General features: G+C 38.6%; 10 protein-coding genes across 31 annotated transcripts in view; 4 read left to right on the top strand and 6 right to left on the bottom strand.

Annotated features, from left to right (window-relative positions):
- Window positions 1–4816, top strand: part of LOC122838540 (complement receptor type 1-like) — a 7387-nt gene extending 2571 nt beyond the window's left edge. The window contains exons 5-11 of one of the 2 annotated variants that reach the window (XM_044129265.1): window positions 281–487; window positions 2513–2707; window positions 3218–3314; window positions 3400–3473; window positions 3561–3737; window positions 3832–4017; window positions 4632–4816. In XM_044129265.1, coding sequence (XP_043985200.1) covers window positions 281–487; window positions 2513–2707; window positions 3218–3314; window positions 3400–3473; window positions 3561–3737; window positions 3832–4017; window positions 4632–4648 — 953 coding nt within the window. In that variant the 3' untranslated portion in view covers window positions 4649–4816. Of the gene's footprint in view, window positions 1–268; window positions 488–2512; window positions 2708–3217; window positions 3315–3399; window positions 3474–3560; window positions 3738–3831; window positions 4018–4631 lie in introns of both variants that reach the window. The other variant, XM_044129258.1, reaches the window with a different exon arrangement.
- A 2-nt stretch (window positions 4817–4818) lies between these two features.
- scube3 (signal peptide, CUB domain, EGF-like 3) lies at window positions 4819–112655 on the bottom strand. Of its 2 annotated transcripts, XM_044129239.1 has the most exons (23): window positions 112119–112655; window positions 87471–87593; window positions 81222–81347; window positions 66250–66384; window positions 47487–47633; window positions 46156–46272; window positions 38654–38701; window positions 32047–32163; window positions 30160–30282; window positions 22449–22565; window positions 16074–16196; window positions 14664–14780; window positions 14475–14570; window positions 14224–14340; window positions 13048–13209; window positions 12736–12939; window positions 12488–12649; window positions 12233–12400; window positions 10852–11013; window positions 10542–10739; window positions 10304–10456; window positions 9009–9088; window positions 4819–7832 (listed from the first exon to the last, which is right to left on the bottom strand). In XM_044129239.1, the coding sequence occupies exons 1-23, from the start codon at window positions 112216–112218 to the stop codon at window positions 7680–7682; spliced, it is 3048 nt and encodes a 1015-aa protein (XP_043985174.1). In that variant the 5' UTR covers window positions 112219–112655; the 3' UTR covers window positions 4819–7679. The 2 variants fall into 2 exon arrangements, with proteins under 2 accessions (XP_043985174.1, XP_043985182.1); XM_044129247.1 differs by lacking the exon at window positions 38654–38701.
- Window positions 112656–122969: 10314 nt separating this feature from the next.
- Window positions 122970–131487, bottom strand: LOC122838504 (specifically androgen-regulated gene protein). 4 transcript variants are annotated; one of them, XM_044129217.1, is made up of 5 exons: window positions 131272–131487; window positions 126242–126448; window positions 124980–125142; window positions 124247–124884; window positions 122970–124204 (listed from the first exon to the last, which is right to left on the bottom strand). In XM_044129217.1, exons 2-5 carry the CDS (start codon window positions 126356–126358, stop codon window positions 123032–123034), a joined length of 2091 nt encoding a protein of 696 aa, XP_043985152.1. In that variant the 5' UTR covers window positions 126359–126448; window positions 131272–131487; the 3' UTR covers window positions 122970–123031. The 4 variants fall into 4 exon arrangements, with proteins under 4 accessions (XP_043985152.1, XP_043985144.1, XP_043985160.1 ...); XM_044129209.1 differs by having other exon boundaries at window positions 122970–124884; XM_044129225.1 differs by having other exon boundaries at window positions 122970–124884; window positions 126254–126448; window positions 131272–131486.
- Window positions 131488–132841: 1354 nt separating this feature from the next.
- Window positions 132842–197068, bottom strand: LOC122838443 (ankyrin repeat and SAM domain-containing protein 1A-like). 6 transcript variants are annotated; one of them, XM_044129107.1, is made up of 28 exons: window positions 196288–197067; window positions 181325–181405; window positions 179835–179991; window positions 178941–179003; window positions 168100–168396; window positions 167412–167487; window positions 166246–166347; window positions 166078–166164; window positions 165820–165989; window positions 165517–165579; window positions 164440–164572; window positions 163717–163760; window positions 162500–162596; window positions 158390–158883; window positions 151473–151532; window positions 149437–149506; window positions 146591–146706; window positions 141233–141331; window positions 140468–140614; window positions 139988–140095; window positions 139036–139206; window positions 138807–138941; window positions 138647–138718; window positions 138453–138539; window positions 138217–138354; window positions 137258–137440; window positions 135887–135975; window positions 132842–134171 (listed from the first exon to the last, which is right to left on the bottom strand). In XM_044129107.1, the coding sequence occupies exons 1-28, from the start codon at window positions 196461–196463 to the stop codon at window positions 134168–134170; spliced, it is 3519 nt and encodes a 1172-aa protein (XP_043985042.1). In that variant the 5' UTR covers window positions 196464–197067; the 3' UTR covers window positions 132842–134167. The 6 variants fall into 6 exon arrangements, with proteins under 6 accessions (XP_043985042.1, XP_043985026.1, XP_043985034.1 ...); XM_044129091.1 differs by having other exon boundaries at window positions 132842–135975; window positions 196288–197068; XM_044129099.1 differs by having other exon boundaries at window positions 132842–135975; window positions 146591–146703; window positions 196288–197068.
- Window positions 197069–198374: 1306 nt separating this feature from the next.
- taf11 (TAF11 RNA polymerase II, TATA box binding protein (TBP)-associated factor) lies at window positions 198375–202245 on the top strand. 3 transcript variants are annotated; one of them, XM_044129185.1, is made up of 6 exons: window positions 198375–198452; window positions 198746–198963; window positions 200777–200916; window positions 201015–201102; window positions 201189–201285; window positions 201379–202245. In XM_044129185.1, the coding sequence occupies exons 2-6, from the start codon at window positions 198793–198795 to the stop codon at window positions 201507–201509; spliced, it is 627 nt and encodes a 208-aa protein (XP_043985120.1). In that variant the 5' UTR covers window positions 198375–198452; window positions 198746–198792; the 3' UTR covers window positions 201510–202245. The 3 variants fall into 3 exon arrangements, with proteins under 3 accessions (XP_043985120.1, XP_043985111.1, XP_043985125.1); XM_044129176.1 differs by having other exon boundaries at window positions 198741–198963; XM_044129190.1 differs by having other exon boundaries at window positions 198414–198963.
- A 2100-nt stretch (window positions 202246–204345) lies between these two features.
- uhrf1bp1 (UHRF1 binding protein 1) lies at window positions 204346–221248 on the bottom strand. Its single transcript, XM_044129081.1, is given in 20 exon segments — window positions 204346–204985; window positions 205627–205718; window positions 205843–205951; window positions 206061–206317; window positions 206851–207001; window positions 207472–207611; window positions 207695–207867; window positions 208690–209882; window positions 210484–210677; window positions 211528–211669; window positions 212531–212676; window positions 212946–213110; window positions 214338–214424; window positions 214593–214773; window positions 215104–215445; window positions 216180–216369; window positions 216444–216535; window positions 216737–216775; window positions 218133–218295; window positions 221010–221248. Coding segments are annotated over 20 exon segments (4017 nt in total). The 5' UTR covers window positions 221054–221248; the 3' UTR covers window positions 204346–204868.
- Window positions 219757–230565, top strand: LOC122838470 (protein ILRUN-like). 3 transcript variants are annotated; one of them, XM_044129163.1, is made up of 7 exons: window positions 219757–219934; window positions 220282–220351; window positions 222315–222593; window positions 223958–224112; window positions 224898–225095; window positions 227009–227334; window positions 229088–230565. In XM_044129163.1, exons 3-7 carry the CDS (start codon window positions 222331–222333, stop codon window positions 229118–229120), a joined length of 975 nt encoding a protein of 324 aa, XP_043985098.1. In that variant the 5' UTR covers window positions 219757–219934; window positions 220282–220351; window positions 222315–222330; the 3' UTR covers window positions 229121–230565. The 3 variants fall into 3 exon arrangements, with proteins under 3 accessions (XP_043985098.1, XP_043985082.1, XP_043985089.1); XM_044129147.1 differs by having other exon boundaries at window positions 220201–220351; XM_044129154.1 differs by lacking the exon at window positions 219757–219934 and having other exon boundaries at window positions 220080–220351.
- A 2558-nt stretch (window positions 230566–233123) lies between these two features.
- Window positions 233124–271718, bottom strand: LOC122838413 (protein kinase C and casein kinase substrate in neurons protein 1-like). 4 transcript variants are annotated; one of them, XM_044129046.1, is made up of 11 exons: window positions 271417–271718; window positions 261792–261862; window positions 248206–248335; window positions 243533–243689; window positions 241938–242173; window positions 241560–241715; window positions 240726–240901; window positions 238162–238282; window positions 237972–238078; window positions 237463–237659; window positions 233124–236375 (listed from the first exon to the last, which is right to left on the bottom strand). In XM_044129046.1, the coding sequence occupies exons 3-11, from the start codon at window positions 248263–248265 to the stop codon at window positions 236266–236268; spliced, it is 1320 nt and encodes a 439-aa protein (XP_043984981.1). In that variant the 5' UTR covers window positions 248266–248335; window positions 261792–261862; window positions 271417–271718; the 3' UTR covers window positions 233124–236265. The 4 variants fall into 4 exon arrangements, with proteins under 4 accessions (XP_043984981.1, XP_043984991.1, XP_043985005.1 ...); XM_044129056.1 differs by lacking the exon at window positions 261792–261862; XM_044129070.1 differs by lacking the exons at window positions 261792–261862; window positions 271417–271718 and adding an exon at window positions 260709–260803.
- A 2979-nt stretch (window positions 271719–274697) lies between these two features.
- On the top strand, window positions 274698–279252 carry smim29 (small integral membrane protein 29). Of its 2 annotated transcripts, none has more exons than XM_044128990.1 (5): window positions 274698–274813; window positions 275278–275593; window positions 275675–275700; window positions 275791–275896; window positions 277991–279252. In XM_044128990.1, the coding sequence occupies exons 2-5, from the start codon at window positions 275483–275485 to the stop codon at window positions 278057–278059; spliced, it is 312 nt and encodes a 103-aa protein (XP_043984925.1). In that variant the 5' UTR covers window positions 274698–274813; window positions 275278–275482; the 3' UTR covers window positions 278060–279252. The 2 variants fall into 2 exon arrangements, with proteins under 2 accessions (XP_043984925.1, XP_043984931.1); XM_044128996.1 differs by lacking the exon at window positions 274698–274813 and adding an exon at window positions 274858–275040 and having other exon boundaries at window positions 277991–278206.
- Window positions 279253–279910: 658 nt separating this feature from the next.
- On the bottom strand, window positions 279911–286647 carry hmga1a (high mobility group AT-hook 1a). 4 transcript variants are annotated; one of them, XM_044129019.1, is made up of 5 exons: window positions 286513–286647; window positions 285335–285452; window positions 284423–284506; window positions 283392–283448; window positions 279911–281894 (listed from the first exon to the last, which is right to left on the bottom strand). In XM_044129019.1, exons 2-5 carry the CDS (start codon window positions 285431–285433, stop codon window positions 281832–281834), a joined length of 303 nt encoding a protein of 100 aa, XP_043984954.1. In that variant the 5' UTR covers window positions 285434–285452; window positions 286513–286647; the 3' UTR covers window positions 279911–281831. The 4 variants fall into 4 exon arrangements, with proteins under 4 accessions (XP_043984954.1, XP_043984961.1, XP_043984971.1 ...); XM_044129026.1 differs by having other exon boundaries at window positions 285350–285452; window positions 286513–286592; XM_044129036.1 differs by lacking the exon at window positions 286513–286647 and adding an exon at window positions 286253–286375 and having other exon boundaries at window positions 285350–285452.
- Between the last annotated feature and the right edge of the window lie 1711 nt (window positions 286648–288358).

Here is a 288358-nt window from a genome sequence, read left to right as displayed (position 1 = left end):
AATCTTTGAAGAAAACCTTTTAAAAACTCTAGTTGACGATTATAAATGTTGGGTTATGTTACAAAGATAAATGAATAAGATTATCATCTTTCCATGGCTGGAAGAGACATACCTGATGTCGAACTGCTGAGATACACCCCACATGGTTCATTAATCAGTCATAGGACGGGTCTTGTTACGTCATATATATTTAACATGTTAAAAACACAATTTTCTTTAATAAAAACTTCCATGCTTCCTTCTTTGCTGAAATTAATTACCGGTTCAGTTGTCTCGCCAGAGAAAGAAATCACATGCTCCAGTCCAGTGGTGAACAACTCAGTGAAGAGTGGCAGAGAGGTTTCAGTTCACCATGTTGGAGACACCATAAACATCACCTGTAGCACTGGTTTCCAGTTGGATGGAGCACAGCAGCTCACCTGTGGGTCCGACGGCCAGTGGCAGCCGAAACTCCCTCAGTGTTTTCTGTCCCCTGATAAAAGGCCTGGTAAGCACATAAGATATTTCTTAGCTAGTCATATATTTTTTTTTATTTTATTTTTGTAATTGTCCATCATCTATCCCCTTTTTTCTGAAAGATTTAATGCCACAGTTTATCTTGGGGAAAAAGAAAGTACATTTTTAAATTCTTGTGTTTTTATAGAGACATAGTATAAATGAAATGGTTTTTACCACAATCCAAATTCGCTTCAATCTAATCTCAAGTGTACAAAAACATTATTTCCCACTGTCATTATTTCTTTTTATTGTACGCAGGTACACTGTACATCAAATTGAATTTATCATTGTAAGATCAGTGTGTCAGCCCACCCTTTATATCTATACTAGCTTCAACTCTTCTGGAAAGTCTTTCCATAAGGTTGAGGAATGTGTTTATGGGACCATTTTTCTAGAAGTGTGTTAGGTCAATAGGGCCTTATTCCCAGTTTCAATTTAATTAATCTTCATTGAGGTCAAGACTTTGTGCTGGCCACACCAAACTTACCCCTCTATGTCCTTAAAGAGCGATTCATTCTCTGACTGTTTCCACAAAGTTGAGCGATGATGATGTCCAAAATGTCTCGGAATGCTGAAGTTTTAGGCGTTCCTTTTCCTGATAATAAGGTGCCAAACCCAATTCCTGGCAGGCAGCTCCACACCATAATCCCTTCTGTCCCAACCTTACTGTTGACACAGAGGAGTCAGGAAAGTCCTGTTCTGGCAAGTGATGAATCCATACTTATCCGCTGGATTATCAGATAAACATGACTTGTCGTTCTTAGAACATGTCTGCTGCTTTAGAGTCCAGTGGTGACATATTTTACACTATTGCCTCCAACATTTTGTATTTTGTTACGCAAGACTTGGTGCAGCTGAACACCCTCAACATGAAACTTTCTATGCACTGTGCTGGATTTAATCTGGAGGTCTGACTCTGCAGAAAATTGGGGAGCGCTGCTCATTGTACATCTCAGCATCTGCTGCTCCAGCTCTGAGATTTTACAAGGCCCATCACTTTGTGAATGAATTGCTGCCACTCCCAATTGCTTCTACTTTGTCATATTACCACTAACAGTTGTCTGTGAAATATGCAGCGGAAGGGAAATTTGATGGATGGGCTTACTGCAGGGGTGGATTTTTATCAAAGTACAATGCTGGAATTCACTGAGCTCCTGACCCAATCTTTCAGAAACGTATGTAGCAGCATGGTATACACTGGTAGCTTTGGAAGTGAATTACACAATCTGAATGTATGAAAACAATATTTTGAGAATAGAGCGACCAACTGGTGGACTTTTACTGCATGCGATACAAAAAACCTGACATGGATTTTTGTGAATGCAGGAAATTGTGGATTAAATGCAGTTGATATTAACTTGGCTTTATTTGACATTATCATCACCTTCAACTGTTTTCATATAAATCTGACTTGGATTTTACTCTAAAATACTTCGGTATACAGAGTTGTATATGGTTTACTCAATGATTCCTGAATGATCCAAACCTGGTCCTCTGGAACCACCGTCCTGCATATCTCCCTGCTGCTGCACATCTGACTTAATGCTGCCAATAGATGCATGCTAATATGGTAAATTAAGTCACTTATGCTTGGGACCCCTGCTGTAGTAGCAGAACAAGCCCACATCATGAATCCATAATGTGGATACCAAATGCTAGACAGTTGGTATTTGTGCGGTTTTTGCCTGACATCTCTCCTTGGTTTCATGTGCCAACGAAAATAGTTACAGAATAAGTTAATAAAAAACAGTACATTTTATTTTGAGAAGCCTCCTTATTGTTCTTTCTGAAGCTGCTGTCCTTTGTAATTTAACATTTAATATTCTTTCCAAGGTCTTCCAAAACGTCTGCTTTTATAGATGATCACTTTTCCATCCACTGTATTTTCATTCACTTGATTTTTAAACGGTCACACTGGTAAAGACTAGATCAGGTTTTGTTTTGTGCAGTACGTTAGATGATTAACCCCCCACCCCCATGACATAAACTTTTCCCCTCTTTTTGAAATACACAGCAGGTGGATGTGATGCACCACTTATTGTCAGCAGCTCCAACGCCAACCTTGCAGACAAGTACATCACTATGACCTCGTTTTCTTCTGGCGACAAAGTCTACTACAGCTGTGATGTGGGATATACTCCAGTGGGTGGCAGCAGGATTCGCACATGTGACAATGGAAAATGGACGCCTCTGAAGCTAAAATGTGAACGTAGGAAAGTTTACATTTAACATCCAAGCCATTTTTCCCCAAGTCTTATGTATGCTTCCACAATACTTAAAGTACTAAATAATCAGGTAAAGCTGTGAAAGAGAGAGTGACAATTCAAACGTTTGACATGTTCCTAAAGACTTGAATAATTCTGGTTTTTGAAATTCATGAAAGTATTTATAACTGTTTGGGAGAAAAAAGTAACTGAATATTTACAAAGTATTTCAGTTTGCAAATTTGTGCTTATGATTTATAAATCCGAAGCTTCTACATTTTTAAGAATCATTTTGTTGCTGGTTTACTACTTGATTGACAGAAATAAGCTCTTAAATTTTGAACCTTGTCTTCTGGAAAAAACAAAAACAATCAGCAAGATTGTCATGAGCCAAAGAGGTTATCGAACTTGTAAAATCAGACAAACGCACATTTCTAGTTGTTGTATTGGGTTAAATCTGAAGAAGTTCATTCATTCACCCTCCGTAACATTACTGTATCGTTCTGTGTCTAAAGGAAAGCTGTGTGGCCACGCTGGAGTCATTTCAAACGGACAGTTCGTCTACACAGGCGTAGAGTTTGGAGATACAGCCACAGCTGAGTGTGATGAGGGGTGAGACAAACAGCCCCTGCAATATGATGTTTCCTTATCTCCCATTGTATTGTAGGAATTGACTTTTTGATTGATCTCTCACCAGGTTTATACTCGTAGGTCGGGCCACCAGGCACTGCCTGAGCAACGGCTGGGACGGTCGTCCTCCTGTCTGTGAAGGTGAGGTCTGCTAACTCGCTTGCCCATTTGGTACCTGTGCATTTGCTAATACATGGAGTCATCTCAGAACTCTTGCACACCCTGCAGCTGTCGAGTGCCAAGAGCCAACAGAGACGAATGCTCAGAGGAGAAATTTCCAGGAGCCGCCATACACATTCAGGAATGTGATTCTCTATGGGTGCCAAGTGGGAAGCCTGGTGGGATCGAGGGAGATATGGTGCACCAAGAATGGGACATGGAGCTCACCTCCTCCACAATGCAAAGGTCTTTAGTCATGCCACAGAGTTTTAGGCAACTTTCTGCACCTTATGCCCCGTTCCTTATAACTAAAATTACAAAATCTCTATTGTTTTCACAGTTATACAATGTCGGTCACCAAATATTCCCAACGCCTTCTGGATTAACTCTCACAAGAAAACGTATCGCCCTATGGAGACCATCAGTTCATTTAAATGCCAGTATGGCTATAATTTTACTGGACCAACACACATCACCTGTGGCAGCGAGGGCCAATGGTTGCAGACGCTTCCAAAATGTCTTCCCAGTAAGTACTCTCTGTGGTATGAGAAACTAATATGCATTAAATATAGTCCAGCATAACTAAACTGAACATTTTGTTAATATAATCTGAAAAAGTGAAACTGATGTTGATTAATTACACACAGACTAATATGTTTTATACATTTATTTATGTAAACTTTGAAGTATAGCTAATAAGCCCAATTTTTAGACCAAGATTACCAATGTGAAGAAAACGTTTAAGTCCCACTGAATGAATTATTGCATCAACAGAGAAGCATGAACATGGCCAGTCTGTTGTTCTGCTGAGGTTTTAAGAAAGTCCAGGTGACTTTAATAAGGGCCTTCTACCTGTTTGCATCATTGGCTTTGGCGTGTCATCTTCCTCTTAATATTCATATTAAAGTAAATCTGAGAATCTAGATATTGGATGTTAATTAGAAGTACACCACATGTAACAAAACAAAGATGACATCTTGATATATAGCTCTGTGTGTAATCAATCTACCCATTTGTCTCTTCACTTTACAAATATAGTATTTTCTTTTTCATATATTCTAGCTTATTGAGATGCAGCGTTACTACAACATGTGTTGGAACATTTTTCAGTAACGCCTTCACTTTTGTTTTATATTTCAGGACAGTGGAGGGGCTAATCTGCTGCCAAAAGTTTGATCTTATAATATTTAATCCAATTTCCATACACTCATTTATCAATACCTTTAACATAATTACTGTCAAAATCAACCGTTAGTAATGCACTGTTTAATATTTTTGCTCCTGTGTACAACCATTACAAAGACATTAAATACCTTGCAAAGGAAGCTGAAGTACAGTATGTTTATTTTTAATAAGTGTCTTGGGCAGTAACAAGTGTAAACCTGTTTGATTCCCATCTGTACAAAGTTGTTTTTTTCCATCTTTTTTTCTCCAAACTGCTGATAATGTATCATTTCTATAGACTAAACGGTGAGTGAGCATCTTATGAACAAACAAGCTACAAGGAAAAAAAAAAAAAAGGAACACAAATTGCATTCATTTAAAAAGACAATACAAAAACCAGACATTTCTTTACATGAGCAATAACATTTCAAGTGCAAATATCATTATCAAACTCCAATACATCATAGCAAACTATTGCTTTAAAGGCAACACCTCAATAAAAACCAACAACAACAATAACAGGATACAGGAAAGAAGCTCTTTCTGGTAGGAAGAGAGGGTGCATGTGGGTCACATGAGCTCACCAAAATAAGAGAATATTCTGTCTGATGTATAAGTGAATCGTGTATAGAAAGAATTATAAACTGATATAAGAGGTCTGACCCAACAATACCCTCAGATTTGACAGTGAGGGCATATTCCCTTTGTTTAATCCAGTATGGTCCATGGGATGTAGTGTCCTAACAAACTAAATTTTATTTACAGAAATGGGAAAAAATACATACATACAGGAGGGCAAGTTTTCTTTCTCTTTATGAATGTCCAGGTCAGTGGATTTTTAGGGTCACGTGTTGACTAACCATTCGTTCGTTGCTCCTCGGTTGTTTAAAGTGATACTGACTGAAGGGCATTGCCTCCTACATCTTGGGCTAAACTTTTCCCACTGGGAGGAGCTCATGAAGTGCCTGGTCATAAAAGAGTGACATTTACCCCAAACTCAGCACACCAATTAATCTGTCAAAAGGTGATTTATTTTTTTTTTTAGAGGTGACAATGATGTTTTTGTACACAGGATTCCCACGCAATCTGGAAAAACATCTGGAATTGAACGAAAATATTTGTCAGGTCTAAAAATGTGTATTTTCAGACTTTATCCCCCATCAATTTGACAGCGGTATTCAACTCAGTATGTTTATTCATCCATACTTTTTTCTTTTTCAGGCAACAGCAATTTTGTGTTTATACTTTAGATTGGACCAACAAAGAATTTAAAAATTTGGAACAATGAGTCTGGAAAAGTTTTGGCATTTTGAGATAAAAATGTGCAGGAATCCTGAGTCCAATACCAGACAAACCTTTTCTTTTTGTAAAATCTCATGTAAAAGGCAAATGAGAATATTTCCTCACACAGTAATTCTGGCTGAATACAAGCCAGAAGTGTTAGATTTTCTCTACACTTAAATTATTTTACCCTGTTTAGTCACTCTTAAAATTTGTTTCACTGTACAAACCAAATTATTACTTCTTTTACATTTAGCTATTTTTACTTTTTTGAATTTTTTTTAAATTTACGCCTAAATAATTTCTGCCTATGACAAATTGATGATAATAGTATTAATAGATGATTAATAGTCTCAACAAGACCACAGCCCAAAACACATTTTGCAAATTTCCATGTGGGTCGCAACTGAGCGGAACCATTTTTTCTTTTCTTTTTTCATTGCACTTTAATAAAAGAAAACAGAAGGGACGGTCGGTTCCAAATCTAGTGCAGGAAACTACTCGAGCTGCCCGGTCTGAGCGGTCTTTGGAAGAGCTGTCTTCATTGGGACAGGACACAGTTGGGGGTGTTGAGTGTCTTTGGATTTGAGACTAGTGGGACCAAAGAGGAGGAGAAGCAACTGGATCTGGGAAGAAGTGTACTGGACCTATAAATCAGGATTAAAGATTTCAACCCTCGTCTAGATTAATCTCACTATTTACAAGACCCAAAACAAAAACAAAATAATCCTTAAATCCACAGACGAGTAATTAGAGATTATCAATGTAATGCTTGTAAAAAAAACAAAACAGAATTATTATGGATTCTGAGCTTCCCTTTTTTAAACCCTACAGAATATTAGTATGAAGAGTACATGAGAAAGACAATGAGACTGAAGAATTAAAGTGACCTTTTTAAAAAGAAGCAGCAAACATAATGTCCCACAGAGACATTACTCTCACTCTCTGAAACATGTTTCCACCAGACATCACATCATCCCATCTCTCACAATCATTTATCTCCCGAATGTCCGCTGGGTTCCGTGGAATGACAAACCACACCTGTGTTTGCTTTGTAGATGGTTTGGAACAAAAAAGAAATAAAAACGACCAGAAGAAATAACCCGGAGGTTGGGAAACACGGGTGCAATCTAAACAAATGGAGCAAAACACGGTTGAACTGTTTTAACAGTTGGAAAAAGGCTCTAAGAGCTCAAAAATACAGCCGGGCTTCAAAGGAGCTGGAAAACTCAGGATTTAAGCGACCGCTCCTCCTCGAGGACGGCGCTCAGACACCAACGATGGCACCAGAGTTACACAACACTTTTACACAACACAAACAGTCACACTTAATAGTAGGAACTGGAGCAAACACAATAACAAGCTCTATCAGGCTCAAACCGCACACACAAAACAACACTCCTACTGTCTGAAAGAAGCCTTTTTTTTTTTCTTTTCTTATACGTGGTTCCATTGCACAACACAACAGAAACCACTCACATACTCAACATTCCCACTAAATGCTAGAGCGCAGGAATACAGACCTGGAGACAGACAGAATAAACCTAAAGAGCAAACGGGGTTACGACATGTCGGGCATTTCTCAGGTCTGTTGAGTGAAGTGTCTCGTAGGGTTTGTGTTAAGACGTCCTGGAAGAGTTGTGGCCTAAAAAGAGGCAGGGAATGTCGGGAGAGGAGCAGGGAGAAGGCGTGGGCCAGTGGGGTGGGTGTTGCAATCCGGTACCTCTCTGCAGCTGCAGGCTTTTACTTGTATGGCCGCAGGAACGCTGACACTTTGCTGCTTATGAGACGGATGAAGGAGCGTGGAAGCATCTCATTGGACTCCCGAGTGGTGTACTTAAAGTAGTGGTTTGGGTTGGCCAGCACATCAAAAAGAGTCTTAATCAGTTTTTTATCCTGCAGAAAACAAACAAACAACAACAACAACAAAAAAACAATCAGGTGTCAAACATAATTTCTGCATTAATCAATTAAAAACTCCCTCAAAATTGACCAGTTCTTTAGAAAAGTGTTGATACTCTGAGTATTTTTCAAATTTTGTCACATTACAAGCACAGGACTTTGTTTTGTGAAGTGGCAGGAACATGAAAATCATTTTTACAAAAACACAGCTGAAAAGTGTAGAATGTGTGTACTTCCAACCCCCCTTTACTCTGAATACCCTGAATAAAATTCACTGCAAATTACTAATTTAGTAAATGTGATCCTCTTAAGTGCAGTTTATGCGTGGTGGAAACCTAACATGTTACCTCACTCTGTCCACACCATCTACATGGTGAAGCATGGTGGTGGCAACATGATGCTGTGGGAATCATATGCCTTTCTTTAGCAGGAGCAGCAAAGCTCCTCAAGAGTTTACATAAAGATGAACAAAGCTACATACAGGACAAGGCTTGAAGAAGACCTGCAGAGATACAGCCAGGGCTGCAGCTCTATAATTCACATCAAAGCACAATCATGTGTTTTAATGGCCCAGTCAAAGGCCACGAATAAATCCAGTTGAGAATTTGCAGTAAAGACTCGCGTACACTTTTCATCCAAACTGGCTGAGCCATTTTGCAGAGAAGAATGGCTTCAAATTTCACTCTCTAGGTGTGCTGGTAGAGACACATACAATCTGAATGTATGAAATGTATGAGGTGTGTCTCTATGGTTACTATGGTTACCGATGAAAGGTATTTTCTACAAAACACGGATTTTCAGATTTGTATTTTTTAAAAATTGAAAATAATTCATCATTTTCTTTCCACTCTACTATGAGTATGTCTAAGACATAAAACGTTAATAAAATACAATAATGTTTGCGGTAGCAATGTAAACAAAAGTGAAAAAAATAAAATAAAATCAAGGGAGTGTGACTCCTCCCAAAAGACACTTTAGACAAATTACACAACTAGTATGACAATGCTAACAAAAATTTTCCGTATTATTCAACTTAGCTCATGTTCACAGACAGCAGATTTGTTTGGGATTAAAACCCTGCTAATAAAAACTCACAGCTCAACTGAATCATCCTTAATCTGACTGCATCACGTACAAACAAATGACTAACTCGTAAAAAATGGCACAGACCTTCAGGATTTCTTGATGGTTTTCCGAGGCGTAGAGTCTTCCATCTCGCACAATATCTTCTACAAGCTGCTCATAGTCCTCTGAAAACAAAACAAGCAACACAATAGATCATCAATGCAACCCATAATGCATTTAGCTGTTTAAATAATATAATCCAGAGGCAGTTCCCCTCAAGGCAGAGGCTCCTTTTAACTCATGTTACCATTGTCTGCTGGGACGTTTCAGATCATTTATTGTGATAAAAACTACACTGAATCATAAAAAGTATGTCATGGATTAACACTGTATTTGGTTTCACTGCTGTATATTTCCACAGGTTAACATCTCCATTTTAGAAATCAATATGTACATATAAGATGTTAACCAATCACAACACTGCGAGTATAAAAAAAATTATTTGTGCCACTTCAGAATTAACCAAAGGATTTTTGGATTTGTCTTTATGCCCTGGATCCTGTGAGCTGTGCAGTGGGACTGATCATCTGCAGAAGCCAATGCTGGAATCTGAATCTCTTTCAGCCGAGATGCGAGAGTTAAAGTAATTTAAAACATTTAATAAGTAAAGTAGCTGAGTTGATGCTATTTTAATACTTCACTGCCCATAAAAGCAAGACAAAAACTCAAAAGCTGGAGAACGTAAAGAAAAAAGTTAATTATTCTGTGCAAACTTGCAAATTGTATTTTTCCATTTTCTAACAATATAAAACACAATCTCTGGTTGAGATAGAGGAGGACTGAGTTAACTCAGTTTAAATTATTCATACATCTGGCAGATTAGACTTAAAATTACTGAAACCAACTGAGAAGTTTGTTTCTGACAGGAAATGAGACCGGTATATCTGAAAAATTATAACATGTAAAATATGTTTCTTAGTGATATTTTAAAAAGTTGGCAATATCTATTTAAATCCTTCTCAATCAGTGGAAAAGTCATTATTGGCATTACTGCAATGAAGCCGTTATGATAAGCTTTAGCTGACTTTGAACATATTTACTCTGGTATGTTGACAATTTATCGTTGGCAATGAGCTCATAATCTTTGAAGTCAGAAAGCCTCCTTGCCATCACCCTAATCTTTAACTCTCTCCACAGATTCACTATTAGATCCAGTCTGGACTCTCACTGTGTTACTATTATTATTATTGTTACTTCCAGTCAGAAAAAAGACATGTTGACCAAACAAAAAATTACTTTAAGCCCTAATTTTCCAAGGGCTAAGGATGATTTTGGATTTAACTGTATGTGATGTTTTGCAGAAGTAACTGTCTACTAAGGTGAACTAGGACGCTACATACCATCATAGGTAACATAAGGAATCTGGAAACCTCTGGCGTTGTTGCTCTCATTAGACTTGAAGTTTATCCACAGACGTCTGGAGCGAGCTGTGAAGGCGATGGGCCGCTCGTATGTCTGACAGGTCTCGTAGGTGGTGATGGATGTCGCTGACCCTTGCACAAGCACAAATAATCCTTCCTCATATTATTTATGCCCTCTATTAACTCTAATGAACCCAGAGAGAGAGAGAAAACTCACAGTTCTTCCTCATGACCAGAACATCGCCGCACTCATCCTCTGAGGGCAGGAAGATCTCCGGCACCACGATCAGGATCTTGCGCTTGCTTGGTGGGTTGATATTCCAAATGCACTCCACGTTAGCAGGGTAGTTACCAGGATAGTTAGGTGACTCAATATAACCCATTAGCTCGCCCATCTCACCACCACATTGCCTGTCTAGACAGACAAAAGCAGGCCAGGTTAGACTGTAGCTCTTGTAAATAATATTAATAACAATAATAAAAAAAAAAAACATATGAAGATTTTCGGTGTTAATGTTCCAATTCACTTTTGCATTGCGAGATGCTTGTGGCCCCATCAAAGTCAGTGGTGGTGTTTCCCGGACAGGTGATGCAGTAATTCTGCCTGAACTCTGTCTGATAGGTCCCCACTGGGCAGCGAATACAGCGGTGGACGGTGGTGTTGTAGTAATGACCTGCAAAACACTGGACTGCAGGGTGGAGTTAAGAAAAACATTCATTCTGATCAAATGAGTTTAATTAACTTCATTTATGCACAGAAATTGTTTCTATTTTCTTGCATTACCGTTTGAAAATTGAGTTGCAACGTAAATAATGTAAATATTAGTGCTTTCAATCGATTAAAAAATTTATCAGATTGATCACAATTAATCACTATGTGTAACTTTCTAAGCTTGAAGTGCAAATATGGAAGTTGTTTAAGAAAGTGATATATTGTCTCAAACAAAACATGTCTGGGGATTCTCAGTTTTCCAGGTGTTTATTAATGACTTTGTTAATATAGCATTTGACACTGTAATGACACTTAATGATGTTTTCATAACTGTTGCTACTTGTTTCACTTGAGATAAGAGTTAATATTAATGACACTGTAATGACATGTAATTAACAGCTTAATAAAGCTTAATGAACTCTTTATTGTTGGTCCTACTTTTTCGCTTTATTTCAGGTAGGAGGAAATATTAATTACTGTTTTGATAAAACATTTGACAGTGTAATAACACTTATTGACATTATGACTACTATTGTGACATATTTATGACATATGATGATTCTTGGTTAATGTCAAGTTGTCATAACAAAGACATTTTGAATAATGTCAACTTTGTATTAAAAACTGACATCATGATTTACTGAATTACACTTTGTGACAACTGTAATAAATATTCATGAAGACTTACTCATGGTCATGACAGGTGTTATATCATGTTTATGACAGTGTCATGTCAGTCTTATTCACACCCCGTCAAACAAAGTGTTACCGGAGGAAGCATCTGCAGTGATGTCATCCACACATCATCTTTCAGATTTAGGCCAGAAATCCTACACTTAAAAAGATTACAGCATCTTCTCCAACATTTATTTTATCTTCAGAAGGCTACATGAATGCATGCTATATTTTTAACAATTTCAACTGTTGGAATTGTGTGTATTCTTTTACTTTCGCTTCACCATTACGAACTACTTTGTTTCATGAAATCTCGAGAAAAATGTCACGTTATCAGTTTGCGGCTGTACACAGTGCACTTAATGTAACTCTTTCACAAGTACTTCTGCAAACTACTGTACCACTAGTTTACGAAGCTCATCTCAGGGAATGGCAGGCTAGGAGGGATGTAATTAATGTTTCACTGAAGCAGTGATTCAGTGAAATCAAATATTTGAGATATTTTTCAAAACAAATCTGACCTTTGACTTCACAGTCATGAAAGGAGCTGGCACCTTCCCGCTTCGTGCTCAGGCCTCCACCGCAGGGGAAACAAAGTGTCCTTCCCAGATCTGGCTGGTAGGTGCCCTGAGGACACGGCTGGCAGGGCTTGAAGCCATCGCTGGAGAAGTAACCAGTTGGACACTGGCCTGCATTTGATTTAAGGATCACAGAACATGGTTATTAGAACATTTCCATGAGCTGCATGAAACGAGATGGATGCTCAGTTATTTCACCTGCACAAGAGGAGATGGTTCGTGCTCCAACAGCCCCATGTCCATCGCTGCCAGGGCAAAGGTCACAGGCCAGCTGGCCCTCTTTCTCCTGGAAAGTCCCAGGTGGACACTGGACACAGCGCTCCTGTCCCCCATGGTAGTAGGACCCTGGTAGGCACATAACTGGGAAAAAAACATCAAAAAGTAGCACAGGTGAGAGATGAGTCAGCATTAAAAAAAATTAACTGAGTTTGCTAGTTCAGCCTTACCACATCTGCCATTGACCCGCTCCCAGCCTGGGGCACAGTGGTCCTGAATGGGTGCAACCTGAGGAAGCTTTTGGGCCACTTCATACTCCAAACCAGCAACCCGGATCAGAAAGCGCTCTTGGTTGATGGACTTCTTCAGAGCCTTGATATACGTTTTCACCTGCTTCTCCATGCGCTGCCGCAAACAGCTGAGGTTGCAGCTTCCTGATCAGTGAAAAACTTCGATTAAAAAACGTTTTGTGACTCAGAGTAATGATGAACCGTGTTGTCTGGACAACAGGATCGACATAGAGTGGTGGTGAGATGACTTACCTGTCGTGTCTCCAGGTTTGACTTCAGCTTCCAGCTCCAAAGTGATGCGTGTTACTCCTTTGTTAGAGGGATTGCGAGCATGTCGCCCTTTAGCTTTCTTGGAGGAGTCACATGTAAGGTTAACAAATGTTACCTGGCAGTTGCTGCAAGGCTGCCCCCCTCCTGCAAAGACAACGTTATTGAAAACCACAAGGAAGCGCTGCACACCATTTAAGTTTAAGTTCAATCAGTTAATTCTGACACTTTTAACAACTTTATCACAAAAGGACTAGAGGCAAAGCATCTTCTATCTGGAATCTAATACATTTCTTTTTTTTTCTAAACAATCTAGGTTTTCCATCTTTTATAAATGATATTCACTGTGAAAGAGAGATGATATTGGCTGCTGCAGTTCCTGTTCTTCCCTCGTCGGGTGACCTGCTATGCAGATTCCTCCAGTAACACTGAAACACTGGTCAACATATATTTTTTTCTCAAGAATACATCTTGCTGTACGTTTTGCATAATTACCTCAACTTAACTGAGACAACCTCATACTGGAGCAGTCCTCTAAGGACCAGTCCATACACACACAGATATCTTGGAAAACTAAAACCATTTAATGCACTTTGGCCTTTCATCTAGCTAAAAACTCTGACCAAAGGGGATTTGAAAATCCTCTGTTGTTGTGTTTGAATGTGTACATGGGAAAATGGAGATTTAGGGTCCAGCGCCTTACAATCTGCGACAAATAATGCACCAATTAATCCACATACTTGCTTCGACATGATTCCAAATCGACATTTAAAAGTCGTCCAACCTGTACATCTGGTGCGCGTGGATCAACACTTTTCTTAAACCAATTTTTGTGTACATTTAATTTTTTAAATGAAATGGTTGAGACATTCATTTTTCAAGAAGAACCGATTACATGTACAAAGCATCAGGCTCTTCAGAAACTCCTTTAGGAACAAAAAACTGTTATAATTGTGAACATAATCACAAGACAAACTAAATGTAATACTGATGCACAATAAGTTATTTTACCGCACTTTAATTTTAAGCCATATATGATTTAAGATGCTACAGATATGATCAGTATTTTAGCATCCAACTGAGACTCTTGTGTCACTCGGCTTGGTAAAATTTTAATCTTGAACCATCAGCGAAGAACAACAGACATTAATGAAGACTGACCTGGTCCCAGTGTCCGTCCCCTTTCCTCGGTCTTGCCTGTCAGCTTTGGATGCAGGTGACATTTGGCATTTTTAATCTTGAAAGAAGCCTTCTGTTTCACTGGAGACGCCAAAGTCTCTACAGACAAACACAGCCTGGTGGGTGGAAGGACACTGAAGCATCATGCTGCTACCAGCAATCAGACGGAAACCTGTGTTGCTATAGTTCATGATGTGGGTTTGATTTTAAATAAAAACCAACAGACAACAAACCTACGCAGCCTTGAATGATGCTGGAATTGATCCTTGCAGGGGGCTTGCCCGTGAAAATCGGGATGCCGCAGCTGACTGAGTAGCTGTTATTTGTCCCTGAAAGAGAGTGTGCCAGAGCAAAAACTGTTGATCAAATGTCTCCAGTTTGCTGTTTTGTGTTTGTACCCTGACTCGGTGTGATATGTATACCTGCCAGATAGTAGGCTTTGGAAGCACAGGTAAGAGAACAGCTCTCCTTTTTGCCCGTCCTGCTGCACGTCAAGGTAGCCTTCGGTGCCACAAGTCCAGGAGGACATTTCACCAGTTCTATAAGAGAGAAAGCTAACAGGTAAATGTCCAAAACTGCACAACAGCTGCTGCAGTTGCAGCTACAATTATCTGACACCCACAAGATATCAGATTATCAGCAAAATGCACAATTATTGAGGCAATTGCAATAAACAAATTACACAACAATCACTTAATTAGCCAAAAGAACTCATAATACAAGGATTGCATTCAAATTCAAGACGAGATCATACATTTAGTGAATATTTGCAAATTCAGTGCCCAGAAGTGAATACTTCATAAGAACAGGCACTCGTAAATCACTCCACACTCAGAGACGAAGATAGAGCAAATCACAGGCTTCCTTAGTTACATCATTGAGATAAAACACTTCAAACGCCTGAACTGCGGAAGGTAGCATTTCATTGGATGTTAGAAAGATAAAAAGTCAAGAGAATTGTGCAAAAGAAAAAAAAAACAACAGAAAATGGATTATTGTCTTTCACAAACACAAACAAGGAACAGATACAAAAAATGGCAAAGGCCCTGGATTTTTCTACATATTCAGTTAGCGTAGTTGACAAATTTCACTGTTATATGAGCAGTGGGTGCACCACCTGGTGGCAGAAAGAGGAAGCCATCAGTGCCACCAGATTCCAGAAGAAGCAGGTGGTCAAAAACCTTTCAATGACCTGCAGAAAGACTTGGCAGTAGCATGCACTGAAGGCTCAGCTTGCATTAGTCAAAAGGCTGCTGCTATGTGCAGCAATAAGTCAAACTCAATGGAAGGAAGTGAATGCTTAAAAAACAACACCCTGCCTACAGTGAAGCATGGTGTTGGCTCAGTGATGCTCTGAGGCTGCTTCATGTGACACTGGAAACCTGAAGTATGAGGAAGAAAAAGCAAATGTGTGGTTGCATGAAACATCCTAGAAAACAGAGTGGCCATCAGAGCTTCCTGACTTAAACTCTTTCAAAAATGTAAGATGTAGATGGTGTTTGAAAAAGCACAGAGGAATACATTTCAATTTCAGATATTGAACCCTGAGTTATGGAACAATAGATTTCAGGAACGCTGCTGAAGGTCATATCTGCCGATGGATCACATTTAAAGCAGGTGTCAACAGCAAAAGTTGAGTAACTTAGAAATAACAATAGACATTAAAAGTGTCTCTCTGCATTCAGTTTGGAGAAACCACTCATAATATCAGTTGTGTCAAACTTTTCAAACCAGTAGCTTGGCTATTTTGTTGGGATTGAGCAATTTTAGGTAAAACAGTAGCCACACACCCACTCCTAAAGAAGCCACTAGGGGGCACTGTTGTCACATACCAATGCAATCCTTCTTGTTCCAGTGAAGCTTGTATCCAGACGGACAGGTACACTCATAGCTCCCCAGAGTGTTGATGCAGCCGTATTTACAGCCTCCACGATTGATACTGCACTCATCAATATCTGTGAAAAGACGCAGTGACAGAAACGTTTTATGAACAAGCATGACAGATTTGACCTAATAGGCACAACTGATTTTAAAAGAGCAGAGTTAAAATAATGATAAAGGAAGTATTAGGAAATAATATCATGAGAGCAGTAGATCTTGTAGAAAGTAAGGCTTTCTCCAGTTGTAAAGAGCTTTTCTATGATTGCTTCAGTTCTCCTTGTTGGTTTTGGATGCATGGAAGATTAATGTGTTTGCCTGTAAACAGAAGTGAATTCTTGTTTTGATGTCACCCACATTCAATTTCATGGTCAGAAGTTTTCGGGCTCTTTGGGGAGGAAGACGTGTGGTAAGCAGTAAATTATAATCACCTTTTCAAACACATGCTGAGCTAAAACCGCAAAAAGCACCCGGGATCCAGATGGAGTCTGGCTGCATTCAGACAGAGAATTGGCTCACAGGGTTAAGCCGAGCTCTTTAAGCGGGCCGCGGACAAGTGGCGCACACATAAGGAGGAAACAGATGTAGATAATAGCCGTGATTGATGATCTGGCTTGCTGATATGAAAAGCTCTTTCTTGTCTCGTTTAATTATTTACTGTGACAAGATAAAAACAGCCTGCGTTGCTGCTTCACTCTCTGAAGAAGATGATGACTTCATCAACAGGCAGAGCTGCTTGAAAACGTTGTGAGGGATGTGCTGTTCATCCTTCGCATCAAAGCACTCAATTTAAAGGACAAAGACCTTTAATGGATATCTGATGGAACAGGAGCTCATCTGCCAGACTTCTTTTATCCTCAAATGCTGCCTTCTAACATTTCGCCAGATCTCTGTGCATGTTCATCAGTGCTGAGACAAGCCAAGGGAAGAAAAATCCCCGAATTAAAAAGAAAGATATAATGACATTCAGACACCCAAGCGTCAGAAATAGGAGTAGGTGAGTTCATCAGAATGTCACTGAATTTAAATTTCAATAGGTTTTCCTGTGTGTTTTTATTAAAAACCTCAAGAACTTAAAATGTGTTTTTAAAAACCAAACATCCTAATCAAAACCTAAGCACTTTTCTTATTAACAGTGCTTTGCAAATCACAAACTGTTACGTTACAACCACGTGTGACTTCATCTCAGTATAAATACTGTAAAAGTTTTATACTGGGAAAAACATTAATGAACAATTACCATAATAAAGACCAAGGAACACACTCGACAGGACAGGGATTATAATATGGAAAGGTTTTAAGCAGGATTACCAGCACTCAAATCTTTTGTTGGTCTTACTGAGCACTGTTTAATCCATCATTTAAAAACTGGTAAGCGTACAGAAAAACTGCAAACAAAACAAGAGACGGTTATCCACCTAAGCTGACAGGCAGGGGCAAAGAGAGCGTTAATCAGAGAAGAAGCCATGAGGTTAATCGTAACTCTGAAAGGAGCCAGAGATATCAGGTGGGAGTCTGTCCACAGGACAGCTATTAGTTGTGCTCTTGGTAAGTCCCCTACAAAGGGCTGGGGAGCAGAAAGCCTCCATAAGAATCCCCATTAAAAGTTTGCCACAAGCCTTATAGGAGTCACAACAAACATGTGCAAGAAGCTGTTCAAATCAGATAAGAGCTAAGCTGAGCATTTTGGACAACATTCAAAGCTGAATGTGTGTCAGGAAACGAACACTGCACATCAACTTTGACACACACTATCCACTGCAAGCTGCTGGTGGCAGCGCCATGCTGTGGGGATGCTTTTCTTCAGAAAGCAATGATTGAACAAGGCAATACTGGCGGAAAATCTATTGGATTACAGATTATATACAGCAATTGGAGGATTTAGATCAAAGGATAATTATAAAAGTCAAAATTCAGACTTAAATTCAGTTAAGAATGTGAGGCGAAGCTTAAAAATGTGTTCAATCTGTCTGAGCTTGAACTATTGTGCAAAGGGAAACTTGTTGACAGAAGGCCACTGACCTAATTGGCTTCGTTAAAGGCAGCTACTGTCAAACACAGATCGCCGCTCTCCTGTACAGCCGTATTCCAGCTCACAACTTACAAAGGAAATAACATAACCTTAGTTGTGCAGAAGAATGGGAGAAGTATAACTGGGAGCACCATAAATCTCAGGGGTTATCTAACAGTTGTGACAGCAGTGCTGAAAAGCGAGGGGAAATCATTCATCAACTGCTCACTCAACAATAGTATGGAGAGCCATTTACTTGAGACCATTTTTACTCCTCTCAGCAGCCCAGCGGGCCCCGATTGCCGTCCGTCAGGTGAGAAAAAGCCTCGCAAATCCAATTCAAGGGCATTTATTCCCGGAGCTGACAGCTAATACAGCTTCACGTCTGAGGAACGGATCTCTTGAACCTAATAAACTTGAAAACATGGATCCAGCGTTGTGTGCGAACGCAGAGAAAACTTTTTCTCATCGCAAGGCAAACTCTTGAAAATCTAAACTTTAAACAACATGACCTCTATGTTTTTGAAGTATTTCTGTCTTCTTTCTTTTTTTTTATCTGAATGGACAATTTTTGGGGTGATTTAAATGAATTCAATAAATACAACAATCTATTAGTAAAACTGTTCAGTGAAACAAAATAATTAGAAGAAATCAGTGCAAAGGAATGTATATTTAACATACTTGGTGAATACATATGAGGACATCAAGTTTTAACAATGTGATGTATTAGTGATGTCAGCTTTCTAAGACAATAAATTGTCCTGTGAAGGGTAATAGCCAGGTGAGATAAAAGAGCTACAAACCGTTTCAATTCGGTTTGTAGCTCCCTGGCAGGCAGTTTTCAACTCACAGATGTAGAGCTAGATGCCATTTACTTTATGGATTTTCTGTCATCCGGGTTTCCTGTCAATACTTAGGATGTTAAGTCATCAGACTGTATTATGTGACAAGTTCTGCAACATGCAAAAGTTTGCAAGGGATAAAATGTGCTAAAACTCAGTGTGTGAATGAGGCTCTGTGTTTTTGTCTTTAAATGTACCGTAACCTGGGAAGCAGATTGTATTTTAGATGAGGTGGCGAGATCTTTGCATCAAATTGTCGTGTTCTGTGTTTTCCTGTGTTTATTTTTGAAGTTTCCTGTGTGTCTGAGTCTCCGTGTTGTCCTGTCTCCCCTTGATTAGCCCCAGGTGTGTCTCGTTCCCTGATTACCCTCTTGTGTATTTAGCGTCACCTGTGTGTGTCTGTGTTCGTCGGATCCTTGTCTGCGTCTACGTCTTGCTACGTCTGAGTTCAGTCTGTGTACGTAAGTGTATGTCGAGTCCTCGTATCGCCTGTTGCTACCTGTAGTGAGCTTCAGCCTTCCACTCAGCAGTGCTGCCAGGTCTGTGGACTGTTTTCTGTTTGGTTTTTCTCATTAAACTCCTCATCTCACATCATCTGGGTCTGCTGCGTTTGCCTCACCACCACCACAACACCATTTCATGACAGAAGGATCCGACCCAAGCTGAACGGTGAGGCACGCAATTACCATCATGGACCCAGAGGAAATAAAAGAATTAACGGAGACCATACGCGAGTATGAGGCTGCCATGTCCAAGCCGTACGCTGCTACAAGACGGCTTGGATTCGCCATCCGTTTGGGTCTGCTGCTGGACTTCTGGGTTCCACGTTTTCCGCTTCCTGAGCTGGTGGCATTGCAGAGGGAGGCAGAGTGGGAGCGTGAGGCAGCGTATGCTGTCATGGCTGGAGAACCGCTGCCTCCCAGACCCAAGACTCTGTCCTCCCGATCCACCACCCCCGTTCCGTCGTCTGAAGAGCCAGCAGCAGACCCTCCGCAGCCGGAGCCGCCAGCAGCGCTTCCGCGGCCGGAGCCGCCAGCAGACCCTCCGCAGCCGGAGCCGCAAGCAACACTTCCGCCACCCGAGCCCGTTCCTGCCGCCGCTCCAGCGGCTGCCGGCTCCCGTTCCTGCCGCCCAGCGGCGCACCCGCCCGTTCCTGCCGCTGCCAGCCGCAGCGCGCGAGCCCGTTCCTGCCGCCGCTCCAGCCGGGCGCACCGAGCCGTTCCTGCCGCCGCTCCAGCCAGCGGCGCACCAGGCTCCGTTCCTGGCGCCCGCTCCAGCAGCGCGCACTCCGTTCCTGCCGCCCGCTCAGCCCGGCGCACCGAGACTCCTAGTGCTTCCCCCGAGACTCCTAGTGCTTCCCCCGAGACTCCTAGTGCTTCCCCCGAGACTCCTAGTGCTTCCCCCTAGTGCTTCCCGACACTCCTCGTGCTTCCCCCGAGACTCCTAGTGCTTCCCCCGAGACTCCTAGTGCTTCCCCCGAGACTCCTAGTGCTTCCCCCGAGACTCCTAGTGCTTCCCCCGAGACTCCTAGTGCTTCCCCCGAGACTCCTAGTGCTTCCCCCGAGACTCCGAGTGCTTCCCCCGAGACTCCTAGTGCTTCCCCCCAGACACCTAGTGCTACCCCAGAGACACCCAGTGCTGCTCACGCCGCCGTGCAGGCCCCAGAGACTCCTTGTGCTCCTGTCGCCGCCTGCGGCGGCCCCAGAGACTCCTTGTGCTCCTGTCGCCGCCTGCGGCGGCCCCAGAGACTCCTTGTGCTCCTCACGCCGCCTGCGGCCCCAGAGACTCCTTGTGCTCCTCGTCACGCCTCGCGGCCCCAGAGACTCCTTGTGCTCCTCGTCGCGCCCCGTGCGGCCTAGAGACTCCTCGCGACGGCCGCCGGACAGCCTCCGTGGTTCCCGCCTCTGCGCCATGGGACGCCGGACCGCCTCCGTGGTTCCCGCCTCCTGTGCCGCGGACGGCCGCCGGACCGCCTCCGTGGTTCCCGCCTCCTGCGCCGCGGACGGCCGCCGGACCGCCTCTGTGTTCCTGCCTTCCTGTGCCTCCGCCCACTCCGTTGGGTTAGTTTCTTTTTGTTTTGGACTCTTGGCCTCCCTGTGCCTCCGCCCACCCGGTTGGGTTGGTTTTTTGTTGTTTATGGACTCTGGACCCCCCATCCAGCTCCCCTCCGCCCACCCTCGTTGGGTTTCCCGTTTTTGGGCGTCTGGGAGCCGCCCGTTAAGGGGGGGGTACTGTCGTGTTCTGTGTTTTCCTGTGTTTATTTTTGAAGTTTCCTGTGTGTCTGAGTCTCCGTGTTGTCCTGTCTCCCCTTGATTAGCCCCAGGTGTGTCTCGTTCCCTGATTACCCTCTTGTGTATTTAGCGTCACCTGTGTGTGTCTGTGTTCGTCGGATCCTTGTCTGCGTCTACGTCTTGCTACGTCTGAGTTCAGTCTGTGTACGTAAGTGTATGTCGAGTCCTCGTATCGCCTGTTGCTACCTGTAGTGAGCTTCAGCCTTCCACTCAGCAGTGCTGCCAGGTCTGTGGACTGTGTTTTGTGTTTTTTCGGTTCCATTAAACTCCTCATCTCACATCATCTGGGTCTGCTGCGTTTGCCTCACCACCACCACAACACCATTTCATGACACAAATTGCTTGGAGCGTTGCCAACCCTTTGTAAGATTGACAAGGATATAACTCGGACATGAGGGTGGCATGACCAGTTCTGCTTCAGAGTATCTGATAACCACTGGCTACATGTCATGACTAAACTGTCACTGGTGTAAAAAATGTTCCTCCAAGAACTCACAACTACCCAGATTTCTGATGCCACAACAAAAAGAATCCAAAGAATCTCTACAAATTTTCTGCATAAGCAAAACAGTTAGGGAACAGCCGCCCACCATCCTGGGTAATCATTCTTAGTGAACCCCAGATAATCTCGGCAAACTCTACAAAGGATCATCTATTCTCTTAACTGAATGTTAATTTCAGACTGCAGTATTACTCTGGTGTAAAGAAGGTTTTCCTATTTGCATATGCTGACATAAAGGCATGGGACGACACTGTCAGGACTGAAGATTGTTTTGAAGACTTACATTCATTTGGTTGTAAACCAGTGCATTAAAAAAGTATTAGGAAGGAAAGTTAAGGAAAATGTGTTGATTTCATAAGATTGAGGTATTCATAAAACACAACTTAACTGCAAGCTGTAAATGCAACCCTGATGTGATGGAAAATGAGAGATACCATCAAAAATAGTTAAAATGCATCGACAGTGGATGGCAAGTGTTTCAATCATACGAGTGTTTTCAAAAAGGTTGGGTAAAATGTAATGTGAAGTTATGTATAAAGCTTATAAAAATACTTAATACCCTGTGCGAATCGTTTTTTGTTTTTCTCTATTAGACATGAAAGGATTAGAAAAAGGTTGTTTGGGATCAAGACAGAGGATGTCAGACAGGAGATTTGCCCCCCCAGACAGACATGTTGGCTCACCTCCACAGTGGGCCAGGCCGTACAAGATGTAGCCTTTATTACAGAGACACTGGAAGCTGCCAGCGGAGTTGACACAGAAGTGGTCGCAGGCGCGGTCGAAAGAGCATTCATCAATATCTGCAAAGACAAAAACACAAAGCAATTAAAAGTGATTCAAAGCAGGTGAATCTGGATCTTCTGCCGTTCCACCTTCATATCATATCTTCTGTTCATGAAGCTGAACCTGACAAACTTCTCCCTTTTCTACACTTTAGGCATGCCATTGATGAATCAGTGTGTCAATCCAGCATCAAATTAAAGTTGAAACTGCTTTAATGTCATATCATTTTTACCATTGTAGACTACAATGCAGCTTTCTGTGGTTTCTGTTTTTCTGATTTCCCTTTTCCACAGCCAGAAATGCATCTTCCTGTCTGTCAGTAGGCTCTCATAAGCCTGCATGCCATTAGGACTTCTGATGAAGTTCTTCTTTAATGTCAGTGTCAGTCTTTGCCAAACTCAGGCAGCACATGCTGGGAGAAAATAGGGGTTTGCAACAACTTTCCGTGACGTCTAATTGGCTTGTTTATTAAAGTTTCCCAGGATTTTCCCAGGAATATCATGCTTTCATCTGCTATAAAGTGAACCTCCTCTAAGTTTTTAAATAGCCCCAGGTGTCATCAACAAGATGACAAAGTTATTACCCTGCAACTGCAGAAGTATTCATACCCGCTGAACTTTTCCACATTTTGTCAGGTTACAACCACAAACTACAGTGAATCTAACTAGCAGTTTATACAACAGACCAACACAAACTCATAAATACGGGGTAATCACTAGAAAGTTCAAAGCTGACGAAGACATACTCTTAACAGTACGATTTTAGAAAGTTTTTATCTCATTTCATGGGTTAACAAGCAGTTTAGGTAAAAAAAAAAAAAAAGATATATATAAAATTTAAATGATTTTAATGGACCTGTTGAACTCCAACACCACAGAGAGCCCTTACTGATTACTGATGACGTCTGGCGTCCTGATGGCTCTTCTTGTTGGCACACACTGTGTGCAGCGTTGCAAAAAAGTGTTTGTTTTTGGCAAATTAAGGATAAACTTTACTCTAAATCCCAATGGAAAATAATCATCGTGACTGAGTTTATCCTTAAAAGGTTTCTTATTGCAACAGTGACGCCACAAGTGAATCTGTAACTTATTATTACATAGTTTAGCATTAACCCAAAGTACAGAGCGCTGACGATTGCTACAACTCTTATTTACAAGGCTGCAAAAAACAAGTTTCCATTCATTCTAGCTTTCGGCTAGGTCTCATTGTTTTTTAAAAGGGGTTGATTAAAAGAAATAAATAAATTTTGCTTGAATTCCAAAGACATTTTCTTTGTCCAGACAACATGAGTTCTGATTACCTTCTTCTTAAATCGCATCATATGTGAATCAGGACTTTAAAGAGATGCTGATGGGAGCTTCACATGAATGGATTAACAGGATTAACATGTTAAACATATGGCAGAATATTACACTGAGTGTAGGTGCATAGTTTGATCTTCCACTCATTTTGTGCTTCTTTTTATCTCAAATAACTAAAAATGGCTTTTGTTAATGATAATGGATGGAGAAATGGTGCTAGTACCACAATTGCCTTTACTGGTACAAAGACAACTATGCACCATAAAGAGAAGAAAACTGTAAAGTAAAGATAATTTCTCAAGCACGTTCATTGTTGCCTCATTAGAAAACATTTACCTTTATAGACAAGGCTTGTGTCTGGGAATGCTTCTTTGAGACAAAAAGGATTATATAATCAGAAAGTCTTTCAAAGGCCTTCTTTGGAGCAGACTAAGAATTCTGAATGGACTATATTTCCCATCAAACCTAGGAACGACCAGGAATTCCTCCAAACAAACTGTAGTATCTCCAGGGAGAATGATGTAAGAGTGTCCCTGTTGGCGCCACAACCTGATTGTGAGATAAGCTGATGATGGACGGACAGATGGATGGATGGATGGATGGATGAATGGATGGACGGACGGACGGATCTCAGTACTGATGCAAGATTGTTCTCAGACTTTTTGCTATATTCAAATAAAGGCAAAAGCCAAAGGGTTGACCTTTTACATGTTCTTTTTTCTTTCTTTGTTTCTTCAAAGGCTAAGATAAAAGGTTTTAGTGGACAGTTTTCAATTTTCCAGAAAACCCTCAGGTTTTAGACTGTTTTTGAAAGGAAAAAAAGAAAAGCCTGAAGTCTGAATGCGCTAATGGGCCTTACAGAACATGACAAGCGCTCCACTGCTCTCTGCAAACCACTGTTTCAAATGGCTTACAACATGTGGTGAAGGTTTGTGTCTGCACAGAGCATGCTCAGCCGTGCTGCTGAGCTGCACGCTGTGACAAATGCCCCAGCCGCCAACAGAAATGAGCCAAGCAGCCAAGCAAGAAGGGCAAAAATGAAGGACAAGTTAATTGTCCGAATTCCCTGAAATATATGAAAAGTTGGTACGTCTTTAGAGACCACAGGAGGAAATAGGTATCGTGTAATTGGTTTGTCAGATTTGATTTAGATGCAGGTATTGCTGATTGGGTGGGATGCAATGTGTGGTGTCAATTTGTCCTGAGCAGAACATCTGAAGGCTTTTAGAGTCAAGTTTTACTTTGCCCTTCATAACAAACATAACTTTTCTGTCCTTTATTGCAATGGGGGAAGTGATTGGAGGACAGTAGTGCTTGCCAATTATCCACCTGCCCTCCTCTTAACTTAGCATGCTATACATGCATGACTTAAAAGAAATTTCACAATTTAATACATTGAAATTGGGGCTGCCTCTTTAAGTTTCTGTTCTTTTAGCACCTCATCACATCATCATTCCTCTAGTAAGTGGCTATAAATGTTTGTTGAAGAACTGGACAAAGAGAAATAGTTCATGTAATGAGATGCACAGTTCCACCAGGTGTTTACTAATTGCTGCTGGCTAGTCTGAAGGAGCTGAGTGGGTGAGTCGTGAGGAAGGGGAGCACTGAACTGCAATGCAGAAGCTCGATTTGGAAACTGCTGCTCAGAAGAGGACCTGCGTGTGGAATGTGGAGCTTCGTCCCCTTGAGCGTTTTACAAACCCAAACGGTTGCCACAGGAGATTCAAAGATTTCTCCAACATGCGTGAAAGAATCAAAGCAACACTCCAGGTATGTTTTTGAGGAGAAAACAACATTAAACATGAAGTAAAGCTTAAAAAAGTTGATTTTACATAAAAACATGGTGACAGATGGCACAACAAAATGTAATTAAATTATGAGTAACTTACAGAACCTTATGTAGATGCAATGCTTTTCAAACTTACCCCACACTGAGAATCTACTGTTTACATTCTAATGAGCCTGTTTTTTCAATATGCCAGTTATTTAATCATATTCTGACACCACAGATTCCTGTGGTAGCTGCATTAATCAGGGCAGAACCAATACGAATAAAATGTAATCTTTACCGGGAAAGACTGCACCCTTTTTTCTTTTCATCAATCCAAGAAGAGAGAAAACATGATTGGAATGAGAAGAAAGGTTAAGAGGCTGACAGGTGACTCAGCACTCTGGAGTGTGTGTGTGAAGCTGGCTGCACCTCACTCAACACAAGGTGAGCTTTATCACAACCCCTGTCTCCAGACAAAACACACAGGAGCAAACAAGGACAACAGTGTTCCAACACTGACCCAGTGCACCCAAACAGCGCACCGATGACTCCTTTATGGCACTAAAAACAAGCTGTGATTTACATTCCTACCAAGACTGGGCCACATTTTCTCACTTATCTGTGTTACTGTGGCTAAATAAACTTTACATTGCTTGGCACCAAATAATGACAGAAAGGCATTTGCCCCAAATGTGAGTTTCTTTCTTTTTTTTGTTTTTTGTTTTTTTACTGACCACATGAGATGTTAAACTAGTGTACAGAGAGTGGTGTGATTAAGAGCACCAGCTGTGAACCCACTGCCTGACACTGATGCAAACCAGGCTGAGTATTGATTGACCACATCAATGAGAGAGAAAGGGGAAAAAAAGTCATCCGTTTTTCCACATGGAGAGAAGCCGAGATCTGCTCCACGTTTCAAGTCTGCCTGTTTCTTGTCAACACAAGGTTTTCTAGTGACTCAATCCATCCAAGACTTAGTGGAGCTTTTCGAACTGGACCCACACCGTAGCAAAACGTTACCCAGCCATGACAAACCTTCATTTTTCCTCCAGCTAACTGACCAGTTTTCTGCTGAGCAATGACTACAATCAAAAGTCAAAAAACAAGTCAGGAAGGCTCACTTTAGTATCTCTGCAGGCACAAAAAAAATGCTAAGACTCATTTAATAGCATCAAAGGAGAAGCTATCTAATTTTATTGCTATTAATAAAACCTTATTTTAGGGAAATAACTTGTTTATGTGAATTTCGTGCACATTGATGGAATTTAATGCACACAGTAGAATAAATAGTCTTTTCTCCCACAGAGGCAAAATTCAGGTGTAACAGCATACTCAGGTTCAGATTAACAATTACAACAGTATTAATAATAATAACAATATATTGTAAAAGATTGCAATTTAAAAAATGCAGTGATTAGAGTAGAAAGATCATATTTGTGCTGTTCTCTATGAACCCTGATCTTAACTTCTATTCAACATGCAACTTCTAAAAGGCTTTATTACGAGGATAATAACTTTGTCCCACTTCATAGCATCTAAAAAAAAGAGTTTTGTTATTCAACAGTTGATACCAGAGAAAAATCAATGAACTCCTTAACAAAGGAGTGAAAGCAAGTTTCCATTCTGAAGCGAGGTCACTAATTCATTGTTGGTTTGATATTTATTAATTGACGTAGCTTTCAAATACCGAGTCTTCTTGACACATTGTAAAGTCCAGTGACGTGCGGTCAGGGGAGGCAGGTGAGGCAGTGCCTCACCAGCCATCGTGGAAAGAAAGAAAATATATAATCATAAAGTAATTTAAATTGTTATATTCATCCGGTGGTTTGTACTAAAAAATATTTATTTTTCATGTAGCTTCACCAATTTCGATTTTTATATGTTCAAAATCGCTGAATTTTCTTATTTTCCCATTCAAATGCTTGGAAGCGATGCCGGTGAGGCAGCAGCGAGCTCTGCCTCACCTTGGATTGCGCAACCCCTGGCTCTGCGCTGGCTGCTAAGCGGAGAGAGCATGTTGCTGTTGCACGTCAATAAAATGGTTTAAACAAATTTAATATGTGAACTTATTTCCAATAATTTAGCTTATGTATATAATGTACAGTGCTTTTTGTCACCAACTGTGTTTGTGTAACGTGTTTCGTGTAATGAGCGATTATAAACGGCAGAGAACAGGTTCGAGGTGAGGCAGGCAGTTCTCTTGCCTCATGGCAGGGGCGCTCAAGATCCCAGGACGTTAGTCTTGTTCACTCCTCAACTGCCGAGTAAGTGACAGCGAGCTAGGCTAAACGATTCGGGAAGCAAGTCAAGTGCAGCGATAGATTATAATAGAGATAGTGATTTTTTTCCTCTCGCTTATCCCGTCTTTCGACATGGATGACTACATTACAACACTAAAAAAGTTTTCTCAAGTGGACTTTCAATCGAAGCAGGAGATAATAACCAAAGGAAGACCAACGCCGGAGCTGAAAGGTTTGTTTCAGACTACGGGACAGAAGGTTAACCGCTCTTTTCAAACCGAGTGGTATTCACGAAAAGACTGGCTTTGTGGATGTCCTGCTCGAAACCGCCTTTTCTGCTTTCCTTGCCTTCTTTTTTCAACTTGTGGCACTGTGTGGACTCAGATGGGATTTGGTGACTTGAAGAACTTGCAAAGATCCCTCACCAAACATGAGCGGTCCACCACTCATATTCAAAGCCAAATTGCGCTAAAAACCTTCGGCCTGTCCAGGATAGATTTGGCTTTGGATGAACAGCGGAGACTCAACATCAGCATCCACAATGCTAAGGTAAAGGAGAACCGAGAGATTTTAAAAGATCTCATCAATGTCAATCTATGCATCTATTTGCAAATCTGATTCTGATGACGTCAGTGCCTCACCAGCTATGAACCTCACCGCACGTCACTGGTAAAGTCATTTTTGAGCACATTGCTTATGCAACCAAGTGAAGGGCTGCACCCTGAAAGAAATGGGTTGCTTTGGAAGCACTAGTCTGCTTCCCCTTTAATCTCAAAAAGAAAAAAGTCAGGAAATGTCAAAATGTCTACTTTATTAAATTCTGGAGAGCTACAATGTGAAAACAATTTCCTCTTTTTCTCTCCTTAATATTACCTGTAATAACATAGCAGCTTAAATGTAGAACCAAAAGCTGTCTGGACGTCTATATAAAAAAGTTCTTCCATACTTGAGGCGGTAGAAAATGTCTTAAAAGAAACAATGTGAGACACTTGAAACGTGTTTCTCTGTTGAATAAGAAAACAAAAATAGGTGTTATCCTCCTTGTACCAAGTCCTTACAAAGACAACAGACCATAATTAGATGAAAAATCCTAATTTATGGCCTTATTACATGTAGAATTGGGTCAATTTCAAATAGGCAATTAACAACTCCTTAAGGATGACTAATGAAGAGTCATTATGTCTCTGATGTGCAAATTAATAGCTGCAAATTATGTTTAATTTGTGTTCCCTAAAATAAAGTGTTATCCTACGGATTTACAAAAAAAATTTGAAACAAATATTCTAATCAAAAGCTTTACACACAGTCATCAAGCTAAAATGCTAAATTAATTTGGACCTTTTACTGACATATGTAATGATGCAAACCTTATATGATGTAAAACTTAAAGGCTCAAGGTTTTTATTCATAATGGATCTTCTCTAATCTAAATATGACAAGAAATAAAACAGTGAATTAAAAAAAAATCTATAGGGGGAAGCTACAGATATAAACCTGATTTAAAGTTTTTCTGGCTTAAAAAATGAGACTTTGATAAATCTTTTAAAAATATTTTAGTATTTTTTTCCACAATAATTCACCTAGAAAACTTTTTTTTCGAGGGAAAATAAATAAAGTGAAAGAAAAAGGTGCAATAACAGCTTCGCATATTGTGCACACCTTTAAACTAATACTTTATCCTTCCACCTTTGATTCAGTTTCAGTCTTTGACTGATGGTTATAAGCTTCCCCATCTTAAGATGAAAATATTCCCTCCCTCCCCCATCTTGCAAAATTTCTCAAAATCTAGCAGCCTACAGGCGGCCTTCTACTTCAGATTACTACAGATTATCTGACAGATTTGGTCTGAGCTTTGGCTTAAGTCATTTCAAAACTTCAGTTTTATTCCAGTCAAATCTTCAACTTTCATAAATAAAAACACAAAACAAAACAGAAATCTGTTGTAAATTTGACTTATGTTTTTTTTTTCTAATCCACACCTGGTCAATTTTATACCTTGATGGCTCAAATATATAAATACACCGCTGTTTGTTTTTGAGTAATAATCCTTTTGTTCCTCAGTTCCAGGCCTTTCCTGATTATTAACCAGCTTTTGGCTTCAATCTGGCTGGATACTTGAGCAGTGTTCTTTTCAGCTGGAAACGGGAAGATGAAGATGAGTTTTCATTTTTAGCATCACCGTAAAACCAAGCAAACATCCAAATCAGCAAAATGCTTCAACAAAAGAAAACCAGCGGTTATCCACAGTGAAACTCATTTTGGAGTTAGAAAACGAAACGAGAAAAACCACGCTACAAACCTTGACATGTCCTCTCGTTGGTCAGCAACTTGTAGCCTTTCTTGCAGCTGCACTCGAAGCTGCCCACGGTGTTTCGGCACACGTGATCACACCCCCCATTGTTCAGACGGCACTCGTCAATGTCTGCAAATAAAAAACCCAAATGAGTAGTGGGTAATTCAAATCACTCATCACAACTGAAACGGTGAGATAAACCTGCAGAGGAAGCGGTAAATTAAACACTACACCACTGTTCTGTTTTAGCCGACAGTAATTTACTTTTTGTTTTTGTTTTGCAATGTTCATTAGTGGGCTGTGTTGTGCAGCTTTTAAACAGACAGCAGCTCAGGGGTGGGGCAGATATGGTACAACAGAGATTATGACTTGCTGTGTCATCTGTTCATCCTGGCTTTTCACTGTTATCTACTTTGGAAAGTTTTAAAGAGATGAATTCTAAATCTTCATCACAGATATAGTGTCTTTTTCTCAATGGTCCTTCATCATCTGGTTGCAATAAATTCATAAGAAGTGGCATTAATGAATCAATCTTCTGCTTGCTCCGTTCATCTCTATCCCCTTTCCAAGTGCCTCGCCTTAAGCAAGCGCCTGTCTTGTGCCAATGCCACCTGGGTTTGTTTTCCTCTTGTTTCCCCCCAAACCAAACTAATGCGAGTCATTGTGGTTTTATCAGTGTTCATCTAACCTTACAAGTCAACCAAAAGCAGGCAGATATCTAAGTTTGCTCTTCTGGGAACAATCATGTCTTTGTTTTCTGAGTTTCCTTGGATTTTTCAGAAGAGAATTTGCCGATGGCTTATTGGACATAGGATCATATTTGTAGTTAATAAGCTTGAATAAACTAAATAAGAGAACATAAATAACCTGAATCATCATTTAAAAAAACCCAAAACAAAACATTACCAATAGTTTGACAACTGAAGAAATGTCAAAGTTTCAGAAGCAAGAGGATTTTATTTTTTTCTCCAATACAGCTAGTTTCATATACGCAAAGATAACACTTATTGTTAATCATAAAATGGTTTATTATGTAGGCCTAATTTTTATTGGCTGTTTCTGTTTAAAGACAGTTTTAAGTTTTGAGACTTAGCATTAACTTGGTGGAGATTTTTATTCAGAGTCCCTGAAACCATTTTTTTTGCAACAGAGGAGGACAAGAGAGCCTGCAGGTCAAGCAGCTGTATTTCCCTGAACCAGATAGAGTTTCTGCACCAGTGTTCAGTCACCTATGTCCCTCTTCCGAATGGAGGGATAATCCACTTTTGCTCTTTTTTGTATATGTGGGTGGTTTCACACTCCAGGACCGAACCAGGCATGGAAAAAAAAAAAAGTCCCCAGAGGAAGCTTAGCACATTTATGGTGGAGAGAAAAAACAAAACTTTTTGCAATAAAATTTAAGTTTAAAATTGAGAATAAAAGAAGTTTGCTCTACACAAAAAGATTTTTGGGTAGAGCAAAAAGGTTGATTGAGACTAAAGTCTGACCCTGCCTGACCTTATCACAGAATGTTTGCTGCTATCGTTTCGCTTTTCTCAGCAATGTCAGTCCTAGAGTTTGTGTTGAATACGATCGACGATATCATGCAGAGTAGACCTATGCAAAGTGTCTGAAAGGTTATGGCTGGTGAGTATGGATGCTGGTATCTCAAAAAAATGTAAAAAAAAATTTAAATTTCTCTGTAGCAGAAAGTAATGCAAGATGGCAGTAAAATATTTACAACCATATCTGCAAGCAGAAAACATCTTGATGAGTTTTTATTAATATAAAACTCCAGAAGGAGCGATGAGGACTATTCTGCGTGGCAACAGTACATATAGGAAATTCATTTCACGGCAGCAGGACAGGTGCAGTGTGAACGCCGCCCTGATGTGCGGTTGATGAGCGATTTACCTTTGCAGGTCTTGCGGTCTGGCTGGAGAGTGAAGCCGACAGGGCAGCTGCAGCGAACTCCTGTCACCGAGTCGTGACATGTGCTGTCGCAGCCGCCGTTGTTCACGGCACAGGTCTCTGCAAGGAACCAAGCAGGCAGATGAAAATGCAAAGTAATTTGTTGTCCTGACCTACTTATTCAAACGGCATGCTTGTGTATTGGTATTACAGAGAAAATTAGGAGCCACGCTATCATCTACAGTGTTAATATTGTCAACAGGCGGGGGTGATAAGAACAGCAAACTAATTAGATGTTTTGAAGCAGAGAGAGAGAAAATAAAAATAAATACTTGGAGAATACTTGAATACAGCAGATGAATCAGAATATTAGAAAAGAAATTTAAGGAGGTGTGGGGAAAAAGTAGTGACTGGGAAAGGTAGTCAGCAAACACAGCTAAACAGAGATAGCTGTTTATAAGAGGACTGAATATGTTTATTTGTATGTACATGTCTCTTTTTTGATTGAATAAATGAGGACCAACTACTCATTGCCCAACCAATTTTTAAAGCGAACATAAAGGGTGAATCCACTCTGGTACAAGCTTAAATCAATAGTAGTAGTAAAAGCTAGAAATTAAGCACTGGTATAATACAGACCATGTGATTGGATTTGTACCCTGATCATAAGTTCAGCATCCACGACTAAGCAAGAATAAGTTTTATAGGTTGCGCAACATTGCACGTCACAGAGTAAGTAGACCAAGCGGTCCCCGAAAAACAAGGTGAGCATAAAAAGAGGGTTGCTTCTGGTTTTATTTGGAGCAGATCTCTAGTAAGTTGGAGAAATTAAGCCCTCTACAAATCCTCTACAAAGCTACAAACGCTAGAACATATTGCTCATCATTAGAAGAGCACCAGATGAAACATATGGTTGGGTTTTATTGCAGCAGACAGACTATTGCACAATTAAATTAATTAAATATTCACACAAACATGGCAGCTAGGTCTCCAGTAAGTGAGGCAGCATAATATATTCTGATCTGGACTGTTTTGACTATTTTCCTCATAACCCTGGTCCAGTGATTTCTGGCCTGTTTTGAATCCACTGACCTATTGCTTTTCTTCACCAAAGACCATTATTACTTGTTAAATGCTTCAGCGTTCAGCCATTTCTCACTGAAATGTAACCATCAACAGAGCTACTCTAGTAACTGAATGTGAATTTTTTTGTTTTTTAGATAAAAAGTACTTGTATTCCAGTGCTCCTGTGTTCTTTGCTTCCCTTTTCTCTTATTCCTGAGACGTTCACAGCCAATTTGCCTGGTTCTGACTGTAGTCTTAAAAAAAGCTTTTTTCTTTTCTCTGCCGCCATGTGTTAGGGATTAATGTCAATGATTTGATGCAATCAAACTTACTTCTTACCAATTGGCAATACACAGCCAAATATATTAGAATTAGTTGCAATATAATAAAAAATGAATGGGACTGTAGATAACTAGATCCAGAATCTCATTATATAATTAGATTGTATTAGACTGAAGTAAATTGATATGAACTGAATTTGGACCAAGTTGGATTCCGTACAACTGGTGTGAACTGGACCTGTTTGGAGCGTAAACTGTCTCCAGGTTGCGTTTTTAAACTGAATTATTTGTGTTCGACAATTTGAAGACATTTCAGACTTGACACAGAAATGGAGAAAAGTATTACATGGGCTAAACTACTTCTGATTCTATCAAAATGTAAAACTCAGATTCTCTTTTCCGTCATTACAAATAGTGTAAAAAAAAAACAACAAAACTACATCACGCATGATAATATTTTTACATTAATTAACGTCGAGACTTTTTATGATGCTTCTGCTTTGCTGTGGGAAAGGGATGTCCACTGGGAATGTTTCTCTCTGGATCGGTTGTTGGCGCTGTTGCCATGGCAACCTGTCCTGTTGAATCTGGGAGGAGTAGCTTCTGAGGGAGCTGCTCTATGTGGATCAGGATGGGTGTGTTTGTTTGGTTGATGAGTTCAAAAATCAACAGTTTTCCCCCGGAATGAGTCGCTCCACCCTGAAGTGATGTCTTTTTTTTGATAGAGGTTTCCATTTATCCGTCTGCCACGGAGACGCATTTCTCATTTAAACTTCGCAAGTGTTTTCATCAAGATAAACAATCAAGACCCAGATTTGCTCTGACTGGTCTTTGCAGGAGGAAGAAATCTCATGACGGTGTTTGATATCCCAGTCTTTCGGCAGACTTTAGAGCATAGTGCTGTGGATTCAATAATTGCAGAGACTAGACAATAAGACAGGGTTGGGACACGCTTTCAAAATGCTCAGTCAGACAGCTGTCTCATCAAATTGTAATGATCATGTGTTATAAGAGTGAAGCAACATTTCTAACGTTATGATTCTGTAAAGGCAGGAGACAGACAAACGGTCTGGCGTTTCTTTGTGTATTCTGGAAGCACGCCAGCCACATCGGCGCATCTACAGGGCTGGGACGTGCAATTACAGTAAGAGACTTTTGCAAATATTCTCCAATAAAGTGTTTGGTCTAAAGCTGATCTGCAGTAATATATGAGAAGCTGCTAAGACAGTGATCATAATCTCATAGAAACCACATGATTTCTAGCTACAGTAACTCTTGACTTGCATCAGAGATGATGACAAGCGTCTTGTCATTAGTTATTTGTGACAACCCCAGGAAAAATACATAACAGGGTGAGCACACAAAATCCTCAAAAAGACTAAAATCAGAGTCTTGTTTGGGATGGATGGCCTTGGTGCAGAAGATGTTCTTTTCAGAAAACCCTGGAGGTTTTTTCCCCCATAAATCAAGCCAGCAAATACAATAAGTTTAGTCAGTTTGGACTTGTAAGATAACAGTGTAATTATTCATCCCACTATGACATTTTGTCATATTACTACTACAAGACATACATCTAATAAATGAGGATTTTTCAATAGATCTACACACCATTACACTAGTCAATAATTTCCTGATTGCTGAGCAATTTTTTTCCACTGGTGATTTTTTCAGGTCTACCAGAATGGAAAGTCTTCTTTTCGCCACCCTAATCTCCACAGATTGTCTAGCAGATTGGGAACTCCTGGAAAAAATGGGAACAGCCTGGGAATAGCTTCCCAACTGTGACATTTTAGAGTTAATGAATACGCTCTACATTGGCCTGTCTGTTGGCGTGAATGGCTTCGTCAAAGTGGGTTTATAATTGTGCCACACTTTTTCCATTTTTCAGAGGACTGAATGAACAGTTCTGGGTTGGATGCTCAGAGGTGACCTGTCTGCTGTTTTCCTTGGCTCTCTGCAATTTGTTACATAATGTTTTCTAAAACTTCCAAGCCCTTTGGTGAACAGCTGGATTTCTAATGAGATTAAACTAGACATAGGTGCACTCTATTTACTAGTTAGGCGACTTGTGAAGGTTACATTCAATTTTACTGAGTGACAGAGTTAAAAAAAAAAAAAAAACTAACTACAAATATATGTAAAAAAACAAACAACTTGTGCTTCCACTTTACAGTTATGTCTACTATTGCATGAAATCCCAATAAAATACCTTCAGCATTCGACTTTCTGGCTGTAATTAGGAAAAATGTGAAAAAGTTAAAGGTGTATGAATACTTTTTTGTGGTTATGTAACTACTGCCTTGATTTGAACCCCCTTGAAAACACAGACAGACAAACCAGACAAACAAAACAAAACATGGAAGAATGGGCTACGAATAGATCTGGGGCTTTAGGTGGACAGACGATCAGAAGTCAAGCTGCACGCAAAACACGTCTCCCTATGTTTCGTTTCTGAGAAAAGGCACCGAAAGTAGGACACCAAATACTGAAATAGGTCAGACAGTTGTACTGTAGGATGTGTGGAAGTAAGCATTCATGTACATACAGTTGCAACAAATGGTACCTTAATCCCCTCATGTACTCTCTGTTCTTCCTCCGAATGGGCTGCTCCTCTGAGAGCAAACCTGCTCTCCAAGTTTCTTACATAGTATCATTAAATCGTAAATCTCTTTGATAGATCAGGGTTTGATGCATCTTCACAGATTTATGACTTAATGTTTCTGCTGTCTTTGCTATTTCAATGAAAACGCATCCCATCCTGAAAATTGGGTTGAACTACTCAGCTGATATAATCACGTTTCAGTGCTCTCAGTGAAGGAAATCACTTTTGGCCACACAGCGAACGATGAAGCTCCTCAAATGGATTCTGTTCCGGAGTTTTGGACATGATATTACATGCATATAAAAAGAGGAGGCTCACTCAGTTCTGTGATTTATCTTTTGCATGAAGTAAATCTAAACCATGGACACATTACTGGCTTTCTCACTGCAGCTAATAGGCCATGATGATGGAGTTTAGGAACACCACGGCAGAGTGTTTGAAATGCTGCAAGCCTAATTTCACTCACATCAGTCAAATCAAAACACAAATAAAGCAGAAGTCTTTGGTCTGACTCGTAAAAACAGCACAGTTAATCTGATTGTTTTGGACTTCTGGTCATCTAATTCGCTTTATATGCTAATGCACCCACAAACAGCACATGTGAGATACGACTTTTGATTTAAGAAACTGAAGGTAAAAGTTCAACGCTGCAGCCAGGTTCCACCACAGCAGAATTTATTAAACGAAAACCAAGTGGGAAAATCAAAAAACTGATGAAAAAACAAGAAAAGTCCAAATACCTCCTGATCCTTACAAAATACTAAAAGCCTTAAAATTTAAGTGTTAGTATTTTTGCTTTTATCAGACTGTATGTCAAAGCTGAGTTCTTGCATTTCACATATAAAAATCAGATCTAAATATGAATCTGGATCGTATTATCTAGACAAATGATTACCAAAATGATTAGAATCATAACTAGCAAAAGCACACTGGAACAAATTATATATATATATATATATATATATATATATATATATATATATATATATATATATATATATATATATATATACACAAAAATCTCAATTTAACCAGCCGTCCAATGGTTGCAAAGGGAGTCACTGCCATTTTTATTTTCCCAAAGCTTCAGCAGAATGATGGATAATTTGTCATGAACTTTCTTATAAATATCAAAACATTGTTGATATCTGCTTAATGTAGTTTTAAACTGTTGTATAATATTTATTAAAATGCAAAAATAGAAGCCAAAATTATGAAAAAATTGTAAATTTGATGTTTTCAGAATTCATAAATGTACGAAACTGTCCATTTTGGTACATGGTCAGTTTTGAATGTTTGTATAAATGTGGCATATGAAGCCACATTTCTTTTTTTTTTTTATAATAAAAAATAGAAAACAAAACAGAAAGCAAGTAGGAACAGAAAATAAAAACTGATCAAATGAATCACAGATATAAGTCCAGAAGAATTTGTGGCATTATTAAAATCCACAGGGTTGTGAAAAATGATTTGCCCCTTAACTGCCAATCCAAAACTTTCCTCTTGCTAGTGGGCTTTGAAGCTTTGTCCTGTTGCATAACACAAGTTTCTTGACCTTTATGTCACAAATTGCTGCCCAGACGTTATCTTTCAGAATTTTCGGGAAGAGAGAAGTAGACACTGTTTCATCAGTCATGGCAGCCATCCAAGGCCTGTTGCAGCAAAGCAGTCCTGGACCATCACATCATCAGCACCATGTTTGTGCTTCCACTGAAATGATGAAGACGACCTTGTCACCGTATGCAACGAGACGCACACTTTCTGAAATAACTTTCATTTTTGTCTCTCCTTTCCACAGAATATCTTTCGAATCAAAGCGTTGGGTATGACTTTCAGAAACCTTTTAACAGACTTCATGTTTTCTGACAGGTTCTATTTAAGTGATTTCTTGATTCTGCAGGTGTAGCAGCACTCAGCTGTGGCCGTGGATGGTGAAACTGAACTTATCTAAAGCAGATAGCTTTTTTACCTTAATCAAATCTGTATTAGGATTCTACCCTCAGGCTATCTTAACCAATACATATTTTATGATAGGGTGTCACAAAAAAACCCCAAAACTGAAGAAAAGTGATGGATAGAAAGAAGTATATTTAGGTAGACCTTTAGAAAGAAAACTGTAACATTTACTTAAATGTAAGAACTTCTGACATTTGTGATCCCAGCATGAGTTATAACATTAAAACTCCTGTATTACCCCATGTTGATTTCTGTGACCCAGAACAATAAAAAGACATCAGCATATATGTGCATATATTTTGACATTTGGGGTTGACTGAGAAAATGTGTCGGTGCGAGAGTGACCTGAAGGCGATATCTGTGTGCCTCCCTGCGTGTCGGTACGAAACGCAGCACATCTGAAACATCTCTGTTATATAACTTCTCCGCAGCAGATCACAGGCTCCCTGTTTGCAGCTGTGTTTGGAAAAGGTGTGGTTTAACACAGGCAGTGGCTGTTACTGAGAGGGCATTCACAGGAGGAAAAGGAAGCTGGTGGGAGGAGCCAGAGATCAAAGGTCAGAAGGATGATGCCCCCCCCTCTCACCCCTCAACAACATTGTCATGAGGGGAGGGGCTACATCAGTGTCTGCTCAGTTAGACTGCTCTATTCCCCACACCCACAGACCCCCAGAGAGAGAGGGGAGCCAGATAAACACATATTTACCATTAGGGAACAGCTGTGGGGCTGCCTGGGACTGGACACTCCTCTCCCCTGCATGCACACACACACATATGCACACACACACTTTAGTTTGGTGTGCACTTGAACGGGACAAGGTAAAGGTGAGGTAACAATATATCCTCCTTGTTCTAATTAGCAGTTTTGTAGATGTATAATAACCTCTTTTCTTAGAGATTTTGTGGCTGAATTAACAGCAGTAAACATTAGACAGGACGTTCCCATACAGGAGAAACTCTACATACCCCTGACCTTTTTCACAATTTGCAACGTTCCAGTAACAAAATTTGATTATATTTTATTTAGATTTTATGTCATCTACCAATGCAACAGATGGTATAATTTTAAGGTGAAAGAATTTAGATATAGGATGTAGTTTTCTGTACTTATATAGATATATTTCCAACCAGACCCATTAACTTCAATCTATTTTGCAAAGACAAATGTGCGAAAATTTCAATCTGTAGACGTGTAAACACCCTGAAAGACTTGTTGCTGCAAATGTAGCAGGATTCACTTTTACAAAGTGTGGATCCAGAGGACAAGTGCAAATCAAGCCGTAAAGATTTGGATTTGGAAAAAATAATAATAACTGAAACGAAATGTAATCTTTCCTCTACTTCACACATTATGCAGAACTTGTGTTGGTCTCTCAAATAGAATCCCACTAAATTCTAAGTATGACAATAAAATGTTAATGAGTTTAAACAGTTTTCCTAAGACACTGTATGTGATTTCTGCAACCATTATGTGGAAAATTTTTTATATTTTCTAACCACAATGTAATAATCTATTTTTATCATCAGCTGTGAATTTAATAGCTTATAGTCTATTAAATGGCTGCCTGGATTTTCTTAGCTCATTTGGATCTTTTTTTCTGTTTATGGTAAAATCATTACTACAAGTCGTCTTCAAGCTTTGCAACCAGAACAAAATTTTAGTTATGTTTTATTGCTTGTGCAGCTGTGAACAGTTTTCTCCTTTCCTTGAACTACATCAAAGCTTGTTCAGCTGCGTTTACAGACAATAATAATATTCCTAATATTAAAAGCCTCTACTTCACATCATCTACATCATCAGTTGAAGGTTGAGTCAAAATTACATCACCTCATTTAAAGTGTGCGAATGTGTTTTTTCCTCCCCCCACATCATTTATCTGACAAATACCCCCAACACATGTGCCAGCTCTTGCAGAGATTGATTTAGTTAAAATGAAAAAAAAAAGAAAACTTAAGTGAAATTTCTGATGCGCTGCATGAATAATAACAATAAAAAACAATTTCTTCTGCACCAAGTGTCTTTAATCTTCGTTTATACCAACAGGAGACGACAAAGATACAACAGGATGACCTGATATTTTTTCAAGAAATTAGATTCAGCCTCTCCCTGGTCACAAACGTTATCATACACTAAATCCTGAAAACAAAGGGATAATGACAGTATTTTTCTGCTTAAACTGAAATTAAGGTGACATATCAAGGCAAAAGTGTTACCTTGCAACATGCAGTCATGCAAATAAATGTTCCACAAAAGACAGTTTGGCTGTTTGCATATGAGAGGAGGCTTCTGCTGGTTAGTATGAGCCTTGACAGACAGATCAAGTGGTTGTTAGTGCTGCAAAAGCTGAAACTCAAGGACAGCCAGACTCAGTTCTGCACTTTATGACGTCTTTTAAGATCTTTTATGGTTATATCATTCAGGAATTCAGTTTGTTAGGCTGTTTTGTCAAAACACTGTTGGCGGCCTGACAGCGGCTGTGCTGTCAATAAAAGCTGCAGCAGAGAGATTAGCTTTTTATGACAAATTCAATTTCAAATTACAGTGAATAAAGTTTCCTGTAAATCTGATTGACGAGGTTTTCCAAGTACTATATCCTACTCATGAGCTACTTTACTTTAGCATCAACACTGACCCTTGATGTGTGGCGACAAAGTATTTACACTCATTTAATGTGTCACATTTTGTCACATTAGAAGCAAAAGCTTTGATGTATTTCATTTGGACTATAATTGAAACACAATACAGCATATTTGTGCATATTTGTGAAATGGTTTAAACGGTTTTTACAAATAAAATCTGAAAAGTATGGCATGCAGTTGTAGTCGCCATCCCATCCCCAACTCCAGTCAGCACAGATAGAAATCCTTTGGGTGTCTCTACCAGCTTTGCACATCTAAAAACTAAAGTTTTCAGCCATTTTCTTGAGACAATGATCTCAAGCAACTGATTAGATCAAGAGTGTGTGTCATCATCAATTTCAGTCTGCCATAGATCCTCAATTAGGTCTGGACTTTGACAGGAACGCTGGAATTCGCCCCTGTCTCAAGATGTTTGCATCCTCTAACAGGTTTTCTGTCCTGCGTTTAGCTCCTACTATCCTCCACAAAGGCAATGATGAAGTGCTGTGTTGAGTACTATGTGCTAGAATACTGTTTCCCAACCCTGGTCTTCAAGGCACACTGTCCTGCATGTTTTAGGTGTCTCCTCTGATTCACACGCATTTGCTGAACTGAGTTATCTGAATCAGAAGTTTTAAAGAAGGAAGACATCTAAAACATGTAGGGCAGTGTGCTATGAGGAAGCACTCATATTTTGCATATTGAGCAAAAAGGTACATTTCTACTTAACTGGTGAAAGTACTTTCTTCCAACTTCTGGAAGCATACTGCTGCCAACGCCAGGTGAGACTGTGGGGAACAAGTGCTTGAGGTCCTATTCACAGATCTGGCAACCTGAACTGTGGAGCTCTTTCTTGGTATGCTTCCATTTGTTTTTGTGTTGAACTGTGCACTGCAGTATCTTTAAAGCTTGGGATATTGCTTTGTAATCTAATGCTGCTTTAAAAGTCTCCACAACTTTGTCTCTGACCCGTCTGCTGTGCTTGTTGGTCTCAATGATGCAGTCTGTTCACTGATATTTTCTGAGTCACCTCTGGGTTCTTCACAGAGCAGTTGTATTAATACTGGGACTAAAATACACTCAGGTGGACTCTGGTTACTAATTAGGGGATTTCTGAAGACAATTGGTTGAACTATAATATATTTAGGGGTATCAAAATAAAGAAGAATTGCCACATTTTTCAGATTTTTTTTTTGCACCAACTTAAAACCAGACATCTTTTCTGTTCCACTTCACATTTTCATAACACTTGTTTTGGTTTTCAGTATATAATTAAAATACAGTACAATTTAGTAGGTATACGGCAGAGTGTAAGGCTACACAATATCAGGAAAACCTGCCGCTGGTGAACAATATGACTTGTAATAAATAAACGGATAACTAAATTGTGTCAAAGTCTTTCTGTACTTGAGTTCATAGCAAATAGAGCCCAGATAATGAGCATGAGTATCCCAGCTACTGGGATACTCAGTAGCTGGGACTTTTATTGAAAAAGTCTTGTCAAAACAGTTTCTGGCTGTTTTGACAATGAAGCAACTTAGTTGTTATTTCTTAATGAGTTGACTGCCTTACCTTAACGAGATGCTTACTTCAGAAACATATTTATGTTGCATTAAACACTACTGGCGTAGCAAACCTGGGTGCAAAGTATTTACATAATTAGCAGTTCTTTGGGATGTGATATTGCATACAGAGGAAGTAGATTAATGATGAATTGACATGCCATGCAGCCCCAGCAGTTTGTTGCCTAGTTTGCAGTTTTTATATCATAATTTTAAATATTCACTTGAATTATTTATGTTTTAATGTTTTTTAAAGTATATTGAAAATGTAATTTCTACCACTGAAACCAAAATATTTCTCAGAATGCCATCCACAGGTGGCCCTTTTCAGGTGAATCTGATGCTGAAGTAAAGAGGGTAACAGCAAAGGCATGCAGAGATAAGACAACATTTCCCTGTCTCAACATGCAGCATCCGAAAAATAGTGTTACGTACAGGGTGCTGCGTGACACAAGTGGGAATCCAGACCACCCACAGCAATTTGTTTATCTTATGGACTTATGCATGTAACCTGCACGTGTTTACATGCAAGCATTTATGTAGGACAGGATATGTTTGTGTCCCTGTTTTTATGGTTTTCATTCATAAAATGCGTCTCTCATATTGTTTGTGTGTGCGTTGCGTCATTTGGCTGACTCTTCAAATGACTGAACTCCTGCATCTGCCTGCTATTTGTGAGTGTTTATGATTTGCTGTGCTAACAACATAAATGCCACCACATGATGACTTCTCATCTCTGATATCTGAACTTCCCTGTTGCACACCACAACAAATAAGACTTGTGAAAAATTTAACTTCAAAGAGTTTGTGTTTGTGAACGTTTTGTCTAAAGGACGGCAGTGTAAGTGTTGCATCCATACAAGTCTTCTAGATGCAGCAAGCAGGACACCAACGGAAGTGAAACAGGCAGAATGAAAAATGAGAATTCAAACTGAGCGACGCGTGGCGCATTATTAAAGATAAGCATGAGTAACCCTTGGTTAAGGAGAATCACCACAAAACAAATGATTGAAAGTGTGACAGAATACACATAAGATCCCTTCAAAATAGGACTGATGAAAAAGCTGCAGCATACTATCCACCAGCAAAACACGTAAGAAAGCAAAATGCCTCTGGAGATTATCTGCTGGATACACCGGCTTACAAGAAAGGAAGTATGTTCCACAGAGACATTCATAAAGTTTTAATTTTGGCATTTCGAACGGAAATTAGATTTCATGGTTAAATATAAAGTTACCTCTTGCTTTTTGTTTTCCCCAGATGGATGACTTATTGAATTAAAGCCGGCATAGAAAACTGAAATATTATATACATAACAATTTTGATTTCAAAATGTTTCAGTATGTTTTGCATTTAAAGTCAACTTTTTAATCCTATAAAGTTTTTCCAGTGCAGAGTTCCCTTGTTCAGACTGCACCATCATCCTTGTCGTTCACTCTTTCATCAGTGGTTTCTATGAGTGTTTGTTGTGATTGAGACTTTATTAAGTAATAGAGAGCAAAAAATGAAGTGCCCAAAAGCCAGCCGCGGCGTATGGCTCCCTCACCGCTGCAACCCCAGACTCTGCGGGGGAAAATCTGAGATTTTAACTGGCTGACTGCTTCCTAATCTGGCACAACAAACGTGCATTTGCTCTGCCTCGAAAACGACTGGCAAAGACATATAATTTGGTTGAGGTCAACTTTGTGGTATCATCCTGGCCTACGGGGATACAGCAATAATGACAGGTTGGCTGACCAGACCTTGACATGGGTCTGGCTCTCATCAGGACTGCGGTCATGAGAGGGATCCAGAAACACTGAGCTAATCAGGCACTACTCAAACCATGCTCTCAAACTTAACAGCCGCTGAAACCGAGCACCAACGTCACCGGGCTGTGCTGCAGACACACCTACCAAAATCAATTCGACGCTCATCTTTATTCAAGACAGGTCTTATCCAACTGGTTCAAAATCTAATTTTAAGCTCAGAGAACTGCAGACAATAACTCTGCTCATTGATTGAATACAGTGTAGTAAGAAGTTTGCAAAACTTTTTCACATTTTCTTGTGTTGCAAAGGTCAATAAAACGTCAATGAGTTTTATTGGGTTTTTATGTTAGACCAACAAAAAAGTGTATAATTGTGAACTGGATGGAAAAAAAACATGGTCAGTTTATTTTACAAATAAAAAAATCTGGAAAGGGTTGGGTGCGTTTGTTTTAAAATCAGAATGATGTAGTCCCCATCTCTTAATCTTTTGGGGCATTTGGCTCATAGATACATCGCAGCATCATGATGACTTCCTCTCTTATGGCAAGATATTTTAAAAGTTAATAGCCAGGGGTGTTTTTTTAGCTAAATATCCATCATTCTAGTCTTCCCGGTAAGAATATACTTTTCTAATAAACCCAAGAACATTTCAACTATCTCAAATGCCATAATATTTTCCTTTTAAAGGTTTTTGGTTTGCAGCAACAAATCCATTCTTTCTGCCTGGGGAGGGACATTGTGGTGAGATGAAATGTAAAGTTTTCAATGAGATACTCCCAATATAGAAATCCATAATTCAATAAATAAACAAATAAGGTATTTATTTATTTATTTTTCTTTCTTTAAACTAAAAAGAAAAATTGCTCTCTTGTTATGTTAAAACTTCTTGTGACAGCAGCCAAATGAGCTGCTGTTGCAGCTGCATGACATTATTATTGGTTAGCGTTAAGTTTGAACAAACCAAATAAATATGTCAATTTTTCAACATTTTCTTAGCAAGTTGAACTTAGTCCCCTGAACTGACTGAGCTTTTCATTTACCTCCACACATGTAGTCTTTGCACGCAGCCTAAAAGGTTGAATGTTGGTCCAATGCTTCTAAATCTTTCATGTGTCCCTTATTTAGTTTGTGGCAAACTCCAGATGGGAGGAACAGCTCTCTCCTGACAATAGCTGTGTTTTTGACAGACTTGTCCACTGCACCACTAAAACTTGTCCAGTTACAGAGTCTTCCTACACAGTTACCACTAGTCTGTTCTGATTATCACCCTCCTTGCTTCTAGCCTGTCATTTTAGTACCACAGCCGTGGCTTTTTAGGTTTGGAGTTGCAATGTCTTTTCTTTTTGACATAATGGATGGATAAGGGTTATGCGAGATGTTGAAAGCTTGAAATGTTTTATTACCTAACTAATCTGCATTAGGCTTCTCCACAACTTTATTTTCTGCCATCCTGAGGTGACTTCTGAAGGCAGCTGGTTATTTATTTATTTTTTAAAACAGGACCATATGATGGTCTATCACATAAAGTTCAATAAAATAAATTGACCTAATGTTTAACAGTTGAAGGTGTATGAAGATGTTTTTGCAAGGTACTGGAGGTAAAAAAACAAAGGTTGTTCTGCTACTTTGGCTTTGCATTAGCACCTGATTTATTTCTACTCCATCACAGAAATATCAACAATCTTCTGCATGGTTATACACATCCGTCAAGCACTGTGCTCCCACTCTCCTGGACACAGTGTCTGGTTAAAAAGTGCCCGTCAGAATGGCTCAATACAATCCGAGTAGCCAATAGATTTTCCCTCAAACTAAGTAACCTGAGGCAAACACTGATACATGCCAGCGGAAGGTTAGATCAGGTGTGTGAGTTAATCTCAGACAGGAAGCAGTGAAGTAAGTGACCCACAGGTTGAGAGAGGGTGTGTGTTTCTGACATGACTGTGGAAAACAGAGAGAGAAAAAGACAGCGTCCAGTAAAAAGTCGGAGGAAGAGAGGCGGAAGCAGATGCAGCAGCGAGGAGTTTACGCTAAAGGAGCACGAAAAGGAGAGAACAGTGAACGGTAGCCCTTTGACCTTGCATGTCACGGATCATTAGAAAAAGTTCAGCAATATCTCTTAAATGTAACAAAGCCTGCTACTCAGCTTGCATTTTATCACGTAAAACCCCATTTTAAATGTCAATTAAATTTGCTCAGATCTCACTGTGCTGCGATTTCCTCATTCAACAAGAATTATTTCCTGCCATTTGTGGTTGTTTCTGGATGAGATGACTCACCTACACAAGTCTTTCCATCGCTGTGGAGGACAAACTTCATGTGGCAGGAACATTTGGGGCCATGGTCCGTCTCCTCGCAGATGTGCTGGCAGCCTCCATTGCCGTAGTTGCACGTCACTATGAAAGGAGGCAGGAGTAAACACGAGCTAATTAAAGAGGAGTGTGCACACAACTTTTTCTCGAATTTTTAACAGTCAGCGAGGAGGTGTCAGGAAGTGGAGAACGAGTAAATAACATGCAACTCTTTCACTGGGCCATATGCTCCATCGCGTAAACACTGAACTTCCCATGGCTTCAAAGACACATTCAGTAAGGTTTGTTTCAGAAAGAGCACTTAATCAGAAGCACTGATTGTTGACTGAGCTACTGCTAATGCAGAGATTAAACGTCAACCCTGTTTCAATAGAGCAATGCTAACAAACAAGTTAGCATTTTCTTGCTATATGATCAGCTGCTCTGTAATAAGACCAAATCTGTGCATGATGTCTCATTCCTCATGCTAAATACTCTACTCAATATCTGTACTTCAACCGTGGTTAAAGAGTAAAATGTCCTAAATAGTATAATTACCTTTTGTTTTCAGCACTCATTACAATCAATACCAAAGCCACCATATTTGAGTCTGAACTGTGAGATTAGGAGGGAAATCTGACAAGCTCAGTTAATTTTGCAGCAATTCATGAATCATAACAGGAAGCCTTCGATTTTTACTGCAATTTTACATGTTTCTGTGAAGTACATTTATGGAGCAGAGCGTTTAAAGAGCTTAACCTTTCAAAGAAACCTGTGATGACAGAGTGAAAAAGAGCATGGTCGAGCAGAGGCTTCCATCGTCATCCTATCTGAACTCTCCCATCCCAACACCTTTTGCCTTTTTCCTGAGCTGTCATTGAGAAACCATAGAATAACACTTCTCCAATCCTTATCCAAACACAGACAAATCCCTCCCACCCTATCAGGCCCTGGCCCCCAGCTCTGACAGGATGATCTCTGTTGCACGGCAACAGGAAGTGCGCGCTGTCTGTCCGAGCAGTCCCCTTCGACTAACCTCCAACACTTGCCACGGTTGTGTAAATGATCCCTACTTATTTGAAAAACATGTTTCTTTTTTATTTTTTACGAGCACCAGTGAGAAGATTAGTCAGAGCTCGGTAATGCCACATAAATGTCAACTTCAAACTTTTTTTGGAAGACGTTTGTGTGGTGAGTGCGATTATCCATCCTCAGCCTGTTTCCAAACCACAATCACCTTCTTCCTTTGGAGCCAATAAAGCAGCCATACTGACATTTGTGCATGTTTCCATGCAACCCCTGGGGTTCGGATGACTTACGTTTGCAGTCCTTCATGTTCCGGGTGAGCTGGAATCCAGGTCGGCACTCACAGGAGATGCCACCCTTCTGCGCTTCCCTGCAGATGTGTGCGCAGCCGTGGTTCTTGTCCATGCAGGTGGGCCCCTCCTTTGTGCCTTCTGCTTGCACTGTGAAGAAAACAGCAGGACATGTATGGTTTGCAGAGAACGTTTATCTCTCAGCTGCCGTGAAGATTAGACACTGTTTTTAAAGCCACAGAGCGTCCCGTAAACCAAAAGTTTGGTTTACATTAAATATCACAGAGATGGTAAGTGGACTACAAATGTTCAAATGCCTGTCACGCATTCTGACCTAAGGAGCCTTGTATGCCTGCTGACTGCTGGTGACTGACATGCTCAGTATCCCTTCACAAAGAGTCAGGTTCTTGTTGGAGCATGCTTACCGTTTCCAGGCTATAAAAAGAAAGGCTGCCAAGAGAAAGGGATAAAACTCCCAGCAGGAGCCGATTCCATAGAGCTGTAATTTTAATTGGAGTAATCCCCCATAAAAAAAAGAAACACGGAACACAAAAAAATAAAACTCCCCCAGCAGTGAGATCAAAACTCCTTCCAGTAAATTAAGGCTGTCAGTTTACACTTTCATGACTCAAAGCATGACCTACGTCTGCAAGTATTTGACTAAACTATTGCAACACAAATTTCCGAAAGACGAATGCAAGATTATTTTATTGCAGATATAACAAGCACCTGAAGCGTTCCAAGGCCCTCATGCCGTAAATTACACAGCACCCTTTGCAATTACTGCTACCTTTTTAAACATCTGTTTGAAATCCCTAAAATAAATAGTTCATATGGTGACTGACAGCACCGTGTCACTGAAGATTGCAGATTTTCTTTCCCTCTCGTATCATCTTCCTAACTGTCCATGGTGGCAAGATAAACATGCATGTTTGTCTTATTTATTGCAGTTCCACTTGATACTATTTTTTAAATTATGCTTCTGACTATAAATGTGGGTAGTTTAAAGTAAGCAGCAAATTTATAGATGGCATGTTCTCTTGTTAGAGGCCCAGAGAAATGGGAAATATGTCAAACTTTGTTTGTACCAAAGGAAAACAAGATGTCATGGATTAATAATTAAAGGTTCCTATTCAGGGATTACATTAAAAAATGTTAAGCATGTTGTCAAATGACTTCTGCGACATATGATCTATGTTTTTTTTAAATTTTCATCCATTGTTTTGATGCCAAAATCACCTGGAGTGTTTATAGCTGAAAAGATCAAGATTACTGTTGTGTTAACAAAACAAACAGTTTCAGCTAAATCTTTTTTTTTTTTAGAAAACTCCAAAAACCTGATCTGAAAACTTGATATTTTTTAATCCCTTTCCACTGAAAGTCACTTTCTTTATGTCACTTTTTTTTAATTTTTTTTTTTAATAAAGGACAGATTTCTGGATAGTATGACTAATAATTTTTCTGTAAACAGAATCTCCCACCTGAACTGTAGATCTTTGCATCACCTCCTGGGTCCTCATGGGCTTCTTTACTGCTCCTTTGATTTATGTCTGGACTGTCAGTGTAGCTGTACAGCCTGTCTTGGCTGAGCTGCATTTATGCCATAGTTTCATAATATTCTCAAGGTTGATCTGTGATAAATTTAAAGCCGTCGATAATGTTTTCTTTTTGTTTGTTTTGTTGTACTTTAAACCTCCACACAACATCATTCCTGGTCTGTCTGTTTTGTTCCTTGAACTTCATGCTGCAGAATTTTCATGAATGTTTTCTAGCAAACCTCTGAAATCTTCACAGATCTGCTTTATTTTCACAGAAAATTGTACAAAAGATAAACTCTATAACTATGATATTTGTTGCACTTGGTTTACATTTTCCCTCCCAATTACACCTTACTTTCTGCCGGTCTATCACATAAGATCCCAATAAAAATATGGAAAGGTTTGTGATTGTAAGTTAAAGTGGTGTGAATAACTTTGAACTTTGCAAGACACTGCATGTCTGCTTATACTGATGGCACTGAAATTGAGTTGGCTTACTTTAGGTGATGTGAACCTAATCAAGAATCCTGACCTTCTGACTAATGTGCTGTCCATCACTTTAAGTCTGTCAACAAGCATACGAAGGTTATGCAATCCTCTCCCACTTTCCTGTCAGAGCTGTTTACATCCTTGACAAGATGCTGGGGCCATCAGACATGAACGCCCAAATGAAAAAGGCCATGCTAAGCTGAATGTGCGTCAACATATCTGATTGTTTAAAGTGCAAGGATTTCCAGAGCTTGTCACATGGATGCCTTAAGCCAATGTGGAGTTTCCTGGTTTCTTTTCTCTGCTTCTATCTGCAGCCAGAGCAGAATGCATTCATCCATGTACACCAGAGTAAATTTCCTGTAGCCATTTATGATTACTGACCAAGGTGGTTATCTGAATTCATAATCTCATATGAATGTGAATACAACACACCCACCTATCCATAACATGTGAGACTGAGGCCAAAACCAGGCTCCTCATCTCTCTGAGGACCAATTCAAGTCCAAGTGTTGACAAGATGGGGCCAGTTTCAGCTTTCATCTGCCCAAAGCACATCGCTCTAACAACCATCCAGGAAGGATATTACTTACTGGCAGAAAGAAACCAATATTTTATGAAGAAAAAAGCAAAATGTTAAAACAAAACCCGCAATCAGTCAATCAGACTTTCTACTAAGCAGTAACCCATGTTTCTGTTTATTACAGACCACTTCACATTCAGAAATCTGGACAGGAAACAGACCTGTAGCTGAGTAAGGCTAATTTAAATATCTAAAGAGCAAGTCAGAGGGGATGTGGTTTTTCACAAAGCTTAACACCAAACGGATCCATCCAGTTTCGGCACTTGTGGTGAACAGGGAATATTGAAATGAAAGAGCACGTTAAAGTGCCCTTACCTTTGTCCTCCCATCACAGCATGTGACCTCTGAACAAAACACTTAAAGGTAATGCTGCTGCCAGAAGTCAGCACATTCCAGGTTTTATTTGTGAACAATAAGGTTTGATAACTACCTGCAGAAGGAATAACCAGCAGAATTATCAATGCAACACAAAAAAACAGTTTACTATCAACCTTTTTCAGAAGAATGCGGTCCAGGAAGATGCATTGAAACAACACCTGCCATCATGATAGAACCAGGTTTTTAACTTAAAGTTGCTAAAATGTGACACTAAGCATAACTTGGGGGTTTTATCAGAGTGTTTCTTGCTCTTCAAGATACCTGTGTGCTTTTCCTAACAATCAAAAAAACTTCTCTCTTTAAAAGTTTTGTTTTTTGTTTCTTATCTATCTATCTTTTCTTTCAAATCCATGAAAAAAAGATTAGTTTCTAAATATCCTTCTGACGCCATACGCACTTTTTTAAATTTGATAAATTTCTAGTACTTATTTTCATTCCTACAGAAATAAACCACTTAGTCCTCTGGGAGGAAGCAACTAGGAAAAGGTATTTTTAAATTTTCTTGAACAGGAATCAATTTGTGTGTTTGCCATTAACTTAATGGAAGTTCAGCTTCATCAGCAGGAGTAACTGCAGGACATGACATTAAGTGAACAACACCACTAGAATCCTAAAACATTGCGCTTTTGACACTGTGATGCCACGCTGACATTCATTATGCACATTTCCCAGCCCAAATACGCCCTTGAATGCCCCATGGGCAGAGAAACCGCACTTTACAACTGTGTTTATTAAGCCTGATAAGGTCTGACAAAAAATAAAATGAAATACTTGAAACAAAAGGGATTAAGGACAATGCTCTCAGAGGAAGAGGAGGACAAAGTGGACAAGTGAGAGTCTGAACAAGTGAAGACTTTAGACGGATTTTACTTTGCCACAGACATTTCACAATAAAAACAAGATGTGACAGATGTTGATTTAGCTTGTTTCTTTACTCGATAAACAAAATGAGATCACTTTTTCAATGTCTATCTACCTACCTACCTATTGTTTGGCACACATAAAACTGTGGAAGTTGCAGATACAAAACTTTTTGCTCATATTTTTTGAGATTTTGGTTCTTATTTAACACGTGGCACACATTTTATCAACATACCATCAAAATTAGTGTGACAAGGTGAGCTTTGCTGCAGGAGTCTTCATTTGCAGCAAGGATTGAGGACTGGGGATCAACGTCAGGCTGCACAGTGGTGCAGTTGGTAGCACTGTTGCCTTGCAGCAAGAAGGTCCTGGGTTTGATTCCCGGTCCGGGGTCTTTCTGCATGGATTTTGCATGTTCTCCCTGTGCATGCGAGGGTTCTCCCCTGGTTCTCCGGCTTCCTCCCACAGTCCAAAAACATGACTGTCAGGTTAATTGGGCTCTCTAAATTCTCCCTAGGTGTGTGTGTGTGTGTGTGTGAATTGTTGTTTGTCCTGTCTGTTTCTGTGTTGCCTGTGGCAGAATGGCGACCTGTCCAGGGTGACCCCGCCTCTTGCTTGAAATGTCTTGCTGGAGATAGGCACCAGCACCCCTCCCAACCACAATAGGGACAGGGGTGTAAATAAAATCTATGGATGGATCAACCTCTTTAAAAGCAGCTGTACACTGGACTGTTTGTTTTTTCTTTCCAGATCACTGTGCAGACATCTGCACTGGGTTTTCAGCCGAAATGGCGTTATTTTGTCAGGTAGGCATCTACTTGGCTATGATGAATTTCAGTTTTGCCTGTAGGAAACATGAAATCTGGTTTGTAGATTACCAGTGGGACGTAATTGGCTGCTGTTTCGTTTCCTGGTTAATTGTGTGACTGTTCTAATGTTGGTCGGGTAACTCCCTCCTTTACTCACTCAGCATGCTACCCCCATGGGATTGTGTGGGGGGGGAGGCTATTTGGGGAGGAAATCTGCTCCCTAAATTGCAGATGTGTGGATGTGTGTGTGTGAGAGCATGTGTGCAGTTCTCAGCAGTAGTTGGTGGTGGATTTCTTTCCACTTGTTGGTGGTGAGTACGCTGGGTGACTTTTTTTGTTTGTTTTCAGCTAATATAACTTCTGTACCGCCTTTTTAGAAATAAAGTTGTATTTTAAATGTATGGAGTAAAATAATTTTGTGGTCACTTGTAGTGTTTAAATGCCCCAACTGGGTCACATTAGAAATATATTTTTATTTTCCATCCATCCATTTTCTAACACCCTTGTTCCTAGTGGGGTCGGGAGCGATGCTGGTGCCTTTCTCCAGCTAACTTTCCAGGTGATATTTTTATTTTAGGCTGCTAAAAATAACATTTTGTATTCCTAATTTAATACCCACAAGCATCCATGGACATTTCAAATTTTCTTTTGAGGTGTCTGTATTTGTTAAAGTCTCTTTAGATGGGCTTATTATTCTGAAAATAATTGAATTGATTTACAGTCAAATTCAATAAATTAGATTATTGAAAATCAACTTTAAGTAGCCTTAAGCAGCCTGGGTTTAAAGGAACTCAATGTTTTGACTGTTTTGCAGTTTTCTGGAAGTATGTTCCAAATAAGTGGAGCATAAAAACTGAATGCTGATTCTCCATGTTCTCCAGGTTCTGGGGATAAAGATTAGGATCAGAATACTTGAGTGACCTGATAATTTTGAAGGATTTATACAACAAAATGTTTATGTATTTTGGTGAAAAGTCATTCAGTGATTTATAAACCATATGCATATTTCACAGTATTTCAAAGTCCATTCTTTGAGCTACAGGGAGCTTGTCCCTGTGTTTATCTTTAATTACTTTGATTTTTCAGCAGTGTCTTCACAAGTCTAAAATATCAATCAGACGGTTGAAGCTGCTGCTGATGTTCTCACTAAAAATAGGACAGCATATCATCTAAAGTCCTCACACTGGCAGTTTCTCTAGATCTTGTTGAGACATTAGTTATTTAATCCTGGAAATGCTCGTCGACTTTGTAACTGTGTTTATGTGACACCACAACCAGAATCCGGGCAATTAAAGCTAGATTCTAGCTGCACTTGAAGCATTGTGCTGATGCTAAATTATTCCTACTTAGGTTAAAAAATAGTAACTTCAGTTTTGTTTTTGTTCACCTAGAGAAAGCCATGTCACCTCCACACATTTATGTGTCCTAAGCATCTGTTGAATGATTGGATGGGTTCAAAGTCACCTGATGACATTGTAATGTAGAGCTGTGTATCATCTGTGTAGTTATTTAAGTAGCTTGTTATGACTTGGGCTAGTGGGAGCATCCATCCATTTTCTGAACACCCTTAATCCCTAGTGGGGTCGGGAGGGTTGCTGGTGTCTATCTCCAGCTGCGTCCCGGGTGAGAGGCGGGGTTCACCCTGACAGGTTGCCAGTCTGTCGCAGGGCAACACAGAGGCAGACAGGACAAACAACCATGCGCACACACACTAACACCTAGGGAGAATTTAGAGAGACCAATTTACCTGACAGTCATGTTGTTGGACTGTGGGAGGAAGCCGGAGAACCCAGAGAGAACCCACCATGCACAGGGAGAACATGCAAACTCCATGCAGAAAGACCCCGGGCTGGGAATCGAACCCAGGACCTTCTTGCTGCAAGGCAACAGCTCTACCAACTGCGCCACTGTGCAGCCTAGTGGGAGCATGTAGATATTAAATAGAAGGGGTCCCAGGATTGAACTTTGGGGTACCCCATATGTGACTTCTGTCTAAACTGAGAAACTTGTTCTTTAGGTAAGACTCAAACCATTTCTGTACCAGAGAGTTAGGCCCAGCTCTCCAGCTGGTTCAGTACTATGTCGTGGTCAGCCATGCCAAAAGCTGCGCTGAGGTCCAACAGAACCGACACTGTGGTTCTTCCACAGTTTGTATTTATGTGGATGTCGTTGAACAGTTTGACAAGGGCAGTCTCAGTACTGTGGTGAACATAAGACTCTTTCACGAGACTGAAAGACGTCAAAGCGGTTGGTCATGGTTAAGAAACGATTTAGCTGTTGTTTAGGAAGTATTACACCAAGTGAAACGCATTATATAGATTAATTAGACACAGAATAAATATTTGAGAGCCTAGATTTCTGTTAATGATGACTTTACACTCATAGCTAATGGAAACGTGACATTTAAAATGAGAACTACTCAACAGGGAGCTAGACAAATTCACAGCAGATAAAACGGCAACTCCTTCAACCCTCCAACAAAAGAACCAAAGGAAGCATGAGTTCTTAAGACCAAAGCTGCAAGATCCCTTCAAAGTGAAAACCATGTAGAAGGGAAACTGAAACAAAGGAGCTGGAGTGGTGGAAGGCATGTCAAGGGTTAGCAGTCTGCTTTTGAGAGCATGGGCTGGTGAAAGGATGGGTCATGGTCCGAGCCAATCTGCTGTCATGCAGCTCAGAGTGGAGACGGTCGCCTCTTTGCAGAAGAACTTTAAGCCGCCACCAAGAGTTGGGTGGATATACGCTGAAAAGAAGGGGCCCAAGAATGGAGCCACCACACTATTAAAGCAGCATTCCTTCCTCTTAGATAATGGGCCCTTAAAAGTTTTAATGGGAGGATAAAAATGTCCGCGCATGCAAAAGAGAAAGGGAAAAATATCTGGACTGCTTTGAGCTGCGCCGCCAAGCAGATGGTCAGGCAGGGCAAAGAGCTGGTCGAGGGATTAAATCCTCCCCACAAAGTCAGTTCATAGAGTTGAGAAAAGCCATCTGAGTGCTACTGTTTGGTTTTGGTTGTGATTGTCCCAAACGCCTTGTTGAGACACCTCATTCTCACCCCCTTTTCCAGAAAAGGTCCATTAAAAGCACGAACAACCAGAGAATGGAAAAGACAGCTGGCAACTACACTAAACAAGTCACTGTCAAAGTTTTTTATTGGATTTTGTTTGTTTCCAAAGAATCAATTTAAGTTTCTTGCAAAATGCTCAGAAGAGTTTAGGGTTTCCACATTTTTTCACATTACAAACACACCCACCTGAGAACTTCATGTAGAGTATCTTGAGACAGACTAAAAGAAAGGATGATTTTCTTGATGACTAAAACCTGGAAATGTGTTGTGTGTATTTGCATTTAGCCTCATTTACTCTTATACGACCAAATAAAATATTTCAGGAATATCATCTTGGTATAAATACAGTTTTTCTCTGAAGGCATCATAGATTTGAGGAGAACATCAGAGACCAATCAGCAACACAAAGACCAAATACACCAGGCAGGTCAGGAATAAAGTTATGAATTCTAACCCAGATTTAGGTAATGCAACAACATCCCAAGTTTCATCATCTTACAGAAAATCCCTGCAGTGACATACAGCTTTGGTGGGAGAATTTGAGGAATCCCATTAGACAACAATTAGTCACATACTCCTCAAAGCTGTCATTTGTGAAAAAGAGCTGAAAAAATGAACTCAAGTTTGCTACAAACCATGCAGATGTAGAAAATCACAACAAATCCGTTGAAGAAGGCCCAATGTCTGATGAAACCCAAACTCACATTTCTTGGTCTACTTGTTCTTCCAAGGGGACGATATCGCTCTTAACACACCACACGCAAAAGGAATATCTCTGGAAATTATCTTTAGCACCATTTCAATAATCCTTAAGATTGTAGGAACAGGAAGATTGGATCAGAAATCGGGACAATTATCTTACTGTGTGACCCAGACAACTTGTGGACAAGTCCAAAAGTACATCAGCAAGTGAACAGTTTCCCAACTAGTCTCAAGGTCTCAACATTTTACATACACTCTTGAATTATCTAACTTCAAAATACATGTATATATAACTCTATTAGCTCTCATAAATATAGCACTGGTTGTTAAAAACCTATTAGTGTGCATGTCCTGTGTTTTACTTTGAAAACATTGTAAGGTCCTACATCTGTGGAAAAGAGCATTAACATATATGTATGAACAGCCACCCAGGTGCATTTGCATAATATATGCATGTTGCAAACATAGTAAGATTCTGCCCATCTGTGTCACAGACAGTTGTGCAGCACCTGCTGGGTATGTTCCCTCTCTCGGCTTCACTCTTCCTCCCATTTTCTCAAGGTGACCTCACTGTGCAATCCCAAAGGACCCCAGCACCCTCTCAACACAAAAGACAGGAAAACAGAGCACAACCAGGATGCCCACCTTGTTTAGCACAGACATAAAACTGTATGAGACGCTGGCTGGTGTTGCACAGATCGTTTCTCCCCCCGAATAAATCTAAGTATCCGTTTCTCCGAAGCTCAGTCTAGCACTATGATTGAAGACATAGCAGCCAAGTATTGGTGGAAAAACCCCTCCAGCACTCTTAAAATCAGCAAGCCCACGTAGGGCTGGACAGCTTAGGGATGGCCTTGAAGAAAGCAATGAAAAAAAGGGATGCCAGTCTCAAATGAGGTGAGGAGAATTCAGCAGCAAGGCTGCAAACATTTGAAAAAGCTCCAGCCACTGATGTATATTTGTTGAAAGATGAGGGTGAAAGTACTGGGGGCACGGGAACTGAGCTAAGGCTGGACAAAGAGGGAGAGTGAGGGCAGATTATGCTGAAAAGACATATACAGATTTAAAAGAAGAAGGAAGACAAATCCAAAGGGGACAAAAAAGCCTCACATGTCACTTCGATGTGTTTGCAGCTCAAAGCCTTTGCTCCACTTCTCCAGAATAGGAAAAGAGCCTGGTTATACGGTTGGGCTGCAGAGCAATGGAGCAGTGACTTCTGCACTTGTAAAAACATTTCTGTGGCCAATGCACAGACAAGCAGGCAGGAGGGCAGGCTTATTGACAACCAACTGGGGGAACATATGAGAACCCTACTGGCTCCAACACAATGGGAAGCCACAGTGCAATATATGAACAAAAAGTAAATCAAATCATCCTACAAAACATTTTATTTGGCAGCCCACAGCACAAAACATTGCATCACTGGAATAATTGAAAGTGCTCATTTATCAGCACATTACCTCACGACATTACAACGTGAAACTGTCTACTGCACGGACATTACGTTTTCAGATAAGAAAAACAGCAATAAAGCAGGGTTCTCAGATCCAGGGCGTGATTTTACACGGGAGGAATGTTGCACCTGGAACTCTAATTTAGAATATAATGTGCCTAAGAGTTATGGATTTTATCACACTTAATGGAAAACTTCTTACTTCGTCAGACAACAAAGAGCCGATGTCCTCTGAAGTCAACACGCTAGTCTTCATCTAAATGTCAATGAAGAGCATGTCAGCTTGCCTCCGGCAGGATTACACTGGAGATGAAATTACAAAGGTGTGTGCCTGTACAAATGATGGTGTGTGTAATTATGCCCATTGTGTTGAGAGATTTGTTGCACTAAAGGGGGAAAATCCTTCTGAAAGGCTATTAAATGTGGCTAGAAAAGCAGCAGAGTTTTATTTCCTGGTGTGAGGAGTGTACATAAAAGCAACACTTAAATCCACAATCGAGCGAGAAAAAAAAAAGGGGAAATGAGGCTACGTTTGGAGAAAATAATTATAGACATGTGTAGCACACTTGGTGGATAACCTGATGTAAATACGTTATACAACTCCATATTTTTTGCTACAATTAGCTACATCATTTAGACAAGAGAGAACTTTTTAAAACATTACTCTTTATGATCTTGAGAGAATTTCTAAAGACTCATAAGCTTATGGCTTCTAGAGGTTTAAGGAACAAAGATGGCCAGGTGATCATCGAAAGGGGAACCTTTTCAGTTGTCATTATATGGTTGCATTTTTTAACCATTATCCTGCAAGTAGGTCCAATGATGACCCATTTTTAGTTGACCTGATTTACATTAAACGTCTCCTACTGCAGGAGATATTTAGTTTAAATCTACAGGAGATTACAAAAAATCAAAAACACTTGTCTATAAATCGCAGGTGTCAACGATGCCATACCGACATATTTACGCAGAAAGTTTTTTACACAAATACCATAAGTGCTTTTTCTGAACAGTGCCTGCATCATGGACACTTAGAAAAAAAATGCAAGAGCTTAGCAGGAAAAGTATTTGACCACAATCAATGACTTCCTGGGACAGAACCCACTAAAATTGGCGTCTTCAGCGTCTCTCTTTCATTGTTGCTCTCAATGTTACTTTTGTGTCAGGGCAAAACGCTCTTGAGCCTGTGCTGTCCTCTTTTATCATTCAAAACGTGGTAAAAATCCATATATTAGCTGAATTGAAGTGTTTAAAGTGTGTAGCAGTAGCAGTTTATAGTCCGGAAATTACGGTATTCGACCTTTGTTTTATGCCTGATCCACCTGCAGAGTTTGTTGCCGAAGCATTCAGGAGCTAAGTTCCCCAGTGGTATTTAACAAATGGCAGACATTTATAGGCAAGGCTGAGAAACAAGTTGTAGACATGTAGTAGCGATTAAAGGTTGTTATGAAGACTTGGCAAACTCCAAATGCCACCGTTTGCTGCAGTTCTCCAACAGTGAGCTTTTCAGATTATTTTACCCTGATTAACATCCTGCCCAAAGTTTGCGATGGCAGGATAAGCTTGAGTTTCTGTCCAACCTAACTTTTATTTTATTTTAGCAATCCTCTAACAGTAGAGATGTGTAGGTGTAGAAATTTGCACAATTTCTATTTTAAACCATGGCCTTCTCAGGATGTTATAAATTAACAACTAAAGGCTCCCAGATCCTCAGTTAAGCTACTTACACATAAAAAAAACCCTAATCTACATTTATTGTGTTGAGCTATTACGGTGGGTTTTTTCACACTGAATAAAGAGACTCAAAATAAAGATAGAATCATATATTTTTTTAGATAATGATACTGCATTAAAAACAGACTTTATTTTCAGGCTTTTGCACATCTTCATTAGAGGAACCAGTACGTGTGGAGGGTACTGAATGACATCCTTATTTCTGGAAACTTTAAAAACCTCAGTATGCTGACCTAAAGATTCCTTCAGCAACAAAAGCTGAATGTAAAGCCCTGAGGCTCATGTACGGTAATCAAAATTTTCTTTTTCCCAAATTAGTTTAAACCAGCCTGATGAGCTGTCGTGGCTGCTCTGAAGCTTTGGTCACATAGAAACATTCCCTTTTGCCATACTGATTAGTTGTGAGAGCAAGTTTGACCCAGGAGGACCCGACGTCTTTGCAAGCGGTTATTTCCTCTGACTTCTTTAAGCTCCTCTGTTTGGAAGTCTGCGCAGAGATGAGGTGTCTTGTGTAACCAGTCAGTCACTTAATAAAATCATGTTATAGGTGCACTAAATTTTATCTTTTTATTTTCAGGCAATGTTCTGCTTTGTAAGTGTTAGCAGACTCTTCAAATATTCAGTTTGCACAACCCTCCACATTAATAGGGCAAAAGCATTGGCTTTCCCATGCACTCGTTGCATCACAGACTGCAAAAACTGTCATGTCGGACCGTATCTATTTGAGTCATTTTAAGTGTAATAGACACTGACATTAATAAATATTGGGCCTTACAAAAGTATTAACACATCTTGAACCTTTTCAGGTTTTGTTGTGTTGCAATACCAAACATCTGTGCACTTTTTTGGAATATTTTGGCCACAGACCTACACATAGGACAACACTATTGTGAAATTGATGAGAAATTATACATATTCCAAATCTGAAATGAAGGATTTACACTCATATCCAACCTCCATGATTCTAAAACGTTTTACTCTATCCTGCAGTAAAAGTGAAGGAGCCGTCCCCTCTTCCAGGACATGGGCGTAAAGTTGGAGAAAAGCGAAGTGAAGCGCAGCATCACGCAAAAAGCAGGTAAGCCGCTGAGCAGTGGGACTCTCATAATGTTCAGTAAGATGTTGAATCCAGACAGGAGTAAGTGTCTCAGAGTGATTCTTAATTGCAACCCTGGAGAAAGCAATGCAAGTGCTGCCTACAGCTGCATCGATGTTATGTACGGGTTGCCAGAGCTGGCATTAATATGTGGCCATTGTTTAAGGTGATGGACACAATGCAAAATGCTCACAGACAGAGAGAGACTATGATGTCTTCCCTGAAGCCGTATTGAAAGTCTTTTGTCTTTGAAAAAATAAAACTAAACAAAAACACCAGGACATCCAACTCACAGTTAGTAGATCTACAGTTAGGTCTTTAAAATTAACCTTTATCACAAAAATCACTGTTAACAGTTCAATATTATTTATATAAAATTTGAAATCCTTTTAGCCTTTATTTTAATAATCTTGTGTTACTTGTATAATTTTTGAAGCTGTTTGTACTGGGTCAATTATTTTTATTTTACGTATATTTTTAATTATGGATCAGTCTACATTTCTTAATTTATTGGATGCTTTGTCTGTTTTTTTTGTTGTTAAAAGTTTCAGTTGAAAGCAACATCAGCACTGCTTTTAGACGATTTTTACGATTTCTTGTGGATAAAGTACAATTTAAAATAATACATTAATATCAAAATAATTTTACTCTGATCAAATTACATAACTGGACAATGGATTTGCTTAATACTTGAAGTTAAAAGTTTTGGACTTCAACTCATGCCTCAACTTTGGGGAAGCAGAGTACAGGGGCTCAATTATATAAAAAAAAGGTTTTCCTTTTGGTTTTACTTCAAAAGTATACTTTAGGTTAGTTTATCATATGAAATAGAAATAAAATATAACCTTTGTGGTAGTGGTATTAAAAAATGTGGAACAGGTTAAAGAATTGCAGCAGAACAAACCCACATTAAATCCAATCTGCAAAAAGTCTCTCGACTGCAAAACCGACAATCTGAACAAATGTCTAGAATATGTTCTCCTCCCTTTTGGATCCCTTCAAAACACGAAGCATGTGGTTTTTATGATGCAGCTGACCTGAATATGTTTTCTTTTTCAGCACTCACAACTAAAAGCAAATGAACTGAACCCAGAAGTCACCATAAGTGACTTGCATCAGTGCACACTTCAAGTTATTGCCTGGTTTTCTGAAAAAGAAAGAGGGCCGACATTATGGATGTGTCAGGTGACCAAACCTAAAATGTCTGAGTCTACATGTTCTGGATTTTATCTCAAGCACAAATGTCTCCGTTGTCGTCCTGAATAAAAGTGAAAATAAATCAAATGTAAAGCGGAGGAACCCTCCCTGATCCAAATTGCATTCCTTTCAACGGCTAAGCACCTTGACTTTTGTGAAAAGCCTAATTTCTAGGTTGGGGATGTTTGAAGTGAATAAATGGACTGTTACATTTTTGCCCAACAACATGGTGGAGAAACTCATTTGGCCAAAGTTGCTCCTGCTGAGGGGTGAGGGGGAGGGGTAGATATAATAAGGGACAGGCCAGCAGCAGCCTTGTCATTAGCTGGGAGGCTGAAAGACCCCTGCTGCCTAATTGGCACCGGCTCCCTCCAAGCAGTGGCTCAGTATCAGCAGGAGAAACCGAACCGAGGCAGCAGGCGCTTCTATGACCAGCTCTGAACTGCACCCAGAAAGATCAGCGCACGTTGCCGATGGAACACCTGAACCATTACCAGAAGAAATGGGAAGCTGATGTCTTTTTAATGATGACAATAAACCTCATAATCAAACTGCAACCCAGACTCTGCTTTTTAAGAGGTGGGCTGGCAGAATGCACCAATGGTTCCATTTAAAATTGACCTGAGTGAGGGGATTAAACATTTATCCATTTTTTTGTAATTCTTTTTTTTTATATTTAGAGCAATTCTTCAGGGGCTGTTGCCCAATAACTCTGCAAAGTCACTTCCTAACCACTTCCATTATCCTTCAGGCACATACTGTTGTAATAAGAGTGGTAATAATAAGCAGATGAGTGGTTGTTCTGTCTCTTAGTCTTTCAAAAATAAGGAAACAATAAATAGGCGCCTATCTGATGAGCACAGGAAGTTTGCAGATTTATGGCAGCTTTAATCTTTTGAATTCAATGGCTCTCATCTGGGAGCAACAAGGACAAAATGAATATTAAAATGGAATATTAACAGGAACTGGGGACATTTATCATGAACAGAAACAGACGAAAGACTGGAGGAACTTGGCAAAATCAGACTACTGCTCTAAATCTGTTTCCGATAGTGCTGATGTGGAGAAAGGCTAGAAATTTCATGGTCAAGCTTTTCAGTCCACTCAAAAAAAAGAAAAAAAAAACACACAGCATTTATGAAATGCAAACATTGACACTTCAGTAGGACAGATGGAGCTAATAAATTAAACTTCCAAGATCCTCATTTCATCATACGGGGGAATCATGAGCATCTCATTTTAATGAGTCTCCATACGAGTACTTAGCTGAGAAAACACACGAGAGAGACGAAAAACACAGAGATGAGAAGACGCTCCAATCTTGCTGTGTAAGTCTGAGGTTTACAGAACAGGAAAAACTGCGTCAGATTTAGAAGAAAAGGACATCCACAACACTGCTTAATCTGTTGGAGCTGAGGAGTTGTAAAAGCCTTCGCTGGATAATCATTCCTCGAATGAACGAGCTTCCTGACGGTGATAACAGCTGTTCATTATGTCTGCTGCTTCACAGAAACACTGGAAGCTCTGAGCAAAGTTGCGTAGGGCAGCAAAAGAGCTTCTTTATTGAATTTTGTAAATACACAATATGGATGGATGGATATAAATTTTTCCAGACTGAATACCAGATCTGGGAGCCATTTGTTGCCCCTAGATTGATTTTTTGGGGCCCCAGATTGCAGTTTGATAAATTTGACCCAGCAGCAAAATCAGCTGGAGACTTTGTTTGCTGACAATTTATAATCCTCTTACATTCTTAAATGTCAAGACTACAACACAACTTATTGGCCTTTTAATAACCACACTTTGGTCTTTCTTATTAATTTGATAGTTAGTAGGACTACATATGGTATATCCAGTGACTTTTAATTGAAAGCACACTTTGGTGCCACCAGATGTGTTTAATTAGTTTATTGAACTTTGCTAAATGTTGAAAGTGTTTTATAGTTGTTTAGATTTTTGAGAATATAGAAAAAAGAAAACAGTGTGCCACAAAAGTACTAGATTACTGGAGATTTCTCTTTCAACAAGGCTAACGTCATTATTTACACGTCCTTCCTTACAAATTTTTTTTTGCACGCTTAGTTTATTTTTGAGCATAATGAAAAACAAATCAAGATAAAGTTAGTTTTATTATTTTCTAAAAATGTTTTAAATTTGTTAATTTGTTTGGTCCCCGACCACTTTTGTTGTTTGTAAATCACCGATATAGAGCATTTCCAACATTTCTAGTAGATATAGTACCTCATATCTGCTAGGGTTGACACAATGCTAAACTTTTAAACTCGAGACCGATACCAAGCAGCAACATTTTTGGAACGGAGACTTCTTTTTAGTTAAGAGAAAATATGATTAATTGCAACATATAAACAATTGCATTATTAGGTCAAAACTAACAAATATTGAACAATTTTTTGTGTTAATTCGTACTGAGCAAAGTGTGACTTGGAACTTTTCAGCTGGGAAGAGCATCTCCAGGGGGTTCTCAGACCAACATAGCACCTTTCCTGGACTGTTTGTGTTCATGAAGATAATATTTAAACATATAGCGTTAGCTTTCCATCTGTCAGAACAATGCTGATGGTCTGCTAAAGACGGGCGCTCAGGTTTTTTCTGGATGTTTGAAACTTACAGCAATTCTTTGTTTCAATCAGTTGAGCGTCTGTGGGGAAGGGAGGGGATAAGGTTCTGGTATTGCAGCGCTGCTACTGGGCAATTTGGGCAAATTTAAATGGGTCAGCTTATATCGACCTGGATTCAAATGAGTATCTTTGAATATATACTTTTTCTAAATATCGGTTTAATCAAAATATAAATTCATTTGACAAAAAAAACCCTAATATCTGTTTTTATAAGCTACGTTCCTCCTGTTCTCTAAACGTGAGGATAGATTTATGAAAACAGAATTTCTTAAAAATATGTATCACAAAGATTGGCAGAAACAATGAAAAATCTCTAAATTTCCTAATAAGAAAGCAACAAAATCCTACAAAGAGTACACTGTAAAAAAAAAAAGAAAAAAGAAGAGCTAGTGTAGAGTAGAGCTGTTAGAGGCTCTGTGCAATCCAGCTCTTTATAGCCACCAAAGACATTTCCTGACAACTTAGTTTGACATTAAAACCGTCTGCATGTCTGTGGCGCTGCTGTGTGTGGCGAGCAAGCCTCAGAGCAAGTTGGCTCTTTTCCTGTCACGTCTCCATCCCACAGGAACGCTCTATAAACAAGAGGTGTGTCTGCCCTGGGCTGCACCTTTAATTGTTTTCACTGTTCGCAGTTCCCCCCGCAGGCCACTCTCATACCACAGATAACCTGAGAAGCAGCCAAATGCTAGATAAGTTCAATTTGAAAAGGGGAGTGGAAAACAAAAAGATTTATCCCTGTTCCCTCCCTCTTTTCATTTCTTCTCTTTGAAGAGTGGCAACCTAACTGTTGTAACTTGTTTTTGGGCTTGTTAGGGCTAATGCCGCCCTCCATTTAGTCCTGAATATCTGCTAGTTACATAAAGACTTGACAGGATCATTATCTTAAAATGTATCATAATCATGTTTGAGTAAACCATACAGTAAGGGCAAGACCCGATACCCAAAAATGAAACCACAGTGCTGTTGAAGTGTCATCTGCTTCTGTTTCAGTGTTTTGTTGTAACACTTCACTGTTTCAGATCAATAAACTACTTCTAAAGTCAGAAGAAAATACACTGAAAATACAAAAAAGCTGTTTAAAACGAGGATTTCATTTATGAAAAGGAAAAAAGTTATCCAAACCAAAATAGCTACATGTAGCAAAGTAATCCCCCTTAACTTGATAACTGATTGTTTTGGCAGCAGCAACCAAGGCTAACAAACACTAACAGTCACATCACAGTCAAGACTTTGACAAGGCCACTGAAAAACTTTCCGTTTTTATCTCTTTGCGGTGGAATTGCTGGTATGCTTTGGATCATTGTTCTGCTGCACAACCCAAGTCTGCCTAACCTTTAGGTCACAAACCTATGGCCCAACACTTTCCTTCAGAATGTTGTAGTAAAAGAAGAAGAGTTATGGTTTCAACTAATTTGGCAAGTCGTCCAGGTCCTGAAGCAGGAAAGCAGCCCCACACCATCACACTCAAATGAGCTGTGTTCGATCTGCGTTCAGGACTCACAAGTTTCAAAATGTTTCATTTTGGTCTTGGTACTCTGTAAAATATTTCTGGTACTCTGTAAAATATTTCCCCAAAAGTCTTGAGAGTTTTTTGGGAATATGTTTTATTGGCAAATCTGAGACGGGCTTTTGTTCTCCGTTTAGTCAGTAATTGGTTTTTAACTTGAGCCATTTTTTGCTCAGCATTTTCCTTATTGTTGAATCGTGAATTTAACTTTATTTCACCTAAACTGAGACATGCAGAGCTTAACATGTGGCTGTGAGTTTCTATGTGACCTCATGGATTAGTAAAGACTTTGTTTCTCATCTTTTCTTGATTTTTTCTTCATTATTATTATTGATTGGGACATTATGTGCTGTTTATGAGTTCTTCTATCCAACTGGATGATACACAATCTATTTGATTTCTGCTACTAGGCGATTTCTATGTGCTGCACACCAGGCAGTAATTAGGCATTAGTGGTTCATATGAAGCTCAACAAAACATTCTGGTTAATTGAAAAATAGAGGCAATTACATTTCACATGAAACCAGGTTGGTTTAGACTGCTTTTCTCATTTATTAAATTAGATCTGAAAACTGTGTTTTAGAATTACTTACAAATTAGTTTGTCTAAAATTAAGTGTGACTAAAAAACAACAAAAACAAAAACAAGCACAGAAGAAAGTTGTAAGGGAACAAATGCATGATCTGTCTAGAGCGTGTGTGCAGGTGTATAACCTTTAGGCCGCTGGATGCATGTATGCTGGTTGTCACTCAGGAGGAATCCTTCTCTGCAGCGGCACTCATAGCTGCCCATCATGTTGACACAAATCTGCTGGCACCCACCGTTGCCTTCCGAGCACTCGTCCACGTCTGCCAGGAAACACAACCACACACAAATGAATGAGAACAGTTCAAAACAGAACAAATGTTGCACAGATAGTCTGTGCGGGGGTTGTCTGAGATCGAATCGTGACTTGCTCCAGGGGCCAAACAGATGATGCAAACATGATTTAAACATTTAAGTACTCCGAAAGAATCTAGAGGTCGTCTTCCTTTTTTTATTTATTTTTTTTAAAGAAAAAACATGGTCAAATAAATAAAACTTAATAAAAACTTTTAAGTTGTGATGCGAGAGTAAAAGCAATACTAAGAGCAAACAAAAAACTAAACAAAGACCTGAAAGCTCCATTTAAAACCTCCAACTGTTAAGCACTAGCTATAAAAATGCAAATGCAGCACACTCCGTTAAAGAGGGGAAACCTGATCCAACTGGGCCAGAGTACCAGTTGATGACGAGTGTCTGTCAGACCTGTGACGGGAGGAATGTGAGGAGAGGGACGAGAAAGAGGGGGAGGAAAAGTTTAGATAGGAAGAGAAGAGAGGGATTTGTTTCTTTCAAAGTCAGTGGGGGAGAGAATCTACTTCAAGAACGTACAGAGTATTTAGCAAAACGTCACCTCAAGCCCAGGCAAAAAAGGGACGCTCAGGATGAATGACCCCCAAAGTAACTCCTCCTATGTAGCCAGAAAATAAAATAGTATCTTGAGACATTTTGAATTATTTATAAATATAACATAAAAATAGTTAGAAACCAATCAAACTTTTCACATTTTGTTCTACTACAAACACAAGGTCCAAAGCATTTTATTTGTTTTATTATTCTATTTTTTTTTCTTTTGCCTAATATACTGAGACAATGTAGGGCTTAACAGTGAACACATACTTGGATTTCAACAAATAAAAGCCTGAAATGTGTCAATTTGTGTTCAGCCCCCTTGAGTCAGATTTGTCTGTAATTTTAGCTGCAGATCTTCCAGGTGTGTCTCAAACGGTGCTGAACATCTGGAAACCAAAATCTTTGCCCATGAACACGTGAAGACGCTTTGATCTGAGCCGTTTTGGGAGGGGAACTTTTGGCCCAGCCTTTGAGACATTTTCTTCCAGTATTCTCCTGTATTTAGCTCCATTCACATTCCCAACAACTCTGACCTGGTTCTTTTTCGCCTGCTGGAGAAACATATCCGCACAGCATGATACTACTGCAACCATGTCTCATTGTACCAGTCTTCCAGATTTACTCTCTTAGCTGCTTCTCTGATTGATGTTCTACTTGCCAGCCAGTCAGTTTCGTCAACTACCCTACCAAGTAGGGCAGATTTGCAGTTGTATCACTAATTACTTTCATAATCTCATCCTGCCTTAAACTTCTGAATAACTTCATCCCTGACCAGGCTAACTGCAAAAAAACCAAACAAAAAACAAACAAACAAAAAAAACAATGGGTAATGCTCCATAGATGAGCTGTTTTGTTGCCTGCATTACATGTGAAATCAGATTATCCGTTTCCTGTTCTTTTATCTTTGTATCTGTGATCGGATTCTCTTGGCTACGATCAAAATCTCATGACCACAGGTTAACCAATAAACTGAGAGCTTCACTTTTTTGCTCAGCTCTTTCTCCACCATGACAAATCAGAAAAAACTCAGCTTACAAAGTCCAAATTAATCCAATCTATCTTCGACTCCCATTTGAGAACAACCCGAAATACTGCAACTTTATCCATGATTAAAATTAAAAAAATAAATAAAACTGTTCTATACACAAGTTTTATATTATGATTAATGTTATTAAAATGTCACCCAAAACTAATCTACTGTCTATTTGTCCAGTCTGAGAAAACCTCTGGATCAAGTTTTCTTTCTGGGGAATTCTCATCCCAGGAGGAGACAGAAATAAAACATCACTCTTCTTGTTTTCTTTTTCTGTTTAAAAGCTCAATTAATCACAGCGTCACGACACATGCAGCATTCTAAGAAGAACGAGTTGACGAGAAGGTCAGTGACAGGTAGCGGCACTTATCACCCTCGTCAGACTGCCAGGTTTTCTGTCCTGGTCTCACATCCAGTCATCAAAACAGTGTGCTCTGTCTGCTGAGGCTGATGGGAAAAGTGTCACTCTACAGCCAGGTGAAGGAGAGTTCTCCAGAAGGAGAAAGACAGTGAGACTGACACTAAAAGAAAAAGGGAGCTACCTATGGTCCCTGGAGAAAGGACCCTGGAAGCTGCCAGCAAACTGCAGCTGCACCTTTGCAGATAAACTGAGTAGGCAACAACAAACCTCCAGCAGTCCAAGAAAAGAAAAATCCTAACATATATGCATAAAGTTTCTGCCTGATTTTTCTTTAAACACAATCACAAACTTTAAAAAAATCCAAACATATAAATGTTAAACAAATGCTGCAAGTTTCAACACTCAAAATGCCCATGAGATACGCAAACGGCCACAGATGGGGCCCCAATGGGATTTTTCTTTCCAGTGCATCAATGAAGGTTTCATTTCCTGATTCCTTCATCCCTCCAAATGAGGCGTCGGCTGTCAGTAGATCTCCCTTGTTTAAATAGCTCCTATAATTGCCTGTGTTGTGTGCTGGGCAAGGATGGCGTCCAAAGCAAATATTTCCAAGCGGAAAGGGGTTCTGGCATGGCTTGAAGAAGTGCTCATGTTATTTGGGCTTTAAACAGTTTTTAAGATTTCTCTAAAGGACCGGAGAGAAAGGAAAAACATTTTAATCAAGTTAAAAGAGCTGTCTCCCTCCTGAAAAATGAGACAAGCCTCTGCTCTAACTTTACTTCATTTGAGGAGACGGGAGGAAAAGGAGCATTCAAACTGAGAGAGATTAGGAGATTGGGTGTATTTGCGGAGGCCATGTCCGCTGGTTTTTCAGATAGCCTTGGTTGTATATATAACATTTGGCCTAGCGCAGAGCTTTAGAGCCATGTAAACATGGTGGTTGCCTTACAAAAACTCCTGAACTCTTATTTTGGAGAAATACTCAACTCTTTCATTCTCTCCCTCTTTTTTTTTTTTTTTTTTAAGAGGGTTCACTGACTTTGCGGGAGTTTCTAGCTGACTCTGACTTTTATTTGAGGCCAGAAAGTGAAAAACTGCAGCTATCTGTCATCAAAGCTGTCTGTGCATCCATCCCACTGCTTGGTCTCAGAAATGTCTCTGTGGTCCAGACAGACCAGAGACAAGGAGGAGAGTGGACAGACACTGTCCTCCCCTGGCATTTTGCTTGCAAGAGGTGAAGGGATGGAAGGAAATAAGAAGGTGTCAAGGGGTACCAAGATTTAAATCATTATGTTTTCAAAACACTTTTTTCAATGTCTGTATAATTAGATGTCAGAGAAAGTTTTAGAAATGCTCAGAGTAGAGCTCGTCACAGCGATATGGATTCGAGAAATTAGCACCGCCACATCAGTTTTATTAAGATAACGACATGCTAAGTAAGTGACCGATAACCCAAGCTAACCAAGAAACAGAAAGTATTTCAATATTATTAGTCAATGTTGTAGCAAATGTTTTCAATAACAATAAGATAGTGGCACAGCTTTTCTAATGTGAAGATATTTCTTCTCAAAGTGAATCCTGGCTTGCAAAACACCATTTAGCAGTTTGGGTTTGAGTTATTATCACTCGCCCGAGAGGTTAGAAAGGTATTTAAGCGTCACACCCTGTAGTTTCATCATTTTTGAAGTAAGACATAAAGTAGTTTTGGGCCAGTGTAGTTGTCTGGCTGGATGATAGATTGACTTTTGATGATTTAAGAAATTGTATGGGCCTTGAACATGTCACACTGTGCAAATTGGATCGTATAAAATCTTGACATGAACTCCTGTCACACTGTATAATGGAAGATGCCAGACAGCTTGACTTACTGCTGCCGCGAAACCATGCCATGAAGACCTGACAGACACATAAGTCCGACATTAAATGAACAGCACGAGAATCGAACTCTGTAAAAATCATTCAAGCAGCTGCTGGTCAGTTATGGACCATGCCGACTTCTCAGGTCCTCTGAGAACTGCCCACTTAGTGTTTCTTGGACCAGAACTAAACAAGCGGAGGCAGAATTTACTTTCTGTTCCTCAAAGCTGGAACCACCAACCTGAAAGCCTGAGGTATGAACAAACTGACAGCCATTTTAAACTAGGATTAGCTGTTTACTGCCGGTTAAATATCAGTTCAATTCTATTATGTTCTAGCATTTGGTTTGTTGAAATGCATTATATTGTTACTTTTTAGGTGATGCTGACATTTTTACTACTTGTTGTTGACACATTTTGTGTATTTCATACAGTTTTGTTTTTTAAAAAATTTATATTTCAGTGTTTTTAATATATCAGTTCTTTTATTTTCTTCCATCATACCTTATCTTGCCATTTATATGAAATGCTATGTGAACAACACCTGCACAAACTTGTTTTTTTCTTTGCCCATATGAAAGGCTCTGTAGTTTTCTTTAAAATCATCTTTTCCTTCATGTCCATTTCATCCTGAACCTGAACCAAATAAACTGGTCAGTCCCTCCTTTGCACAGAATGACTGTCAGATCAGAGATGTAACAACGTGTCAAGATATTCCCTGTGAGCTGAGCGAAGGGGTGGAAAAGGAGCAGCACCTGCTGAGGAACAAAATTAGATCTGAGAGAGAGAGGTGATACGATAGCTGAGTTCGAACCACAGTAAGTCTTCCTCTTATCTGTTACATTACATCTCTGACAGTTCAGTGGTGGCCAAGCAGCTGGATCGAAAGTCGGCTCCCACCGAGTTCATTTCTCCATTTCCTTTCCCAAACTTCCAACTCAAATTAATGTCAGGCCAACTCAAAGCTTTGAACTAAACCACTTTCCTCAAAGGTTGATTGACTGATCAAGTTTTAATCAGCTAAAATATACTCTGAAAATTCAGTTTCTCTAGTTGGATAAGGAAAGTATTTATGATTGACAACGCCATTTCCTGAATATTCACGCAAATTCAGTTAAAATGTAAATATTGTTGACTAATAAAACCTTTGTTTAAGTATATAAAACATGATTACTGCTCCTTTAAGTTATATGATAACTTAAATATGCCTGTTGATGATGCATATCCATCATACAGATTATTAAATGATACGATGATATCTATTCCTGAAACTGATAAATCCTTGGGACATTAGTTTGACATACACGTCAGATTTTTGGTGGATTTATAGTTAAAGTAATTTTTTAATTTTGGAAACAAGATTCTTCTAATTGTAAGTAAAACTAACATTCTTGATCCGTCCAGAATGAGAAAGAAAAGGGTCATGGCAAGTAGGTGTTTCAGACTGAAAGACTTGCAGCTCACCAATATTTAAATCTTGTTGTTTTAGATTGATTTAAATTACATTTCAAAAGATGACTTTCTCATTTCATTTTAGAAACAAATTTTAGAACAAAAAACATCTTAACCCTAAATCTTTCTGGGGCATGACTTACTTTGATTTAACTAACATTTATTTTGACAATACTTTTATACTAAATATGGCCAAATGCTCCTTTATCATTACATTGGATCTTCAGACCCGCTATGAAACCTGTTCTTTGCATATGTAATAAGTAACATAAAATCCAGATTTTTCATCAGAAGAAACTCAAAGTTGATCAGATTCGTGGTGAAAAACCGCTTCAAACCTTTTATTAGCTCCAGCATTTCACATCTATAGTTTATTTACTCGCAGCTTGTTCACATCTGCTATGCAAATCCAAATATCTGCTAGCTGATGATTTTCATTTACAAATAAAAATACGAAACAAAGACTTGATTTAAATCAATTTTTCTGGTTCTACATCCAAGGCAGACTACCAGGTACCAAATTTGATGAGTTGGCATAAACTTTCCAAGTCTAAACTCTTTCCTAAACATCCAGACTGGAATTTCACTGTTTCTCCAAAGCGAGTCTGGAAGCATTTAGACAACAATACCCCAGGATAAGTATTTGAGTGGCCATCGCTTTGCCAAGAGGACAAGAGGCCTTGCCTTGACGTCTGACGGCTTCCAGTCTACAGCATGCTTACAACCTTAAGCCCAGTCTAAGGCTTGAGTTTCCCACTCCTAAAGCCCCGCCGGTGGGTTCAGCTGGAAATGTTCATTTCATGGCAGATGGGGCTGAGCAACCCTGCGAGAGAGTTGATAGCCTTCAGCAGCCAACTAATACTCTAATCTCAGATTTATCCTGTAACTCATCACTTTAGTCCCTTTTCTCTGAGCTGTGGAGAGGCACCAGAGTTTGAGCATGTCACAACAAATACAGAGTACCTGCTTGCTGAGATAAGTTGCAGTTGAATCTAACCTACTGGCTGCACATCATTAAATTGAGCTAATTTTCCTATTGCATTTAAATGTAAAATATGCCTTATAAACAGCAGACTGTCTGTTAAATATAATCACCAAAGGTATCAACTGACTATTCCATTGTTAATGTAACGTTGCAACATAAAGACCTTTGTCTTTGCAAGTTATTTTAAATAGGGGATTATGAAAAACACATTTCTTTTGCTTTGTGCTGTGTTATAGCTGTGTTTGTCAATTTCACATTTTCTCTCAAAGACCTGACAATTTATGTTAGCCTAAACAATAAAACAACTCACAGCTCCAATGTACATTTATGTAACAATGATGAGTGGTTTAACAATGTGATTTGGGTTGTTGCATGTGAACATGACTGCGTGTCTCACTCATCTGTACATTCTTGCGAAAATCTGCAAAGCAGTTTGTTTCCAAAGTCAGAAAACCACAAACAATTGATTGTTTTTAGAAAGCTACACTTGTATTCCAACTATGCAGCATTACTCCACACTTCCCAGTGCTGCTTCCTCTGTTCTCACTCACAGGGAGACTTCTTGCAAAAACATTTTTTTTTCTTCTTGTCAGCCTCGGCAGACTTGTCGTCCATGAGGCTGTCAGAAATGAACAAGAATTATCCGATACGTCAGGAATAGCTTTTCACTGTTTGGCTGTGAAACTGCTTGTAAGAGCTCAGCCATTGTGCTGCAATAGTGACCTGAACCAAATAACATTATTTTCAGTTAAGGCTAAAACTTCAAGAGATTACGAACATGAACATTTTTCTAAATGAAAGCAATTTGCTGAAACTTACTGAATAAATGACATAGAAGAACATGGTTCCAGCAAGACAAAAACTTCACAATAAAAAAAGAAAAGAGCACAATTTATGATTGTGAAGACGAAAATATATATATATTTTTTTAAAAACAGCTGGATCACTAATTATTAAATAATGTCAAAGATGCACTGATAAATTGGTTACTGACCAAAGCAGAATAATTTTCAGCCTGATTGTTGTGGATCAATCAGCCAGTCAGAAATAATAAAAACAATCTGATCTTTTCTCATTCAGTGAATCAATCATAATTAAGAGCTACTCTGTTGTTTTGATACAGTTCTTCAGCGTATATCTTATTACTGAGTGAAGACTTAAAATTCACAATTTTCCATATCAGTGATGTGTTAAACATAAGTCAGACTGAGCACTGAAGGTAAAAGAAGATTTATTTTATTTGGCATGTGGAGAGAGGGGCTATCTGCAGCCTGTTAATCAATCAATCAATCAATCAAATTTTATTTGTATAGCACATTTCAGCAGCAAGCATTTCAAAGTGCTTTACATCAAACCAAACACAGAAACACAATGCAACATAGAATCAACAATCAAAACACGACAATAAGTCAAGTAGCGACCATCAATAAATTTGTAAGTGATTATGTTTTAAATACAATTCTAAGCAGGTTGGGTTTTAGTCGAGTTTGCATCCATAAAAGGTTAAGGCTGAATGGAGTACACCATGAGGCCACAGCTTACACTTAGCAAAGCTAAATGTGCTAACCACTAATGGAAGATCCTGTGGAGAATTATCCGTTCTCCATGCTAAGTTTGTGATGTATGAGGCTGAAGACGAGTCAGAGAGTTGAATTCAGAAATTCTATTTATTAATACCAAATTGCAGCTGGTCCATTCTGACATGCTATCTTTATAAGCAAAATGGCATCCCACAAGATTTTCCCCTTCCCTTTGTCTCTCTGAACTACAAAGAGGGCAATATCTAGTGTGTCATCCCTTACCCCAGCTCTCATTTGGATTTCCTAACATGTGATTTCCTTTCGGTTTAGCTTAGCTTTAGCTCAGCAACTAGCTAAAAGAGATAGAAGGAAAACACAGAATTATTCATTCTCAACAGTCCCGAAGACGGCTTAAGAATCATCTGGTGTGATTCTGTCTGTGCTTTAGTATAAGAAATTAACAGTTTGACAGCAACTCCTTCCATACGCAGTATGACCAATGTCACCAGGAGTGGTGCAGAAACATTTTAAATAATACTGGGGTTGACATATTCCTTTGGGTTTTAAAGAGAATCTGGCATCAGGTAAAACTGGTAATGGCAGGCCAAATCTTTATAAACACTGTAAATCAGAAACTGGTGACAAACGTGCATTTTTAAATGCTGCAAAATACATTTGGTGTAATATTTGGTAAGACAACATATGTTTGTAACTAGGATTATAACAGTACTCAGACCATGGGTTGCTACAAACATTAGCTTAACAGTCACAATTCAGTATGTTTTAGCTTTGCTTTAACAAAGAGAAACAAATAAAAATGGCCCACTATAAAACTGACTAGATTTTAATATTTTTTGTGTTGTTTTTAATAAGGGACAAGAGGCTAAAGCCAGTGGATGGACGATACAACAATAAAATGACTTGAACATGATCAACAGACTTTTTTTTTTTTACCAAGTACTTATTTACTCTTCAGTATTTCTTAGGATGTCTACATTTTACTTTTATTTGAGTAAAAATATACTGAAGTATTGGCACTCTGACTTGACTACAAGTTTTGGCAACTCAGCCGATTCCTCGCGGTGTGGAGGAGCAGCAGCTATATTTAGAATATTTTACAGTAAGTAAGAACTAATTCACCCAAAGGAAGAACATTTTACTATTTAGCTACCTTGTATCAAGAGATTTCACTCTGACTGCCATGATCCACATCTTCTAATCATGGCCAAGTGTTGAAACATTAACCGATTAATAAATCAAAAGATTTGCCTTTCGGCTCAGGTTTTCCTGCACTGCAACAGATCATAGTAGTACCTTAAATTTCTTCTCCTGACAGTTATGAACCCTCATTATGAAGGGGGTATTCCGTCATTTCCTTGCTATTAATTAATATCTACACTAAAGATTCTTTTGTAGATTACCTTATTCTCTGATTTTGTTTTGACAACACTAAAGAAAATGGACAGATTTATTCTAATAATGGGGTAAATTTCAAAGACTTCCATGCCCATAAGAATATGATGACAAGTAAAAATTGAGAATATGGCTAAAAAAGTTATTTAATGTTACATTCAAGTGTGAGCTCCTGTCAGAGGTGTGCAGCTTTTGTTCGCTGCATCAAATGGATGTAAAACCTTGCAGAGGAAATCAGCATGAAGGTCACTGATCTTTTCGCTGTCAGAACCTGTTCGATGATACATCAGCATGCCGCTTCCTTTCATTTAATCACTGGGGATTATGAAAGCTGCAGCAAAACTCATCCAAGCAAAGTTTTTCAAACGAATCCGAATTTCCTACATAGCAGAATGTCTCGGTACGATTACAACCATTAAGCGAAGAGAGTGAAAGGAGGTGACTTTTTTCCTACCTGCTATTTCAAAGCCATACCTCGGAGGCTTCTCCCATAAGGTTGCTTTTATGTAATAGATCATGTCGCGTCTTTGGGGAAGGTTAAAGTAAAAGCACATTCATTTCCCTATAGATTGCAGGGGGAATTGAAGCCTTTTCAATCAATACAAACCAAATCAGTGTCGGTCAATAAAAATCAAAGGAATATGGCCGGCCAAGGTGTGTGTATTTGTTCCTGTGCGACAGGGGAGCCACACAAGACAGAGCAGAATGATGAATGCAAGTAAACAAGGCAGAGACACAGGTCTGGTGGTGCTCTTGTCAAACATCTATAATTTCTATTTCAAGTCTGCCTTTGCTTTCCCAAGTGAGTCACTCTCAGGCTGTATACCACCGTGGTATTTCATTTTACAGAACTCAAAGAAATATCTTTATTTGTGTCTTTTAGCTCCAGATAGAAGCAGAAACGTATTCGTGGTTGTGAGGAGAGGTTGTCTGTACAGATGTTTATGATATTAAGCTGCTTGACTGACAAGTTAGAAATGATAAGAGTGTATTTTGGTTTCTGTGGGACCCTAACCAAAACACACAGGTCATAAATGTGGGGATGCTGGTGTTATGATGGGGAACCGATCAGGCTGCCTGCATCTGGTTTTCATTGCAAAGAGGATGTGTGTTTTGGTTTAAATTGACTCTAATTCCTTAATTTTTCCTCAGACTCAAAAAACCATATATTTTTTACAGCTTCACCATGGGATAGGTGCAATTAAACCATTAATTTCCTCATAATTCTGCCATGAATAAAAAATATGCAATGAAAAGTCATAATTGTGACAACTTTTCTTTTCAGTTTTGATCAGACTCATAGCTCAAGATAGTTATATTCATTTCCAAGGCTAAAAGAATTATGTAAAAACAAAACAAAAGAACTGTCAGATTATAAAAAGAAAAACAAAAAAATCAAACACAAGGGTAAAGTTCCAGAAAAGTCATGTTGTTACATTTGAGGAACTGAACTTTGGCATAAATGATTACCAACATTTCCACCTAAGATAAAAGTAGTAATGTCAAAGTCTCCAGGACGAATTTGTGTTTATAAAGTGAACATTTCCCTGGTGATATAAGGAAGACGTCAGGAAAAATATGGCCTGAGTAGGAGTGCGGGTGCTTGGAGACTAGTCAAACTGGCACCTTTTGGAACAACGGAAAAGCTCTCTGGGTCAAAGCCAAGTCTGTCTGTGCTTCAATGCAGAGGGAAAACACAAAGTGTTTCATTTGAAACAATTTCAGCTCCACTTCTGACAAGCATCATTACTCTTATGCTCACAGGTGCCAGCCCTCCTATTTCTCCAAACTGTCACCATAAAACTTTGTTAGGGAATTGTGCAAGTCTCACTGTTCTCTACACAATCGATGTCTCACATGTGTCACTTGTAACAGTTAAAGTGCAATATACTAATGAAGATGTAAAAATGTTATTTCAATGCTACAATTATTCAAGCCACTCAAAATTAGAAGTCTAACGAGTTAAATACAATGAATTTTCTCACAATAATTCACTTCACTTCAAAAAGTCACTTTAAATTAATGCTACATATGTTGGGATGAGAAAGGATTTCAAAAGGTCAGACACGAAGAAATGTTGCCAATAAGCACCATTTAATCTATTTTTGGTAAAAAGTTGTTTTTGTTTAGTAACATCCTGTCATCAACATAAAATATTTAAGGAGAGTGTTGTTTCATAAGTTGTGTTGCTATCCATAGATGGAAATACTTTCCTGTTTTACTGACTGGAACAAAAATTGCGTCTTAAAATAACTTACTTTAAAAGCCACATTAAAATGCCAAATCTGATTTTGTTTCTTAACTTTCTGTCTCTGAAATACAAAAAATGTCTGCTCTTTACAGTTCTACAGGGTTCATATCCATTTTTCCTGTCGTGTACAATAGCTCTGTGTGAAATAAATTATACAGTGAGTGACATCTCTCTCCACGCCGACAGAAGCGGTCTGCTGTGATATTGCATTGTTTCCACCTTGCTGACTTTCTGACATCTTTGTGGGGGTTCAGGGTCGACAGAGGGAAGACCTCAGAAACCAGAGCGACCCCAAGTGAGGCACACAGCGGCGCGTTCTGCTTCACGCTTCAATGCCTTCTGCCACCGCCCAATGTTATTACACTGCCAACCCATCCAATTTTCAGGAGCTGTGAGCCACATGCAGCAGGAAGTAGACAGGGATGCATGCACGCTGTCCTAACTCGTGTTAATTAAGTGACAGTCACAGATATTGTTTCCTGGAACAGAAAAGCCGTGTACCTCCTTCTGAGTTCAAAGTGCATCAAAACCACAAAGAGCAAAGCAATGTAGAGATCAAATCAATGCAGCTCTGTGATACAACAACATGGGGTAATGCACTTTGAAGATTGCAAACTCAAAACTGAATTAACTCTTTGAAATCAAGTGTGCCTCTCCTGCTTTGGGCTCTGAGGATCCGACCTTGTGTGGGAACCAGCTGCTTAGGCTCTCTACTCCCAGGCCAAGGAATACCAATTTTCTCTCAGGGGCCAGAAAAGAGCTTAAAGCAGGAAAAGGAAGCTGGAGTCTTAACATAAAACCTCTGCTACACTGCTTCCTCTCCTCACTTGTGCTTGTGTTGAGGATTAGTACCTTAGCAGTGCAGAGCGCAGGTATTAAAGAACTCAATTCTTAGGAAAAAGACACTTCTTTAAAATTGGGTTTTTACTCATTGAGCAAAGATCCCAAGTTCTTTTTTTAGTCATTCTGATGATATAAATACAAAATCTAAATAATAGATGGATAAACAGACTGCTTGATGACTGAATGGACAGATGACAGAGGTGTCATTATCCAATTGTAGAGGGTCAACCTTCTGCAACTATTACATGTGTCCTGAATCGCATAATTAGGTGATTAGCAGGACTCTAATTACCTCCTCGTGAGTTTAGTTTAGTGATCTGATTCAGGTGAACTGGACTTGGGATATATCAAAAACTTGAAGGACACGGAACCTCTGGAGTTTGACACGTCTGCTATTGATGGTCTAAAGGAGAGATGCATGGGCCGATGTATGGGTTTATGAATTGATAGATGGACGGACAGATGGATGGTGGGCAAACAGATGGATGAACAGAGGGATCGATGGATGGAGGGGCTGTGAGCATATAAATGAATGAACAAACTGCACAGAAACACTTTCCAAAAAAACTTTAATTTCCTAAGGAAAGGCACACGTCTTCATACTGAACACGAGGGTCGTTTTTCATGACATGTTCCTTCAATCCTTGCGTAATATCAGTGAGTTATGTGTAAAGATAAGGTGTAGGCTTACTAATTTGGCAGAACTAGGATTCTTTTTGAGAAAAAAATGAAAGGATTCGAACGTTATCTTAAAGTTTTTCCACAATGGCTCTTGCGCTTTCCAACAAATGGAGCAACCGCTACAAGCTACTTCCAGCAGTCAACTCAACTTGTGCTGCTGCATCACATGTGATGACTCTCACACTCTGCAGAATTTGTAAAGAAGACCCTAATTATCTGGTGGAAGTGGCTGGGAAGAGGGAAGTCTGGGCCTCCCTTCTGAAGCTGCTACCCCCGCGACCCGACCCCGGATAAGCGGAAGAAGATGGATGGATGGATGGATGGATGGATGGATGGATGGATGGAAAACTTCCAGCTGCACTTTGAGTGTTATATGCTGCACCAGCCTGCGCGCTTTCTGCTGCTGCTGCTGCTTCTGACCCTCCACCACTCCAGCATGCCCCATTGGGCTCCGAGATCAGAGAACTTCTCATCACTTCCTGATGTGCAGAAAACATTGTCAAGGAGAGAAGTGCTCATCATCAAATGTTGAGCAGCATGGCGTTTAAGTGACAAGAGCCTGGAAGCCGTTGGATGACAGATGTACTGACAGATTTACACGCGAGTCGTCTGACTGAAATCACGTTTATGAGAAAAATATAACAAACATTCCCTCGGTTTGTTGAGGTTTCACTTTGAGAAACTATCAAAGGGCTCGATAGATGCAACTTTGACGCAGCAGCCAGACAACCACGGATTACAATTACACACACCTGCACGCAAGGCAGTAGCTGATCCATGGTACGACAAATGATCCATGAGTCGCTGGACGCTGCTGCTAAATGACTTGGAAAATAGTCCCAAATTATACTGCAGACACAAGCGATGAAGAGAAAGGCAAAAGCACAAAGGAGCCAGGGGTTCACAGTCAAGTCAGGACAAGATTATTACTAATCTAAAAATGCATTTTCCATTCCAGTGTACCTTAATCCCAGTCTTACATGCAGCTCATTGGGCAAATGTGGGAGTAATACAAATGTGTTGCCACAGTGCCCACATGTAAAAGCTTTTTACACTGAATCACTGTTAACTGTTGATACATTTTTCAATCATCACTTGAACTCAGAGCTAAACCTGCTGTAACAAGACGCCTTTTTCCTCCTCAAAGAAATCAAAGAAGACGCTTCATTCTGAAATAGCAGCCTGGAGAGATGATTTCTGAGGAGCAGTGGGTTTGACTTGAGGGTTTCAAAGCAAAACAAAAGGAATGTAGGGTGGGGGAACGGGAAAGAAGGAGCAAGACAGAGAAACAGGATGGGGGTGGGTGGATGATGTCTATGTTAAGCAACTTGCAGCAGCAGCAGCAGCAGCAGGAAGGGAGCTGTATCCCCCTTAATTTCACAACCGTTTAAGCGTCACAGGTCCTGTGTGAGGCCAGGTTGAACGGCACACTGATGAAATTTTACACCATGGGAAAAATCGACAACTCACGGCTCGCTCTGAGCTCTCAGCTCAGTGTAAATCTTTTCATAATTTTTTTTTCTCCCTTTCATCCTGCTTATTATAAAAAAGGTTTCAATTTTCCTTTTGTAAAAAGATATAACCGCTCCTTGAGCAAGGAAGTAGCAGATATCCGAAGCAGCAGTTCAAACCAGGTTTCAGTCATACATCACTATTCCTAAAAAGACCTCAGGCATACTGAAAAAACAAGCTAGACAAACTAAATGATCAAATCAGACCAAGTGTGATACCTATTCTTAATAAATATACTCCTAACAAAAGTATTTTTCTATGACAAACTTCAGCTCTTCAGTTACATCATTTGACAGAAGAAAGGCTGCTGCTGCTGCTGGAACTATGCAAGCAGATTTACTCACCGAGACAGTTGTGCCCATCGTGGGCCAGACGGAAACCGTCGTAGCATGTGCACCTGTAATTTCCTGGGATGTTGATGCACTCATGGACACAGCCTCCGTTGTACTCAGTCGCGCACTCATCGACATCTGCAGGGAAATAAAAAAAAAATAAATAAATGTGAACATGCTTACAGTTGAACTGAAAATTATTGATACACCCCACAGATTTGTATCTAAATGTTCATTCAAGTGCTTTTACAAAATGAAACCCTCAAAAGACAGCATGATAGAAGTAGTTTTTATGATATTTAATGCCTGATTTGAAGTTCAAATATAAACATGAAAGAAAATTACAAACTAAAATGGCAAAGCAAAACTTTCACAGAAAGCAGCAAAACAGAAACGTGCAAAAGCTGATGCATGAAAAAGCTGAAATACGTAGAAACTCAACTTTGCTGTATTGTGAGCAACTCATTTATCTTATTCAGTCTCCTTAAAGAGTCAATAAATGATTTCTAGTTGTATTTTACTCTTGCTAGTTTTTCAATGTTTGCAGTTTTAAGCGTGATGAGATTATGGAAATATGTACACAAAGAAAGCTGCACTGTAACAGGGAAACAGACTGACACTAAGCTCCAGCTAAGCTGTGATGTTTGCATCACTGAAACTGCAACTTGAAACAGTCAGCAAAAACTCACTTAAATACACAGATTATTCCAATGCATCATGGAAGCTTTGCTATATTAGTGATGTTGGTTAAATACAAACAGATATTGCTACTTAAAAGCAGTTGGAAATTAAAGAAAAATATTGCAAAGTTTTAAATATCACTGGCTGTTCACACTTTAGATCTCAATCACATATTTATTAACAGGGATATTAATTAGTAAAACTCTGTTACAGATCCTTTAAAGAGCTGCAAACTCAAAGAATCCGGGGACAAAATGATCTCTTGATTTACAAAGGATGGTTGAGTGTTTTTAAAGCGAAAGGACGTAATGAAAGGTGTTTTGAAGCCATTTCCATTATAATTCTGTTAGGAACATTCAGACCCTTTGTCATCCTGTTTATAGCACACTCCACAGTTACTGGTACCCTTGGTCAAGATGTGCAACAGCTTTCAAAACAAATCTGTCTTTTATTGCAGTAGCATAATTTCATACAAAAACATTAGCAGCCCAATCTCTAATTTACCGTAAGTATAATTATTCGCAGGGGAGAAAGGCCAACGTTAGGAAGTAATTGCATTTTATAAAATGATTAGTGCCACACTTATTTGCACCTCTAGTAATTCCCATAAAACTAATGTGACTGAGAATTTTTTATACTTTATTTTTTAAGTTGATCAGAGTGTAAAGGACCTTTTGATTAGTAACATTTGACTTCATCTTTCCTTGGGGTGTAACTATGACATGAACCAGATGTATTTAAGCTAACGGTCGCTAGGTTGATTCAGGACCCTTCATTTATCTTGCAAATATGCACAATGGTGGTAAGACAGGTTAAAGAAAATATCCAAAACTTTGTGTTGGAGAATTGCAGCAAACAGAGCCTTTTTAGAGTCAACAAATCCTCATTAAAACCATTAGAACTGTCAAAATGCCAACCAGGTGTTCAGACCTGAAAAACATACTTTCCGCTCAACGATCACAAGCGAAAATGTGTGGTGTTTGCCAAATGCTGTGATGACTTTCAATAGAACAAAATTCTTTGTTGAAATGAGACTAAAACTAAACTTTGTAGTAACAATCCATCCACATTGGTTGACGTCCAGAAGCATCTCATGCTCACTGTTAACTATGGTGAAGAATCTGCGATGCTAGAGGAACTTATCAACGCCCAATTAACCTCATTAGACCACATGCCATTATGAACTCTGAAGAATCAGGTCATTAAAAGTAATGTTCTGGCCTCTGCCAAAAAACTGTAAATGGTTTGTCAAACATGTCAGGAGGGTATTAATCTAAAACATAAAGCCAAATCAATTCAGAACTGGTCAAAACCAGAACTGGTCAAAACAAGTTCTAAATTAAACCAAACCAAATTAAACCAAGCAGAGGAGAGATTGTGATATGTTTCAAAACAAATGTTTTACAGCTTGAAAATAGTTAAAATATGTGAATACTGAACCCTTAAAATAGTTGTAACTCCATATTTTTGCAGCTCACGCACCAAATATACATTAACAAGCACAGGGGAAACCATCTTAGGTTTAACTTCTCTTATTGGGGATACAGCCGAAGTAAAAACAATAAAAATTGTGGATTAATTGCTTTGAAAACGCCAACCATGATTGTGTCAAGTAGCATTGCACCTAGTTACTTCAGCATCCAAAGATGAATTTTCCTATGTTTTATGACAAAATTCACAAATAGGCAAGTTTTATGCAATAAATTGACGTTAAATTACACAGAAAAAAACAGTATAATCCAAACAAGGCTGTCCATAGTATTAACAAGATTGGTGCAAAAATTGGTAATTTTGTAAAAACACTTCAACACTTTGTGTTTTTGCCATTGACATGATCCGTTTCTGTATTAGATTTGTCCTTTTTTCCAGCATTGTGGATTTTTTTCTTTTCTGTTTTTTTTTTTTTACTTGTATTTGAAAAGGTTAAAAATGGCAAATAAATAAATAAACATATATTAACTACTTATAAATATACTTAAAGGTCAGATTTTTCTAGAATGTTCAAATTATATTACTTTACTGAAAGATAAATTTACACATGACTACCTGCTGTGCAAAACAACATGTGAAATGTTAACAAATCACTTTAGTTAAGCTAAGGTACTGAGCAGACAATACCATTTTATTCATTTTGCATAGTGACAGTATTATTCCAGATGTAAATCTCCAGGAGTTCAAACAAATCATCACCCAGCTGGGAAATGTCTAAACTCTGAACAAGATGGTTGATTTTAATGAGAACAAAAATACATTATCTTGCTCCAAAATGCCTTTTCAAGTTTCATACTATCAAAAGAATTCCATTTTTAAATGTTCAATGATTAAATTAAAATGTATTCCTTACAATTATGAAAAGTATAAATCCCCTCTTTTCCTCTCATCTTCCCTAACGAGTACTTCAGAGGAGTAACAAGCTGAGGCAAAAAGCTGATTCACCTGCTACTGATGTAACTTGGACACCCGCCACCATTTTTCTGACTTTTATTGTTCAGCTTTTAAAGCCTCATTCTGACAGCCAAGCTTTTATGCTATATTTAATGCCCTAAAGTTTTGACCAAATTCATGCCAAGACATCCCCTTTTCACCCCTCTTGAAATTTTATTACAGGCAGCTTTCTACAAGAATCAACAGCGTTTTTCTAAACACGGGACATTAAAAGGCTCTACCATTAAGCAGAGAACAAAGTCAGTGGCAAAATATGCAGCTAGTCATACAAAACATATTTTTGGCTACGACACTAAAGAGACGGAGCTGTTAAAGTAAACAAAATGATTTCACAAGCATGTATGCAGTCAGAAAGGAATCTGGAACGAAATTAGTCTTCGCCGTATTTTTAATGATGACATTACGGACAAACTATGAATCACTGATAAAATGCAAATTTAGGCAGTTGGATGAGATTGAGTGGTTGAAACTGGAAGGAATGGTACATTAAAGACAAAAATGAGACGGAGAGATGGGAAGATAGGAGATTGTTATGACAACCTAAAGTGGAGTTATGATTAGTGTTGAGAGGCCTATATGGGAGCCCAAAACAAGGTGGACTGAGAACATAAAATAACTCCATTTAACACAAGGTAGTCCACAGAAAACAGATCATTCCTGTTGTTAATCCCCTCTTAGAGGCTATTTCTCTGAGGGTTTAAGTGAATTTGTTGGTTAAAGCTGTCTGATCATTGCAAGTGTTCCCATTTTACAACATCATGTTGAGATTATTTCACTTTTTTACAATATTATTGTCATTTTTGTCTGCTTAAAATGAGTAAAATTCAAATGTAATAAACAAGTAGCCTCCAAAGGCAGCATTCAGCCCTTTCTGTTCTACTAAACAAGATTTCCAGATTTTATTGGAAGAGTTATTTTCTAACATTTCAAGTTTGGTTAGTTTATGTTGTCCTGCTGGAAAGTAAAGTAGCACATTTTTGGGGTCCTGACCACACAGAAAATCCTTTAATAAATAATCTGTACTTTGCTGAGCATTCCTAAACCCTGGTCCATCTTTCTGTTGCCATCGGAGAAAGAAAACTTACAAACGTTATGATTCTGTCATCACTGTGCTCTCATATGTAGAATTTCTTTATGTGGCTGATGAGTGACGGGTTGCGCAATGCCCCAGGTTTCTACACATATGCTACCAACATACAGTGTTGTGTTCATCTGCCTTGAACTTTACCATAAACCACAGAGTATATCATTAGGACTTTATGTGCTAGACTAACATGGAGCAGTGTATAACTGTTTAATGGAAGAAACATAATACACACTTTTAATGCTTTTTCACAAATAAAAACCTTCAGAAGTCACCAAGTTAGAAGGTAGAGTCCAGCTGAGTGTTATTTAATATCAGTATAAATACATCTGTTCTGTATTTATGGTGAGATTAAGGCTCCATAGCTCATAACTTTGCCTCAGAGATTTGTTAGAGAACATTAAGGAAAGAACAGCATACAGCATTATGATGACCAAAGAACACACCAGACAAGTCAGGAATTATGTGGAAAAATCTGAAGCAGGCTTAAATGACTAAACAATATTTCACTTTTTTTTTTCTTTTTTTTTTTTATAATCACCAAAAACCTTGGAACAACTGCAAACCTACCCATGCTGTTAAGTTCAAACCTTTAATGTTACTCAGGGGGAAATGTGATTTAAGGCAGTAGCTAAATATATATATATATATATATATATATATATATATATATATATATATATATATATATATATATCCATCCATTTTCTGTTTGGGAGGGTTGCTGGTGCCCATCTCCAGCTACGATCCGGGTGAGAGGCGGGGTCACCCTGGACAGGTCGGACAAACAACAGACAGGACAAACAACCATTCACACACACACTCACACCTAGGGAGAATTTAGAGAGACCAATTAACCTGACAGTCATGTTTTTGGACTGTGGGAGGAAGCCGGAGAACCCGGAGAGAACCCACGCATGCACAGGGAGAACATGCAAACTCCATGCAGAAAGACCCCGGGCCGGGAATTAAACCCAGGACCTTCTTGCTGCAAGGCAACAACTCTACCAACTGCGGTGATGTGCATAGTCACTCTTCGTACTGATCTTGAGCTATTTAGCAAAGAAGAATAAGCAAAAAGTTGTCTCTAAATCCCAAAATATTTGGAACTGTAATTGTTATGGAGGGGACCCGAATACAAACACGAGCCATACTTTTGAGATTTCCATGTATGACAAGAACTTAAAAGCTGTTATTTTTCTTTCACATTGAAAAAAAACTGTGCATCTTCTTTATATTGTTGCATGGCTCAGCTCAGCAGAACAATCAAAAATTGTTGTGAAAGTTGATTTTACTGTCAGCCAAAAAGGGTTCTTTTATAAGTTGTACCAAGATTTAATGCAACACTTTGATATGTTTTAATTTGATGAATGTTGCTTTTAAATGTTGCTCCTCGCGTCCTTAAGAAGCCCAAATAATCTACACTTCAATGGAAACTGAAATATTTTACAACAGACTCAATAAAACAAATTTTTATAACCCAAGGCGTAAGGCCATGAAAAGTACCCAGTCGAATACATGAAAGAATAATGCTGGTTTAAAACAAACAGTATTGTGAAATATGGTTTTTATAACGGCAGTAATAAAAATGGTTGGATATAATGATCTGAGGGTTTTGAGCACATTAAAAGAGGCTACAAAAACAAACTTGTTTTAGGCTGAAAGTCCTGCTGCTGGCAGTGTGAATATCTCCGACAGCTTGGCAAGGCCTCCGACTGCCGTTTCAGCCGCTATCTTAATTTTCTCCTCAAACATGTGTAGGAAATTTACTGCTTCATTTCATCTTGTCACAAAGGAGCACTCCGCACCTGGCTTCCACTTTCCTCTGGCTGTAGCTTTCTCAGTTGGTCCTCCTCCCTCATTGTGAAAATTGCAAAGCTAATGAGTTATTTCAGCTGAGACAGAACCTCTTATCAAGCCTGTCACTGGCCTTAAAAGCGTATATAAAGCTGTACAGGGCAATGCATCGCAGTGTTCTCAACATTCCTCGCAGGCTTGCACAGAGGGTTGCAGTGGTTTAAATCTCAGACATCAGGCACCATGGGACTTACCTTCACAGTGTTTGCCATCACCTTTGTAGCCAGACTTGCAAATGCATTTATAAGACTTTGGGGTGTTCTGACAGATGGCATCAATGCTGCAGTTGTCTAGAGCCTCTGCACATTCGTCCACATCTAGGAAAGAGCAGGGACAAAGGGCAGTAAGTAAGCTGTTACAGATAACCATGAATGTGTGTTAGGTCCAGTAGACTTTTTTTTTTTCTTAAGAGCTTGAAGAAAAAGCACATCCTGGAAGGTGGAGAATCAACAAAAACAACATTCAATAGACATAAATTAGTTGCGTGCGCTTTATCTCTGAATTGAATTCCCCCGATTTTTAGTTAAACAAACTCCTACTTCTGAAATGTACATCTTAGAATCTAAGGTTCTTGCCACTTGCGGTTGTCTTGGACAGTCTAAAAAAAAAAAAGTAAAAATGAAAGTATAAACCAGTATAAACCAGCCAGTTACTTAGATTGGAATTGCAGTGAAGATTAGGCACCTGTCCAAAGATCGTCTACCTCTCTGAAAAGGCACCATGTCAGTGAATGTTTCCAGCATGTCATCATGGTGTCAAAAACTAGATTAACCTTGTCTAATCAGTGTGACGGCAGCTCAAATAAGCAGAGGGGGAGGATTTTGCACAGCGATGTAGTTTCTTGTCTCAAATTGAAACTCCTTTTTCAATTCGATGGTTTTTGGTTTTGGAGTAAAGGACGCCATATGCAGAACTGAAAACCTCTTTTGTTAAAAATCTGTGAGAATATCATGGAAGCTGAATAGTTATGTGCAAATGAAAACTGAGAAAAAGTCAACTCTTTAGATCCTCATATTGTAGTTACGCGCTGTTAGAGATTCCCGTGGTTTTGTAACCTTGAATAAAAATACTACAGCATCATTGTTTACTCAAAATATTAAAACAAATTTATATTGAATTGTTGCTTCTTTTTTTTTTCAAAAGAAACTCAGAAATTATTGCTACTGTAGAAAAAAAATCCCATTTTGTTGGACTGATATCTATAGAGTAAGACAAATATAAGAAGCTGATATTAGCTGGTTGGTCTGTTCTGGAAGTGAGCTTGGATTCATCTGCCTAACAAATATCACTTTCATAGCTTTTCAGCTGCAGCTTTAAAACTCATGCCTGCTCTTTATTTCTCAGTCAGAGTCAACGATGTATCATCTCAGTTTGAAAACACTCTTATAACACAAAAAGATTTGGACACCCCAAATAAGACATAACTAATAACTAAAACATCAAAGTACAATGGAAAACAGCTGTTTTGTAGTATTTTATAAAAAAAATATTTATGCATCTGAAAAGATTTATATAGCACCTCTAAAAATAAATCAATTGTTTCTACTCACTTAATTTTTTTCAGGAATTTCATAGAGCCAACACTAACCTACTGATCGGCTCATGCATTCCTGTTGACTAATGGATAAAAATGAAAGTCATTTTTAAAACCATAATTGGCCAACAGTCTGAGGTACATTTCCTTCATTACAATCTTTCATCGAAGACGAATGTTCAGTCCATAACTACCCGGAAAAAAAGCATGAATAGATTACTTTGCCAAAATCTCAAAGTTGCTCTGAAGAAAAAAAAATTTTTATCAAAACCCTGGACTACTTTGAAATTACAAAAGAAGCGAATATAAACAGACAAGAATGGAAATGGGTTTAACCAGAAGCAAGATCGGGTTTGCCTTCACAGAGCTCCTAATCCCCCAGAATCTCAGTTAACTAGCCCAGGTGTTTGGGATTAACCCCCTGCACACAGGGAAAGAATGGCCTAATAGGGTTTACATAGCTCTCAAAATTCACTCTTATCACAAACCCTTTGCAGGAGTTTCCTGAGCCCAATGGGAAATGGCCTACAACCTAAACCTGTGGGTTTAGCATGTCAGCTACATAGGCCTGCACATAAAGTCTGCAGGCATCGAGGGGAAATGACAAAAACGAAGCAGAATATCAAGACTTTTTGGAGCTCATGTCAGTCTGTTGATATATTATCACTGACTGCCAATGTCAAAGATTTATACATACAATTTAATATTGAACTCTGACCAACAGCACAACATCTAACTCAAAGAAAATTTTGTACGCATCAGCCAATAAATGCAATATGGTTTATCAAATGTATTTTAAATTCTTTACCATAACTTTTTGACCACATTCATTTAAACGACAGCACACCAAACAAGACTGCTTTGGAGAGCTACCAGAGGTGACTAAACATGGCATTTTTATGAGTACAGGATGTTCCTGCTAAAGGGTGTAACTGTACATGCATTCATAGCCAAGGTTTTCACTTTGGACCTTTCGGTTCGGCATGAATGTGCACCAAAATGACGCTGAGCTTTTTTTAAATCTACAAACGCTTCAAATTTGTAAACTCTATGTTCAGACACGCAACTAGAAAAGGAAGAGGCGCCATCACAAAGGAGCAAAAAAAAAAAAAAAAAAAAAAAAACGCAGACAGACCAGAGTCTGAGGAGCCCACAAAATTGTGATCTCATCCAATCGAACGTTTGCAAGAAGTAACGAGTCTTTTTGAACAACTCTTGTTGATTGTTTTCATTCAGCCACATTGGAGGGATCTAGAACATGAACATCCTCTTTAGGGTCATGCCACAACTCCTCAATTAGATTTAAGTCTTTACTAGGCCTTTCGAAAGCCTTTTGTTTCTCGAAGTAGCGGTGGCTTTGATTAAATATTTGGTATAAATGATTTGTTCTATATTAAATGGCAACAGCTATGGTGTAAAGCAGTGGTGCCTAAACCTGGATCTCCGGGGCCCAATAAGCTTAGCTAGAGGCTTTGGCTTCATTTTCCAAAGTAATCCAGAGAGAGGTATCAACTTCTTTTTCGACTTGTTTTTCACTTGTTAACCTTAGAACATTTCATTTAACAATCACAAGAGGAAAATCCCTATTTTCCGAACTGTGGAAACTACATTTTATTTAAAAAAAATAAAATAAAAGCAAGCACTAAAAAAAATAAATAAATAAAAATACTTTTCAGCTGTATGTGCAAATAAACAAATTAACAGACTTCATGGCTTTAGCATAAATGGCCCTTTCTGTCGTTTCATCAGAAGCTTTATAGATCTAGTTTTTACAACATTAATCTAGGGAAAGTTTTTTTATGGCCATGTTAAAAGTTTTCATTGCAATACAGTGAGGGAGCCACAGGGAGGAATTAGGGAGAAAACCATGTGCAGTTTCCTAATAAGATCTTAGACTGAACTGAGATGCAGAAGTTGGTGTTACTCAATAACCCTAAATCAAACTAAACTACAACAGATGCAGAATTAAATCTAATATTTTATAAATAAATAGAGTATAATCATATCTAAAAGCTTTTCTTTTTCAACCCATTTGGTTGAGTCATGTATAACTCTGTCAGAGTGCATCTTTCAGCATTTCTGAGAACACAGTACTCTCTGCATATCTCTGTCTGAGTCAACCTCAAAACAAAAAACATTTTATTATTCTAACCTTGGAAAAGGGAATGTACTCACAGAACATACAGAAATTAAACATTTGCTGTCTTTTGTCTCTACAATGAAATCTAACCTGACACCGTACACTGGTGGATCTAAAGCGTTTTCCAATAATGATTTGTCAACCTTCGTGAGTTTATGGCGTATTTTAGTATGTAGCACCATTTCTGAGTAGGTGGCACATATTTTACAATTTTCCACAGTTTGTTGCAGGACCTTTGTCAAGCACACATTGATTATTATGGAAGAGGGATATTAGCCCTTTAGCTTGGCTCTTCTGCCCTGTCTCATGTCTTCTACACTATGAGCAGAGGCACAAGGGGTGAAGAAGTATGTTTTTTAATAGAAAAGGTATTAATCACAGCAACATATCTGTCTTACTGTCAGGGTTTTTGGTGCCAAATCTCTGTGGTGAAATTCATTGTTGCAGAAACTGAAAGAATGCATCTTTTCATTGTGTTATAAATGTTCCCCTCTGGAGAACTTGTTCAATTTATCTTTCTGGTCTGCAAGGACCGCTCACATGTTCAAATGCATTCAAAATCTGAATTTGGCATAAACATTTCGCAGAAGATGGATGAAGGATTCACCTGGAGAGCAGTCTCATTTTTCAAAATGAATACTGCAATGATCACATAAATTTCACAAACTGACAAATACACACTGTTGTGTATTCAGAACATCCTTCTCTTTCTCTGTTTAAAATTCTAATCGTGTTTGATGTTTTTATTGCCTGTTGGCTGCAAAATAACAGCTCTGCGTTTTAGCTTATAAGAGTTTGGGATGTTATATAACTTCTATGTTGATGTTTGGCTTCACAGAAATCGGAGATAGCAGACTGCCGTCTGTAGCCCATGTAGGGCATTAAATAATACAGCTTCTGTGTTTGCCAACACCACCTGAGCTTGTGAAATCATGCAGCTAACCTTTAATTTATGATTCCTCAGTTCCTTAGAGTTGAAGTGTCTATTTCTAGCACTCAAGAAATAAAACATGGAGTCAACACTAAAACTTATTCGTTCATAACACAAACAATGCAGCCGGATGCAAAACAGGCATCCACGCACACTAACCACTAAGATGAATTCACAGTAATAAATTAAGCAAGCATGCATTTTGTTTCAGACTGTGGAAGAAAACAGAACTGAAAACACATTTCCACTGAGAAGGAAGGAAAACTCAGCATAGAGATAGGAACTTTAGACAGTTTAGTTATGCGGTTACATTGCTAACCGCTATTTCACAGAGCAACCATGCTGTAAATCCCCGTTACTAAAACTGCAGGAGCTTAAAACTAAATATACGGTGCTGTAAAAAGATATTTGCCAGCTCGCAGGTTTTTTTCTGCTTTTGCTTTTTTTCCCCCTTCCACTTGCATGTTTTAGATCATCAAACTACTTTTAATATCAGACTACATCAACTTTATTCATGAAGCTCTTCAAAAGAGCCCCTGCCAAAACTAAGTGCTGCACATAACTGCATACTAAAAACATACATTAAAAAGGAAAACATATATGACAAATATAGTATGACTGACAAAAATGAAGTGCAATAAAACAAAACAAAACACGAAAGAACAAATAAGGCCAAACTGTTACTGATGTTGGAAGCTGAGTAGTGAAATAGGCATTTAGACAAGTTTTAAACGCAGGCTGAGAAGGAACCTCTCTAACATGCAGAGACAGGTTACTACACAGCTGAGGGGCAACAACAGAGAAAGCGCTGACCCCTCTGAGATTTCACCTGGACCTCAATACCTGCAAGAGCTTCTGGTTGGTACAGCCAGACAAAATCATTAAAACATTTAAAAACAAAAGTAAGAAGAAAGGTCTTTTTTCTCTGAATATCAGAGGAAATAACCAGGGAATATAAACAAAGCAGGTTTCAAGTGATAATTAAATATCTATCCAAAACAAGCTGGTCAAATGTGAATTTTTTTTTTTCCCAAGACCTAAACTGGTTGGGCCACAACAAAGTACACAAGCATGATTGACAGCGCTAAAACTGTCCTCCGAGGACACTTGGCTATTTTGTCCAACATAAAATTTATGCATTAACTGCAGTTAATATAGACCAGAAACACTGGAAACTAACAAGGACAAATAAAAATTTTGAGATTTTTTCAAGATATGAAAAACAACATAGATGGACAAAGGACTTCTAATACTTTTGACAACTAAGATCTTTGATAAATCTTCAATATGAAGCTCCACATCTGAAGTACTCCATCTATCTCTTTAGTACCACTGATGCCAAATGTAATGTTACATCTTCTGCCTCGTGTTTATCTTTAAATGAAGTACACATGTTGGGTGGTTTGCTAGGATAATTCAGTCTTTTGCATCAACATCTACAGCATCCACATGGAGCAATAAGGCTGTTTTCCTAGGTTTGCTAATGTTTAAGTTTTTCTTCACCAGTCGGTTAGCAACTATCAGAGTTGAACATTTTACCAAGTTATTTGACACTCTTTAAGGATAAGTACAGAGTTTAACATTTGATTTTTCAACTATGGGGTTATTTTTTGTATCTTAGTTAGACACAAGAATAAGCAACTGACTGGCCAAGCCAATTGAAATTGTTCGAAGTTCCCAGATTAGTGATAAAACACCTTTGTTAAGTGTTAATTGGCTCTCACTCTCTCCTGCTGTCTTTGATTTCAGCCAAGGAAAATCAAATAAATACAAATGAGGAAATGCTGGCCCCATAAACTTGAATAATCCACGTCTGTCAGAGCACTGTTTAAAAATCAAGCCATGAAGGCGACTGGGAGCCTTCCAGCAGACACATGGACAACAAAAGCTACATGTGTTGGTATTGCTGGAAAGCCAAAGAGACTTTGCCATGGAAATAAACATGTCAGAACCAATACAGCTTTTGCTCCAGTCCAGGAGACGATCCTCTGAGTACAATGTGTTCAGTAATGCTGTTTGGTAATTGACTCATGCTCTGAGATGAAAAGATTGTGTTTTTCATTGAGAGTTTAATTCTTTTGTGTTGAGGAATCACAGTTGTTGGAAACAAGTTGAAGCAGCTGAGAATGAAGTCGGCGCTTTGAGACAAGGATGGATAAACAACGTCAAAACAACTAAAGTAGAAAGACATGTTGGGCAATGGCTCAGATGTTTAAACAGTTTCCTCCAGGGATAGTGTCATTTTGAATATTGCTGCTCTTGGAATATTCCTCTGGTTCAGGCACTTAAGCATATTAAAGCCACAAATGGTGCGAGTCTTTGTTTAAACCCACTGACATCCTTGGAATATTGAATTTAATGATTTGGTTGGATGAGAGGAAGTCGTAGGATAATGAAAAACATTTTGCCTGGAAGTGATTCACACATGATGTACTTCTTGCTCAATAAAATTTTAAAATTTGCTGTTAGACTTGCACTAAATCCCTGTACATCTTTTTCCTCAGTAAAGAAGACTGATGACAGTAGGTTAGGGCATTTTTACACAGTCATGGCAAATTAGGACATTTGGGTGGATTTTTTGTCATATTTTTGGACATGATATTTAATATCCTTTTTAACAATGCTGATCAATAATACTCATTCAAGAAATACCATTAAATAATAAAACCTAAAAGGACCTTTTATTTTTTTAAATGCAACAAAAAAAAGAAACTATATCTGGTGAAAAATAATTTAGGTCACTGCTACATCTGTTCCTACTTTCAATGGATGACATCAGGTGCGTAAGATGAGAAGTTTGTTTCATATTCAGTGGTGCGTTCACACCAATTTCGTGTGTCAGGTGCGTCCGGTTAACATTCAAAGTCTATTTGGGGTCCATCGTGACGTGTTTCGTGCATCCAATGCGGCGCGATTTTAAGCGTTTGGAATGTTTTGAGCGTTTGACGCGTCCGACAAATCGCCCGGCAAAAAACATACTAAAGCAAACAAACTAAAGCAAGCAAACTAAAGCAAGCAAACTAAAGCAAGCAAACTAAAGCAATTTTGATGCGTCTGACACGCCCGCAATGACACATGAAATGCTAGGAGTGGAGCAATATATCAAGCATCTGCATTCAAAGTGCAAACTTGAAAAATCAATACAAGCATAAAAGCATGTATTACTAGAAAGTAATACACAAGTGAGGACATTAAGAACAACCACTAATATGCTCAGCTCTGATCATCCAAGCAAATTCACACAAAACTGTTGATGTGAAAGTTAACTCCTCCGCAATCATAAATCAATGGAGAACATTTAATATTTACCCAGAGGAAATCTTTGCTCTCTAACAACAGCAAGTTTGCTAGTAAAAATGAAGACAAAGACCAGAACTTCTAGAATAATCGTTTTTGGACAGAGGAGTATAAGATGGGATGTTTTGTTTCGTATAATGTTTCATTATGTTGAATGCTTCAGTGTAAACCTATTCTTTTTCTTTCAAAAGCAGGCCTCACATTAGAGTCAGAGGTGCCTAAGAGGGCTGCTGGCTGTGGAGGTGAGACCTTGTCAGAGGTGTGTTTCCTCCCTGATTTATGGGAAGGCCCCAGGATAAGCAGCGCATTTAACTGGGCCGGCTGAAGAGTGTGTGACCAGAAACGAGACTGGAGAAGCTGGAGCACAAGTGTGAGTGTGTGGGAGAATTGCAGGCCCAAAGGTGTGCAGTTCATATGCAGGGTAATGTTTACTTGGAGTTTTGAGACCCTCACTGTTTGCTTTGCCCCAAACCTGCTCCCCTTTCGACCCATCAACTGTGCTCCAGAGACAGAAATAGACTGATTGGAGACCCGAATATTGTAGCTGGACATACGCTGCCTGCAAGCAGTTTCTAAATATTAGTCTATAGCACCAGAATGACTGATACTCTTTACGGGAGCAATAAAAATTGTTAGAATAACACACATATGTGTAGGAAAAGCAAAGTAAAACTCCCTTTTTTTCCACAAGGTCCATTTCAGATTCCTTTTCATCAGCTCTTTGTGGTAGAAGAGGAAGGCTACTGAGTTCAATACCTTAAAAGACTGTTCCTGCGATCACAGTGTTTGTCAAACTGAGTATAATTACAGAGAAAAGTATTGTAATTATCTATCTTTAAACCACACTTACACTACAGTTCAGATTGCGGTTGAGCAAGACAGAGTTAAGGTCTAAATAATACTTTAGGAACTGAGCAGAAACACTGGATGGAAACAAAGAGTGGCGGTCTTCAGCAACAATCGGATTTCAATGTAATACTCCAACATTCAACTCTGAATATCATATCTGGAAATAAGCATTTTCTAAAATGGCCACCGTCAGAAAAATCTTTGCATGTGAAAATATTGGCCAGTGAATCTTAAAATGTTCTGAAAACTTTAATTTTCAATGTTTGAGACAAATATTCAGGTAACATGTTTATATTTGAACAACTAAACTATTTGCAATTTAAGCCAATAATTCAGCAAACAAATTATTTGTTTAATAACTGAGCTTGGAAATATATTTTTAAGAGTGCTTGTAGGGAGTTTTCACCTCATCACCTTCATTTCTGATACAAAGCCATCTGAATCTTTTTGTCAAAACGTGGATCTGAGAGGACCCTTTAAAGCACACCAGGGCATTTTTAGGTCAATCAGGGCAGCACACTGGCCACCCTCCAAACCACAAAGGAAAAAAAAAAACATTTAGATGAAATGCAGACGTCAACATGAGACAAGATTTAGCATCTCACCAGAGCTACTGCCCATTTTTCCCTCTGAGCTAATGAAGGGACACACTGTTGGCTGTCCAGCAAGCCTCTGAAAGGTTTTGAATAAAAATATCCACCGCTTCCATTTGGGATATTTACACTCATCCTTCACACACTCTAAAACGTTTAGGAGTCATAACCACTGACTGATCCTAGGCTTTCAAATACTGTGATCACGACTTCAGAGGCCCATGTCCCTCCCTGCTTGGGCCACTGAGCCTCAGAATAATCCAATGAAAACAGAGGCGTAGATAGGAACATGCAAGATGAGATTCAGACAAGTTAGCGAGTTAAGATACATTATGAATGCATTCATTTCTGCCATTATATGCAAGGCATTTAAGTATAAGAAGGAAGCAGGCTTTTAGGGGCTTATTTCTTGCTTGGATCCACTCATTAGTGCTAATGTCTGCAACAAAATAACTGTTTGGTTAAGGTGCACACAACACATTCTGCATGCATACCATGCAGCAAAAAAGTTTCACAGTCAAGCAAAGACCTGAATAGTGCCAACTGAGGTTGCACAAAATACAGATAGGAAATTTTGTTTCATAGCAAAAAAACCCAAACACACAAATTAACATAAAAGGTCACAGTTTGACATTTTTAGAAGCGACACAAAATTTTAGGAATTAATATTATAAAATTAAGTCTTCATTCAAATATCTAGTAATTTGAGAAAATAGTGTCAAATTCCAACTTATGTAAATTATTGTTTTATTTGTCCATTTTATTAATGTAATATGTAGAAAATATAAAGTCTTTATTTCTCCAAAAGAGAGTAAGAGTGACAAGGAGGGAAAAAAAAAGTGACGTTTTAGTTTTATTTTCTATCATAAAATAAAATTAAATTATCTGGAATAAATCTGATATTAGATTTGAAAAATAAAATCAAAAAGTTGAGAAAAAGATAAAATGTTGGGAAAGTCTTTTAAATGCAATGTCATACTGTTAGCAGCAGGTTTGATATGAGGGGAGAGTGGGTCAATAGTTTGTTCATATGCGAAAAGTATTATTTTGTTATTAAATCCTATTCTAAAATAGGATTAAAAGTCAAAAGTTAATCAAAAGATATCCTCAACTGATTCCACTGACTCAGATTTTTTTCCCGTCATGCATAAGAAATGATAAAGAAGCCAGTCTAACAAGCTATTGTTGAAAATGGAAAAGACAAGAGAAATTGTGTGGCATTCATTAGAAGTCAGGAAATGGCTAAAATGATCCACATGTGAACCAGTTTAAAAAGTTTAAGTGTGAATAGTTTGCTAGACACCACTAAAACTAACCGGAACCACTTGGTCTTGTCAGATGAGTCTAACATTCAGCTTTTAGTCTTGGCCAGCTTCTTTTCCAACTTTTTTGATAAAGTTCAGGATACTTGAACTCTGAATAACCAGGACAGTTTAAATGAAAATCTGCTGAACTCAGCCGGCAAACTAAAATTAGGCCTTCGTACTCCTGTAGAGGGTGCTGTATATGCTAGATCTGTACTATTGTGTCAATTATGGGAGGCAGTTCACACCAGCAAACACTGAATCTTTGTGCCAGCTTCTTCAATCTGTCAGCACTTCCATAAACATTTCATAGTCCTCTCAGTGAAACAGAAAGAACCAAAGCCTGGAAACATCAGAATAAAAGGTGTGTCATTTACTGAGGGTTTCTCTAGGTACCTCAAGCTCTGACTGAACAGTGGCCATTCTGTGATTTTGATGGTCCAGGCATCTGGTTCCTTTCCTTTACCATGTGTGGCTTTAATAGACTATGAGTCACAAACCTCCAGACCACCTCCTGAAGGAAAACACTTATTACAGTAATTAAGTGAATCGTAGAGTAATAATAAGAGTCAATGCACAGAAGCTAACATGATGGTGTAGTTCTCAGAACTCATGTCTTCTAGATGAACATTACTACTAAAGATCTTTTACGAGGAGCTGCAGTGACAAAAAATTATTTGTTACTTGCAAGACATTTTTCTTTCCTCTTTGCATTTCTCCTCAACTGTTAGTGATTTCTTGCTGCCTCATGAAGCATATTTTATGCGCAGGAAGGGTGGCACTTAGTCCAGCTGTGTAACATATATAAATCCAAGCAGAGCTAACTGACATGACACTTTCCACTTTGCACACAGCAATTACATTCATTGGTGGCTGCTTTGGCCAGATACAGTACCAACTATAAAGACAGCAAAGTAGCAATTACAGCACGGGTGTGATATTTTTAGTTGTTTCCTGTCAAACGGACGTATAAAGCGAATGCTTGTCTGTCTAAGCTGTAAAGCAGCTATTAACTACTGCTACTTGCAAAAGGTGGAGCTCAGTGACCTGGATGTGCAGTTCATTACCGAGCCAGCTCACTAACCTCCCGCTTGTAAAACGCTTCATTTCCTTTGGGTTCACTTTACTAACAGATTTGAAATCAGATACAACTTTTTGCTCAGTTTTGTTTCAACAGGGCAAAATAAAAGTTAGAAATGCTAACCTTTAGCATATAAAAAAAGCGTGTCCTTTACCAAGCAATGTTTCTGAGAAGCTCAAACGTAACAAGGTGTGATACATTGTCACTTTTTTACTTTAAAAGAAGCTACTTTTAACAAAACCCAACAGAAATCTTTCTTTTTTTTTTACCCAATTTGAGTTTTGTAAGTAAGTAAAACTATTTGTATAGTTTGTGGTCTCAATTAGCTTGTTTACTGTTGTTGACATAAAGTAATCCATACATAAATAAGTACATCACATAAAAGCATCAGAAAACTCCAAAAACTTTACTAGGAAAGACCCTGAAATCATGATAGACAAAAACTAAATAAAATTATTATTTCTTGTGTGAAGGTCAAAACCTGGATAAATGATATTAAAAACTTCTCAAAGTTAGTGTAGACCAGCCTATGATCATTTAAAATGAAATAGAAATTGAATTTCAATTCATATGATTTATCACAGGAAACATTCTGGTAATTGCTAACAAGCGAAAACTTCTATTCCTCTTCACATTTTGTAAGCCTGCCAATGGTTTCAATGTGCATGCATCCCACATCTGACACAAAGCAGCAGAAATGTGTTAAAAAAACAAAAACAAAGTGAAACCTTTTTGACTACACCGTCTGTTGACTTTGTTTACTAATGTCTGCCTCAGATTTTTCTGGCAGAGGTAGAGGAGATGTATAATTGGAGGACTCAAACAGGCAGAGCCAACAGATGACAAACTAAGTTTTAATGAATAACCAAACAAACTAAAGGTGCTTCAAAGGCACATAATCCTCAAAAAGATCCTTCAAAATAATTCAGACAGACAGAACCTAGGAATTCAAAGAGCTTGTTATGAAAAAGTATGAGGAAATACAAGATTCTTTAAAAAAAGGAACCACTCAGAACCACCACTATGTATTTAAACTAAAAAACTGATGACCAAGTCAGACTGAAGGCAGGTGAATGCAGAAAAATAGAAAATAATCTAGATTAAAAAGTCAATATGTTAAAAGAACTTGTAATTAAAAACTAAGGCTGTAGGAAAACCTACAACAAATCATAATGGCTATGTCTATAATTATTGGGATTGGGGATGTAGATTAATTGAAAGCAGAATTTCAATGCAATTTCTCCTGAAGTGTTCTAGTCTGTATAACACTGCACCCAAGCTGTCGTTTGGTATTGGAACATTGCATATATTGACTATGTAATGGGAGAAGCAATTCAATATATAGTGCAGGTCTTTCTGTGGATCCACTGGAGCCATGGGTCCCTGCAGCTCCTCCACAGTTACTGTAGAGCGTTTTTTCTGAGGGAGTGTGAATGATCTACCTTTCTGAAGTTTTAAATTAGTTTATCTTCAATATATATATATATATAGCATTTGAGAGTTACAGACTGCTTAGTAAGACCATTTCTACACTTATGAATAATTTATTAAACTCATTTTAAAACCAAAGAGGTGATTTACAGATTCAAATTAATATGTAAACCTAAATGCCTGCATTATGGACAACAAATATGAAACCAGGAATTCACCTTTCTATTATTACAAAAACAACTTGAAATGAACTTAAATGTGAAGCTCAGTGGGGTTCACTAAATACAGCAGGGAATTGTATAGTTTTTCCCGTGCCCTTGTCCATTTAGGAAGTGTCAGATTCATCAGTGAAGTCATTCCTCTTTCTGCCCACAATGCACAGGCCAGAGCCCACCAAATAAATAACTTGGCTTTTTTCATCTGGATTCCTGGATGTATTGGGGCTGGATTTTTCCATTACTAAGCAGAATAAGAGCATTTCCTTTCACTTCCAGCAGTCTCTAAAACTGGCGCTTACCATTAGGAATGTAAACATGCACAGTCTGTAAACAAGGCTCTTTCTCCGGCCCCCAGTCCCCCATTCCAACGAGGCTGACCAACATGGACTGGCCTAATAATGACGCCCCTCCCTGACCCCACAGAACTCTTAAAGACAGACGCAGCCCCATTATTCAGCCCCGAGGTCACAGAGAATAAGTGGGAGGGCAAAAGAAGGAAGGACGGATGGAGAAACATCTGAGATCTTCTCAACAGTTCCCCAATCTGTAAGTCACAAAACATGACAACAAATGCAAAGTCTGTGATGCGACCGCTGAATGGATTAATAATCTAAGCTGACATACAGGGGTATCAAAATATGAGTTTAAGGCTGAATGGTTATTTGAAAGCAGAATTTTAATACAATTTCACCCGACATGTTTTAGTCTATGTAACATTGCATCCAGGCACTCTGACCATGAATGGTGGTCAGAGTTCCATCAGTACCAACTCATCCACAGGGATGTCATCAATAAACTACCACATCTTTACAGGAAGGCCATGGACAGCGTGACAGAGGACAGTTTTCTACATTTAACCACAATGCCACATTAAGAGAACCATCATTTGGACCGACCACATTGTTTAGATTAAAGTGCATTCTGTATTTTTCTGTACTGTAAAGCCTTGATGATTTTCCAAACCGCTGGGTTCAAAGTTGTTGCGGACGTACCAAAGTAACAAATTGCGGTCGCTAAGGTCTCACCAGCTGCTGATAAAGGGTTTTTCAGTAAAAGGAAAAGTACCTTGAAAGAAGCTGATAGGTTCCTTACACAGGGTATCTGCTATGTCAACACATTACGGTTTTGTTTAGCAGTGGCTCAATGTGTGCAGATAAAAAGAAGTAGCATTATTGATTATTTTGGGGATCATTGGACACCATTTGGCAGTAAGGTTGAGACTCGGATCCAGGAGTAATTTCTCAAATCAACTGGTTTGGCAACTATTAGAAATTGAAATAGGTGGATTATGACAATGTACATCATAAAAGAACAAGAAACAAGTTTTAAACATTTAAGCAAAGGAAATATAGAGTTGTGTGAAGATAACTACCAGGCATGCATGAATATTTTCATGCATGCTATTTGAAGAATTGAAGATGTTAAATTATATAGCAAGCTGTTTTTGGTGTAAAAAATGTATCCGTCTTATATTTTTATCTATTTTCTCCAACTCTACTTAAAAATATAAACAACAAATCCATTTAGCTTTCTGATTTTGAATGTTTAACGATGACATTGGATTTTATGTAGGTACTATTTCACATTATATCATTGATATTCCATCATTCTGATATTTTAAGTAAAAAAATTGTAAGTAGAAAGATACAAATCTTCTTCAGCAGAGGTCACTTCCACCGTCTCAGAAGTTCAGCTGACATTAAACTTTATTCCAGCTCTTCTGCAAGTTGTTTGATAAAATTATTAGACCTTGCTATGCATCTTGTTTACATACAAATTCAAGCCATTCTTTTTGTATTTTTCTTTTTTCTCATTACTGATTTGATAAGCAAAGTATGTCAGTACTTTCAGAAAGATCTCATGGTGTTGTAAGGCATATTCCAGAAAAAGAAAATGCTTCTTCGAGCTTAGGTTAATCAGGGCGTGGGAGCATGAATGGGGTGAAATTGCGTTTGAGAGGTTGGGGGGAGTGACCATGGCTGTGTCAGGATACTGGGGACACCCACTTTGATTTGCTGGTTTCTGGGGTCCTGAAGGCTGACGACCGTCCCGCTCTTGTTGCAAGCAAGCACGGGATTTACTAGTTAGTTAGATGTTTGGGTTTAACTCTGCCTGCCCAGAGTCTAGCAATCTCCTGAAAACATCAGACCAGAACACAGCATACCAAACAACACCGGTCCGTGCCATAGTGCTTGGAGAAAACAGGTTTTTAGGGAGCTGGAGGATTTGTGCCGGCACCTTGGTGCCCATCTCTGCATCCGTAAGACATGCAGCACAACACGGCAGTACGCCCTTTCAGGACAAACTGGTTCCCGTTTTATTGCTTTCGTTATGCCAGACGTAGTTTGATTTTATAACGTAAGTCACACAATTAAAATACCAATTTTTTGGTGTTTTTTTAAAGACTTTATTGACTCTAGTGTCTAGCGTTCAGACAGGAAAGTGGGCAATGAGAGAGGGGAAACACATGCGGCAAAGGGCATCAGGCCAGAAAACGATCCTGTAAAATTATGTTTTACATTGAATTCTTTCTATCACAAACTCTGTGGCGTTGCCTCTTCTCTGAATATGTAAACCATCTCTTAGTTGATGAACCCAACAGAGATACAAATAAATTAAAGTCTGCAAATTTCAACTTTATTTGCCTTTCCGTTGTTAGATTATATATCAGGAAGGTTGAGATGTGATTTCCCTTCTGTGTTCAAACTGTCTCTGCAAAGCTTTACTAAACTGCATGCTGACATCAGCCCCTACATTTTATTCACATAGCAAGGCTGAGCGAACAAGAGGAAAACCTTGGATTGTGTATGGAATAAACAAGGTCTTTGTTCTGCCTGGTTTCAGGTAGTTGCACAAGGTATTAGGAATGACATCAGTTCTAATTATCAAAGAAAAGCAAAGGACTGAATCTCAAAAAGCTAAGTTCAACATAGCATTGCAATCCTCTGTGATTATTTTGATTTGCAGCAGGGTTAAAAACAACAACAACTGCAAGACACTTACTGGTTAATTATGGGCCAGGCAAACTACATGAACGAATTAAGACAAAAATTAAAAAACAAGCATAAAAGCATTTTGGTTGCTTTTCAGCTTTTTCGCATTTCTAAAGATCTATCAGGTGACATACTGAAAAGAAATCTACTTATGCTAAATATGACAACGAAGACACAGGAGTGTTAATTGCTTTGCGATTGTTCAATCCCTTTTTAATAAAGCTTGTGTCTTATCAAATGTAAATGTGTGAGAAAGCTAATACATGACATTATGTGTAATTAATCTTTGATTAACCCAAGCAACCTTTAAATAAGCATTGTGGAGATTTAGGCTTATGGTTTTAATACAAGAAGAAAAGAAATCACTTCTAACTAGGTTAAAACACCTAGAAATGTAGTTACTATAGAAAATACCAAGTCAAATACAGTCCCCTGCAAAAGTATTTATTGTCAAAAAACAAATGCACTCTTGAAATCTTATATCTGAACTTTTTGTAATAGACAAATTCATCCAATCCACCTAATTTATTTAATGAGAAAATAGTAAAGCTACGTGTGTGTAATCTAATCTCAGTATAAATCCAGCTGTTCTGTGAAGCCCTAAAAAAATATCAGTGATCAAATATCACGAAGGCCGAGGAACGCAGCAGACAGCTCAGGCAGGCAAAGTAAAGTTGAGGAGAGGTTTAAAGCCGGGTCAGGTTAAAAAACATATATCAATCTTTGAACAGCTCACAGACCAAATAAAGAGAATCTATTTGGTCTACAAAGACATTAAAAGAGACATTAAAACCTAAAAAAAAGCTCTGGAGGAGCTGAAGTGATCAACACCTCAGGTGAAAAAATCTATAGACAGAACTACTATTAGAGATGAGTGAAAAGAAGAAAGTCCATGTTTAAATGAAGCCAATAATAAGTCGACTTTGCATGTTGCTACAAGTCGTGTAGGAAAACGACTAAAACTTTTTCTGTGGAAAAATGTCTTCAAGTCAAATGAGATCAAAATGTTAAGCTCTTGACCTTCATGCAAAATAACATGTCCTGAGGAACAAACACTGAACAACCAAACCCTACAGTAAAACCTGTTGGTGGTAGTATTATGCTGTGGGGTGGGGGTGAGGGGAGTTGGCTCGAGTTAATGGAAAGATGGATGAAGCTGCACAGGCCAATTTATGCCAATCTTGGAAGAAAATCTTTAAGAGCCTGAAGAGACTGGGACACAACTTCACTTTCAAGCAGAACTATAATTTTGAGCGTACAGTCAGAACTACAATGGCACAGTTCCAAGAAAAGCTTCAAGTGTCTAAATCTAATTGAGAATTGGCAAGAGATGAAAATTCCTGTTTGCTGCTGTTCTGCATCCAATCAGAGCTTTGGCTATTTTACAAAAGAAGAGTGGGCAAAAGTTTAAAACCAAACGTGCAAATTTAGTGTAGATACGTCCCTCACTGGGGAATAATACAAATGCACAACACACGTTTTAGATGGGTGTGTGTTTGTGTGTATATAAACATTCACTTAAGGAGCATAAATAATGTCACTTTCATTGCAGAATTATCACAAATGATTAACAAGCTTTGAGGAGATTCCTCGAAACTTGATATTGTAACATAGTAATATGGAGAAAACTCCAAGATGCATTAATATGTTAGCAAGTATATTGACTTGATGCAATTGTTAACATTCAGTGGAAGAAGTTTCCTGAACCCAGAGTTCTTGACATTTTTACAGAAATAATCAGTCATACATTTAATGTTTTAGACAGGATTAGAATTTATTTTTCACCACTCTGCTAATGCGAGGTTAATACTGATAACGTCTCTCTTCACAACAACATCCACAGCTTCCAAGGAGCACCAGTTTCAAACAATTCAATAAAAACTCTATTTGTCCCAGAGGGGTGATTTAAAGGAACAGATGAGATGCTAACATTTAATTTCTGCTTAAAGAGAAACTGGACTGGTAACCTCCACCCACTCATCAGAGAGTGACCGGGGGTCACGTCAAGGCTGAACTTACCTCGAGCGCTCTGATCATAATGAGAACGTGAAAAGCTCTAAAGTATGCTGATTGCCAAAATACATGTACTCTATGCTTTCTTGGAAGCATTTTCTTCAAAGAAAGCCTGAATAAAGAACATCTTTTGTTTCTCATTTTTGCATGACATCTAAGTGGACGAGTAGGTGCTTTTAAGTCTGCTTGTTTAAAAGGTAAAGTCATTCTCAGAGGAAGGTTTGACCGTTGCATATCCCACTTGTACAGTGAGAGGACAGAGCAGCAACCATGCAGTCAGTGAAATGAAAAGTGAACATGACGAGAGACATTAAAATGGTGTCAAAATGTCGAGGCATTACGACTCGGCATAACAGAAGGCAGTCTCTGGCCGCCAGTCTTTTTCCCTCCCTTTCTGATAAACGGGACAATCTACTGAGTTCAAGGCGAAGCGATTGGCATGAGTGAAGCTCTGTCTGAATGATCCTTTCAACCTTCAACTCTTTCAACCAAAGAGCGTAAATATAAAGTCAAAAACTTTATTTCAAAATGCCTTGAAATAGTATTGGTACTCCTTGAACTTTTTCACATGACAAGCATAAACCTACATATTTCTTGTAAGGATACAAGTAGTGCCTAACTGTGAAAAGGAAGGTAATGCATGCATGGTTTTTATTTCAAAAGTGTAGTATGCATTTGTTTTTAGGCCGCTAAGTCATTACTGTGCAGACTGCTGCAGTTTTGCTGTAAGTGTGTAAGGCTAGCTCACCATTATACATCTACAGATTGACATTTTTACTAAAATAGTTCAAGCTCAGTTAGATTCTACAGGGGCCACCTGATAACATCAATTTTAGCCATTCTTAATTAGATTAAGGTCTTGGTTTTGACTAGGCCATCCTAACACATGAACATGACTTTCTATAAAACGACACCTTTGTAGTGCTGGTTGTATGTATTCTACCAGGATAATCTGTATTTGGCTCTCTTGAACTATCCATCAACGTCGACTTGCCCCTTTGTTGCTGATAAAGTAAAGTGTCCCCACATCGTTACAAAGCCTTCCTTGCCAGGCCAGTCAGTTTAGATGTAAAAGCACTGCAAACTATTTTCCTTAGTCATATGTGAATTCGTCATTACTGCTGGACGATTTTGACTCATGATGATAACAGGAGACTTAAGCTACTCTATACATTTATTTATTTTTTTTACCTGTTTTTGTGTCCTTTAATCTTGAAAGTTTTCTTGCTAATATTAAATGGAGGCTAAATATACAGATTGATGTCTACTAACTAGATGTGTTAGGTTCCATGTTTTTCTGTGTATTTATTTCTAGTTTCCTGTGTCCCTGAGTCTCTGTGTTGTCCTGTCTATCCCCTTGATTAGTTCCCAGGTGTGTCTCGTCCCCTGATTACCTCATGTGTATTTAGAGTCACCTGTGTCTGTCTGTGTTGTCGGGTCCTCGTGGATTGTTGCGTCCCTGAGTCTGCCTGTTTTGTTTGCCACTGCTAATTCTGTTGCTACCGGTGTGAGCCCTGGCTTCCGCTCAGCCGTGCCGCCAGAATTTTGTAGATTTATTTTGAAGCTGAAATTATTTATTAAAATTGCCTTTCCTCCACTCACCTGGGTCTACGGCGTCTACCTCACCTCACACCACACATTTCATGACAAGATGACATCTGAAGGCAGTTGGTTGCAATAGTTTCTGTTTACGGTTATTAGTGTCAGAAATGTTAAATATATCTAGACATTCCACTTTTCTGACTTTTATTAGGAAAATAATTAAAAATACATTCCTGTGCCATTCTTTTGTTTTTGTTTTTTTGTTTTTTACATAAACTCTTGACGTTTAGAGTGTCAGTGTGACAAAATGTGAAAAAGTCAAGATTTCAATATTTTTTGTAAAGGTATGCAGTTTTTTAAAAGATATATTGCTTTCTAAAAAAAATATTTAAAAATTAAACAAGGTCACACAAGGATGGCATCACAGGGAGAAGATTCTCATCCACCAAGTCATACAGCGAGACGCTTTGTTCGCATAAAAATAAAATCTATTCAGACTTACATAAAGTTACCAATTAAGCTAAAGCAGGTTAACCAACCCTAGATAGAAAGTGAAAGGCCTACTGAAAACCCATACAAGGAGATCGCAACAAAGTTCATGCTTAAGAACAGAAGGTTCTTGCAATCCCTCCAACATTACAAGTCATAAAAATGTCAAAGTTTTATGAATGGAAGGAGTCTCCCATCCTTATTCCGACACTCAGCAGCCAAATTAGAAGGAGATAATGAGAAAACCTTCCAATATACACGCATGGGCCAGTTGAAGATGTCAAGGTTTGTCACAGTTTGGGTTTCAAAACACCAAAAGTTTTATCATACTGTTCCTGTGAGTCAGTCCTTAATGATGATGAGATGATAAAAAGAGAGAGCTTCATACCAAACTGTTTCAAGGGAGGTCTTAGTCGCATACCGTGCAAAATGCATGAGAATTTAAAATGTTAAAATTCATAAAAGCTATATTTTTGGTTACACCTCAAGCTGTTGAAAATATCTGAGAAGTACAAAAACATTACTTCTTGCATTTTTATTAGATAAAATCTGGCCATAGTGTGAAAAGTTTTTTGTTTTTTTTTGTTTTTTTTAATTAAATTCTCATTGTGCTTAATAATTATTGACATTCAAAGGTTGTAAAAGGCTCTTTTTATTAGAATAGCTTGTTGCTGCACACTGTCAATCAGTTGGCTGAAACAAACTTCCCATATTTTTCTCTTACTTAGAAGGCGTGGTTGTGTGTGTGTTTCAAGTGATGTTTGAAAGGAATAGTAATACTGCAAACTGCTTGAAAGTAATAAAACAAAATCCCTAAAAGTTATTTCTCTTACTAACTTAGCATCTAACGAATATAAATGCTTTGGTAATCTGAATTAGACAAAAAAAATCTTTTGTATGATTTAATGTAAAAAAAACCCAAACCTGCCTCTAAAATTGTACATCTTTCTATGGAGTGTATTTAAATATAATGCAGGGTTTCCCCACTGTGTTATAAGCCTGGTGGGCTACCAGGCTTTACTTGTGCCCCCACCGGGCTTAGCATTGCCTATTTATGGTGTTTTTTACATGTTTGCATTTTTAAGACTTTATAGTTTATGTTCAGATATGCATCTTCCAATAACACGTAATTATCAAGTGATATTTTCAAATTTCCTGTCAAGTTTAAACATTTTTTTAAACTCAAATACACGGTGAGCCGCTGGATGAATTCCTACAGAGCGCTCCAACTACTGGGCTTAGCAAGTTTTCTGGGCAAAACCTTTTAATGTATTTCCAAACCACTGTATTTGTCTTTGTTGTATGTGAGTGAAAAGTACTGTTGCCTTCTTTCAGCAAGATAACAGTGCTAGCAACAGGCATTTCTGGTTCACAGTAGTTCCAGAAACTGATTTGTGACTTAGCCCAAATGTTGGAAGAGTCACTGTATAAAAGAAACTCCAGTCTTACACAGACCTGCTGAACATCTGGTCATGTCAGAAGATAAAGAAGAATGGATAAAAGTCGATGAAATGGAAATCTGCTAATCGTTATCTGAAATGATTGCGATGGCTGACAGAGGGGTGTAATGCAGTCACTGGATGCATTTGACTAAGAAAAAGCATGGCTCCTTCATTAAGTGCAAAGGAGAGGAAGCGGGGACAAAGCAAACAAAGCAAGAGGAGAGGGGTGAGTGAGCGTTGGGGGATTTCTTCTTCCCTTCCATCGCACCCAGCCAGAGCAGACTCAGTTAGCATCTCAAGGTAAGCCTCCCCGTCACTTGGGCCTCATATTACTAAGGCCGCTCGGTTCCCACAGTGTGTCAGGGCCTGCATGTGGCCTTCCACCCCACTCCGGCAGCTCTGCGTCTTTAGACCCTCAGGGCCCCGGAGCAGAGGTTACACCAACACAGCCAGCCACAGCAGCATGTCAGCCCCACACCAACCGTTGCCTTGGTGCCACCGCAAGAGATCCTGACTCCTTTCGAGGGGAAAGTGATTTGCCATGACGTGTACAGCTCCCTTTTTTTTTTTTCTTTGCTCACTTGTAGCTCTTCTCTCCTTGCATTTAATCTCCCCTGCTCTCATTTTTCCCCTTCTTTGTCATTCTCTCCACCACATCCTCAAATCTTCCCTGTCTCTTTCTCTCTCTCCTCTCCCACTCCTTTTTTTTCTTTGAGTAATGGCTGATGCCAGAAACTGTGCCATGATTAGAATAACTTTGATGAAAGACAACATCTGCACTGAATAAATACTCAACCGACAAATTGTGTTTTTTGGGTTTTTTTTGTTGTTGTTTTTTGTTTTAATCCAGCTATTGTTCCTCCCTCTTTCTGGTTTTCTTCTTTAAACCACTTCCATTTTTGAAGACTTTTCAGCATCTTGGAGTTGTCATCAACATTAAATCACAATATTTATTTGCAGCTAGGCCCACAACATGCTCACAAATAGCTTCAGAGCCACAGCAAAGGAGCATGCTTTGCACTGATAAACAGGAACAGGAGGAGAAGTCGATCAAGTGGGTCGTCCGGAGCATTTCACTCGGTGACCAACAAACAGGTGCATGCCATTACAGCCCCACTTGCTCCCAAGGAGCATTCCATGCTACAAGGAAGTGTGTAATCGATGTTGTGGAGAATAAAGTGAGAAAAAAGTAGTTCTAATTGCAAAATGTAAATATTGAGTTTTCCCACAAGTGGGGGCAGACCACCCAGGATGCAAAATAGTCACCCACCCCCTTTCTCTCTCTCTCTCTTTTTGCCTTGTCGACCGCCCGAGAGATGTCTTTTTGTGAGTGCAAAACATCACTGACCACAATCAGCCACTCACACACAAACCGTGATGTGTCTTTGCATGCAAATACTCGGGTAGCTTTGCTCGGCGTTTGTATTGTGGGAAAATTAAGTGATGAAAACCTGTGAGAGGGGGTGGAATGAGAAAAAAAGAGAGGATCAGAGAGCCGAAGGTTTTACACCGTGTCTCTTTTTTGTTCCTGTAAGGTGGTCGGGTCAGTCTAGTCTGAATGAATTCTCACAAGAAGAGAGAGAAGGACAGCACTGTAGCTGCAGTGTCTGACAGGCAGAGACTCCACCGTTTGTGTGTGTGCGCGTGGGTCTTGCAGGCTGGTGTCAAATACTTGTCTAGACTGTGACAAATACCTCCCCGTATTCTTGCTACGATTACCTGCAGGATTACCTATGAAACGCAACCGTTCACACAACCGATGCCGTCTCAAGATCAAAGCAAGCAGCTTCATTCCAACAACTGCAAACTCACAGAAAACAAATAATAATTTCGGTCTCACTGTGGTTTTTTGTTTGCTTGTTTGTTTTTGTCTTAGCAAGTCTTCATAAATATAAGCAACTGTGCAGATTGACAGCACGAACGACAAGAAGAAGCAATTAAATGATTGCAAAATGAAAATAAACAGGAAGCATCTGCTTCAAAAAAACTGGAATTGAAAAACTAGAGATCTGCATTTCAAAGTAATCATGGTTTGCCTGATTCAGATCTGTGGTGCCAACACTGTCCGCCCTTATGATTAACATGAAACTTCACTTCCAAAATTATATTTTTTTGCACAGTTTATACCGGTTTCTGGTGTTTCCTCATTTAAGAATGCATTTTCTCAATTATACATTTTACATGACATTTTTTACATTAACAATAACAATGCACTCCGTTACTTTTAATCTGTAAATAATGTTTTATGAATAATGTCTGGCAAATAAATTTTCTGCCCAACCAAATCTCATTTGTAGCTTTTCAAATTCTATATTTTATTAATAAGATAGGAAAGTAAGTTTTTTTTGTGTCCACTGCAGTGCACAACTACTAAGTAATAATTAAAGATGCACTGACCACCCTTTTCCTGCCCAATGCCGATTTCTAGTTTTCTTTTAGGTCTGTCCTGCTGGTACTTTTTTTATTTATTTTTTTTTTTATTGTATTTTTTGTTTTATTTTGTCAAAAAAAGAAAGGTTTCCCACATTTTTACATTAGAGCTACTTGGACTTTTGCCTGATATTTATTCAACTCAATAAGTAGGTGTTTATGGTCCTGTTTCTAGGTCTAAAATGGTTTACTTATTTTTTACCCATTTTACAAAACGGATAAAGGAAAAAATGGCTAATTGATTGGTGCTTTTCCAGTAATAATAAATCCAGCCTTGCTCCTTAACCCTCTTTCTATCCCATGACAACAAAACTTAGTTTTGGCTTTTGGTTGTTAAGTGCCACCCCCAAGATTATGTGCCCCCCACCCCCTCAAAAAAAAAAAAAACAAAGAAAAGAAAAAAAAATCTGGTCACCCGTTTTGAAAACTTTTTGTGGGCGCCCCTGATATTGATTCTAAGTGGTTTGGACACGTGTTTGCTTTCAGTCTGATTAATTTAGGCACATGATCGACTGCAATTAGTAAAATGAAAGGCACTTGGAGGCGACAACTTACCTTGAGTGGTTTTACTTCCTGAAGCTGACTGTTGGACAAAGGCGACCAAAAGGAAACCCACAAATCCAAGGCTTGCGCGTATCAAAGCGTGCAGATACATGTTAACTTTTCCTTTAGTTCAACACGACAGGAACACTTTCTGGGATCTGCGATGCGCAGGAGCACACAGAACATAGAAGGGTGTGTGTGGCAGAAATATAGTGTCTTGCTACTCCTCCTGAGCACCCGCTGACAGGATACGGTGCGATCCTCTTTTTTTTCTTCTCCCCCCTCTCTCTCTCCTCTAAACGTCTTCTTATTTCAGTTTAAAGAGATCAGGGCTGAGGAGAGCCCTACAACGCGGAGCGCAATAAGCCTGTTCTGTTATCATGGTTCGAGCTCAGAGACTGTGCCAATTTAAGAAAGAGAGAGAGAGGGGGGAAAGGAGCGAGAGATGGAGTGCTCGACGGGGTCCAAAGGGGGAGGAGAGAGGAAGGAGCGTCCGATCAGTGCTCTTGACTCCTCCGACGCTCCAGCTTCTACCTCAGCCTCTCTCTCTTTTCCTCTTTCTCTTTTTTTGTTCTGCAGGAACTTATACGCAGGTGCTGGCTGGGCTCAAGGTGAGCAGGGGGTTACCACGTGCGCAGAGGTGCGGGTCCAGCTCGTGCACCTGCGCAAAAACATAAATTGCCGTCACGGCAGTGTGGTAAAAAGCAATTGTTGTAAGAAGGTGGGGAGCTGAAAGGGGTTGGGGGGCGGGGGAGGGCAACAGGGTTGATGGGTTTATAAACGCCTCAGATGAAAAAAAGTAATAGCTTGGAGATTGCATTCTGTAGTTACCCAGTAAAGCGTGGAGATCATCACCATCTGGGCCAACTAAGCAGTCAGGGCGCATTTATACCAGGTAATTTAAAGCAGAGGCGAGCCATGGTTTTATGAAACCCAGAGCAGAACTTTTGTTGGGCCCCCTTTTGTTACGATACATGTTCAGGGAATTTTTTCTCTCTTTTTTTTTTTCACTTTCCATTCAATAAAGCTTGTTTTTCAGTTACTTAGCAATCCAACAATTAACTTCAGGTGCTTGGCACGTCTTTGAAAATGTAATTTATTCCATTAATGCCATTCTGAAAGTGATTCCTTGTCAGGAAGTGTGATTTTGAGAATGGACCAAAATGCAGACAAGAGCTAGGAACATGGATCACATTGAAAGACTTAATGGAGAAATGTGTGGGAGCACAGGGAGCCAGAGCTAAACAAAAACAAGAATCCAGAACAAAACTAATACAGGAAAATCCAGGGAAGTAAAAAGGTTTAACAGGAGGAACCAGACAGGAGTGTGAGCAAGAGAAGGGTTTAAATACTGGGAGGGTGAATGCTTTAACAAAAGACCTGGGCTGATAAGGTACCAGGTTGCAGGTTTGAGGGGACAGAGAGAGAAACAATGGCACAAGGGATGAGAGAGAGAGAGAATATATGTGACTAGAAAATAACACAAAAGAATAGCTCTAAGAAACATAATTAAACTACAGTAGCAAAAATAGAGAAAAGAAATAAACTAGAATCACAAAGAGTGCGTGAACTAAAACAAAATAGACACAACACTGATCAAAGAAAGAAACCGAGGAAACCAAAAAATAATAAATAAACCTCAAAACATCTCAGGATTCTAACAGATAGAGGTTCATTACAGACACAGTGACACACCAGTTTCAACAAGTATACATTTCTACAAGCACAGCTGACATAAAATTCTCACTCCACACGCATAAAGAAATGAAGCCATAATCATGCCAATAATCATATTGTCATGTGTGTTTCTGTGTTGCTTTGTTCTATTTTTCAGACTAAAATTATGCTTCTGTAAAAAAAATTGTTATAAGGCTCTCTACCTGTATTTACCAGTGGTTTACATTAAAAATTCATTATTTATGTTCAGTTAAGATGTAGAATGGGCTACAGCGGTTGTTTAAAATGCAACCCAGAATCAATTGCATCCTCAGGTATAATAACTCATAATCAGTCATTGTTTACAGGAGCTTTGGTGAAAGCTTTATGTGAATCATCTGGTTACCAAAAAACCTGCATGCACATACTGTTGGCTGTCATCTTGATCCAAAACCATAACCAGCACCATATTATCTGCCTGTTAGTACAGGGTCTTTCCCAGTGGGAATTTTCCTTTCTCTTTATCAAATAAGTCATGTCTCGTGTCACTAATATTGGGAGTCTTTCTAAAGAAAGAACGTTTCTTTGAAAATAGGACAACAGCAGGACATGAAAACGTCCTGAGTGAAAATCTTTGCACTAAAGATGCTCTATATCCGACATTATTGCAAATGCCTGATTTTGAGCGGAAAATTAACCCCCAAATCAAAGAACGATCCCTGACGAGTTTGATTCTCAACAATTTTTTTTCTGGAAGCATCAACGCATTCAGACCATCTGCATCCTCACACCTGCCGCCTCTTTCACACCTGAATTAATCAGCTGTGTTAATGCATTTATGTTTGCATTTTATGGTACGCGCAGATTTCTGCACTATAATTATCATCCCTTTTCTCATGTGTAATTTCTTTCACTCAATCAAATATAATTAGGGTTTCACAATGACACTGATTGGAGATAAGAGCTCTGCCTCGCAGAGAATTAAAGACACACACACACACACACACACACACACACACAAACTTAAATGGCTCGAGGCAGATTTTCATTATCTCTCATCCTATCTGAATGTTGTCATTACCTGTGCTTTAGAGATGACTTGTGATAATGTAATTAAGTTAAATTAAAACCTTTGATACAAGATGTGATTTAATATGGTCTCACAAGCCTCTCTGTTCTGTTTTGCCAGAATTAAACTTGGTTACAGGTAAACTTTCAGAGACGCCTCTGAAGAAGAAGAAAGAAACCATGTCTATCTGCAGCACAAAGTCGAGCAGTTTGGTGTAATTAAAATAACATCCGACAGGAATATAGAAATATCCCGTGTCCCCATGGCCAAATCTCTGGGTAATTGTGAGCACTTGTGTAACCAAATGAGCTCACAGCCACTCTGGGAGTTTGAGAAAGTCAGTGCACACGGTTACAGCCGAGACCGAGCACGAGTTGCTGCGGAGGATCAGCCCACTTTTCTTGGCAACACGTCATTAAAGACAGAGTGCTGTGCACGGGCAACACACCGCGCACCGAGACGAGCTATTTTTTACACCGACTGACACACAAGGGAAACATAGGTGATGTTTAATTTATGATTCTCCTCATGAAGAGGACTTTGGCTGCATGTTAGGTAAAGAGCAAAGGGAGAATGAAGAAGGTGTCAGGAGAGCAACAAAGGTCTTCCATGGTTAGTAAGTGAAATTGGACTGAAATTTATGAGGACAGAGATAGCTTTGTGTAACACCTTCCAGAGATGTGATATGCACAAAGGCAACAGCAAGGTTGCAACCTCAAGCTACGATGCATTTCTTTTGGGGTTTTAATAGACTCATGCAAAGTAGTGAATAATTAAAGCAAAAAATCAAAAATAAAATTGTTGAAAACATAATAAAAATACATATATTTTGAAATGTGATGTGGATTTGTATGCAGTACCTTGTTTTCTAATACTCCTACATAAAACACAGTGCAATCAGCTTCATTCAAAACATCCAAAACAACCCATTTGTGTATAAAATTTGTCTTAAAGTCGGAATGAAATGATACTCTGGATTGAGGACAACCTTGTAGTGGTCCAATGCTAAGTCTTTAGCAGATCTTTTGGCAGGACAACAGTTAGCTTCACGCTAAACCTGGCTGTAATGAAATCCTTTCTTCAGAGAAAGCCATTGCAAATGCTGTTTGCCACAAGCTAAGCTGGGGACACCTCAAATGTGTAAGAAGCTGCACTCCGGTCATGTGAAAGATTTATATATGAAACCACTTGGTATCACAGCACAGAACTTTCCCCTTCTCCTCTTCTTCTTTTTTTTTTTTTTTTTTAAACACTCTTTATATGCGAGGTTACCAACACCACCGCAGGCCCAGCAGGATGTCTTGGTACTCACCAGGCCAGCACCACAGGGGAACAGAGTGGCTTGCTGAGTTCAACACTTTAGTGCAGTCATCACACAAGCGCTGCGGGCTTGCCCCTGGAATGCCTCGCGACCACAGCCTCGGTCACTGGCACTAACAGAGAGCAAAGAGTTCAAGAGGAAATCTAGTTATCAAGAGAGAAGAAGCAGAGTTTTGAGTCAAATGCCGGCTATCTAAGCATGGACTGGCATGAGATTCTCAAAGCAGTACGACAGCGAGTTAAAAACATCACAGGTTCACTGGATTTGCACAAAAATGTTAAATAAAAATGAAAATTGAAAATGGCTTTTTTTTAGACCACGAGAGTAATTATTATTTCAGGGTTTGGTTTATTTTTGCTAAAATAATGTACCTCACTGGTAATTACAGTTCTGATGATGTCATCTAGCTTCTTTGTACATTTTGGATTTTGCTCATAATTTTTTTTTTCACCGCAGTAAAAATATACGCATCCCAGAACAAATAAAATCAACACAGCTGAAATTTTAATGAATTTGGAGAAAGATGTGTCATGTACGGTTCCTGTAAGAAGTATTCAAACACTTGGATGTCTTATGCTTTTTATTGCTTTTACAAATCAGTCATGAGCAACAATATCTAGATTTTTTATTTTTATTTTATTGCAAAATAAAAGGACAGCTGTGTCTGGAAGGTCCATTACAGCATGAAGACAAAACAATACTCCAATCAAATCAGAGAAAAGTTATTGAAAAGTGTAAGTGAGGAGATTAATAAAAAAAATAAAAAAAGTCTCCAAAGCACAGAGCTGTAACTGGAGTTCAGTTACAGCTACCGTCATGAAATGGAAGGGATATGTTATGTGTAAATCTATGTAAATAAAATCCTCCTGACAAACCATGGCCATGTAAGGAGATACATGGTCATGGAAAGAGAAAGAGAGTTGAAATCTGAAGGAGTTACAGTCTTTTCTTCATACAACAGCAGCTGTCCAGGTTCTTCACCAGCCACACTTCATGGGAAAGTGGCAGTAAGAAAGCAGTTGCTAAAGAAAACTCACATCAAAGCTCAACTAGTTTGGTGACTTCATGGTCAAGTGAAAGAAAGTTCTTTGTTCTCGTGAGACCAAAATGGAGTTTTTGGATGTCAGATAAGTTGCTATGTTTGTCTAATGCCGAACACTGCACACTGCACTCAAACACAACGTCATCACTGTGAAGTGTTGAGATGCAGCATCATGCTGTAGGGAAAGCCATTGCAAATGCTGTTGCCACAAGGATGTTTCTTAGAGGGCTTGTAAAGGTACAAGGTAAAAAAAAATGCAGCAAAAATATAGAGAAATCCTGAAGGACAATTAGTTTACGTCTGCAAGAGAATATTTATTTTCCAACAAGACAGCGACCTGAAGGATCCAGCTTAAGCTACACAGAGATGGTTTGAATACAACAAGGTGGATGTTCTGAAGTGGCTCAGTCAAAGGACTGTTCATAATCAATCCCCAGGCAAGCTGATGGAGCCTGAGCAGTTTTCCAATGAAGAAATGGAGTAAAGTTGCAGTGAGCAGAAGTGAAAGGCTGACTGAGATCTATCCACGAAGACTGTGTGCTGGGATTGCATCCAAAATTTTATCTTCTACTAACTTGAAGTAAAACTCTCTTTTTCTGGTCTGCCTTCAAAAATACTGTAACTCACAGATTTTGCAGGTTTTAGGTATTGCAAGTAGGTTCCCAGAGAGAGTCAGTGGCAGAAGAAAACTGCATTACTGCATAGGGCCCCAGCTCATTACAAGGGGGGCCTCAAAGAGTCATTGAATTCTCACACTACAAACTATAGTTTCAGCATAGATGAACATCTTCAGTGGTTGCTTATCGATGCGCCTAATTAAACTCAGCTCTACTGTGTCTCTGTTGACATACCTCATCATAGAACTAACTGCACAATACTGTTGTTATCTTGTAAAATGCTACCGGAACCCTAAATCCAATTCTACACAAGGCCCAAAAGAATCTTGGGTAGGTTTTCTTTTACCATGTCAGGTTTTTTTTTTCTTCCAAAAAGCAAAGCAGTACTGTGAAGGAAGCAGCACTTCTGCAGAGGGCTGTGTTGGAAGGTTTCTAACGAGTCTTTCCACTTCTCTAGATTATGCCTACTTATTTCCCACAGCTGTGAATTTTACCATTACAGCAGGAGATATGTAGATAACACTCAGCATGCAGAAGCAGCTGTGTGTTGAGCTGAGTGTGAGTGTGCATGAGCGCCTACAATCAAGTGGACTAGTCAAGATCAAATGAGATAAAGCGGTGGATATTTTCCCAAATGTAATCCTCACTGTGGTTTTATCATTCAAAGAAGCATAATCGTTCACCTCAAGTGTACTGTGCTTAAAGTATATCTGCTGGCAGGCGATTTCAAACACAGCAGAGATGATAGACATTTATTCTCAGCTAACTGTTTTAATGACGCAGAACTTGGCTAGGCATGCTCAAACCTGAGCATGCTCAGTGGTGGCTCTGTTTCACTTTGTCCCAACTAATCCTCCATGATCAACTCATGTGTGGAGGAAAGGTCACGGGGGGGAGGGTGGCTTGCTTCAGACAGACAATATGTAAGAAGGTAAGTACAGAACAAGGCCAAGATGGTGGGGAAGTCCCATGAGCTCATCGTCTAGCTAGATATTCCAGCACCTATGAAAGCCTCTTCTGGCTCCTGTCACAAGGGGAATGTTTCCAAGGAGTCTAGAAGAGTTTCAGCTTATCTGAAAAACAGAAAACTACACTTAACTTTTATCAAACCGCAAAAATTCATTAACCCACTGATGGACCTCCAAGCTGAGGGCTCATGGGGATTGAAGTTCAACTGTGACACTTCAGTGAGTAAATCCTTCCCGCAAATCGCCCACATTTAGTCCTTAGGTCATTCTCTGTTTGGATTCCCAAATCTGAATCATTTCCTCTTCACAGAACAGGACAAAGAAATTCTGTTTTCAAAAGGTAAAAAAAAAAAAAAAACTTCTGTTAAAGACATAAGGGTTCATGTCTAGGTTGAGCTTTTAACCAGAACAGAAGCTAGAAGGAACAAAATGTATTCCCAGACTATGTGCTGCTGTGAATTTTTCAACTCTTGATCTTCAAAAAGATTTGAATATGTAGCTTGAAACAAGCAAATGAATGCCAAATTCCTTTTTTGGGTTTAATAAATTAAACAACTAAATTATGATATAAATAAGACAACCAACAAATGTCAAATACTCTTTACTTTGTAAGAATCCTTCAAAAAACAATAATCATAAAAACAAACCAAAAACATTAAACAAAAAGTGCATCGTAAGTGGAATTAGAGAACACAATTCAGTGCTTTCTGGTTTCAAATTCCAGTTAGTAGTAGAATTACATATTATTTCCATAATTTTTCTTTTAAATGTTCTTTTATAGCCTACCTGCCTGTAATTTCAGCACTTCAGAGAAAAGGAAACAATCATGGAATCATGGATTATCCTCTCTTTAAAGCAACAGAAAGTAAAAGGGCTTCTTTTCACAAATATCCAAGGTGAAGAGCAGAAGAAGAGTACTTACTATATACTAATATGATCTTCGTAAAACTTGAAAGGTTTATATACATGTAAAATATTTGTGTATTCAACATGTGATTCGGACAGCTTGAAATTTTGGTTGATGAATCCAGACTGCCCTCTAGTGGAAGATTAAGTCACAGCTCAAACACTGATCCCTTCTAAAACAGCTTTTATTATTCCACAGATATGAAATGAGTGAGGATCATATTTAATTTAGTTACAGACAGTTCTTTAATGTTCCACTGTTAGGCTGTAGTACTAATTTCACACTTCAGACTGTGCAGAGTCTAAAGGTCTCAGGTGTTTCTACTGTGGTCTGCCATATTTTAAAGCTGGGGTCACATGATGAACACAACTGTCCTTTCACTTTCAACTGCAGATTTGATGCTCTTAAACTCATCCTAACACTATTTAATTATTTTATTTATTTTTTTTAGTTTTAAATCAATAAGCCTGTCTGTCAACCATGTTTGACATAATGGAAAGCTAACCCTGCCAACTACTTAATTATTTAATTTTCATTTTGTCTCTAGTGATGTGTCACCTTTGCAAACTGTTCATTGTAGGAATGCTGCATATTGTGGTTGCAGGCTATGGTGGTATATAATTCAGAGCACCTGATAGACGAGGCTCATGAAGGTAACAGGTAAAGTGACGAGAGCTGTCACACACTCCTCCTCAGTAAGGTCAGCTGTCAGAAGAGAGAGTCGACTCACACAGCAACATGTCACAGAGCAGCACAAAGCCTCTGGTGTTTGTTTGCCAACCCTGAGTTGCTTTCTCTTCCAGTTTCTTTATTGTACAGAATCTTTAAAAAATGTAAACTGCAAATTTATGTCTTTTTTTTGTACATTAGACTGCAATGCCTACAATAAAACCAAGTATACCTGTGTTTTATTTGCTAATATTCAACATTTAAATCCCCTTTTTAGTTGGCTGGTGTTTGCTCCCCCTGACAGTTCACCTTTTGTGCAAGATGTATAAAAATACACACATCAACATATGAAAATATTCTGTCAACAAGTGTTGCAAATGAGGGGCTGGATACAAAGTTAGGCTCAGAAAATATCTCAGATGTGATCAGAACAACAACAGTAAAAAAAATAAAAATAAATAGTAGATTGTGTAGGGCTCATCGATGCACCACACCCTTAATGGTATGCCAAGTTATGCAGTTAAGTGAGATGCACTGTTCTCACAGTGAACAAACTGGGTTGTTAATTAATTTATGTCCTCACATGTGTAGAAAGTGCTGAATTAAATCAAGAAAAGAAAGACTGAATATATGATTCAGCCCCATGCAAACATTCGTATCCCTGGAACCTCGTCACATTTTGCCTCCTTACAATCAACAGCATCAATCTATATTAATGGGATTGTGTGAGATAGAATAGAGAAACACAACATATTGAAATAGAAGGTAAAAGATGCATATTTTTCAATGTACGTGCAAATCAAATTTTGGAAAGTGTTGTGCACATTTGTGTTCTGTACTTTTGACTCCAATACTTCTAAATAAGATCTTTAAAAGATACTGAATTGGTGGATAGAGTTCAGCTTTGTTTAAAATAATCAATTACAGTGATTCCAATAAATGTTTATTAGTTTGTTAAAGAAAATGAATGAACAGAGGTATTATGAAGTACAAGGAACACGCTGGATAGGTTAGGGAGAAGTTTAACGCAGAGTAATGCATGGTATGCATTTCACATTTTTAGTTCCATTTTCAATGCAAGCAGTGAACTGAAAAGAGATTAAAAGAGTAAAACTAATTGTACTTAAAAGCTTACAGCTGATCTCAAGTTCCTCAGTCAAATGATTGTAGCAAATACGTTCTATCAGGGCTGAAAAACAGGTCACACTTGTTTTTCAACCAACACACAAAAGTGGAGAAACCAAACTTGAATCTGTGCGTCAGTGTCTGCTTTGATGTGACACATGGGGGCTGACATCATTGTGAATAATAATTATGACACACTTTAAATGCAGGTTTTATTATCTTCAGATAAATGTGTTGATACCTGCAGCTCCCAGACTGACTCCACATTGCAGTAGCTGAAGTGTAGTTTTGTTTTTAATATACGAGTCAAACAAGGCAGATGTTTCAGATTTGTCTGTATTTGCTTTTAAAGACACAGAAATAGAGGCTTCACCACAAGTAGAAAGTGCTTTATACAGTTATATTTTTAATAAAAATAGTTGTTTGAGAAAGCCAACAGGATATGGTTAATAATAAATAGAGAAAAAGTCTTTGAAAAACAGAACAGACTCTGCGTCAGTTTGCCCATTTTTATCCCAATTTCAGGCCCATGAGACAATTCATTTCTTCCATATATACAAATATTCCTAAACAACATTTTATAAAATACTCAAACCTCAGGTAATGTGATTCTACGTTATTTTGCCAGCAACTTCCTACTGAACCGATTCTGCTTTCTGTTTGGGCCAAATGACGTATGAGATTATGACCTCTTACTAGCTCAAAACTCTCATTATCACCTTTAAACGCAGTCGACTAGATAAAAACTTATTCTGAAGCATTGAAAATCAGTGGTAAATAAACATCCTCTAGGTGGGAACAAATTCACAAATGGTCTGTGAGAAAAAACTGGTGGGAGAAGACTCCTATTAGCACCCAAAAAAAAAACGTTAGGCATAAAATGACCAAAACTGCAAAAGTATGAAATGGTGAAGGGTTGAAACAGTCAGCAGCACCCAGTGGGATTAAGTCAAACAAATCAGCAGACAAAAAAAACATATGTTGTTAGAGACTCTAAAAGGTAAATAATATCCAAGACATTATAGCTACCATGAGTCTGATGTAAGAGAAGTGAAACACAAACTCCGTTTCCATTATAAATGTGTGTAAAACTTTATTGACATTCCGAATGTCAAAAAAACAATTACACAATTCCGGTGTTTCCGTTAAATAAGAAAAGCAATTAAAATCACGTGTGAATAATTTTTTTTTTTCACGAATCATTTTTAAAAAATACAGCGCCATTATCCTCCTACAACTTCCTGTCTTCATCTTTTCTACAAGTAGCAACATTCAATTGTTGATCACAAAAAGTGTTTTCATTACAGTTCTGTGAAACACACTAATTTTGACATTTCGATGGTCAAAGGAAACACAGATACTTGGTGTACAGTCCACCACATGGTATTCAGTGGAAAACAGAAGCACAGATACTTGGTGTACAGTCAACCACATGGTATTCAGTGGAAAACAGAAGCATAAGAATGTGGTTAAGGCACTCCTTCAGCATTTTAAACCCAGATATAGTCTGCATCAGTCTTTTTTTACAATATATAAAGGTACATTTGGATGTTAGTCTCTGAGCAGTCCCAGCTTCTTCAGGGCCTGGCGCCGGTCCTCTTCATTCTCTGCGCGAGGGCAGATCACCACGCTGATGCCTTGAGGTCGAGGCAGCTTAGAAGACTGTCTGTGGTGGAATGCCTGTGTAGGTTGGGGCTTCTGGGATTCTGATGTTCCACTGGCCAACAAACCCTCACCTTTAGTGTGAGGAAAGTCTTTCCCAGTCCCCAGAGAGGCAGGTCTTGGTCGAATGTTGCGCAGGTGCTTTGGGTCTTGCTTGCCATCAGCCATCTCCAATAAGCTCTGATTTGACATCTGGCTGCTCAGACCCAAACCAGATCGCGCCAAGGTTGCCGATTTCATACTGATCACCTTCGGTAGCGATGCGTTAGGAAGGGTATTGAAACGGGCCTCTGTGACAGCAGGAAGTTCATCACCTGAAGGGCCAAATCCATCGCTGAAAGCTGCAGGTGCTGGGAGGATATCAGTGTCCTCAATGGGAGGAGATGCTGAAGAAGCTGATGGTGACACAATAGGAGCCAAAACAGACTGTTGGGGTACAATGGCTTGTAGGGGACTAATGACTGGGGTGAGAGATGGTGTTACAGGGGGTGTGTGAGGAGCAGCAGGACTGACTGGAGGAGAGGGGCTCGCCGGTGACCATTTGTATGCACCAGATTTCAGAGGAAGCTTAGGGCTTACAGCACAACTTGATTCTTCCTTGTTGTCTTTAAGCAGTCCAAGCTTTTTGAGGGCCTCCATTCGAACCTTCTGAGGGTCCAACAACATCTGATCACTGTGGGAGGGTACCGAATGCCCTGGGTTTCCATGAGAGACAAGTGTCTTTAAAATAATGTTTGAAGGTAGCTTCTTAGGTTTTGGGGCCACAGCAGGTGGGCTTCTGATCTCTGAAGGCTCAGTAGGGGGATTCATTTGAGGTAAAAGTGAAGCAACTTCTGAGGCTCTGCTAGAAGAATCCTCAGGAGCAGAAGAGTCTACAACAGATCTCTTCACAGAGGCTCTCATGCGCATCTGCTCTACATCAATATTTCGTTTTTGCTTTGTGGAGCCGTTTGATGGTGGGGGTACCATGGCTGTGGCCTCCAGTGGCAGGACCACGTTCGTGGCCTCCCTGGTCATGGCTGCTGGTGGCGGGACCACGGTCATGGTCTCCGGTGGCGGGACCACAGTCATGGCCTCCCCGGTGATGGATGCTGGTGGCGGGACCACGGTCATGGTCTCCGGTGGCGGGACCACGGTCATGGTCTCCGGTGGCGGGACCACGGTCATGGTCTCCGGTGGCGGGACCACGGTCATGGTCTCCGGTGGCGGGACCACGGTCATGGTCTCCGGTGGCGGGACCACGGTCATGGTCTCCGGTGGCGGGACCACGGTCATGGTCTCCGGTGGCGGGACCACGGTCATGGCCTCTACAGTCATGGCTGCTGGTGGCGGGACCGCGGTTATGGCTTCCAGTGACAATTCTGGTTCTGGTTCATCTCTGAAGTCTGTTGGTGGAGGGATTATATCCAGATCATTCTCTGAGGCATCTCCAGAATTTGTGACATTCTCAAGCTCAAGATCTCCATCTAACTTTGAAACGTCAATTCTTTTATCTGATGATGAGGTTGTGTAACCAGAATTAGACACCAAAGGATCAGTTCCAACTCCCATATCTTCTGTTTTAACATCTTTCATGCCGACTGCAGACGTGGAAGTCGATTGTGGGTTGGGGTTTTGATTTGCAGCGTGATGCTCAGTTTCACACTCTGTGGTTAATCCAGCAGATGGAGGATCTGCTGTTGCGTGGGGACTTAGAGTGGATATCCTGAGACTTCCTGATTTGACCATTTCAGTGGGAACATCTAAGAAAAAACAAAAGTATTGTTAACATTTCATTCACTGTCATTCATACAGACAGTGCATGTCAAGTACTCAAAAAGTATTTGGCAGAGCATACCATTACTTCTTATCTGATCTTGTGGCTCCGTCTTTGACCACATGTCTGGCTCGTCATTTGATAAGCCACTGTCTTCCTGCACTTCCAGTGCTTCGATTGTTTCCTCCAGAAACATCAGACATGCCTTCTCTTCAGCAGATAGGTACTCCATACTATCCTCGCTCTGCAAAACAATAAAAACGCCTTAGTGAAGTCATTTCAAAGTTCAAAGTCAAAAATACATAAAATGCCAATATTCTTTCAACTGATTTTACACATTTCTAACAAAAATTGCTTTTCGAGTAAGATCTAAAACAGCAAGACCAGACAATAATAATGACGTGCCCTCCACCTTGAAGTCTGTCATGCTCTTTGGCAATACACAGAAAACAAGACAGGAATGTATTGTTTTAATGGATGTGTGGCTACAGCAGTTTTTGATGGAAAAAATATCTATGCAAGAAATGAGGGTGAGCTCCACAGAAAGTAGAGAGGGCAGATTTCTCCTCATCTTCCAGCAATAGGCCTTCTGTTGAGAATAACTTAAGAAACAACTGGAATTTTGGATCTAAGGGAACCAAAAAGCCAAAGCTGAAGAGTGGAAGAGCACAATGTATGCTATGACTGGAATGCAGATAGATCTAAGATGGAGTTGACAGCAAGATCACAGAGGTTAGCGCTTGTGTTGAGCAAAACATTGTTCAGGTAAAAATATGTTCCTTTACTGGTAACTTGCTTTGGTGGCATTTTTTTCCTGGGTCTTACCCAAAGAGGAAACTGAAATACAAATGTCAGTTTTCCTACTTCTGCTAAATCCACAACATGTGTAACGTGGGCTTGTAGTGACTTTTTTGGGTCTAAGGGCATGTTGCTGCGAGAATGCTACAGACGGACTAATGGCATTTGAATAGTGTGACGGATGACATGTGATCATGCTTTGGTATATTTTGGTTGTGTTCTTGGCTGTCTTGTGCTTGTTTTTTTTTCCTTTCAATGTTTTTTAATAATAAGAACTATTATAAGCTAAATTTCTAAACTCAATTAAATTGGAAAACCTGTAAAACTAATGACTTGTGCCCTTTGGTGTTTACACCTGGTTCATTTTAATGGGCACACTTTGTACAATTACTTATACTAAGACTTTTTCATTAGGTCTGTCAATTTGCTGAAATACGTAATTAAAACCAATCACAAATCTTTGTTCTTTTCTTTATTTTTCCCAACAGACCTTAAAGAATTGGATAATCTCACAAAAATCATATGGAAGACATAAGGAGACTTACAGCGTCACTCACCCAGGCAGAGTTTGTGCTGATTACACTGTCACAGCTCCCTGCACTGTCCATGTTACTCAGTGACTCCATGGCAACGTTGCCTGGCCATGTGCCACTCTTCAACATTGCACGAAGACGTGTGTTAGTGTTGGACCTATGTGTCACTATCCAGTCTTGCTTGTGTAAATCTCACTCGAAGCGTCTGTGGGAGAGAATCTGTAAAGTCAAGAAGAGAAGGTATGAAGAAGACAACAAATAAGTGTTTAAGAAACATCCAGGTCACCACAAGTTTCTCTGATTGCTGAACATTTAGTTCTGCTTCTTTGTGTTGCATCCAGAAAAAACTGAAGAAAATTGTGCACTCCATCTTAGATTAAAATATTCAGACGCAACTATAAACACACTGATTAACTTTAGTGTAAAACGTCCTTTTCAACCCAATAACAAAAGCACAAGACCCTATGAACACACTTGCTGGCAAGAGATTGTTACTGATTGTTGAGTCCTACACCGGCTTGGGGTAAAATGCCAGTCAGACAGGAAAAATGCATTGAAGCTTGTAATCTAAACTGTGAAATGAGGCAATAGTAGCAGCATCTTCTATTGGTGTTTTGCTGCAGGAGAGACTGGGTGAAGAAAATAAATGGAAGCATGGGGAATAAACCTTAAGTGAACATGCTAAGGAAGGATCTCAAGACATCGACCAGGAAGTTAAAGGCAGAGTGTAAATCTGTCTTTCAAACTGGCTTAAGCACAACAAGGACAATCATTTGGAGTGGCAATAACAAAGCCTTGACATTGGTCCCAAGGGAAATGTGTGGACAGAGATGAAAAAGCTATGACGCGAGTCCTATTAGGAGAAATGTGTCAAAATTTCAGCAAACCTTTGGACTCACTATTTGTACTCGTTCACATTTTTAGCAAAAAAAAAGTACTTTTTGTAACACTTACTGTGCTAACGCAGGAAATTTAGTTGACATAAGATGGCAATAAACAGTGGTTAAGAGTATTTTTATACAGTTTAAATGAATATTTGGTTTAAGCTGCATGTCTTAAATAATAAACATGGGGCAGGAGGCTAGATATAACCAGCAGATTAATACATTTAAAGGCACGTTTTCATCAAAGTGATAAATGCCACAACAATACTACTGACGGCTCAACAATCTTCATAATGTAACAACTGTCTTGAAATGTATCTCCGTATGCTAATGAGATCATTAAATAAAAATAGCTGAAGTAGAAAACATTTGCATGGAAAGCAGTGTTTGCATTTAAATAAAACATTAGCAAGATAGTTAGTTACCATGAAATGCAAACACTTCAAGTAATGAGTAAATAATTCTCTTCAATTGATTTTATCATAACAGCAATTTTTGGTAAAACTTTAAACTTCTACGGTCTGTTAGACATAAAACATCTAATTTACAAGTCAAAATAACGAAATGTTTTCTGTGAAGAATGGAGAACCTTGCAAAAGTCTTCATACACGAACCTCAATGCAGCTTACTGACATTTGATTTAATAAAGAAAACAACATTCTAAATATTTTCTAGGTAGATCAAATTGTCATTATGACATCAGAAGGCAAGAAATGGATTTTATTTACAGGTATTAGAGTAAATGGGGCTGAATACAAAAGTGCATCAAACTTCATTAAATATGTATTTCTAAAAAAAGAAAAGATATTTAAATCATACAGGTGAATATATATGAAACCATGAATAAAGTGGGTTTATACCATAAAATGTTCACATTCATAAGTGACAATTTAAGCGAACGACATTTAAATTTTTCATGTTGTATATACTTATTATGCAATTTTCACATGTGAAATTTATTTTTTTGTAAAGTAAATGAATATAATTGTGCATTTAGATCACAAACTTGGCCTCGAGTGTAATTTTTAAACCCTACTCTTGAACCTTTTTTCCACTCTTTTCAAGAAAACTTGAAATTCTGTCTTAAAATTGAACACAATCAATCATAATTCAAATATTGTTTGACTTATTACTACCAGAGAAGAGACTAAGAATAATGAAAAGCTCTATGACGAGACATGGACTAGCGGACTGTGCATCATGTATAATTTATGCAAAGACAACTGATGTGCTGTGTAGTGCTGCAGAATGTTTCTCTGCTTCCTTGAAGTCATTTCAAGTAACTAATTGGTGTTGACAGACCAGTCACGAGGAAGGCATGCATGACAAAGACAGTACACCCATTCGTGATTTGCTAAAATGCTACCAGGATGTAAAAAACAAAACAAAACAAAAAAACAAAAACAAAACTTTGACCTGAAAAAGAAGCTAAAATTTATGTACTTACAGATCTATTTGAGTTTTCACTTTGACTGCATCAGTAAAATAAATAGAATATAATGTACTGTAAATGACATTGCTGCACCTGCACACAGGTTTCAGGCGCCGCTTGCCAAAGTACAGCAAGCAGCTGTACTTTTATTGTTCTCTTATCTCAGAATATTTGAACAACTGCATCAAACCAGCAGAAATGAAGATTAGGCACACATGCTTTGTTTTCCACAAGTTTGCATGGCATGGACTCAAGATAAGATCATTTATTAGTCTCTCATAGGAGGAATTTGTCTTGGAAACAGGGACAAGACTGAAGTACAATAACAGTACAACAGCCATAAATACATAAAAGTAAAAATACATGAAACACAATTGTCAGATCCCCAGTAGATCCCCATAACCATTTCATTTCCATTCACATGCATTCACATGCACATGTATCCTTTACATGCTTTTCTTGATCACTGTCTGGACCTATTATAACTTCAAGATGCTATAGTACAGCTATATCAGATGGCTCAAAATGTTGTTTTGAGTAAAGTAAAATCTTTATTAAACAAAAAAAAAAAAAAAAAAACTGTTCAGCTGAAAAAATGCAGTCAATGGGCTTCACAACTCAATTCTGTAGAAACAATCATGCGCCAACAGTTATTGTATTTACTTATTTAGGACCAGCTTTAATTTCAGTCTATTTCTTTACTTTTATGAGATTGTATTCATTCCTTTGAAATATGAAATTTAAAAATCCTGTTTTCTAAAACACAAATGTAGAAAACATGCATCTTTGACTGCTGAAGTCATTCATATCAACAGAAAGTTGGGTGGAGTAGTAGATGCACCAAGATAAAGACAAGACAAGTCTGCATAACAGCAGACTTGTGAGAATTCTAGTAAAAATCTGCTAATAGTTTTTAGAAGAGATTCACAAGGTGGATCAAGTCCTTCTAGACCAGGGGTCTCAAACTCCAGTCCTCGAGGGCAGCAGTCCTGCAGTTTTTAGATGCGCCACAGGTACAAAACACTGGAATGAAATGACTTAATTACCTCCACCTTGTGTAGACCAGTTCTCCAAAACCTTAATTGGTGCAGCAGAGGCACATCTAAAAGTTGCAGGACTGCGGCCCTCGAGGACTGGAGTTTGAGACCCCAGTTCTAGACCCACCAAGGACGTATAAAGTGCATGGGAAGCACCTGTCATTGAGATAAGGTATTTCTGAACCAAAGATAACAACAGAGGCATCTGAAGGCTGCTCCATCCTCTACACCTCAGCAGTCCCACAGGCTAATTCCTTCCATGCCATACTGCATTGCTGCAATAATTCATGCAAAAGGAGGTCCACCCAAATACTAAGTGCACAGAAGTGGAGATACTTTTTAGAAGTCTGACATTTTTGTTTAAAATAGTATTTTTTATTTATCTTTTATAAATTTTTCAAGACCCTGAATTGAGATTTTATAATCTGTAATCCATAATCATCCAAATTTACAAGGAATACAAGCTAGAAAAACAAAGTTCACTCTATGTGGACAAATTCTAACAAGGATCATATTGTTTACTGAGTGGATAGGAAGTGTTTGATCCACAGGGAAGTACCTTATTTTATGAGATACTAGAAACCAATTTGCAAATCATGTCATTTTACTTGCAAATTCAACTAAAACATTGCAGGACAACAGAATGGCTTCTCATATTCTAGAAGTGCTGGCATAAACAACCAGCTAATAGGCATCTGGGAAAAAACCTGATCTTCAAAAGACGCCCACATTAAGAAATGCTTTCTGAAAACATGAGGGAGTTGACTAAACACATATCGGTCTCCGTGTGAAAGCTTCAATAGCTCCTAATTACTGTCCCTCCCATTAGGACATTCAGATGAGAAACTGCAGGACATAACCAACTGGGACAACACCTTCCAGGACAGAACAGGACAAGAAACCTGCAGTGCAACAGTGGCACCCACAGCTGAGTCAGACCTAATGGTGTCAGGAATGTCGCTTTACTTGCTTCCTTGGCTCCGAGACAAATCTGATTCAGTGAAGGACTGGTTATCACAGCTCACCTGCAGAAAAAACACCTACAACTATTTGACTAAAATGGGATAATCAGCAGTTTCCATCAGTACATTCTGTGAGCCAGACTTGTTAAAACCCCCAGTACCATAAATTACAGTCTTCAAGAGGCAAAACTGCGAGCGTGATAGTACAGGAAAGGTCCAAAAAATGTTAAGTATGTTTTCAATGGCAGAAGGTCTGCTTGAACTGGTTAATGGTTTACTGTAGCCCATACAAAAGGTCAGGGGCAGCACCACAGTGGGGAGCTTAAGCCTGCAGGAGTAAATAGAAATAGTTCATTAATGTTTAGCTTGGCAGCCATCCGTGCTGAAGAGCTTTTATTTACCTTAAAAGGCAAATATTAGCACTTGTTCCTAAATCAATATTCACTAAAGCACTAAAAACTATAATAAAACGAGGTGATATCGACGCACCATAACGAAACATACATGAAAAGCAGAGATGTTTTAGTTTTTAAAGTCTCCATACGAAAAATGAAATACAATCCTCATCTGCAACGAGAGAAACTTCGATTAAAATAGCTCTCACACAGATTTTATTTTTATAAACTCATGCGTAAGTACTAGTGGTTTTTAACAGAATTATTTTTCTTCATGCTCATTCGCAAATAAAAGAAACGGGTCACATCAGGAAAAGTTCCCAATAACTTACCTGAGGGCCCGCAGAAAGTTTTAAATTCCGCAGCAACTTCGGTGCTCTTTGTCCTCACAGACACACAAAAAGCTGTTGTCCACTCTCAGTCCATAGCAGAAATAAAACCTCGCACTGCTGGCGGCTGTTCCTGGAAACAAAACTGCGCACGGTGCTGAGCGTACATGTGTCAAACCACCTTCAGGAGTACGGACAGGTAAGGCATCAACTTCCGGATATGGTGGGGAGGGACCAATCAGAACACGGCTCCAAGGAGCCGTTTCCAAGGCGACAGCAGCGGCAGGCAAATGAGCACAACCCAATCAGATGTATTTATATTTTCATTTACAAACACAAAAAGTAAATTTTACGAGCATATAATTCAATGTTTTTTTTTTTATTTTATTTTAATTTGTTTGCAGGCAAACCGTTTTGTGGTTGTGTCAGTGTGTTAGGGCTCTTCAAAAGGGGATATCCTTCCTGCTAATTATTTAAATGTATTGTATTTTGAATTCTACATTACATATATATATAATGCAATAAAGATTTAACACACTGAATATTGCTAACTTTTTGTTGTTGTTGATCACAGCTAGGACAGTTTACTGAGATCATTAATAGAATTATTATTTTGATATTTATCTTTGGACCAAATTGGTTGATCGAGTAAATGCACTGGTGCCAACTATACCAGCAGTGAAAAAGTAAAACTAAAATAAAATAAAAATAAATCTGTGTCTAGCCAGACTAAGATGTTAAAGTACTAGTTCATCAATGGAGTAAAAGCTAAAAACAAAAACAAATTCCAAATGAAACATATTTTTCTAGATGTGGCTACTATGCTTTGTAGAAATGTTGCACTTTATGTTGTAGAAAATTTGTCACTGATGCACCATCAAAACATAAACTCACTGGCCACTTTGTGGACGAGTGTTGGACCCCCTTGTGCTATCAGATCTGCCTGAATTCCTCTTGAAAGAGATTTAACAAGGTATCAGAGACATTTTTTAGATGTTTAGGATTTTTGGTCCTTTTTGACAACATAGCATCGGACAATTGCTATTGTGTTGTCAGATGAACATCCATGATGCAAATCTCCATTTCCATCTTATTCCAAAGATGCTTTATTGAACATGGATCTGTTGACTGTAGAAGCTAGGAATACATGTTCAAGAAACCAGTTTGACATGATTTAAGCTTTGTGCCATTGTGCATTATCCAGATGGGGGTAGTAATAAGAGACTGGGTACACTGTGGTCATAAAGGGACGGACACGGTCAGTGAAAACTCCCAGAATGTCTGGCATTTAATCCTACATCCTAACATTTGTTTATTCCCCTTGTCCTACTGGTCATATCTGTACTCAGGATGAAAAAAAGCTATTGTAAAAATATCTATAATAAAGTAAAATTAGAATAAAAAAATACAGGCTTGTAATATATCATTATGTATAATGAGATTACAGACATTTAGTGTAGACTTTTAAAATTCCACTGTATTTATGAGTCTTTACAGCATTAGTGTGCACAGATGATAGCAGTATGAGAGCTTACAAAACATAAAATAATAAAAAAAGATTCAACAAAGGAAGTAATTCTAATCCCAACGTTTATTAGTTTTACAATTATGAAAAATAACTATAAAAAAAGACTGGAAGCCCAAGATTATTTACAATCTTTTTTTATGAATTGAGGTCCCTCTGAGTCAATTCCTCAGCCTTTTTTCTTTTTAAATCACAGGATATTTATTCACGATATGTTTTAGTTTATAAGACATAGTCCTTTGCTTTGACAAAAACATCAAAAATTATATACGTACATACATACATATACACATACATACACATTTATATAGATAACTATAAAAGCCAAAATTATTCAAGTATGAAAATACAGACTGCTCTAGAATCACGTACATTTCCATTCTCAACATATCAGATAAGTTCCAAAAAATGTCTCCTGATCCTTGGCAATGTGCAAAAGCAGCACTGGATCAGGCTGATGGCTAAAGGTGCCCACACAGGGATGCTAAAGAGGGCGCGCACCAGTGTGTCGTCACACATACAACAGTTAAACCGTTAAGTACCCAGACTCACACTGATACACCCAATAGTACCATTAACAGTCAACGTACAGGGAGTTACCTGGACAAACATGTTGTACCCTATTGTTCTGTTCTGCAGCTTAAAAAATAAAGTCGTACCAGCCTGCATGGCAGGTTTTGGTGAATAATCTTGGTAGGATTAAATTAAACAATGGGGGAAGGAAAAAGAAGACGGCACCAGTCATGATCCAGTTCCAGCATTAGGACACTAGCAGTTCCATAAAATGAATAAAACCAACAAAATAAGAATCGAATGAAATAAAAGTGGGATTTCATTGAGAGATAGCCTTTGTAGTGTTGGTTAAAATGTTTCTCCCATGCAGGAATATACTAGGCTGATGGTTATGGAGAGAAGCTCCAATATCTGAACACAAAGGGTAGTCTGTGCGTACAGTGTGAGGTCTCACTCTCTCTCTCAAAAAAAAAAAAAAAAAAAAAAAAAAAAGATCAATATTCTCACTCCTGCCACTTCTCCTTTTGCTACAGATTTCTGCATTGGAGCACGCAGGTATGTTTTCTCAAACAGTGAACACCAAGTCTCTGCGAGGGAGGCTACAGCTTGTGAATGCATGGAGAGGGGAGACGCTGCCACACTCTGTTGGGCAGATGTGTGGAGAGGTCAGATGAAAGGGAGTGGAGCCTCATCTTTGTCTCCAGGTCCGCATGTGTGCAGCGAGCATGATCGGACTGATGACGTGATGAGCTGCTGCTCATCACTTTTTGGATCAAAAACACAAAAAACTGCCAGCTCATCCCCATCATGCGACGGGGTCCATTCCCGTCCCGGCTCGCTTAATGGGAGGAGCAGCAACATTCAGCTAAGAGAGGAGGGAGGGACACGCAGACACATGCACACAGTGTAAGATGATTAAAATGGAGTGAAAACAGAAAACACATGTTCATACAAACTGTTCCTCCCTTTATGTAATGCTTAACTCTTTTTTTTCCAGCAGCAATTATGTATTTAACAAGTATCATTGGCAATATTACAGAAAGGCAATGCAGACAGGATGAATACTGAAGGCTTTTGTAGTGAAAATAAGGGAGAGCTACACAGAGGAAATGCTGTTATTTTTATACAAATAAATTGTAAAAGTGCTTAATTACCATCAGTTCACTGTTGAAATATCATCTGGCTGTTTTTCTACAGCCAGATGATGTAGAAAAACATCATCTGGCTGTAGATGATGTTGTACCCTATTGCTCAACAATAGGTTACAACATCGATTTTTGTACCCTAATCAGAGCTAATTTGTTGCTCTGACGGAACAAATTAGAGCACACCAGTCCAAATATACAGTACCTTGCAAAAGTATTCACACAAGTTTAATATGTTGTCATTTTAAAACCTAAATGTCCGATGCCTTTTTATAGACTTTCACTCGACTATCATCATGTCATGGAGAAGCTTTTATTTAGGAAGTACAGGAAAGCTTGTTAAAGCTGACCTTTAGTGACAGGAAGCCAGTTGTAACTCTGGAGGAGTTGGAGAGGTGCACAGCTCAAGTGGGAGGATAATGTTAAAAAGACAACTTTTACACATAAAGTCCGACTTAAAAGCAACATAGGGGACACAGCAAATGGCATATCAAAAAAAAGTTCATAGATGGAATTCATCCAATCTGAGCTTGAGCTACAATATAAAATCTTAATACAAACACATGCAACTCTTTTCAGATTTTAATTAGGAAAAAAATTAAGAACATGCATAAGTTATGATTTGTTTTCAACAAATAAATGCACAATAAAAAAACAAACATTGAAGTTTGTTTTTGCAACTTAACAAAATGTGAAAAAAATTGCATGGAGATCAACACTTCTGCAAGGCACGTTAATTTGGACTTTTTGCTGTGTCATGTCCTCTTTCTAAGAACAAATCCCCCCTAAGCAAGCTCCTCACAGTGCTACAAGACCTCAGCGTGGCTTTAAGCAAGCGGCTAATAGTAATAAACCTCCCAAACACTTGCACTCCCACTAAAGAGGAGCAGCCTGCTAAAGCCTGATGGATGCATAGAGTTAGGAGAGCAGATCCACAGTTTTCTCCTGGAAACATCCATACGGGAATGGGATGAGCGCAGCGGGTGAGTTCTCAGATTTTTCTCAGCACTCAGTGAAGTCAAGAGACGAAAGATCAGAGTGAAAAAGCTTCAGAGCGGCCGTCGCCTGATGTAGCGGAAAAGAAAGAGCTCATCACCGAGAGGAAAACAGTACATTTGCAGTCGAAGGGGAAAGAAAGGGAAGGGGCAAGTTAAAGGAAAATATGTTAGTGGCAGACTTTTTGAGTGATTGCGATAACAATCAATGCAGAGTGTAGAAGTGGTGAAGGTTCAACTCAGAGAAGGAGCAACAGAGGCTGGTTAGCTGTCACAGGCTGTGCTGTGAGGAGGTGAGGGGAAGTGGACGTCCAGCGCAAAGGAAATGGCTGAGTCACAGTGAAAGGCACACAGGAGGAGGGAAGTAGGAACAGCCAGGCCCAGGAGGATGAGGATGAGGAGGAGAACAGGGGTCCGTTTAGAAAATGGTGGTCTCATACTTAGTGCTGATTGAGCGTTTAGATTCCTTTGGATCCACGAGCCAGGTGGCACCAGGCTGTGAGTCCCCTTCTTGGTCCAGTATGTCTCTCTGTGAGCACACAGGAGAGAAAACATTACAATCTTCACTTCACAACTGAATCTGTCTGTATAAAAGTGTGGTAACATGTTGAAATGAGTGATCACATAATCTGCTGTCGATTTCTATTGAAGGAATGTAAATTTTTCCTTCCATTGAAAATGGTGCTGTATGTCAAGAATAAATGTCCTGTTGGTAGAGAAACAAACACCTCTTAACTTTCTAACATGTTTTCTTTCAACGTGCAGCTTTTCCGTCTTGGCTAAAGAAAAGCATTTTCCTCTGCATGATGCTGCCGCCGCCATGTTTCAATGTGGAGACTGTGGATTTGGGGTAATGTACAGTGTTAACATTTTTCTCTACAGACGACACTATAACTCATCTCTTATTTTATTTAATTTTCATTTGGGAACAATAAAGCATTTTGAATAGAATCTGGTGAAAGTATCACACATGGAAAAACTGAAAACCGCAAATTATTCTCTGTTCACTTCACAATCAAGTGGTACTTTGTGTTGGTCAGTCAAATGCAATCTCATTGAAATAAGTGTCTTAGTCATCATCTAAATCGACTTACTTAACTTGTTTTGACTAATTCAGATCTGCCTTTATTTTCAATTAGCAACAGTTGCTCATCTTAAACCCTGGATAAATATGCTGAAACTTCAGATCAACTACAATCAAACAGCCAGTAATCTGTCGTTATGCAACATGGCTTCTCTCTGAGAAACTCCACCTTGTATACGACTATGGCTGGCTTGTTTGAATCATTGTGTTCTCAATAGTGGCTGTTGTCAAGCTACCGTTCACAAATCTGCAGGAACCTTTGAGCTCAATTTAAAATGTTGTAATATTAAGTCTTCTGCACATATAAAAGCATCTAATAACATGGGACTTTGGTGGGTAATATGTTTAGTACTGTTAGGTTTAGTACTGTTAGATGTTCACTAGGGGGCAGCAAAGACAAATAAGGAATACCGAGATATGGAACAAGATGGACTGGAGAAACCTGTAGGTGGTGCCTGTGCAACAGTTATAGAAACTTAAGAGAGGGAGACTTTTCTGAGTTAAACAGAAAGTCGAGTGTGAGAGAGAATTAAAGGACAGATTTGAACAGCATAAAACATCTGAAGAGATGAAACACTACACTGAGGGGAAACTCTGTAAACTGATCTAAACTGATCAGAGCGTTTGATGCACAAAATATTCATTTATTTATTGCATATGTATCTGAAAAGGATGGAACACCTCTTCAGTGTATGTGCACTTGGAATCATTTTTTTGTCCCACTCACCCCTGACTTCCGAACACTCCCTCGCGGTCTGGGCACAGGTCGACTGGACTTGGATTCATTGACGTCCGAGCTGCTTCCCGCAGGGAGGCCCTGATGCTGTTTGGTCCTCTGGGCCTGCAGAGCCAGCTGATAGGCCACCTCAAACGCCTGGCCCAGCGTCAGGATAATCTCATAAGTCAGGCTCTAAGCAGAGAGACAAAATCAAAGAGTCAGTTTCTATTTTACAAACTGAATCCTCTTTTTGTTTATTTACAGTAGCGTAGCTCAAAACGTAACAATAAAAACCTACTAAATTAGGAGTAACATTTGAAGCTAAAAGTAAACAACTGGTTTCATAATCATTACCACTTTACGCTTATTAGGGCGCAATGTCTACTACTAAACTGTAACTAAAAACAAAGACATTTTATTGTTTTCAACATCGAACAAAATTAATAATATTATAAGAATTTTTTTTCCATAATGGTGTAATAAAATTTTGTAACCTTTAACAGGATCAACAATTATTGAAATCTGACCTGGAGTGTATAAAACATACAAAAAAAATTACATAATTTCAGTATTTATCTAATAAAGATGAAGAACTTTTTCTGTAGGACTGGGGAGGGAAAGCAGCTGTCAAATGGAAAACAATCAACACACCTACTTACTCCATCACCTGTATAAAAGCTGGGGGTACTGGCAGCTAGTAGATGTGTTAACACAAATGCCAAAGCAGAAAGTCATCAGCAATTACCTTAGAGAAATGACTATTGCCGACATTCGCTTTCCTGAAATTGGGTCTTGCAGTCAATGCAGTAATTACCCCACAAACATGAGAGAAGCTGATTAGGTCACATCCAGAAAAAGACCTAATTATTCAGGTTCTATTTTCCTTCAGTCGTGTTTAATTAAAAAAACTGTCTATATGCATTAACCTTCAGAAATGGATCAAGATGCAAATCAGTGTGTTAGCGTACCACATCTATTGTACTGAAGACATGGCAGTAATGGTGGCTGGTCTGCAGGTCTTTAGTGATGTAGGCAAACGTACACAGGTCCTCTGGATCCTGGGCTGCACATGATATGTTACGGATCTCGTGCTCTGCGATGATGTTCTACAGCAAAAGGAATATATATTCATGATATTCATGAAAGAAATACAAACAGAACGAGATCTGAAATGCTTCAAATGATGAGTGTGAATCTTAGTTACCTTGTTCGCTGCATCTATAAACTTCACGCCCTTGTAAGTGATCGACAGAACGATAGTTGGGATTTTTCTCATTTGTTCTGTGGATCTCTGGAGAAAAGGCAAGCACAGGCATATAAACACACAGAGCTGATTTACTATTGGCTGATAGTGCATATGCATTTCTTTATTGCCTGTTGGAAAGACTTATTACATACCCGCATTTTGGCACAAGCATCCTGCGTGGATTCAATACCCCTCAGATCTTTAATCAGCATAGAACCAAGATACTACAAATGAGCAGGAGATACGAGGTTACTGATCATTTATAACAAAAGCAGCAATTGAGAAGTCAGAATGAGAAAGTTTTTAGCGTACACTGGCTTCATAGGCGCAAAATTCAAATATGAGTTTCTCAGGCTGGTGGTGCCAGTTCTGGACGGGGGCGTATGCTGCTAGACTCGGAGGTCGTAAGGTCAGTCGAGGCTCCTGATGAATTTCTTCATATCGCTCCTGAGATGACAAAAATTAAATAAATAAAAAATCAACACAGAAGCCTGGAAGATGGCAACCATACCCACCACATCCCAGAGATGTCAGCTCATACCTGAGGCTTTTTCCTTCCACTTTGATGTCTTTGGGCGACGTCGTAATCTGCTTCTGGAGCTTTTTTCCTGCCCGGTTCTGCTGCAGGCAGCAGCAGGTCCATGGAGCGACCGCTGTAGGGCTCCACGTGACTGAGAGGAGACGAGGTCTGGGATCCTGGCAGGTCCTGACACTGCAGAGAAAAGGTCACGCAAAGGTTATCACTTAGCACTTCGTTAAATAAGATAAAAACTTTCATTTTCTTGCAACATGCATACTGATCCAGATAACTTTGTTTTCACCACTTGTAAAGTTGCTTAAAAAGCCCAAAAATAATTAGTTTTTTTTTTTTTTATCTTAGTAGCATCACATCTCTTTGAAAAACTTTAATTTGGGTGCATGAAGTCAGTGGGGGGGAAAAAAATCCAGTTTGTAAAGACTACAAAATATTAGCATCCCAGCTGTTGGTACTGTATGATTTCTTTAAATCCAGCGTCATCTAAAGAAATCCAGGGTTCTGTCTTATTGTCTCATTTCTTCGCTCTCCCTACAGTTTTTCTACAGGATTTAGGTTGTGAGAAAAATGTTGATTTCGGCTCTTGTGAACCATTTTTGTGTTGATTTGGCCATGTGTTTTGGATCATTATCAAGCTGAAAGAACCAGCGCAAATTGATTTAAAAAGAAATTTTCTGGTACATTTGATGAGACTTTAATTTAAAATCTCCCAATATCTCAACATATTCACGTTATACACTAGTGAAGCAAAAAGTAACAGATTACTAATTAAGACACTGTAATCAAAAGTATTACTTGAAAAAACCCCAACAATGATTAAGTTGCATAATTATGCTGGTACAATAGAGTGATTTATGATAAGTTTTGTATCGTATTGGAGTTGTCAAGGTATTTTCCATATCTGTACATTAAAACATTTACATCAGACCACAGAGTGAGTAAGTTTGCATGTTCTCACCCTGATTTGAGACAACCGAGGAGGTTTGACAGGAGGCTCCTCATAAGGCCTTTCAGCTAAGGAGGCTATGATGCGTTTCCTGTGACCAAGCAAAGTAATCTTAAGCACCTGCGAAAAAAAAAGAAAAAGTGGGACATTATCTACTGAAGACACAAAAGAACATAGAAAAACTTTAGAAAAACATCACTCGTTTTTAAGGTTATCTGTGAAAATCATCCAAGTTGGAAGTCTACAGGAATAATCCACATATATTGCTGCAAAACAAAGACATGACTGCTTCTCTCAGAAGTTGGACTTACAAGCGTCCTCCAAAAGAAAATCTTGTCGCCTCCTAGAAATGACGCGCTAAAAACGTCCTCTCTACATCCGAGTGTTCACCTTCAGAGTTTAAACTGACAACCCGACTTTTGTGTGACACTCTTGGAAACTAATTTCACCGTCTGATACTCCGCACAGTCTACATGTGTCAATGTGACTCACATTGACGATCTCCAGCTCCCAAAGGTTTTTCACACAGTCCAGACTGCAGTAGCCGCTGTCTAGGAAGTTGGGCAGGTACTCGTGCAGACCCAGATTCTCCAGCCAGGCGGAGAGGGAGCTGCTACCGTCGCATCCCAGGGCTTTCACCTGTGGAAGGAGGATTCAGGAGAATGATGATGCCAGTGAACTGAAAACGTAATTAGTCGTCGTCTCCAATTACTAGCAACTGATGTCACTATTTTAATGTGGAATGCCTAATAATTTTGCACAAGTGTAAATGGCACTAGAATAACAAACATTTTGGAAAAAACTAATGCTACAGCAGTGTGAGAATTGCTTTGTAGGAAACTAACAATTCGAAACTAAACATTTTCTTATTTTAAAAAGGTGGCATATAAATTCATGTCAGCAGGTGCTCTGCATAATAAACTTATTAAGAAATGAAATGGAAAACAAAAAAAGCTGATGTAAAATACCCTTTGGCTTCCAAAGACTTTAATGTTTTATGCAGAAATTTTAGCTTCAACTAAAAAAATTTACCTGTATTTGTATTTTGATTGATTGAGACAGTGCTATTGCACATTTATAGAAGTTACAGAAAATATGAATATTACTAAAAATTCACATGCGAGGCTAATTAAAGTGCATAGCTATAATAAATATTTCTCAAAGCTGCTAGTGTCAAGGAAAAATGTGCATCTCCCATTAGCATGAAGTCTCATTATGCTAAAATAACTAATGAAGTCGGGGTGAGGATTTCGTTACCTTTGGTAAGGAGCGTGCTGCATGCAGGATCTTCTTCCTGTGGCTCGGATCTGTGATTCCAATCTCCCTCAAGTCTTGGTCCTCCATCACATTGTTCCCCTGTAGAACAGAACACAAGCATAGCTGACACTGCAAATAACGGGAATAGTGACCATTAAAAAGCTCTTAGGAGGACTTTGAGGAAAACCATGCGACCTCTTAAAGAATAATCCAGTTTAGAAATCTATAACCTCATCATCTGTTTTTAATCCCAAACAGACTGCTTTTATCAAAGGTTAAATGTAGCCAAGACTAATATTCCCTGAGAAAAGACTTTGCTGGTGAGTTAGTATCGATTCCAGATACGCAGCATTGCAAGAAAAGGTCGGCCATCACTGAGTGATATTCTCCTTAGAGTGTTAAAAGGGGAGGACTTAAATGAGACCTAACAATACTTGAGGACTGGACTGATTAGGATGTAATGAGTTATGGTCAAGCTGGTCTTCGGTTACATGAAATATCACCTTGGAGACAGTGTGGTAGATAATGCAGAAAAGATCCATAAATCAATCTCTGTGATGCAGAGAGGTCAGCAATATGAGACGGATGAGCAAAGCAGCCAACTCCTGATAGCCAGAGCTAACACTCGGATCAAAATACACTCCAAGAAGGAGCGGACCTCGTTTGTTTTACTGCCCTGTTTGCTAATGTCACTGACCTACAGTCCAACAAATAAGTCTTCATGGAGTAATCTCGCACAAACTGGCCAGTAAGAAGTTAGCAAGAACTGAAAGTACACCTTGCAGGCTGCACATTGACAAGGTCAGCAACTAAATCTCATCTGTTAAAAGAATCAAAACGTTCGCATTAGTATCAGAGTCAAATTGAGACGCCTCAGTATCCATGAGGCTGACTCTTCAGTATGTGCCTCAGGTTAATCCTTTCGTGCTCAGACTTGCTCAGCACTAAAAGGACGGAGGAGAGGTCAAACCTGAGGACTTGTTTTTCATGCAGAGGCTGCAGATGTAAACAAGGCGTGTGACTGTCCAATCCGTCAGTGTAAAAACTGTAGACACAGGTGTCAAACTCCAGTCCTCACGGCCGATGTCCCTGCAACAAGCTGTGTCTCTGTCAGGACACCTTATTGACATAATTAGGTCATTTCAGTCCTTGATTCATGTGTGTTGGGCTTTTTGTTGAGCAAAAAGTGGCAAAACACTGACCCCTGAGGACTGGAGTTGGCCATCCCTGCTGTAGAGCTTTAGTGTCAGGATACATGTGGAATCACAACTTTAAGCAGTAATATGTTCGGTTTGATTTATATTATAATGATTAATGAAATTTTATATGGAAAAAAAGGCAGAGTGTTAAATAAATAAAAGAGAACTATTTTAAAATAGCTATAGCAGTCCAGCTCACACCAGGATGCGATATCTTTGTTCTATTAATACCTGACACTCCGCTGACGTCATAACGATCATCTCCCAGCAGCCTCTGAGCGCAGCCTTTCCTGCTCAGCATTGTGGGAAGCTCAGTGGATAATAGCACTTTTATGGATGACTGCATTACAGCCTCTGGAGATGAACTGCTAAACAGCTCCATGGAGAGAGATATACTTTACATATTTCCTGGGGAGCATTCAGGTTTTTATTTTCTACTGGGCAGTTGCTGCATTTAGATAGATATGTCTTTTTAATTTTGGGTACTGTGGAGGGAGCTTACACAAACTATTTTTCTTGTGTTGTGGATAAAAAATAAATAAAAAAAAAAGATAGTTTATGACACTGGGGCTTAAAGAAACACCTCAATGCATGAATGAATGTCTTTCCATCAGATGTGCTAATTTCCATGAAGGATGGTTTCTATGTTTCTATTTAAAATACAATTTTCTTCAAGATGCTGCTGGACAGAAATAAGATTTAGCAGTGCTACCAGTGATGGAGAACCAGAGAAAAAGAGTTTTTGGACTGATATTAACATAAAAATGTTTCTTTTTTCCATAAGCCAAAAAGATTTGATAAAGTGGGTGAGGCAGTGGGGTAACTCTGTGGTATCAACTGGGTAGAATAACCAAACAAAAATTGAAAATCAGAACATAATTTAAGATATTCACTCCATACTTGTGTAAAATAGGTTGTTTTGTGCAAATTGCGCAGTTCATTGTGACTCTAGGTCTAGTCGACTCTTTGCCAACTCATATTGTGTATGGTTGGTACAAAATGTGCATGAAGATTTTTGGTTTGAAAAGCTCCCCCCCAAAAAATCACAAAAGAACAAAATGACAAAAGGGAAAAATCACTAGAAACTTGATCACTACACTACTTTCTTTCAAATGCTTCTCTTTCCCTACTTCACTTATCCAGAGAAAGGCCACAGACTCCCCACTGGACAAAAAGTGCTCTGAATTCATACAGGGAAATCAGGACCACAGATTATTCAGACTGTCTAAAGGACATCCAGCCAGTAATACTGATAATCTCAGTGTGTCCTCCTAAACTGGCTGTGATCAAACTATTCAGACCTGAAGAAAGAAGCTGAGGAAGACGTGACTGCTTGTACAAAACAGCAATATTTGCTGAAATATATATTAATATATCATAACTAACAGACAATAGAAGAATAAATAAATAGACATTCATTTAAATATTAATGTATGGAACCATTACTCTAATTTTTCTTCCGGGTTTCTCAGCATTGATAAAAAATTATGTGAAAACAATTGGAATAGTACAAATACTGAAAGATGGCAAAGATAGAAAAACTGTTAAAACGGAAATTAGAGAAAAGCACCATGAAAAAATAAACTAATGTCATGGCTGCCTCTGAGCAATGGTCAGATGAAAACAAGCTTCTATTAAAGAAGACTTTGCTACTAAATTTCATGTTCAAAGAAGATTTCCTCTCTTCTATCTGACCGCAAAAAATCTTTGGACACAAAAGAAGCTTGGCTCAAGTCCATAATCCACCAGAAATTAAGATTTCCTATATATTTTGTTTAATATTCCACCATTTTACAGACTCAACTTTACAGAGTTCACAGTTATTTATGCTCATTTATATTGATTTTATAATACAAAAGTTCACTATGAATTTATGGCCAATTTTTGTACAACAACCAGAAAATTGGAATGAAGGGAGAAAGGAGGGGAGCGAAGAAAGCAAGCATGGAAGCCAGAAGGAAAGATCATTTGGGGAGAACAGGATCTTTCTGTTTCGCAGAGCATTGCTTGCACCCTGGCTGTTAGGGGAGCTGTTTTTGGGCAGGACATTGCTCCAGGAGTCGATAAAAAGCGTCTAATATGTTTCAGGAGCAGAACACAACACAATCAGAGCTCCTATCGATCCAAATCTTGAGGCTGGAGAATAGGACTGACATCACAGTGGACCAAGTGGAGGAGTAAAGACTATTTAATTATACACCAGGTACAGCAGACATGAATTAACCAAGAAACATTTATTTTCAACTTGATTTAAACAGCATATTAAGGTTGGAGTTTTCCTTTAAATATGGGAGAGACTTTAGGAAAACTGGTGGTCTCCAAAGCTGATCAAAAACAGAATTATCTTTTTTTAGCTCTCCGCTCTGAAAAGGAGGGGACTCAAGGCTGAGGAAGATGAGTGTGAGCTACTTAAACCAGCAGTGTGATTAAACCCAGGGAGAAACTTCAGAGGCTTCAACACAGACTTAAACATGAACATTAAAAAGGATTTTAAAAAAAATACTTAAAGCTGAAATCTTGTGTTACGCAAAACACAAAAATGGCTGAGGCATATATCAGTGATCACTGCACACCTATGTGTATAAATAACAGCAGAAAATTGTCACTTAGCAAATATTTATTTGTTACATGTATAGTGTTTCCCGCTCTTCAGTGCTTATTGAATTAAAGATTTATAGTACATGTTTGCCAAACTCGATTAAGCTGTCTGCATATGATGATTTCTTGCTGAGCAGGATGAAAACAGATCCCTGCTGGTGCAAAAGCGAATGTGTTTTTACTGCTTTTATTTCAGAGTTTGCCATGTTTGTTTCGTTTCTAACTCTTCGTCATTAGCTGGGTCCCTCGTCCTCTCCTCCGTCAGTCCTTGTTACTCCCAACAGCACCTGACTTAACTCAAAATGGCATCGCACGCCACAGGCCGGAGAAGTGTGTCGGCAAAGCAACAGCAACCCGTTGATCACTCAGGTGTTTCTACAATCTGTGACTGACTACAAACTGCTTTTTTATTTCTTTTATTTTTTTATTTTTTTTTTTTTACAGCCAACTCTGAGTGAGAGCACATGGCATCATCCTCATGAGCTCCAGACAGACTGACTGAATGTGCTGGATATACCAGAGTCAAGGCTAAAGGCAAAAAGATCTGACAGGAGCAGAGTTTCTAACTGCTTACTATGAATTTGGCTCACAACCTTCTACTAAACGTTTGCCATGTCCCTGAACGACTTGTGGTAAGTCCATACTTCTTTCAACAATGGCTTTCTTCTTGCCCACCTTGCATAAATGCCAGACTTGACAAATAGTTGTTTTGTTAACAGATTCTTCAGTCTGTCTTATTGATCTCTGAAGCTCATTTTGCAGGTGCACCATGCTCTATTCTCAGATGATGAAAATTGTCCTTAGAGGTGTTAAGATAACGCTGTCTTAAACTTGACCACTTGAACCATGAACTGTTTTCTGTGCTTATTGGTCTTCAAGTCTAACAAACCTCTGAGGCCTTTTGAGAACAGCTGTATTTACACTAAGCCACACAGGTTGACAATTTACTAAATAAGTTACATTTTATTATGGATGAAAGACAAACGTAAGCTGCACCTTTTAAACGTCTTACCTGAAGAAAAGAAAAACCATGTATATTTTTATTTCTGCTTCTCAATGATGCACGATTCTGTTTCTCTGTTGCATAAAATCCCGGTAAGATTAATACAACTTGGTGGAAATGTGTAAAGTTCAACGTAGTTGTGGCCACACTTTCAATAATCTGCTAATAGCAGAGCTAGTTTTTCATCTGGTGCTTTAGCATTTTTGCTAAATTTGAAAACGTTTAGCGCACTTAGATAAATTTACTTTACCATATTAACTGTATAGCGTTGATTTACGTGGCCGTTTTGTAAACTTGCAGTGAAATAAAGGTTACAATACAATACTCAACTACAAACCTGAAACCATGAGTGAAATGTTGCTCCACTGAATCACTGAAGCACAACAGTGCAGGTGGATGTGCCGTAACAAATTTTAATCACATTTCTGATCAAGTTAATTGGCTCTTGTTCCATGTAACGCAAGCTTCAGTAAGATTAATGCACAATTTAGAGTTTTACTGGAAAACTAAAAGGTAGAAGAAATGTATACCAGTGTCATTTAGAAAATAAAGACTCACCATGTAGTGGAGGTCATCAAAGCCGTTCAGCAGCAGTTTGCTCTCGTACTGCGGCAGCCCCACGTGCTCCAGCCAGTCCCCCACGGGCTGGTCCAGCAGCCGGCCTGCAGCACCTGCTGACAGTGGAAAGCGCTTCAGCAGAGAGAAACCTTTCAGCCGGTAGCAGCGGCACTCTGAGGAAGAGACGTGGCATTGCCACATAATTCTTGGCCAGCAGAGCCGAGCGCACAAGCAGCAAGAGGCTGGCGGAGACAGCGTCCTACGAGGAGAGGGTGTCATCCCCCGCCGGGCAGCGGGGGCCGAACCACAGTTAGCCAAGATGGATTAAAATGGGTGAAGGGGAAAATAAAAATAGTACGGAGTCCTAGCAGACAGACACAAGGTTCCCAGCTGTGGTTTTGTTGGGAACAGCTTAAAATATTTCTAAAGCGAAATCCTGAAGCTCCAGACTTTCTTTGAGTTTATAAGTTGAGTGAATGCAAATCCAGTGACGGTGTTTTTGCTTCAAGAAAGTGGAAAGTTGCTTTTTAGGTAGTTTAATTAAAGGTCCATTCTTTGTTCACATCTTCAGCCTAGCAAAGAGATAATCCATGAATTTCGATGGGTGGAAGCATAAAATAAAAGAAGAAATAGAAGAAGTAACATGGGAACCCTGCGACATGCCGGCAAAGAGCTGAGATTGATCACAAAGCAGCGCCACAATGACAGCTGTCAGCAGCCTGAACTGGGAGCAGCCACCCAGTGCAAAGGCAGAGGACTGTCTCTTATCCTGCCAATATAATAATGTGCTCTACTTCATCACAATAAATATCCCAATCACAGGAGATCTGATTTCCCAACGCTTAAACTGCATATAAGACATAAGTCTCACCTTTCACAGGACAAAAAACAAACAGCATAACAAATAAGCAACATAGGCTATAACAACATTTCTGCATATGATGCACAGTCAAAAGTCCATTTTCCTCTCCTCAGATCTGCAACAGATCCAACGCTCCACCAGATGGGAATCCCACATCAAAACATTTGATCCTCATTTGGTTCCTCCAGAAGTTTGTCGAAGAACAGAAAACCGGTTGCTCGCAATAAACTAACTCTTTTACAGACAATAGGGCTAAAGAAGAAAGTCCAAGAGAGAAACAGACGTCCTTTAAACTCCTCTGTACTGCCGAGCAAACTGTTCAATCCTTGATGCCGAAGTGTAGTCTGTCTGTTGTCCCGCTTGTGATTCCCCCTCTTCTCCCTTTCTCTCTCTCTCCCTTCTTCCATGCACGCTCACCCTCCTCTCTCTCTCTCTCTCTCTCTTTGAAATACTGCAGGTGGATTATTTTTGTCATTTAACGCTACTGTTTCAGAACCCCTTTTAACTGCAATTGGTTTTATGTTCCTGGAGCATCTTTATCTCAGTCTTTTCCTTTCTTACACTCGTTAGGTCTTCCTCTTCTGCTATACTTTTCACTCATGAGCTAATCAGTAAAAAGCTGAAGATACGAGACTGCCGGCACGGAGCCAATCGAGTCCAAGCACCGTTGTCAAACAGAGGAGTAATGGGGGGAGGAGGAGTGACGTGGTTTCCCCCCTGTGTATTAGCCAGGAAGACTTTTCTCCAGCAAGTCTCCCCAGTGGTTTTCCTGACAGCAGCAGCAACCGAGGCTCATATGCACACAACTCTGGGTCCAGACTCCACATCAGATCATCACACAGATGCAGTCTGTGATGGAGCACTAACCACATTACCACTGAAGTGTCAGCTTTCCCTCAGAACTACAGAGTAAAATGCACTCCCTCCACTGACATACGTAGTGGTTAATATTTTAAGAGCCCTCTCCACTGCGAAAAACAAGCAGAGGGTTAGAATAAGAAGTCTGCACGGAGGCACAGAGGAGGTGCTGCATTGATGAAATATATTGAAAAGTAGCTAATGCAGAGTCAAGGTGAATGTTGAGCGATGTGAGAGGGGAATGCTAAAGGGAAGGAGTCGATTGATCGGGTTACCGCTACAGTTCCCATGGGCCATTCATCACCCCCGATGACAGGCTTCAGAAAAGCCAGAACAGTAACAGAAGAGCAGAGACAGGACATTTAAAACCCAACACCAAATGTAATTAGGTCCCTGATCTTCCAATTAGGGATCAAAGTAACTTTAACTTTAGAAATGGCCTTAAGATGATGGATATAGTTCAAAACAACATCAAGCAAGATATGGAGTACAGACCTGGGAAATGTCCAATTACAAGCTTGGATTTATAACCATCTTTAGCACCAATAACTTCTAGTGTTTGTTTGTTCCCTTATTTCAGCAGTTTATTGTGAAAATGTTCTGGCTTCCTCTTCTTTACAACATTGTTTTGGTTCTTTGAAAGTTGTACATTTCCATCTCTGAAAGGTTCTCTTAACCCTCATCATCAAGAGCTGGTTTCCCGCATGTTTTGCAGTCATATTCAGTAAATTAAATTAGGATATGCATTCCCATTGGCTATTGGTCTAATGTAATTTTCTAAATTTTATATGTCATACTTACACCAACTTTAAACAGAAAATCATGATTAGCAGAAATAAAAGCTTTTAAACATCAATCTGTGTGTAATGAATCTATAATATGTGTGATAATATTCCTAAAATAAATGAACTATTCAATAATATTCTAATTTATAGATATTAAGATGATCCAACACCCCAGAACCATGGCTGAGTATCACACCTTACCCCTTGTCAAATACTTTAATGTATTTGATTATCAGCACCTAGCAGGGACCTTTCTTTTAATTCAATAAAAGAAGCACCATTCTTAAAATTACAGGAGAAATGACAGTGAGCACATGAAAACAACTGTGGTCATACTCTACCTGGAGTATCATAATGCTGATCTCTGGAGAAATCAATGCCCGCTCCAATTAGAGTCATGATCTTCTCGATCTAGAGACAGAAGCACATAGGCAAGAGTTAGGCATATTAAAGAGCCAATCAGCTCAACATCCACTTTCAGCTTTAATAGATAAGAAAATATCTTCCTGCTGTAAACAGCAGGGTCACTCCATCCCAAAAGACACAAACCATTTTAGTTCAAAACCTTCATTGGGCTTTATTTCAAATTAGTTTAAGGTTCCTTCAAAAGTCTATAGTTAGTCTACAATGTCCCTGTATGTAAGATTTAAGATTTGTTGGGAGCCTTACCAACTATTCTTTTTTAATAACAGCATTTGTTGGAATTTTATTTCCATAATTTGGTTAAGTTTTGGCAACAATTGTAACAAGAAATGTTCTGGAGAGAAGTTTACTCAGTCTCAACTGAGAGTAATAACCCACTATAATTTAAATCAGCACAACAGCAAGACATTAAATCAGAATAGAAAGAGAAGCATTTGATTTATTCACTGGTAAATTAACTTTTGGCAAACACTGACAAAATGGAGCTCTAGTAATAACTGCTTGAAGCTGTTATGTGCAAGTTCTCATTTTTTATGCAAAATGTGTATTTGCATAAAAAAAGTTCGCATCAGATACTGATATGTAGCCCAAGAAGAAGAGCTTGAGCACTTCTTCAGATAGCTTTCTTTTTTCTTTTTTTTTTACACAGAAAGAAGAAAAAAGTAGATTAGGTGTGTAAGTTTGCATGGAGTTACCCAAAATTGAACAGAGAAAAAAGAAATTCCTGCTACAAAATATAATACTATTGTTTTCCCAGTGAGGAGGGTGTGACAGTTGTGGTTCCATCCATCTGACCATGCAGTACAATAGCCTCATCCTGCAGAAAATCATAAGGGAGCCAAAGCCTATTGCAGCTGAAATTGGACCAGCAGAGGGATCCACCCTTGGGAGGTCGCCACTCCATCACACATTTAATACAAAGAGACAGAAACCCACAAACACTCGCCCCAATATGGCCCAACATGCAAGGTCTGTACTGAGAGGAAACAGTGAGCAGATGGAAAACCCCACATAAACGTCTGAGATCATGCAAATAAACACTGTGAAGGGCAGCCTAAGGACGTACAAAATGGCAGACCGCTCGTCTTCATCCGTCGGTTCATCCGTTTGTTTAAATCTTCTGTGAAATTGGTGGTAGGTAGGTTTCTGCAGCTAAAACCAGCTTTAACACTTGTGATAATTACAGTTACAAGCATCACCATATAATGCATATCAACATCACTAATGTTCCATCTCCAAACATTATCATAGATTTTTAAACACATGCATACAATTTAGAGAGGAAACTAGCTTCTCCGGGCCACGGTTGACCAAGCAGCTTAATTTTTACCCCCGTCACAGGACAGAAACATGGGATCCACTCTAACCAGCCCAGAGCTGATTATGCATGGACATCAGGATTGAGTTAAATAAAAGGGAAGATACAGACAGGCCTGCTGTCACCGCTGTCAGATACTGTCAATCCGGATCCTGCAGAAGAAAGTCGCACGACAGCTTTCGTCATCCGTGTCTTGCAGAGGATATTTCAACCAGAATCTGTGATGCTCTTAGAATCCAAGAACTGAGATCTGCTTAAAAAGCTCCCAGACAGCCTCCAGTTAGTGTAATTAAATATGCAACGAGTTGCCACAAGTGTACAGTTGCAAGTCATCACTCATTGTGTGGAAGTTCAATGGTCGAATGGTGCACAAATAAAATATCTCTCACTGCGTCAGAGGAAGAAGTGTATAGATGTGCTTTAAAACTTGCACATCTATACAAGCATGCTGCTGTCAGGCTAGGTCAAAGCATCTGGGCTTGAAGAGAGAAATAAATGGACAGCAACCAAGACCTTTTTTCCACTTTAAAAGAAGTCATGGAGCCTGAAAGGATCCCCTCTACCTTGATAAAGAAAGCGCACAGAGCCAAACCCCCAACAGACCAGCAGGTATTCACATGAAAACAGGCATCTTACGCTCTCAGTGGAGTCACATCCTCCTTGTTTTGGGGAAGAAGAAGAAGAAGACATCTGAGTCTGCCAACAGAGAATTCAATTTTTTGTTTTTTAGTTTGACTTTCATGCACATGCCTTGCAAAAATATTCACCACACCCCTATTAATTTAAACTCATGAACATTATGTAAAGTTACAATAACATACTTAAAGGTATTTCAATGATACTGAATGGGATAAACCCATACAACCAAGAGCACAAATCTGAGAAGAAAGTTATCTGTAAAGCTGTGAACAAGAAAATCCCTGAAATATTCCTCAGAAATTAAAATAAACAAAAATTATAATGTCAAAGCATGTTTATACCATAAATATTACCAAAAATAAAAGAATAACTTGAAACTAAATATACGTACATTATATTGGTTGTTTGTGTTATTACACAGCTGCTTAAATGCAGAAATGCTTAAATACTTGACTGATAGTGGGGACATGACAATAATCATAATCATCCTCTGCTATTTTGTGTTTTGTGCGTTGTAAACTAAGAGGTTTGGGAACCATTGTGTTAGAGAATATTATGGGCTGCAAGAACAAACAATATAAGTAACGCACCAGAACATGCTTGAAAACCAGAACATGCTTGAAAAGAGACTGGCAAAGAACTTGTCCACAGCTCGCTTGAGCAGGGAATTTATAAAAACATGAAGTTTGTCAGGTAAGAAAAATGTGTATTTTTATGTCCTCTCGGTTAGTACCAAACATGTGGAAGCCATCTGCAGAATAATAAATAACGCAACTGGAAGAGAAAAGCTGCAAAATGATGATACTGGCTCTTTAAAATATTAAAATACCTGTCTCCAGTTAGAGAAAAGTAAGATTTTGAGACGGACAGTTTTAAATATCAAGACCTTGAGTGATTTGCAAAGCTAAAGATAAAAAGTGGCATTAATTAGCGCTCCCGGCCTGTAGAACCTCTCCGCTGCAGAGCAGGTGTAGCTCAAGCCAGGGCTCTGGTCTCGTAAAGTGGCTGAGGTTTGCACATGAGGGAGGCCAAGATTCCTGTTGGAGGCATCACTCTGCAGCAACGATCAAAAAGGGACACTGCATAACACTCTGAATAATAATAACATGGTTTAATTTCACCCGTGAGAAAATCACATCACTGGAGCAGATGTTGTAATTCTGCTGCGTGTTCAACAGTCTCAGGATGAGTTTTAAATCACAAACAGTGGCACAAATCTGCATGTAGATGCAAAAACAAAACACACACACAAGTGTTTCTGTCTCGCTGAATCACTTTTACTTGCATTTTATAATGGGAAAAGGAGTACCAGAAGGTCTGGTGAGAATCAGAGGCAGCTAGCGTGAAAGACAGGTGTGATATAGTGTTGGAACTGGGCAAATATATCCTTATCAGGGGATATGAGGCAGTAATGTCTTCAAGGTAAATTATATCTCCAGCAAGAGAGAAAAATTATGGTTCAGGACTAAAAAGAGCTGAGAGGCATGAGAAATAACAGAGGAGAATGTGTTTTTTGTTTTTTTTTTACACATGAGGCCCAAATCAATACAGCGAGAAGAAATGGAGGGGTTCATTGTTGGAGAAACTCCCAATGAACAGAGAAACACAAAGAGAAAGGTCAGACGTCACCGACAAGGTGGAGGTCAACAGCTGAAGAGCCGGCAATGATGAGAGACCATCTTGGTGTGAGTCAACCTATTTATCATTCTGCTCACAGTGGGCCTGCTGCTTGGGGATGACTGAGCACAATAAATTCACTGAACTGAGACTTCAAAATATCTTTTCATCCGCAGCCTTCTTAAAAAAAAAAGTCAGGCGAATAAAGTTAGATGAGGTGATTATGGGAGACAATAAAGGACACCTGGCACAGAGAGAGGCAACAACAGTTCACCCAGACAAGGGGGACTAAAATTGACAAACTGGCAACAAAGCGAGAGTTGGCTGAAAACTACAGAAGCATCACAGGGAACACAAACACCCCACTTTCATTGGAAGGTGCCAACACCCCAATGCCACAGCGGGACAAAGCACAGTCAGCAGTTGCACCAGCTTCCTCTTGAAATAGCCCAATGTCATGGTTGCATTTTTAGAAAAAGCAGCGCAAGGGCCAGAAAAACTTTTTTATTTTTCATCCAACAACTTTTTCTCTCGTTTGCATAAAGTGTAGGCAGTAAATGGTCTCCATCTGTCTCATTCTCGACACCCCCGGCAAGTTGGAGCAACAGAAAATACATGTACACCTAGAAGTGAATCGATTACAAAAGCCTCAGACAGTCAGATTGAAATTGGCAAATTATTCCCTTCATCGCATGTCAAACATGGGAAAATCTGACATTCTTCTCTCAAGGAATTTGTTGACAAAGAAGCTGATGGACAATTTATTTTTCTCTTTTACATATCATGGTCTGAATCAGAACACGAGATCAGAAAATCACAAGTTGGTACTAGCCTGACAAACCCTAGTCGGAGCATCATTAAACATCATCAGTAAACTTTTATCCAAAAATTTCAAAAGCAAACCATTGATTTTCCCCATTACATGGCTTAACTAAAGAAGAATTAAACTTTAATCCGCAGATGTAATGCAAACAGGTTGACAGAGCTGTTGTCTGTAAGGGAATCAATACTCACAAAAGCTGGTTTCATAGTGGCTAGTGGGTCTGAGGCGTGCAAATCAAAAGTGAAGTTAAAAAGTGCAGTGTGGAAGCAGATGGTGACCCTCTCCCTCCGTCTCTGTCTGCAGCGCTACGTCTTCTTTTCTCTAAGCACCAGCCCACACAATGTGCCCCCTTTGGATTGTCATCTCTCCAACCTGCATTAGCATGCGCTTTACGCACCCACCGTGCAAAACACACACGGCACAGTCACACTCTGAGCTTCTTAAATGGAGAAATGCATAGGCCAGGACCTCATGCAAGTCTAATCTCCTTGTCTTGAAACCAGAGGAAGAGCATCCACAGTTGTGTGTGTGTGTGTGTGTGTGTGTGGCATAAAAAAAAAGGAAAAGAGGGAGGTGGACAGATACAGAAAAGAAAAGAGCTGGAATATTTAGCAAAGCAGATTAAAAGGACAGAAAAATGCTTTTTAAAGGGCTATGTAAATGCACCAGGGTGTGGGTTTGGCAGCGTCCTGTGAGACCCCCAGACCAAATGCTGTCAAATAGCTCTATAGAAAGTTGGGGAGCAGCCAGTCGTGACCAGAGACGGCTGTCACAGCAGCTCGGGCGCTCGCTGGTAGATGCGGTGATAAGGGCCGAAGAGAAGGCAAACAGAGCAAATAAGAAGGGACTTCTCAAGTTTTCAATGACTTGGCCAGCATCATTAAAGAGAGTGCAGGCACGGCTATATACAATCAAACTTTTACAACTTCCCTCACAAATTCCTCAGCACTAAATATAAATATTAAAAAGATTCCATCTTGAGCACATGAGGGCTTTTACTCTGTGATTAAAAAAACCCAAACTGAAAACGTTTGAGGATTTTGAGCACAGACCTCAAATGCACCTGAATCAATGTTCATGCGAGAAGAAACTTTCTTCTTACCAAAGTTGTACCCAATCCATAATTCACTCATCTCATTTATAATTTTATTAAAAACAGAGCGTGAGAGAGAGAGAAAAAACATCATGGTATCTTTTTCCAACAGAAAGGACAGAGTTGAACGCTGTGGCTTGCCTCTTCAAAGCCTCCTTTCACAGGCTTAAATTTTGTACGTTGCAGCTTAGCGCTTGTTCATTTCAAAGTCACTCTTGCTGCCATATGCATGCACTTGTAAAGCTGTTGGTTTGCCTGACAGGCTGTTTCACGCAAACACAATCTGTACGTTGCAACACAGAACAGTATCAAGGAGCCTTGACATGCATGACATCAATGGGGGCATATTATTTTTTTCCCCCTACAGGAACAAACTAACATTTTACGTTTATATTCTGCTTCACTGTTACTATAATGCTAAAACAATTCAGTTGTGCTGCCAATTTATTGGAGTACAAAAAAGACACTCTCATGTGGGATGAATAAATAATTAGGGCAGAAATGTACAAAGACTTCTCCTCTATGCAACTTTTACAAGTCCACTAGTTCCTGTGCTTGGTGGGCTGGCTTCATGTTTGCACAACCATCAGTGTAAAAGCAACAAGATGGCTTCAGGAATGTTATTAGCTTAAGAGGGTATCTGGGAGGATCCAATAACCGAGTAATGGTTATTCTTTAATTATGTCACGCTCTCTGAAAGAGTACATCTCCTCTGGCAATGTAGGAGAAATGTTTGTGAAACTATAAAGTTGTGCTTTACAGTAAACTATCAGAAAGCAAGCCATAAAAGGTGGATGAAATAATAATAATACAAAAAATGATGCATTAAAGCCCAAAATCTTGAATTTGTTACTCACCTGAAATGCAATAATTATCTATATTTTTGGAAAAGTTTCCATTTTATGAGTAGTTATTTTACAAAATTTCTAGCTAAGAATTTATTTAAACAGAAAAGCTCATGAGTTGACCAGAGACACAGCTGTGTTTTATGATTCCACAGAGGCCTGTCACACAAGAACAAAATAACAAAGGTCACTTTTGTCTTTTCTATTTTAAATCTTTAACATTGCTAGGACTCAGATCAAGAGAAAATGTCCTTTGAAATCCATACCAATATAAAATGCAATGCACAAGGTTACCTTGACAGTGCAACAAGTCGGAATGAGCCACCCTGCCAAGATTTTACAATTCACCTCCAGAACAGTGAAGTGTTTCCTGTAAAAAGCCTTCTACTGGCCAGAGTTCATCCCAGAGTAACTCAAGTTGGAAGTGTTGACATGAGTATTTCCAGACAGCGCAAACACAGGGTCGAATTGCTGTCGTGCATAAATGCCCGTCAAAGACCACCTTCTCCTCTTCAGCGACAGCCTGCTGCACTGCGGCTGGCGTGCCACTCTCAAATCCATCAGCCCGCAGGGAACTGCAGCTACAGTAAGGTAGCTTCTGAAAATCTATCACTGACAAATAATAAACTCACACTCCCATCATAGTGAGACGTAAATAAGATATTTATATGTAAAGTCTACAATGGGGGGACATTAACAGTTTATGTCAGTGCAAACAAAAATGATGCTGCAGCAACAGTGACACCAACAGCTGGACTGTCTCAACATACCACCATGTGAAAGCTCTATTTCTACAGTTTGCACTGTAGTCCAGCAACCTTGTCCACAGCAGCAAAAACATTGCAAAATAAAGTACTCTCTCAGCTGTGTGTATGAGTGTGTGTGTTACTGTTCCTGATCTAGCTCCACATACAGTAATGCGTACACCATGAACTTATTTTTTTAAATAAAAAAACAACATAGCTATGCAAAATCCTTAAAAACCAAATGTCATCAGAAGTCACTTATATAGAAAACATTGCTATTTTATTGTTGGATATATTGCCATGACGTAACTGATTATGTAAAATAGTTTTAAAAAAGAATTGCTCTAAAACAATTAAAGGTAACCAAATCTTACGTGCAAACAGTCCCTTATGTGTGTAATATTGGTGTTGCCAATGACTATTGTGATTTGATACATTATGCAGCTTTGCCACAAATGTTTGTTAGATAATCTCTGAACAAACAGCATCACAAAGACAAGAAAACACAACAAACTGGTCAGGGATAATGTTTAACACAGTAAGGTTACAAAACATCATCCCAAATTTTGAAAATCCCACAAAACTGTTCCATAATCTCCCTAAAATGAAGAACACGGCTTATCTGCAAACATACTAAAACATCACAATCCGCTTATACTTAGAAATGTGATAGGAAAATGGAGGTGAGTAAATGTAGGGCAATCCTGCAGAAAAGACTTGTTAAGTCACATAAATCAACACTGGAATGTGACAAAACATATATTAGGTCAAGATGCATGACTATTTCTAATAGTCATGTTCTCCAAAGCCTAGCCATGACGAGAATTCAGGGGTGATTACTGGGAAACAACTCGCAGATTATGTGAAATTGTTCTAGCACAATGACTAAAAGAAGCCAAAGAGAAAAATGGTCAAATCTCAAGATAACCACTTTGCATTAGCACTCAGAAATTTGACATTTTTTAAATCCCAATTTATTACTTAACCATCTATAATAGTATAGATATTAACTCTAAATCTTTGATAAACCATAGATAAAACTCTTGAAGAAATATTTTTCCTCAAAGAAAGTTTAGTTTGCAGGGTTAATGTTTTTCTTGTGAACTTTCTACTTTACGGTTTCCATGTCTCTACAAGGACTAGACTCTTATCTTTACACGGAAACAACTGGAGCGCTGATGTGAGTCTTTGATATTCTTAGTCTCATGTTCCAAATCTGTCTTATGTCTTTGCCTTTCAGCTTCTTGTTCATTTCATCCCCATCTTCTTGCCTTGCCTTCTCTAATCTTCTTTCACAGAAGCTCTCTTTAGCTCTTTAACCACATCCAGACAAAAGGCATTAAAGTGCAGAATGGATAGAAGGGGGGATATATTTAGTTAGGAAAATCCACCAGAGTCAGGGCTGAAAGTACAATCAAATTGTAGCTCGAGAAAATGTTTCGCTTCAGAACTTGGGAAATATTAAATGTTTTATCATTTACATGGGCAAACAGATTTTGCATTAGCTGCTGTGTTTGCAGAAGGTTTGAGCTCAAGATGTTTGAGCTCCCCTCGCAGCACGACAGGTGGCTAATCAAGCTGCTGCTTTCAGCGGATGTTTGAATTCATCTGTACAGCAGAATAAAAAAGCTAAACTTTGTATAACTTTACAATGCAAAGGGAATACAGACAGAAGTAGTATAACTATCCATTTAAATCAAGTTCCAAATCAAGAAGATTCTTCATATGTCAACAAACAAGGCGTAACCATGATATGCATTAAAAAGTCTTTTCTGAGAGCGGATGCTTACCTCGTCCCATTCTGAGGTGAAGGAGGGAGACTTCTCCAGCCTCTTTTTGCCGGCACTACAGTTAGAAACAGACTCGCTCCGGTATCCCAGCCCCCCTTCCTCCTCACCGGGAGGCGACACGAGCAAGTCAGAGTCGGATTTGGAGAGGCTGCGGGCCAGCTTCAGGTCGCCCGGAGGGCGCATCCTGACGCCAGATCCTGCTCCCGCCGTGGCGTCCCTGGGCTCCTTGTTCACAGTGGCATAAATCGCTTTCGGATCGCAGTCTGTCAGGATTGCGGCCATGCTGGGTCGGCAAGGGGAACGCGAAGCAGCCGGTGGCTCCTCTTTCCCTTTGGCGGGTTTCCTTGTTTCCGACTGGCCTTGGTTGGGCGGCAGAACACCTGGAAGACTGAAGGCGTCCTCACGGCTGTCGACGACGGGAGAGGATCCGTGCAACAGGCCAGTGAACTGCTCTGGGACACCTGCTGCCTGATCCTGGCTTGGCTGTGAGTTATCTGAACAGAGAGGGGAGAAAAAAAAGGAAGAAAGGCAGCTTGAAAGAGCTAGAAAGTGGACTTCACTCTGAAGAACAGATCCAGAGAGGAAGGCTAATAAGAAACCACCCACACAAACCCTGAAACAGATCTGCAATTGTTTCCTACCACAAGTGACGGAGGGAAGAAGAGGGAGAGAGAAGAGACGGAGCAGGGAAAGGGCGTTTGTTGGCAGGAGAAACGAGCGAATTCCAGAGCCAGCTTGCAGCCGTCTGACGGCAATCACAGGCTGCCTGCGTTTTGTAACAGAGAGTTGAAGCAAGTCATCGCAGTGAGCTGCTTCACGTCAACCAGGATGTTAGGTCAGCTTCCCCAGCTAGGAATCCCTCCAAGCCACTAAATCATCTCCTTGTGCAAACCTACACACATTTAATGGCGCAATAATATGAAGAGAAAAACTTACAGTGGCAGTCCTTAGCGGAAAAACAAACTCGCAAAGAGATTGAAAGCGAAGACAATTAGATTTTCCCCCTCCCTCTCCTGAAGGAATTACTGCTTCTAAGCTTCTTTTCCCACAATAAAATCTACCACAACTCAACTGTGCCTTCTTGAGAAACAAACAAACCCCAAAAGAACGAAACCCACTGTTCTCAACCTGGTTCTACAGTCGTCCTCTTCTCTAATGTAGCGATGCGTGTCGCCGTCTGCTGCCTTCACCGGCCGTCCTCTGCGTCTTCTGGCTTCTAATTCTAAACCCTCAGGGTGGCTCAGGAATGGAAATTTGAATCACCCTATCCTCTAGCAGCCAGACTCCTGATAATTAGTGCTGTGACACATGCTGTGAGAGTGCGTGTGTGTGTGTGTGTGTGTGTGTGTGTGTGTGTGTGTGGGCTCTGCTGGGGTGACAGGGTTGGGGTGTTTGGTGACAGCGAATCTGGGGCAGCAGAATCGCAGGAAAGAAACAACCAGGTGCAGTCGGCATGCTTCGGTCCAACACAAAACTTGCAAGCTCGATAAAACTAAACAGAATACAACGGAGCTCACCAATGTTCATCTGTATGGGTTCAGGGACCATTTGCAGTGAGGGAGTGAACTAAACAACACCCTGACACACAGAAAAAGAGTGTGTGGGGGAGTTTTTGCGTGTGCCCGTTGTAAGGGGTGAGCGAGCGTTCCGTACACATGTCGAGATCACAACCAAACACCCACGCTCTCCTTGGCAGCTGGAGGAGTGTGAACGCCCAATGAGCACATCAGTGTGAACCCAGCGGGCCCACGTGGTGTTAGCCCTGGCAGGGAGTTAAACACACACACACAATCAGATGATAAAGCAGTGTTTAGCACAGGGGTGAGGTCACCGCGGAGGTGGGACATGTGTTTTACTTGGCAACATCGACCCCGCTAATATCTGACTAATAATGTCATGTTTGGAGACAGCGCTGGCCGTCATTCCTCCATCTGTATCGTTTCAAAGTGGAAAAACATGTTCTGTTTTTAGTTTAAATTCAAAGACATTCATTCATTTGAGTTGGTCACTGTGAGACTTCAGACATGTGGACATTATTAAAGCTACTAAAGACCTCTGTTCACAATTTCGGAAAGAAATAAAAACAACAATCACACCTTTTCCTGAAAGCTTAATGAAATAAGACTTACTTCTTCAAAGAGTGCCTTTTATTCTACAGTTAAATCTGGCGGTGTTAAATCCAGACCAATCCTGAACAGTGATTCGCCTTCCACTTACAGAAAAACCCTAAACATGCAACTAGAGCTGTAAAAGCACAGTTTACATCATAGGATAAAATGTTAGAATGGCCCAGTCAAAGTCCAGGTCTGAAACCATTTCATGATTTTTTTAAGATTTTAAAAATCATGTTCTCACTGCCTCTCCATCAAATGTGACAGATCTTGGGCTGCCAAACAACAACACATATGTTTCTTTTTTACATGTAAAAAAAAAAAAAAAAAGGAGAAAAAAAAGCATGACTGATTTTATTTTTTGTGTTGTTCTACCACACAAAATCTCACAGTGGTTGTACGGTGACAAGCTGTAAAAATGTCCAACTGGTATTAATACTTCTACCAGGAACTGTAGGTTGGAGTGATACAGCAACAAGTGCCCAAAAGTTGCAAATCAACAAAAGAAATCCATATAGACCAACAAGTCCAGGTTTATGAATCACTATCTGTGCAGCGCATTCCCTGGGAGCACCAAAAACAAAACATGTATCACTGGAAATCCATTAGGAACCACAACATTCCTGCTGAGAACAGCAGTCTGTTTTTGACAAAAGATAAATTCGGTCATATTTCTGACCCTGCAGATGTCCTCTACCCGCCACACCAAGAGCTGAGGTTTGTTCCCCGAAGTCATACAGATGAACCGTACACATCCAGGCGAGCAGAGGAAGTAAGGCCCATCTTATCAAATATATAAACAAGAAGCAAACACTTGCATAAAAGGCAACAAAGGAAGAAACATATCATTCAAGACCGTTGTAATAGTGAGTTAATTTGTGTTTTTTTTTTTGTTTTTTTTTTGTGGCTTTAATACCAGAAACAGAAGGAGGAAAGATACATCTATACCTCGTAATCTGGATTCCCTTTGCTTCCTCTTCTAGTATAAAAAAAAAAGGTTCAAGAATTCTAACAGGACATGATAAGACATCTGAGAAGTTAGGAGTGTTTGTGAATGTGTTTAAACTGAAACCAATTATGTAGAAGATTAAATTAACAAATGTAACTCCCACAAATTACATTGAGTTTTAAATGATTAGGTCTAAACGTACAACAAACATTTAATGATGAGTCTGAAGCACAAAAACTATTTAAAGATGACAGTAGGGATGCCAGCTGCCGATCTGGATTATTAATCTTGGAAATTATGGAAGAATGAACTTCTTTTACTAACTGATTACAAACACCATCTACATTCAATTTCAGAAAAATCTAATGCTCAGAAAAAACAAGAATTCAATCATCTACCTTACATTTCCAAATATTATTTCTATTATACATTCTTTCAGCTAAAAACACTAAATCGATGTTAAGGTGTCAACCTTGTAATTACTGACAAAACAATGTGTCCTTTACACTTTCTAAAACCTACACTCTGCTACTTTGTGTTTCTATAAAATCCAAAAGGAATACATTAAAGTTTGATGAGGTAATATGTCAAAAAGTAAAGCAAAACATTTGAGGGATATGAAGATTTTTGCAATGTATCCAACATTCATCATCCTCATCCCTGCTCCACACTCACCCAATTAAAGCGGTACATCCAGTTTTAAGGCGAGACGTGGATCTAAGATCGGAATGTCACAATCTGATCAAGAATTCAGTTTCATATTGGCAGTGAAGGGAGCCTTTCCCATTTGCCAGAGCACATCAGTCAGCTCTCTCCCAATGGGGAAAATCCGCTCTGCTGCCCGAGAACGCCAATTGTGCATTCCGTCGCTGAGCCTAATGCAAGCCAGCCCATCTCGGATGCATCGAACTCAAATGCATCTCTCCGGTTTCATCGACGTGCTTGGCTGGTGGCTTTCGGGTCCAGCGGGTCGGATCTTTTCTTACCCTCGCAGCAGTAAACAGCCAGGGCTGTTGTGCCTTATTTGGTAACTACAATCAGAGGACTCACCTCCTGGTGCTCGTGGAGCGATCCGGGCAGGAGGGTGTAGGCTGTCTGCCGTCTTACTTGGGGGTCTGAGGTCATTGGGGGGCACAGAGGATTTGCGCTAAAAGAAGATACAGTCCAAAGTTTAGTCACGGCTGCTAACTTTCAAAGAATTCCTGTGCAGAGGGCAATCAATCATATTAGCTGTAACAGACTATTCCTCACCCTGTCCTAACATTAAATGTATCATCGTAATATGATGATGAGATTACAGGACCAATTTAAGATCCAATGAAACCAGACAGCTGAAGACACATCTCTATAATGAGGAGCAGGTGGGGCTGTAGCTGGGTGGCAACAACAAGCAGAACATGTTACCTGAATGGTTAAAACTGGGATTAATATTATCAATGTAATAAATCAAGGGGTCTCACATACTGAGTTCAATTCTTCTCCATTTGAGGACATGACTTGGTCTTTTAACAAGAGGTTAGCAATTATCTTGACTTGAAAAGGTTACATTTAAATTGTATGGCCCTTTCAGTGGAAGAAGGTCTGGTCTCAGCTCTGCTGATAAATGTTTAATTTTTAGTTTTAAGACAGATTAAAGCTTACTCCTGTTCTGTACCATTTTAGAGTGGCAAAAAGGTACAAAGTTTTTGCACCAAGAGATATTTTCAAAACTTCTTATGGCTTTAACGCTCACTGAAACAATGCATCGTTTTTGGATTGCAATAAGCTTTAGCAAATTATGTAAGTAGAATGCATTCAGGTTTCCGTGCCACAATAAGATTTAGAAAAAGTTGTTCTGTGCAGCACAAAAATTGTACAAGATAAAGCAGTATGGTGGTAAAGTTCCTTAAAAACAAAAAACAAGTTGTCATAAATCCTTTACAAGAAGAATATGTTAAAAAATAATTTGCCATAGACGTGTAATCTTGGAAAAATAACAAAATTCATTTTATCATTTGCCATGCCTATCTAACAAATTAGGAAACATTGCACCAGTGTAGCTGCTGTACAAAGGAAACTTTTGTATTTTTCCAGTACAGCCTGCTGCTACATAGTTGTAATCTAGAAGCTGTTAATATCCAAGTCTCAATATATTTGGTTTTCAAGGCTTTTCCCAGACATGACATAAAGTAAGACAGGCCCCATTTCATCAAAGCAAAATTGAGCACGTCTTGTATGCAGAGAGAAATCGTTCAGCATGGAAAAATTATGGTAGGCAAAATCATTACCTGAGGTAGGATACTGTTGGAAGACTGTTTAGAGGCATTTTCATCTGAGAAGACAGAAAACAGAGTAAGGAAGGAGGATTTATTCTAAAATAGAGAGTGCCTGTAACTGGTTCTGACTGCCAGCAGGAACCTTATGCAGAGCATAACGGAAGTGAAATATGTTTTATGCATAGTGACATTATCTGCATGTCAGTCTGCATTTACATTGATTGACCTGCCAGCTGAGCAGAGTGCATAGATGATGAAATGGTTCTAAAGCAGATAGAAAAACTACTTACTCAACTGTTCAGCTCAAAATTGGTGATCTTTTTCTTTTTAAGCACCATTATGGCGGAAACACGATTCCACTCAAACCAGGGACATTGTACAAATGGTTAAGCCCAGGTGAAGCCAGCCAACCCAGAACGTTCTCAAGTTAACTGTTTTAAAACATTTACTTCAACAGCTACGGATCACATGGCTCTCTTTATTTAATTCTGTTTCACACTTTGTGCAGATTCAAAAGGTTACATATTTTGTGGCTGCTTATCTGAATAAAGATGAATCCTGGCTCACACAATTGCAAGAGATCTTGAATTAAACAGAGTAAACAAACTTCTGAAATGTTCCCCCAGAAAAACTGAGCACAAACATACCACTTAAAACATCAACAAACTAATGGGGAAAGTACATTTAATCTTCAAATCTTCCTCCCTCTGGATTAGACTAAAAGCTCACAATTACCTTTATTGGACTGGGACTCCAGATTGGGCGGTGGGACTTTGGTTTCTGCGGTCAGCAGCAACTCGTACGTGTGATCCTCCTGTACCTCTGCTGGCTCTCTCCTCTGATCCGTGCTGCTACCTAAATAAAGAACCTACAGAAAAAAAGGAAACAGAACTCTTGAGAAGGTGTGATGTGTTGTGTCTAAATGATGAAGATATTGGGAAAAATTACCAGCTGAGTTTCTAGCTGATCATGAAGCGAACAGAAGGATAATCGTCCTGAAGTTTGCTCCATTTGGCAGAGATATTAATATATTTCTCTTCATATTGTTCTTGGAGTCACCCAGAGGTCAGTATTGGATCCAAGTATATTTACTATGTATCAGTAAATAGCTGTGGTATATTAGTTATTCAACAGCATGCAGAATAAAGGTTTGTTCTGCATCCTGATGATACCGATTATTTAGCTTAAGGGAAAATGTTAATTAGCTACTTAGGGCTAAAAAACAGAAAAGCTGGTTTAACAGAAATAAATTATTACTTGGAAATAAATAAAATGATGGCACTGTTAGCCACAAAACTAACATTCAAAAACAGCCATGAAGAGATGGGGTCAATTTTGGGAAAGCAGCTGAAAACAAATCCTTTGGGGTTTCATTAGACAAAAACTAAACTGAAAGCCTGACACAAATATGTGGAAAAGCATATCAGGTTTTATTAAAGAATAAAATTAACATTTCTCCAAATGTTATTTTTAAAATAGTGCATTGTGAAAGTTTAAATTATGATAGAAAAGCATGATGCCCATGAAGTGAAGGTTTTAGGGAGTTGTGACAGTCACTGGTTTTTGTTAAAAATGTTTATTTCATTTTATGCAGACAAGACTATGGAGGTCCAGGAGGTGGGATTTCATACACGTACACTTGATAACACTTTCAAATATGTAAAGGAATCAAAGATTTCCTCTTAATCATTGTCTTTAATTCTGATTATGTTTACTACAACTTGCTAAAACATATTTTTATGATTATTATGTACATATGCAAACATAGATCATATAAAAAAAGTTAAGGTGTTCAACTACAATTCACCATACCTCTGAGCTCATCTCTTCTTCATGACCTGGAGCAACATGTGATGAGTGGGCAACCCGATCTTTCTGTAAAAAAATAAATTGTCTTGTAATATTTGGAAACTCATTTTTATTCAAGATAATAGCTAAGGAGTATACAATTAAAAAAGTAATGTCAACAGAACCATTGACGGGATTTTTATAAGCTCAGTTAGACACAACATGAAGAACCATCTCCCTCTAGTGGAGGTTTTGGATTTGTAAACGTGTGTGTGCTGTTTTATTTTGTGTTTGTGTGACGGTGGGATCAGCTGCAATAATGCCAACCTTGCCAACTTCACTGTCTGGCCGTCCTGAGTCCCTGTCGGAGGACTTGCCACTAGTGAGGCTGTCTAAAGAGTGGCACGATGTGGCTTCAAACAGAGCTTCATAGGGACTCTCCTCCTCGGGCCCCAGGGCCAGCCCTGATATGAGCTCCGTCACTTTGTCCAGGTTACCTGGAGAACAGGTTGGAATGATTTTAAACTGCTATGCTGCTTAAACAGGATCACCAAGTTTTCTGAGAACATTTTGATAAAATCTCACCTTTCTTACTCGGGCTGGGGCTCTCCTGAGGTGGAGGAATGGGCGGAGGAGGAAGTTCAATGTCCGGTGGTTTTCCAGCCTTGTGCCCTGTAGCAAACAGAAGATTATATCACAGAGAAATCAAACGGTACTTTCCCTGCATCTCTCTGTTGCACATTTGGACTTTACCCAGGATGAGTGCAGCTATTTCTCTGCTTTTCTGGGATGGCATGTCTTTGACAGTGTCCAGCGCCGTCAGTCCCTTTTGGTCAAAAATATTTACATCGATACCTGTAAAAACAATAAATTCACTCCTTTAGCTTGTTCACATTTTGTTGTCTTAATAGGCCGCAAACTTTCATTTGGTTTGGATTATGTTTGACTGAGAAACTCCAAATAGTCCATAATTGCAAGTGGAAATCAATTTTCAGATTTTAATTGGGCTTTAGGTTGGAACTTTAACTTGAACTGTGTTAACCTGAACTGCCTTGTGTTTAGGTCCATTCATCTTCCCATCACTTCAAACCAGATATTCTGTCCATGCTAAAGGGCAGGATCCCCACAGCATGCTCCTGCCACCACCAGGACAATGTGAACTGTTAGTTTTGAATGTAGGCCAGCAAGTCAAATATTCAAATATTCTTCCAAACTTTGGTATTTCCCATACATGCCTTGCGGAAAACTGCAAGGCTTGAGTTTTCCGCAAGGCAAAGCAAGTGCTTCTTCTACAAATGGATTTCTTCTTGCTACTCTTCAGTAAAAGGCAAGATTAGTGAAGTGCATAAATGAGAGTTGGTTTGTCAACAAAATCCTCCACAGAGATTGTATATTTCTACTAGAGTTACTATAAGCCCATTAGCTTCTTTGATTGATGCTCTACTTGTCTGTCAGTTTATGTGGACAGACATTTTTCTGAAGGTTTAAAAAACTTTAAAGTTTAGATTAAACCTTGGATATAGTTTTATAACTAAACCCAGCTTTACATCTCTTCAAAACTTTAAGACTGATCCATCTGCTGTGTTCTTTGGTCTTGATTTTCTCTGGTTTTATACTGAACTTAAATAAAACACATGTGAACACTGTTTATTGCTAATTAATTTGAAGGCAGCTAGACTTTGTTTTGAGTGATGTGTACTGGATACAAATTCACAACAAAGCTCAGTTTTTTAATTGTAAATGGTCTGAAAAATGATCACCATTTTCCTTCCACTTCCCAAATCTGCGCTTCTTTGAGTTGTTGTTTCACATAAAATCCCCATAAAATAAATTGAAGTTTGTTAGCACAAGACAGTAAATGAAAAGATAATTAGGGTAATAATGCATTTTTATGAACTGTATTGATTATGAACACCAACCTGCACTGAGTAGTTTCTGTACCACATCTTTCTTTCCAAACAAGGCGGCTTCATGGAGGGCACTGCCTTTCTCTGTCTGTATGGCGGGAAAAAAAAGCTCATAAAAAGAAGGAAAAAAAGCAAGAAATTCAACCATCTAAATCTGACATTCAAATGCAATATAAAAAATAAAGAGTTTGTTTACTTCCTTCATTCCCCAGTTGAGTCAACCAGCATAGTTACAGCAACAAGAGTTGAAAAATACAAACCATGTTTGGCAACAAGATTTTTCTGTGAACCAACCAGTTTGAAGTTTAAAGACAATTACGTGGTTGAGAAGTAAAAGTGGATCATTTTCCAGCTCACAGGGCTGTGCTAATTGAAACCTGCAGGGTGCAAGAGCCCGGAGGATTCTGAACAGATCCAAAATCCTTGACTTCAAAAGGAAAGGAGGGGGAAGTCAATCCAGGCAGATGGGAGTCAGTGTGGTCCTGAGACGCAGCCTGAGGCTCCACCACCAGGAGAAAGATTGGATCTGAATTCATATAACGGTTCATATGCAAACTGAGAGATCAGGAGTTTTATTTTTAATCTAAGAGCTTTAGAGGGAGAAGTTACACAACATAATTTGATTTATTAAGAAACGTTTGAAAAAAGAAGCTGCCACACATGTGGTAGTAATAAAAAAAGAGAAAAATGCAGAACGCACTTCATAGTTGATGTCCATGCCAGAATCCAGCAGCACCTCCACCACAGACAGGTGTCCATTCCGAGAGGCCAGATGCAGAGGTGTGTGTTTCTTTGCGTTGCAGCTGAGCAGGTTGGGGTGGGCGCTGAGCAGCAGCTTGACCACCTCCAGTCGACCGTACAGTGCGGCCAGATCCAATGGGGTCTCGAACTTGTAGTTCCTCATGGTGGGGTCCGTCAGTTCGTCTAGCAGCAGGCGCACCACCTGGGTGTGGCCGTACTGAGCGGCACAGTGCAGCGGCGTCTCATTGTCGTTGTTCTGTTGGGACGTCAAGCAGAACGGTGAGACTTGAGGGAAAAGTAACACACACAATGGAAGATGCAAAGCCCTCCACAGTAGCAGAATAAAAAGGTTGTTTAAAAAAGTGACACCCCTAAGGAAACCCACAGAAAACCCGGAGGTGCGTGTCCTGGTAGAGTCGGGAGAAGCTTCACTCAGACTACATGCATGGACTAATGAAGGAAGGTACTGGGGACGACTGCCTGGGGCAGCAGGGTGCGAACAAACACGTTGGAATAAAAAGAGACAGGCCGATGTGACAAGAGATCAGAATTCACTAAGGAATGAGGTACTTTTCCTAGCTGGTCTTGCTGTTCAGGTTCATAAATGTCTGTGTCTTTTAAGCAGTACAGTGGCTGGGCCATTTATCTGCATTTATCATCCTGAGTCCTCCCTTCTTTACTATTCTATTCTGCTCAGCCTTCAGAGGTTTGTTTAAAGAAGTGGTGTCCAGAGTTTTGTAGTAACTAAGATAGTTATGCAGATTTACTTGAGTAAGTCTTGAGGAAAAAAAAAATATTTTTATTAGTATCTCTACTATGTTGTACTTTATGCTTTGAGTAGCTTCATTGCATGAAGAACAAGCTTGTTCTAACCAAACATTCACCAGACAAACACCTGTGGGTTTTGTTAGCGTTTTATAAATTTTATATTGAACCAAATTTATTTGTAAAAATACTTACTTTGCCTGAATTCGTTCACTTGCAATTATGTCATTTATATAACTTGTTTTTATTTTGACTCTTCAAAATTTAAACATTTACACATACCATTATGTTTTGGTCCATCTGAAGAGGCAACTTTTAAATATTGAATAAGTACCTGAGTAGCCTTTTTACAAAATACCTTTTACGATTACTGGAGTAATTTCTTGGATGACTACTTATTAAAAATATGTTGAAGTATTTCTACCCTTTCTTGAGTACAATTTTTGGATACGCTATACACCTACGGTGGTGTCTAGACTTTGTCACAAAGGTTTTTTTTTGGTTTCCCACATCTTTGACAGGAGAGCCAATAAAATAAACCTTTAAACTGTCATCTTAAGGAACCTCAACAATTCTACATATTACATAATGCAGCTGATTCATTGGATGAGAGAGTAAACATCCAGAGGATTCCTCCTTAAGAGCAACAAAAAAAATCCATCCACATAGTCAAAGTTCATTTTGTCTAAATGAACTATGTTTACTTATCTGTGAAGTAAACAGGCGAGCGGACTGAGTAGCAATTAAAAGCACTGATTACAACATTATCTCACTAAATGGTGTAGATTGGATCTAATGACTTGCATGTAGCGGTAAGATCGATGCCCATTAGACATGAGAACCTCCAGGCCTGCTGGTGATCCTTAACATGAGCAGCCAGCAGGGGGCAACACAATTCAATCAACAATCCCAGCAGTGAAAGAATGGATAGACAGAGAGGTCTGAATTAAGGATGTTGTCTTCGTTTGTTTATTTGTTTTTTGGCAAATGAGCAGTAAAAAAGCAACGAAAAAAAAACTAAAGTAAAGTGTTGCAATTCCGATGCCCAGTTGCCAGAGGTGTGAAAATGTTTCCTGATTATCTGGAAAATGATCTCTACGGCCCTAGTTTTCTTATTGCAATCTGTTGTCAACAGTTGGGCGTGGCAAAAAAATTCCTGCCGTTGTGGAGCCACATGCTTTGAGTGGCAGTCATTCCAGACATACAGAGCTACCTTCAAAGGCCCGACAGCTGGTGTGAGAAATCCCCACATGGACATGTATGATGCCAGTTTGGGTGACTCTCAGAGGAGCGGGCCAGCTGTGCCACTGTAAGCAGGCCACAAAGAGGAGCGGAGGGGGACTAACAGGACACAATTTATAGGACAGGTGTTACCAACTCATGAATGATACTTTGACAAAACCGTGGCATAAGATGGACCCAGTAGGGATGTTCCTATGCAGGTAAAGAGGAAGAAAGAGTACTGGTCAAGGCAGGTCAGATGAATCTAAAGAAAAAGAGGCACTTCTTTGAGAAACTTATCAACACCTGCCTATCAAAGGAGAACGCCCCAAAAACACACACAGAAAATAATACTAGTTCACTTATAACAGGAAAAATGTCTCGTTACAAGTGAAATAATCTGCCAGTAGAACAATAACCTTTTAATCAGTATTATGGAATTATTAACTTAAGACAAGTTCCTATACCTTGCTTAAAAGGTTTGTCTTATTTAAAATATTTGCTTTAGAAATTGGACCAAATAATGCTTGGTTAAAATTTGTGTTTTTGCAGTGGAGACAGAGGAAAAAGAGAGAGACTGTGATTTTCACAGCCTGAGTGGGTTACCTCAGCTGGAGTTACAATTTGTATGATTTTCTACTCAAATCAAATGGTGAAAAGAGTACACTGGGTTTCATCTGTGACACACCACTGAGCATTTGTCACAGCTTTTTGAAGAGATTTACTCTGAGCTTTTAGATGACTTGGATGCTTTGATTACATCAGCATGAATCACTTCCTGCAATACGAACATCTTCTGCCTGAGTAGTAATCCAAGTCAATCTAGCATGGAAGGCTTTTTTGTACGTTTTTTTTTTTTCAGGCTTTTTATGGCTTCTATGAAGATAAATACAAAATGTTGAGGAAATTGGAGTTTAATCCAATGTGGACACCTTTAGCCTCTAGTGATTTCTACAGAACATCTCAAGAGCTGAATTTCATTTCCTTACTAAATCATACAGCGACACGAAACTCCAAAAACAACATGCACTGAACTTGCGCCCTGATCTCAAAGCTTTGAATCATTTCAACACCATGTGTCTCCCTGTTACAATGTGATAGTCAAGGCAGAGCGGCGATGTGTCGGCCAGCAGCTGATCAAATTAAACATGGCTGACTGGCCGTGCGACTCACTGATGGGAGACGTGGAACACCGAGCCAAGCCTCCTTTGATGTAAGAGATGCGCAGCATGTTATTCACACAACGGCCTTTTTCCCCCATTCAGAGCTGAGTTAGTCCCAAACACCTGCGACGCTCAGATATGAACATTGCATCACTGACAGTAAACGCGATACTCTGATTTACAGGGTGCAAAATACTAGGCTGCAAAACAAGTTTTGGTAATGACTCAATTTACTGAGTCATTAACTTAAGTGCAACACATCCATATTGAGAATCTCCCATGAAATGCATTCATGTGCAGCTATGTATACAGAAGTACTGTTGAATTTGCATTGGTAAAACTTTCAGTTTGTAGTATTTACGTTTATAAACGTCTATTAATGTTTAAATATGATCACGATTTCAGAATGGATAGAAAAATCACATGAATAAATGAAGCCTAAGATACTACCCTTGGTTCCATATTAAGAAATCATAAAAGATCCTGAAGTATGTGAAGGAAAATGAAGGCCATCACAATCTGATATTTGACAATAGAAGCTCCCTTGCAACAGATCACTTAAATTTCTTTTACAACTTTTTGACTAATGAGGGTTAAGTCTTAGGCTGCACACTATATAGAAAATGTATCATCATTCAAATGTCAGATTGTAAAGTGCGTGGAAAGAAATTTAGATTAATTATTTAGAATCCATACATGTACTCTGTGTATGCCATTATTACATTTAGTGATGTTTGTTGCAGACGAAGCAGCAAAAAAAATCTTAAGATTGTTGAAATGAAAAAAAGATAATGTATTAATCACTATAAATATACTTATAGATATTAATATCTATAAGTAACATAAACAGAACACAAAACACTATCAAAAGCACAATAAACAATAGTTTATAGGATAGAAACCTCCTGCGTCCCTTAGTGGGGAAAATCAGCTGCACCAGCAGCAGGGTGACAGATAGATAGAAGCATGCGGATTCACACAAAAACATAAATATGAATAAACAAAACAAAACAAAATGTATTCCATTTAAAATTCAGTAAGCTGCAACTACACCGATTTGAATTCTGCAGCATGAACCCATAACATTGAATATTTTTGTACATTGTTATACAAGTTGGATTCAGAGGCTTCCAGCATAATACCATAGGGTATAGTGCCAAGATTGCTCAATAACACCAGGATGAGCCTCGTTTACTCCATGCTGTCATAAACCACGTGAGACATCAAACTATCATGCTCTAACAAGACTGAGCTCCGAAGGCCATTAAACAAAGTGGCACCTCTGACTAACAGCCTTGCTGGGAAAGAGATTGGAGTTATATGGCGTCGCTAAAGCTTCCTGGACAGTAGCAGATCCTTATGAAAATTATCTTTCTGCTGTCATGCAGCAGCAAGTAGAAAATCTGATTTAGACCTCAGTGCATATCAGACAAGTGGAGATTACCATCTCCACTGATAATGATTGATGAATGCACCCCTCACCTACTATGGAACATCTGGAGATTAAACTCCATTGTGTTATAACACTGCAGAATGTTGTACAGAGGGAGGGGAGGCAGGCGGAGAGGCAGGGAGGGAGAAGGCTGATACACACATCCCCAGGCTGCAAGATGGCAACATGGTTTGACTGGCGACCCCAGTCACGTGACGCGCAGGCTGGCAGCGGTTACATCAGCCTGGCCCCTGGTGGTTGTAGTAGTAGTGCTGGGTGGAGGGTGGGGTGAGCAGCTGTTACAGCTAGTATGCCAAAGGGCTGAAAAAAACTCAAAGCATGTCCTTTTCCTGCTTTCTCCAACCCTGCTAGCTTCGCTTACATCTTACAAATCTGGTAAACATGAAGAAAGGTTTCCTCAAACCTTTAGAAAGGGTGTCTTTTTTTTAAATTTATTTCCACCTTTTAATTATGTACTCATGTCTTAAAACATTTATGGCAAACGCTCAATGACCACTCCTCTTTAGCCTTTAAAAGCACAGAATAAAATATTTATCATGTTTATAACCTGAAGTGTTTGATATAATGGCAAGGAATATATTTTTTTTATTATTTCAACACTGGCTATGGACCGCTTTCTAAAGAAAAACAAGTGTCATCAAATCACCTTGTACTTTGGATAATTACATTGGAAATTTCTGGACTCTTCTAATGGATCTCAATTTATTTAAACACAGTCACGCATTCCTGAGTAAACAGGCCTGCAATGAGATTTATGTTCATCTATGGCTCTTTGCCATAAATTGTAATTCTGTTAGTAGGTGACTATTTTTTCCCCCCAATTTTTACCATAAAACTAATTGAGTCTTTCATAGTCATTCGCTGCTGATTTAATTCAGAGACTCTGGATAATTCAGAAGCTTTTAGGTTGTTACAGCAGATTGTATTTGTGCTCTGAATCTTTTTTCCTTGGGTTGCAAATTAAACAGACCGACATTGAAGAGAGCCCCTAAAATCTGCGGTGTGAAAATGATGACTGTAGCAAAATAAGAGGTTTCCCTCTTCGACCCCTCTTTGCTGCAACATAAATGAGGGCAGGCAGCAGACGTCAAAGGAGAAGCATGATGTGTTCATGACGGCAGAAATGGACACTGAAGTGACAGCATAAAAGAAAGCGCCGTCAGGCTGCAAACACACTTCAGCCGGAGGAAAGAAGGGAAACTCTGTTGTTCTTGATAATGGGGTAAACAAGAATGAACAACATGCTGAAATGACTTCAGCGACTATTCCCTCCGTCAGTTTAAAAAACAAATAAAAAATAACAAACCAAAAAAAAAAAAAACATCATGAGAGCATTTCTGACATATTTCACCCCTTACTTTCACTCCGAAGGGTAGACTCCTGGTCACGTGAACCACTAGCAGGATAGAAATCACCAACTTAAACTGTGTTAAATGCATGACCAACATAGCAGATAGGAGTTCAGCCAACACAAAAAGTAGATTTAAGTATGATAGGAAATGTTTTTGTAAAAGACAAAGAAGATAAAATAAAAAAATAATTTAAATGCATTTTATTTTTAATTTCTGTTTTTTTTTTAAACAGAATTACTGTTTTATGTTGCCTTAATTATTATTAATTATTATTTATAAAAAAAACAAAGTAATGTTTTTATGTATCAAGATTTCTGTGGTGGTTTTATTTACTCTTATCCTCACTGTCTGAGCGGTATCCCTTTTTTTAACCACTCCTCAAAACTTTTAATGTACTACCATATGTGTTATCACCATAATGGCTCAGTTACAATTTTTAAGTGTCCATGTATCTTATGTCTTTCAGTCTTCTACTTTTGAGCATATGTTTTGATGTTTGTGGTGAATGGAGAGGATCTCAGAGTGAAAAAGGTCTCTTTTTTTTTAACAGCTGACCTTCCTTTATTTTGTTGATTTTAAAGGAACTCACTTGTTTCCCTGACCAACTAGCTGACTAAGCTAAGGCAATAAAATAAAAAATTGTGCTTTCGTGAGGAACAAGTAAGTTGGGAGGTCAACATTGCACAGTTGAAGTTTAAATCTTGAAATTTATACAACTCTGCAGTTTTTCTTTGAAAATATAGTCAGGTTGAAAGAAAAAAAAATAGTTATATCAAAAATTTTTCAAACATTTTCAAACGTTCTGAACTGTAAACAAATGTTATTTTTTCCACATGCAAGTAGTTTAGGGAAGAAAACAAAAAAATATAAAATTAAAAATAATAACCAAGATATGGTTTCTTTACGTTGAGGCTTAAAAATGGCTAAGGAATCAATTTTAACTTTCTACAAAAACACAAGTATTTGCTCATATTAGATCCAGGTGAGTGTTTTCCTGCCGAGACATTTTCAACCTTTAACAGAGCGCCCAACCCACAAAATGAACAATAAACAGGAAACAGCAGCTCAGAGTAATGAATAAACATCCGACTAACAGGTTCCAGGACCAGAGCAACAGCTAAATTGACCCACTGCAAGCAGATTTCTTGAGGACCAGTGACCCTTCACGTACCTGTCGTCATTTTCAGCCAGCAGAAACACACCATAATGCCACCAGGCCACTCGCCACTACTGTAGGACCAACGCACCATACCACGGTTGCTATGGCAACATTCTATCTCTCCTTCTCCTCAGCAGACACAGCTCAACACACTGAGTGGTGGGAGTGGAAAGGAGGCACATATCCCCTATACAAATACACACAAACACCTCATACAACTTACACAGACAGGCACTGCATGGCAATTTCTCTTTGATGCTGATGTAAAGAGACTGCTACGCTGGAAATCTCCCATCCTCTTCCTCCACATGAGATGCTGCTCTGATACTGCAGGGTGATGCTCCATCCCCTTGGTCACATGATGCCATCAAGCACAACAGGCCAGAGAATTTATTCATAATTCAACCTATAAAACTCTAACCATCCTAATGACATTAAAAACTAAAACAGAATTTTAGTTTCAATCACTGGTGAATTCAATAGTTTGACTAAGTGTGGGAAAATAAAACAAGCAGGAGAATTCCCACCCTGTCAAACAGTGAAGCAGAATTTAAATTGAGCCAGCATTCCCAGTCAAAAGCTAAGAAGATTAGTTGGGGGGATGTGGATGTGACAACGTATAAAAATAGCTTTCTCTACATGCCTGACCGAGTCTCTAGCTCTACCTGCAGGAAAAAAAACATGGACCAAACACACACACACACACGCACGCACACACACCGTTAGCTGTCCTGACTGTGAGGGAGAGAGTGTCAGACATAAGCAATTTACCTGGGGCTTTCCTCAGCATCAACATGTAATCTGAGATTATTATATTAAGAACCAGAACTCTGTCCCAACAAAACAACTCATTCACATGCCTACATGTTCAAAAATGGAAAGGCCAATGACTGACATACTTAACAAAAATGGAAAAGTGTCAAAAAATGAACCACAGCTGAAGTGAGGAGCATTGAGGAATAATAAGAAATTTCAGTCTGTGACAGAGTCCATCTTAATAAAAAGTTAGAAGATGGGTCTCCAATGTTGGTGTTTAGGCCATTCAGTTGAATTTAACACTAAATTTAAACTCAACTGAAAATGAAGGAATTACAATATTATCCTCAATTACATCTTTAATGCCCCCCCAAAAATTTCTCAGATTTTATTTTATTTTTGTAAAGGTAGTTAGCTGGTTGAGAGAAAATGCTGGAATTTCTACATTTGGATTAATCTAATGTCTGCAGGGAGAACAAAATAATTCTGATTGTTCAGTATTTGAACTACCAATAGTCATTAGGAACTGATGACTGGACAGTTCAGTCCAGTGATCAATTCTAATGCAAAGGTTTTTTTTGTGTGACAGAAAGCCTATCAAAGTTAAAGGTACAAACTAAACTTTTTAAGATTGCAAAGGTTGCAGACTCCTAGGTTTGGAGAAATTCAGACCATGAAAAGAAGATTTGTTGAAGTAATAAGAAATTGATGACACAAACTATAAGAAGCCATTAAATTTTAATATTTTAGACAGTCAACAAAGGATTTCCAATAATTTATTTTCCAAAACGTATAGCAGCTACATCTGTTTTCCTTCAAACCACCAGGAGTGTGTATGTATGTGTGCGTGTGCGTGTGTGTGTGTGTGTTTATCTATGCATGAAACCACACTGTGTATGTCGGGTTTGTTCAGCGCCAGTCATGCATTCATTTGGTCAAAACAATACTTGTAACATAAGCATGCTAGATAAAGAGTCTGCTTTACATGAACGACCAACGTTTTTCCGCGTGGTCTAACATACTGCAGCATTTGAAAATAGGCAACAATAAACTGGAGGTTTGGACGCTGTGAAAGGTTCGGTTGGGAACCACAGCAGGACAGGTGTTGCACGTTACCACAATAAGCACATGAAAATCCCAACTACCACATTTAACATGTGTTTATTCTACAGTTTTCTAAGGTATATGAATGAAAATGTAATGAGACATTATTGCTACTGAGAACATTTTACTGTAATGACCCATTTATCATTTTCGGAGTAGCAGCAACAATGTTTGCTTTTTTTTCTTTTGAATGAAAAGCAGTAAGATCATGTTACCCATTTCAGTTTTAAAGTTTTGTGTAAATACCGAGATACTGTGAAATCATGGTAGTTTTACCAAATAGTCATATATTGTGAGAATCTCATACAAAGTGTCATATTTAACAGAATACATCCTAATAAATGTTTTTGTTGTAAACAGAGGTGTGACTGACTTTTTATTTCCCCCAAAACAAAAGATTGTTTACTGACAATAAGACCTGAATCAGGATCTCGAGGTTTTAAATCAGGTTTGCAACAGTTTTAGTGCCAAGCAGAGAAGAAAAATCAGCAAGGATCATAAATGGCTGCACAAAAGCAATACCCTTCTCTGCTATTTTGTTGTAAGCACTTATAGTAAAGCAGGAGACAATAAAATATATTGCTATCCATCAGAAAAATATCATAGATACAGTGGCCTGGAACAGTTTTCGTGCCCTTGTAACTTTTAGAATTGTTTTGTCTTCCAAAGACTAATTTTATGTAATAAACCAACAGAAATACATTGCATGTTATTTTTAAGTACAAGAAAAAAAAAAAAATTTCCTTCTTTGTTTTTTTTTTTTTTTTTTTTTTTTTTTACAAATAACCATCCATCCATCCATTTTCTGTTCACCCTTTGTCCCTAATGGGGTCGGGAGGGTTGCTGGTTCCTCTCCAGCTACGTTCCGGGCGAGAGGCAGGGTTCACCCTGGACAGGTCGCCAGTCTGTCGCAGTACAAATAACCCGAAAAATGAATGATGCCTTCGTCAGTCCGCCTGACTGAAAACATTGTAGAACCACCTTCTGTAGATCTGACAGGCTTTCTTACAGGATTGCCATTCATCTGGCTATCTGCTCTGACCAACAATGCCCACAGCATGATACTACAACCAACATGCACTGCAGTGAAGATGGTGTGTTGTGTATATTTTATTTATTTATGACTGAACTTTGGTCTTCCACCTGTTTGTATATGGAAAAAAAGTACTTCTGGAGGTGGGGTTTCCTACGTTTTTGAAGGACATACGTAACAGCACTGATCAACTCCCAAAAATCCAAAATGAAAATAAAAGTGAAAACAAAGACACTTAAACTTGCTGGTCTGTTAAGAAAGTTGATCTCTAAACACCAACTGTTGCTGGCGTCCTAACGTAACACCACAAATATTGAAAACCATTCAAACATTTTTCTTACACTTAACAAGTACTAGTCTATCAGACAAAATCTCTATAAAATACACATTGAACCAGCAGCCAACTGACCAGTAATAAAGAAGTATTAGTACCAGTATTAGCGCGACCTGCAACTCTAAAGACATTCAGTTTTCTTTTTTAAATATGATGTACCGGTAATAGTTTGAATGTGATTGCGAAACAATTTCGCAATAAATGTAAATGTAAAAGAAAACATGCCAACTTTGAACATGACATTCCAACAAAATGCAGATTGATTTAAGACATGGGGAGAAACGCCAGAGATAGCAGAAATCAACATGTACTGACTGAGCATAAAAGCACCTGATAGCTGAGCAGCAGAGGACCCATGACCCCATACAGCAGCAGCAACAAGCACAGCAGGTCAGCACAGCAGTAAAGCAAGGAAACGCTTCAGGAAGAAATGTTGCTTTCGACAGCACTGTGTACACACCTTGGCATTAATATAGGGGTCAAAGGGCCCACAGCGTTTGAACTCTTTATGGTCTACAGAGCTCTGCAAGGGAGGAAGAGAAGATAGGTCGATGGTTTCGGTTCAGACAAGCAATGAATGAATGAGGAATCATCACATAGATGAGTCAAACTAAACAAAAAGGAGAAAAAAATCGGGTTAAGTTAATGAATAATCAGATGTCATGAACAGGCAGGAAGAAATGGCACAAAATGAGTCCATGAGAGTTTCTCAAATGACAGTGACAGCGAATCAAATTTGATTAAAATGACAAATTTCCTTTTTTCAAAATGTTCATGATGTGCCATTTTTTTTCTTATGTTTCAAAACAGGACAGCCCAAAAGGATGATCTCTGTGCATAAAGCAACCAAAAAATATCAAAGACAAGTGTTAAAAAAGTTAAAACGGTTAGAGGAAATGAGTACTTCTCACTCTTGGCACAGCATTGAAGCACTTCAAGTATCACATTATCAAAGGAGAAGTCAGTATTATAATGCACTGAGGTTAATGCACTGTGGTCACATTCTTTTTTAACATTAATCTTGTTTGGGTTCAGGCCATGCCATGCTCAACTGCTCAAGTCTGAACAAGGTTCTTTTTCACAGCTTTCTGTGACTGCTTAATGAAACTTTACATCTCTCTTTCTGGTACCATCGCAGTTACATTTCTTTCAAAAACAAACTGCTCAGAAGCTGACTCGTTTCAAAATCATATACCCTGAAAGGATGAAAATTCAAAGTGAAGAGAGACTTTGTTGATCACCGAAAGAATTTCATTTCCATTTCCAACCGGACAAGTCGAAAATATCGGTAGTCAAAAAACAGAACCGCAAATGTGGCCGTAACTAAAAGAACAAGCACACAGGAGTGGCAGACCTGCTCGTTGATCTGGGGGTTTGAACGTCCTTGGTGAATGAGAAGTTTTACGATGCGCTCGTCTCCCTTCCACGCAGCCAGATGGAGCGGGTAGCAGCCCTTGTTGTCGGCGATGTTGGTCAAGGCCTCATTTCGTAGCAGCGCCTCCACCACAGCACTGTGAAGAAAAGACAGGAGGGGTCAGAACCTTCATGGAAGGCACTAATGAATGAGCACAGACAATCAATACCTTAATCCCCCTTGTGGGACTAGTGTCTGCAAATCCAGACCTCAGTGTACAAACACTTAAGCAAAAGCACGGTGTTCCCCTACACCCTGGAGGTGTTCAGCTTTGTACATCAACACTGTTACAATATGCTTTGAAAATTTTGGAATATGTGTGATTATCTGTTGTTTTATTTTCCTAACATAATCATCCTCAGACGTTAAGACAAAAACAACTAAATTTTCTGGCATTTTTAGACATTCTTAGCCATTATCAGCATCTAAGGACTTTCAAAAGGTTGCCAACACTTTCCAATCCAATGTGTTTCACAGCAGAGAATTTGAAAACTGAAAAGGATTAAAAAAAAAGCGACTTGTTTGTAATACATTAAGCCTTCCTGTTATCAACTTGAAACTTGCTCTTTCTTCAAGTATTAATCTTAATGAAAAGGCAGAATGCCTACAAAGAGAATGCAGTTGCCTTCAAGTAGTATATTCTTCACTTCATTTTCCTCTGCGGCCACATTGGTGGCAGAGGAAAATGCTGAAAATTTTCTAACCAAGTCTCTTTACCAAGGTAACACCATCTACACCAAACGCTGCTGTTGGAATCGGCAACCTGGTGTGCCCCCTTCCTTGATCCAAAGAAATAAAATAAAATCTGATTTTCTAGTGTCCAACCAGTTAGTCAGGTGTCAATGCCAATTGACTGAATCAGAATCCAAAAACCTTTATTAAATATACAATACAAATGTGTGCTTCCAGTAAGATTATGCTCATTGTCACATATAGAAAGAAAAGAACACAGCAAAATAAGAGATTAAAGCAAGCCATCACACAAAACTGCACTTAGGAAGTCAGTTTCTCAGAGGGTCTCTAAGTGTTTAGTTTGTGCTTTTCCAAATTTACAAGTTTGAATGCAGATGGAGAATATAAAAGCTACATATAGGAGGATGTACATGTTTACATAAGTGGAATCTGCAACATATGTGGGAGTAGCAGCTTCTTAATGAGGTATTTCCACAGAATAAAATATTCAGTACATGTTCTTTACAAGTACTGTAAAGAACAAGATGTCCTTTATTTGACAAGGACATCTGGATTTCTGTCCTTGTCAAATAAAGGATCAAATATACTTAAATATAGGAATGTAAGTCACACTAACATATATTAGACCTAAATACAAAACTTGAACATATTTGTGCATTAAATATTTTGTGATTTTAATACATTTGGAACAAAATACAAATTTGCTGTGCAGATCCTCTTATTCATCTCCAATGTACCTGTGTCCATTGAGGGCAGCATGGTGCAAAGGCGTGTATCCAGTGCTGTCCACACAGTTCACATTGGGGCCCCTCCAGATGCTGTGAAAAACAGAGATGATTGTTAGACTTCTGTTTTTGACAGGTCAGGCGAAAAAATATGCACAAATGCAACACGGCAACAAACGGCTCCCACTCGTTTGACAGGATGACCACCATCTCATTCTCACTATTGCCCCACAACTAAATTGCATCACCACCACCCGTCTTTGCTAGCATACAGCTGCAGGGTTTCAACAACTAAAAATGAAGACTTTTAAAGACCAATATGAATGCAATTCAAGACCTGAAATGAACAAAAGAAACAGTCTTAACTCCTGTAGTGCGAAAACTTTATTAATTTTATTTTTTTACACAGAATGAATGTAGCATCATAAGGGTTTGAAACAAAAGTGATCCAAAGGTGAAGACGGACGTTGTAACAACTGGTGATAAATTTGGGCTTAAACCATGTTAAATACCAAAAAAGCAGATTAGCTAGATAGCTTTTCTCCTCCATCCGTTTCCCCGGGAGGAATCTGAAACAATGGTCCGCCCTAATGCAGCTGCTAATACACTTTGCTATCTCACAAGGGTGTACAGTCACCAGTAGCCTTAACCGTCTTGAGTCAAAATGAAAACAGGACTCAAACACGAATCAAACATTTGCCTGCCAAAAAATTCCCACGAGAAAAAGAAAGCCTACATAGGATACACAAGATTAAATAGTCTTGCCACCACAAAATTTAAAACCTCAGATTCATGTATTTAAGACTTTTTAAGGCCTTAATTTTAGATACATTAATTTAAGACTTCATAAGGATGACGGTGGGAAACCACCTTCAAGCACATTTCTTTTTAATGAGAAAGAATGAAACAGAATGGAACTGCACCAGCACCAGAAAACAGGAAAATCAGGAACAGATAAAAAAAACAAAAACAAAAAAACAACTAAACACCTCCTGAGCAAGTGCTAAGATGACCTGGGACCTGGAGAAAAACAAGGTGGGGATATGCAAAGGCAGTGGGGAAAAAAAGCAGGGAAAGACCTTAAAGCTATATTCATGGGGTGACATGTGAGGTAGCCTAGTATTACCCTTGCACTCTCATTCATTTGCTCTGAACTCAGCTGTCAATTTTGATTGGTTTGGGCCTTTTTTTTCTTTCTTTCTTTTGCAAAGAGCACTGTGGTGAGGAAAGAAAGAACTATGATGCAAGGAAGAGGCGAGGGAAGCAGCAGAGGAGGACAGAGAGTGTAATTTAAGAAGCCAACGTTAAAGGATGTCTGGCGAGACATAGTGCCAAGACGGGATGTGGAGCACCCTGAAAGACTTCAACAAATCCTAAATAAATCATGTGACTTAGAAATCCCAGCACGAGTGAACCAAATATCTGAGAGCGGAGTCAGAAAAGGAAATGGAGCAAACAGAGATGGGCTTCAGAGAGAATCAAACATATGTGAATATTTTTTTTATTTATTTATACTGTTTCAATCATATATGTAACAGAAACTGTCTGAAAGGAAAACAGAAAGAGTGATGTGGTATTTGAACAGTCAAACACAAACTGAATTATATCTAAATCCTTCCAAGCCATTGAATATTAAACATTCCCCAAGTCCTTTCAGGGCAGAAAAACCCCTTCAAAATCAGCTGGATAATTTTTGCAGACAAAATGTGACTTAAATCCGTAAAATAATCAGTGAGTAAATGAAGCGACAAAAGTTTCCTTGGTGTCCTCGCATCACTGTGTGACTTTACTCCCCAAAGAGACACACACACACAGCTCTTTTCTGTCGCAGTAATGGCCGTTTTGCCCCCTTAAAATACATCTCCCACAATAGCTCAGCGAAGCAGCCTGCAATTACACAGTCAGAGCCGTCTCATTAAATAAGTGTCTTGTGTAGGGCTCTGTAGCCTGCAGAACAATGGGTCTGAGAAGAGCGCAGACACACGGGGGAGGCTCAGCTCCGCCATCCAAAACATAAGCTGTTTATTTGTTAGAGCAGGCCTTCTGGGTAACATCTCAGAAAGTCACGGGACATCAAAAGCACTGCTCAGAGGAAACACTCAACTGGGAAAATGTGATAATAGGAAATGGTGGAGATCGAGAAACCTCTGTTAAATGTGCAACAAAGGTTTCTATGGGAGTACTCAAGGCGCTGATGCATACAGTCTTCATAACATCTGGATTTCTGCCTGTCAAAGTTGTTGCAGGGAGAATAGTCCTGCCTTAAATGTGGGTGTGGATCTCATCAGAAGGGAAAACAGGAGACAAACAGACCTCCAGTCGCTGTCCTACATAGAAGAGTTATGCAACTACTAGGAGTAAAATCCCCCACAAATGAAAATGACCATCAACAGGAACTAAGAAGCATCCATAAAGGGAAAATATGCCATATGTCAGACGAAGGGCGGGAGCAAAAATGAGATCAACAGAAAGTTATTTGCTACATAAACACTGAGTGAGGTGTGTCATTTTGATTACTAGTATTTATCATTTCACTTTGAACCACACATATAATGTCTTCGGGTTTACTCTTTGTTCAAGACTTTACTAAACCAATTTCTGAATTTATAAAACCTGCATATCTTACATAATATGAGGTAAGATGACTTTTTTTTGTTCAGAGCATGGTTTATGTGCTTAGGGTCTGAAAGATTAAAGGAAGTAGTGTTTCAGCTGTATTTATGACACTTGTGCAAGAGCTTTGAGCAAAAAGCCTTGTATTATTATTTGAACTGTTCTTCAGCTACAGTTCAGTTAGTTTAAGAAATCCAAGTTAAACAGACAAACCACATAACTCTGGATCGGAAACATGCAGGTGAGAGTCAACTTACCGAGTCGCTAGATTTATGGGAAGCTACTTGTGTCTTTTCAAAGTGGATTCAGTGGGGACAGAAATTTTTCAAAACTGAGTGGGCTGATTTCCACCTTCATGGGAACTGATGACAGACTGGTCAGAAACTACCATTAAATGAATTTATTTGCATGTTCTCAACATGCCTATGTACAACATGATGCAGTAAGGTGGTAAAACTGAAGTCAGAGTGAGGACAGAGATGCAAGAAGCCATTGATACACCGATGATCATTATAACCCCAAATCTTTTCATCCATTATTTTGTTTAATATTTGGTAGATTAAATTTTATACTTTTAATCAGCTTTCTAAGCTAAAATAAGCTTCCTCTCCTATTGTAGGAGGTGTAACGTCGAACAGATTGCAAAATAAACACTCAGCAATGGGCAAAGATGATCTAGGTCAATTTTTTTATGATGCATTTGCTAATTGGCTATCCTCATGAAAGCTAAAAAAAAAAAAAAAGAGACTTTTAAAAAGAAGGTTTACTTAATGTTACAAACATTGACCTGCCTCATGACCAAAAAGGAGCACAGCACATCACGAGGCACGTTATGATGCTGGCTACATATCACATTTCTAATCAGGACCATAGCTGTTCATAAATCCCATCTGAACTGCTGCCATGCAGGGCAAGTGAACATTTCATTACATTTCCTTACAGTCAAAGTCTTCCTGCTTGCTATTAAGACAGCTGCCAGCAGCAGCGGCTTTAAAAGCTGCATAAGTGTTTCGTCCTTCGAGCATTTTGGCAGCGTGGCACTCAAGGGCATGAGTTAGACTGGTGCTCCACAATCCACTTCATCCTCTTACTACGGCTCAAAACCAACCTCACCGAGAGATGGAGCTTAGGCCCACAGCGGAGGTAATGGGCAAAACAGAGTTGATTTGGTTGGAGAGGGAGGCAGGGGGCACATTCATGGGAACTGGCTGAGGAATTCCTGTTTGAAAAGCTGAGCTAATCCTTAATTTGCCTGTGGGGATATCAGTGGGATGAAGCTGGAGTTTGCAAGACATTCATGGGGGTTAAAATAGGCGTTTTACAAATCCTGATCACTGTGGCTGGAGGAATAAAAAAAAAACATAAGTGCACCTCAGTTAATTGGGATATAATTAATTAATGTCAATTTAATATTTAAACTGTTTGAGTCCGAGTTCAAGTAACATTCCCTGCACTCAGTAAGTGTTCAAGTAAATCAGCATGATACCGTCAATACAGGTGTACATAGTAAAATAAAATATGAATAAAAAATATATTTATTTTAACATTTCTTTACAAAAACTAAAAGATATACCACAGCCTTGCTACACAGAGAGCGCTATCAGTTAATTTTAGATAACTGTGGCTTAATAAAATGTAATTTAATTAGGAAAAAAATAGGATACTGCATTAGATCAACTGAACAACCTTTGCCATCCATGGTGCTTTTTTCCCTCCAGACAACTTTCCACTCATATGCCTGGCAATAGAAATCTGAAGAGTCCGCTTCTGAAAAAACTGTTTTTATGGCTTAACTTCCTTACGGAGGCCATCAATGAGTGTCTAGTAGACAACTGTCAAGTCAGCAAACTTGTTTATGACTGTGTACGTCATAATCAGGTCATACCATAACATTTCTACACTAAAAATCTCATTTTTTAAAAACTTTTGTCCAGTGTACTACAAAAATGCTATATGAAACTAATTTTATTTTCATTTACTGTAGGCCACAATCAACAGCCTTAACCAAATTAAACACTTGAAATGTATGAATGTGTGCATAATGAATCTATATCTGAATTTAATTACCGTGACTTTTCAATTTATTGAGATACACCTGGATGTCCTGCCTATTTCAGTTTACATAATAGCAACAAAGGCTACAATTTGACATCATTCAGAAATGATACTGGTGTTTGTGAGCTGGGTTTATTATTTAAGTAACACCAAACTTAAAAATGCAGTACATTCATTTGTGCTTCAATACATAAAATGTAGGTCATACATAACCAGTTGGTCATGCATATTTATTGAGTTTGCTTAGATGAAAAAGTAAACAGAAAATAAAGAGAAAATTCAGTCAGCTAATTAATAATGCATTAAAAAAAAGAAAAGAAGAATCCACATCAGCTGAAAGCTAAAACAAACAACTAAATGTTGATTTATGGACTCCTAGGAAGGTAGAAAAGACTAAATCCATTCAGCAGTCCCTTAAAGCACAGAAGAACCCAGGTGAGCGCGGACCCCACGTCACAAATGGCTTTATCCGTCAGTCTATTAGCAGTGTGACCACACTGCCAGGAACCGGTCCGCCCAGGGGCAGCGAGCCCAGCAGAGACTGGCTCATGTCAGCCACCGTTGGGAAAATTGGCTTAATTATGCATAGTGCTGGCAGCTGCTGGAACCAGATGCCCTGCTGCCAAGCAGTCGACCTGAGCATCTTCATCTCAGCTCAGACTGAAGCACCTGCCAGAAGTCTCCATTTCTGATGAGTGCAGGACAAAATACTGCAGCAAAGAGCAACACACTGCAGACCAATACACATATCTGGATCACAGGTGAGAGATATGAACATGTTTAAACAGGAAAATTGACCAGAAGTCAGAGAAATGAAGAAGTGAAATTTGACTAACAGCAACAACAACAAAAAAAGGGGATCAATGCAATAACGAACAGATTTTTTTCACAAACTAAAGAGCCATGACTGTATTTTACAATTTAAATTTAGGACAGCCTGCACTGAACATATATCAAAGAAGTGCTTCTAATGAGATTATTTTCATCATGTGGTTAATGACCATGCATCTCCCTGGGAGAAACTGGGAGAGCTCTTAATTATTACCATAAAGCCAGAGTAAGACGATAGTCATATGTGTCTGTTACTAGGACTGACAAAATCATTGTAAAGGTTTTAGGTAAATTAGGTAAATAAGTCAATTTAAGCAGTCCTAACTTTGCTCTGTTTTAACTGATAGGAAACAGGTACAACCCTGAAAAATCTCCTTTTTGTTGTTGTTCATCAAACTGGAAACACACACATTATTGTAAATACTCATAAACAGCTGTTCTTTGAAGTACTTTGCTGTGAGTTTAGTAAAAATCAGATAAAGTTTAGGAGCATGTGCTTTGATGCATAAATAGAGATAATCTCATAATCTCTTCATCGCCTGTTGATTTCAAAGTTACTACCTCCATCACTGAACTTCAAGCACATTTTTTTTCTCTTTTTATGTTTTATGATAGTCATTTAAAAAAAATGTGTACCAAGAAAAGCTTAATGGGTGCATTTCTACTGAAATCCAGCAACAAATCACAAACTACATAGTTTGTGGGGAGTTTCAAGTTAAGTCTTAGAGAATATAATTTTCAAGATATTTCTGTTCCCACTTTCTATTACTGTTAATTAGGTAAGTAAGTGTATTTAATAATGGCTTAATTTTAAGTTCTAACCAGCAGAACTGATTTTAAACTACTAAGAGAATAACAATATGCAAAACGGTTCCATGCAGTTTTAATAAGGGGGGTTGGGGGGTCAGTCCTAGAATGTATTCGAATATCATCTATTAGTTTTTTCTGTTTTTCTTTTAGGCTTTAAAATTATAGAGCAGCTTTTTGACAAGGTAGAACATCTCGACAAGGTGACATAAATCATCAAAATGCTTGAGTGACAGATTCAGCTTGCACTGAATCTACTTTACACCTACTGGTCAATTTGGTAAAATCTCCAAGGGGATTTTGGTGATGAATTTTAACCAACCGGCCTGCTGAGGGAAGCCAAAAGCTCCCCTACTAACCAAATCTGTTCCACTATGGTTAAAAGCAAAATAAAAATAAGCATCAGCAACTCAGTTCAAATCCTGATTGAGTCCTCACAACTCATAACTTCACAATGAGTATTTCACAGGGCATCTGTTTTGCAGCAGGAGGTGTGAAAGAACTGCATATGCCTTAGACACGGCACGCAGCAGAGCAGTCGAACAGTGTTTAAGAGAATCAACATGATTTCCAGAATAAAAAAAGCTGGAGAAAACTCATAAAAATGGATTACAAGGAAGGAAAGAAGAAAACAGCCAACAAGGACTAAAATACAATGGAAGGATATGGAAACACTGTCCTTAAGCAATTGTACAGTTATCTTAGATGCTTCAATAGGGAATCTCATTTTCGTTTTGACAGAAACCCTCTTTTCTGTCAAACCTTTCTTTTCAGCTCAATACTTGTGAGTTGAGGTGAATCAGCAGCTTTTTTAAGTTATGTTGACAACTCTGTTTTAAAACCAGAACTTCTGTGTGATGCAGTCTGCATAGCTTGACTATTTTTGTTAAAAGCTCAGCTAGTTTATCATTGTTCATCAGCAAAATCAATCTTTAAAGAAGCCTTCTAAAAACCTATTTTTGTGGCCATGAAACTGATCCTCCACAGACTAAATCCGCCCTTTACTGTTGAAATTAAAGCGAGGGTTATTCCTTTTTTTTCCCCCTACCTGGTCAACAGCAAAGAAAAGCAGGGCTATAACAAGAAAAACATGTAACATTTGCTTTCTGGGTGGACAGCTCCATGTGTAACATGTTCAAAGTCTGAAGGTAGAGCAGAGGTTGGCCTCAGCAGGCGGGCAAGACGACTGCTGAGAGAAGCAGGGTGGGAAAGACGTAGACGCCAGACGGATGAGAAAACATCTAAGCTGCTGGATGTAAACAGTCAGAAGACGCATATGATGTGCGCAGGTCAGAAATGAGCTGCAAGACACTTCTCACTGCAGACTGCTGCGTTACCTTTTGCTTTTGTTATCTAACGCATAAAAGACTAGAGAAATTTACTCAATAGTCAGAATAAGGCGTGTTCTGCAATACTTCCCTTAGCTTTCAGCTTTAAAACAGGAACCATAGAAAGCTAGAAATACAAAACAGCACTTTGTGCTGAAAGCTACAGAACTGACAAAACTGCTTAAGTGCTAAGATTAAACTTTTGCCGAAGCCCCCCAAACCCCCCATTTTTTTAAAACCAACAACCCTTCGAGGCACCGTCACAAGATTATTTTCTTCTCTTCCATTAAACTTCAAAGGAGCTTCCTCTCCACTACTAACTAATCTCCCAAACTCTGACCCACTTGGATGAAGGCTATTTTTAGTCCACCACCATGAAGAGGGCTTGAGACTGAATTAAGAGGACACTGTATTTGTCATACACACACACACACACAAAAAAAAAACACATCTGTGGGATCCATCACTGCTAGGCGCCATTCTGCATGGATTCTGTGACTAAACAAACACAACACTCAGAGGAGAGTATCCCAAACTCAGATGCTCTTGGAATGCTAACATTGTGGTGTTACATTTCCCAGCACTGCTCCCTCCCACTAATGTCTGTTTCAGTTCAGAGGTCAACAAATGATGTGCTGTGACCGCTGTGGGTGCATCTGCCCAGACAGCAGGAGATGATCTGATGGGGCTTTTCCTGGAATGCAAGTGGTACAAACTGCCTTGTCAACACTTGAGGTTCCAGTGCAAGAAAGTTTTTCCAGGAAGCAGGGAGGTTTTCCAGGGTTATTCTTTAACCCGCATTGTTTTTACTGAAGGATCCAAATCAGGGAGAATTTTACCCCAGAAATAAAACCTTTTAGGATGCACAATAAAATAAGTGGTCAGTTTTGTGAGTTTTTTTTCTTTCTGGTTTAAGTTGTTTTAATGTAATTTGTTTTGATACTGTAAACAAACAACACACACATAGTGGTTGATTGCCTTAGTGTGGTGGAAATTACTTGATCTACAAAAGGGGGAAGTGGATTAACTAATTAACATCTACACATACAAGTATAGAGATATATTACTATTTCTTTGCTGTTCCATGCTTGATTGTGTCTGCATATCTGATGTGCATGTGTGCATAATATCTACAAGCAAACAGGTGCACACATACTAGAGGTAACAATAAATCACCCCGATTTCCTAGTTTTTGGGTGATCGGTAATCAGCCAATACCCACCCGCTCACCTGGTCTCGTCTGCGCAGTTAACAAAAGTCCCCCCGTTGTTGCTAATTAATGACATTGCCACTGTATTTAGCAACTTTTCGCAAAAGAAATAAATAGATAAATTGGTATCTGCCAAAATCACAATAGGTTGGGTTTTTTTAAAACTTCAATCAGCCAGAAAACATGCCTAACATATACAAGTCAGCATACTTGAATATGTGCACAAAAGTGGAGGAAGGAATGTTGTGCATCTCCTCTGCGAGCTTATCCTCTCAACACGCATCAGTCCCCCACTGCAATATCACATACAACCAAACATCTTCAAAAAACAGAATCCTGTGGGATAGTTTCTTATTGGAGATAAAAGGACAGCAGCAAATATTCTCATAGTTGATAGAGCGGCTATTCCTGGTGTGAGCAGAAAACTGCGGATAAAATAGGATGCTCTGGAGGAGTGCCCAAAGTCCAAAAAAATGTGAACCACTCCTCAATATAGTCATTTTATTTAAAGCAGAATGTCAAAAGCAACTGGAGAGAACAAATTATTTAACAGCTCTTTCACAAAATGTCTAAAAGGGCTGTAAAAGCAAATCAAAATAAGCTCTTCCTTTTTCACTCAAAGATTCCCTCTCCCAAATAACTAGCTACACTCCTCTTAATAGGTGGTCCAGTTCTGATCAACTGACAGGTCAATTTTCATTTCCCTTAGACGAGAAAGTATACAAAAGTCTCAGAATGGTTTTCTGGGCCTGATATGAATATTAAAAGCACCATCCTGTGGCTTGTCAGTAGGACAAAGAACACGGCTGTGAAGCGGAGAGGAAAGTTCTCATCTCACTAAGCTCTTGGAGTGTCCGTCCAGGACTCCATGCATTCCTCTGTTAATTTCTCCTCAGTGGGCAGCCGTTCTCCCTGCCAGAAACTTGTCTCACCTCCGGTGTAACAGCAGCAGCTGTCCGAGTTAGGACAATCCGGGCCAGGAAGTGCAAGTGGAAAAAAAAAATCTTAACAGAAAACATCCAAAATACAGAATTGTATAACAGAAAATGAAGTAAATAAGGGGTTTCACAAAATAATTTTTTTATTGTTTTTTGTTACAAGTATACTTTACTGGGATACTTTTTATAAGAGACTAATAAGGAAGTGAAATAACTTTGGATAGACATGAATAAAACCCAGTGCATCCACTTAGTGAAGACAGCTCACCCATGTGTAGCTTAATGTCAGTAAACAGAATGATAAACACACCAAGACCTGGAAGTCCAGACCAAACTGAACCTTTTTGTTGTACATTAAAGATGCTACGTGTGGTGAAACACTAACACTGCAGCATCATGCTGAGGGGATGATGAATGGAGCTAAATACAGGACAATATTGGGGGACGGTTGAAACCTAATTTCATTTGTGAATCTTTAGAAAGACTTGAAAATAAATGTATTCACAGACATTCTCCCTTCAATATGACTGAGTTTGAGCTATTCTGCACAGAACGCACATTTCTCAGTCTTTACATGTGCAGCTTTGGTATAAACACAACCCAAAAGACTTGCAGTTGCCATTGCAGCTAAAGAGCATTCTGCAATGACTCAAGAGTTGTGTGTTGTGTGAAACTGCAAATGGATTTCACACAACATTTAAAAACCATGTATCATTTTCTTTCCGCTTCACAACTATGCACTGCTTTGTTTAGGCCTTTCACATGCAATACCAGCACAGTACATTCACGTGTGTTACTGAAATGTGACCAAATGTAGATAAGTTCACAGGATATTGATACCGCACATTTGAGAACACGTCCTAGCTTCCCTAATTGATGAAGTCGTGCTTAGAAGTCGGTGTGAAAAATGCCGAAGGTCAGTGTCTATCTCATGGCAACGCCTGGGACACACTCTCCTGGGAAAGCAGGCATTCCGCAGAGCTGCACAACGGCCTGGTTACAAAAACACTGCAAGCCCCAACATGTGGCCCATTCCATGCAAAGAACGCCAGAAATCTAGTGGAAACACACACATACACACCCTGGAAGAGCAGCGCTGAAGTCGAGTGGATCATGCAGCAAAACTCGAGGATAGCTCTGCCCTATAAACATGCCTCGGCTTCTGACTAACATCTCTGCACACAGGTTCTCAGGACCAGAAACTAGATCATTTAAACAATGCAACTTGCAACTTTATACACATTGGGAAGCTTCACTGTGCATCACAGCAACATAAGTGTCAACAGTACATCTATTTTTTGCATGAGGGCATAAAAGCAAGCGTGACCCGAGATTTACCAAAAACCGCGGCCTTGGATTGAGATGAAATCTGCTCTGACAAGATTACAGGCCTACACTTCCCCAACAAAGGATGATTAATAGGTCACAAATACATTCTGATAAATGAAACAACACACACGCAAATCCACAACCTGGACTACAAGGCAATTTACTCGCAGACGACAGTATTGACATTTTCATCGTGCAAACCAAATCAAATGTCATGCAAGGCAGGTGTGATCCTACAGGCTCCCCTGTGGTCAGTACTCCTCACATGTCCAATGCGCTCAGGTGTCCAGAGGCAACAAGGTTTCTACCAGGGGTTTATTCACTTCCTGCATGGCCTGGCCAATTATGTCCCACAGTTCCCATTGCCAAACATTGATTGCTCAAGACAGAGTAGATGACGCAATGGACTCTCCAGTCCGCCCACAGATCAGAGAGTGAAAGATGGAGCGGGCCTTGACTGCATGACATTTCTGAAATGGATTTCCGATTAAAAGAGTTTAATGCAATTACCCTAAGTATGTTGCGCAGTCTGTATTGAGTAACACATTGATGGAGCACGAGAAAGTTCACTTCAACACTTCAGCCTAAGACAAAAGGTGCCTGTCATTCAAACCCCAAACAACTGTTTATGTTTTCAGTGACAAACATTCAGGACAGGAAAGGCGTGGCCACGTCACTGTGCAAAGGTGTTTTCCTTCACATTTTGTCACATTATAACCACAAACTTAAGTGTATTTTATGTGAATTATAAGTGATTACTAAGACAGTAGTGGATAAGTGAATTTCAGGAAAATTGTATGAGTTTTTCAAAACGTTTTTTAAAATGAAAAGTTGAAAATATGGCCTCCAACCAACTCCAGTAGAGCTGAAGCAGTTAATCGGATTAACTGTGATGACACGATCATCGAAATAATTCTCAACTAATTCAGTAATCAATTCATCATCAACTGGCATACAGACTCCAAAACAAGACCATTTACCAAAAGAACATAGACACCAGTAATTAAGCCAAAACTGCACAAAAAAATACATATATTTTGTATTCAAGATAAAAAAAAAAACAACTTTGTAAACTGTTCTATCCAAAACTCTTCCCGTGGCTTTTAGTTTAATCCAGTTTAAATTCTGTAAAATAAAAAAACAAAACCCTATTAAGTATATTTTGCTACCCAACTATTAATCAGTTAATCAGAAAAAATAGCTAAAATCACCCCTGTCAAGCAGAAAGGGCTGAGCTTTTCACATGTTGATGTTAAAAGTATTTTCTTAACTACAGATGCAACCTTTCCTGCAAATGATCAAGTGTTCACTATGTTATAGCACTTTAGGCAATAAAATATTTATTTTCTCATTTAAAAAATTGTATTATTTGTTTATGTGCATCTTTTTGTGTACTTTTAATATTGCATAAAATGTGCAAATCTGTTATCTGATTAATCATCAGAATAATTGTTCACTACAGTAATCATTAGTTGCGGCCCTAAATTCCAGTGCAACTAATTTCCACAGGAAACTATCTAATCAGTGAATAGAGTCCACCTGTGTGAACAATAGTGAACATGTGGCATTAAGTCAGGGATAAAACTCTAGAAACGCTTAAAGATTAGGTTAGAAATCAATATTCTTTATCCAGTCATTAACAAAAAAAATGGAAAGACAACAGCCCAAAAATGAAAAGCTTCCAGGACATGGCGGTGCACCCAAACTGACAGTCCAGACTACAGAGTCTTTGTTGAGTTGATGGGTAAAGAAAAGGTGCTAACACAGAGCAAACTTGGACGGAAACCCAGTAAGACGCTGCAGAAGTCTTATTCCTAGGGTGAAGGTTGACAACAACAATCCTAAACATACAAACAAAGCTACAATGAAATGACTTGGATCAAAACACTTAGATGGATTTCAATGCCTCACACAAAGTCCAGAATGGAATCAAACTAGGAATGGGTGGCAGCCTAAAGACGTCGTCTAACCAAGGGCCTTTACCTATTTTGCAAAGAAGGTGGCACAAAAATGTCAGTGCTGAAGCTGGTAGAGACATGCTGATGTGCCAACAAGGTGACTTTACAAAGGATTGACTGCAAATATGCATCTCGGTTTTTGATCAATATGTAATTTTTCAAAAAACTGACAATTATGCACTGCTTTGCGCTAATCTGTAAAATAAAATCTTAGATTTTGCTAGATGTTAGGCAGCATTTTCCTACATGCTCTTTAAGTTCTTCCTGCTAAAAGCAGGTATAAATAATTATAAAAAGACTTCAAGCAGTTGTTCACCAAGCTGATTCTTATGGGTTAATTTTTAAGGAAACATCCGCAGGACAAAATGAAACTGCCTCCATCACATCTGCTGCTAATCCCTCAGCTGTTGTTTTTCTTGTTCTTCAACACAAACATGTGCCAAAGTAATACATTAAATAAGGTTGCAATTTTTTAGATTAAAACCTCTCCTCCCCTGTCCAAATCCACACAGCAGGGTGTGCACAGGCAGCATGTGGACTAATGGAAGATAAATGACTCAACTGTAAAGATAAACCTTTCTGACCACGAATATCAAGTCTTTTGGATGTGAAAACCCACATCAAACGTAGATATATTACTGGAGACTTCTCGCTCTGCCCACAGCTAAACGAAAGATATTTCAGAGCTTACACCCACAAGCTTGAGAATAAAAGTTTCCAGAAGGTTGACTAAATCTGATATGATAACTATATTTGTATTCCACCCTCACTAAACCCAGTTCAAGTCTAGACTGTGTGTAAGCAATTAATTACACATCAATGCCAAAGAGATTCGATTGTTTTCTAGTTGATTACTTTGTTTACTGATAAGTCGCAAAAAAACTATGCAATTGTTTTTTGTATGAATGTGAGGTATTCATAATACTTTTTGTCACGTGACAACCACAAACATCAAAGTATTTTGAGGGGATGTCAGGGTGATAGACCAACAAAAAGCACATGAAGAAAAAATAAGTCTCGTTTACCTATATTTCTATCAATTTAGCCTGTTGTCGTGAAGTCTTTAACGGGTTTTCTTGCAGGACATCCCTGTACTATAACTTCCCCTCAACTCTGATTAGTTTCCTTGTCTCTGCTGAAGTAAACCTCCCCAAATCTGCTTATTGACCAAGACTGTGTGCACAAGCAATTAATTTGACTTTGGTTTTCAATGTGTCCAGAATGTATGGGATGTGCAGAGATGTCAGCTGCCCTTTTCCTGACCCTAACCTGTACAGGTCCTGAAGGGAGTGAAGGTCAGCCTTGATTATCCTCCCTACAGACCTAAATGGTCTTATTAGGACCCAATAGAAATTCTTATGCTGCTCTTTTTCTTCCCACAACTTGACCTTTTGACATATTCCCCCACCTGAGCTACAGATATGTGCAGTTCTCCCAGTGTGACTAGTGATTAACTTGAAAACAAAGGTAGTCTGTGTTTGAAGAAATTAGCTACACTTGGTTGATTTATGACAGTAAAAAAGGCTGAATACAAACAAAATGTTCATTTGGAAAACATTTCTGAAAACCATGCAACATTCTCCTTCCACTTCATATGTTTGTGCCACTATTGGATGGCTTATTTCGAGCCAATATCCTAAACTTAAGTATGCGGTTGTAACGCGACAAAATGTTAAATTTTGCACTGCACTGTATGCATACAACAGGAGACGGACAAAAGCAATGCTCTAACAAAGAGGCATGCCACAGCTTCGTTACAGCAGTTTCAGGTTGGGTTTGTTTTGACGAAAAGATCACTGATTAACTAAGCAAGCATATCTGAAGTGCTAACAGTGTAATGATAAGACAGTATTTTGACAGGAACAGTGCCGGTGGCTGCCTCCTCTTCAGTCATCCCACAGCCTACCTGAGCAGACTGGAGAGCGGATGGGAGGAAGCTCCGTGGCTGCTCCCGCTGCTGTTGCCGCTTCCTGCGCTCCCAGACGATCCGCCTGCGGATTGTCGCTTCCCGGGTAAAAGCTTCTCCACCGCGGCCAGATTCCCCGTGCGCGCCGCGTCCAGAAGCTCCTGCTCCTTCCCCATCGCTAATCCCAGGGAAAAAAATAAAACAGGAGGCGCTGGGGAAAGAACGGGAAAGACAGAGGGAGAGGGGGGTTGGTTGTAGGGAATGAAATTTCTCTGCGACCCTCTCTTTCTTTCTCCCAGCCCTCAAGTTATTCCTCAGAGCTGCAAATGTGGCGAGGAAACAAAAGCTTCCCCCCGGCCGCCCTGCTGGATCCTTCCGTCCCGATCCACGACTCCGCTGGCGCTCAAGAGGGGAAAAAGTTTCGTTCAGCCGCACGGCACCATTATCGAGCAAACTTCCTCTGACCAGTCTTCCGAGCGCCGTCCGTCACTTCCTCGAAACTACCCTTTCTTTCTTAATCTCCAATGAAACCCTTCAGACGCTCACGAATGCCGCACCAGCCACCGCCGCCCCTCGCTGCTTTATATACAATAGGGATGATAAAAGAAAGATGGCGCCCGGTGTGACTCAACGCTAGGAAACGTTAGGTTCATTAATACTTGCAGGATGGGATTGCTCCCATACATAAGTTGTAGATCTGCTTTTTCATGTGACCCGTTGTGGCAAGAGCAAATTTCCAAACCTAACAATGAGCTTCATCAATCCTATCGTTATTGTTAGGAGACTTTTCGTCACACAAAACAAAATGCATAGTTTAAATAACAATTTAAATTTGTGTTTTTTTAAAATAATAAAGTTACCAAAACAATAGTTGTCATAGAAATAAGAAGAAAATTGTTTATGTATTGTTATATTCCTATTCGGTCAACGTTCAATAGGATAGAAATTTAAAACTGTAGTATAATATCAGCATGTTTACTAGTAGTATCAGTAATCATGTTCTGACAGTGAGCAAGATGTTGCTTCCTGGAATCAGATGAAAGGAAATAAAATTTTCCCTACAATAAAAACCTACGTAAATAAGCATGATAGCTAGTATTAAACAGATTTAAAAAAAAAAAAAACGTTTATAGAACATAGGTAATTAATAAATTACAATGTCCATTTTCAAACTTCTTAGTCAGGTTTTGGGTCATATTTTATGTAAACAAATTCTTGCAACGTGAATTCTTGCATCGTGTCTTGCAAAAACATTAAAAACAACTAATTCTAAACATTCTATTCAGAGATAATAGAATGACCCATGTATGCCCATGCTCTTAGTCATAGCTGTTGAGACTTTGTATTTACCCACATTACATTAAATGTTTCACAAATTAGCATTAGTACAATAAAGTTTGAGAACAAACAAGAAGTCACACTTATACTGTATGTGTGTGTCTGTATCTCATACATTTTTGGTTAAAATATATTTGTTCTTCGTTCTGTGAAGCTACTCAAAGTATGTAGATTATTCAGAAGTAAGAGTAGTGGTACTTCATAAAATGACTAGTCAAGTAAAAGTAAAATGCAGTAAAACTATTCCTAAGTGTTTTGTTGTTGTTTTTCCCCAAAAAAGTTAATCAAGTTAATGTAACTGAGTAAATATAACTAGATACTACCCAGCGCTGTCTACGTGCATTTTTTTTTTCTTTTATGGTAAGTTTGCCCTTACTGTACAGTCTGTTATGTGTCTCTTACAGTTTGTTATTTTCTTACATTGTATACCTCAGTTTGAATACATTCTGCCATTTACCTGTAAATTGCTCCTGGTACTTCTAAATTTCCCCACCGAGGGACAATAAATAACATTTCTATTGTATTCTAATAGAGAAATGTCGTTTTCATGATGAAGAGATTCATGAAAATGTTGTGCTGGTTTTGTATGAAGTATACCTACTGAGAGGGGAAAAAACGGGTGTTCTTTAAGTTTTGGTGGTAGCTTTTGAAATCCAAAAGCAAAACGTGTTTCTACACACAAATACTCCCAATATTTATATTTGTTCGTTATTGGAGAAAGAAAGAGTGACACTCCAATCCGCGTGGTGGCGGCAATGAACCCAGTGAGTAGTTCTTAAACACCATTTCACTGAAAAGAAAGCTAAGAGGAAGAACATTAGCAGGAGGTATGAGAACTTGCCCAATCTTGCTACAGTTTGTTACTTTTAATGCGGTCGTTATTTCACAACTGATTTAACAAATAGTGTTTTTCTGCATCAGAGCAGCGTTTTTCTTTAGTCAAGTGTTAGCAGCATCAGCTATCTAACGACACCGTGTCTTCGACAGCTAACGGTTAGCTCATTGACTAGCTTTTAAGCAAATGTTTTCCAGATCAAGTTTTGTTTGAGCGTTGTTATCTTAAATAAAACAAACTACAGGTTCAGTTTATCAGTGCTTTGCCTCCTCTGTATCAGTGTAGACTGTTACACTGTAAAGAGCAGTTGTGTTGGAAAAATCTGAAGAGTTATGGCGGACCCTGCACGGATAAAAACAGAAGGTTCATTTGAAAAAGAGGGCTTTATCAACGAGGAAAATCCGAAGACGGAACATGAGCCTGTTCCGGAGACTTCTGCGGAGACCTCTGCAGATGACAGCAAAGAGGCGTCTACGCAGGATCATCTCAAAGATTTGAAGACTGTAAGTTAATTCACTTAAAAAAAGTTTCTAAAACGTCAACAAGTCAAGTAGCAGTAAAACATATTTTACATAGTGATGAAACAAAGTGATTTTAATTAGTTCCTTGATAGAAAAGGTGCAGAGATGAATTGAGAGGTTTAGGTCGAATCCCACATAAAAGAAGCGGATGATAAATACATATCTGCCACTTGTATCTGAGAATCGTATGAGATTTAGGCCTACCACATTTAGTGCCAATAATTGTTTTAAAACAAATTTCAAGTGTTATCCTCAGGAAACATATTTTTTTTAAAGATACGGGATGGTATGAACTAAGCAGGAGATTTCTTGCATCAAAATAGCAGGGCCTGTATTCTCAAAGATTCTGAGTTCTGTCAGAAAGCTCCTATCTTATCTTAAAATGTCAGTGATGAAACTAAGCAAAAATAAATAGTCACACAGCTTCAACGTGTTCAAATGTACATCTTCATTGTTTATGTTTTGTCACATCTTCTCGCCATGCATGTGGTGATATTAATGTGGCCGTTGAGATGTCAACAATTTACTGACTGTCTGCGTGTACACCTACAGCCTAAGGTGCTTTGTGAATAACTTTGAAATTATTGAGGTAAAATTCTGAGACAAATTTTAGAATTCAAGAAATTCTAAGAATTTTCCTAAAATGATTAGAAGCTACTTTTAGTCGTAGGATTAATTTCTCAGTTCTCTAACATAGCTCTCTTCTTATCTGAAAAATTCTTGCCAAAGAGTCCTACTTTAAGAGTGATTTAGTCAACTGCTGAGGAGACTACAGAAATTGAGATGTGGTGGACTCCGTTGCTATGGTGTCGCCGTCGTCCAAAGATTCTGATTGGTTCTTCTTCTACTTATTGTTTAATCCTGGTTGGCAAACAACTTAATGGAGCATTACTGCCACCAAATGGTGAGGAATATGAACCAAATTTCGCCAAAAAAATAAAATCACATATTATACAATGACACTTTTAAGAAATAAAATATGGCCTGTTAGCTTTTACTTCTCGAATCTTCTTGTAGTAGATCAACAAGCTCTAATTTTGACTGTGATTGGTTGATACACAAAATACGACTCAAAAAAAAAAGAACAAATACTCCCCCCAGTAATTATTTGATAGAAATTTACCAACCATAAAATCTAGACTGGATTAAGAAAAGTGTCATGATGATGTACTTATGCAAAATTGAACGACTCACCAGACAATATCAACATGTTCGATATGGGCTTGATGTTCTTACAGAACTGGGGGGTCAATATGTGTTTTTTTTTTTTTTTCTGTAGGTGGATTCACCACTGCATGTGTAGTAAAAGCATGATTATGGAAACTTGATGGTCTGAAACTTCTTTAAAAAGACGTGCGGGGCTCCTCATCAGGAGAGGAACCTGAGGGTTTCATATGATGTGTTCGCTTCTGTAAACATGTTATGTGAGACAGGCTCAGACTGGTTGAGGACAGCCGAGCGGATACAGAGACAGAGCGGTCATATGAATAGGGTGAAATAAATGATCTGACCAAGCTAACTTTAAAAAAAAGGAAGTTGTTACAAATATCACTGGAGATTAAACCCAAAGGTTATAGAAGTTCACATAGATGACTTCGGAGAAATTGACTTCATGACAACACAAAACTAAACTAACAAAATTTGTTCTGTTTTGAATATTTTTGAGTTAACCATAAATAAGAGTCAAGTGCCTGCATTGCAGTGGAAATTGGTTTAAAAAGTAAAGTGCAGAAATTTGCATGACAATATACAGAAATTATTATTTAATACCTTTGTAATATTGTGTACTCTGAAGGAAACTGAAGCGGCGGCAGCAGCAGACGATGAGGAAGAGGGAACCTCCGGTCAGCCTTCCTCTAAACGACTCAAGGTGGAGCCAGAAAAGAAAAAAGAGAAGCGCCACAAGGTCGACGAGGATGAAATACAAAAGATGCAGTAAGGCTGTCACGGAAGATCACTTCTCTCTTTACAAACTTCACCGAAAGTGTCCTTTTTGATCCATCTGTGCCCTCTTTCCCTCCTGCATTATTTAGGGTTTTGGTGTCATCGTTTTCTGAAGAGCAGCTCAATCGCTATGAGATGTACAGACGTTCTGCTTTCCCAAAGGCTGCCATTAAGAGGGTGAGCTGGTTATTAAAACTGACACATTTATTTCAAAACTACAAACCGGAATTTCTTATTACTGCTTTATGATTTCCATATTTCAGCTGATCCAGTCCATAACCGGATCATCAGTTTCCCAGAATGTGGTTATTGCCATGTCTGGTATTGCCAAGGTTTTTGTCGGGGAGATTGTTGAGGAAGGTGAGAGGATGGAAACTATTCTAAAGCACGCACTCCTTTTTTTTTTTTTAAATAGACTATTATGTAGTTATCAATGTCATTTTTCTTTTCCAGCTCTAGATGTTTGTGAGAAGTGGGGAGACACGCCACCACTTCAGCCTAAACACATGAGGGAAGCAGTTAGGAGGCTGAAGAGTCGAGATCAGATTCCCAACTCCAAATACAAGCACATCCTGTTTCACTGAGCCACTCTAGCTGCGGGATGAACGAGGACGTTAGTGATATTTAAAACCGTTGTGGGAAAATCTCTGATTCATCCAGAGGCTGCTCACAATTTTTGATGGAGCCCAGTGTCTGTAAATGTACATTGCTGGAAGGCTCTATGTATTAAGTTAAATACTTGTTGAAACATGTAAATATAAGTTTTATATCTTTTTCTTACTCTTTGGTTAATATGTGGGTGGTAAGTTCAGCTGCCAGCAAATCTATTTGCAGCCCTTGAACTGTTTCGCATTGTTATGTTACAAGCGCAAACTGAAATTGAGTAATATTTATGATTTTATTAATATGTGATAGGTTAACACTTAGGAGGTAATTGTCAAATGAAAGTAAAATGATTTTTTTGTAACAAAGTTGGATGTGTGCATACATTTGAAGTATGAACTTTGACTAGGCCATTCTTAAACAAGAATATGCTTTGATCTAAACCGGGAGCATCAAACTCCAGTCCTCCTGTCTTTACATTTTTAAATGAGGCCTTTGTGCAAGTGTGCCCATCGCATGATACTGCCACCACCATGTTTCACTGTGAGGGTTGTGAGTTCAGGATGATGTAGTGTTTATTGTCCTCCATGTTTTTGCTTATGGATTTATTTTGGTTGCAACAAAACAAACTGCCTTTTATAAAGCTGAATTGAAACACGCCTGTACATGAGAGCAGCAGGTACTGCGAGAAAAGACAATAAATTCACATCAAAAATGTTTTTAGTAATTTATTTAGTCTCAACATTCTCTCATTGGTTCACAGAACCAGTTTTACATCAGTCTTAATGGAGTGATGAGTACCAAAAAGCCATTGTACTTTTACACAAACGACAAAAACCATACTTTCCAGTTTTTCTGCACCACTTTAAACATTTCCACAATGACTCGTATGCATTCTTTTTGAAGTGATTCACACCAAAACGAGTGAGTGCCTGTGAATTGACTTCACCAGAACAAGTAATTCACAAGGCATAACTTTCCCCCCCCCCAAAAAAATCAGCACATGCATCCTGGGTTGAGAAAACGCCTGTAACTCTTCTTTTCTGCTTCTCTTTGCATGGCACAGTGAGCGAGTTGCATTGTCATAAAAACACTGCCCTGCTGTGGACTGCAAAGGAAGTCTAGTGTAACAGTTTTAGTGGGAATTTGACTCCAAAGCTCCAGTTTTTCATTAAAACAGAGATGCTACTTAATACTAAGGTTTCGCAGAGGAACTACAGGAAACTTCAAAGCTACATGTTGCATCCAGCATAGAACATCTTTGTCCATTAAGGCCATGCAGAAACTAAAACGGCAAACGGTAATAAAAAGATCACGTGTATTGAGGTAAAGGGGCAGTATATCTGCTTTAGTACACCAATATATTGAGGATTATTCTGGAGTCTGCATGCAGATAAGTGTAGGATACAAACTTCTGATACATAGCCATCTCAAAAAATGTACACTGAAAAATATGTAGCATTTCCTTACTTCGACAGGTTTTATGTAAAACTAGTGTCTTCCTATTGTTTAGATAGACAACAGTGGTCTTTAGAGAAGCAGATCTGTCTGCTGTACAGCTGAATCTTAAAATATTATTGAAAAGCTTCTTTATTTCAGTAACTCAGTTCAAAAACTGAAAGTCGCATAGATATATCAAGAGTATATTTCTGTGGATTTTGATGACAGAAATATTATCGTATGACTGATCTAAGGTCTTTTTTTCCAAATGAAAATGCTTTGTTCAATTTCATTTGGAATCCAAGCTTAAAGTAAAATTTTACTTTGGGTTTTTATCAAACCCAAAGTCAGAGCAGCTGTCTATTATGGCATTTTGGAGTGTTTTGGTCTTCTCTCTTTTTAGATGTTTTTTCACTTTCTAAAGTGGATTGCTGAAATAAAGTTTTAAATAATATTCTACTGTGTTGAGAGATGCAACTTCCAGTGTAATTTGGCAGAAACTAGAGTGACACGTTTCTGCCACCAGAGGTCTCTCAGCTACCTTTACACTGCTACAAATTAGAGCCAAAAGATAAAAAATAGGACTTTTACTAAAACAAAAATCCCTGATTCAACAAAACAACAAATGTTGGCTTCTTTTTTCCTAAATCTATCCATTTTCAAATTCATTCCTGTACAAGATTTTCTGCAGGAAATAATATTGGCAACAAATCCAGATCAAAAGAGCAACTATTCCAGTTGTTTAATCTTTCACGCCATCAGTACCACTTTTTAAAATATTGTTCTAAAATAAGAGATAAAATAAAAAAAAACACTAAAAAATGAAAAATAAATATAGTCAAGTAAAATAACACAAAGACATCTAATTCCACCAACGTAGCACATGTTTCGTCAGTTGTTTCCTGGCAAGCTACGAAGTTATGTTAAGGAGAACAGATGATTAAACTCTGAAGTTTTCTCCAAATGTGAGGAAGGACAGACTGTAAGGCATGCTGTCTTCAGTAGATCTTCACCCTCAGAGGACATTAGTCATCACAGTATAAAAGAAATACTTTAAATAAAATACAATAACACTGGGGAATAATCCAACCTGCTCCGTGAGAAGAAAGCTTGATATGGGTGTGTACTCTACCCACCTGGTGATACACTGAGAAAAAGGTGGAAACTGAGATGCTTTAAGCTTTCCATGAAAGAAGTGGAAGCTTCCTTTATAAATAAAGTGCATTTTTTCATCTACCTTTCACAAAACTGTTTAAATTGACACTTCAAAATAAAATTAAACATGTTTTTTTTTTTGCTATTTTACACCAAACAAAAGTTAACGAGACAAATCCAGCACTAAAACTGTCAATAAAAAATGTGCTACATTTTTTTAAAATTGAATTAGCACTGCTAATTAAGCATGCAGTGTAAAAGAAGGGACTGATGGACTAGCAGCTGTCCGGCAGTGTCTGTGCAACAATTCCATAATGCACAATAATAAGTGGAAAAATTTAGAGCTTGATCATGTTGCATGCCTTGTTTTACACTAAAACCACACAATGACTTCCCACCACCCTGATTTGTTTGAGATAAAAACCAGAGTAAATTTATTAAGCGTATCTGGCTTGAATATCTAAACTGCCAGAAATAAAAAGGAACCATTGTGTACCTAAAAATGAACTCAACAGACCCTGGCTTTTTAGTAACAGCTGCAGGGGGTTTGTTTGTAATCTCCTGGACTGTGTGAGCCAGTTGGAGGTGATATGAAGCCACGGTTTGGATCCACCGCCCGTTTTCTTGGATTTATCTTTAGAGATGATTTAATTGAGCTCTGCTCTATTCTCAGCATCAAGCTTGAGAAAATAAAGTCGTCGTTCTTCAGCAGCCCCAGAGGTTAGAGGTCAGCGTCTAAAGAGGATTAGAGTGTAAAGGTGGGGTCGTACTTCCTTACTTCCTGGAGGAGGCGCTCTCTTTCAGTCAGGGCCTGTGTGAGGGCTGCCTGAGTGTCCCAGAGTTGGCTCTCCAGTGTTCGACTCTGCAAAAGCAACATTATTCTAGTTAAATAATAGCTGGTGTATTGACACAAAGCTGCACAGTGTGTGGATTTAAATGTAACAGGTGTGATAATGAAACCATTAATGACTTCCACATGAGCACACAAACTTTTTCGAATGTAAAAAAAGACAGAGTAGAAGTGGAAGAAATGTTTGAGTGTTTTTGAACATTTTTCCATTGTGTGGAAAAAATCTAAAAGATGCCCACATATTTTAATTTAATACAGAATTCCCTTTGAAGCACTGATTTTATTTTAATTTGCATCACTATAAAATATGATAAACCTGTGTTATAGGCTGTCTAACACCAGTTAAACAAAATGACAGATCAAACACTGGCCATGTGCTCAATGTTTTGGCAAATATTTCTGCAAGGGATGAGAAATCTATCTTTTAATAATCAACTCTTCAATAGGCTCTATAGGAAACAGCTTCTTCAACATAATTTCAGTCAATTTTACAGAGCATGTAAACATAATCCAAATCAGCTTGTAGGTAGCATCACCTAAATACAGAAATGTAAAGCTATTGCTATTTTATTAAGATAAAATCAATAAGATGTTTTTTTTCTCCAATTTTTCTCCAGTAAATCAATTAAGCTTTTTTGTTTTTTCCTCCTTACCTTACTTTGCTGTTGGACCAAGTCGGCGCCATTAAAAGTGTCAAACCCGGCAGCAGCAACACCTGCTAAGGGTTTAGTGTTTGCACCCTCAGCTGAAATTAGAAAAAGATTATGAGTTTTCTATTCATCTTTCTGTGAAGGTGTGACTGCAGATGCATATTGTGTTCTTTGTGCTTTTCAGATTATTATTTAATAAACCTCTGCTGTTTTCTCCACCTTTGATTCTCATAATTCCATCATCGCTTCGCTGGAGCAGCAGCTGATCTATAATGAATTTGGCAGGGACAGGTTGGGGAGCAGTGGGGTAGATTCTGGGACCATCATCCTAAAGAAAACATATCTTAAATCATTAACCTATATACTAACGCTGGATACAAAAATTGTGATGTTTCTTTTGAGGAATAAAAATTTGTAGATTAGGATCATTGACGTACCTTTAAAATTACAGTGACGTTGGACAAGTGTAATCTTATTGGCTGGCCATCTACACTGAACTCATCTTCAAGGAAAGGGCCGATGTTGGTAACTGTTGAGGCTAAAAACTCTGCCTGGCAATCCTGAAGTTTCACATCCAGAAAACCCAGTGACTCATCCAGAGCAGAGCGCTGAGCCGCAGACGGGCCAATTTCCGCCCGCAACAAGAGCGCTGGAGAGTTCCTGCAACCCTCCTTCTGAGACGGTTCACCTGCAGCTGCACAAAGATGAGGATAATTTATCTGTAGCCTATTTATACAAGAAAGCATGAGCAACATTCTAGTTTATTCAAGGTTAGCTGCATCCTCTTCACAATAACGCTGCATGAGATCGTGCACTTTTTTATTGACAAGAATAAAAATGCTAAAATAGAAGAAAATCCAAATATCTTATCAGTTATCTTTAACACTCATAGCATAATTTAAATCCAAATGTGGCCTGATATTAAACCTGTTGTGACACACATATCAATTTATCTTTGAAGACTCACAAACTATTCAAATTACTTATAGAATATTAGCAAAGAGAAAATCATAATAATAATAATAATAATAATAATAATAATAATAATAATAATAAAAAACGCATAATAAAAGAATAAAATTGATCTTTTCACTGGGTTTTTGTTTCCGAGTTCAAAAATAAAGGCATTAGGAGGCAACGTAAAAGAAAATTTCAATGAAAGTCTTTAACATTTAAATGACAAATTTTATGCATCATTTTGAGGAAAGCCATGGTAATTCAGGTTACCTTGTACGAGACCAGCCAGGATGTCTGATTGTCGGACGTTTCCCAGCTGCACTGGGGTTAAATTCTGCGCTTGGACAGCAACTATTTGGTCTTCTCCATGTACCTCCATGGTACACGCTGTCCCACTCAGGATCAGAAGCAACACTGAGGACTGTAATTCACCTCATTAGAAGTCACATTATGCTCTTACACATTTAGATTTGATTATTCTTTTTCATAGTTTTGAAGTACAGTGTCTGCAAAAACTTCACATAACAACTCAGCCTGAGCATCGATGTCATAAATGTTGTAATTTTGCAAAAAGGATTTATTTGAATTCTTCGTTTTTCCAGTATGCAAAGATAATACCACAACTTCAGCAGTTCTTACAAACTGTCAGATCTTACAAGTCAGATTTCCTTTTGAGGATTTTTCACAGTCAGAATTATGTAGAAAAGATCAAATGTACTATATTGCCAAAAGCTTCCAATCAAGCTTGTGGAAGGCCTTAATATCACCAGTTCATATGTGAGTGAAGGAAGACAGAGTATACACACACACAGCTCAAGTGGCAAGTTATATATTAGCCACGAGTTCTTTTTGGAACAATCAATATGTTTCTAAGTGGTGACAGTAACTCACCAAATCCTGAGAGACGTCATCAGTGCTTTGAGAGAGAGAACTGCTGAGATCAGCTGATGATCCCCCCTCTGTCCCCGGGGCGGGGCTTCCACGGCTGCCTGCAGGTGTATTGTTCAGGCGCAAAGACTCCACACCTGATTCTGGAAACATAACGCAATCGTAATCTAGACGTCCTGTGTATCACTCAGGTAAAATGATCAGGAAACTTGGCAGTATTAGTTACCCGAGTCCATGAGAACAACAAAATTGTCACTGAAATCACTATCGATAGACAGGTTTTCATCAGGGAGGCTGCCGTCCAAGATGGCACTATCAAAGGACTGCTGGGAGTGCGAATGCTTCAAGGATTGGTGATGCAGATTAGGGGATGACTCTTCTGAACGCGGATTCAGCTCCCTGAGAAAACACGCATGATAAATTAAACTGAGATCAAAAATTTCCATGCCAATGCCAAATATCTTTTGAAGAACAATTGTGTTTACAGAGACATCATAATCCATTTTATTTGTACTTTCAGTGATTTCCATTTTATTTACCGTTTTGTTTGTCGTATATTTAAAATAAGTTCCCGTTACAGTGTTAAGTATTGTTTACAATGTTTATTGGTCTTTGAGAGGGTGAACTTGCATTATTATGCCATTACCAATATTTTACTTGAAATATTGTTTTCAAAACAACAATATTAATGTTTATTGCAATAATTACTGGGACAATTTATCACCCCCTGTAAAATTTGTTATCGTGTCAGGTGGAGGTGAACAATGACAACACAGAGCTAGAGCTACAATTGAATTATTCAGATAAAATGTATTCATGTAAAAGGATAGGCCACTCAATCTGCAGACCAAAATCCAACTGAGAATCCAAAAATGCAGATTCACAGAAGCTCTCCATCAAATCTGACTGAACTTAAGATATTTTAAAAGAGGAATGAGCCAACATTTCCCTCCACATACAGATAAACACAAACCCTTGCGCAGCTGGCAAGTCTGAAGACAAAATGTACAACATACGTCCAAGCATTTAATTTGTGACAAAAATTTGTTGAAAACCTTGAACATTCCTTCGGGTTCATATTCATTGCAAAATTTCTAACAAAAACATTTAAAGTAAAATACATTAAAGTTAGCGGTTATGACTATCCATGTGAAATATTCAAGGGATATAAATACTCAAGGAAGACGCTGTGGGTTTCAATAACATAAACTGAGGACTCACCTGGGCTGAGCACTGAACAGTTTACTCATTCCAGAGCCTCGGCTCAGCATGCTGAAGGCATCTTTCGTTATGGAGAAAGCCCCTTTGGTTAGATCCAATGAGGCACTGATGGCGTCTTTGGTGGCATCCTTGGTGACGCTGATTGCACTCGTCAGCTCCCCCTCCAGGCTGAAGGTGGACGATTCGCGAGAAATCACTGGGGAGGGTCCGAGTGAGAGAGGAGGGGAGAGACCGGGCGTCTCCTCCTCCGCTGCCAATCCGTTCTCCTTTGCCTCCTCCTGCTCCTCCTCTACGGCCTCGTAAGCCTGCTCCACCATGCCATCTTGGTCCTCCTGATCCACGTTGACGGAGGAGATGCCGTTTTCCAAACCACTGTCCTCCAGGATGCTGTTGTCAGAGTGATGAGTCGGGGAAATGTCCGAGTCTGTCATGCTGGGGCTGTCTGTTTCCGGAGTCTGGGGAAGCTCTTCCTCTGGGGCAGCGGTGGCGGGGGGCAACAGCAGACCCACTTCCACTGCGTCCACCAGAAGAGCAAGACAAACTGTAGGTGGTTTGGATTTCCGGCCAGGAGTTTGTTTATCACCTTGCAGATCCCGGCTCAACTCTGCCCCCAGTCGAACCATGGCATCCTTCATCCTCAGCAGGGCAACGTACTGGTAGTGATTGAGCCACACCTTTAGTGGGGTGATGGTGTGTGCCAGGAAGTGGACAGAAGCAAAGGAGACGTCATCCTGCTGAGGACTGGAGAGGGAAGACCACGAATAACTCTTAAAGGCAGACGGCTGGCACATCCATACCGACGTGGCGAACGGCTCAACAAATGGTTGAGTTTTCCCTTTGGGGAATCGCCGAGCTCCGTCAAAACCAAGCACAACGCGGGACAAACTGAGAGACCAGATGTCCTGGGATCGCGGCTGCTTCCTGTCCAGAGGCTGCGGCTCGGTTTCTTGAGCGTGCCGAAGGAAAGTGGCAGGAACGGGGTGGAAGGCACTCGGTTCTCTGGGGTAAGGACAAGGTGGAGTCGACTGGAAGAAAGGGCAGCTGGTAAATTTTTCACAAACGCTGCTGAGGTCAGCGGTGGAGCCATGAGGGCAGTAGCGAGTGTTGCTGAAAACCATTTGGGGGACAATAACAGAGAGTGACTGTGGGCGTTCGGGATGGTCCAGTATTGAGGAATCCAGAGGTATAATCAGCTATGAAAAGACAAAAAACATTCACAACTTTAAATAATTATAGACTGAAATAAGTCAAGTGAGAGAGAAAGCAAAACCCTATAGAAAGCAGAAAAATAAAGGGATTGTTCACTTTTTTTTCACAGTAAAATTCAAGCATTTTTAAGGTAAGTTTTCAAACTTCTCCATCACCACACTTTGGAGAAAAGACAATACAAATGAACTAAAGAAGACAGTTTCAATTCACCATTTTATGATATTATTTTTTAATGTTATTAGAATTATACTAAATTCTGCATCCTACAGCAGGGAAAAGAAAACTGAAATATAACAGAAAGCTATGTTTTGAAAAATGTTCCTGCAAAGTTTTCTGGCATTTAGGAAATAGAAATAATTTTGGCAATTCTAATTAACCTAAAGCAAGAACAGTTTGGTCTGATTTAACTCCAGACAGTGACAAAAAAAATGTGCATGTGTTTTTTTTTAAATATGTGGTTTCAACTGTAAATAACATTTCCAAAGCAAACATTAGATTGAACTTTATTACAAAACTACGCCGTTTGAATATCAAGCACATTCAAAGAGAGCGTCTGTACAAATCCTGAAAATGTTAAGTGTCTACCTTAAGGTTAGCTGCGTCCATACGGATGTCTACATGCTCGTCAGCCTTTTTACTGTCTTGCAAATGGTAGAAAGCTTTGACCTGGTCCAGGGTCTGCAGAAGACCCCTGGAGAACAGATTGATCCACAGCAAGCTGGCTGCGTCCACACACAGCTGCAGGCTGTTCAACTGGACATACAGATTTGAAGTGGGGACTGGGAAGAAAAACGAAAATTAGGAAACATTCTGGTAAGAGACAACAAAGTAAGAACATACTGGCTGCCAAAGGTTTACACATCTCTATTAAAACGGCAGGTTTTTATGACTTTTCCCACCTCCAATACGATTTAAAAGAAAAACATACCTAGTGACAAAAACAAAACATTCTTTAAAAATAGCTGCAATAACCTACAATTTCACTCACCGTGACTAAAACCCATCAGATGAAAACAAAACCAGATCATGATGCTCTGACCACCATGTTTCACCACAACCATGGAGTTGCTAAATTTTTAAATCGTGGCAAAAATTTCATTTAGTTTCACCAGACCAGGACACATTCTCCTGAGGTTTTGAAATAAAACCACGAATGGATGTTTTGTTTTTTCCCCAAATTTACTTCTTAATCAGTGGATACACATATCAAAGCCGATTGTTATCACATGTACATTACAACCTGTACTTGCCAAAAACTGAAACTTCTTCAGTGTTTGTAGATCAGTCTTCAAAAACACAAAAACAGGTTTTCATCTTCTCTTTTTATCAGTTTTTGAGGATATGTAATTTAATAATAATATAACTGTATTGAAGTCTACTGAGGCCTAAAATTAGACTAAGCTTTTTAATGAGCTTCAGAAACCTTATAATGATAGGGTCAGAACTTACCTAATGATTAAAATAAACTATTGAGATTAAAAAATCAAAAGATTTATCAAAATGCAAATCAAATAACAAAAGAGCACAAGTAATTTTTCACCAAATTTTACTGAAATCAGTTAAACAATAATTTTAATCAGTAAATGCAATAAAATATCAATGTAAAGTGGAAAGGGGCCATGCAGGTACCTGGTAAATTGGAGTTGTCAGGGAAGTAATACTCTGTGAACTGCAGATGAACTGCTGGGACGTTATCTGGCAGATGCAGAGCTTTCCGGTTGCAGGATATTAAAGAATGAGTCTTCTTGTTGTGACGGCCCCTTGTAGACACCTAAGTGAACGACAGTTAAGTTGTTAACTGACATATTGTTAAACCTGGAATTTATTTGCTCATAGATCAGAGAGCAGAAATGAGAAATCATTCAATTGGTGAATAAAATTAGAAAAGAGTGAAAATCAAAGAGTTCCTTTTAGAAACTAAAAAAAAAAAGGTGGAAACCAGGCGTTCCCCCTGGGTATCTCTTGCTTTTATCAGCTGGGGAACCAAAACCTTCTTGCAACTAAAATTATCTTTGACATTCTCATTCGTGATGAAGTCACGGCTGAAAATGCAGAAGCGGGCAGACTGCCTCATTTATCGTGGTCTTCAGGGGTTTTGTCAGTTACAGGTGCCACAAAAACAAAAAGAGGGTATTTTTCAGAGTCACTTTCTAGTGATGCAGTTAATAATACAGGAAATGAAAACAATTGCCATGCTGTCCTTTAAGCTCCCCTGAGTGTTTTCACTGATTTTCCATTGCATTGCAAAGTTCACCGGTAAGACAGTGTGATGCTGCTGTATAAGGAGTTTTGCTCTCTGTGTGCACTGTCAGTTAAAAAGCCTTGAAAGCTGCTGATTGAGCTTTATATTCTGCAAGTGATGAGCACACCGCTGGTAGGAAACAGACAGGAAAGGCAACGATTAGTACAATTTTTTTTGCCCATGGAAAAAAATAAAGTACATTTCTAACTGGCTAACATTTAAAAAAAATGTTGAAGCACAAATGTTACTCTAGTGTGGATTCAATCATTTTATGAAGCTGGTATGAACATCAGTGTGTGTCCAACTGTTTTACTCCAACTTCAGAGGTTTCTGACTCCATTAAATGTCTGCATGCAATGCACATGGAGTCAGTTTGAGATAAAAACTTGCCTGGTGAATGTCCACATCATCCATCCTGATCACCACGCAGCTAGATCGCAACCTTTTCAGGATTGAATTTAAAGAAGCGGTTATTGAGTTCCTGCTGGCTGCCTGCTCTTTGTCAGACGGGTTTGTCTTGGGGCTAGTCTGTCCATCTAAAGTTTGTAGATGAGAAGGAGAGACGTATTTAGGGATATGGATGTGTTGAAATGAGCTTAAAAGCTGTTATAATACCAACTTTAGTTGAAATGAGGAAGTTAAATCCGATTATTTGATGAAATGATGTGAAATAGTCAAAACCTACCAAAAATAGGTCCTGAAAGACACATTTCCTGAAAGAACTTTTGCCACTCGTCCATTCCTCTTTTTTTGCATTTATTACATATAAAAAGAAAATATATTTGGAATCATTTTGAAGTTTTACCCTTGGCAGTCTTTGCAGGAGAATCTTTGGCCGGCCCCTCAGAGTACGGCCCTGGAAAACCACAGGCCTCGGCTCTCCTCTGGTATTCCTGCAGCAGTTTTCCCGCCCACTGAGCCTGCGCCTCCATGGCTCCGCCGTAGCGTTCCCAATGTCGGCACCCGTCAGCTGAGCAAAAAAATCAACAGCCAGGAGCAGATGTGATTCAGCCATCATTCAAAACTCAAACAGACAGTTGTGCCTGCTTGGACACAAATATCCTACGGAGCTTAGACAAATATCAAGGGTTACGAGGGGGTAAAGGATGGATGGATTTGGTGACTGTCTCCAGCAGCCACTCGGTGGAGGAGCGCTACACCCTGAACAGGTCGCCAGGCCTCCCTAAGCTTTAGCGTTAATGTTTCCAGTTCATAATGTCTTACAGCGGTCAGAGAGAAGGCCTCTGATTTGACTTAAGAATTATTTTTGTAGAAAGACTCATCTTGAAGTCAGTTAGTGCAAGGTGTTCCAGATGTTTTTTTAATTTGTACAGACAAGTCAAGCATGATCATTCTTTTTCTACTTATAATCTTAAATATAAACATTTATGACTGAGGAGATCAGAGTTTAGGGTAGAGCTGTGTTTTGGAAGTTTCCCTAACACTGTTTAAGTTGTTTCACATGTTTTCATGGGACAAAGAAACTTTCTTTTTGTAGAATGGTAGGCTTCAGACGGTCTTGAAACTCTCCACAGATCAAACATTATGGAATAGGTTTTAGACTGGAAATTGTGCAAACTGCTGATATCAACAGTCATGACACTTGCTGCTGACATGCAGCAAGTGACTTTCACTTTTGAAACAAAAAGGATGTAAAGTTTATCTTTAATTTTCTTTAAATGTTTTTGTCATGTTACAACCAACAACACTAAGTTTGCATGCCATAGATTTTCTTGGTGAACGTTTCAAAAGATACAAATACTTTATACGTACTTGTTTTCAAACTTCTTTACCTGACATTAGTTTGTAATTTTGTGAATACTGGAAATATGTAATGCATATCCCTTTGTTACTTTTGGGAATGTACAATTGCCACAATGTGGTTTTTTTTGTCCATCTAAAACATTTAAAAATGAAAGAGCAAATGCTTTCTGCTTTGACTGTAGCAATTAGAACTTTGTTTAACTCAACCTAATAAGATTGGAGGGCAGCTCTACTGTTTATTACATCAAATATTCCACTGAGGATTATAACATTGGGCACACTTTCCGACGCCATTAGTCTGCATGAACAGTGAAGCTCCCAGCAGCCAGTCTTGTGTAACCAGTATTGTGGTTACACAGAGTGCATCACAGAGCCTCAGGGGGGAAGCAGCAGTTAAAACACAGTCAAGAAAAGAATCAGTCATTCCTCTCACCAGGTCTGTGAATGGGATAGTAGTCAAAGCCCAGCTTCCGAAAGGTAAGCTGCATTGCACCCTGCAGGCCCGGCGGGGGAGGCTCATCTGTGTAGCGTCACATAAGAGTTGTTTAAAATAAGCTTGACATATATTACCCACCAAATAATTAACAAAGTGTAATATCTTTAGTAATGACATTAAACACATTTTCTATGCTTTTTCCAGAGAAATAAAGCGACATAAATAGGATATGCAAATGTACTGCCATCTAACCTTCATCCACTGAAGAACTGTCATTGCATATGTGTAAGTCCAAGCGTGATATGAAGGTGTGGTAGGATGACTCCTTGACATCATACAGATCAAAGTACTGACTGATGGTGTTGGGGGTGCTGGTGGAGGAAGGCGGGGGTTCAGTCCAGAGGCTGTGGATCACAGGCGAGGGAGGAGCCGTCTAAAAACAACACAAAAAAAATTCAGGATTTGTCAGAATAAATCAAATTGTGCAAATAAATAAATATCATTCCTGGAGAACATGCATCTTTAATACATCTTGACTTCATTTTGATCTACAATGACATATTCTGTTAATAATATGTCATCAGATTTTGAGGAATTGAATAAGGAGTCAGAATTGAGCAAGACCTAGGTTTAAATGACTCAAAAAATATTTGTCAAGAGTCTGAGAGGTTTCTTACAGTAGGTATTTTCTGTCATACTGACCAAATTGTAAAAACACACACAAAAAAACATAAAATAAAAAAAAATAAAAAAATAGGTAAACCTGTAAGGATTCAGCAGTCATGCTCTTCCTCTGCTGGGCTGACTTCTCCATGGCCTCACTCAGAGATTTGGCGTAATGAATGATGGCTTTGAGCTGAGAGTCTGTCAGTACCCACAACAGGTCATCCAGAATAAAAAGCAGCTTGGACGCCAGCACGTTACAGTCCTTTATCTAGAAATAATTATGAAGTCAAAGACTTATGACAAAGGAATGGGTATTTATCTCAAATCCTTCCACATGTGACAAGCAAGTGCATGTGCATTAAAAATCCAGCCTTACTCTGCATGAGGCGCCTGTCACTCTCAATGGCATCTGCCAGTTAATTTCTTTAAATGTTAACACCTGAAAAAAATAATTCAATCCGATTTCACGTTATGGTCAGGACAGCAACAGATCACAAAATGGGAAATATATGACTCACTGCCCAAGGTGGTACAGCTTAGAGGATGTTATAAACACATCTGTCACTTGCCAAACAAGTTTTCTATTGCTTGTTTGCAGCTGCGTTGTACACAATATAAACACTCTCAGTAATCCTTATTACGGTCCTTCATTAGCTTTCAGTCTAGTGCTAAGTTAAATTTTCTTTGTTGCAGTTGATCATATCTAATTCGAAGTCTAAAATATGTGAACTAGTCAACAGATTGTTCTATCAAACAGGGATTCTTTAGAACATCATTTCAGACAAAGAGTAAGTAATTATAGATTTTTTGAAACAGTTTGTAATTTGTGAAAACATGCAAACAATGAAAGGGATTCTTTGTTTTCTCAGTTATTGCTAAACTCTTCATCAATCTAATAACAAAAACAAAAATTACAGATTAATATATTTTAAGTATTCAAACATCACAGTTTTTTTGTTCATCAAAATGGGCCTATAAGAACCCCACAGTAGGAAAGAAGGGACACATACAGTGATCTACAAGGGTTCATTGTTCATCCAGCAGCTAACAAAATCATGTGACCTGATTAAATGATTTACTGCAGATTTAATAAGAACATGTGGCTTCAGTGACAGAAATTTATTTGGCTGTGGAGAGGACAGAAAGACGAAGGAATGCAGCATACTAATCTACCTCTCCTCTCCTGGGGTCTGTGATGCGGGTGTAGCGAAGGTCACTGCGCTGCCACTTGGGGTTGAGGCTGTTGCCCTGCAGCTGCCACAGCTCAAAGGAGGCGTGGAAGGCACGAGCCTGAACCTTGATGGTAATGGAGTTGATCCGGACAGACATGCCCTCTACCACTTTCTCCGCAAAGCCATACTCGCTGAAAATACATACATGACAGGTAAAATAGTTCTCAATTTGAGACACTTCAGATCAGGATTTTAGATGGCTTACCTCTGTCCTGCTGTTATGGCAATAGGAGAGGGGCCGTTAGGTGGACGGGGCTCCTCACATGTCCTCATCTCAACCTCAACTTTGTCCAAGAACTACACAAAACATTGAGACAGCATAGAATTTGTGCTAGTCCAGAAGTAATCTAACATTTTTAATGATGTCACAATAATAAAATTTGCAGCAGTAAAGGGCAGAAAAAAATGCTACAGTCATGACAGAGTTAAGTTATATTTTAACATAAGAAAAGAAAAAGGAAGCTTCACTCCAAATAAGGATTTCATCGTTATCCTTACCAGGCAGATGGGGCTTGTTTTCAATTTTGTCCATTGTATCTGAAAAGACAATAGTGTGTCACTAAGGAAGACGTCACACAGTGATGTGCACAACTGGACACAAAGGCTTAGTGAGCAGAGAGGTACAGAACAGTCCAAATTTACCACAGAAAATCTGAAGCGTAAAACATTTTTACTCTCCTATCCTGCTCTGATCTGAGTAACTAATACTTCACTTAGTATGATGGACTAAGTGAAGTAGATGAATGATAGAAAATTTACTTTGACTGGTTCAGACGGATTATCAATAGGTCATATATAGAATTTTTATTTTTTCTAAACTGTTCATTAAATGAATCAAACCTTTACACCATTTCTGTCTATAAACCCAACAAACAGTATAACCTCACTTTGTTTTGAGTTTAACTTTTATAAACTTTTAGGGTAATGCATAGAAGGAGAAATGTAATTTTTTTTCAATTTCTTTTGAATTTGAAACTATGAACATTATCAAGAATTCAGCAGAACATGCATTAGAAATCAAAAGATTAAACATGCAATAAAAGTCTCATAAAAGTGAATCTCTAAGTAGAACACAAAAAATGCAATTTTAAATAATTCAGTTGAAATTATAAGCCTGCACTGAACTCATAATATTTATGCACCACCTTTACCTAAAGGTGCATTTTGAAAAGGGTTTATTATAGATTTAACAATAATAATTTCCCCCACAACCAGATAATTAAAATTATTTTAAATAATACTAAGGAACACATGTATCTTGTAAGAGTATTCCACAGCTACATTCTAAAGCATAATGTCAGCAGCAGAGAAAATAATAACCAAAACTGGAGTTGTCCATTTCAAATTTTTGCTTTTTTAAATACAGTAAAGAAATCTGGCATCAGTAAACAACTCTTAAACTAAAACCAAAATTCTACAGAGATAATTGTTTGTGTCCAACATTAAAAATAAATCTTTGCTCAACTTTAGGAGTAAAGAATCTTGACATGCAGGATTACTGAAATGGTTTTTGAAACATAAAGCAGTCGGCCTGTCAGCTATGCAAACACCAGCCACTGTATCTCAGGATCTCAGTAGCCTCTAGCCTTTAGTGTGCCTGTGAATCACAACTGGCCTGTCCATTATCAGCAACCAGTCCAAATCTCAGGGGCCAGAACATCCAAAGCAGAGCCGCTAGTAGTTTTTATCTTTATGAATCTGCCACTACTCATTTTATCAAGTACATAGAGTCCAAAAAAAGGATCTGCATTATAAGTGAAAAGAATTGTTGTTTTTGCTTTGAAACTGAACTGTGGCACAGTAACAAAGTGATGGACTTTTTTTTAAAAAAGGAATCTGACCACCATGTTGCATAAGCTTCACAACCAGGCTGGATGAGCCAATAAGGACGTACCCTAATGGCGGCCTTATTGCAGTAGACCCGTGTGACGGCCAACCAGGTTGGCAGGTCCAGCATGTTCTGAAGAACCTCTTCATCTAGCTCCAGGTTGGACAAGTGCCCCTCCCCCTTCAGTGTGCTCAGGTTGATCTTGTCTGGGGACAGGTTCTTGGTGAACCTGGATGAAAGCAAAAACATGTAAGACAACATTTTGGCCTATATAGGCAGGATATTGCCAAACTATTCAGCAAGAGAACAATGTGAAAATTCCGTATCAGATGCAAAATCAGAAAAGTCGGCAAACATTTTGGTCACTATGTTCGCAAAGCTGATAGACCTCAAGGACTTGGAGGTCTTATTGCAGCAAAATGTGGTTTGTGGTAAACGCTGACTTACTGTGGAAGAGTAGGTCTCCACAAAACACTTTTCGGATTTTATTTTTGTATTTTGTGTCAGTCTATCACAGGGGTCTCCAACTCCAGTTCTCAGTTTTTATATGTGTACCTGGTCAAACACTGCTGGTTCAAATAGCTGAAATACCTCCTCAAAGAGTTATCAATTTGTCATACAAGGGACATTCCCAAAACATGCAGATTACCTGCGTTTGAGGACTGACTGACTTTGGACACAACTGGTCTGTCACATAAAAACCAACGACAATACATTTAAGTTTTAGAGTAAAACAAACAAATGTAGAATACTTCAAGGCATTGTAAAATATATGACTAAACCAAGCTATCTCAAATAGCTGCAAAATTCCAAAAATAAAGAAAACAGACAGGAAATACAGGAAAGTTATGATTTCAACTTTAAATTCTGAATATTTAAATGGCAAGACTCGTGTTTTGGCATTTTTCTTGACTGAAACATAGCTCTTGATACAGACTTCAAAGCAAGATCATTTTAGCTTGCTTAAATTGTACTTTTGTGTGTAACAGTAAAAAAAACAGCTATTATTAATTGCATACAAACTTTGTTTAGTTTTGCATAGAACATTCCAAGGGATGTTGATTTGTCACAAGCTTTAAATGATGACATGAACTGACATAACAATGTAGTTTTTTTTTTTTTACATCGTAAGCACTTGGATTAGCACTTTGGTAGTAAGCTATTTTAACTCAGATTAGATCAAAGGTCATAATGAAGCTATTATTTATTGACTAAGTAATGCCTTCTGCTAGACGAGATTACGAAGGATTAATGGCTGGAAACGTTCAGGAAGTCAAAAGGGAGAAGGGAGTCTTTGTATATACTTGACCAAAAAAGAGCAATGATTGAATTAAACAAAGATCAATACAGCTCATAAAAAAAGAAAAAAACAGAACTAGGTAAACTCTGTTTGACAATATAAATATATTTGTTTTTCTTCCTTCTGCTATATATGTTCTTTATCTTTCACAGAATAACCTGCTTAAATTGAACACTGACTGAAACAAAAAGCTGGAGCAGAATAACGGTTAAATACAAAAGCCTCTGTCCTCCCTCTTTTGTGGCCTTTTACCAATGAAAGAACCACGACAAATTGATTATTTACCACCGGCTGGTAAGATATGCAAAAACTAGAGCTAAAAGGGGAACACTATCACACCACGGTAACACTTTTTTTCCTCCTGAAAGTCAGGTGGAGAAAAAAATCTGCTCCTTAACGCAAAAACTCAGAGGAGATTAATTTTAAAACCCTTGTTCATGAGCTAAACTATCCTGCCTGATTTGGTTGTTCCCTTCTTTACTCACATCTGATTTTAATTGGCAGGTGATTAGCAGGCTTCAGCAGGGTTTAAGGACAAGCTGTTGGACTTCTCATTCTTATGAACCTGGTATGTTTGGGTCTGATACATGTTTCATATTTCTAAATGCCATTTTTCACTTAATCTTGAGAGTTATCATTCTTTTTAGAAATAAACCATGTATTTATGGCACATATTTTTACAATAAGGCATAAAATATCCCACAAAAAAAAACAACATGATGGAAAAATTAGACTCCTAGATTGTAAAGTAGAAAATAATTCGAGCCATTTGTACACTGTACATAATGCAGAGTTCAATACTCCCTACTGAATACTCATGCCACTACACAACAGGTAACTAATATGGGGCGCAACTGATATCTTTGATTTCCTGACCACTGTGCTGCTCCCAATACAAAAACACCCTGGATGAAGAGCCATACCAACTCTGAAACCGGTTGTGCCTGCATGTGACAGCATCAACACATCAACAACGTGCAGTAGGGTGAGTAATGGAGGACCATGGTTGGGGAAACATTGCATTGGAGTACAAACTAAAGAAAATGATGATGGCTAATACTTCTCATCAAATTTAATCTTATTTGGACCAGGAATCACAAAATAAAAGCTGATGCAAGTCAGTGCTCTGACACATGTTTCTATGGCATTAATTTGAACTAATTTTAGCAAACCACCTATCTAGTAACTATCTTTAGAGTTGCATGAATAATTTTCTGAAGCAGATTATTGCTAGGAAATTACTCCCCAGTGTAACTGGCATGTACTACATATAGGTAGTACATGCTTATGAGTTTTATCATCTCATAAGCAAATGAGATGATAAAACCAAATGTTTTAGATATTTTTAGGTTAAGAAATTAAAGGTCGATACATGAAACATGGCAACATAAAGCTGACGAGAATAAATAGATATGTGTGGGAAAGTGCTGCTCTCCAGCAGGTTGAGGCGTCTGCTGCGTGACTCCGTTAAGTCGTCCCACTGTTTTTTTTTTAATGCTGCTGTTTATTAAATGGCTATTGTGAGCTAAAAAGTAACCAGGCTAGCTAGTTACGTTCGGTGTATTATAAGCACAACGGCAATGACGATTTAATCATTCATCACCCAGATGGGCTAACTGGCTAACAGAAAACCAAACACTTACCTTGACAAATGTTTCAGAATCTGCTTTTTAATAATCCCCGCCATTTCTGCTGCTAGTGTCTATGACGAACAACGTCTGTGGCTTTTCTAACTGAACAGGTATACATTAGCTGTCAGTTACTTCCATAATGTACATGGCGATAACTGTGCATCTTGTTAGCGGCTGTTACCTCTTCGCTAAACACTGGACTGTAGCTAAACCCCAGTCTCACGCGCACGCGAGTCCACGTACACGTAGCTCAAGTAATGAAAAAAACAAAAAAAACATCTTAACAATTACGACACAATGCTGCCACCTCCCGGTTGCTCATTGTAGATGCATTTACCATTCATAAAATGAAACTTGCTTGTACACAAGTTTTGCTGTTTAAATATTATTTTCTGTCTGCTGAGTCTGTTGTGTCATTTTGACGTTAAATAAATACACAGTGAACACCATAGTTTCTTTTCTAACGTGTATATTACCTATTGTCAGCCTCATTTTCATTACTATTATATTGAAAAATATAGATGGGAAAAGTGTTTGTTTTGCCTAAAATTTGTTATTGTTATTTGCTTGTATTTTTCATTTTAATATTTTCAGTACCAGAGTTTTATATCTTTATATTGTTGTCCATCTTACCACATGATTTTGAAATATTAAATTAAGCATCATGTACAGTTACAGTTCTCAGCCGTGTTTAACCAGCACTGCTAATCTTATTTTAATACAATGTTTGCCAACATGTCAACCAAATATGTTAGTATTTCATCTAAAAGTTAAATCACTTACATTTTTCAAGTCAAAATACAATTGACATGTGTTATATATTTTAAACTTGTACTTCTGTTACTTATAATGCTGGTGGCTTCTCATAATTTCAGTGTTTGCTAAATCAGAATGCTAAACAGATCAACTAATAAAGAATTGTCATTTAATAATTTTAATTAAAAAACAAATGTTGCACACAATGAACTGTTTTATGCGTTCTCTTACAGACTATTAAATACACCTAACTTTGTCAGTTTCCTGGATGAACCAGTTCGTTATATTCCACATAATACTGAGTGAAAATATCACAACTTACAAGTAAAAAAATATTGATATAAATTTTAACATGAGTAAAAAAAAACCCCTCAAAATTTAAATCAGCTAACTGTGACTTATATAAATATTGTACTCATTATTTAATAATTCATACACTTAAAACTATGATTTTATTAAAAGGAGTAATAGTTGTTACATGTCATTTGTACAGTGAAAATAGTCAACAATTTGAAGCAGCGCTCTTTTTCTTTTTTTTCCCCTGTATTGGCTCACTCGCAGGGTTCAGTCATGTGACATGCGCACTCGGCCCTGGTTTGGAGTTTGTTATGACAAGTCGAGGCCTCGGTGTAAATTAGTATCACAGCCCCCTGTCTCTGCCCCGGGCTTATCCGTCATGGAGGGCATGGACCTGGACCTGGACCTGGACCAGGAGCTCATGCAGAAATTCAGCTGCATGGGAACAACAGACAAAGACATTTTAATATCGGAATTTCAGAGGCTCCTGGGGTTTCAGCTGAATCCCGCCGGATGCGCCTTCTTCTTGGACATGACCAACTGGTGAGCTCGGGGATTCGTTTACGGCCTGCTATGCGCTGGGTGTCGGAGAAAAGATACAGATATGTAGCTAGCTTTCTGCACTGCGTCTCTCTTCACACAAAGGTTATTAATCTAAAAAAAGAAAACTGAAAATAAAAGTAATGAAACTTGCTTACTTTAGTTGACAAGGAACATTATGGTTTGGACCTATTACCAGGGACAGTTAACGACGTCGTAGTAACGTAACTAGCTGAGTCAGTGTGTGACTTTTGATTGCCTGTCAGGGACACAGATGGTGGCAGTATTTGCATATCTGTTAAAAATACTGACTGCGTTACATTATTCTGCTGTGTAATGAGAATATAATCCAAAACCTCTTTGCTTTTAATTGGATATTCAAAAGATCATAACATCAGGGCATATCTATTGCAAATGCCACCCGAGTAATCGCCTCATTTATTACATAATCTACAAGCGCTCACTCGCTGCTTAGATTGCCTTCAACGCCAGATACTCTGGGTAAAATTTAAACTCCTTCAATATGATTGAGATCTTAATAACGATTTTTTTTTCATTGAGGATATCATGGGAATTCTTTTACTTTGCTGTTTGAATGACTTTGACTTCCGGTGGCTTGTTTTCACTCTTTAACAGTGAGCTACGCAGTGCAATGGTAGGAAAACGAAAATAAATTTGCTTAAAAGTGTGACTGACTGTTCTGAAATTCCCCTTAAAACACACACCTGCCTAAATATAGCGTTATGTGAACAAAATAAGTAAGCTTCATTAAAGCTACACACTTATTTCAAGTATCTTGCAAAAGTCTTCATAACCTTACAACATTTTTAGATTTTGTCACGACCAATAAATTTTAAGTTCAAGTTTTGTGTTCTGACAGGAGGACAACCTTAAACACAGAGCCAGAACTAGTTTGGAACGTTTTCATTTCATATATTTTCATGGTAAAGATTTAGACCATTTGGAAATTTGTGGAAGGTGTTAGTTGATTTTAGGAAACTACAATTAGCCTTTTTCAGCAGCAATTGCTTTTTTTTGCCCTTCAAGCTTTAATTTTTATAATTGTTTTCTTTATATTTACCTCATTAAGTCCCCAGAGTGACTTAAGCATTTCCTGCTAGACATCAGATGAAAGATAGGGTACATCCTAGAGAGGCTGCTAGACACTTCTAACTCATTTTACAATAAAATAAAAAAAATTAAAAATCAATGTAAAAAGGTTTAGTTAGTTAACTTAGTTCACTCTTATTTAACTTAAATGTTCTCCTTACGTTTCAGCTGCTGCTGAAATATAACAGACATATATGTTTTGTTGTGCAGGAATCTGTTTTGATTTCTGTTGCCATTCTTCTCTTTCTTTATTCCAGGAATTTGCAGGCTGCCATAGGAGCTTACTATGACTTTGAAAGCCCAAACTTCAGTGCACCTTGCATGTCCTTTGTGAAGGATGTGACGATTGGTGAGGGTGAATCCGTTCCACCTGACACACCATTCACAAAAACCTGGAGGATACAGAATACTGGTAAGCCAGCTGGACCATTCATAAAAGTTCTTTTTTACAGGGTTCCCATGCTATCTTGAAAAGTCTGGAAATCATGAAAAATAATGGTAAAATGTTTTATTTTCAAACTTTATTCTTTTTTTAAATCTAAGAGATAAAAATCTTATGATTCTATTTTCAGATTTTTTTTACAAAGACAAATCTCACAGAAAATTTTTCATTTTGTTCAATTTATTGGTAATAGTGTATATATGGTAATCTCAAGCACTTTACTAGGCAAATTAGTTCTATGCATATCCAGGAATATATGATTAAAGCAATCTCACACAGCCCAATTATGCAGGGAGATTTGAACTTGATTACATTCACTCCTTTTCTAATGGTTATTGTGCAGCAGAGTCAAATTTATTTTATAGGGCCAGCTGGTAAAAGTTTTTTAATTAAAGGAACAGAAGCTCAGCCAAATGCATCAAGTGACTACTGTCTTTGCAGCAATCCCTCTTCTGAGCAAGCACATGGTGACTGTAGAAAGGAACAGCTCCCTTTTCACAAGATAAAAGCCTCCACCAGAACCAGCCTCTGCATATGTGGCAGTGTTCAAACACCATTATACCAAGAAAAGGAGCATTGTGCTAAATTGGAGGCCAGATGTTTCATTGTTTTGTTCTTTTTTTGGTACCTACAAATAGCAAACCCCAATTAGGTAAATGTTTTGTGCTCAAATGTCTTTAATGTTATGGAAACTGTCGGAAAAAATCCAGTCACCTGAAAGGGTAAAGCTTCTTGTTTGTGTCCGTGCCTTCCAGGTCCAGAGTCCTGGCCTCCTGGAGTTTCTCTGAAGTATGTGGGAGGTGATCAGTTTGGCCATGTGAACATGGTGATGGTGCGCTCTCTAGATCCCCAGGAAATGACTGATGTCAGTGTGCAGATGCACAGCCCCGTTTCTCCTGGCATGTACCAGGGTCAGTGGAGAATGTGCACAGCTACAGGACTTTACTACGGAGGTAAGGAGAGCACACTTACACTTCAGCAATCGCTTGCCAACTGCTGTGGTAGCTAATGAATTATTCTGAAAAACCCACGACATTCCAATAGGGAAAGTCTACAAAAAGGCAATTAAACAGAGTATAAAACAGCATTATTACAGAAGGAGGGGATTGCTTTGTCTTAATAAAAGGAAGTTATTAAAGCCTTTGTTCAGATCTAGCAACACACTGATTAAATCCCAAGTTAACAGCTTTGGCGCTTTCCCTCTTGGCAGTAAAATCTATCTGGAGTAATCCGATCTCAGTGGCCTGCTCGTCATGAAAATTTAACACAAAGCCATGTCACACAGTCAGCCAAATAACAAAACAAGATGTCAGCAGCTTTACTGGAATTTCTGTGGAGTTACAAATAAATTTAGTTGCTGGAACAATATTGTTACCTTTGCATTAACAAATTTAATATTTAATGAAAGACTTTATTTATATTATAGGGAAAGTAGAAACGCACATTCATGTGATTATTATATTTGTTGGAACAAAGTAAGGGAGCACTTCATGTTTTGGGATTTTATAGAGCTGTAAAGTTAAACCACTTAACTTCACCCCATTAAAGCACTCAGTTTCATACACAATGGTACTGTGAACATAAGCACAGTAAGTGGTGCTCATGGAAAGTTCAGACTCTTGTTATGTGACTGAGATTGTGTGTTTTTTTTAAATCCGGTTACCACAGCAAATGTAATAAGCTCCAAAATCAATCAAAACAAACCTTACAGCTTGGAGCGAAACGGCTTGTAATTCGATCCCTTTTAGCTTATTTATAGAAAGAGAGTTTGTCTTTTGAGGCATGGTAGACTTAAATTTCGCAGGTGTTTTATTTCGACTTAGAAAAGCTTTTACTAACCAGGTTGATGCAACAGTACACACTGGCAGTCAAAGTTTCATATTGACAAACCAATAAAATACATAAAATTTGACTGCCAGTGTTATTTTGAAATACTGATATTTCCCTCACTTTTAGGAGTTGAAAAGTTGAACTTAGTCATTCATTGAACTGTTCCAAACTGAAGATTCCCATTCTGGCTTAACTATAAACAACCATCCACAGTCCTCCTCTGTTTGATAATTACCATGTAAATCCTACAATGCATTGCCAGTCTACTCCTTTGTGTAATGATTGAGCACTTAGTGGTCGACATTAAGATCTGCCAGGAATCTGGGCAAATTTGGAAACAAAGCACATCAATAATTGACACAGCTGCTTTTTTTCAGGCATTGCTCTGACAATGAATGGACGTAAAGCTCCAGTATGTAACTTCATAAACAATTTTTGTGTTTATGAATATTTGTTCAAACTGAAATGCACCGCTCTCGGTCAGAAAAACAACCAATCAGAACCAGGAGAAAGGTCTATTATGCTTGTGTATATGCTGCTCAATGTACTAATGGCAGGGAAACAACTCACCATCACAGGAAAACTGTTTATCTTATTTTTAATTCAATGAACTAGATTATTGAGGATGTCAAAGCATGTTCAATACCTACCTACGAACAAGTTTTCTTACTTGCGTGAAGTGAAAAAACATTTTTTTGTTTATAACCATGTAGTATAGTTTAGGCTACATGATTTGAAGTTAGTTTGAATTTCTTCTACATAAAATTAGGAGTGATATCAATGCTGTCCATTAATATCTCATCTGCTACTTCAATAAGATATTTTCAAATCAAACACAACATGGTTGTTTCACATATTTTGAAAGTAAATTATAACCTTTAGCTCTAATACCTTTTACTGAACAGCGTCCCAACAGGAGGAAACAAAAGCAGAGCTTCTGAATAACTATTATGATCAAGCTGTGATATAATATTTTTTAAAAAGTGTTGGATTTTTTTTTTTTTTATGTAGTAAGCGTGTTCCTTTGTCTCGCCAGATGTCATTTGGGTGATTCTGAGCGTAGAAGTCGGAGGCCTCCTCGGAGTCACGCAGCAACTTTCCTCTTTCCAAGCCGAGTTCAACACCCAGCCTCACCGCAGCCTGGAAGGAGACTATAACCCGTTTGCCTCGCCACAGAAGAGCAAGTGCCCCAACAGTAACAACAACCACGTCCACAGTGACAGCAGCAGTAGTGTCACAGAGGAACATTTGCAGGGAAGCCCACACCCGCTGCAGCAAGGCCAGAATGGACTTTCACACGGCTCTGTGGATATAGTAGCAAACCGTCTACAAAGCAGTCTATCAGTAGTTCCGTGTAACCAGGTGAGATATTTTGGAGAGAAGAAAGATTTTTCTTACAAGTAAATCAGGAGAAAATAGGCTTTAAAATTGAATCATGTTGCTATTTGAAGCTGTTTGCAGACTGGTGAGTTTCAAAAAACATTTATCTACGGCTCCATTATAGTTGAAAAAGCTTTAAAATAAATGAATCTTTTATTGAAGAACACACACACAAAAAAAAATCCAACCTTTAATTTAAGTGTATTTCAAGAAATGCACCAGTGGAAGAATAGTTTGTACCTATTCTTCCTCTCTCAACACATTATACAACCCCCTTTAGCCAGTAGGGCTGCGCTCAGTCCTGTCCTGTAACATTTCACAAGGCTGCAGGATACACACTCGGGGATCTTTGACCAACTCTCTTTACACAATCTCTCCAGACCAGAGCTGTCCAAACCGTTTGTCTCGTGGGCCAAAATCAGCTCAAATGTACTCACAGGCTTAAAAAACTAAAACCACAAAAATTGTTGGATTTTTTTTTTATGTACTCAACAATAATCTAATTTAAAATTTTAATATCACCAAAAAAATTTGATTTATTATTTTTTAAGAACAGGATTAAAGATCCAAAACCTCACATGCCTTTTGTTTGTTTTCCTTATTAAATGAAAGGCATCCAGGTGGCTTTTTATTTTGGGCCAGATTAAAGAGAACAAGAAAATATTTGTATGTTCTTAACAATAAAAACAAGCTGTAGGTTATTTGTAAACGAGTTTAGCATCTCAGTCACTATATAAACTGTGAGCACAACTGTGAGGACAATGAAAACCTATGTGACTGGCCAAATGAATTACTGGAATGAATTAATTTCACTTGAAATATATTATCCTTCCAAGTATTGCATCTAAACAGTTTGTGATTTACCACACAGTAATCTTTCAGTCTTAACTGTATCTTGTGCAGCTGTAGCATTTAGGTAGCACCTAATGGTTGTTTTGGAGACTTGGTGAACCACAGATGTCAATCTTTGCATCAGTTTTCCAGCACAGAGCTTCTGCATATTTGTTTTTGTTTTTTGACTTTCTTTACCACCATGCCTGCTCTGCATGGTGACCACTTCCTTTGTAAAAGCAGCCCAAGTTCTGTTCTATTGTCAGAAGGTGGTTTTACAAATCATTGACAGCAAGGGATAGCAATAATTTTGCCACTGAGAATGAAATAGTTTTTTTTTTTCCTCACAAAATCAAAAACCAAATTTAAAGGTTGGATGCTCAGGAGGCTTTCAGTGTGAGATTATGCTACAGCAGCAGAGAAGGATTTACATCTTAAAGGCTTTTTGCACATCTTTGTGAGAGGTGCCAATAAATCTCCTAAATCTGAATATTTTAATAAAGGAATCGATGCGGCAGCTATGGAATAAAAATGGAATTATGTATTTGCAGCTTTCTGCTGCACCCATCTCCACTGCTCACTTCTTAAACTCCCTTCGTATTTATGTTTTGGCTTTATGGTGTGTGAGTTAAGAATATGAGTTGCGTTTCATGTGTTCTACATTTAGCTTGTGCATCAGATTATCTCTTTTTTCATTCATAGTTTATTGACATAGAATTTAGCTAATAGAAATCCAAGAATGTAAAGATCCCTATGAATATTTTGCCTAATACCCGTATTAATCCTGTTTGCCATGCATAATTAATTGCAGAGTATTCTTATCTGGTATCTGTGTGTGTTTCTTTTCTAACTCTGGTTTTGCACCTCTGATTAATTATTTTTTAATTATTCCCCTCTCTTACAGATACAAGAGCCCTCTCCTTTTGGGCACTCTTAATCATGGGACTTATCACTGTATGGCAGCACTAAGTTGTACCTCTGGAATTTCTCACACCAATAAACCAGGAGGCTTTACTGTGGAGTGTGGAGGTCAAAACACTTTATGCAAAGTCCAATTACACTTAAAAACAAACAAAAAAAACCGCCGGAAGCCGACGCTCCTGATGTGCAGCTGAACCAACATCCCACTGTATGCACGTGTGAATGCTAAGTTAAAAAATATGAGTGCTATGAGACTTGACTGATAAGCTTTTTTTTTTTTATCTTTTACTTTTACAATTTCTTTCTTTCTTTTTTTTCTTCCTTAGTTGATAAGGATGCATATGGGCAGAGCTGGAAGTAGTGGTTGTTTGAGAGATTTTTTTTTGTGTGGGTGTGTGTGTGTGTGTGTGTGAAGATGTGTGTGCATTGTGCAACCTGAAAAGAGACTTCAGAGTTAAAGCCATTAATTTTTGCCAACTGATTCTACAGTTTCTGCTTCTCTTAGTTTGTTTTCTTGAATTTTGGACCCTCTGGCCTATATAGCACTAAGGTCGATTGTAAAGGCTACCCTGAAATGCAGGTTTAGGGTTTTAGATGTACATGACTCTTAGAATATTGACATTTTTTCTACCCTGTCACACTGCATGCAGTGTAAACAGCTGAACACATTTTTTGTGTTTAGTCAGGTTGGTGGCCATTACTACTTAGACAAATCTAGATTTGGCAAAATTGAGTTGAATCAAGTTCACTCGCATATCCACGGAATCAATACTGTTAGCAACTTGCATCAAATACAATATTATTCTATAAATTTATTGTTGCTTTATCCAGTCATTGTGTGAGTTGGTATTAGGTTTAGTTTAAGTCTTGAAAACTTTCATTTCATTTTCTCCAGAAGGAGCCAACCTGCATCATCCACCAAGCTTTAAATTGGTCCTGAAGTCACAAAAGCAGGCACAAAAAGGGAGCATTTTTGCTGTTAACAACTCATCTCTGAAGTTGACGTTTTTTTCTTTAGAGTTTTCAGACTAAGTTACTTTTGAGTATATCTAATTATGCCTCACAAATCAGCGTTTTCATTTACAAACACAACATTGTAACTCAATTAGTGCACATCATGCTGCAAGACTCAAAACTCAAGCCATATTGACATCAATAAATACTTTCTATTGACATTACGCCACATCATACAAAATCAAAGAGTTTGGTTCAGCCTGTATTAGACATAACATTTAGGTTGAATGTATTTGTGAATGTAGATAAAAATTACAACTTTGACAATGTTTTCTATTACCCAAAGACTCTGGATTATGTTTGAACTAAACTGACAGTTTGACTTTGTGTACTTTCTTTCCCTGTCTTTTGTCTGACAAAATGTTTTGAAAGTTATGTATTAACATGTACTGAAGTAATTAGAGATGCACCAATAAATTAGCCACAGATTGTAATTGGCCAATTTTCTGTTGATTGGCTCTGACTGGTCTTTGGCCAATCAAACTCTCAAAAATCAGATAGTTTATGAAAAGCACCAAAACCAAAACACCTATCATATTTTGTGCCTTTTGTTTCCATGGTGAGGGAAGTCCAGTTTCCAGTAGGAAATTTGTGCTCTGTCCTATTTTGACTCTTCAGCGTTACACAGTTTGATCACTGGACAGCCCCGGTTGCCATGGATCTTTTGTCAAGATAAATAAATGATGCCTCCTGAGCAACTCTCACCCACCACATATATCACACATGTTTTCCACTTATACAGAATCAACTAAAATATTGCAGCAATGACCCAATAACATTAGTGAATCCCACCCTACACTAAGCTGTCTACACTGTTGATTTGTTTGTGATGCGTGAAACTGATGGCTTATTCTACTTCCTGACTATTTTGGCTAATATTTATTTAAACTTGGAAAGCATTGAAAGTTCATTTCTTGACATGGAGTTGATGTCCATGTAAAACATGTCTTAATACCCCAAAACTGTATCCTCAATATAAATTAGCCATCAGCATTTAGTTTCGCACAATTTTTAAATATAATATAATTTAGATAAAGGTTAGGGCTGTATCTTATGCATAAATTAAGATATTCTTACGGTTCTGGAATTTTCTGCTAAGTCTATTACTAATAAAAATCTGCTGCACATTTTTTGTATTTTAAGTGTCATGGAATAAAAATATCAGATAATTGAAATTCTAATTGCCAGATCAGACCTAATAGGAAACTGGAAATTGGTGTTAGCAAGCTAAAGCCTGATTGGTGCATCTCTAGAGCTCATTATGTCATTGCAAATTAATTCACGTCCTTTTGAAGTGTCCGCAGCTCTTTACGTTCTTTTACCAAATGACTAATATATGCACTGAGTAATCTAACCTTCTTCACAAAGGCTGTTATTTTCTTTCAGAATGACTGCGAAGTCAGAGAAAGGTTGTGATCGCTGTGATTATATCATCTGCAGTCAGTGTGTTAGACCACCTCATCAAATTTGTGCCCTTCGGTTGATGAAAGTGTAAACCCCTGAGGCGCTGAACCATATGACAATACCAGCTAATGCAGAAATACTGCTCCTGTTGCGCTGAAGCATTTCCTTCCAGTAACTCGTGCGATGTGTGTTTCTTCTTCCAAATGTCATTTCATCGAGTACTAGGTGTGTTGTTTTCTTTGTGTAGCATCTCTGAAGTTTTCTTCACAGGGTGAATCAGTTGGTGTAAGACTCACACAGCAGCGCATGTATGCAAGTGAGGAAGTGCAGACAAGTGAAAAATCATTTCTTATATGTTTGATGAATGTTTCTACAATTAAATTATCACGGAAATGAGCTACATGCTTTGTCGCGTCTGCAGTTTTTGTTTATGGATTTGATGACCAAATGTTTGACTCCATCTTAAAACTGACTAACTAAAAGTGTTAGGGACAACCCATTTTCAGTTCACTGATGGTCAGTCTGCCATAATTTTAATCTAAATTAAAGTATTTCAAAGACGTTATGATACAAACACTCCAATCAGACTCCCATGGCCTTTGGGAGAGAAAAAGGCCCACAGTTTCACCAATGCTCTATAATACCCAACAGTTCACAGTGAGTGATTTTCATATATTTATTGTATATTATATATTATTGTTTGGCATAAAATTCCCCTTGAGTTTTTTCAAAAATCTATATTTTAGTTTAATTTGACCAACACCAACAATAATATGTAAAGTCCCTGTAGAGTTTACCATTTATATTTATGTAGGACAGCAGTGAATTGTCTTAGCACTACTCATAAGCAACTGCTTGACAAATTATCCTTGATGGTTACTGCATTGGTATTTCCTAATTTATAAATAACTGTGGATGAAACATGATTGTTATTGAGACTTAATGACTTCAAGATTGCTTAGTTTCTTTGCTTCTCTAAAGTTATTAAAAACACAAGCTTCTTTGTCAAGTCATATTTATACCCCAAACAAACAGAAAGCTATTGATTACAGATTAAAAGTTACTAGAAACATAGATCAACTTGAAAAAGTATAAATTTGGCTTCATTTCCATTTATCTAATCAGGTTATTTAGTTGTACCAATAATTGTGGCGCAGGTGATTTTGTTAAAATGACTCAGTTACATATTTATATAATATCAGCTCTTTAACAGCACTTTTTATTGTAGAGGCTTATACTAAATTGATGGACATTGTGATATTTTTCCCACATTGTCACTTTAAATTAGATTTTTCTTTTTGATGGATGAGCACACTGTTCTTTATTTTTATTATTTTATCCATGAAGATACTGTAATATCTTCCACTACATAGCTACATAATTAGTTTTTGTTTTATATGTCCACCTTTATATCTCTGTGCAGGTTCTTTAATATAATAAGAGGTTTCTCCTTCACAGAGGAAACAAGAAATATAATCTAAAACAACACGTGGACTCCATAGGAAAAACAAACACACACAGACGGAACGTTGTTTTTTTTTTTTCAACAAACTTCTTTCCCTTCCAAATCAATATCTCAATATTGACACCATCACAGCAAATTTGATTGGATTTTTTCTTTTTTTTTATCACTATAGTCATTATTATCTGTGATCATAATCACTTTTATGCATATTTAAATGAACTTCTTGTTACATCAAGATGAACAGGCACTACACCAGTTAGGAGATAAAAGTACATCACTAACTATGAACATACATCTTCTAGACTGCTAATACGGGGTTTTTCACATTGTGAGCTGCAGCCCCCGGTGTGCATAAGGAAAAAAGATCAACATAAAAAAAAGCATTTACATGTACACCTTTTTTACTGTCTCAACATAGTTAGGTCTCATTTTCAACTCAACACAGTTGTACAGTTACAATAGAATATAATCTTTAAATTACATCATCATGTACAAATCTGACAGCGTGGGATAACATCACGCTTTTATGATACACTGACAGTTTCATTGCAATAAAATTCATACGATATGTTACCTATTACTTAACACGTTTTCCATTGCTGTCATTTAATGAAACACATTTACATGTATAACACTACATTTTTTCTTAATAGTCAATCACTTGCATTTTTTTGTTTTTTTTACTTTTTTTTTGCTTGTTTTGTTACAACTTTGTATAACATTTATACGACTCATACACACTGGATGATACGGATGTTTTACCCCAAAGTATTCACCTGGAATTATAGATAAGGAGTCTGAACTTGCAGATAATGTGTATATGATCAGTCTAACACCTGTGTTGTTGCATGTTTGTGTATTGCATGTGAGCATTGAGAAAGTGGGAGAGTTTAACAACAGGAGACATTTTTACCCTGCTGGACACGCTTGCACTCTAAGACGCACCTTATGAGCTGGTGATGTGTTTTGTCCTTGTGTGCAAGACCTTTCCAAATCCAGAGCTGAACACATCCAGACACTGCTGGTAATGTGTAATTTTTTTATCACTATGTCTCAAAAACACTTCATCTAAACTGAGCTGTAGGTGCAACCCGAAAGTACACAACCTACTAATCAGCATTTGATAAATATAGTGGAATCATAGTAATAAAAGTAATTATAAAAAATATGATAAAATGCTGATCCTTGCATAAGTATTCATACCCGTTGAACATGTTCCACCACTAACAATGTAACACATCAGTATTCAGTCCCTGCTTTGGTCAGATGAGATTAAAATTGAACTTCAGAACACTCCACATCTATTCTACTGCTGATTTTCTTCAGCAAGAGCAAAAAAGCAGGAGAGAACTGAGATAAATACAAGAGAAAACTGGACAGAAAACCCTTCAGAGGCTGCAGAAGACTTAAAAGTAGGGTGGTAGTTCACCTTCCAGCAGGATAGCACTATATATACAGCTGAATATATTGAAATGTGAGAATGGCATAATCAGATTTCAGATCTAAATTCAATTGAGAATTTGTGGCAAGGTTTAAATATTACTATTTCTTGCTGCTTTGCAAAGAGGAATAGGCAAAATATTGCAAATGCCACAACATGTGAAAATCTGGAAGAGAAATGCTCCCAAAAACATGTACCTATAACTCCAGGGAAAATTGGTGCTTTAAATTGTGTCTCTGGGGCGAATATAATGTTTACACAACATGTACATGCATACAAAAAATTTTATTTGTCATTTTTCTTTTCCCAAATTACCTTTTTTCTTCTTCTGAACTCCTTAGTGTTGGTTTGACTTCACAAAGCATTTGGTCAAAACATAAACAAAAGTTCAAGTGGTATGAATACTTTAACTAGGCACTGTAATTCCTAGACAGTAAAATAAAGATTAAAAGCGGCCATGTACTCCATTGAGTCAGGGGTTATGTTGCTGGCTTACTGAGCAGATTTTTGCAGACGAAAGGGAATCCGGTTGGGCAGAGAAGCAAAAACTAATTTAGTGAATCCATTTCATGAGATATGTGCAATTAGTGTATGGAGTGATAAGTGATGGATCATTCTTTGGCTCAGTTGGGGAAGGGCCACATAACTACTGCTTTATGCCAGTAAAATATTTAGACATTTTACCCTCTTTAAAGCCCAATCAGAAGTACATTCATGTCCTGTTGGAAAGGGGTCAATCTTTAGACAAACCACTGTGGCACAGTTATCCACTGACATACATCCACACGCTCCTTGCTCTGGAAAAGAGTCCCTGGAGCATGTATTGTTCAAGACATCCTTCCTATAATGTAGTCTTAAGCTCAAGATGACTTGATCCAACTTCGCTCTGAAGTAATGCTTGCATGTCTCCTTAGCACAGTTTGATTAAAGTGAACCCTGATTTGCTGAAGCACGGATGGGAGCTTCTGCAAAAACTGTAAATCCTTTCCATGGATTTTCATGAGGATGGTGTGGTCAAAGGATTTACGGGACAAAAACGAAAAGGTTGAAAACAAAGCAAATGTGAGGTCAGTTCATCGAGAAGCTTTCTCTTGTGAACCCGGGAGCACATGCATGTCCAGAAGCATGTAATGCTGCATTTGTAGTTGAAGTGTTGCATCAGAATGTAGCCGTAGCGAGGCTGCAGGGACTTGGGGAATGTAAGTCTTTGCATAGCACATGCTGCTATGCAATGTTCAGAAACAGTTTGAAACACATAGCACTGCACACACTGGAACGGAGGCTGGACAGGATTCAAAAGAAAAAGGAAACAAAAAGGATACTGTCTGTGGTACTGTTAACACTACACAGCATTCCTGTTGTAAGAATGACATACACAGCATTAAAAATGCTACACAAAATGGCATCACACCGTATATACACAATGCAAGTTAGAGAAGCTCATCTTTGTTAAATGAGTAAAACATTATAATATCTTCCCTTCAGGAAAACACTCTGCAGTACACTGTGAGTTAATAATAAGCTGCATTGTATATTAAACACAGCCACACAGAGAAGCAATGTGTTCCTGCACTGTCTTCATGTTTTTGTTGAGTGTGTCTACAATAGCACAACTGCTGTTTTTTGAATGTGTAACTTTGCCCACCTCAAATGCTGGATAAAATATACTATACTGATATAGTGTCTTTTTAGGTTACTAAGTTTTAGTTAGGCAAGACAGCTTGGCGCATCTGTTGGGCAAAGGATGTGTTGCTCTTAAGTCTCTGGCTATGTGCGGTGCAGTTGGACGGGACAGTTCAAGCTGCCTCCAGCGGCATGTCTCTGTCCGCGCATGTGACTAGATTGGCTCCACATAATTGGCCGGGTACAGTCCCTCCTGGCCGGTGTCCAAACGACCTCTACACCAGCCTTGCTCATCTTCATCCTCTGTCTTGGTGAATTCGTCACCTGTGAAGGAAATTTAAAAATCCCATCAACACAAATGACACAGGTACTGATGTGAACAGACATATTTCCATGTTCCACTATCCGGAAATTATTTTAAAAATACACAATGCAATACAAATTCATTTAGATTTTAAGAAAACATTAAAATTAATACTCCTTCAACTTTGCCTATGTTTTATCACAATACAGCCAAAATTTGTATTTCCTTCTTTTCTGTGGATGTGGAACATCACAAAATGCCAAATACCTTAGGGGTGTGAATACTTTGCAAGGAACTGCATCCCCTAGTTTATGCTTCTCAGCTGAAGATTTTTGCTTTGAAATGATCACGATACTTTATCTTTGTACTTTGTAAATCTAGTGAGATTCAATTAATTTCATTTTAATTACTTGTGCTTTTTATACTTGTGTTGAAGTTTCCTTGTTATGTATTTATTGTTTGCATTCATTTTGTATTTATTGACACAATTTGCATAATTAAGTCTATTTAACCTTGTTTGGTTTTTAATAGGACAAATTGAGCATTCTTCAGGGACAACAGATGAAAAAAAACACCTTTTAGCTAATTCCAGAAATGTCAGTTGGTGTGCATTTTTCCCTACCAAATACAATTAAAAACAGACTCTTTTATTTTTTTTTTTTACTTTATATCTTTCAGTGTCACAATCATTGGAAAAGGAGACACATTTTATATAACATGAACCTCCAAACTGGTTTTAGTTATGGACAGACATATTGCCTTTTCTTTAAATGTGTCTATACTTGTGTGGCTAAGACTTGAAAAAGCAAAAGAAAAAATCAAGATAAAGATGCACAGCTTATGTTACAGCTACCGAGATTCTCTTTAAATTACTATTTGTGATCATACAGGAACCTCCGAGCATTTTTTTGGACCATTGCTCAAGCAGCTTGAGTTAATTGATGGCAAACGCCTGTAATTTCTTCCAAAGTGTAGCTATTATTCCTAATCCCTGTTATTTCTTGTAGAGGAAGGAGGCTTTAGAACAGAAAAGGAAACAGTAGTTTTTGTTTTTTAAACCATAGCTTTCCATCACATCCACATTCACCGGTATGCTCAAATAATTACCTGCTTTGAAGGTGAGCTCATCCTGCTCCTGGCCATCATAGTCATAGAGGGCGCGAACACGAACGCCTTTCCCAGCGCTGGAATCGTCTTCAAACGAATTCCTATTTCCACCGTTTTCGTTGCCGGAGTACGTAGTGGGCTGCTCATCGTCGGACCACTCGGTCGAATAAGCTTGGTTCTTCTCATAGCTGCTCACGCTAAGAAAAGGGGGAAAATGTTGTGTTAAATGTGAAGTAAAACTCATACAAAAAAGTAAACATAAAGTTTTAAGATGTTATTTGGGGATAAGAATTAACAAATTATGTGTTCATCCCAACAAGTGTTTGAACAATCGCTGCTACTAAAAATCCTTTCAGTTGGTTGACTTTTTTTATTTACGCAAAAGAAAAAATATAGAAAATTACATTACATTACTCAGTATGACTTAAGATGAAACTTGAATAATAATTTCTGAACCGCTCCCAAAATGAAATGGTTTCAATTAGAAAATATAAATGCCTTCAACTAACCTGCTACGGTCACCAGGGGGAGCCACATGGTCAGTGCTTGGAGTGGGTGGGGCTCCATCTGGTTTCTTCTTCTTTGGAGGAGCAGCTGCTTGATCTGGGTTGTACTCCTACACAAAAATATTAACACATACAAAATAAATCCAGGGAGCAGTTCTGGAAGCTTGTTTGGTCCGAACTGTGGATGTTTTACCTCAAATGCTGGCCAGTTCATGGGCATCCCTGGGCCATGATTATTGCTGAACCACCTCAGGTCTTCTTGTGTGCTTATGGCCTGGATCGTGCGCTCCAGTTCTCTGTATATTGTGACATAGCTGAGGAGAGAAGAGCGGAACAAACTGTAACAATGGAGGGACCAGAAGGGACGGGAGGCTGCTGCCAAACTGGCACCAGAACTCACACTGTGGCTCAGATTCCGGATTGAAAGAGATCCAAGGTTAGGGCATGAGTGGATTTTCTCTCTCTGAATTCTTTGCCAAAGCTGGAACCCCCAACTGCTGAAGTATTTAGCCTAAATAACAGTTTTTGTGTATTCAATTAACTTCCCATGCAAAAATGTGATATGCAACCCTAACCCTAACCAGGTTGAAGTAAAATGATGATATTTAATGAGGAAAAAACAGTACGAAAATCCAAAACCAGTCCAACATCCAAGGCAGCACTGCTGAGCGGAAACTAGGGCTCATCACAGGTACCAACAAGGATAAACGAATGGACACAACAATGCAACGAGCACACATTAGACAAGGACCCGACAAAGACACAGAGACACAGGTGACATTAAATACACAGGAGGTAATCAGGGAATGAGACACACCTGGGAATAATTAAGGGGAGGACAGCACGGCACAGAGACTCAGAAAACTCAAAATAAACACGTAGAAAAACACCGATCCTGACACCAACATGAAGGACCACATGTTTGTGGAGTGAAAGGCAAATGATACATGTTTTGATACATCTGAAAAATGTGGTGTGTGGTTGTATCCAATAAGTTAGAATATTTATTCCGATCAGCCTCGATTGTCAGATTTAAAGGTATCTTTGAAAATAAGGTATTAAACACATTTTTCATAAAACCAAAATTTGAAATGTGTTCTGAAAATAAATGAACTTTTCCGTAATATTCTAATTCATTGAATGTCTCTGTATCTGTATTCAGTCTCCCCAAAGTGAGTACTTTGAGGAACCTCCCGTTGCTGCAATTACAGCTGCAAACTGAATTAGATTTAAAACATCTTGATAAAAAGTGAACCTCCACTTCAGTTTGACGTTTTTTGCAGCCTCTAATAAGTTTTTGTCTTGTTCTGCCCAGTAGTAGTTGGAAGCAAAATTACTCTTTACAAGTAACGTGCAATTGGTTGCATTTGATTTAGGGGCAACAGAGTAAACATAAATCTGCACTGGTTTGTGTTAGCCTGTAGTTACAAATTCCAGCAAAAATACATTCATATTTGTGGCTTTAACATGACAAAAAAGGAAACAGTTCACATTATAGAGATATACATTTCAAGGCACATAAGGTATTAATTTAAGTCTAATATGGTATAACACAGAAATAGTATGGTGATGCATAATTTCAAATAGATAGTGCATGATTAAACAATCTTCTGAAATGCCAGTGATATTGATGGAAAACAAACTTGGCAGGTTTGTTTAAAGAGCCTGTAAATCCCTTTGCCGTGGCTCCTGGCTTGTTTATTAGACACAGCTTAAAAGCAGGCCAGAATATGACAAGCACTCGTTCTGAACCAAATTCATTTTGTCAGAAACGCCATTGAATGAATTTTCGGTTAATTAACGTTGTGAGGCTGAGTGCTAATGAGAAATACACAGCTGGTTGATATGCATGTTGAAATTAATCAGCTTGAAGTGAACTGTGCTGAATGCGACACAGGTCCAATCAAACTAATCAACTAAAATTTGTTTGTTGCTTGGTTTTTTACAATTTAAAAAAAAATCAAAACTATTAATGCATGGATACATTCTACATAGTTTAAATTTAATGTTCCATCTGTGCTTATTTGGATGTTCATGGATATTGCAGATTTTTGTTTCAGAAGTGCACTTGTGAACTTAGCTAGGGTTAACGTTGGGCTTTAATGATTTCTTTAAGCTATTCTTTCTTGTGTGGAATGGGCGTATGTCAAACAATTTCAGTAATTTGTAAAAGACAAAAAAGCAAAAAAACAAAGTTTGAATTTAGTGTTCATTTTTACCATCTTACAGGGATCAAAATTGTAAATACAGACTGAAATACTTGACTCGGTAAATCCTTTTAACCTCATATTTGAGATTGTGAACGTTTCTGCTAGTTTGCTTTTGTTAGTCAACTGTGAGACTGTTTTACTGCCGCTGCTACTGATGCAAAAATAGTTGGAAAATTAAAAAGGAAGAAACAAAAGACTTCAAATTCAACTATGATCGACAATTTGGACACATTTTAGTGTCCTATCAAAATGCTAAGAAATGGTTGACATTAAAGGCAAACATTAAATGTGTAGAAAATTAACCCTCCCACATTCTGTGGTCCACATTCATAATCCAGGCCTAAATCACGGGCTTCATATGTAATTTTGGCCTTTTGTGGATCAGGAAAAATCCATGATACATTCAAACTTATGCAACTAGTTATTGTTTCTAAAAGGTCCCTTTTTTGTTCTTCTGATCCCTTTGCAAGCAGGAATAAATACAACTTAAGCTAGTTGCAATGTAAGAATACAGAATAAGTGACTTGTCTCTTTGATTTCGACTAACCTTTGGTTCTCAGTGAGGTTAAGATGGCGTTTTATGTCCAACAAGGCTTCCTTGAGGAAAGTTAGCCTCTTGACTTCATGCTGCTGGCATTGGTCAAACACCTGCTCCATGCACTCCATATACTGAGGAGTGCACTTGCTTAGCTCGTCCAAAGACTTCTCATACTTCTCCTTAGCCTAAGAAAGAAAACAAAAATAAATTATTACCTGAAGTAATATATTTAATGCATATAATTCAACTGAATTGTATTGTACATAATATGACAATAGTTTTGAGGTGTTGTAAAGGTAAAAGCTACATATTTTTGCTTTCTGTGAGGATCTTTAGTACAACGATCAAGATCAGTGATCAGTTAGACTCACAGGGGTTAAAGGTCACAGGTCTTGCACAAAAAATTTGTGTTGTTTTGGACATGAATTAAATTTTTCACAACAATATAAAGCATTTTATAAAATCAGCTTAAAGGAGTCAACCTACTGATAACAATGATTTTATTATCTGTTCTTAAATTTTTCCAAATTTGGGCATACTTTATGATCTGTAATTATATGTTTTCCAGTTAGTAAATGAAATCATTTGAAAATTACTTTTTGTATTTAATCAGTTGATTTTTGTTTGATTGTGCTTTTGCTAAACTGTAACATTCAAGTGAAAATTCAAAAAAATAAAAACGAGGAATCTGTAAGTGAGCAACTACTACTTCACAGCATTTTAGAGACGACAAATATCATGTACTTGAATATTTCTGCAAAAATATATTTAAAAGACAAAAGGAAAAATCTCAGCAGCAACATCCATTTTTTACTCTTTGCAGTCTGACTTTGAGGTCTTTACTTTTTGCATGTCCTGTTTGCATTTATCCACTTTCTCGTGAAGTTTCTTCTGCTGGTCTGGTGTGACAGAAGCCTCTGTCTTGCCATTGGCCTCTCGGGCTGCAGCCAGCCTCTCCTCCTTGCAGGCCATATGGTATGTTTTCTTAGCTGCCTCCATCTGCATGTCCACACACAGAAACAGGGAAAGATTTAGCAAAACATACATAGAAGAAAAAAAAGCATCCTACCTTACAATAGCAATTAGCACATACTACCAGATAAATCTGCTACATACTGAATAAACTTCATTCAAATAAATACTCGGCCTTTAATGAAACATAGCCTAAGACTTTCTTTACAAGCAAAGCTGTGTCCTGAAGACGTCTGTATACTTCCTCACCTCTTTGAGCTTTTTGGCCCATGGTTTCTGAGCCTTTTTAAAGCCTTCATCTGCCTCCTTGGCCTCCTTGAAGCCTCCAATCATTTGCTTATGATATGCCTCCTTCTGCCAATTCTTCACTTTCTCAACATCTTCATTCAGCAGGTTGTTTTTCACGTCTTGGTGCAGTTCACTCACTTTCTCTGCCTCTGTCATAACCGCAAGCCAGGCTCTCTCCACGGAGCCGTACTGTGGACCTGAGAGTAGCACCAGTTGATTAATTTCAAATTAAAAATTTAGAGCAGAATAACTGTGTCTGTTACATGACAAATCAAACTTCATTTAATTGAATTCAATGAATAAGTGTGTCCTTTTGAATGACTGCTTAGGGATTTCTGATGTGAGGTTCTGTTAAGGGGTTAGGAGTCTTATCTACAGCAGAAACTCTCTTGCTGTTTCCATTTAGAATAAATAGTTTGGCATGATGATAAAAGCTTTTCCAACTAGTTATGAGAAACATTTTTGTCACATCGTCTTTTTAAGAAAATGTAACTAAAAATATTTAAAGTGATGCTCTTTTAGATTATTAGATTTTGAAAGATGCTCTCCTCAATTTATCTCGAAAGGAAATATTTCTCAATTTAAATCGGCCAGGAGTATTAGTTATGTTAAGTTTAATTGTATAATGCACATGTGAACAGCTGTTACATAATCAACACAATGACTCATATATCATATGACCAAATAGTAAAATTGCTTAATTTTGAAGATACACAAACCATAGCATACTACTAGTACAAGATGCCTGAAGCGGACACATCGCAAGATAGTTTCTGGTCTTATTTACTTTGTTTTGATGTGCTTATGTAGTTTTGTTTAATTCTACTCACTGTGAACTAATTTCTAATCAGTTCTTACTTTTTCCTCTGCTCCTGCAGTCATGTGCCAGGTACAGCACTCTAAGTTTATAGACCTCCCTGCTCTTTGTTTCTACAATCACTCCTCGTTGTGTTTGTTTTCTTTCTCTCTTTGTCTGATTCTACTGTTTCTCTCTTTTTTTCCAAGTACTGGTTGTTTTGTCATGCTCCCATTGAGTTTTCTTAAGTTCACTCAGTTTCATTTACATTGAAACTTTGACTCAATATAATTTTGTCTTCCTCTGCCCGTGTTTGTGTCCATTGTTAGAACAGACTATGACAGATAAAGCCTTTCCTCTCATAGTAAATAATATTTTTACTCTGCCATACCTTTCTGTTCTGTAGTTACCTTGACTGAATGTTTTGTATGTTTTGTTCTTAGTACATGTTTCACAAAGGAAGACCAGTGTTGGGGTGCCTCATTTCCAGGACAGATTGTCATCCGATGCAGGCAGTAAGACACTTTAAAGGTGCATACACTACAACGTGTTTTTAAATCTTCGAATTGCTTAAGTTCATAGAAATATGCTTTGGTCTTTGCCTCTCTCAGATTAGTGTTAACATCCAGTAGCAACTAATCAGAATTTGTACAACATAAAGTCACCAAGCATTATCAACTGTACGTAAAATGTTACCCCTTTTAACTGAACCCCGTCTCATCCTAACTAATAGTTGTTTATCTTAATAAAAATGTATAACCTTTTTCAATCAATTGTCTCCATCGCTTGGACCAGGCAGTTAGCTGATCACCATAAGCTTTTTCTATCTTGGCACGTTCTTGCAGGCAACCCATAAGATCATTGCAGAGCCGATGGCCATCATCAACTCTTTTGACAGCACGTTTGTAGTTCCCCACCTGAGCACAGAGAGAGAGCGAGACAAAGAGAGATAAATAAATCATGTCCTATGAACTTTTTTTTTTAAATTTTGTCTGTCTATAACAACATTTTTGTTTGTATTTTTACAGGACAAACCAACAAAAAAAAAAAGCAAAATTATGGAGGTTTCACAGAAAAAATAAGATTTGAAATTAATGACTTGGATTTGTTTTCAGCCCTGTATACTCTAATAGCGCAAATGCTTCTACAAGCAACTTTCTGTAGAACTCAACAATTTAGCACATAATGTCCTCCTCATTGCAATGTTTCAGTATATTTACATCTGTGTGAAGCCTTTGCAGGTTCACATTTTTGACAAACAGCTAATGAAGTCATAGATATATTTAAAGCATGTTTAGGTTAGCAATCTAAATAGTCTGAACCAAAACATCTATATTGGTTGTTTGGTGTGGGGAAAAGACAACCATGATACTTTACCCTGAACACAACATCCTCATGAAACCTGTTTCTAGTCAAACAAATCCTGGAGTAAAATAATTTTTATAGATACTCTGCATCCATCCAGGCTGACTGAGATTGAGAAATTATCCCATCCCACAAATCTCACTAAAACTGAATAGAATTTGTGGCATAAATGAGAAAATGTGGGTATACATGCCAGTCATGTTTAACACCAAAACCGCTTCATCTCTAAAGCATTTGTCCCAGAACCAGACCATTTCCAGGATGCAAAAAACCCCCCAAACAAACAAAACAAAACAGTTAACAATTATGTCCGGACACGTGGAGATAAAGAATAGTTTAAAGAACAATTTAAACTTTCAGGTTTGATTAGAGTGAGGATAACTTATTGTTCTGTAAGCATCACACAACACTCTGCTCCACACCCTCCCATTTCAGCAACCAAAATGACGACACAACTGAGATTAAAAGACTTGGATAGAAAACTATAAGAAGATGGCAAAAACAATTGATTTTAATTTTATTTCTAATGGTTTCTTTTCAAAGTAAGTAAAAAAAAAAGTCACAATTTTTCCATCAACTTTGCATGTATTTACATCTTAATGTACAAGCTGTCCTGCTAATTTGTTTCACTCCTCAGCTGGATATAAGCAGCATTCAAATTACATTATTCAAAATTAAAATGACTAATTGTATTTATTTCAGGTTTTGCCACCTTAAGAGGAACTCCCTTAAAAAGTAGGAGCCTGCTGGCTCCTCCTCCTCGGTGCCTGCAGGGGGGTGTGGGCTCATGGTGCATGATGAAGGCAGGGTAATGGAGGGGGGATTTACTCGTGCCTGTGCATGTGGAGTTATGCAATGTCAAGGGCTTGTGTTTGCCTGGGTACATGAAGGGTGTGTGTGTGTGTGCGCGTGTGTGCGTGTGTACGTGCGCGCGCGTGCGTGTGTGTGTGTGTGTGGCGGCTTTAATCCTCTTCAGTGGTATAATACAGCCAGATTCTCAGGAATGGATGACTAGGAAGAGACAGAAATATCACAGATATTCTCTCTCTCTCTCTCTCTCCCTCCCTCTCTCTTTCTCTCTGGGTGTGTGTGTGTGTGTGTGTGTGTGTGTGTGTGATGTTTAGGCTGGAGATAGTACATAGTGTATAGTGTAGTGTCATTTAAGTACTGCTCACGGAGAGTCAGTCTGAGATGCTTGCAGGCTACAACGATGCTCTGTGTTTGGTCTGGACACTAGTTTGCATTTGGCGTCTGGCTACTGTTTGAGATGAAAGCTGCAGGGAAACTGTGAGACAGGTGTGTAAACCGTATGACTTTTGTCCTGTGTGACAGCTCGCCAAGTCACACCAACAACAACATGTAGGTGGTCCGGTTTTACACATGAAAACATGCCTGAGTGTCGGTCATTGCAGCAAGTTTCTCAGCCATGTTATGCTTCTAAACAAGAGTTTCACTGACTAATAACAGATGCTAAAGCTTTTTATTTACATTTACACATTATAAGATAACCTTATCTGTATTGCTGGAGCACAGATGCTGCATGCAGGTGCATGTGGTGAAAGGCTGCTTCAGAGGGGCTGATGACTGAGACTCTTTGTCTGCAGCTAAGAGAGCCATGACACAAAAAAGCCTCTGTTCTCAGAGAATTCATTCTAACTAATTTGGAGGGTTTAATGCACACATACACAATACATACTCTATCTTCACATGTGCATGTTCCTAGAGGACCCTAAATGTGAGCATATTTACTGTATCAATAAACATTAGCTTCCAACTCATAGCACACACCTTTATAGACCGCAATTCCATCTACATCATGATGATTTGTGGCTGCCCTAAAGGGACGTCAACAATGTAATGGTACAAACTTACACCCCTACATTGTAAGCAATTCATACACAAGTACAAAAATAAAGTTTATGACTTTTGTAAGTATTGCACTCACAGACTACAGAGATGCAAACTCAAAAATGTGAGAAAAAAATATGAATAGCAACAAATTGAGATCATGAAAAGTCAAAGAAAACTGTTCGAGATTAATTGTGAGCCAGAAATGTTTTGGCGCAAATTGTGCCACTCTAACAGCAAAAGAGCAACAGACCATGTTGCTATGTTGGCCCCAGAGGCCACTGCTCAAAAAACAAGATGAAAGCTTGGAAACAGGAAGCAGATCATTTACTCTGATGAAGCTAAAATTTAAACATTTGCCATAACAACCGTCATTGCATTTAATGGAATTGCATTTAAAGTTTGCAAGCCAAATATCACCATTCCAACTGTGAGGGTCCATAATTATATCTTATGGGTATTTTATTTCACAAAAACATGTTTCCATATAGAAGCAACATCTCAAGGCACATGGAAGGAAGTTGTAGCCTGGCCACAAATAAATGTCCCTAAAGACAAATTACTTACAAAACAGAATCAGAAAAACAAAGTCAATGTTTAGAATTGCCTTTTAACAAATTGTGACTTCATTCTTACACAAAATTTGTGTGCAGAGGAAAAAGGTGGTTAGTATGAATATTGTTTACATTCTCTGCTATTGTCGGCATTGTTTATTTGAAAATAAAATGTCAAACCTCCACAGGTTTCTATGAGTTTTCTGTTGTTACTGCTCTTTTGTATTCTGTTTAAAGTTTAGAGTCTCTAAATCAGAGACAATGGATAAAAAAAATTGCCCTTAGATAAAAGTGAAAAAAATATTTACCAAACAAAATATATATATAAAAAGAGACCTTTAAACTAAACAGTGTATATGTGCTTTTTCTAAGTGTATTAATAAAAAATAAACAATGTTGTTTTTTTCATTTGGTCTTCGGTGTATTTTTATTACCCCATGTGTGTAAAGAAATATGACAAAGCTCAAACAGTTGGAGTTGAATTTAACAGTCTACCAGTGGAGACCAAAGGTATTTATTTTTCATGTAGCTGGTGTAGAGACATTTATTTCTGTAGTGAGGTAGGCTCAGCAGGGACCAGCTCTGTTTTATAGAACGAATCTCAAGAAGCCATTCAAGGAAACAGCAGCCAGAAACCCCTGAGGTTGCCGTTTGTACAAGTTATGAAAGAACTGAACACTTTACTCACTTTAAAACGTTTACAGTGTAGATCCTCCTGTGATTTTCTTTTTTCAAAATATTTAATTTAACCCTAGGTTGGCATTTCTGAGAAATGCTACCTTCTTTCAAAGTTTGCAGACGTGCTAATATGCTATTTGACACAGGAAGTGACAAATTATACAATACGCTATATCTAAAGCTGCTTTTATTCACTTCATAATAAAGTTTTGTTTTTTGACATATGCTTTTTAAAGCATATTCAGATTGTAACATTCATTATGTTAACTATTTTCAAACTAGAGTTGTGCACTTGCAACATTATATGAACAAATTTATTACAGTGGACAAGAAGAATAAGCTTACTGATGCTGGTGTCATTAGCATCAGTAAGTATGAGACGCAGCTGCACATAATGAGAAATATCAACTCGATCCTAGCAATATTTTGCCCAAATCAAAATAATGTAAAGACACTCACCAGATCAAAATGGAAATATTGCCCCATCAAACAGCCATACTTTGTCATCTCTGAGCTACCGTGGTAGTAAACGGGAGGCATGGAGAAGGGTTTATTTCTGTTAATTATGTAATTTAAGGCAATGAAAAAGTGATTTATAATATCTCATGAATCTGCTGATATGAAGACATGAATATTACATTACTTTTCTGCCTGTAGATTAGCTGTCCTCAGTGATTCAGACTGTTGCAGCACACAGAAACAGTATGTTAGGCCTCTTCATCTATGATTGCACTCTCCTTATGCTCCACTCAAATTATCATTCTTGGTACTTAAGGGAAAAAATAACATTTCAGCTAATCTTGTGTGTAAAAAACCCCCCAAACTTCTAGGTATCTTTATTATACTTAATGACATCTTGTTTGTTTACCATTTAAAAAGGATAACAACTGTTTTCACTTTATCTTCTTGACATCAGGCAACCAATTAATACTTAACAGTGGGGGATTCATAAGCAGCGTTGCAGGTTAAAAGTGCAGCAAACTTTTACCTCCCAGAAGCTGTCCATGGTGTCGTCAGCACCTGCAGATTCATCGTAGGAGCCAGACATTTTCCTGGATGTGGCAAAGTGCTCTAATGACTAAACCTGTCCTCAGCAGGAGAGCTGGGTTCCTCATGCACTGGAAGACAGCAACAATAATAATAAAAAAACCGTGAGCAAAGCTACATCACATAATCAGAGACAACAGTTTTCTGTGGATCGGTTGTGTGGTCATTTTGACTTATAAATGGAGGGAAAGTTTCACTGTAGCGGTGGGGGGGGGGGTTCTCCTTGAGACATTCATAATAATTTGCTAAAAATAGTTTCCTCTACCAAGCACACAGTGCTGTGCCCTGAGGAATGTTAGGGGCCATCTTATAATGGTGTGTCCTACAAAAGACATGAGAGTGGGAGAAGCTTTCACTTAGCTCTGACCTAAAATCTTTCCAATGTAAATCTTTTGGCATACTTCTTTTTGTAAGAAAAAATACCCCCAAACACAAAGAATAGACATGCACGGCAACCGGCCACGTAGAAATGGCCCCGTGTCTGCACATGCGTACTGAAAACAGAAGCAAGATCAAGACTTTATTTATACATGTCATTGTGTCTGTAGATTGTAATCACTAATTAGTTGGTTAATTCACATCAGCTCCTGCTTCCTTAAGCTTTTAAGGTGTTTTATATTTAGGTGTTTGACGTTTATTCAATATCTAACCACCTTGTTTCCTGCTATATTGGTATTGAGTTCTGTCCGAAGCTTAATCCATTTTGCTCCCCCGACTAATATTGTTCTCCTGACAGAGATATTCATTACCCTGTAACAAGCAGCAGGACAATTAAATTTATAGAATAGTAGGTAACAATAATGAGTCTTTCTTAATGCTGTCCCCGCTAGAAATCCTTATAATTACAGTGGATTGTAAGGGAATGTAGGTATAATCTAAATGTTTCTACAGTGCAAATTAACTTCAACACTAATACCATTTTAATTGAAATTACAAGGACTTTGACTAGACTCTGTCCCAGATGTGATTTGCTTAAGTATTCATCTTAGATGTAGTCTAGCAACAATTAGCTATGCTAAATTATTTTAATGTTCATAGTATTATGAGCAGCAATAAGAGTTTCTTTGTGGAAAAAGAAAACTGCCCAATAAAATTTTAAAAGTAAAAAAAGAATAAACAATAGGTCGCATTCAGTGGAGTCAGATATTCAATTTAGAATATAATTTATATTACAGTAATTTATATTATAGTAGAAGTTGTAGAAGTTGATTATAATCAACTTGTGTTATTTTTGTTAATTAAATAAGGACAACACACAAACCAGGAAATGCTTAACAAATGAGAAGCAGCAGAAATTATTTTGTCCATTAATAACCACCAGAGAAATTTATACCACGATTTGAACATTTAAAGACATTTTTTTCAGTTTGTCAGATGCCTAACAAGACAAATTTTATTGTCTAAAACTAAGTCCTGTTTTCTTACATCTTAGACTTTATTGATAAATTACAAATGTAAAGTAGCTGATGATGCAAGAAACTCCCCAAACCTCCCAACAAAAAAATGAAAAGCACCAAAATCTCAAAATGAGGATTAGTCTTTTCTTTAACTCCATCAGGAAAATCTTCTCAATAGACTTTTTAACTTTCCTGACCCAGCTCCTGTGGAGCTGTGCTGCCAATGACAAATGGATTATATCATTCTGTCTAAAACTCTCTCTTTACATGTCACACAGATTTCTCTAACTTGGAAAAAAAAAATGTCATCAAGCTATCAATAAATATAATTTCCCCCTTCTAAAATCATTATAATTCCACTGAATAAAATACAGGTTAAAGTTTAAAGTTTAAAACACAACAGAAATATTTATTGTTACCATTTAAGAATTCACTGAAAACTTTTAGTGCATAACTGAATAAGAACGTCTAAAGATGATGTGCAGATTTTGAAGGATTACTGACCTGCGTCAGATCTTTACAGAGCACCAACACACGTTGCTTCATCCTTCAACCTTTCTACCCTTTTACATAAAATTTCTTCCTATAACATCCTTCATCCCTGGAGTGAGTCACCAAAAACTGCTTCCCCACATTTGGCTCATTTGAACCAAACTTTCTTTGTTCACAAATGACAACATAATTGTCCCTGTAAGAAGAGTTAGACATGAAATAACAGCGTGATCTCAATGGGGCAAGTATATTTAGCAGAAACTTGTGAAATCTTGTGGTTCGCAGGCTCAAAACATCATCGTGGGAACATTTTGTGATTGTTTTAAGTTCCAGCAGCAGAGAGGGCAATAAAGTCCACCTCAGTCGGGGGTTTCTACAGAACACTGATTTAGCAGAGTTGTGTTTTTATCACGCCCTTGGTTACTATCACCAGCACTCACACCAGCCTGTGAGCCTCTAATCATCCATGGCTTTTCTTCACTGGCTATCATCAAGAGTGCACTATGGGCTGGTTCAAATCACCACAGTAGCATTTCATGACTCTGAGGCTTTACTGTGCGGGTATGAATCAGAACCAATTTGTGTTGTTCAGTTCACAGTGGAAGTGCCGGCAAAGGATTTTTATGATTTTCTGAGAAACCCTTTCATTTTTATTTTTCGTTCTTCCTTGTTCTGCTTACTTGACTCTTAGCTCATTGTATCCCTGTAACGTCAGGAACGTTGTGTATCATCAAAACATCAGTGCAGGTAAAACGTCCAGTGACTATATAAGAAATTTTTAACACCCACATCACATTCTTATGACTGAATGTGACAATGCAGTAAGCAGCCAAAAACCCATAGTGATTAGTATTGTAATGAAAAATATATGCAACTTAAAATACATATTAATATTTTAAACATGAACAATATAGAACAAAAATTCTAATAAGATGTTAAGTTTCATTTTTTCTTTTTTTCCCAGAAATGTTATCAAATGAGTGTGTAAAATGTTCATTCAGCGCTCAGTATTTTGTATTAATTTAGTCTTATGCCTTTAAATTTGTGCTTCTAAATTATGGTAATTTACAGACACAGATAAATTTGTTGGCATGCTTAGTAAATATGTGTTTTAACCCTTAAAAAAACCATCAGAATGCGTTGTCTATTGCAGTAATATAATTTCCCACATACGTTTTTAGAAAAATGCAACCTTTAAGTTTAGCACAATTATTATTATTTGGGAGAAAAAACAAAGTTCTCAATACCTCTGTGGTAAATACTTTGTGCAAACTCCTATTGCCAACAGGACAATACCAACTCAGATCATATACAATCTCACAGAAATGAAGAATACAAAGAGAGAAATTTTGGAGCGTTGCTCCAGTCCAGAATCCTCTTATGATTTCCTCTCCTCAAAATGCATTAATATCAGGGGGCTGAGATCCCAATTAAAGAAAGTTGATTTTGAGTCTGCCTACCAGTTATCCTTTGTCGCCAAACAACACAGAATTAGTCTCATCTGAACAAAGCACATTGCAGTTAAACTCTGAACATAGCTCAGCGATGTCTGCATGTTTACATTTGTGATTGCAAGACAGAATGCACCATATCCCAGCAAACTGATTGACATATACATGGTGCATAATGGTTGTTATGGTGACTTTAAGGCCCCCAAGTTGCCACTCTTTGTTGCAGTTCCCCAACAGTGAGGGGGAAAGGGAGAACCGGCAAATGTGCCTGCCAAATAAATGATGCAATACAGCCTCATGCATCGAAAAAGTTAAGCAGGCGCAAAGTCTCAGTTCTTAATCCCGGCTACCATCAGTGGTTCATCTACTTGTCCTTCAGCCAAGGCATCCAATAAGCTCCAGCATTCGTGACAACAATACCTATTAACATCAAAGCCGGTTAGGCTCTGGCACAAAGCCTGAATCCAAATATAAGCTTTGTATAGGCTAAAATTCACACGGTCTGGGCTGTTTAACACAATGCGAATGTTTGGAAAAGGAATTTTGAACATGTTTCTTGCTTTTTGATGTTTCTACACGCATTATCTAGCCGTTTAAAGCTTGAATAAAAAAGAAATTTCTAGTTTTGCCTATGACACTTTACCGTTTGTGAGAATTTGTAAAGAGAGGACAAGTGGCTTCCTGTTTAACGACAGCATGGCCTTGGCTTATTGAGCTAGATGGCAAGAGAAAAATACTTCACTGAAAAGTCACAGTTTTGGTCTATTGTGGGAGGCTGCTGTCTGACCCAAGAGGCAGAGGGGTTTATTCTGCTCTTATTGAGGTCAGTTCACCTCAATGACTGTGAAAACACCTCACATTCCCCTGGACATTTTGTGAAGAACTGATCATAAAAACAGAATACGACTTAGTAGTAACTGTAAAAAAAAAAAGACATTGCGCTTAATCCAGGTATGAAATATTTAAGTAACAATTGTTCTGGCCCAAAAACCATTTGGATCCTTCTAACAATCCGCCCACAGTCCAAAATCCTTGCTGACAAAGCAATCCCTTTTGTAATCTTAAATCTTCTAAGTCTGCTAAGAGCCTGTTGTGATTGCAGAGGCTGTGTGGATGTTAAAAACAGAGGAGAATTATCGGCCAAAATCCAACTTTTGCACATTTGACCACACTGAGTACATGTACTTACCACTGTAGGCTCCATTATTTAAAAAATAAAGTAAATAAAATCCTCAAACAGCTTCCTCAAGGATGTAAAATTTAGCAATCCAACTCTCTCTTTCTGATTTCAAATTATCTGATCATTTTTTTCCAAGTTTCAGTCTCTGTGGCCAAAGCAAACCTAGAGCGGACTTAAAGTCTGACCAAACCAGCATATCTCAGAGGCTGAGGGATAATCCTGCAGTGTGCCATTTGAATAGCTTTAGAGGGGGGAGGGAGTTTACCACGAAGAGGACCAAAGAAGCTGATAGGACAACTGAGGCAATAAGAGAAGAAATCTTGATATGAAACTGCATCCGAGTTGGACTTCTACAAGAATTTAGAACTCTTTCTTGCCGATGTTTTAAAACCAAACTATCCAAAAACGATTTCCAAACCTGCAATGGAACAAGCATGGAACTGTAAAACGTATCTCATCAGAGATATGCATTCAGTCTTTGATCTTGGTGGCGTAAATGTCTTGCACTCAAAATGTCTAACATGCTCACAAGTCCTTTAAAGAACTGAATGGGAACCATAACACAACATGTAAGCTTGTTAGAGTAAGGAGATTTCAGTGAGATGAACTAACTTTGCACCTGTGCATTAACAAGCGAACTGTCTTCAGTCTGGACAGACAACAGCAAGTCAAAAAGATAAAACTACTGTCTGATTTAAAAAATAATAATAATAATTTACGTTACATGAGAAAGCATCAATGAAAGCAGCTTTGGATTTTAAACAGAAGATGTAAAAATCTGTATACATGTGAGAACATAATAAATATTTCAGTTTTCCATCTTACACACAAACTATCGTGGGCATAACTGAAAGGTAAACTCTTAGAAACTAACCCTAACTTACCCTAAACTTATTTGAAAGGGGTGATTAAAAACTGCATTAAACATCCCTGTCAATAAATTTCAGCATTGTGTCTGTTAACACCCCACATGTTGAACTGATACTTTGTGTTGTTTTTCAGTTGAATAATGCAGAATATGTGTTGCAGCTTTGAAATGACTTATTTTCGCCTTTGCATCACAAAGTGTGACATTTTTACTATGGAATGTAGACTTTTTTTTTTTTTACCCATTGTTAATTTAAGAAGAAATCTGTTTTGATAAACATAGCTTGGTGTCCCCTAACGTTGCCTGAAAAAAGTGGAGAGATGGAGATTTGCCAAAGAAAAAGTAAACAGGGGAGAGAATTAGGTGTGGCTGAGAAACTCAAGGCATGTTGTGGAGATGGACAAAGAGCCAGGATGTTCCTGAATGCAATAAAGAGGCCCATTGGGCCAGAACGGCAGCTGAACACATCAGCACAAAGATGTGATTCATGCTTGGTGCCGAGCAGAATGAGGCGGCTGCTGGATGTTGCCAGGAGACAGAACTGCCTTGCGCAGACTTCACACACACACACAAATACACACGCGTGCGCGCATCCATGCACGCAAACACAAACACAAACACACACTGTAAACAGTTGAGGTCGTCATAAAGCTGGTCATGTGTCCAATGTTTTAGACAAGAGCAAGAAGGCAGGGCTAGGGACATTGTGTCAGCTGTCCATCTCTCACAGTCAACTGCTAGACAACCCTTGGTTATGCACCAACGGGGAGGCAGTGCAAGTGTGCGCCGAGTCGGTAGATTTAACTCCTTATCTACAGATAGATGCAGAAACTAGAGATGGATGTTGGGTGTGTTGTTTTTATGGGCTGGGTATGGAGTGCTGTGAGCACTCTGCGCTGCTCATTAGGGTCTGGCTTTGGAGACTCAAATGTGAGCTGACATGCGGATCCACAGAGAGTCTACAACAGGGTTCAGGGGAATAAACCATTCCAAGCTGCTTCTCTGTGTTTCTCCAGCTCAAGCTTTCTGGTTAACCTGCAGGTTTTAAAGGGTAACTGTGCTATGCTATGAAATGCTAGTAGTTACAAAGAATTTCAATAAAGTATATTAGTGTTATATGGAAATGTTTTGTTGCGCATAATTAGTGGGTGCTACAGTCAGATGCTCAAAGCAGGCCAATACATCTCAGATAGGAATAGCATACTGGGTACAGTCTGTACTTTATAGCATGGAAGGAGGACATGAGGTTGCAGTTGTTTGGTCTGGAAATACTCTGATCCAGAAGTAACAGAAAATGATAAAAAGTTAAAGAGACATTTCAGGTAATTGTAAGAAAAATCCTATTCATGAGACCGATCAGGTGTTTAGTAATCTCTTTCTCATCTCATATTGGTTTTAATCTTTGATTTGTTGTGATCTGTTTTTCTCTGTGTTTTTGAGTTCTCCGTGTGTTTAAGTTGAGTTTTTCTGGGTTTCTGAGTCTCTGTGTTGTCCTGTCTCCCCTTGATTGTTTCCCAGGTGTGTCTCATTTCTGTGATTACCCTCTGTGTATTTAACTCCACCTGTGTCCTTTGTTTCTCGTCGGGTCCTTGTCTTAACTGCCTTCAGTGTTGTCTGCATCACGTCTGTGGAGCTAGTCTCTTCGTCCTTCGTATCACCAGTTGCTACCGGTTTTGAGCCCTTGCTTCCGCTCAGCCGTGCTGCCTGGTTGTGGACTGTTCTGAATTGTGCTTCAGACTGTTTTGGATCTTTGGATATTTCTCACCATTAAATCGTCATTTCATTTCTACCTTGGGTCTGCTGAGTCCTGACTCTCTCACCTCACACCACCGCACTTCATGACATGATTATCCTGAAAAGTATGGCAATGGGGATGACAGTGAGTAAACCATGGAAGCTTAATATGAGTACAAAAGCTTGAAACATCTCATTTTATACTGCCAAGCTTTCATAAAGGGAAGAACAGGCTGTCCCAGTCTGGCTTTAGGTCTTGTAACATCTCTCAGAATAATTGTGAATACCTGAGAGCAAAAGGATAAGATGTTCTGCCATATAAAACAATCTTCCATTTTGACCTCAGAATAATTGAAATCTGAAGTCATTGTGCCATTTTGAACAGTTCAAATGTTAAGGAGAGGGCAGAGCTGAATTTCTGTGCATGCTTTTTGACACCCCTTAGCCTACCATTCTTAATAATTGTTGCATTTATTGTCAGTTCTTAGCACCATTAGGTAATGGTTAAGACACAGCTACTACACCTTAAAATGCAAGCTCACTAAATAACGATAATGAAGACAACAAAGACAATGACGATAACAGCTTTTCTTAGCTTACAATTTAACTTTACTGTACCAAAGCATACGTCCAAAGCAAAGGATTTCCACTGGCTGCAGATTGTGTGATTATTTTCAGGTAATATTGACATTGTTGGTTACACTCAAAAAGCTCCAGGTCAAACTGATGTAAAAATACGGAATCTGATAAGAAGGAGAGACGATAAGCAAAAAATACATATTGGCTGGAAAAGACCATTGACTGAAAGCTTCTGTAAAATTATTCTCAAACACAATTGTTGAGCAAAAACCTAAATCTCACAACAGGCGACACGTTTAAACACAACCCTCTCACCCCTACAAACTGCACTGTGATTTAAAGCAGCATCCCCGCGCTGCTGCAGTGGTTATGTAACAGACAAGCCTCTTGCCACAAGCCTCCTGGTGACAGTGTGGTGAAGAAAGTGGGGGAAAAAAACCGTGAGGGGAGGGCAGAGAGCGGTGGACGGAAGAGGCACAGTGAAACAGAGGAGAAGGAGACAGACATATTGTCATGGCTTGTGACGGAGGCATGAACTGAAGTGATGGAGCAGAAACAATAGAAGCCAGATTCTGTCCAGTTTCCTCTTATGTGTAAGATGACAGAGGGAGCAAAGGAGAGGAAGAGAAATCAGGCAAAGAAACAGTTAATCCTGTTGCTCTCCAAATGTTCTGCCTTTTTATCATTTAGCTGCCTGATGCTGCTTTGAATACTGATTGGCTGCATTATTAGCTGAGCTCTGTATGTGTATATGTCTGGAAGTGAAAGAGCAAGAGATGGAATAAAAAAGAAAGCAAGAAATGATAGAGATATTTAAACTAGAAAGTATTTATAACAAATTGCAGACTTGGGCTAAAAGTCCTAAATTTTGTGCCGTTTTGCTGGTGATAATGAAACAAACATTATCAAGACAATTTGTAATACTGAAATTTTTGGTGGTAAAATACACTCTTACTTTAAGTAAGGTTTGGATTTGTACAACTGCTGACAATAGATGCTCAGTTGTGGTGATAAAGGTACAAAATCACAATGATAATGGAGCACAGCTATTTATTCATTTAAATGCCCATATAATAAATTGTTAATCACATCTTAAGCCTCCATATATTAGTATTACATCAGCACTGATGTGAATCATTAGCAATTTTTAAGATTTTCCATCTTAGTATTGAAGATATTAGTTTGCTGGGATAGTTATGTTGATTGTGCGTCCATGAGTGTTTAAACTAAACCAATGCTATTATGTTATCTTGTTCTTTCTCTGTTTGTGTTTCTCAATGAGCGAGTAAACTTTTTCCTCTTTTTGAAATGCTTGCTGTAATGATGCTTCTCTCACCTTCAAGACTACTAGCAGACACTGATTGATTACCTATTAAATTGGGCTTAGGGCTGAAGATCCACAGAAAAGGCAAAAAACCTGGTGTAGTTTCAGAAGCCTTGTATACAAACCTTTCACATGAAAGAATTCAGGTGTATGCCCACATTTTGTTTATTATACAGTTACTGGCCAGCAGCAGAAGTCTTCAAAGAACTTACAAATCATATGATTTCTAAGGCTCGCATTCCTGTGCCAGTTATTCAGCTTTGTTGAAGGTTAATCCCCGAAGCAGCCAAAAAGATAAATGACAACAAACACAAATAGGCATGAAAGATTATGACACACAGATAAGGTTTTCTATTAATACTCTGCAGGAATGTTCACTGAGGTCACAATTACCTTTGCTTTCTGTGATTATAATCTTTTGATCTCTGTGTTGTTGCACAATTATGCCTCAGAGGGCACATAACTAATTGTGACAATAATTGGCATCTTTAATCAGTCGTTTCTCCTTCAAGACATTTTCATAGGCTAACTGCTAACTTGATCACTAGATGACACCGTCAACAATAAGCAAACGCTAAGCAAGCCAACTCCAACTGTGTTTTGTAAGTTGGCATACTAATAAAGTACACAGTACAACAGATAAAGATTCACATGACTAGATCTGTAACACAAGAACAGAAAAAATAGATACATAGGCCTCATGTATTACTAGACTGCCAGGATGCTTTAGCCTTGTCTCAAAACTGCAGTCTCAAGAATCTTGTGAAAATCATGGCAGTTTATTTGAAAAGGATTAAACTAAGGTGTGTTTTTTTATTGTCTTCTTACTGATATTACCAATGTACAGTGCACCCCATGGTAGCACATGAACAATGATGAAATCATCAAAGTAATTTGGTTTCAAACTGTAGGGATGATGAATGTCTGTACTAAACCGAGAAAAGTCCAAATCACAATAAAATTCAAAGAACTGCTCCAAGAAAAGGCAAAAAGGACATGTATGTTTAAAAATGTATATTTAAAATCTTTCAATTGCAATACGATTTCCTTTAACTGCATGACTTAAGAACACGAAACTGACTAAGATCACTTTAAAAACATAAATATTAACACCAAATCAAAGCTCTTTTTAAACTAAAGCAATAAAGTGTTAAAAAATATCATTAAAATGTTAGTGATTTGTGTCACAGGGACAGTTATTGCTGCAGCACAACATACTTCTGCTATATTGAGTAGCATGGAGGAGGATGGTAGGTGATAACAAGAAGAAATTTAGAGAAACCCCCCCCCATGAAACCATAAGTAACATGACAACAGAAAATGAAACATAATCTCAAACAAACTGAGTTAGTTTAAGGAAATGTAATAATGTGCATCAAAGATGGGACAGTTGGTCGCTTTGAACGTTTTAAAACACATCTCACAGACAATTTTCCACAGGAAACGAGGTCCAATTTTAATGATGAAAACACTCTTAAATGGGAATCAAATAGTGGTGGAATTGCATATGTTCATCTTGAGCTGCTGTGAAACAGTGGATGCCTCGATGTCTTAGCCTTCGCTCAAAATGATTTCCCCACATATCTTGTGGAAAAACATGTGGAGAAAAACAAATTGAATGAAACTGGAGGAATCCCTCTTATTGTAGATTTTAGTAACATGTGTCCTGCTCCATGGTGGACCTAGTCCACCATGGAGCATGGACCCACCATGGTCTGTTGGACCTGGTTGTATTGTCATGTTGGTGAAGCTGGAATTTATTGATCAAGGAGGCGGGAAAAAGCAGCTGAGGCTTAGGGAAGACGGCATGGAGGAAGACTGACACAGAAGACAGGATGAAGGTCAGATGAGAGGCAGGTGAGACTAATCAGAGGAATGCAGAACATTGGGGAAGAAGCTAGGCAGGAAAATGAGGGAAGGAGACCAATAAACATGATGGAACTAAAGAGGACATTAAAGCAACTTACCAACCGAAGGTTAAGGACAAAGAAATTAAAGTGCATGGGAGCAAAAGTAAACAACCCAAAATAATCTAAATTCACAAACAAGAGAAAACAAGACACACAAAGACTTGTAGATCATAACAATTAGCTTTGACAAAAAGGTTTGTGATGCCTGACATATCACAAGTAAATACAATTTCTTGATTAATTAATTCCTTTGAGAGAGTTGTCACAAGATGTGGCAAATGGTGTGAACTACATAAAGCGCTATGTTACCTTACCTTACTTATAAAGGTCACACTGCACAACTATGACAAAATTATAACCCTCTATTTTAATTTTAATAATGTAGCACATGGGAAAGCGTTGGTGTTATTTCAAACTTTTGTCTAAGTATATGAATGGATCTGATATAACAAACTGAAGCAACTTTCATTTTATTAACAGGTGTAGTTTACTATGATATTTCAAATGACTGTAATCGTCTTGAAGCCAGGCTGTTTACAGAAGATGGGCACCGAACTCTGAAAGCCTATTTAGTGGCTTGTCGCCAGAGACTTCACTGGAGACCAAAAAACTGAGATTTAAATTAGAACTGAGATGCAAAACTCAAGAGCTCCGTCTTGCAGCTGCATCATTACGGCTCGCTTTATTTGAGAGTCCAAATTTGAATATTTAAAAGCAGAAGGATTCTGCTGTTGAATGAAAATGTCAAAACCTTGATCTGATTTAAACATAAAAACATAGAAAGCAGCTGCACCTTAAATGCAATTTTTATCTGTCTCCAAACTGAAAACAAAGCTGGCTTACACAGTGTTATATATTTATATCTAATTATAAGTCAAACACTGTTTTCTTAAACTGCTGCTTGTTGATAAATAACTAGGGAATAAAATATTGACATGGGCTGTAAATAGAGTATTAAAAATGAATGAAAACCAGAGGCTGTGAAAACTAAGATTTTTTTCAAGCTGGCACCTGATAGAGATAAAAAGAAAAAAAAAATCACTTTTTTTTTTTTTTTTTTTTTTTTTTTTTACTGAGTCCTGAAATTAATTATTTTGATGCAGCAAAAATAAAGAAAATCTTTGGAAAATTATCACATTTTTCACACATTTCCCAAAATTTTTATCATTTCCATGGATGATAGGTAAATATATTAATGGTCACTAATATATTTCCCTATAGTTTGTTAAAACTGTACAAGAAATGCTATCACATCATCATTCCGACATTCACAATTCCTAAAACAAACTTATAATCACATAATAAACATCTGTCTCCCTTATTACTTCATAAACCGTTTTAGAAATGCTTTTGCCTCTGGAGTCCAAGAGTAAATAACCTATGAAGGAAAAACAAAACCTGAATGACAACCAGTGATTCCAGTGAAACATGAAAACTAAACAAACAGCACTTTTCCCTTTGTTCTCTCCAAACTTATCAGAACACTGTAATTATAAATCAAAAACTCACTCCACTCCTCTGACCCAGCTTTTTTCCTCCCAATCCAAAGTGGAAAGGCTCCCTGGAGAAGCCTGTCTGAATGAGGCCACAGTGTCCTGATGAGCCTCCTTATGAATAAAATAATCCGCCTGCAATGACCAAACATCCACTTAATTCTACTGCTGTGGTAAAAGTTGTGTGAGAAACAGAGAAAAACAAGAAAATCTGAACCTTACAAAGGAATTATTCCCATAAATGAGAGAGAAGAGAAGAAGACATGATCTCTTCTTCTCTTCTCTTTGTATGTTCTCTGTGCCAGACTCCACTGGTAGAGAAAAAGCATGTCAAAGCTAGTTAAATATTCACTGCACAACCATTAAGTCAAATAAGTATTGGGGGAATATATTCTGCTCTGATTAAATCAAAACTGAACCCTATGAATGTCATTGCATCTTTTAGATGAATGGATTAAAATCCTACAGAGCAGGATGTCCATAAGACATCTTGAAATTATCATAAAAGAGTAAAAGAAAAAAAAATACTGAATAAATTTTAGCAATACCTTTTCCATATTATTATCACATATTATATTAAATGTTTTGGATGTGAGGATTGTTTGCATTGTTACTCTAGTGTGAATTCTATGCCAACAGGACAATCAAATATATATTCATTAAAGGAAATTGTTATTAATGGGTTAAATACATGTTTTCCTGCCATTTGATGTACACCACAGATTTGGAAGTGAGAATGTCAGCATATATAATGATAGCCATGTTGTAAACTTTTGAATATTGTAACAATGTGCGAAACATAAGAATAGAAGAAGTACACTGTAATGTAATATGGAAGTCAGGTAAGAAAGAAAAATCACCTGTCCTCCATTTGGCGCCTAGACACACTGAGAAACTCTCATTAAATATTAACACCAATGACAAAGAGCCCTTAATTCCTTACAAGTGGGGTGTTTAACATGATACATTACAGACATGGTTTCAAAAATAAGCTCAGGGCTGATCTCATTGACTCTGTCCCTCGGATGTCTTTATGAGTATAAGTCTAAACACGGTTTCCATCAAGTTGGATATTTTGGAAAAAGAAGGCCTGACTCACCTTCTCCGCCAATGGGAGGTCAGGTTTCCATAAACGTTAACGAGAGCTGCCGGTCCCCTGCAGGAGATCACCTGTGGAGATAAAAACATGGGGTCGGTCCTTCTAACGAAAGCTCACAGAAATCTAAAGTGCAACTAATTGCTCTTAATAAAAATAAAAATGGAACTCAGCTTAACCTGTGACAAAAAAGCTTATCTTCACTCAGTCAAAGATATTAAACGATTTGCTTCCGTTTTAACTATCACAACAAGAGAATATTAGTCAGCCCTGACACTGAGGCAAGAGGAATAGCAAATCAAATCAGCTTCCTTAGTTTTCATAAAGCTGCACAGCAACGCACCCGCCTGTTTAGCATAATTGATTTCAGCAGAATACTTTTTATTAAGATGGGATCTGTTTAAATTTTGTGGTTTCATTGGGTTTTCAATGCTTCAGCTGCAGCACGCAACAAGGGAAGACAAAAAACCTTTTGCAGCAAGTTATTGATTAAACTGTGGGAAAATCATTACTTTTCTTTCATACATTTTTTAAACAGATTTTAATTTAAACTAAGGACATAAGTGTGGAGAGTATAAACCTGGGAGAAATAAAGTAATAAATACCTCAGAAGTACACAGACGTGCACAAAAATTGCATATTCAGTGGCTTGCAAAAGCATATATAATCGCTTTTTCAGACGTTATAACAGCAAACTTTAATTTTCTTTTATTATGATTTTATGTGGGTAACGAACAAAAGTTTCAAGAGCCTTGGTTGTGGTGATGGACATTTGTGTTTTTCAGAGAGACTCAATTTGAGCTTTTATTCGGGAGTCTCGGCTGATTTAAGTCCACAATTTCCTTCCTTTATTTTACACAAATTGGTCAATTAATTCCCAAAGTTAAACACCTAAAATGAGTACACCTCAAAAGCTCTGAAATATGAAAAACTGTGTTTTTGATATGAAAAAATGCTGATAGACCTTAAACGTGAAAATTTTTTTTTCTCAGTAGTTTCTCTTTTGCTATCAAACTGCCTTTACCTATGTAATTTATGAATCTGCTCCCTATATTTACAATTTCTTTGTTTTTCGTCAGATAAACATTCATAAATTTGTCAACAAACAACTGCGTTTCTAAACAGCAAAATGAAATGAGGTCTAAGGATAAAAAAAAAGACCTACTGCATCTTTAAATACAAGATTTAATTAAACTAAAATCAAATTGTTTCATTAAATATAATGACAACTCTCACATTTGGAGGGAAAGGAAAACATGTAAACCTGAGAATACAATCCAAACTATGAAGTAAGACAGTACTTCATAGTACTCACAAATGATTGAGTGGATCATTTTGTGAGGGGCGTTTTGTGTAGAAGAAGATAGAGCACTAATATAACAAATGGGAAGAGAACATTATGTGAATGTTTTGAAGCATCAGCTAGCTAGCATGTTAAAGCCAGGCATAGATGGGTTTTCTAAATGGGGTAGGTGTATGTACATACCACAAAATTGCTGTGTCTCAATCCAAGTAACTCTCCTGGCTGTTGCTTTTATAAAAAACAATGAAGCCAGAAGCACAATGGATGCGTCAGTTTATCTGAAGACAACCTGGTTTCCATTAGAACATAGTATGTATGTATTACTGCACAGACTGTTGAGCTGAGGACACACATCTTACAAACATGTGTGTAAGATGTTTGTAAGATCTTACAGAATCTTTCTTTGCAGAAAAGAAACATCTTTTCTGCAAACATGTCATGCAGAAAAGAAACAGCAAATTTAAGGTAACTCTAAGGTGAACGACTGATACAACAAATAAGACAGCAAGAAATATCACAGCTAAATATAATGCCTCACTGATGCCAAATCCAACAGATATCTGACTGAATTCATGCAAAATCACTGAGTCACTGCGTGCTGCTCATGTTTTTCCACTCTAGATAGGATTTTTTTTTTCTGTTTGAGCCAAACCATGAAAACATTTTGCTTGCAGCTTCTCTCTTTTGTGAATGATTGTTTATTTGTGTAATAGAATGACTGGTTAGACATTTAGGCTTTTGAATATGTTGGTGAAACATTACAAGAGCTCCAAAGACAGTATTTTTGTTTCGGAATGACTTGCAACAGCGATGAGGTCTGATCAATTATTTATACATTTACTCAAGCTAATGTGTCCACATCTGCAATCTCTGAATCCAAACATTTGTTTTCTGTTTCATTGAACTTAATTATGAATTACAATCCAATTTGTGACATCAAATGCACATTTGTACAAATATTAGGAAGACAATATATGAAAGCCTGAAAGTGAGTCAAGTGATTCTGGAAAATTGATTTGGAAAAAGTAGGAGAAAGAATCTTCATGAACAGGAAAAATACTGAAAAAATATCATTATGTTTTAACTAGACTTTCTAAGGGTGACATTATAAACACTGAGATTTCACCACCTACGACAGTGTTAGTAATAAACAGCATGTACAGACCCAGACTGAAAATCTGTAATGAACTGCAGATGATATACTGACTACTTAAAGAGCATCTTCAAAGAAATAACGTTTCAAGAAGAAACAGTTCAAAGAGCTGCTTATAGAAAATATGAGATTTTCTACATCATGGACTCTGTATCCTCTGGGCTGAAGTGAAAAGAAAATCAACTAACTAGTTCCAAGCACACAGTTCGAAGGTCAAAATATATGAGACGGACTCAGTGATGCAGTGGGGATGTATAGCTTGTACTTTATGGTTATAGTTAATGTCGGTAATTATCCAAGTTTTGAAAGTGATTTGCTGTGCCTTTCTATGGAATCTGTTTCATGGCAGCTTTACACATCAGCAAATTAAATTTCTGCCTATTTTTCTTCACAATATCTCCAGATCAGTCAGATTGAATGAGAAGCATATGTGAACATCAACCTTCAAATTTTGTTCCTGACTTTGACAAGGCCTTTCCAAAATGTGTTTAATGTTACAAATATTAATAGAAATATGATTTTCACCTGCATGTTTGGGATCATTGTTCTTTGAAAATGTTTAACGCATCAGAGTAAAGTGTTAGTTTTCACCCACACATGCTGCTTTGAAAGCAAGTCAAAAAATTTAAGTTTGGTGTCATGTAACTAGAGCGCCTTCTTTAAGTTTGTGTGCGTTTCTATTAACAGTGGATTTCTCTGTACTGCTGATCCCTTAAGGCTGAATTTGTGAAGTACATGATTGATAATTATCTTCCCACCTGAGAGACTGACCTCTACAGCTCCTCCAGAGTTACAATGGACATCATGGCTGCCTCTCTGATTAATGCCTGGCCTGTCAGCTTAGGTGGACAACCAAATGATTACTGTTGCTCCATAATCTTTCTGATTTCAGATGATGATTAAACAGTGCACTGTGAGACGTTCAAAGCTCCATAGATTGCTTTATAATCACAACCTGCTTTAAACTTCCCCACAACTTCATCACTGACTTGTGTGGTGAATCTTGGTTCTCATGACACTCTTTGTTTACCAACGTGTCACAAAAAAGCCGTACTTTCGACTGAGATAATATTACACACAGGTGGAGTGTATTTGCTATGTGACCTCTGAAGACAATTGGTTTCACCAGAGGAGATAACATTTGTGGTTCTTATTTCAATAATGCAATCCACCACATCCTGCTTATGTTCTGTAGGTTAAGTGCAGAAATGAGATGAAAAATCAGATCATCATCACATCATTTAACACTCAAATGTGTTTCCAGCGGCTGCTTCATTTATGGGCACATCCACATCCACGGGAACATCAGCAACCCCACTAATTGTAGTTTGTGCTTGAACCATTTGGACCAGTGTTGTCGCAGACTGTGGTGTTTCATGCCTCCACAGTGGGCACAACATGACTCCATTTTGAATTTCAGACAGGGCTATGACACATGCTGAGTCTGTGCGCTGCCTGAGGGTGAGCAGCAGCTACACAACACAAATTCAGAGCAGGAGTAAAGTGACATGCAGTAGTGACAAACGTAATACAAAGCAGGTTTATTATGTTCTAATAAATGAAGGGCGTAGGAAAGATAACATATGACTAGAACTCGCCGAGTGTTTTCTTCTGATGTGTATCTCAGCACATATTGACCAGTCTCTACAACTCCTGAGGGACATGGTAGTCTATAAATATTTCATCAAATAACTAGAACAGTAGCTATGTTTAGTTTTTGTTTAAATGCTTTAGTTTGAGGTAACAATCTTTTCCTGGAAAGATGTACAAAGCTTTGCTGCAGATGCTTCTGATCATCTGTAACATTATCAATCTTCTGCTGAGGTCGGAGTGTATCCTCGTGTGTGTTCTGCTCTGTGCTGAGAGAAATGAGACACTCTGGCTGCCCTTCAGACTCGCCGCTCTCACACGGCCTCTTTTTTCACAGCTTGTCAGAAGACACTATCTCCCCTTCGAACAGAGGGACGTAAACCTGAATTTTGTTTCACTGGCAAACATATTGTATGGAAGAGTTAGCAAAACAGAAAAAAAAGAAAAAGAAAAAAACACCTCCTCACACCACCATTTCACACATTCTCCCCTTCACCTGACAAGTGATGTTCCACAAACACAGAGGACTAACAATAACAAAAGAGGTCACCAGAAAACATTAGACTCCTCCTTTTGTGAGATATATCATGAGAACCATAAGAACAGCTGCCATGTTCATATTTGGGCTCTTAAAAGGCATTCAAATAGTTTTCCTAAGAATAAAATGGTGATACAACAAACTTATCATAATTGTATAAACACTAATAATTGGGTTCATAATTGTAATTTATTCTAATTTAGCCTAAGCTGAATAGAGGCTCAGCAGACATTTGGTTAAAATGCCTTTTGCAAGTTGCAGTTGAATCATATCCTTTCAGTAACCAGCAACAAGTGAGATTAATGTCTGATATTTCACCATTCTCCTTGAATAAATTAGTAACATTCACTTAAATTGGTTGGTTACCCAGCTGGATTTCCAAAACTTCTAAAGCCATTTCTGATGTGTGTTTAATATCACTTAAATTTGAGGTAAAGTTGAATAATTTTGATTTTGTCCTCCTGATATATTATTAAATCCATTTTGAGCAAATCACTAGCCAAACGGGTGACCACTGTTGATCTAATTAAAAAAATTTTAAATGAGTGTGTGCACCAAATACGATTGCATGTAATATTACTTACAAGTTCTTCAAAAATAATATTTTTGAAATGGAATTGTGCGCTCAGTTTAATCTACGTATTTTAATTTCAACAATCACTTACTTAGCACAATGATGCATAAATGGCTACGCAATTTTTTTTTATAGAAAATAATAAAAATATATTACAAACGTTTGCTTTAGAAATCTACAAAACAATCCTCTCTTAAGTCAGTTTATATAATTGCAACTTCAAAAATAAACCAAACTAACAACTCGCATTAAAAACACACTGAAAACATCCATCGCACCGTCTTAAAGCGATTACATTTTCACTTCCTGCTACCAGAAGCCCTTCCTGCTGGGTGATGCTGTTCATCATCCATTAAATGTTAAAGATCACTACAGATCAAGCTGCTGATTACATGAAAACCAAACCATCAACATATCCAGACAACACACTTCCTGTGCATGCAGAGAGGCCGCCTCACCTCTTCCAGAGAGTAAACATTCAGGCAGAGAGAGAAACACAACGTATTGTGTAGTGGTTACTATACATTTATAAGCTTTATAATCCAAACATTAAAAGCATATCATCAAACCACATATAGACCTTAAATAATGTTTTTAAATAAATTAATAAATAAATAAATAAAAAAATGTTTCTAAAAACTTTGGTTTTTAGAAAAAAAAGAAACAAAAAAAATCTAACGTTTATGAGAAGGAACTGACTAAAAAACAGAGTGAGTTTGTGATCATAAGACAAAAAAGGGCATTTCTTGCACAGTGTCTTCCTGCAGCCAAAAGATGTTTTCTATTTCTTTTCTTTTAAAGAAAGAAAAGAACTCTTAAAGTTTGGTCAACTTTAAGAGTCACTGTCAGCAGCCTAAAGAGCCACATGTGGTATCAGGGCTGCAAGTTGCAAACAATAATTTTAGCCAGAAAAATAGCAATTTAGATTTTGATGTGAAAGATGTGACTTACAGATCAGGGCAGGATAGCCTTAGGAACAATCGAAGTAAGCTACAAAACCTTTCAAAAACATTTTGTCTGTTGCATCGTGAAGTTTTCAGTTGCTTGTTTGCTTGTTCAGTAATAAGTCATTGTAATCACCATGTGTTGCTAACAGCGTGAGTCTATGAGAAAAGGTGTCTAGCTTATTCTGGTGGCTAATGATACCAAAGTTAGTATCTGATTCATGTACCACAATTCTTCTAACATTGAACGTTTCTCAGACTATTTTTTATGCGGACAACATTTCACTTTTTCTGAATAACATTTTACTTACCTGAGCAGCTTTATCCTATTCTGAATTAAGATTCTTTAAAACCTTCATCATTTTTGTAAAAAAATAAGTCGTTTTTGCCTGCCGACTATTTAAATTATGTCATGCATATTGTACTGATAATGTGGTTTGTGCCGCTTCTGGCACATCTATTTGTAAAAAGAATATGACTTGAAAACTTTTGTTTTCTTTATAAGATTGCTGCAAATTGCACACATACTATCTGTCTGAAAATTATTTCATGAAAGTTATTTTGATAAAACACATTTTTTTAAAATGTTAATTAATTTGAAAAGATTCTGCATATGTCAGATGAAAAGGGAAGGGAGGTCACAGCATGAGGAACACACCAGGGCAGCACTGAAAAAAGACTCTCCAACAACCACTGAACAGTAATCACAACAGTGACAAGGAAAACTTAAAAAAATGACAACAAAAAGGAAGAAAGATTATGAAATACAAAAATAAAAACAAACAACTACCTAATGTGATGTCCTTACAATTATAAACAGCGCCCTGACCCTTCTTCAATGTTAAGAGATAGCACTCAACTGATAAATAGCAGGTACTCATCAACTCTTTTCTCTACAGTACAATTGATTTACCACCCCTGAGAGTATCACCATCTTCTCTCTGCATCCTCCTGTAAGGCTTTTGAGAGACATGTAAAGAGTGAGTTCAGCACCAAGGACAGATCCAAAACAAGCTAACTGACATCTGTATACTAACAATAACAATAATTGAAGTCAGATCACCCTAAAGCGACTCTATCATTATCCACAGTATTTTAGCCCATCAAATTAAGTGTCCACTATTTTGCAGAAGGGAACTAGCTGACTTAAGGCAGGTCAGGATGTTTTGCGAGATGGGATTTAAAGCTGCAAGATTTAAAGCGAAAGAATTTGCAAGAATTCCTCCTTCTTTATTAATTTTTCCATCTCTTCAATACCCTGCCACCACGCTTGGTGGTTGGTACAGGTGAAATTAACAATTTCAAATATTTTTCATGTAATTAAGGCCAAAGAGCTTGTTGTTTGTTTTCTCCAGCTAAGAGCGGCTTCAGCACCACAGACAGCTCTAAAATAAGCCTACTGACATTTTTTGACTAATTACTAAAGTCGGGGACAAACAAAACGACACAACGTTTTTGATGCAGCTCTGAATCCAACAGAGTGAGGTGAACTGATAATCAACCCTTGTTGCTGACAGTTAATGACAAAAAGAGGTAAGGATGCTTCATCTACTGATCACAAACATTTTTTTTTTACTTTATTTGTTAACAACACTTTCACAATTGTACTGGGAATAAAACCTCATCTAACTGATTATGATCTCAATGTAATAAAACAAAAACAAACCTGATATTTAAGACTAAATCACAGTAAGCAACAGTGTTTTACAGAAATAAACTAAAAATTCCCAAATTGCACATGAAAGTAATCAGTTTTATTTTTTTAAACAATTTTTTTAATAAAACATGTTTTGTGGTGGATTTAGACAAAAATAAAACCAGTTGGAATTCAGAAAATATCCTCCAGCGCCTCACAAACATTGCAAATGTTTGTTCTCTCAAACGTTTGCCCTAGCAAGAGCTTTCACAAGAGTTTGATTGGTTTGATAAATCCTGCAGCCTTGAAGCCCCAGTTGCTAAGTGTGTGATGCCCAGTCTTTCTCTGATGAAAGAAAAAAACAGTCTGTTGGTGTGAACACCTAGTTTTTGTAAACTATGACTACAGTGAGTACCGCAGTTTAACAGACACATAAAAACATCCTGTTCCTCACTTCAGCGAAGCATTCCCTAACATGGAGGGGCATTTATGGTTGGGTCAGGACGTGGACGAAGATGGGAACTTCATGGTCTGATTGCAGATTTGATGTTAAATAGAAAAGTGCAGATGGCAGTTTACTCTAACTAACCACCAAAGTTAGTACAATGTTCTTAAGCAACACTGGGTTCTCCAAAGTGGTTAAGTTGCTCAAGGGTTAGTTGTTAGTCCTTTCCAACAAAAAGCAGTTTGAGTACCATGAAGAGCTCCAAAATCAAGCAAAAATGACATCTGCTACTTCACCGCTGCCATCGCATGGAAGATCTCACATCAACAAGCGTTGCTGTATGTCTTTTGGCAGGAAGAGATGTTTTGGAAAAACAGCAGCTGCTTGGTTGGAGGGGGATGTTACAACCCAATGCAGCAAGCAGCACTTTAAACAACCCCCCTCCCTGAAACGCATCATCCTCCTCATCATCACCACCACCACCACCACCACCACCACCGTCATCACAGATTGGGGATGCCAAACACCTTATGGTGGCTACCAGATACTTCAGTCAGTTGGGAGGCCAGATGCGTTTCAGCCTCACAGCAGATTTAATGAATGATTAAAGGGACCACATGCACCTAATCCCATGTAGAAAGCGGGATGCTCCTCCTCTGTGGCACCGTTGGCTTGTCGGAGGGAAAACAATGACGATAGAGATGGCTCTTTGCTTTGCTGTGACAACCAATTACATAACTGGAGCTCTGTGGAGTGCTCCCATTAACATTCGCGTCCATTTCCTTCAAGAAAGACTCAAATGCATCACAACATGACCACTAAGCAGCGCATACGTCCATTAGCCCCATCTTATCCTTTAAACAGCACAAAATGTTACGTTTTCAGACTGATCCAAGTTTTTATTCGTTATCAGATTAAGTCGTTTCACGCAGGGAAATAAACCCTTTACTACGTCGCCATCGCCTACATAAGAAACAGTATTACGTGAATTTTGATCAGCATTTTTCTGCCCAGAAAGCGGGTTTGTTTTATATGTGAGGTCTAATTTGTATAATCCAGCTATTATTCTAAACAGAAAACAGTAATGCATAATTTCACGATCTGGTCTGAAAACAGGACATCAGGTAGAGTAAACCAGCATTAGACGAGTCAACAAAGCGTACAACATTAATTCAAGGTGAGGCGAGATGAACCATCTTCCCCCATGGCGTAAGCAAACAACGGTACATCATGTAATATGACGCATGAATAATTACAAACTGCAAAAGGCAAACAGAATCTCCAGTGAATTCTGTTGCACTCCGTCAGGTTTTGCTGCATTAGAAGCAGCGGTGAAACGTTAGCCTACATGATGGAGAGTGATGCAGATTTCTCCATCTTCGCTGAAAGGATGCTCTGCTTCTTATTCCTCTGATGCACGGACGTGGCGGCCAGTAAACACTTACCAGAGATGCTGCTTCTGGTGCTGCCCAGTAGTGTCTGCTGCGAATCAGACCGTATTTTCCCCTTGCAGTACAACAGAAGGTGACCCTGCGTTCTCTCTGCAAGACTCTGCATCCACGAGATCACGATGCACGCAGCAAGGGGGAGCTCCACGGCACAGGCGCGCGCTCGGGGGATGGCCCAGCTTTTACTCTCAATGGACAGCAGAAATAGACTGCGGGGGGACGAGTGTGCCAAGTGATTTCTAAAATCTCCTCTTAGCATGTAAACGTATGGGAAGTAATACAAAATATAATTATTAAGCAATTGTCAATTTTATGATTTTCCCCCCCCTTGCTATTTCTTTATTGTTATCGATGAATACTCTGTTACGTAACTGGAACGACACATTATTATTTATGATATAAAATAATTGGGAAGGAATGGCTTTGGAGCGCGTTAAATGTGACTTCCACTTTCCAGCCAATGGAATGATCACGTTGAGAGGAGGTGTCCCCCTCCCTTTGCAGGGTAGGCCACGCCCACATCTCACTATCCCCGAAAGGAGGAGGGAAGGTGGGAAAGGAATGTTTTTGTTCTGGGGATGGCTACTGACTCATCCACTCAAGAACAAAAGAACATTTTGCTCACCTGTTGAGTGTTTAATTTGCTCATTTACATTCCCTCACAAAAGTGATGGTGCTTCTTGTTCCTTTTCACTTTTTGCCTTACCATAGTCACAGAAGTCAGTTGGTTTTATTAGGATTTTATGTGATGCATAAACACAGTTTAGCGAATGACGATAAGGGTGTTCCAAATTATTTGACAAAATAAAAAGTTGAATCTGAGTCAATATTTTGTGGTTGCACCTTCCACTGCAAACTCAGCTGCAAGGATTTCCTCTATTATTTTGTCAGCTTGCAAATCTACAAACTGAGACTTTTGTCCATCATTTCTTTTCAGCAGTCAGATTGGATGAGGGATATGTCAAGTGAATGTTAGTCTTTAAGTCATCCAATAAGACCACTTTATCTATTACATCAGATTTATTCATTTATGTTAGCTTAACATCATTGTTCTGCTGAAGATGAACTGTTGCCATAGTTTTAAGTGTTTCACAGCATCTAACGTGTTATCTTCAACAATTGTCATGTATTTGGTTTCATCCATTTTTTAGTCAGTTCTGCCCAAATTCTTTGGCTGCAGGGGAGCTGGTGCCTACCTCCAGCCATCACTGAGTGGGAGGCAGGGTACACCATGAACAGGTCGCCAATTCATCACAGGCCAACATAGAGACACAGGACAAATAGTCATGCCCCTAATTGGATATTCTAATTACTTAGTTTTATATATCTAAAAATAATTATATTATACAATGTTAGGCAACCTTCACACTTAGATATAATGATCCTCTTTAAGATGTTTCATTGTTATTTCTGAGGTGCAGCTTCCACTGAAATAAGGCATCCTGTCAAAGCCACTCAGCATCAAACAGGATGAAGAGAGGGGGTTGTTTTCCTCTGCAGACTGGAGGCTATTGCAGACCTTAAACTAGATCAATCAGATGATGTTTTGTTTTTCTTTTGCAAATTGGCTCGAGTGCAAGTAAAATGCCACCAGTAAAAATGGTTTATTTTATCGCTTGGGTTATTATCTGAAAAACGAAGTCTACATGGTTTATCACACATCCACACACAATAAACACAATGAATGACAAAATGTAAGCAATATCTATATTGTGTGAAAAACCCACTATTAACATATGGGTTACAGGTCATTCATACGAGAAAACGACACACAAATTAAACCTTTTTTTAACTACTAATATAGTTTCAACATATTTCCTAAAAGACATATTTAATAATTTCCTCAAGTTTAGTGACATCTAGTGGCCAATTACAAACAGTGCAAAAAGCAAAAACAGAGGCTGGAGAACTGTCAAGACTTCAAATGATTACAGAAAGTCTAACGTTTTGAATGCATCAAATAAAGAAATTAGATGTTTTTGTCCTTTCACTCCATCTTCTTCGTAAACTTCTTTATAAGCTGTAAAATTTCTTGCTCAAAGGTAAAAGACAAGCAATAGTTTTGATATTAAATGCTATGTACTAGACAGTACGCTTTTATTTTCTGATGATTGAACCGGCAAAGAGACTTTTTAACAGTAGTGGAAACACAGATTCCTTCTCTTGCAAGATCTTGTTGAAAAAGTGGACAATTAGGACACAGTTGAGGAAATAATGTGCCGAAACTGTAAAAGACCTCTTTAGTATCTCAGACATGTATCTGTTTGGTTTAGACTTTTCTAACAAGAGTCATAGCAACATAATTTGCTCTCTGTTCTATTTTATTCTTTGAAAGTAGAGTTGCCAAAAGAGCAACCAACAATGCAGTTCGTTTTGAAATGGCAAGATGTGGCATAACTCTTGTTTGTTTGACTTTTCATTTTTTAGATTCATGTTGACAAGCAACCATCAGATAGTTGTGCCTTTATAAAGCTGTTGAAACAATCTCGGTATCTCTCGTCATCAGAACTAGCAACTGAAAGCCCAAACAAGGTATTTTATCTGTATGACCTTAAACCTGTCAACACAACCTTTTTCCAGACTAAAAGATTATGAGATTAATGTTTTACATAATTTCATGACGTTGTGGTTTACTTGTCTGAGAAAGTTAAATATGACTATAAAAGTGGAAGTTATAAAACTACTTGATATGAAGCTGGACAGTTTGACCATTAAACAATGTAGATGAGAAGCTCAAGGTTGTTGGTTTGCACTCTTTGCTCTCTTATTTATTTATTTTCTTTTTTTTTTCAGATTGATGTGGGGAAACATTTTGACAGTCATAAAAATTTTTTTAGAGTGATATGGGGAGAAAATCTGTTGGAAGCTGCAAAAGACGTAAGATTGAGGGAAATCACATTCAACAGGACACCAAAAAGAGCTAAAATGGAGTTTTAAGTGTACCAAATACATTTGTACACTTGAACACGTATGAACATCCTACCATAAAGTAGTAGGATTAACATATTAGACCTAAGTCTAATATATACACCTAAGTCCAACTGAAAACTTAGATTTCACTCATCCAATCTGACTGTGCTTTAAATATTCTGTGGAAAAGAACGGGCAAAGATTTCAGTCTCTAAATATGTACGAATTTACATATATCATACATAATTTTATTCCACATCATAAATATACAATACTTTGTGTTGGTCCATGACGGAGAATCCAAATAAAAATACATCGAGTTAAAATTACTTTTGATTTTCGATGCTTCACGTGAGATCAGTCTTTTATTCTGAAGGGTTCAAACCGGAAGCTCGTACACTGTTGTCACTGGTAGTGAAAGGTCGTCTGTCTGAAGCTAGTGAACGTCAAGTCTTAAAGGAAAGAAGGCTTTTTATTCTGCAGAGTGAGTAAGAATTGACCTAAAATGAGTAGAACATGTTACAGCAGGTCGCGTATTTAGTCTTACTGACCGAGTAAATTATATTTATCGCAGTTTAATCACCTGTTTTGCGCAATGCTGCAGGAAACTCACCATCACGTTACAGCAGCTAAACAGAAAATATTTGTAGCGTTGAAGACACTTTTATTACAGCAGTTAGGTGAGGCGTAAAGGTAACATTTGACTTATTGGTAAGGAATGCATTGGTTTAGATGGCGGGCCTTTTTTTAAACAAGTGCTAATCGTGGCAAATCAGTAAAATACGGCTTGTTGACATTAGCCTGTTTAAATCTTTAGTCTTTTAATCAATAGTTTCAGCAGCGTGACTGGTTCTCTTACTCCTAAATCTTCCTCTTTCTATTTGTTTTACACTTTCCTTGCCAGACAGACAGCTGTGTACAAACCATTTCCATTTTGTGCTTCCTTAGATTGCTCGCTGATTAGGGAGGGCAGTGATACCATGTGGAAGTCACATGAACGACGAGGATGAGGCATAAACAAGGGGGCAGTCTGACGACAGAGCCACTGCAACACAGTGTCAGCCAACAGGAGGAGGGGGGACTGGTGCCTGTACAAAGATCCCACACACAAGCAGGCCCCCTGTGGCCCTTTCCCCCTTGAACGATAATTAGGATGAACAGCACTACCACTCAGCCCCCTACCCACAAAGATGGGGGTGTGGCGGTGAGCTATGTGCTGGTGACATTCCTTCTTATAACTATTGCTGGAATTGCTACAGTTTTGGTAAGTAGCTCATCAGAATGTGTGACATTAGAGACTTAGAAAGACACTGCTCTCATGCACTTTTTATTTTGTTTGTTCTAGATTTTTTGTCTGCGTAGAAAAAGGAGGTGAGAACAAACTTAGGGTATTGATTAGCTCCCTCTTACTTCCTCAGTGTGACCCATTGATTTCTTGATGCACTTTATCTTCTGCCTTAGGATGGACAGACTTCGGCATCAGCTGTTACCTGTTTACACGTATGACCCTGCAGAGGAGCTTCATGAAGTTGAACAGGAGCTTTTGTGGAGAGAAGAGGACACAAGGGTAGGAGATGCAAACTCTCAGTGACAGTGTCCTTTGTAAATTAAAGGAAAGGTGTTTATCAATCAATCAATCAATCAAATTTTATTTGTATAGCACATTTCAGCAGCAAGGCATTTCAAAGTGCTTTACATCAAATCAAACACAAAAACACAATGCAACATAGAATCAATAAAAACGCAACATCAAGTCAGATTCCGTCAATAAACTTGCAATTGATTACGTTTCAAATACAACTCTAAACAAGTGGGATTTTAGTTGGGATTTAAAGGAAGTCAGTGTTTCAGCTGTTTTACAGTTTTCTGGAAGTTTGTTCCAGATTTTTGGTGCATAGATGATAAATGCCACTTCTCCTCGTTTGGTTCTGGTTCTGGGGATGCAGAGCAGAACCAGAACCAGAAGACCTAAAAGGTTCTGGAACTTTACTATTATATCCGATGAGGAACATCTTTAGTTGGATTCCTATGAATCCAGAGTGAAAACATTTTATTAGTAAAACTACCATCTTTCACTCTGTATTTGTGGAGTGTGTCGTTGACAGTGTAAAAACATGCCCACTGTTATCTTTAGTTGCAACATTTAGCTTTAGACTTCTGTAGTTCCTCAAATTGCATGTATCTTCCCCTTTTACAAATTTAAATCTAAATGCAACAAACAGCACAAAGATAGCAGGCAGTGTTTTTCATGACAGCTTTTCTTTCAGGTTCAAACCAAAATCTCTTCATCGCTGCCCACATTAGTAACCTTTGACCTGTTTTGGAGTCAATTCAGTTCATCGTTCGTGGACATGTCGTTTTTACAGCGTCTTGTAGAAGAATACTAAACGTGTAAAACTTACTTTTAACAGTTTCCAGTGTGAGGACAAGTATAGAAAAACTTTGGATTTCCCAAATTCAAGTTGTGCTTTATTTATAGGAATATAAATTTGATTCAGAGTATCTTTGTGTAATCTAACTAAGGTCACAGTTGGCCTTGAGTTTAAAGTTTTAGCCTTAAGTATCTAATATTGTTTAGATACTGATACCAGGGGTTGTACTTCAGTTGATGGGAAATAGTTTTATTTGCACTATTTTGTTTTTACTTTGTCCTTGAAGCATACAGATAGAAGATAAACCAGGTACAAAATGTTAATACAAATTTTTATCAAGTATGAGACATAACAAAACATCAGATTTTATCTTCTTTTTGCTTGTTAGACATTTGAAGGCATTAAAAACATTAACTTGAGGCAGAGAATCCAATAAATCTTTGTAAAAGACCATTTCTATATATTTTAATAACTAGATAGAAGTTATCAGAATTTTAAGTATTTCGTAATAGGTTCTGACATTTGTATTCAGATCTATGTCTATGCTTAATATTTGGTGCACCAAATGTTATAAATGTATGCATTCTTAGGATTTATGTGGCTTCTGGAACTATGTATCTGTCCTATGTGTATTTCCTAAATAATTTTACATGTACTTCATTCAATCCTGTATTATATTTTATGTCATATTTGCTACTCTGTGATAATCCACTACATCTTTTGTGATGCACAGTCTAGTTGGAACTCTACATGGATTTAGGAGTTGCGCTGAAGCTGATCTGTGGTAGTCTACAAAATGGAGTTGATTTTCAAAATGTAATTGTTCTAAAAATTTCTTGAGAAACGCAAAAATGGTAATTGATTTGCACAGCATTACTTTTCCTCATGTAAATTTTACTCATCTCATAGCTTTAAGTCAATAGATTCAAGAAAAAAAAGTATTATCAGCTTCACTGCTACCACTGCTGCGTAGAGTTGAGTTGAGCACTAGATGGTGATGGAGAGTTACTCTTTAAGACGTTGCAATATTGCATCGCTTTCAGTTTCTCATGCAAGACATCAAGTACTAAGACAGAAAACTGTTCAGTATTTACATCTTATGTTATAGAGGCTGTTTATTCTCCTAAATGTATTCATGTCCAGTATGTTTTTAACAAAAGTCAAAATCTGCATCATGGATTGTTCCGTTTTGGTCAAAAACTTTGTCATCGAGATCGGAGGAGGTTTGCATATCCTCACTGGAAACCTTTGACTTAGTTAATCTGTTCTGCTGTGTTTCATGTGCACAGATTGTGCAAGGCTGGGCAAGAAGCTATCAACAGCAGCAACCTCTTCTGTCCAAAGATGTGACTGCTTGATGACAGCTCAGCCTGGCCCAGGATGCTGAGGAGAGAGAAGACAACCTTCAGACTCAAAGATTGTCCCTTCTTTTAACTCATCTGTCACATTGCTCTATTTTGCTCCTGTTTATCCCAATTACATCGGCGATTTAAGAGCCAAAGCGATGAATTACTTGTTACTTATTTATTGGAAATTATTTATTCAAATGCATTTTTACTGTCGTACTCTGCGGCACCAAAGTCTGGAAAATCAGAAGACAAAGCCTCTTGTGCATTTGGTGTTTTGTTTACATTCTTAATGCTGTTGTGGGCAGCTTGTGGCAAGCAGCCGTGTTCCTGTGGGTTGCAGTAGGCATCCGTACCGCTCACATAACTTGCTGCCTGCGTTCACTGTGGTAGGGCTGCGAATGTTATGTACTAGTTAAACATCAGCGCTCAGATCTGGCATGTGCAGAGGTTGTTTGCAGAGCAATAGTGGCTTCTTTGATGAAACAGCTTTATGATTACAAATGCAAAGCCCCATATTGATCAGGTGAAAATTGGTAAAGAAATCTTGTTTTTAGTTTCTGTTTTGTTTCTAGTCAAAGGCTTAAAACATCCTCCTTTCATTTTGTTGCTTTGAACCGCTGCCTTGGAAAGCTCTATTTTATTTTGTCCTGCTTTGCCAAATCCCGTGACTCTTTACATTGGCATGAAATGTAAAAACCTCGAGCAAATAACACCAACTTCCTCCCAGCTCTTAAATGAGTTGTGACTGGATCTGAAAATATGTCCTGTCTTCAAGGCATGGCACCAGAAAATTTACGTCTGGCTGAAAAATCTGCTCAGATGAATTCCATACGTCTGACTGTTTCCAGGACTCAGGAAACCTTTTACACATTATAAACTTTTGCCTTTCATTTGTTGAATGTAAACTTAGCTGTGGGTCTGTTCGTGTTTATGGACGGCTTCACTGTTCCGGTATTTGGAGCCTTTACATACATTTTTCATGCTTGTCAGGTTTCTCTTTTTAATCATAAAGAAACCTTAAATGCACCACTCAAAGATTTTCATATATCTTATCTGGAATGACTTGCGTTTAAGAATCCAACTTTACGATACTTTTGTCTATGTACTATTGCTGTGATGTTGGGATTCTTTTCTTTTCTTTTTGAATGCAGTTCTAGACAATTGAAATTGTCAGTAATTCTAATAAAGTGAAACTGATATTACAGGTTAGTATATTTCAAGCTTTTTACTTTTACAACTATAGCAACTGTGGAAAACCCCCAATTTAGTGTCTCATAAAATGTTACATGGGTGTAGGTCATGTGGTCAGATTAGATCATTATGAAGCAGATTGTGAGAATGCATACCTTATACACATTTGTTCAGGTACGCAACTTATGTTGCAGGGATAAAACGATTACTGATTTTAATGGCCATGGTAATAGTGAATGTTGCTGAAAATCAGCACTACATGCAGCCGCATGCAGTTACTGTTCCTTTGAAACAAATTAGTCTGTTGCAGTTCCTAGCACAAGACAGTAAACAGAAGACGAACTGCAAAAGGCTTTTTTTTGAAGAAGAGACCGGTAAACAGGCTGAGTGCACTGTAATCAGAATATGGAAAGCTAAGTGGAAGGAAAAACTGGAGTTTTCCTTATGTGCAAACCATATTCCTTAAAGTAAACAAAGCTACCCATACCACTAAGTAAGGAATCTGTATAATTACAAATTCTAAATAATTTGATATGATTTAAAATTATTGGGATCTACCTGTACTTTTGCTTAGACTGTATTGTTGCTTCTTAAAATATTGTAATATAACTTGTTTTTTTAAACAAGAGTTCAAATTAGGTGGCATTAGTACAATAAACATGGCAAAAATGACAAAGAAAGTTCTCTTTATTGTCCATTTCTGATACAAATTGTAGGGCACCATAGAAATATAGACATTGTACATTTATATAGGTGTACATTAAAAAGCATGATCCCATCCTATTGAGTTTACAGTATATAAATCAACAAATGCATGATTTAAAGAGAAATGTCTAGATACAGTTGTGTAGTTGGAAGGGGACAAAGACAAGAGACTGTACGACTTTAATGAAAACGATGAGAGCAGCTCTGTGCGTTAATGCAGAATGCACAGCGCCTGACTGAACAGTGAAGAGAGCCTACTCTACACAAACTCGCATTTGTCCATGAAAATCCAACATTTCAGTGCAGAAGAAAAAAAACAAACAAAAAAAAAGATAAAAACACACCTGCTAGTCTACCACAGTCAGCGAACACAATTGTTGAGCTGACAGGTCTCCCTGACTTGCTTCACACATTTAAAAACCTGTCTGCAAAGTCTGGCGCACAATTACATTTTACACCTAGTCAACATGATCAAAAAGATGAAAAAAGAAAAACTTAATTCTTGTCAGAGGTTACATTAAAAATAGAAAAACCAGTTGAATGCAATCATAAGGTGAAGTAAGCTGTTCAATTGAGGTATGAGAATCCAGGCTTTGTTTAGCCTGTTTGCAGTTTTCCGGGGTTTTGTAACTGAGGTTGTAGCAGCTTCGGTGTGTGTGTGTAGGGGGGAAACCCAGTTAAGTGTATTATGGATACAGGTTCCCTGACAATGGAAAAAAAAAAAAATGTAGTAGACACAAACAACACACATCTTCAGAAGATTAAGGAAAGTAGGGTTACCGTTACGTTACTAAGTGAGGAAGAAGCTAGATTAAGCAGTGACGGCTAAATGGAATGAGAAATAAAAAATGTACAGCCCTGTTGGATAGTAGTGCCACCAACTATCCACTATTACAATCATACTCCTTGTTTGACCAATTGCAGTGAGTGAGTGAGCGCATGAAGAAAAAAAAAGAGGGGAAAAAAAAAAAAGTAACCGCATTTGTAAAAGCTCCCTGAAGAAACGACAGATTACTTTTCAGCCTAAAACTCTTTCTAAAAATATACCAAAAAGAATTGTTATAAAACACAAAAAGCAGCACACTCATGGTTTCTTTTAAATGGTATATAACCCAGAGGAACAAACTGCAAGTCTGATCAGAGTATTTTGATGAAGAAAAAAAAAAAGAAAAACCCAGCAAACTTACTTTACATCTCCCCACTACATGCAAAAAGGACTGAGAATGTTTTAAGCTCCTCTAAAATCTACACTGCTCTACAGGAAAAAGCGGTCAGGTGGAAGATGTCCAGATCTGTCCAGAGTTTGAAAAACAAAAACAAAATAAAAAATCATGAATGAACTCGACATGAAACGGACACCTCTACCATCAGTAACCTATGCTCGTCCTAAATGCTGAAGCTCATCTCCATCTAGAATACAATGCAAAGGATAGGTTAATCACTTTACTCACATGTAACAAAACTAAACAGCAAATGGGTAAAAATTTACCTTTGTCCAATACAAAAACAAGAAAGTCTATATGTTCTACTATAGCAGATGCAATAAATGACACTAAGCAGAGGAAAAATGTCCTAACGGTCTTTAGGGGAGACTAACAAACACCCAGGCTCTTCAGAGCACACCTTGTCCAGTATAAAAGACTTGTGATAACATGACATGTAGAAGGGCTGTTACCTGTCATGTAATGCTTAGATCTATGCTTGATCAAGTCCATTTTGTTTAAATCCAGTGCTGCTGCATGATATATGTCTGTGTTAGCCCCACCCTTTGACAAAAGGGAGGGCTTTGTCGTGAACAGTGGTCAAGTGGTGGCACTGGTGTTGATACAGCCCAGTTTCTGGATAACAGTAAGTCAGTATGTAGAGTGAGGTAGCATGTATTGAATTACTGGTCATCTTCCTCCTCCTCTTCCTCAGATGATTCTTGGGATGCCTTTTCCTCCTTCTCCTGTGTCAGAAAAAGTAAAGTCAGACTTTCTGCATACGCCCACAACATACAGGGACAAAAGACAATGTCTGAAGTGGCGTAAACAATCGGTGCCTGTGATTCATGCCTCGATGTGACTGCTTTTTGTCAAGTGCCAACTTAACAAAAAGAAATTAAATAAGTGTTCTTTGACAAACCACTGTGGCATGAAAAAGCTCCCAGGGGAAGGGAGAAGCAACTGTAGTGAATAGTGATTCATCACCGGTGAGTCATAATGAACCATCCTGGTTTTTTTTTTCTTCCACTCACTTACTCCAAGTTGTTCATTCATAAAATATAAAAATGCCAACAAAAAACAAACAAACAGGTGGGCCATGTTAAGGAGGGGACTTTTGGGTCACTCCTCACTATGACTAATGCAATCCACATGTCTCCTGGAGTTCAAACAAATGATGCATATCAGAATGTTACTACTAAACCTCAAATTCTTGCCTAAGGCCACAGATACTGTGAAAAAAAACCTCTACATGTTAGCACAATCAGGTGGAGACTTGCCATAAAGAAATGGCCGGTCTGTATGAATGAATCCCCAATTCACTTTGCTTCTTAAAAAGGAATGTCACTCACCAGACAGTCACTCACTCTGGGACAGAAATGGTTTAGGGTACAGCTTGTGTTAAAGTTGATTCTAGCTGGTCAGTTTCAACCGCTGCCAATTTGTACCTACTTTTATACATGTAAAACCATTTCCTACCCATATGTTTGTTCTTGATTGTAGTTCAATTTTGTGTCAGAAATACTAAAGTTTAAATCTGTTTAGTTTAATCTTAAAGGGGCAGTATTATCACAATAATTGTTACCTTCAGTGGTTATAAAAATGCTGTTTATGTCAAATATGACTTAAAGAAATTTGACCTTGAAATTGAGCACTTTGGAATTGGGCCTGTATCTTTAAGAAACTTCTGCTCTTTCCAACAATCCATCTTAAGGAAGTCATTACAACAGCGCTGCTCTATCAACCTTTTAATGTATTTAACCAGTGTTGTACTGAGAAGTAGCTCCTATAATGAACTCAGCAGATGCACAGTTTCACCAGCTGATTGCTAATTGCTGCTGGCTAGTTTGAAGGAGTTGAGTAGGGGAGTCACAAGGGAAGAATGCTCTGACACAGTAGCTCGGAATGGCTGTGCCATCGAAGGCGGTGCTTGATTGCCATGGGAGATTAAAGAATTTCTTAAACTTGTACAAAAGAGTCAAGGCAACACTACATGTATGTTTTTGATGAGGGACTAACAAAACGCTATATAAAGCTAAAATCAAGTCGATTGCATAAGTCTGCCCCTTTAAAAATGCTTTACTTTGAAACATGCATTCTCTAGTCTCGTTTATTTTGCCTTTGATTCCTGTTCGGAGCAACCGACTAGCAATAACAGATCTGAACCCTTGAGCAAACCAAAATATTTAAACGGAAAGATATTTATTGGAGTCATAAACTCAAGATTTGAGCAGCAAACTTGCCTCCTTCTTGGGTCGTCCCCTGCGTTTTCCTGCTGCAGGTGAGGCTCCTGCACCTTTCTGTGAAAGAAAACCACAGAAGGCCACCAAGGCTGTTACAAGGTTCTCAGCATTAAGTTGCGATCTCAGTGAGTTGTAGAGTTGCAGGCTTGAGCACAAAACAAATCTGTTATAGCACATCGCCTCTAGGTGGCAGTGGAAGCACTACAACTGGACAGATAGAAAGGGGGCATTGGGTTCATTGGCTATTATCTGGAAGGCCGACGGGAACTGCACACAGGGCACTCCAGTTCGCTGGCCACCTGGTCCAAGGCGCAGAGACAGCTGGTGAAACCGAGCAGAGACACAAACCCTCCGTTGCTCCTAAACCTATATCAGTGCACACGCATGTGTGCGTCTCGTGAACTCCCTCCATTCCTCCCTTTCCCATAGATAGCAGCAAGCGAGAGCACACAGGGGAGCTGGAAGGGTTGGGGCGAAGGAAGAGGGGAAAAGAAAATCTGTTGTTGCTATGGAGACGACAGGCAGTGAAGAACTAGGGCTGTGTGCCTGCTGGAGGCAGAGGGGGCGCTCAGTGTCAGCCTGGAAACAGTCTTGCAGCCGCTGCACCTGCACCACACAGTGCATGTGACAAGCTGCAGGAAGCTGGAGGACAGGATGCACCGAGTGAGCATCATCACCCCCGCCTCTCCTCCGCCATCTTCCACACAGCTATAGCCCCCCCTACCAACCCAAGGGTAAAGCAGCAAAGATTCTGTACAGTGGGAAGCAGTCGCCATGCTATTTCTGACACCATTAGGTGGTAGGCAAAAAAAGAAAAAAAAGAATCAAAATCAACAGCCTGACATCCTTTAGACGGATGAGGTTAAGTGCTGCTACAAGCACTCCTTAACCAAAAGGGATCTGGAGTTTCAAACAGGAAGGGCTTAATCTAGAAAAAAATAAAAATAAAAATAGATACATCAACTGCCATCTGTAACATCTTTCTGTATACTTTCGGTTGCAGCTGAAACTCCCATTCTGAGGAGGCTTACTTTGCCCTTGCCACCAGTTGTCTTATTTTTGCTCCCCTTTGGTCGCCCTCGGGGCCTCTTTGGAGTTGGGGACCCACTTGCCTCCTGAAAACAAACAGGTTGAAGTTTACATACAATAACACACATAGAAATGTAAGAACGTTCACTGTCTTCTCTTTGACGATTTAAAGTTCCTTGGCATAAATGAGCTCAAACACGTCAATACATTTCATAGAATTGAAACAAAAACAATTTAACACTGATAGGCATTTAGGAAAATACCACCACCTTGTACAGTTAGGTGAATTCGGCGTGGCATGACTCATCCTTTCATGCGTACCTTGTGGTTAGAAGCCGTGTCATAGCCGACTTGTCTACTGTTGCATTTCTGGAGTGTTTATCACCACAGCTCTTAGCAACAGAGGAACTCAATAGTAAAACACAGCAGGCTGAGGGACATCTATATGATCCACTCTGCGCTTCGCCTCTGCTATGTCATGCATCACAGTGAGGGAGCGGGGGTGGGCCTGGAGTGTGGAGTAGTGGGGAGGGGGGTTAAGACCAGTTTAAAGGTGTTGGGTTACGGGTTGCTTGCAAACCAGGGAGGAAGTTTATTGTAAATCTCTCCACTGATAAGCAACTAAACAAATGGTTACAAGGCCATCCTGGAGCTGGCCTAACTACATTCATTTCAGTCTTCACCTCAGGAGGACACGGACATGTACAGCCTTTTACCTGCAATAGTATCTGCAGAAGCATCAGATGCAACAGATGGCAACTGAGGGGGTTATTTTGGTTATCTGCAAGTAAGATATGGAAATCTATTTGGAGGTATTATTACATAATCCTTGTTCTTGTGCGAATGAGGTTAGTAGTAGTAGGACAGGCAGGCAAACGAGACAGAGCAGGTAGAAGTAAAGGGACACTACTTACGTCTGAGGATTTTACCTGCGGCTGCTTACGGGGTCTTCCACGCCCTCTCTTCTCTGCCCCCTCCTTATCTTTCGTTGAGACTGTCCCCTTGTCGCTCATGTTTGCTTAGCTTTTCAACCTATGCAATAAAAAAAAAATATATATATATATATATAAATATATATATATATATATATATATATATATATATATATATATATATATATATATATATATATATATATATATATATATAAATATATATATCACACTGGTTGGCCTTGGTGCAAGACGAAGCGTCGAGTATACACACAAAACATGTAGAAATGAGGAGTAGTCGAGCCACTAAACTCATTGACCGCAACAACAAACCCAAATGACCGACCTAACCGCGCACTGTTTAACTCAATTAATCCGCGCTTATTTCCAGCTCTATTTTTGTCTCATCGGCGCGCTGCTACACAAGAGGTTTACGGCAAAAACAGACTGCATGATACTGAAAGGACACAACCTGCAAATGACTATTACATGCCTCTATACTAAACCATGCTTAGAGGCCTCGTTTTTCCTCTTTGCCGAGGCTGCCGTACCCCCACGATCAGGCCTGTGCACACAGAACTATCTCACAGCAGGTCTGCACGCCGTGGCCGCGGAGAGATCCGCCAACACACACAATGGCTGCTGTGTGCTCGTTTGCATTTGCAAGCTAGGAGCCCCGACTGAATGCTCGCTCGGATTTTTCTAAAATGACACTGAGGATTCAAGCGGAGGAGGCGGCCGCTCAGCGGCTAAAACCCCGAGCCGAAGCAACAAAAGACGGCTTCACGTTGAGCGCGTGCAGCCTTCTCCCGCCGGAGCTAGGGACTCTGTAAAAATAATAATAATAAAACACTGCATTGAATAATTTCTAGCTTAGCACATCTCCATTTATGCACCCACCTTTATTTACACGGATTTATCGCCTCCGTCTTAAAATTAAAGCCGAATTGTTTCCCTTTAAGCACAAGCTGGTTTGTATGCGGCTAACCGGTTAAATAGCCGATCATAGGCTACAGCTTTTATTCGTCAGATAACACACAGCCCGCCCATTTAAACCCCGGCTCATGCAGCTTTAAAACAGCAATGACTTAAAATAAAATAGTTGCTTTTTTTAAATATATTTTTTTAAAATAAAAAATATATGTTTTATATATTTTTACCAGCAGGACGAGGAGTTTAATCCAACGGCATTCAATACAACGCACGTGCGGCTTCTCTCTTGCAGATAAAGGAAAAAAGGCGCCGGACAGGAGGAGTTTTTGGACAATTTAAAGAGCCGCCCTCAGGGGGAGCAGGAATACTGGAGGGCGGAGATATGATAAATGGGCCACCAAAAGTACGACGAAACCCAACCCCCTCCCACTTTACTGCTCATTGATTCTTAGATTTTCCAGGTTTAATCACTTACCACCAAACAGAGGTGAAAGAAGTTGTAGACTGAAAAAAAGGAAATGAAACAGAAAGGGAACAGTTATGTTTTATTATTTCCGGAGTGAATGTTATTTAAAATTGCATGCATTTGCCTAGCATTACATTCCAGAGTCTCCAACCATGAACTATGACCTCCCCCAATGTAAACAGGAGCTGACTCAGAAAGTGGTCAGCTTCTCTGCTCAGGTAAGAAAATAAAAAAAATGTTGCACAAAATGTGCTAGATCAATTTCCTCCCGTTGCTAATTCCCATGAAATTTCATACCCATTGCAATTGTGCCCCTTCTTATTAACCTGTTGTATCTTTAAGTAAACTGTCTCATACCTTGCTAATTACAATATTGCCTCAGACTAATCTCTGCACTTTACCAGGTTGTATCCCCATTTCTTTCCCACTGCCATTTCATCTTTTCTAAAACCACTTCAAATCTTAAACAAACCATTTCATTCCCTCACCTCTTCAGTTTCTTCTTGACCTACACATAATTTTCACAAAGTGGACCAGTGAACAGTCTTTGACTTGTAGTTCGAGCATTTTCATGATAATCTATTGTAAGCATATCCAGACTATTCTTCATCATTCTTTTTTTATTTCTGTCACCAAAAAACTGGTTTCCTGCTTGTTGATGATGTTTTTGGTCCAACACTATCATGTTTAATTTGCATGTAAATTAATAGAATTTTTCAAGTAAACTTGATAGCTGTCTTAATGTTTTAAAGTATGTAGTTATTTAAAATCAAATATTTAACATGTGAGTACATGCTAAATTATATCATGCAAGCTGAAGCATATATTATACATAAATAAAAATGAAAGAAATAACATGTTGTACAGAAAGGACAAACTTTATACAAGCAAATATAGTACTATTAAAAATAGCAAACTCTGATTCAAAGAAATGCACAACTGAGTATGATCAAGAAATTTAGAAAATGTTTATGTACTATTTGTGCATGAAAAAGCAGACTTTTTACAAGACCTAAAAATATCTAAATAACAAAAGTAATATTTGGAAACATTGCAAATAACAGCAGTGATATAAATTATTCAATTTGATTTTGTTGGTCGGAGTGATGGGTACAGAGTCTAACAGCTGCAGGAAGGAAGGATCTTTGTTAAAGCACCTTTGTGGCCATAGGATGCACCAGTCCTTCACTGAAGGAGCTTTCCAGTTCAGCACCAGCTTCATGTATGGAGTAGGAGACATTATTCAACAGTGATGTTATCTTAGCAAGAACGTTTCTGTCTCCCACTACCTGCACGGGGTTGAGGTGGCCACCTTAGAACACAGCTAGCTGTTCTGCTGAGCTTTTCTAACTGTTTCCTCTCAAATTGCTAATCCAACATACAATATCCAAGGACGCCCAATGCCAGCACAGAATCAAAAAAGTCTCCAGGAGCGTCTTCTGCACTCCAAAGATACTCAGTGTTCCCAGCATGTAGAGTCAGCTCTGTGATAAGATGAGCTTAAGTGCCCAAGTACTTGGCATTCAACCAATTGTAAGTGCTATCATTTATAAAATGTATTATAAGGGTAAAACATGTCACATCTTAGTTTACAAACCCTAATGCAC

Source organism: Gambusia affinis, linkage group LG01, assembly GCF_019740435.1.
Source record: "Gambusia affinis linkage group LG01, SWU_Gaff_1.0, whole genome shotgun sequence".
Taxonomy (NCBI): Eukaryota; Metazoa; Chordata; class Actinopteri; order Cyprinodontiformes; family Poeciliidae; genus Gambusia; species Gambusia affinis.
This window is presented reverse-complemented; position numbering and strand designations above follow the sequence as displayed.

Bases quoted from the DNA above. Each gene is read 5' to 3' on its own strand.
- LOC122838413 (XM_044129046.1), bottom strand. From the start codon at position 248,265: ATGTCTGGCTCCTACGATGAATCTGCAGGTGCTGACGACACCATGGAC. The intron at 238,079-238,161 runs GTAAAACATCCA...ATTTTTGTGTAG, and splicing joins TGAACTGGCCAGCATTTGAG to GAGTACAACCCAGATCAAGC. The intron at 236,376-237,462 runs GTAATTATTTGA...TTTCCTTCACAG, and splicing joins TGAGCTCACCTTCAAAGCAG to GTGACGAATTCACCAAGACA.
- scube3 (XM_044129239.1), bottom strand. From the start codon at position 112,218: ATGTATCTGCACGCTTTGATACGCGCAAGCCTTGGATTTGTGGGTTTC. The intron at 12,940-13,047 runs GTAAGTCATCTC...TTCACTGATCAG, and splicing joins CAAACCTGGAGACACGACAG to GAAGCTGCAACCTCAGCTGT. The intron at 9,089-10,303 runs GTATGTAGCGTC...TTTTGTTTTCAG, and splicing joins TCCTTATGTTACCTATGATG to AGGACTATGAGCAGCTTGTA.
- LOC122838504 (XM_044129209.1), bottom strand. From the start codon at position 126,358: ATGTTGAAGAGTGGCACATGGCCAGGCAACGTTGCCATGGAGTCACTG. The intron at 125,143-126,241 runs GTAAGTCTCCTT...ATTGTTTTGCAG, and splicing joins CTGCCTGGGTGAGTGACGCT to AGCGAGGATAGTATGGAGTA. The intron at 124,885-124,979 runs GTATGCTCTGCC...GTTTTTTCTTAG, and splicing joins AGATCAGATAAGAAGTAATG to ATGTTCCCACTGAAATGGTC.
- LOC122838470 (XM_044129163.1), top strand. From the start codon at position 222,331: ATGCGCACTCGGCCCTGGTTTGGAGTTTGTTATGACAAGTCGAGGCCT. The intron at 222,594-223,957 runs GTGAGCTCGGGG...TCTTTATTCCAG, and splicing joins TTCTTGGACATGACCAACTG to GAATTTGCAGGCTGCCATAG. The intron at 224,113-224,897 runs GTAAGCCAGCTG...CGTGCCTTCCAG, and splicing joins CTGGAGGATACAGAATACTG to GTCCAGAGTCCTGGCCTCCT.
- taf11 (XM_044129185.1), top strand. From the start codon at position 198,793: ATGGCGGACCCTGCACGGATAAAAACAGAAGGTTCATTTGAAAAAGAG. The intron at 200,917-201,014 runs GTAAGGCTGTCA...TGCATTATTTAG, and splicing joins GATGAAATACAAAAGATGCA to GGTTTTGGTGTCATCGTTTT. The intron at 201,286-201,378 runs GTGAGAGGATGG...TTTCTTTTCCAG, and splicing joins CGGGGAGATTGTTGAGGAAG to CTCTAGATGTTTGTGAGAAG.
- hmga1a (XM_044129019.1), bottom strand. From the start codon at position 285,433: ATGAGCGACAAGGGGACAGTCTCAACGAAAGATAAGGAGGGGGCAGAG. The intron at 284,507-285,334 runs GTAAGTAGTGTC...GTTTGTTTTCAG, and splicing joins CGCAGGTAAAATCCTCAGAC to GAGGCAAGTGGGTCCCCAAC. The intron at 281,895-283,391 runs GCAAGTTTGCTG...TTTCTGACACAG, and splicing joins GGGGACGACCCAAGAAGGAG to GAGAAGGAGGAAAAGGCATC.
- LOC122838443 (XM_044129091.1), bottom strand. From the start codon at position 196,463: ATGGGGAAGGAGCAGGAGCTTCTGGACGCGGCGCGCACGGGGAATCTG. The intron at 179,992-181,324 runs GTACATTGGAGA...TTTTCTTCACAG, and splicing joins GCTGCCCTCAATGGACACAG to TGCTGTGGTGGAGGCGCTGC. The intron at 168,397-178,940 runs GTGTGTACACAG...ACGTCCCAACAG, and splicing joins ACCCCTATATTAATGCCAAG to AACAACGACAATGAGACGCC.
- smim29 (XM_044128990.1), top strand. From the start codon at position 275,483: ATGAACAGCACTACCACTCAGCCCCCTACCCACAAAGATGGGGGTGTG. The intron at 275,594-275,674 runs GTAAGTAGCTCA...TGTTTGTTCTAG, and splicing joins CTGGAATTGCTACAGTTTTG to ATTTTTTGTCTGCGTAGAAA. The intron at 275,897-277,990 runs GTAGGAGATGCA...TCATGTGCACAG, and splicing joins GGAGAGAAGAGGACACAAGG to ATTGTGCAAGGCTGGGCAAG.